This window comes from Carassius gibelio, chromosome B15 (genome assembly GCF_023724105.1).
Source record: "Carassius gibelio isolate Cgi1373 ecotype wild population from Czech Republic chromosome B15, carGib1.2-hapl.c, whole genome shotgun sequence".
NCBI classification, from domain to species: Eukaryota; Metazoa; Chordata; class Actinopteri; order Cypriniformes; family Cyprinidae; genus Carassius; species Carassius gibelio.
Window position 1 is genome coordinate 16,263,645 of NC_068410.1, and position 253,489 is coordinate 16,517,133.

The following is a 253,489-nucleotide window of genomic DNA, read 5'->3' on the forward strand; positions in this document are numbered from 1 at the left end:
ACTAAAGGAAACAAAAGAAGCTCATAAGAAGTGTCTGGAAAAAGCCTTCAAAACTAATAATACTAAAAAGGTTTGGGACATTGTGAAAACTATGTCTGGATTGTCATCTTCAAAAAAATCCATTGTAACTGATGATGAACTTAGTTTTGGGAATGAATTAAACACCTTTTTTACCCGGTTTGAACTAATAGGCAAACAAGACAAATTCATAGAAACAACAGATGTAGTTCTAGCATCATCAGAGAGAATTGTCATTGAGGTTGAAGATGTTAGGAAAATGTTTCAATCTATCAATACAAAAAAGGCTGTGGGTCCTGATGGTTGTAGTGCAGGCCTTTTAAAAAGTTTTGCTCATGAATTAGCACCTATGTGGCAACCAATATTTCAATCTTCAGTCGACACACATGTTGTTCCTGTGATATGGAAGACTGCATAAATAAAACCACTACCAAAAATATCATGTCCCAAAAAATGTAAAGACTACAGACCAATAGCTCTTACCTCTGTAATTGCGAAATGTCTAGAGAGACTGTTACTCCATCATTTGGTTATGGTAGTTAAAGATAAATTAGATCCCTGGCAGTTAGCCTATAAGAAAGGCTGTAGTACTGAAGATGCAGTTGCTTCTTTAGTGCACATTATCTCAAAAAATGTAGACAAACCCAAAACAATTGTAAGAACTTTGTTTTTGGATTTCTCTTCCGCCTTCAACACAATATAGATTGACAGACTGGTGTTAAAACTTGCACAGCTGGGGGTAAATCCTTATCTGATTTGGTGGTATAGATCATTTCTCACTGATAGAGTTCAGAGAGTCATGGTGAATAAAACCGTGTCGTCTGAAATCATTACAAATGTCGGAGTACCACAAGGTTGCGTTAGCTCTGCTATAATTTTTACCTTATATACTGACGACTGTAGAACAGACATGTTTAATCAGTATATTCTGAAGTACTCTGATGACACTGTCTTAATATCTGTGTTGAATGACTCGGACAGTTCTGAGGTTCATCAACAAGGTGTAACTAAATTGATAGAGTGGTGTGACAATACAGCCGCTTGAGAAGCTTTACAATTCATCCTATCATAAGAAGATGCTTAGGCTTGCTAACAATATAGTCTCTAAATCCTACACATATACTGCATAAAGACTTTGAATTATTACCGTCACAACGGAGGTATAGAGTTCCCAAATTTAAGAAAGTGAAGCTGAAAAATTATTTTGTGCACCAGGCAATCCTTGCACTGAACAAAAACACCTAATCAGAGATCAAGAGTATTGGGACGGTGTTGCAGATGTATAAATGTTGAATGAAATGTATAATTGTACGTGCTAGAGTGAATGTCAATGTAGAATGTATGTTAAATGTTGTAAACATAAATACTGTTATGCAAGAAAAATTTCAGACACAGTCTGACAATAAAGTATAAAGTAAAGTAAAGTCGAGTGTTTAAAATAAATCCTTCTGTGAGATGATATGGCTTCTTAAACAGAATAATTAAGGCACAAAATATTCCATTGTATTCTAAGCAGTGGCTATGCCGATTAGCATTTCACTATAGATATACTTTATTATGATGAAAATTATAAGAAGAACTCAGATAAAGCATATCTTCTGTTTATTCAGCTGCTGAGATTTCCCAGATTTCTTTATATTCTTTAATATTTAGGTACTAATATGTATCTTTAAGGTACTTATGCTTTAGGTAGCCTACTTTGGCTTATAGTCACACTTTAAAAGTAAAAACTACATTTACAAAACCATAACTTTTAAAAAGGAAAAGCCCCAGTTGCAGCTTTTGTACCTTTGTTTCTGAGATACAAATGTTGAAGTGTTAAATAAGAGTGTAATCTCGTACCTTTGTAGAGCAGCCATCAAAGAGGACTTGGTATCCCACCTCCTCACCGAGCCTGACCCCCATCTCATGGGACACCCTCTGGCTGCAACCCTCCTTGGCTGAGTCAAACCTGCCTGTCAACTCTAGTTCAATGGTCATGTACTTACATAACAATACCTGCTTTACACAAGCACTGAGGCCATTGAGTGGTCTTTTCGATGCCAGCTTCACCTGTTACAATCAGGAAGGTGTTTTCCTTCACAAAACTTTTCCTTCCTTTCTCTGCTCTACTCCAATTTTGACATGTCTTTGACCATTCATACGCCGTTTATCCACTTCCTAAACATTGCTTAGCTTTATAGTTCACCTCATGTGTTTACTAAAAGCTCAGTAGAATATTAAATCATAATCACACGTTATTTTGGCACAGAGGACCTTGTATGGAGGTAATTTAATGTCAAGAAGACTTGCATATATGCTGGCTATTGGTTGTGGAAGTGTACATTAAACTGTTAGCATAACTTAAATTTGCATGCACAAGAGAAGCTTTGTAAAGGTGTAAATCTTACGTAAATCTTAAGAAAAAAATATTTGCAGCATTTTACTGTTACTCATAAGTGAAATTTAAGTTTTGTGAAACTGTAGCTTCATGCTAAAGCAAAATAAATATGATCTGCATTCTTTTGACTTCCATTTTTCTGTGCTTACACTTTTGGCATATTGTTTTTGCTAAAATACAAAAGTACTGCAAGCCTTTTAACTGTGATTTGCAAGCGAAACATCAGTTTAAAGAACTGCAAAATGTATCGACTGCATAGAACCATGTATAAAAAATGTATAAAAAAACAAAATGTTTAAATGACTTGTGCATGTGGGGCAAAAAGTTCCCCAAAATAAACCGATAAGTACATCTTCGTCTTTCTTTTCTCTTTGCTTACAATTTTTTCAATTCTCTCATTAACTGAGTTTTGCGAGCTTGACGGGGCATTCACACCAGATGCGACTTGCACGGATAAATCATGCTATTGGCGCGTAGTTGGATGCTTGAACATTTTGAGTTTACGCGCTTAATTTGCTTGTGAAATTTGCTTAATTCGCGCGTCAAACTCACTTCACAACAGACGCGAATTTGGGAGGGGCATCTGCCAGTTGAGTTCACGCAGCATTGTGATTTCAACCCCCATTTATTCGGAAATTTTTCAAAATGTTACTGTTATTGTGTCATGAAATGTAGCTTTAAAAGTATTTCAGGCGAGAATGTAGTTGTTTTAAACTCAAATCTGCGGTTTATTTATAAAGACAGTTTAAAAGTGTGTTTCACAGATTTCGGAGGCGGTCAGCTCCACACGATCAGAGGAAGCTCACTGCTCATGTTACCGATGAGAGCACTCAACTCGGCTAGTCCTTATGACATCTCTGATGTCTCTTTAGTGTTTGGACACACCTTCTTATTCAAAGAGTTTTCTTTATTTTCATGACTATGAAAATTGTAGAGTCTTGATGTATCTGAAAAAAATCTAAATATGCACCCCATGCTCTCAGAACTACATATTATTATTATTATATTTTTTTGGGTTTTACTTTAACATGTTGTAATTTAAGGGGATTTGACTAAATATTACTAAAATATTTATTATCTCTTACTTATTGGGAACTTATTCACCTTCATCTGTAACACCATTTTGTAACCACTAGATGGCTGTTTAGCTCTATAAATAAACATATAAACATGGCTGTGTGCGTTCCCTAGTGTCTGGGAACGTTGGATTCCCAAATAATTGGTTACTTTAATTTGGATATATATATTTATATATATATTTATACATCATTAAATACATTTTTACCAAAATTACAATTTTTGATTTGAAGTGTTAGTTTTTGCACTAGTCAAATCTGGACACAAATAAACCATTTTGTTGATCATACTTGCTTCCTATAATAGCTTGATCAGTCATATGAAAGTAATTAGAATTATCAAAATGTAAAAATTATACAATTGAGTGTTAAATACCGTAAACATAGACAAGTTTTGAAAAGCTGACTAATTCAGATTTATGTAGCTTTATTGGTTTAGTAAAAAGGTTTTACACAGTATAGCACTCTGATACTTTAGTGCTGAGCATTCTCACATTAACATCATTTTGATTGTAAGTTTAACAGCTCAATGGTGTATGAAGATTATATGAAAATTCAATGTAAAGCCAAACCAATTCAATAATGTTTACACTAACCCACTTCAGTATGAACATGCGAGTAGCCTAATGGTACATTACATTAGGTGGGGCAGCTGTGGCCTAATGGTAAAAGACTTGGACTAGTTATCTGAAGGTCAAAGGTTCGAGTCTTGGTGCTGGCAGGAGTTGTAGATGGGAGGGAGTGAATGAACAGTACTCTCTCAATACCCCTGACTGAAGTGCCCTTGAGTAAAGCACTGAATCCCCGGGTGCTGGATATATAGCTGCCCACTGCTCCGGGTGTGTGTTCATGGTGTGTTCACTTCTCGCTGCTGTGTGTGTGCACTTGGATGGGTTAAATGCAGAGCACCAATTCAGAGTATGGATTACCATACTTGGCAAATGTCACGACTTTCACAAATAAAGTCATGTTTTAATCAAGCTGTTATTTATTTTTTACTAAATGAATTGAATGAACTAAATGAAGATTAATGTTTTGGCATATGATGTGTTTATTGAACCAAATAAGAGTAAATGAAGCGTCAAAAAGAGTCTCATGTGATTGGCTACAAGAAGGTGGACCCGCCCTCCCCCAAAATTGCAAGCGCAAAGAAAAGAAAGACGGAGCTGGACATAACGGTTTATTTCGGGATTTCTTTGCCCCACATGCACAACAAGTCATTTAGACATTTGCAACAGTTTTTTTTTTCACACATACAGGCTGGTTCTATGCAGTAGATCCGTTTTGCAGTTCTTTAAGCTGTTGTTTTCACTTGCAAATCACAGTTCACAGGCTTGCAGTGCTTTTAGAGAAAACAACATGGAAGTGTAAGCGTGGAAAAATGGAAGTCAGAAGAATGCAGATCATATTTATTTTGCTTTACATAGCACTGCTGCGTTCACTGCAGGTTTTCAATGCTGTTCACTAGCAGCTGTTAGTTAAAAATGTGTGTGCATCATATTTTGTATGTTCAAAATAAATACATTAAAGTAGATTTGTGGGGGATTTGTGTATTTCACTTAACAGATTTTATTTTAATGAAATGAATGTGATTTCCATGAGCTATGTTAAACATCAGCATTTATTGAGATATTGAACCGTCTGAAATTCTGGATTCTGTGGAGCTGGATTCTGTCGTTGACTTCTGATCACTTCAGTCACTGTATATTGGATTTTTAAACTGATAATTTTCTGGAGAAATGAAGGAAAACATCACAATGAAGTTTTTTTTTCTTGGCTGTCATAGTAAAACGTCATTAAGGAGGGGGGGGGGGGTGAAATGCTATTTCATGCATACTGAGTTTTTTACACTGTTAAAGAGTTGGATTCCCATGATAAACATGGACAAAGTTTCAAAAATTAAGTTGTACGTTTGAAGGAGTATTTTTGTTCCAAAAATACTCCTTCCGGTTTGTCACAAGTTTCGGGAAGTTTTTTTCGAGTATGGCTCTGTGTGACGTTAGATGGAGCGGAATTTCCTTATATGGGTCCTAAGGGCACTTCTGCCGGAAGAGCGCGTGCTCCCGTATAGCGAGGCTGAGAGAAGAGACATTCACTGATCACAGCGAGAGCATCGCGAAATGTGGCAAAAGAAGTGTGTTTTTGGTTGCCAGGGCAAGACAACCCTGCACAGATTACCAAAAAAAAAAAAAAAACAGCATTAAGGGACCATTGGATGGAGTTTATTTTTACAGAGCATCAACGGAGTTGTGCAAGTGTTTGTGTTTGTTCCCTGCATTTCGATTTTTTTACAAACAAGGCCCAGTTTGACGCCGGATTTGCACATCGTTTATTTCTTAAGGATGATGCAATCCCAACGGAAAAAAGGTCACGATTGTGTGTTGGAACCGCAGGCGATGAGTAAAACTGCTTCAAATATCTCTGTGTTGTTAACTTAGCTATCGGCGCGTAAGCACATCAAGTAAACAACATGCGATGTTGTCAACAAACTGCACTTTCCACATGTACAGCTTACAAACACCGCGCGCAAGCGCAGGAGGATTAGAGCCTGTAGTTGTTGAAGTGGTCCGCTTTGACTTGGATAACTCATTAAATCCATGAAATGAAAGAGAAATGTAGTTGGTGTCCAACACATTTAATGGCTGCTACACGGCATCGCGCTCTTCTCAAACGTGAGAGATTAACTCTTTCTTGGCATTACAAATTAATTAAAGACAAAATAATAACAAGGCAGCAGAGCGAACTTATCATCCATAGTGGTTCTCACGTAGTCCTTCTCTTAAAGACTGATCACTTATAACTGACTGATCACTTACATTTCAGCGTCGGGATCTGATTCTGGATCATAAATAAACGGCTGAATCTGACTGTAAGCCATGGTTTGTTTTGGATGATGTATTTTTCCTCACGATAATGTCACAGCTTCCAAACGCTCTCAACGCAAAAGCACTCGTGATTCTTTAGCTCCGCCCACACGTCACGCCTCCAGCCGGTTGTGTTTTTCCGGGAAGAAACGGTACAGACTATCTTTCTCTTATAAATATAATAAAACTAAATACTTTTTGGAGTTATGAAGGATGCAGTACTATTCTATAGGTACTCAAGATTAACAGGATATTGAGTGAAAACGAGCATTTCACCCCCCTTTAATATAAAAATAAATGACATTTAAGAACAATGAAAAGTAATTACGTTTTTTTCTTCTTCGTTTTTTGCCAGCATTCGTTGGAATGGAGAGCTCCGCCTGGTTGACTGAAATGTTTCAAACAAATTTTTGGTTTACTTCAGTTATAGCACATACAGTGAATCTCTTTTCTGAGCACAAATATTGCCTTACCATAATATGGTAATATCTCAATTGAAGGATGACTTGTAGTTGGCTCAGGAGCAGGTCGGAATGCTGTTTTATTATTATTATTATTAAAAAAAATAATTCAAAATTAGATTTGCATCATTTATCTTGTAAAGTAAAACAATAAATCAAGAACCAAAAATTATGATTTACGTCTCTGAGGATGTTGCCCCTGCCGTGCAGCAGAACTTGGATGTGGAGCATGTATGTCATTTTCTGGACAAAACAAAACAAAAAATATATATACATATATATATTTTACCCCAAATAATGCAAAAAAAAAAAATGCGAACTCCAATGTTCACACAGTGAAAACAGTACATATATGATACATAATTCATACCATAAACAGTTGTGGGGTTCCTCCTCACACCTTCAGGAATAAGATCAACAGACAAATTTTTATTTAGTGGTAATCTTATCAATAATACCATATTGTAACATAATATTCTTTGACCAGAAACATTTTGGTCTGCTGAAATCGCAAAATACATCCCATAGTGCAGGAATAATGATTTATGTGATTCACCTGTCCTCAGTCCCTCCCTGGGGCCTGTACCATGAAGCTGGATTAGGTGGCTAGCCAGCTATGTTTCAGCTTAGTTTCCGCCAAGCCTGGGTTATAGGTACTATGAAAGTAGCTTGGCTTTAATCGGTGTTCGTTGCCATGGTATCTTACGCTGCACGGTTAACCTGCTCGGGGGCAGGTTATGTTCTGGGTTAGAGATCTCAAACTGAAGGTGAACCAATCAGATGTGAGAGAAGTGACACATATCGACACAAAGTCACTCCAGTTTATCTTGCTCCAAATTAAAGGTCACTTATGCTTATAAAAAAAATATATATATATATAAGTCTGGCTTTAATGATAATAACTGAGTCATTTTATGATTTATATAATTATTGTGATTCATATTATTATTTATCTCTTACACACTAGCAATTTTAGTTTAACAGTTATATATTATTATATAAATTATTTTAAATAAATATTAATGTATACAGATCATGTAATATAAATAAGCTGTAGTATCAAAAGATTTAACTATTTTAAAAATTACAAATCTGAACTTACATGTTCAAGTCTCTATCACTATATATTTTCAAATGTCTAAACTAAGTTAACAAGTTCCACTTGTGACTACACTGAGGAAGCAAGATAATTTATTTTATTAGTCCTCCTTCATTTTTCATATGACATTTAAATTTGTCATGTTCTTCAATCTCTTAACCTTTAGCAAAACCTTTAACCTTCAGTTTTGAAACTCGCTGGGTCTCTTGCGAGAAGTAAATCAAACATGCTTTGTGTTGCAAGGCTTGTGATTGGCTGTTCACCAGTGATGTCACACCTCCTTTTGCACGCGCTCCACAAACTCAGAATCAAAGCCTGAATTGACAAAGAAAGTTGATGAACAGCATCATGGTACCAACAAAGCTGGATTGGAGAGGTTTGGTTTTGTCAACTCAAAACTAATCCTGTAACTCTAAATTTGTTCAGCTACCATCATGGTACAGGCCCCTGGTCTAGCTTGTACTATTCTAAACCATGTCTGAAACTGTGTTTTACAAACACTTCTTGTGTTCATTTTGCTTCTTTATGATGAATTTCTAGTTGTATTCTTCATTTGTAAGTCACTTTGGATAAAAGCATCTGCTAAATGAATAAATGTAACTGAAAAAAAGCAATTTAGCATTTATTTGAAACACAAAATAATCATAAACAAAACTTGTGTAGTGTTATGTATTTATTGCTTTTGATACATTATATGCAACAAAAAAAATAATTTCATTTCTTTCTTTTTGTTATTTTTCAGTCTTACTCTGACACTGAATACTTGAATAATGGCTAATGAAAACTTTGCTATCATAGTAATAAATGACATTTTAAAACAGAAAACACTTATAATATAAGCAATAATATTTATAATTATTAATATTTCACAATATTACTGTTTTACCATATTTTTGATCAAATCAATGCAATTTGTCCAAGAAAACAAAATGCACATCTAGATTTTTCTCTCTCAAATGCTCCAAGCAAACATGGTTTAATATTTTGTATAGTTCAATGACATGCATTGATTTGTAAGTGCAATAGTGTGCTTTTTAAAACCACATCCTGATAAGTAAAGCATGTTTCTTACCCCTCATGTCTCCATGTCCACTGTTTCCTGTATTCTGTGTTTCTTGGGGGGAAATACCTAAAAGTCATGTGATTTACACAGAGGTCAGGAAACTCCAGAGAATGTCACTGAACGTCAAACACTGGTCAGGTGTGTTATACCGCTCACCTTCACTCTGTACGCCATTAATGAGATCAGATTTGGATGATGTATTCACACACTTTCCTGTCCAAGGGAAGATTTATTTAAGTAAGATCTAAGATCTATTTGAGTAAATTCATACATTATTACTTTTTATTTATTTTACATAATAAATATACAGATAATAGCCTATTTAAATTATACTATCTAAATAATGTAAAGAAACAATGCTCACCATAGAATATTGATAACAGGCCAAATGCAATAAAAAGGAGAGTAAACAATCCAGCTCCAGCTGCAAAGTAGATCCAGGGGTTTGTCTCATTGATTTCTACAAAGAAAAGAAAAACATTACAGTTATAATGTAACAGTGTAACAAAATCACACCGTTTTGACCATTAACCATATATGTGTCTATACACAAATGTTAATGAACACTATTTCTGCAAATGAGCTAAAACGCTTTTGACCGCAAGAATGTAAAATGTGACAAAATATTTAAACCACTGATTTTTTTAAATAAATTGTATTAACATTTGTCTGAATGTATGCTAGTGTAGTTATATATAGCACCTCTGATCTCACTGTGCGGACGTTCAGTGATCTTCACCATCCAGCATTCACTTTTAAGCTTACAATCGTATGTGCCGAGGTCTGAAAGCTGCAGATCATGGATGAGGATGGAGAAGTTTCCATGTTTAGTCAGAAGCGGATAAACATTCACTCGTCCTTCAGTAGGATTGTCAAAGAAGATTCTCCCATTAATCATGATCCTTACAAAACTGTAATAGTGGCTCCACATCACTTCCTCGGTTTCATTGAGATGGCTTATATTAAAATGACATGGGAGAAAGACTTCAGAATTGAGAGAAGCGTTTACGGTGACCTCTGTGCATCTTGTTTTCCTGTGGTACTGAGCTAAAATGAAGAACAGCATCAAAATGAAAATGATTCAGTACGATGTCACACATGCACACATTTGTATCTTTTAAGATTAATTTGCTACCAAACATAACATACATGATATTGAAGACATGTCTCGTTTAAACACAACAATGGGAATAAATAAATGTATGGAAAACATTTTTTTTTTTATTAAGCATTCTTTTATTAATACTATTGTAAATCAAAATGAGTGCTGTCAAATGATGAATCGCATCCAAAATAAATGTTTTTGTTTACATAAACTATGTGTGTGTACTGTGTACATTTACTATGTATATATTAATAAACACACACACATACAGTATATATTTAGAAAATTTTCACATGTATATATTTATATTCAAATAAATATATTTAAAATATAAACATAACATTTTTTCTTAAATATACAGTCATGGCCCAAAACATCGGCACCCTTGGTAAATATTATTAAAAAAGATTGTGAAAATTAATCTGCATTGTTAATCCTTTTGATCTTTTATTTAAAAACTTCACAACAATGTATCCTTTCATTGGATAATAAGAAATATCATTATTAAATAAAGGTTTTTCTCAAAGACTCGTGGGACACATTTGTTGGCACCCCTAGAAATTCTTAAGAGTAAAATATCACTGAAGTATATTCCCATTCATATTCACAATTTTGAGCACTCCAGCGTGATTATAAAAATGAAATTATCCGGCCATAGCTACCTGAAAACAAAGCCCAAATTCCCTTATTCATCCATCATAATGAGAAAAAAATAAGAATATATTTCTGATGTGCAGCAAAAGACAATTGAGCTTCACAAATTAGTGAAGTGTCTTAAGAAAAAAACTAGAGCAGTGAAAATTCCTATTTCCACCATCAGGGCAATAATTAAGAATTCCCCATCAACAGAAAAAGTTATAAAACTGCCTGAAGGGTCACAGCTGGAGAATTGCAGGGAATAGTTGAGTCTCAGTATCAGAAAACCTTAAAATAATTGTCAAACAGAACCTAAATCACCACATGTTGTTTGGGAGGGTTTGAAGAAAAATTCTCCTACCTCATCCAAAAACAAACTAATGCATATTCAGTTATGAGCTACGATAGGAACTTCAAATGGGACTGGCTTCTATGGTCAGATGAAACTAAAAAATGAGCAGCAATCACTCAAGATGGGTTTGGTAACACAGAGATTTAAAAGTACCCCATGTGTACGATGAAATATACAGCTGTATTTTTGATGTCATGGGCCTATATTTCTGCTGGAGGTCCTGGACATATTGTTTAGACACATGGTATCATGGATTCTATTAAATACCAACAGATAAAGATCAGTAAGTGACTGATTCTGTTAGAAATCTTATAATGGGGCATGTTTGGATCACTCAGCCGTACAATAATCCAAACACAAACCACAAAAACAACACCGAAATGGGTCACTGAGCACAAAGCCAAGCTTCTGCTATAGCCATTCCAGTCCTCTGACCTGAAGCATATGGAAAGTGAGAGAAGTGAACGTGAAGAGAAGAATGCTAACATGGAGCTGGGAATCTAAAGGATCTGAAGTGATTCTGGATGAAGGAATGGTCTCTGATCTCTTGTCAGGTGTTCTCTAACCTCATTAGGCATTACAGGAGAAAATATGTTAAACTGTTAGCTGGTAAATGGCAAATGAATGTTTTGAAAAGTATTGAATAAAAGGGTGCCGTTAATTGTGGCCAATGTGTATTAGAGAAAAACCTTTATTTCATAATGATACCCACCCCCCCCTTTAAATTCTTATTATCCCATGAAAGTATACATTTTTGTGATTTTTTAAAATAAAAGATCAAAAGGATCAACATTGCAGATTAATTTTCACAGCCTTCTTTAATCATATTTACCAAGGGTGCCGATATTTTTGGCCATGACTGTATATATACATGTGTGTGTATTTATACATAATCAATATACACAGTACACACACATATATTATGTAATCAAAACACTTCTTTTGGAAGCAAAAAATAGTTTGACAGCACTTTTTAAAATATAGTCAAAATGATAAACATTTTATACCATATAAACCACATTATAACTGACAATAACTAGTAAATACTGCTATTTTGAACCTACCATTTGAAGACACCAAAGCACCAAAAAATATCCAAAGACGTGAAATGTGCATGATGCATGACATCCAAGGTGTCAAAGCTGCAAGACCAAGACAGAGAATGTGTAGGCTGATGTCCTTCACGTGAAATTTCCTGTAAACACACACGCACAGACTCTTACATGTGGTGGTCTGGGGCTGCGATCTCACAGCATCAGTACCTCGTCACTTATAACTGACATATGATTTTCTACTGGCAGATTAGTGATCAAACAGTTGTGACCAAACTGTGAAAAAAGTGATTTGTGATGCTTTTGATAACATTTAAAGCTCTTTTGCATGGGAGTGTTATGTGGTTTTTGAGTCAAATGATGGACTACTTTCTTACTTCAGTTCAAGCAACAGGTTTCCATTTTTACCACATCCTGTAGCAAAGCGAGAGCACCTCAGATTATTATGCATGTGACTGTTAGAAAATAACTGACATAAATGACTCTTGTCCAACTTACTTATTAAGTATTTAATGAGGCTACTGATGTCATGCAGTTTCTTCTTATGACAGCACTGATATATTGTTGGAAAACTGCTAACCAATCTCTGCCTTAATTAGCATATTTTGCAAAGTTGTTGCAAAAATACACTGAAAATCAAGTTCTTGATTATAAACAATTTTGGGTCCACTATTTCATCAAACCTGCACATTGACTGAAATCAAGATTATGTTCAGGCCAAAGCAGCAGGTTTTCCCCAGTTCTGAGGCTGCAGGTATAGCCTATATATTTGCTCACTGCATCGTTTATTTTAAGATCCGCTTGCGACAACCACAACACAAGCATCTGTAAATGTTGAGAATAGCAAACCACATTGTTTCCCCTAAATGGCCTTAAAGTAAAACTACAGGTTCACTTTCAGAAAAAAAGGTCCAAAAGCTGATACTGGGGTGGTACCTTTAAAAAAATGTACACACACACACACAAAGTTTGATCACACGTTTGTCTTTAAGCAGATTTAAAAAAAATAAAAAAATAAATAAGGTTACATTTGTTTTTAAAGGTTTAGCAACATATGTGTGTAAACTAACAATATTTTAAATACATAAATTAATATAAAAAATTATTAAACTGTTTCATAATAATATATTATAAAATCTTACATGTACACTTTATAAATATTTATTAACATTTACTGGTTACAGTTACTGCTTACACAAACTGCTTGAACAAAAAAAAAACTTTACTTGCCACACAGTTTCTGAAAGCTGGCACCCAAACACCAGAAACAAACGCCAAATTTCCAAAACCATACACTAATCTTTTGCCTTTGACTCAAGTTTTCAATTTCATAAAACTGTTTGTGTGCAAAATACAACACACAGTTCTCTATGTAACACACACACACACACAAATCTTTTGGGAAGTATCTTGATTTGCTTTTTCAAACACAACCAATCAAAGTGGCAGAATAATTTGTCAGTGCCTCACACTAAGTCACATGTGGAACACTCTGGTGGCTTTACTTAACACCAAGCAATTGTGGCTTAGAATAGGCCTATAAATTCACATCTACACTACATATGGTTTATATATTTAGTTTCCTTCGTACTATGTAGTACTGTATTCACAATCACAAATTCTTACAGTAAAAAAAAAAAAAACAGATAACCATACTTATTCAGGGTTGCCAACTCTGCTTCTTTTAAAGGTTAAAGAGTTGGGTGTGAACTCACACCTAGATTGCCATATAAAGAGCAGTGTCTGTGTGTGTGTGTGTGTGGGTGTGCATGCCCACTACAAGAAATAGCAAGTGACTATTTGACTTTAAAGGGTCCTTTGAATTTGTCTTCCATTAGTCCTTGATTAGTTCCGATCTTGCTTTAAAGTTTACCATTAATTTTTCAACATCTCTCTGCCGATTACTTTCTATCTTGTTCAGCTCATGAAAGAAGAGCTTCTTGTTTTTAATAACTGTGCGTATGATATATCCAAAAATATTATGGCAAAAGTGTTTGCAACATAAGACAAATGTTTGCTTTTGTGATATTTTGAATGAAGTGCATCATTTTTCAAGAGATGTGAGGCATTTTGCAGTTTGCGCGTGGAATATTTGGAATTATGTGTAAAGTTTTGGAAAAAGAGACAACGTTTTGAAATGTGTGTAAACAGTTGAAAAAAAAAAGGATTTCTTTTCAAAGCTAACTAAATTTCATTAGCGCCATCTATTGGACAGTCTAGCAAGATTCTTCTGACGCTAACCGGTTTGAACAAGTTTACTCTCGTTTTCCAAGCTTGTTGTAGGCGATGACATGCCATCATTATTAAAAAATATATATCATTTCACAGCTTTCATCAACTGTCAAATAAAAAATGGAATTAAAATATAATCTTTTTCAGAAATGGTACGATAAAGACTAAGATATAGATACAGTAAATATTGTTCATCATTTGAGTTTTTTTATTTATTTATACTCACAAATACACAAATAATAACAAATAATTTCAAAGGAAAGGTTAATGACAATCCACAATGACAATTTGCACTTACATTTCCATAGGCTATGTGGTTTACAAAAGTATTCAGTTATCTGAAAATAAACTTATTTTAAAAACAAAAAATAATTATACAATAAATGATCAAAAAAAAAAAATAAACAGATGACATACGATTGAGTATGTAAAAAAGTATGAGACAAGCCTTTACTGAAATAACAGAATTATTATCTAAAATAGGAAATCGTGATTTCATTTCCCCCTCCTGCCAGCACCTTCTCAACTGAACTATTGCCTGAAAAAGACTGAAACATCAAGCAGATATTTTGTTATTCTTTTGTTACTATTTTGTTATTGTTATAATATTCTAAACCTTATAATTTAATACAAATACTGTGCCTTACCACACTGAGAATTTTTTTTACTATGAATATATATAATATATTTTGATATCACATAATATAAATAAACTATTAGAATCAGAATCATAATCAGATTGATCTTTATTGCCAGGTATGTTTACACATATGATATGAGGAATATGTTTTCTTGACAGAAGCTCCGCAGTGCAACAGAATGACGGCAACAGAACAAAAAACACATAATAAAAGAATAAAAAATACAAATAATATGAGCAGGAATTAATTGCTTTCAAGCAGCAATCTAATTTAATTAAATATTCATTTACTTACAAAAATATATCAACTGCCATTCAATGCCAATAATAAACCTGTTTATTCTTTTATTATTTTAGTGAACTTACCTTCATGGTGTTCTTCATTAGTAGAGGTGCATTTGGATGATCTCATGCATTTTGCTGTCAAAGATATCAAACGGTTTTGTAAGCCTGAATATTGTTTAAATAAATAAACAGGAGTATTTATTATTTGGCTAATAGTGGGTCATGGAATTTACTGTGGATAATTAATGAAAAGTAATACTTACCAGTGCGACTGAATATAATAAAAAGAAGAAGAAATACTCCAACTCCAGAAAAAAAGAATAACCAGGAGTTGTGATTAGGGTTTTCTTCCGTTTCTGAAAAAGAACTGATCTTATTATCTGGCAGTTCAGTGATCTTCACCCTCCAGCATTCACTGTTGAGCTTACATTCGTATGTGCCGAGGTCTGAAAGCTGCAGATCATGGATGAGGATGGAGAAGTTTCCATGTTTAGACAGAAGCGGATAAACATTCACTCGTCCTTCAGTAGGATTGTCAAAGAAGATTCTCCCATTAATCATGATCCTTACAAAACTGTAATAGTGTCTCCACATCACTTCCTGGGTTTCATTGAGATGGCTTATATTAAAATGACATGGGAGAAAGACTTCAGAATTCAGAGAAGCGTTTACGGTGACCTCTGTGCATCTTGTTTTCCTGTGGTACTGAGCTAAAATGAAGAACAGCATCAAAATCTTACTTATCCAGCACTTCGTCTCTCACATTGAAACAAAATAGACGCTTCTATCTTACCATTTGAAGACAACAGTGCACCCAAAAATATCCCAAACTGTGAAACGTACACCATATTGGTCAAGCAAGACTGTCAGTGCCAATCATCAAGGACTTATGGGCGACTAATTCAAAGGATCCTTTTAAGTCAAATAATCACTTGCTATTTCCTGTACAAGTGCCCCCCCACCCCCCACACACACACATACACACACACACACACACACACACACACACACTGCTCTTCATATGGCCATCTAGTTTTGATTTCACACACAACTCCTTAAGCCTTTAAAAGAAGTATGGTTATCTGTTAACATTGTATTCTCCCTCATATTTTTCCAAACCTGTGCCGAGCGCAAAATATGTTCCACTGAAGAAATAAAGTCATACAGGTTTGGAACAACATGAGAGTAAGGAAATGATGACAATTTCATTTTGGGGGAAATTTTCCCATTAGTTTCCCATAAGTGGAAAAATAAAATAAGCAACATAAGACATGCAAATTTATTTGATCCAATAGTGCTCGGAATAGTCACAATAGTCCTTCTCAAGTGCTTTTTTCATTAATTATTTTATTTATTTGCTGGACTACACAAAGCATGTGACAGCTCTGAAACTAGGCTGACAGCAGAATTTCCTCTAACCGATGTTGAGATGAACTTCCTCGTTTGGGGTATCAAAACCACCAAAACTATGCATGTACAAAAGTAGTAACCAAAATGACCTTTTTAAAAGTTTATTAATATTTTCCTCCTCCCCTTCCTCTAATAAAATTACTATTTTAATTGCTGGGGAGCTAAATATCTATGAATAAAAACTGTTTGCAATGGACTCTTCAAGCCAACTGCCAACTTTTTCTGTTAAAGGGGTCATATGATGCAATTAAATTTTTTCCTTGCTCTTTGGAGTGTTACAAGCTCTTGGTGCATAAAGAAGATCTGTAAAGTTGCAAAGATTAAAGTCTCAAGCCCAAAGAGATATTCTTTATAAAATTAAAAGCCAACCATGCTTCCCTAAAATGGCTCGTTCTAACACACTCCCATGTCTACGTCACAATGTGGGAAGATTTGCATGATGCCGTCCAAATGTTCACACAAAGAAAGAAGGCGTAACTTTTCTTCTGACTGTTGCCACCAGCGCCTGATCGGCTTCCACCATGAATGAAGCCCGGGGTCAAACACTGTTTCGTTGTGAAAATAAATCTACTTTGTTTGGACTTCCAAAAGAGGACACGACTGGAAACAAGTGGTTAAGTTGTATTTATAACACTGTTGAAGAACAGTTCAACCCAAATATTCAGATCTGTGCAGCCCATTTTATGGAGGACTGTTTCCTGATCCTGGGACAGTAGACTACAATGTCGGCTGTTTTGACTCCCAGTCTATTAGTATGTTTACGTGATTCAATTGTACATCATTGCACTGATGATTCAAACGCAAGTTTTGAGCAGTGTAGAGTAGCTCTTGTTGTTTGTTTTTTTCTCAGATAACAAATGCAGACATAGTTTTAAGTTTAAGCAGCGCAATACGCAACGCAATGCGTAAAAACACAGTCTAAGTCATTCTAATTCTTAATTATGTCCCCACTGGATGCATTGAACACTTCGTTTGTAATGGGTTTTATTGTTTTTGTTTGGTCATACCGGGACATGCATCACAGTATGTTAAGGGGCGTAACATTTCTGTCACACGCTTGAGGTATTCGGCCAATCACAACGCACTGGAACGCTGGACAATCAGAGCACACCTAACTTTTCAGCCGGATGAGCTTTGTAGAAATCGATGCATTTCAGAAGGTGGGGCATAGTTGAGAAACAATGATGTACATTATGTGGAAAATAATGTGTTTTTTGAACTTTAACAATTCTGAAAATGCAATAACCTAACATAACATAACATAACACAACATCACATCACATCACATCACATCACATAATTGATAAGTACTAACATAAATTTAAAATTAACAAAAAGTTCATAAATTGTGATAATAAATACAGTTGTGGCCAAAAGTATTGCTAGTGACAAAAATTTTGCTTATGTGGTGGTGTTCATTTCATGTTGCCCACCCAGTGCCATACTAGACTTCTGAGGGCCCTATGCAAAACTGTGTCAGCAAAGGTTGGACAGTGAAATAGGGTATGAGTGGTTATGAATGAATGAATGAAATGCATTTGTCTGTGCTTCACTCTGTCTTGAATTGCGCTCGTGGAAAGCACTATAGAAACAGTGTCCCTTCTACAGCTCGGTATGCTTTCAACTCTTTTTTTTTAGTCTGGTGTAAGACTGTACTACATTTACTCTACATGATTCGACTGATTTTTACATTGAAATGAAACAGCACACTGAATAAAAAGAAATGATCATTCATGTTTTCATAACAGCTGGTCAAAAAAATAAAAAAAATTAATTAAATCGTCTTTGAGAGCAAAGGGAGCCCCCTAGTGTTTCAGGGGCCCTACGGCTCTGTGCCCACCCAATTAATTATGTAAGATTCATGTTGAAATGTAAGTAATAACTAAATTACAATAAAATAATATTGTTGTTGTTAGACTGTTGTGTTCCATTGTGTTTTCATATGCTTTAAGTGCATGTGTGCCATTGTGCAAATGTTTGTACTTGAAAAACATTAGAGGAAAGTAGGGGCCCTAGGGTACTACCACTTTTATTTTGGGGGACATGGACTGAAAATTTTGGGAACCCCTGGTCTAGCACACAACAAAGACAACAAAATAAAGGCAACATTTTGTAATATATATATATATATATATATATATATATATATATATATATATATATATATATATATATATATATATATATGTGTGTTTCGTTCTTTTTTATAGAAGAAAAAAGAAAAGAAAATATCTCAATTCACAAAAACAAGTTATCCCTTTTCCTCTTTCCCCCCTTCTTTCTTTTTCTTTTAAACATATATGCATATGTACAGGGACACATATAGCCTACACATAAAAAAATAAATAAAATTAAAACACTGATAAGAAAGTAGGCGAAAATAATTAAATTAGATTACAGAGTACGGTGTATTAAACAATGAACAACCCCCATCCACTCCCTGACTCAGCTAACCACGACCAACACACATATTACTGGTTATTTATGCAACACAAAATGTATAACATTTTACATCACTATATTAGTGAAATAGAAAATAAAGGGCTGCCATTTATGGAGAAATTTGGCTGAACATCATCTCACCATGTATTTAATTTTCTCAAGTTTTAAAAAATACATGACGTCTCTGAGCCAATGGGAGATAGAAGGATATTTAACAGATTTCCAATGTAACAATAATAAGCGTCTTGCTAGCAAGGATGTGAAAGCTATGATGTCCTTTTGTGTAGGGTTAAGTGCAAGTGAGGGGTCAGGAATCCCAAATATAGCAATCAGAGGGCAAGGCTGAAGATTAAAAAAAAAAACTAAGTGAATGAGTCAGTGTTTCGTTCATTATCTGGCTCGGCTCGGTGTTCATCTTCAGTTCTCTCTTCACAGCAGTTCAGTCAGTGTACTGTTTGAGTAAATGAATTACTCCGGGATATTGGTTTGTTTGAACTCAGAGGGAGTGTCAGCCACATTAAATAAGTTCTGGTTCAAGAAGATCCGGTTACATCGAGTGATTCGATCGCGATCCGGACATCAAACTGCTTTGTTTTGAACTCTCACAACAGACACGGAAGAGAAGACAATGCTGAATAAAGTCGTAGTTTTTGCTATTTTTGGACCAAAATGTATTTATTTGCATATAACTGGCTGTTACATGAAGCTAATGTTTAATGATAAAAACAAAATGACATTAATAATAGAGTGCAAAGAAAACTGCATGTTACCTAATATATTCACATGCCTACGTACTTTAATTACTGGTGTAAACTTACTTACCAATTTGAAGAAAGTGGAGATGAAAAAAAATGTTTCACAAGTTCCCTACATTAGTCTGGTTCTAAATACCACACCAATTGGCATGCATGTATTAGAGAACAACTCCGGAAATACTATACACAAAAAACTAACCTCTCTAGTCTTCAAAGGGTTACCAAGCTCGGGGCCACTTTAAACACTCAACTTCATTTCACCTGGTAAAAACCAGCCCTGAATAGCATACCCCCAACAGAGATTAAATCTCCACCCGGGATACCTTCAAAAATAACATACTAACAAAACAAACAGTGCTCCGTTGGAAGGATTGATTAGCAACCCAGCTGGACCACTCTACCTAAACAGAGTCCTCCAATAATCCAATCACTATGAACCTTTTCCAAACTCCACTCTCAAAAAACCTTGAACAACAAGTAACAACCCTTATGAAACAAAAATATATTGCAGTATATTGGAAAATATCATGTAATATATTAGGCATATATTCTTATATATATTTATTTTTTCCAGTATATTGCAATATATTGAAAGCGGCAATCATTTGTATATTTTGCAATATATTATATAATATATGTAATATCAATATATTATTAAATGTATTCAAATATATAATATATAAGAAAATAAAAAGGGAAAATAATATATTACAATATATCACAATATATTTTAAGAAATATATTGGTAAATATATTTTCCTTTCGTAAGGGAAAACACCAACACCAAACCAGAATTTGTTTATAACCTCCAGTTTATATTACGACCCGGCTCAAATTCACAACATAAAGGGGACACTTGACAATAAGTTTCAATAAAGAAAATATACATTTATTTCAGGTTAATCAAATAATGTCTAGGGTCAAAATGTTAAAGAATAATAAAAGAAACAACAAACCAAATAACTGTAGGAAATAGGTTGTGTGGAAACAAATGGGAACACCAAAACATCAACCCACTCTTCGAACAAAGAGTAAGAGAACTCAATTCCTTGAGCCTCTTAAATAGGAGTACCACGGGTGCAGCCCATGATCAGCACTGAAGCACCCTCCCCTGTTGCAAATCGTGTGTTTTTTGTAAAGTGTACTGATTCTGAGCTTATGTCGCTGAGGTGTTTTTCCTATTCTCACACTGTACTCCCAAAGGAGCATAGTCTGGGTGTTGTCTTCCTCAATCCCGTCTTCCTGTCCTGTCTACCCCCTTGTCATATTGTATGTATGTATGTATATGTATGGACAGGTTGATGGCTTTGCTGGTACTTGTGACTAGTGACAATAAAGGGCTACTACTACTACTACTGCTACTACAAATAAACTTTTATTAAAGCTAAAATAGTTTACCAATGATACATTTAAAACCAAAAAATGGACACCCACTTACGAAACAAAAATATATTGCAATATACTAGAATTTATATTGCAATACATTAGAAAATATATTTCAGTGTATCAGAAACTTCCTCATATATTTGAAAATATATAGCAGTATATGGATGGACAACCTTTTGCTCTATATTGATTCATATATTAAAATACATTGATATACAAACAAAACTGTATTACATTATTGCATGTATGTTTATTGAAACAAAGTATTTTTATGAGTTAAGCAAGCTCATGCATAGGCGAGAGGTTGATTACCAATAGTCCAAATCAAAATTTTGCATTACATTCATTATATTTTATATTATATAGCCATATGGATGGACCACATATGGCTGTGTACTAATTCATGTATTGTAAGAGGTAAATGAGAGTATTATAAATTAAATTATCATTAACAGCAATGATTACAACATTTTTATTTTTATTTTTTATTTTTTTGGAGTCCACTTTTTATTCCCCCACATGACATTTCATCATCAACATTACATTTCAGTCCATGCCTATCCTCTTCTGGAACGGAACCCTCGATCAATATCGGTAGTCGGTAGTCGGTACCACTTTGCTGCTTGCACGATCCGTTATGCGCATGCGCAGATTATCCTGTTTACGACTGCACGATCCCACGCTTGCGCAACTTTGCACCGCGTGCGAACATCGTGCCGGCAGCACGGGACACAAGCCACCGCTACTCTGAGCAGTTGTTCAGCAACACCCGGGGGCGAAGGTTCCAGACATACGAACGGCTCTGTGAGTTAAGACACCAGGAGAAGAAAAAGTCCATGGACAACTGAAGGACTGGCCAAAGCTGGCCAATCAGAGTGGGTCTTCTTAGCATGCTGAATCCATAACACTGCACTGAAGGATTGTTGTCCTGTTTTTTTTTTTTTTTTGTTGCACTGAAGACTGTTTTATTTTATTACAATGAAGAACAGTTGTCCTTTAGGAAATGCTTTCATTCTGTTTGTTCTCAGGTCACTGTCCCTTCAACTGCTGCTTTTGAAATAAACCCCATTCAGTTACTGTGAACTATATTTATGTCTTATTCAGTCTATTATATTTGAAAATATGACAGACATTGTACATTAGATTATTTCATATTTACCATGTATACAATATACAATATGATAAGTATATATAATATATTATGTAATATAAATCAATATATTTAAGACATATGTTCCCATATAAATCTGATTATATTATCTTGTACATTGAGGTATATTATCTCATATAATTTTACATATATTTTTACATATATATACAATGCCTCTTCCAATATATATTTTCATATAATGTGGGACATATTTCAATATACATAACAATATATTAAATGGTATAATAATATGTATTTATTCAATATATGAAAACGGCAATAATTGCAGTATTGTCCCATATATTGCAATATATAACTTACATATATAATATATTATTATATAATATATCATAAGATATATTACTATGTACATTTCAGAATATATGGAGACACATGAAATATACTGTCACGTAATATATTGAAAAATATATTTTTGTTGCGTAAGGGCCATAAAATTGTCTTGGTCGGAAAAAAAACACCAACAACTATAACATTCTGTGTAACAAGCTAGTAATTTTAAATTCAGCTTCATTTAGGAGAAAAAATGCTGTTTAAATTGTGTGTGGTGGGGGCGGGTTTAACAGTCAGCACAGCAGCGACTGTGTGCTGTTATACATTTATTTGAAGACCACAAAGGAGCTGCTTTCTTCCTCACTGTGCTGATATGTTTTTTTAAGTGTGGAGTTGATCAGATTCACAAAATGTACAGAGGACTGCTATTTATGATTGGTATGTAATGATTTATAATGTTGATGTAAATGTTTGCTGATAACATTTATTTGAGATGTCATGTTTTAAACTTTTCTTTATTTGAATCTGAAAATATCTGGGCAAAAGCAGAAATAATATTATTTAAAAAAAATAATGAATCTTATTACATTGTCCCCATGAAATAAAAGTATGTGGTCTGAATTATTTTTGTATGTTACAGTCATATGGAGTGTGAGCGGGTTCAGCATTCAAATAACTGATGATCTATTCTTTGGTCAAACCATTATTCAATTGACAGATGGGTAATTTATTAGAGCTGTATATAATTTTAACTGTGCGTGTGTGTGTGTGTGTGTGTATATATATATATATATATATATGTGTGTGTGTGTGTGTGTGTGAGTGTGTTTAAGTAAATGAAATTAGATTATTTTTAAGAGCATCACAATTTTGTAAAAAAAATGTAATGTGTGTATTCTAGAGTTTTTGTTCCTTCCCCCAAAAATGGAGCACTTTTCAGATGCATCTTAAAGGATGAATGCGTTGAAGTGAATTCTGATGGTACATTTGTCTATGTATTTTCATAACATTGATTCCTCTTAAAACTTTACTTTGTTATTTTCACAATGTCCTCATTGATTTACACAATTACCTTTTCACTGTAAAACTCTTATTACGTCAATATCTCTTTTAAAGGTGAAAAACCTAAAGGCCTGAGACCGGTAGCATCAGTATCTAGCCTGACATCAGAAGAGGAACAACATGTTATGGTATTTATAAAGATCCTTATAAGGATGTCACATATGGCTGGCAACTGTTTTATTCTCAACCTTACTTGCAAAAGTTTGACCACAAAGCTATACCAAACCAGAAGTAAACTGTTTATCAGATATAGTTTGCACAAACCTTTGAGCCTGTCACACTGTTGAAACCACAGATTGTGTCTTCACCAGTACATATGCAGACAGAAATGTATCTGTTCTTCTTCAGAAAAACAGGACATAGTCTTTAAGAGAGCTGGAAAATAGTGGGAAAATGTAAAATAGGACTAGAAATGTCAGGATACCACAGTTATTCCTGGGGAGTTGTATTTGTTTTATTTATTGGGACATTTGGCAATTGTCCAGAATGATGTGACTATCAGGAGGAAGCCATCAGCGTTGTGAGTCATAACTGTGAAGTCCCTCAAAAACATATCAGCACTTTCCCACTGAAAACTTTAATCTTCTGAGTTATTGTGTATCTATAAGTTAACATCTGCCTCAAATTCTCATTAAAATAAGATATTAACATTTGTTTGTTTTGTTGTAATGAAAATGATAATTGAATATGAAAGGGAATTACTTTTTGTGAAAGATAAAAAATTAAATATTTCGATTCGTTTATTTTTTTTCTCGTAAGATGTGTAATCAAGTTCGCATAAAGAAGTCAGCAACTGAGGATTTGAACGGAGATTGTAAACCGATGAATCCCTCCGGAAGAGTTGGTAGAAAACTGAATCCTTTGGCATTAGGTAAGATCGGGTGATTTCATTATAGTATTTCAGATTCAAACAGATTAAAAACCCTTACCTTTCAAAATCTCGTTCTTCTCAGTCAACAGCAACAACAACAACAATCATAATCAATGCAGAAGGATTGATGAAGGTTAGTTTGTTTATAAATATCATGCCATCTACCAAGACTATATTCACAGTGAGAGACAAAAGAAAATAGAGGAAGTTAAATAAATAAACCATTCTTATAATAATGAATAAAATGTAAGATATAAGCTTTGATCAAATAAATGGCTTCACTTCGTTAAAAGCCTTTTCATAAGAATTTATCTGAAACGAGAGGAGTTAAAACCACATTAAATGCTTCAGAAATATTGGAAAGCACATCTGAAATTTTAATAAACTGTTGCCTTAGTGTTACTCATTTAAGGAATCTGATTTATTTTACATCTCTGTCAATATGTGCAAGTTAAACGGAGGATGAGAAGAGATGCCCAGCTGGATGACACAGAGGAAGATGAGGATGAGGATGGTACTAATCTTTGTTCAGCTTTTGAAATATATCAGCATTTAGGCTATTATTTCAAACTGATGTTGTTGTACTACAGATGCATAGATCAATGAAGCCATTACTTCTGTACTGATGTTTTAGATCATCTTTTGTAGATGCTGGGACAGAGATTGCTTTTGTGCTGGATGGCTCTGGTAGTATTGAACCTGATGACTTTAAGAGAGCCAAAGAATTCATCTACAATGTCATGAATAATGTTTGGAAAACATGTTTTGATGCAAGTATAAACTAAAACATTTTATGACACATTTTAAGCACAATTTAAAATGTGTTTTCTCTAAAGAAATAAAATAAAATAAAAACCTCTCTCTTCAGTGTAACTTTGCAATAGTGCAATATGGTACTAAGATCAGGACAGAGATCTCACTACTAGACAATGAAAATGAGGCCAAAACCTTGCAAAAGGTAAAAGAAATACAGCAAATTTACAATACCACGAAGACCGCCTCAGCCATCCATCATGTCCTGTGAGTTTACAGATTATGATAGGAAATATGACATGATTGACCTGGAGCACTTTTGTTGGTGATACGTTAATGTCATGATCTCACTGGTTTAACTGGTTATTTACAGCACAGATATTTTCATCCCTGAGAATGGATCAAATATAAACTCCAAAAAATTTATCATTGTATTGTCTGACGGAGACATTTTGGGAGACGAGATGAGTCTTACTGATGTTTTGAACATGCCACAAATGAAAGGCATCACTCGCTATTCCATAGGAGTAAGTGTCATGTTTACTGCTTTCCACAGCATTATAGATAATAAATAACATTTTAAAGTTTTTAAATGTGCATCATCTTTTGAGTTACAAATTACAGTCATTTATTTTAATTTGTCTTGCAGATAAATCTAGAGTCCTACTAAAACACTCATATCATCTTTTTACTCATAGCTTGCTAATGTATAGTCAAGGATCTTATGATGGTTTACCAAATAAATCATAAAACCCATACACTTGCAATAACCACTGTTACCTTTAGGTTGGTGATGGCATTCTGGAAAAAGATAAAGCAATACGAGAGATGATGGAGATAGCAGACCGTGGCAAATTTTTCAATGTTTCCAATTATGCTGCATTAAATGATATTCTGTCATTACTGCAACAAAGTTTAATTGGAATTGAAGGTAAGAAAGTTTCAGTAAACATTACACTGTAATAGAGAAAGGCAGTTCTGTGGATAGTTTGCATAGCTACTACAATCTGATTGAATGAGCTGCAGGAGTCTACATAAACAGCCTTTGTAAAATTAAGCCTTTCTGATAATCAGAGTGACACTGTTTTTATACAACATTTCAGTGAACAAGAATTTAATTAATTGAGTATGGCCACGTTCACACAGCAGCAACCGTTATGTTCACAGTTTGGTTATTCACGGGCGTGACATCCGAAATCTGTAACCGAACTCACACCTGTCAAATTTTAAGGACAAGTTCAGAATTACACTATAGATTAATTGTGCTTACAGCCAAACGCTGTCAAATATGGCGTTTTTTAAACAAACAGTATTTGCACCATAATATAGGCTACGTTGTTGTGACTACAAGATCAGTGCTACAAACGGCGTAAAAAACGTGCGAAAATATGTCGACGCGATATCTGGCAGCGTTTTAGTGTGCATGAAAATTCCTGCTTTTTACGCTGTTCATATTGCCATATGACTTTGGTTGCACAGAGCGCATGCCATTTACAGTGTTCTGCTCACAGTATAATGACCTAATGACCCACTGTCTAGCTAGGTGGGTGTGGCTTCAGCAACCAGCTCCCGCCTTTTCCCTATTTTCAATTATCTGGGAGTGACGCGTGGTGACGCGCTGCCAAGTTTGTGACTGCCACCTACGCCCACTTTTGGCTTCAAAAACGGTCTACAGAAACCAGTGGGTGACCAATCACAGACACTACATCCATGTTTTTATACAGTCTCTGGTAGTGACGGAGAAATTAACTTTGTGTCTGTCATCTGAAAGTTTTAAATCCCGTCAGTTTTCCACCGGAGCTGCTTCTGTCAGTTTTGTGTTCTGCGTGCATTTCAAATGCTTCTCTCCCCACCCAAATTTAAAAGCTGCTGTCGGTTTGCTGAAGATTTGAAGTACTCGCGGCTCGATTTGAATCTTGTTGTGTCAGTAAGTGATAAGGCTTTCAGTTTTATGGACGTCGCCATCTTTGATTTTACTTCGGTCACTGTCGCTATGGTTACTGGTAAAGAATACGGGCTTGACTCCCATTTCACGTTCATTGCAAACGAACGTTGTTCTGAACAAAGCCATTGTAGAATCATTTTATCATTTTATATAAGCATTTTATCTCCAATCAACACATGTAGATGTTTTTTGTGTGTGCATGACTCAGAGTACTTTAAGGAAATGGTTTCAGTGACTCCTCCATAAAGAGCATTTAGTCCCTAAAAAAGTTAGCATGTTTTAATGAATTGTTAAGTGAATGATCAATGACTTACTCGTGAAAACCAACAATTGTTGCCATCTACTGGTTTTCATGCAATTATCTGAACACTTTGTGTCTTAGGCACTCAGCAAGGTGCAGGATTTCGGTTCCAGCTGGCTGAAACTGGATTCAGCTCCCATATCACGCAGGACGTAAGAAGGATTTCTAGTTTCTTATAGCTTTAATTTGAGAAACTGATCTTTGTATCACTATTAACAATGCGTGGATGTTTGCAACAACATTTCCCAAGATTATTAATCGTTCTACTAATATCATTCATTTGTTTTTTGTCTTCTGTGTAGAATTCTTATCTTTTTGGAGCCGTTGGAGCCTATGACTGGAGTGGTGGAGTCTTTTTGCAATCTGGTGACACGGTGCAATTCTTGAATGACTCTAATAATGGACCCAAATTTTCCTATTTAGGTGAGTGAAGGTTGGATTTTTGAAGGGGTTTTTGAGGAGGTGTCATTTATTTGTGTGAGAATTTAAACATCTTTAAAATAAATGTTGTGAAATCAATTGATTTTTTTATGTATATATCTGAATAATTGAAAGTCATCTCAGGTTCATGTTTGTTGAATCTCCTTCCCGAATCACAGGTTACAGTGTCACTTCTGCTAAAGTAAAACCCAGTAAAACACTCTACATATCTGGTGCACCACGGTATAACTTGACTGGTGGGGTTTTTATTTTTAATGGCTCTACAAAGTATGTGCTCCAAGGAGATCAGGTATTTAAAGTTAAAACTGTTGATATTATCACGCCAAACTGTTTGTTTGTTTTAAGTTTTTGGCACTCAATCAAAGAAAGTAATTTTTTAAGAGCAGACCATTTTTGATGACCAGTTTCCACTAAAATGAATAGAGTAATCTTGAAATGGTATATATCATGAATTCATAGAAAAAGTGAAATATTTGATAAAAATGTCAGTATGAGCTTTTAAAACCTCTGAAAAGTTTTTAAACAATACAATACATTTAAATAAATATTTTTTTTTACTTTAAGAAAGTTTTTTTTTTCTTCTGATTGATTATTTGCCGGTCAGTCAGTTACAAGCTCTAGTTTATGCATTTGTTAATTAATTATATATGATATATGATAGTAATAAATTATGTATAATTATCATAGGTTGGATCTTACTTTGGATCGGTTCTTTGTGCCTTGGACATTGATAGAGATAAATACACAGATTATCTTTTAGTTGGAGCACCACATTTTCATCGAAATGGAGAAGAAGGCAAAGTGCTAGTGTACAAACTGAATCAGGTAAGATCATACTCTCCTTTCAGCTCTTGAATAAATGTGGACTGGTTAAATTTACATCTCACGGGGGTGTTTTTAATCATCCCAAAGCAGGACAGGTTTGAGAGTGTGTCCAGTGAGCTGAAGGGTGATGAAGGTCAGACCTTCGCCAGGTTTGGTGCAGCCATTGCCTCTATAGGAGACATTGATGGGAACAAGTTCAATGATGTAGCAGTTGGCGCTCCTCTAGAAACAGATTCCTCTGGAAGCATTTACATTTACAATGGATTCAAACATGGACTTATTTTTTCACAAGTGCGTTTCAGCATATATTATTGTTATATTATGTTATGTTTTATTATTTGAAATTAATTGTTGTAAAATTACGAATTACGAATATATATATATAATTTAAATTATTTATTTTTTGATGTATATATTTATTTTATACTAATTATTTTAATCAAATTAATAAAATAAAATTATAAAAACTTGATTAAAACAAAAATCCCACTATAGCAGAAATTATAAAAATTAAAAAAATAAGACTGATTCAGTTTGAGTCTCTTTGTAATTTGCTGTTTCCTCCCTAGAAAATTTCACCCTCAGATTTTGGAATGAAACTTGTGCACTTTGGTCTGTCAGTAAGTGGTGCACCTGATAAAGCATCAAATAAGGCCTTCATCGCTGTTGGAAGTCAAGGGGGAGTGCTTATTTTTGAGTGAGTAAAAAATATCTAGTTATGTTGTTCAAAGTGACAAACAATTATTTATTTTTATATTATACTTTAGTGTACTTTCTGTTTCATTTATAGATGGTGGGACCTTCTCTGTAGATGTTGTTTCATTATTTTTATTTTTTTTACAGGACTATCCCTGTTATTGTTATCAAACCAGAAATAACAATCATTCCAGATGAAATTCCTCTCAATCAACAGAAGACTGAAATATCCAGCAAGTTTGACATAAAGTACCAAATATGCTTTAAAGTGGTTAATGAAAATCTTAAAAGTAAGTATTCTCTTTCAGTTCAGTGATTATTTTTGATCCAGAACTATCTTCATGATTATTTTAACCATATTCACTTTCTATCATTTTAAGTTGATCTTCCTATTAAGTACCAAATTGCCTTGGATTCTGGAGTAAACAAAAAGCGTCTCACTGTTGACAGCAGAGATCTCTTAGAAAAATCCTTAACCTTGAAACCAGATGAAGAGTGTACAACTTTTATCAACCTCAAATATTTGGTATGTTGGCTCTTTTTACCTACCCCACTTGTCCAGTTTTTAACAAAATAAAACTTGAAACAGGGACAGCTTTTCAACCTAATCCTATTGGTACTACAAATTGTGAGAAAAATTGACAGCATTCTGTAAAAGGCAAATTAGTTATCATAAAAATCAATGGAGAGCGATGACTCTTTCTTTATGATGCTGACTGAGAACAACTGTGTTTTCCTTTCAGGGCTGTTTTGATTGTTTTTTACCTATTGAATTTAAGATGAATTTTTCATTGGATCTACATCAAAATGAAACCCCTCCACGAATTCTTGATGCATTTACTACAACAGAGGTTGTAAAGGAGGTAAAATATTTTTGAACAAATTAATAACATTTGTCTTTTACTATTTGTTCACTTCATTTGGAGTCAGAAAGATTCTTCAAATGTGTCTTAAGCCCATCAAGGCTGCATTTATTTGATCAGAAATCAGCTGAAAATACTAATATTTAATATAAAAATGTTGAAATAACTGTTTTCTGTTTGACTATATTTCAAAATCCACTCCAGTCTTCATTGTCGCATGATCCTTCAGAAATCATTCTAATTTTCTGATTGGTAGTAACCATAATGCTTTTTCGAGAATTCTTTAATTACAAAAGAACATCATTTATTTGAAATACAATAAGTTATGTAGTATGTGTCTTTTGAATAATTAAATGCACCCTTGCTGAATAAATAAAAAATAAAATCTAATCCAATTGTGAAGTGGTTCATTAAATGACTTTAAATATCTGTAATAACATTTAAAATGATAATATCATATAATTATCTTTATTGGTATTTTTTTTGTGCCTTTTATAGATTTCCTTTACAAAGGATTGCAATTCTTGTAAACCAAACATTACATTATCTCATTCAAAAATTAGGTATGTACTGATTAAATGAACTCTTATTTTAATTTTGTTTTGAGTTTTTGTAACTAAAATCATTTCTATTTCAGTGAAACTTTGATCATAATCGGAGAAACTCAAAGCTTGAGTATCAATTTCAGTCTTATAAACACTGGAGACCCTTCCTATAAGACCACCCTGACTTTGACCTTCCCCAGCATACTGAGACAAAAGGTTAAAACATGAGCTTATCTTTAAAAGACAATTAAATCTGCTGTTGACACATTTAATAGATATGCGACACACTGGTTTGGTGTCTCACTTACAGAAAATAGAAGGTGCCACCTGTCCTGTGAAGAATGACAATCAGATACAGTGTAATCTTCAACACCCTGTTTTCAAAAGAGAAGCACAGGTACGAATCAGTCACACATCTTTGAAACATTCGGAAATCTGATCTTTTTTTCCTGCTTATTTTCAGTAATTAAAAATTTTGTTTTTTTTAGACCAACCTTTTCATCTCATGGCAGCTCAGTTACATCAAATCAGATTTGAAGAATGCTGAGATTATTGCTAATCTAACCAGGTTTGAGAACTGCATTTCCAAAAAAGAATTTAGTTTAGAAACTATTTTTTAGAACGTCTTGCAAAATGTGCTCCAATAATCTTTTAATTAAATAAGTTTACATTTTTACAATGTAAAAAAATCTGCTTTTTTATTTTAAAATATTTATTTTGAAAATCTTTTCTCTGGTTTTAGTCAGAATAATGGCTTGGAAATTCTGGACTTTAAAATATATTCATTTGCTGTGAAGTATTCCCTACCACTCCAGCTAACTGGGTAAGTGAACATACAACCAGTATCTTAAACCCACTTGATTTTGTAATTTTATGTATATTTATGATTATTATTATCATTATTTGTTTCTCAACAACAGCTCCGCCAATCCAAGCAGACTTAGTATTGAAGAAGGAGAAGAAGGAAAGACTCAGAATATGCAGTTTGTATATCAGGTACAGTATATAAAAATTCAATCTCAAAACAGAATGAGCTAAATATGATTTTTTACATTTATGTTACACATTAAATGTTGTATTCCGTTTTAGTTTGCAGGTGGAAATAAGTATGGCGCTACAATCAGTGTAGTTGTAACTATAACAAAGGACACATTCAAAACTGATTTGGACATCATTAGTGTCACACCACGTGAGGTATCACATGCAAAGCAATATTTAGTTCATAGACTATATTGTATTGTATAGAAAAACAATATACAACATAAAAATTTTCAAACTAATCTATTGCTCCTTTCAAATTAGGAGTGTGTTTTTCCAGAAAATACTAAAGTGGAGGTATGATATTACCCTAAAAAAATGCCCCTGATTTCAAAAAATGTTAAATAAAAGTAGAATAAATATAAAATATATTTTATATTTTTGTGCGTCTAGGGATCCTATGTCATCAGCTGTAACATGACTGCAGAAAAGCTGCAGAAAATCATTATTAATGCCACTGTTTTGATACATGATGTTCAGGTATGGTTATATAGTTCGGGTATTCTGACAATCATTTGCAGCAGCGGGCTGTTTATACAATAAATCTTTTCTAACTGATAGGAGAAATCAAACAAGATCACTGCCGTAGGAACATACAGCTTTGATGATACTGTCTGTGCTGCGAAGGATGCTTCGAGGACCATTCCGGTGAGCTGCAGTCCTTTTTTCCAAACATGTTATCACGTATTTAGATAGTTACTGATAGATTTAATCATGCCATGCAGGTGGAGGTGATAATTACGAAGCTGCGTGTGATGACATCTATAGGTCCCATCATTGGAGGATCCATAGGGGGGTTTCTGCTCCTTTTCATCATCATTGCCATTCTCATTAAGGTAAAGCAAACACTTCCTCTCTGTCTACACAATTACACTGATGTTGTTTACAAGGAAGATCAAGTCAAGCACATTGCATTGGATATTGTATTCCTTGCAGGAAACTGTAGTTGTGTACTGCACATTTTGGTGGATATAGTTGGTTATTTTAGTGTTTTATGCTTAATCCTGTGCATAATGAGGAAACTGTGAGAGTTGTAAGGATCTATACTGACTCTTGTGATCTCATTTTTAGTGTGGCTTTTTCCGTCGCCGCCGTAAATTGGACCAAGCACAGAGTCCAAACTGAAGAATGGGGCACAGCCCAGGAAGGACCATATATTACCATATATTTTGCTTAAGTTTGTGTCAAAAATATATTGTTTGTAAGATGAAATTTATAGTCTTTGTTTTAATTGTGACCCTGTCCCTTATGTAGCCCTGCCACATTTCAGGCACCTCAAACGGACCCTCAAACATTTGAGAAATGCCTCCTTTTTGGTCCGCAGAGACCTAGGCTACTTGGATTTATCATTGTTTTCTGACTTGGTATTTTATTTTCAGATTTGTCTATGTGTTGTCTGACTTGTTATATACAGTTTTCAGAATTGTTGTTGCATTTTCTGAATTGTTATTTAGTTTTTAAGATTTGTATTTGCGTTTGTAATTTGTAAATTGTGGTCTGTTTTACACTTCTCGGCTACCGTATGATTCTGCTATATAAATGTACATATATATAGTCTAAACATTATTATCCCTTATGAAAATTAAAAAAGGCTACTGTCAGAAATTATATGAATGACTCTTCAAAATACAAACTTTTGTCAAAGTTGAAGAAAGTTTCCAGAGACTGAGACAGAAGAAAGCGCACCCTGTTTGTTTTCTTTATTTTACAAAAGCACATTTTTTTGTTGTTATTGTGACTATATACAAATAAAAGTTGATCCTTTGCCGTTTCAAACAATTCCATACGTGTATCTGTATATTTAGCTCTTTTCGACCCAAAGATTATTTTCTAATCATGACATTGTTAAAATCATTCTGAAATACATTTCAATACAATACAATACAAGTCTCTACATTTCTCACACACAACAATCTCCTTGACAGCAACCAATCTGGCTTCAGAAGTGGACATTCAACTGAGACGGCCTTGCTCTCAGTTGTTGAAGCTCTAAGACTGGCAAGAGCAGAATTCAAATCTTCAGTACTTATCCTGCTTGATCTGTCCGCTGCTTTTGACACGGTTAACCACCAGATCCTCCTATCAACGCTACTGGCGAAAGGCATCTCAGGAACAACACTTCAATGGTTTGAGTCTTACCTATCAGATAGGTCCTTCAAATTATCTTGGAGAGATGAGGTGTCCAAGTCTCAACATCTAACTACTGGGGTGCCTCAGGGCTCAGTTCTTGGACCACTTCTCTTCTCTGTCTACATGGCATCATCAGGTTCTGTCATTCAAAAACATGGCTTTTCATACCACTGCTATGCTGATGACACTCAACTCTACCTCTCATTCCATCCTGATGATCCGACGGTAGCTATTCGCATCTCAGCTTGTCTAACTGACATTTCTTCCTGGATGATGGACCATCACCTTCAACTCAACCTTGCCAAGACAGAACTGCTTGTGATTCCAGCAAACCCATCGTTCCATCACAATTTCACCATCAAGTTAGCCACATCAACCATAACTCCTTCAAAAACAGCTAGAAGCCTTGGAGTTATGATTGATGATCAGCTGACTTTCCCAGACCACATTGATAAAACTGTCCGATCCTGCAGATTTGTTTAATTCAACATCAAGAAGATCAAACCCTTTCTTTTGGAACATGCTGCACAACTCCTTGTTCAAGCTCTTGTTCTGTCCAGGCTGGACTATTGCAATGCCCTCTTGGCAGGTCTTCCAGCCAATTCTATCAAACATTTACAATTAATTCAGAACGCAGCAGCAAGATTAATTTTTAATGAGCCAAAAAGAATACACGTCACACCTCTGTTTATCCATTTGCACTGGCTTCCAATAGCTGCTCGTATAAAATTCAAGGCATTGATGTTTGCCTACAAAACTACCACTGGCTCTGCACCCATTTGCCTAAATTCGTTACTTCAGACTTATGTGCCCCCTAGAAGCTTGCGTTCTGCAAGTGAACGTCGCTTGATTGTGCCATCCCAAAGAAGCACAAAGTCACTTTTGCAGACTTTTAAATTAAATGTTCCCTTCTGGTGGAATGAACTCCCCAACTCAATCCTTAGCCACCTTCAAGAATCGGCTTAAAACACATCTCTTCCATCTTTATTTGACCCTCTAACTTTAAAATTCACTATTCTAATTCTATTCTTTAAAAAATCTAACTACCTTTTTAATCTTTTTGTATTCTATTTTCTTTTCATTTATTATGCAATTGTATATGTATGTGTGTGTGTGTATGTGTAAAGACCTCTAACTAGCTTGCTCTATTCTTTTATCTGTTTTCTTTTTATTATATTCGTTAAAATCCCATGCTACGTGTACTGTGTTAACCTAACTGAGACTTGTTATAGTACTTATATATCATTGCTCTTTTTGTTGTTTTTGATTGCTTCCACTGTCTTCATCTGTAAGTCGCTTTGGATAAAAGCGTCTGTTAAATGAATAAATGTAAATGTAAATACTGGTAAACCACTGTTTATTAAAATGCTGAATTTAGTAATATATCATCATGAACTTGATCCTTCAATTCACAGGACAAGAGTGACACCAGAACATTTAAAAAGTTTAAGATATTGTACTAAATAATGTGATTTGTTTTGGGTGATTTTACTATATCTGATACCAAAGTAAATTGTCTAAGGTTTCATTTTTGGTGCAAAATATTGGTGCTAGTTAAATGTATAGCCATGTCACTATTGATTTTTGGACCAATCAATCACGTTAGCAGCTTTACAGCACTTTCTGTGAATTTCACTTACATTGTAGTAGGGTTGCTTTGGGTATACATGTAGTAAAACTCCTCTCCTGTTCAACACTCATGTTGATCTGCTGTATTCCCTGAAAAGGTAAACAGGTGTTTCCGGTCTCAGGAGACTAGCGTGAATTGACCGACAGCGCTATATCTGCTGTTTTTGGAAAAGGAAGTTGCTAAATTGCATTTGTGAGAAAATCTGCCAGAACGCCTTTGTTAGAAAATCAAGCCAAGTTTCTTCATGAAAAGGAAAATGAGTCTCACAGTTGCAACACAATATATATATTTATAGTAATTTTTATGTAGCCTAATGATATTTGGTTTTATGTATGTTTGGTTTTTTATGTCTACATTTTGCAAACAAATTTCCTGATTATTTAACAATGGACATGAGTTCAATAATTTAAAATTGAATGCTACAAATAAAATATAAAATGAAACAGAAATATTTTAAGTTCAATGACTCCTTTATTAACATACACTACAGACCAAAAGTTAGGACACACCTTCTCATTCAAAGAGTTATCTTTATTTTCATGACTATGAAAATTGTAGATTCAAACTGAAGGCATCAAAACTATAAATTAACACATGTGGAATTATATATGGAATTATATACAAAACAAAAAAGTGTGAAACAACTGAAAATACGTCATATTCTAGGTTCTTCAAAGTAGCCACCGTTTGCTTTGATTACTGCTTTGCACACTCTTGGCATTCTCTTGATGAGCTTCAAGAGGTAGTCACCTGAAATGATCTTCCAACAGTCTTGAAGGAGTTCCCCGACAGATGCTTAGCACTTGTTGGCCCTTTTGCCTTCTGTCTGCGATCCAGCTCACCCCAAACCATCTCGATTGGGTTCAGGTCTGGTGACTGTGGAGGCCAGGTCATCTGGCGCAGCACCCCATCACTCTCCTTCTTGGTCAAATAGCCCTTGATGCCTTCAGTGTGACTCTACAATTTAATAAAATAAAGAAAATAAACGGGGGGGGGGGGGGGGGGGGTCAAAAAAATCTATGCAAAAATCGGCCATGTTATAAATTATACTTTAGGCCTAAAGGTTCTAATTAAAGGGATACTCCACCCCAAACTGAAAATTTTGTCATTAATCACTTACCCCCAATGCTGTTCCAAACCGGTAAAGGCTTTTTTCATGTACAGACCACAATTTAAGATATTTTGGAGGAAAATGGGAGGCTTGAGATTGTCCCATAGACTGCCAAGTAAATAACAGTGTCAATGTCCAGAAAAGTATGAAAGACATCGTCAGAATAGTCGATCTGCCATCAGTGGTTCAACCGTAATTTTATGCAGCGACGAAAATACATTTGTATGCAAATAAAACAAAAATAATGACTTTATTCATCAATTCCTTTGTGAACAGTCTCCTCTGTGTCTCTCCAAAACACCCTTATGCCGCATATGCTCTTCTGTGTCAGCTGTGCCACAAGGATACACTGTTTCTACCATAGACTGTATAAAAACATGGACATAGTCATTGGTCACCAAACACTCACTGGTTTCCCGAAAAGTGTTTTTGAAGCCAAAAGTGGGTGGAGCTGACCGTCACCATCTTGGCAACGCGTCACCGCATGTTACTCCCGAATAATCAAAAATGGGGAAAAGGCGGGAGCTGGTTGCTGAAGCCACACCCACCTAGCTCGATGTCGGTGACAGCAGCCTAATTATGCTGAATTTTAAGGCTTAATATAACTTAAAAGGATGATTTATAAAAAAAAAAAAATCTCCCCCCTCACAGTTGTCACAAAGGGCAAAATTAGCTATATGGACCAAAATACTTTTTTGTACCAGGTATGGCTGGGTGATATATCTAAAGATATGATCATGCACATCTAGTCAGTAAATCTGGTTCCGTGATTACCACTAAATCACCATTACCTGTTTTCAAATGGAGCAGCACTTAATAGACAGAGCCATAGATCACTGACAAGCTACGCAATATCACGTTTATTATAGGAGGCGATTCATCTTCGCAGCTGACACAGAAAATTTTTCATTTTCATTTTGGGGTGGAGTATCCCTTTAAATATGTTTTTATGTGATGGATTGTATTTACATGATGTAAAAGAAGAACTGAATCGATTGTTAAGTTATTTGAAATAGACAAAATGTTGAAGTCTACTTGAAACCTTTTATTCATTTATTTTAAGTTATTCCCTGTTTTTCTTTTCTTTTTATGCTATTTTTGATGCTATAAAGTGACTAAATTGTATAAATCCTCTTTATGTATGTTTCTATGTAAATATTTTTTTCTAGATTAAATAAAAAGTACATATATATAAATTTTAAATTAAATAAATTAAAATTAAGATTTATATATATATATATATATATATATATATATATATATATATATATATATATATATATATATATATATACATATATATATATATATATATATATATATATATATATATATATATATATATATATAAAAGGGATATATATATATATATATATATATATATATATATATATATATATATATATATATATATATATATATATATATATAGCCTATAAATTACATATATCAAGTTTCAGTGAGTCCACTTGCAGATCCATTTTTTATTATTATAACACGTGGATCAAACAATGAAGACGATATAATTATAAACAAATACAAAAAAAAAAAAAAAAATACATAATGCTATACATCGTAAGAAGACAAAAATAACGAATATAAACATACAGTCTTCAATGTTTTCAAATTAACTGAACTTTGGATATTTTCCATACTGTAGGCCTACACTTGTCTAAGTCCACTTTGAATAAAGAAAAGAGAGGTTTAAATTAAGAAAAGAGAGGAAATTAATAATGTTATATTTTCCTATATTCTCTTTTAAATATTCCAATAATCCAAGAGAAAGCATCTTCAAATCAAAAAGAAAACTCGCTTACAAAATAAGATTGAATATGTATCGTAGTTCCCATCGCCAGTTCTAATACCGAACCAAATCTCGCGAGATCGGACGAGGGGATAAGTTCAGGAAACATGGCGATGTCTAATTTGTTAAAGGTAAGAGACACTTAAGCTCTTTGCCTCCAAATTCTCCATAAACAGTCCAAAAAACATTTTAGATGCCTATAGCCTTCAACTGGCTGTGTTGTGCCATCGTGATTTAGCGGCTTGCTCGGAGTCTCACGTCCATGTCCAGTGAGTTTAGAAGATAGTCTTGCAGCCTGTGTTTAGCTAGCAGGCTGTGAGCTAGCTGAGATTAATAAAGCCAATAATCACAAAAATACTGCACTGTACGCAGACGAGTTGAAGTCACGATTCACTCCAACAGGTGTACCTTCTGTATTATGTTGTTTATAAATATATATCATAAAGGTACGTGCTCCTGGTGACAGTTAGCACGCATGTTGCTAGCTTGGTCAGTGTTTTAATGACACTGAGTTGAATGACTCAGTTAATGATATAAAATGTGAATGTGTGCCATCAAGTTCAACTTGAACTTATTGCTAAGAGTTTGGTATTGTAGTAAACCAAGAAAAGATTCCATGTCATGTCACAATGTCATTATAAGCACTTGAAATATGTGAAGAAATCATCCAGGGAGTAAGAATTAAAGACACGTCCCATTTCTATAATGATGTTTAATTTCATACAGTTCAATATAGTGGCTTTGTCTTGAAATCTAGTAAGCTGCCTACCTAGACTACATTTTGGGCATCATAGATATGTTAAAAATCGTCAGTGATGTACAAAATTGTAAATATTAGAGTCATAAAGTTTTAGTTTGATTAAAACCTTTCTATCTTTGGTGAATTTGCTGTTACATGCTATCTGTGTGGTGGACATGACATTTTAAACATTTATGAAATTGAAAGACTTAGTTTTCTTGTTGAAATTAATTATCTAGCATATACTTGAATAAATACCACTAAATAGTAGTTTGAAACTTTTTGAGTTATTTCTGTTCACAAGAGACGTTGATGACCTTGCGTTTTCCTTTTTTTCTTCACGTCTCATATTTCATTTCAGGCTCTTCACTGTTTCCTTGGAAAACAAATACATCATTTGAAAAAAAAAAAAAAAACATAATTTAAAGACCTTGACATTTTATTAGCAGCAGTGTTTGGGGGGAAAAAAACAGGTATAGCTGAAATTTGTGATTTATATAATTTCAAATGTAGAATTTTTGCACAATAACCAAATTGGTCCATTTATTTCAAACAGTTTAAAAATGTATTTTTAAGAGGTATTTTCATATTTTATGGTCGAAAGTCTGGGTCTAGTTCACGAATAAAACAAGGAAATATATACATGATAAAAGGCTTTAGAAAAGGAAAGAAAAAAAGTTATACAAATCTAAGAAATACGTTATTAAAAGTAATATAAAAAGTACAGGTAATAATAAAAACATGAATTATATATTTAATAATAATAATAATTAAAACTCAACCCCCAGGGCATAAAAGTTTCTTAAAGACATTAGACAACTGCTTGCCTTATTGTAAGTGCTTTGTGAGTCATATTCAGTAAGGTTTCTGATTTTCTGGACATGTTTAGACCGAGAGGTCTTCTATAATGTCTGGTTCATTGTTTTATGTGAATGCATTCTCTAACTGTCCTTTTGCGTAGAACAAGGGTTCCCTCCAGTTTGAGGACAAGTGGGATCTTATGCGCCCCATCGTCCTGAAGTTGCTTCGCCAAGAGTCTGTAACTAAGCAGCAGTGGTTTGATCTCTTCTCGTAAGGAACCAATAAATTCAGATCTTTTATGTCCTACACATTAACTTCAGTTTGAATGTTCAATCTGTTCAATATCTCTTCCGTTCTCACAGAGATGTTCATGCGGTTTGTCTATGGGATGACAAAGGACCTGCAAAGATCCACCAGGCCCTCAAAGAGGACATCTTAGACTTTATTAAACAAGCTCAAGCGGTAAGAGAGGTTCAGGGTTCAGCCACCTGCTGATGTTCTCTTTAGCAGGATCATGTCTCATTCTCGATTGTTGGTGTTTAGCGAGTGCTCAGTCACCAAGATGACACGGCACTTCTCAAGGCTTACATCGTGGAGTGGAGGAAGTTCTTCACGCAGTGTGACATTCTGCCCAAGCCGTTCTGCCAGCTGGAGATCACCCTGATGGGCAAACAGGGCAGCAACAAGAAGTCCAATGTGGAGGACAGCATTGTTAGGAAGGTGAGAAAAGAGAGATTTTTAGTTTGATTTCCTAGAACGGGATTCATAGGTTTGTTCTGCTTTTTATGTTCACACAGCTCATGCTGGACACCTGGAATGAATCCATATTCTCCAACATCAAGAACAGATTGCAGGATAGTGCCATGAAGTTAGTCCATGCTGAACGGCTGGGAGAAGCGTTCGACTCGCAGCTGGTCATCGGGGTCAGAGAGTCCTATGGTGAGCTTCACTCCAGGTTTTTCATTGAATTGATCTTTTTAATCATGAAAACTGAAACGTCTCTTACAATGTCTTTCTCAGTGAACCTGTGCTCCAATCCTGATGATAAACTGCAGATCTACAGGGATAACTTTGAGAAAGCCTACCTAGACTCCACTGAGAGGTTCTACAGGACCCAGGCGCCGTCCTACCTGCAGCAGAACGGAGTTCAAAACTACATGAAATATGTACGACCTGCCAGACATCAGATTTTAAACTACACGCTCTTCAGCCAATCAGATTGCATAGCCGACAGGAGCGTTTGACGACTCCTGAAACTCTGCGTTTGTGTTTACAGTCATATATTCTCATGTCCCTGTTTACAGGCAGACTCTAAATTAAGAGAAGAGGAAAAACGCGCACTACGATATTTAGAGACAAGACGTGAATGTAACTCTGTACAAGCAGTGAGTATATGATTGGCTTTTAAATAATAATAATATATCATTTGTAGAAATGAGGCAGATGCAAAGATCGAATTGAACAATATAATACTATAGTATTATTATTTTTAACTTGTTCAATAGTTAATTTAAATAATATAACCAGGTATGTGATGTGAGATTGAAATTGTGGATTATTTTTTTCTCCCTCAGCTTATGGAATGTTGTGTGAATGCACTGGTAACGTCATTTAAAGAAACTATCTTGGCTGAATGTCCTGGCATGATCAAACGCAATGAGACTGACAGTGAGTATGAGCCTACTTAGAAATGTTTTATTAGATATATTTAAAATGACCATTTTAGGTTTTATATACACTGTTGTACCAAATTGGGGGTTCTTTAGGATTTTCTTTTAATTATCTAATACTTAACAAGGCTGCATTTTTTTAATTAAAAAAGTAAAAGTAAAAAAAGTATTGTGTTATTATTACAGAATAAAGTAGCTGTTTTGTATTGGAATATAGTTTTGTTTTTTTTTTAAGTAATTTATTCCTGTGATGGCAGGCTAATTTTTCAGCATCCACTACCACAGTCTTCAATGTCACATGATCCTTCAGAAATCATTATAATGCTGATTTGCATCATTTGAAAATCTATGCTGTTTAATATTTTTTGTGGAAACTATGATACCTTTTTCCAGATTTTTTGATAAATAGAAAGTTCACTTATTTCAAATAGATATCTTGTGTAACATTATAAATGTCTCTGTCATTTTGATCAAATTCATATACCGTTGCTGAATAAATGCATGAATTTCTTTTATCACATAAACTTAATGACCTCAAGCTTTTGAACAGTTCTCTGTTGAAGTCGGACTTAGCAACAAAAGCTTTCAGTTTTAAACCTCTGAGCTCTTCTCCCACAGAGCTGCACCTCATGTTCTCTCTCATGGACAAAGTGCCCAATGGGATTGAACCCATGCTGAAAGACCTGGAGGAGCACATCATCAGCGCTGGACTGGCAGACATGGTGGCCACTGCCGAGACCATCACAACTGTGAGCAAAACACTGGCAGAACTATTATATTCTTTGTGAGCTTTATGAATTTTAGAGCATTAGCTGGCTTTTGTTTTTCCACAGTATAAATAAAGGATAATTGGTTAATGTTGATAAGATGTTTGTCACAGTTTTGAACCTTGACCTTAGTAGATCCTCAAATATTAAGCGACCACAGTGTAGAACAGGTGTTGACGTTTGTGTTTGTTTCGATTCAGGACTCTGAGAAGTACGTGGAGCAGCTCCTGACTCTCTTCAATCGATTTAGTAAATTAGTGAAAGAAGCGTTCCACGATGATCCTCGGTTCCTTACAGCCAGAGACAAAGTGAGCTTGCCGCCCTATCCATATTCATTCTGGTGTCAGTAAGTAGCCTGCACGACTAGATCACACCACAGATGGTTACAAGATATCTGTGATGACACAGGAATACAATGGAAGGTTATATAACAAAAACTCCCTTTGAAATGCTGTTGACTTGACTGAAAAAGGAAGTTTTTATATCTCACATACCTTTTTAATGATGTTTAACATTTCCCCACAGGCGTACAAAGCAGTTGTGAATGATGCCACAATATTTAAGTTGGAGCTGCCAATGAAACAGAAGGGGTGAGTAACGCTGCCTTCTGGGTTTCTGTTGACTGTCTGAGATACTGATGGACACTGAAAGACACATTTACATGCAAATTAGAAACTGAAGTCATAGTCTATAGTGGAGAGCTTTACAAAAATCTGGCATTACAAAACAGGTTAGAAAATATTTCTGTTTTAAAAATATGGAATTTTTTGTTATTTAAAAGGGTCCATATGTAAGTGAGCCATGTTATTTTAGCATCATTTAGATACTATTATAGTTTTTATTAGTATTTATAATTTGTTTTTATTTTTATATTTTGTGTTTTCATTCATTTTATATGTTTTTCATTATTCGTTTCAGTTCTTTTTATTTTTTAATTCAGTCTTAATTATTTTAATACATCACAATACACTAAATTAAAATGAGTAAAGTTGCTGAAATAAGTTTTTGTTTTCATATTTTATTCCAGTTAAAGTTTATTTTAAGTCACAAAAATAATTTTTCATGATTTTAGTATAAAATATAATAAACCTGCTGGTGAGCTTTAGCGATCCATGTTTCAGTTGTATCCGCTTGTATCAGTCAGGTTTGATGTTTCTAAATGCAGAGTGGGCCTAAAAACACAACCAGAGTCAAAGTGTCCGGAGCTGCTCGCAAACTATTGTGACATGCTGCTAAGGAAAACACCACTCAGTAAAAAGCTGACCTCAGAAGAGATCGAGCTCAAACTGAAGGAAGTGGTGAGGGGCTGTTGTAAAAGTCACATGTTGTTTACTCCATGGTTTTGTTGTTGTGCTTAAAAGGGTTTTGAAATGTAAAAACCATTGTTTCCTGTAGCTACTTGTGCTAAAATACGTCCAGAATAAGGATGTGTTCATGAGGTACCACAAAGCCCATTTGACCAGACGTCTGATCCTGGACATCTCAGCAGACAGTGAGATCGAGGAGAACATGGTTGAGTGGCTCAGGGTAAGAATACGGACTAATAAGAGTGTATGAATTAGCATTTGAGTGTTTTATACTCTAATGGCTCATTGTTTGGCATGTTTCAGGAAGTTGGGATGCCTGCTGACTATGTGAACAAGCTAGCTAGGATGTTCCAGGACATCAAAGTGTCTGAAGATCTTAACCAGGTTTTCAAGGAAATGCACAAACACAACAAGCTCGCTTTACCAGGTGCTCGCTTTATCTCTCCATATATGCATTACACTCCTTTTTAACTGAGTTTGCATATTATTAGATAGCAAGGATGCATTAAATATATCAAAAGCGGTCTCCCCATTCTGTTACCCAGCGGACTCTGTGAACATAAAGATCTTGAATGCTGGAGCTTGGTCACGCAGCTCAGAGAAAGTCTTTGTGTCTCTGCCCACCGAGCTGGAAGACCTCATTCCTGAGGTGGAAGACTTCTACAAGAAGAACCACAGCGGCCGCAAACTCCACTGGCACCACCTCATGTCCAATGGCATTGTGGGTGTATTTATGCACTAAGTTTAGTGCTTCGTAGTGATTTGTTGTAACTGTAAATTGCTACTTGTAGCTAATCAGTCTGTTTGCTCTCTGATAGATCACGTTTAAGAATGAAGTAGGGCAGTACGACCTGGAGGTCACGACCTTTCAGCTTGCTGTACTTTTTGCCTGGAACCAAAGACCACGAGAGAAGATCAGCTTTGAGAATCTGAAACTTGCCACTGAGCTGCCTGATGCTGAACTGAGACGAACTCTCTGGGTAAGAACATGACCACAGTTCATTTTGTGATTCTAGAAGTTCAAAGAGCTGTGTGTGCTTATTAAAAACAATAGTTATCTTGATTTCTTGCATTTTATATATATTTTTAATATTAATAGCACTTAAAATAATTTATTAATTGAATCTATTTATTAATTTTACAGTGTTATTAAATTATTAGTGTTTTCAAAGATCAATTACAAATACCTAAAATAGACTGATTATTATCAATTATAATATCTTTGTTTATAGCTTTTGCTCCATCATCTACTTAACCTTTCCTTTCTCTCTCTTTTTTTTTTTTACAGTCTCTCGTTGCCTTCCCGAAGCTCAAACGCCAAGTGCTGTCATATGACCCTCAAGTGAGCTCTCCCAAAGACTTCACAGACAGTACATTGTTTTTCGTTAACCAGGAATTCTCCTTGATGTAAGAACATGTCCTGTCCTGCTGGCTCTTTAGAAATGGTCTCTTCTAAAGATAAAGGTCTCCTAAAATATATTTTTGTTTCTCCTCAGAAAAAACGCCAAGGTTCAAAAGAGGGGGAAAATAAACCTAATTGGCCGATTGCAGCTGACGACAGAGCGAATGAGAGAAGAGGAGAATGAAGGGATCGTCCAGCTAAGAATATTAAGAACACAGGTACAAAACATCAAAAAGTAGGGATGTAACGATTCACTCAACTCATGATTCGATTGAATTCACAACTTGTTTTTTTTACTAAATGAGATTTAAGACTAATTCTAAATTAAATGTGTCCTTTTATTATTGCTTGGACGAAATGCTGCATGTTTCTTTGTGAAATTGAAATATAACAATGTAATAATATAGTACCTGCATATTATTGCTCTTTAGTTGGTTTTGATTGCTTCCATTGTCCTCATTTGTACGTCGCTTAGGATAAAAGAATCTGCTAAATAACAAAATTTCAATGTACCGTAAATGTAAATAACAAAATTAAATAGAAATTTTAAAATAAGCAACAAATAACATAACACAAATAAAATAAATATCTTCAAATAAACAAAATAAGGCTTTGTCTGTGCTCTTTCCATTAAAAATGAAAGGCAACCACTGCAATTAATTATGATCCAAACAAAGATGCTCTATATATGCAACATGAGCAGTTTTTAATCTAAATTAGATTATAATTTCGAAATTTGAAGCAGAAACAGCATGATTTGACTTCAGTTTTGTGAAACTATTCATAAAAAATATCTACATGAAACCGAAACATCAGACAAGCTCAATGAGCATGCTTTATACAGAGGCAAGATTAAAAAAAAATCTATTCTAAACTTTTCTAAAGACAGTAAGTCTCCTTAGACATACATTCTTATAAACTTCTACCCCTAATTGTATCGCGATTTGTTTAGTATCTCAACAGATTTGAATCCTCACATATTTTAATCGTTTTTTAACTGGCTTGCAGTTAATCGTTACATCCCTATCATAAAGCATTACTAGTCTTCTTTATTAATGAACACTAGTTTCTAAAGCCCAAAGTATACTTCAGTTTAATGTGAAGCCTTTGAAAGTTTACTCCATTTGATAGTATGTGTGCAAACAGAGTTACTCGAAATGTTAGAAAGTTTCCTTGTCCATAGCCTGCATTAATTCACTACAGAAGTAATGTCTTATACTTGTTTAAACTAGAGTTGCATGTAACTCCATCACACAACATAGATCTGTTCCAGTTGTTGGTTGTTATTGTTCCATCTTCTTAATTTTTTTTCAACAATAAAACAACGGTCCAGGCCAGTCTTGCCACCTTGTGGATAAACTAATTATTGCAAAAAAGCATTTTGGTACTCTCGGTGCAGCAAAAACTGACACAGAAGAGTTGTTAAATAAGGTCCTTTGTTTGTTTGTTTTGTGCACAAGAAGTATTCTTGTAGCTTCATAAAATTACGGTTTAACCACTGATGACTATGTCCTTATTACCTTTCTAGGTGTAAAAAGAACTGTAATAAGTAATTTTATAGTAAAATAGTTTTGTTTTTTTACAGTGGACTTAATGTGTTTGTTTCTTTGACTGCAACATTTCAGGAGGCCATCATTCAGATAATGAAGATGCGTAAGAAGATCACAAATGCTCAGCTCCAGACCGAGCTGGTGGAGATCCTGAAGAACATGTTCCTCCCTCAGAAGAAAATGATCAAGGAACAGATCGAGTGGCTCATTGAGCACAAGTACATCAAGAGAGACGAGACGGACCTTAACACCTTCATCTACATGGCGTAATGATGAAACGACTCCGGAGATGATCCGTGACCGTTCTGGAGGACGGCGTACCTGTTGAAGATCAGCAGCGGGGGAGGGGTGGTGATGTCTCGAATATACTGCTTAAGACTGCTGGTCTCTCGGGGCGTAGTCAATGAGCTTGTCTTAACAACAGACAGTCACATCAGATAAAAATATGTATTTAAAAAAATAAATCCCTGCCTTACCTTACAGTGAAGACACATGGGATGAGGATAGGAGATAAAAAAATAGGAAAAAAGACAAAAAGGATTCTATTTTTGCCATTGGTAGTCAGTATGCATGATGGGCGGTTTACCTTTTGTATGTGTACATCTCCAGCAGCATGCAGCAGTGGGAATGTCACATTCATCCCAGGACTTGTTTGTGTGTGCCGTGTTATGAGTGTTTTTTTTTTTTCTTCCTCCCACATCCTCTGTCTGGACCTCACCGCATCCCATCCTCAGCGTGCAACCGAGCGAGAGCCGTCCCACCGTCACCTGGCCTTGCATGATGACACCGGAGTCACTGAGGAGCGCGGGCCAGGATGGAGGGCTAGCATTAGCACTTTTCACACTCTCCACCACCACATGTCAGCATGGCTTTATTTGGGTTGTTTTTCACAACTTTTTTTCTTCGTCAAAATATCGCAAATGAAAGATTTGATCGGCTGATAGCAGTTTAGGCAAAACGTTACTCTTTAAAATGCTAGGAAAAGAGTCCCTGGCATTCAGTTGTCACAAAGGGGTCAAGGTCTGTGGAGAAAATCTGTCAATTTGCGATGTCTGTTTGTTTTTTCGGAGTACTTGCATTATCGTTACACACCAAGTCAAAAGGTCAGTGTAACGTAGTCGCAGTTTCATTTTTGTGTTTGCTAAACTTTTCCGTTATATTTCTCAAATAGCGACAGGTGATGACTGATTGTGATGAGGTGGCCCCACTAAGGTCCTGTAACATGTAACCTACTCATCGAACCGATTAATTGTCAAGGCTGAGCGTAAACAAGCAGTAAAGTACAGTTACAGGAGTCCGAGTAAAACAAGCCCTGCTCCAACCTCAGTTTAAGTAGGGCAGAGTTATTTTAAAAGTAGGTTGTTCTAACTTTAATTAGCGCCTTGCGGTTCTTGTTAATCACACATTGCCAAAGCGTAGCACAAGAGTGCTGATCTCAAAATCAACTAATGTACGATCTATTACTATTATTGTTATCCCTCTATTTCCGAGGACACCCTCATAGCCACATTTAGTAGAAAACAAGAAACTGTTGTTGTTTTTTTCTGGACTCATCATTACCCTATTATGACCGAGTATCTATGAACAAAAGCTTGTGCAATTACTGATTAGCTGTTTGTTATAATCAAATGAACTGTTAGCATTTAAATACGTGCAACAAAAAAGTATTAACTCTTATTTTTCAAGCAGGTTTCCTATAGTGATAGTGTCTAATCAGTCTAAGATGTAGATGTTTCAGTGGTTTTGGAGTGATGGTTGAATCAAAGACTGATGTGTTTGCCATTTTTTAGCCTGTAAGTGTGTCCTCAATAAATGAGAACAACAACAATATCATATTTACTGGCTGATGATGTCTAGATTTGATTGTACGTTCATAACCAAACCCAAAACACTCAATCTAATGAGGGGAACATGATGCCATCCCAATGAAATCCTCATTAATATTTCTGTAACATTGCGGCGGTTCAGCTGTCCATCTACACTGTGGCATTTTCTGTCAATTCTGTTTGTTTTTGTCTGTTTTTACTGAAAAGGTTCCCTTCAGTTGTACTGAAAAGCCATTCTTTATGAGATCCAGATGTACAGTGTTTAAGAACATTGTGTTATTTGACTGTCCACTTTATTTATTGATAACTTAAGCCTGTTTGAGAGGTTGAGTGTGTGTGCGTGTTTACGCTTAGGAGCCTTTTACAGCAGGGTGCTGTCATATCCTGTTATGTTTATGCATTTTCATTTTTGGAATTTAAAATTGATGTTTCTGCTGACTGTAGGTTTTCCTCTATCAATTTCTCTAGGTAAATACATATAATTTTAATAGGACAAGCTCTATGGTTTTCATATTTATCAATCACTGTTGGAGTTTGTTGTGTGCTTGTGTTCTTCTAAAGCCATTTGAATGACATCAAATGAAATGCAGTCCCAAAAACGTCACAATGTTCAGTTCATTGTAGTGGAAGATGATGACACTGAATAAAGATGGTGTGAATGACCTTATGAGGGATTGCTACATGAAATTATGAATTATACTTTATTGTTTGCAAATTGAATCCATTTTCTCTGATGCACATGGTATGTTCCAGTAATAAAGTCTGTGTGCACATTATTCAGTGGTATAATGCAATAAGTGAGCGTGAAACAAGACATTTTGAAGTCTGTTGATGGAATTTTCTCTAATAAAGTTGCATACACATATAAACACTCTTTATTAAGTTGATTATATTGCACTGAAATAGTCCCATGTGTGAGAGGGGGTGATCGTTTGATTTCTTGAGAGGCACAACAGTATTTTCATCATTTTAATGCTGTACTAATAATGTGCACTTACTATACTTTTATTAGAGTTGTTCCGATTCCGATACTAGTATCGGAAATATCTCCGATACCACAACAAATTCTGGCATCGGCATCGGCGAGTACATGAACCCATATACCGATCCGATACCATTTTCTTAAAAAATACCTAGTTATGACCGCAAGCTTTGCCTAACCGCTGCACGGTTCTTCTTCGCTGCTCAAAATGCATTGAAAACACAGGAAGTTGTGCTGTGTTGCCACAAGCAACCCCTGTTTAGAGCAGCGAAGAAGAAATGAAAACGCGTTAGCAGCCCTTATCTATATATGACTGGATCACTCATCACATTCTAAACTGCCAAAAGACAGTGAAGCCGCTTCTATATTATAGATCAGTGGTTAGCAGTATGTCTCTGTAGTACCGGTAGTTACAGACTCTCAAGTATATTCAGTACCGGCAGCTGCGTTCAGTCGCTTCAGTCAAAGCGCAGGGCTCCAGACAGTAGCCGAATATATACTAGTGTCTGTGAATATTAAACTGCAAAATACTATTTAAATATTACTCCCGCAAAATCTACATCTCTGTGGGTGACTGGCACAGATGCGCGAGAGCTCGCTGTTTTGTAGTCTCTGCTGTGTGTCATGAGGACACGAACGCATAAACCGTCACTTCATGAGAATTTACCGTTTCATTTGAGAATACTGTCATATCATAAACACAGACACTCAAAGATCTTCATGGCAGCCCATTAAAATAAATGTTTGGTTTACATGAGTAAATTGACAATATATAAAGCTACTGTTGTAGCCTACAGTAATAATAATACGTCTCTATAATAATAATAATTATGCCTAGATGGTTGCTTGTTTTTTACTTGTTTTGTTGTAAAGAGATTATCTGATTAATAGATCTTTTTTTATATTCCTAGACTTATTTGTTGCAGTTTTTTTATACAGTTATATTGTAAAACTTAAATACCTTTTTTAGTTTGCGGTGTTAGATTTTTGGCTGCATTTGAAGTTCTTTTTTGCATATGAAAATAAATAATACTGTCAAATTCATGTTAGATAATAAAAATACTGTAATAAATACAGTAGTTCACCATGTATTTGTTCATGTTTTATTGAGGGATCTGTCTGAAGCACACCATAAAAAGAATTCTAGCAATTTACACAGGGCTAGTAGTATATACAGCTGTATATACAGATACACACCCAGGTATCGGATCAGTACTCGGTATCGGCCGATACCCTGAGCCCAGGTATCGGAATCGGTATCGGGAAGAGAAAAAGGGTATCGGAACATCTCTAACTTTTATTGTCACTCCACTATGTCAAATACAAGGAGGAGTGGTGTTTTTGTCTTTTTTATCACTCTTGTCTTGTAGAGTGTCTTCGGTCAGTGTCAGTTCACTAAAAATGATCTTACTATTTACATAGACACATGTTCTGGTGAAGGTTTCATAGTGAACTGGACAGTTATCAGTATTAATTTGAATGACACATGAGAACAGTTCTCCAATTATTCCCCACATACACTTTCTGGTAAATGATTCAGTAGAAAACTGAACACACAAGTTCCCTGTAGTGTGACACACTGCTGTTACAACAAGTCAAATAAAAGTCAAATGTAAGTTTCCGAGAAGGTGCATATGCTCTGACTATGACTGTCTGTTTTCAGGATTACTTGCCTGGAGCTTTAAAAGCATCAAGAATATTTGAGAATTAATAAGTATGAGGTGAATATCTGATATAAACGAATGCTGTTCTTGCAGTGTGAGTCTAAACCACTTTTTCCCCCCTTTTTTTTTTTAAATTTTGCATAATTTCTTTCCTGTCGAAATAAAATCTATTTGAATGAAGTTGATATGCGGTTTTAATGATCTCGTGTTTGCACAACAAACACACCGAACAAATAAGATGGGCAATAAAATTAAGGGTTTATTTACTAAACTGAATAAGTAGTGCTGTCAAACTATTAATCGAATCCAAAAATGAAAGTTTTTGTTTGCATAATATATGTGTGGGTACATGTATTATGTTTATATAAAGACACATAGGCCTACAGCATATATTTTGAAAACATTTACATGTATTTACATGTATATTTATTTATATAAAATGTATATATAAATATATTTAATATAAACATAACATATTTTTCTTAAATATATACATGCATGTGTGTATATTTATACACATAATAAATATCCACAGTACATATATATATATATATATATATATATATATATATATATATATATATATATATATATATAAATAATATATATATATATATATATATATATATATATATATATATATATATATATATTATGTAAACAAAACTTTAATTTTGGATGCAATTAATCGTTTGACAGTACTCAAGTTTTAGTCGATTAGTGAATCTGATTTAAGTCATAAACAAATAAAGAAATATTTTATGTATGTTATATGTACTAAAAACATAAAATAAGAAGAAATAGTATGTTTAAACAACAAAACAGAAATTAGTTTATTGTTTTTAACTGAAGTAAATGAATGATCTTTGAATCTTCTTAACCCTACATATTGTGTAAAACATCTGTTAATGCCAAAATGCTATAATTTTATCCCTTCTTACATTAGAAAATAGCAATATACAATGAAAAAAGCAAGCATGCCTGATTTTGATACGAGTCACAGAAAAAGAATGATAACAAAGCAAGGGAAGTATGAAAATCTCCGCCCTACGTTTGGACCAATAGCAAATCAGTAATTTGCATGTGGTGCAGCGCTGGCTTTGATGTAGAATTTCTGCAAAGTTATTATTTCCTTCAACTTCATATTATGGGAGCCAACAATATATCATTAATTAATCATGAAATGCTATGAATAAAAAAGAAAAAGAAAAACTGGTTCATAAATCACTCACCATAGATGTAACACATAGCGCAAGGAAGACCTATATATTAAGCCAGTCTCACCACGCTCAAATGCCCGGATGAACCTCGGTGGTCCGGGGTGCAGGCTTCAAACCTGTAGCTGCTTAGCGGCAGAGTGGTTCAATTCCACCTTTCGGGCGCTTATAAACAATGTAAAGTTTTTTATAAATTTGTGTATAAATCTGAAGACCCACAAAGGAAAATCATTACTGTTAAACCCCCTGGAAGTGAACACTGGTGTCTGTCCCAGGAAATGACGTTGTGAGGTGTCCTTGATTAGCATTAGACATCCAGCGTGTGCTGCCTTTACTGTCTATGGTGCTGCATAGACATATGTCTATGGCGTGTTGGACCAAGAAGTTAGCAGGCTAACACTAATAATGTAAAATTAAATGAATCGTCCTCTGTTCGTGTCATTCCCCGGTAAGAAGCCTTTCTCTTGTCCTTATTAGCTTTTCTTTTTTTAGATTATAATGCGTGTATTTAGGATTTTTGGCTGAAGCTTATCATCTACTTTAACGTTTTACTCTACTATGTGTGTATATAGTGTAAGTATGTTATATGTGTACATTACTTGTATATATTACTATTCTATATTACTATTTTAACCTGCACCTTACTCTATATTACTATCTATATTATTAGTATTATTATGATTATTATTATGTTTGCATACTCTTTCTTAGGTTTTGTCCAATAAAATGCCTCTACACAAGTATTCACCAAAACTGTGGGAAGCCCTGAAGCTGCAGAAGGGCATCTACGGCCGTTTACCCCAGCACTACCTGTGCTCCCTGTCACAGTGTCAAATACAGACTCAGTCCCACATCTGGACACAGAGAGCGGATGTAGGTCGTGCCTGTCCCCGTCCATCAGCCGCCAGGGTCACACCGCGGACTCTGGGGGGTGAAGGTTGGGTGTCTTTGCTTTAGATACGCTAAAGATGACAAGGTAAGACCGAATGGAGAACTACAGTAATACTGAATATTAATTTGGGATCTTTTATGTGAATAGTGGATAAATGAAGACAACTTATTCTATAGTATTTATTTGTCACACCAGCTTTCTACAAGACTGCTCTAAACCTGGAAGACACAGCTGTTTCACAGAGAGCTGTACAGAGAGATCCTCGACCAAATGCTGCTTTTGGCTTCGACTTTTACATTCTTAATAGGTGAGGAGTCCTCAAAAGTCTGTAGATTTTTATAATTTTACAAAATTACTGAGTAAAATATGTATTTTTCTAAATGAAGAATATATGTCAATTGATTATGAAACCATTCTTGTGTAAAGGGTCATTTGGTTCGGTGTACTGTAACATTTTACATAAGTATTTCTTTTAGATCAGACACCGAAGCAAGATTTGAACTCCAAGTTTGGAATGGATCTGAAATGTGCTATGATTTTACGTCTGGCGCAGAAAGACACAGATCTGTACCCTCATGATCCTTCTAGCTGGGAGACGATCTACAACCGCTTCAAGGTGAGATGAGTTGATTATCTTGATGTATATTTTCAGCCATATGGTATTATTGATAATTATCCTGTGTGTTTTCTTCACTAGCCTTCTTCTGATTTCTTACAAGCAGCAGTTTGAGATCCCAGAGGCTTGAGTCTAGATGAAGCTTTAGAGAAACGGAGGCTACTGGAAAAGAAGGTAATGAAATAAACAGGAGTATAAATGACCATCACTGCATGTTACGTTGCTATCATATAAGATAAATCAGATATCAGATAAATGCTACTCTCTTTTTTTCTCAGGACCCAGAGCCTCTTCACAAGAGTTTGGCGAAGAAGCTTGTGGAGGAGCTTGCCTTTAAGAAGCCCTCAGATGTGCAGATTGTGGAGAAGAAATAATGAGGACTGTTCTCTTCTTTGCCATCCTCCATGTCTGTCATACAGTCTGAAGAATAAACAGTATTGCATTTATTTTGTATTGACATCAACAACAGCTTGCTGATATTCTGTAAATATATAATATTTACTTAATAATAAATTGATTCAGAGATGTATTTGCAGATCTGACTGGAATACCTTATTTCCTTTGGAAACTAATAATGTTTTTCATTGCTTATCTTTTTGCAAACCAAATCCTAAAATGTTAGTAATGTTCTTGTGAGGTCCTTTTTTATTCTTTAGGTATGCATAATTTGTCTAATGTTTATTTATAGGTTTGTTTATTTATAAACATCAGAACTTTCCCAGAAGGTTCTGGGAACAAAAAATTGTTTGCTGGATGTAGCAAAGAATAAAGTGGCAATACTGGCTCTAAAATATGGAAGCGCTTTTCGACCACTGAAAAAAAAAAAGGTTATTGCGACTTTTTATCTCATAATTCTGACTTTATAATTCGCATTTGCGTGTCAGAATTGTGCAAAATAAAGTCATAAAGTCAGAATTGTGTTTATTCGCATTTCTGGCTTTATTTCTCGCAATTGCGAGTTTATATCATGCAATTCAGACTTCATTTCTCAGAACTGTGAGTTTATATCTCACAATTATGACTTTTTAACTGACAATTGTCAGTTTATATAACATAATTCTGAGATAAAGTCATAGTTACCTTTTTAATTTTTTATTCAGTGGCAGAAACAGGTTTCCATACTAAAATGCAAGTTACTCATTAACTTAAAGTTTTTTTAAACTGTTGTATAATATCACATTTTCATCAGAAAAAAAAACACTCCTATTGCTTGTTTGGTAAGCAATACTGTAGCTACGATAGTGTTACACTCTGAAAACAGCACTTAATATTTCTGTCAAAATGTATTTAAATCATAAATTACATTACAAAATATTTATAGCAATTATTTATTTTGGGAGTATAAATGTATGTTGTCTTAAAAACTTCCTTTTGGTGCCATGTGTTTTATACACTCCTATTGCCCAATACTGGACTTTATAGGTTTTACGAAATAGTCTCCGTAAAGCTCGTCAATGTTAAACCTGGTTAGTCAGAAGTTGCAACAGAGAGAGAGAGAGAGAGAGAGAGAGCAGGCGAGCAAAAATGTTGATGGTTGTTAAAGGTCATCTCGAGTCATGTGGCCAAGGTGTGAAATCACTTCTCACGAGAGTCATAACACACAAAATCATCTTTTGTTATAAAGTCACTGTTAGGTCATTATGAAATCATGAATAAAACTCAAAGCATTAATTTATGCATCATCTCTTAAAGTTTGATGAATAACTGTGGGAATCGATTTTGTCAGAGATTACGACATGTTGAATATATGTTTCTATTGCTCTGAACTCTATATATAGCATCAGAGAAGTGAAACGAAGCACAACAATAGCTGTAGTGAATGAGGAAGTGACTATAGACTTCTTTTTTTCCTTATTTCCTTGTAGCTTTTAAATATAAAAACCTTAGTGGCATGAAATCAAGGGTTTGGAAGGTTTACATTTCTTTCAGACTGATGGAAATGTATTTCTGGCTTAAACTCATGTCGATTGAGGCATTTACATGAAGGCTTTTTCAGAGAATTCAGAGTGCTTTACATAAAAAATAAGTAAAATAATATTTTTTTTAAAATCACAACAATAAAATAAGGAATTTAAAACTTTTAAAATGATAAAAAATGTATTTAAAACAAGTTAAAAATAGAAAATTATTATATATAAAATACAGTGCAATCAGTTCGGACATTGCACAGTGCTCTTTCAATAATTGCACAGCTAAACAGATGAGTTTTAAGTCTGGATTTAAATGTGGCTAATGTTTTAGCACATCAGATCTCTTCTGTAAGCTGGATCCAGCTGTGGGCGGCATAATAGCTGAAAGTGGACTCCCCTTGTTTTGTGTGAACTCACTCAATCCTAATGATCTGAGTGGTCTGTTAGGTTTATATTTAGTGAGCTTATCTGCAATGTATTTAGGCCCCATTACAATAGTCTACCCTGCCAGTGATAGAGGCAAGAACAAGTTTCTCCATGTCTTGACTGGAAACAAAACATCTAATTCTTGCAATGTTTTTGAGTTGATAGTATGCTGATTAAGTTACTGCTTTGACATGACTACTCAATCTAGGGTCTGTCTCCAGAATCACATAAAAAAAATACTTGACTTGGCTTGTCAAGGTATGCATTCAACTGGAGAACTTTATCTTTGTTTCCAAATGCAATGACTGCAGTTTTCTCCTTATTTAACTGAAGAAAGTTCTGGCACATCCAAGTATTAATTTCATCAGTGCATTGACAGAGGGAGTCAATGGAGCTGTAGACCTTTGGAGATACTGTAAGGCTAGGTAAATCTGGGTATCATCTACATAGCTATGATAGGCAATTTGGTTCTTTCTCATTATTTGACTAAGTGGGAGCATATAAAGGCAAAAGAAGAGCGGTGCAAGAATCAAGCCTTGTGGTACTCCACATGTCATGGACGTCCATTTAGACTTATGCTCTCCTAGACTCACATAATAGCCTCTCCCTTCTAAGAATGTATGACCTGAACAATTTGAGTACTATCCCAGAAAGCCTGACCCAGTTTTCAAGTCTCTCTAGAAGTGTTAGGGTCAACAGAGCCAATCGCAGCTCTAAGATCCCATAGTATACGCACTAATATTTTGACAGAATCAGAATTAAAGCAAATATCATTTATTATCTTAATGAGCACTGTCTCTGTACTGTGATGCAGTCAGAAACCATATTGAAAATTGTCCAGGTATCCATTTGATTTTAAATAGTTGTTCAGCTGATTAAAAACTATATTTTCAATAATCTTGCCTATAAAAGGAAGATATAATATTGCTCTATAGTTGCTCAATATAGTGTGAGCAAGATTGCTCTTTTTCAGAAGGGGCTTAACAACCGCAGTTTTCAGGGAGTTTGAGAAAGTCCCAGAAAGAATTGAGGTGTTCACCACTTCTAAGAGATCTGCTTCTAAACAGCTAATGTTAATGCGATGAGATGCATTTCGTTGGACTTTGGCCTTAATGCCGCCTACTCTCTAGACAGGAAGAAATTATGATTTAGCCAGTGACTAATAAAGCAAGTACACTAAGGGACAGCAAAACTGAGTCATTTGCCAGAAAACATGTTTTTAATATTGACAGCAACAACACACTATAAGAAGCAGAATGTGACATTATTTGAGAGCATAAAGGATTTTTACACAGGACAATATAAATCACAGCAGTATTACAGACATTAAATGTGTATAAATGAACAAAATGCTTTCCAATGGTTATGCTTGTGAATCCAGCTTCCTTCAACATTGAGGTGATAAAGACAAAATCACTCAAATATTGTTGCCACTGACTCATTGACTACATTTATTTCAGTTTCCTATGCAAACTCACATCATGTCATAACCAGGCAAAAAAGGTCAAGTTTCCAGTGAAAAGTAATCTGACTATTCTCATTGAAAAATTAAATCCTGTGCAATGCAGCCAATCAGAACATATTTGATGTATAATACACAACTTAAGATCAATTTAAAAATCTTAGACCAATTACATTTCTTTGTGGACTGGGCTTCAATTCCAAATCCCCTCTGACACATTAAAATGTGGTAATTTATGTATAAAAATTACATAAAGCATTTAACAAAAGCCAAAAAAGGTAAATTGAAACATTTCCCTTTCTTTGTGCTTTTATTTAGAGTTTGGTTAGCGAGCTAAGAAGCCATTCACACTGAAGATTTCTTTGTGTTTAAAAACATTAGACACAGGCAAGAACGCAAGGTCTAGAGAAGTTCAGAAGCTGATCTTTTCTTGACATGCACAATATTCATAAGTGCAACGGTCCAACATCGATGGAAAAGTGGCGCACTGAAATGGAAGAACATGTTTTGTGTGAACAGCCCCTAATAGCATAGCATAGTGCTAACTAGTTAACTGAATATCACAATTTTGGAGCACTATTTTTGATCAGAAGAAACAATCGGCCACTAATGGGCAGAGAACTCAATGCAAGATTTTATTGTTTCCAATTAGATGACAGAAATGACTTATGTTTTATGTTGTCGTGTCACACCTGGCTTGATCATGGTGTCAGATTGGCATGAATTACATGAATTAATCCAGCTGCTACTTCAGAATTATGTTTAAAATTTGTAATTTTGTCCCCTTAATGCTGTTAACTGAAATTCCTCTGTGGATGGACTGTTCTGAAATGTTCAAAACAAATATCACGTTACATGTTACACTTAAATACAAAGTGAATTTGGGTCTGGGACAATCTACAGGATACTAACAGGTTCTGCTCAGAAATCCACACAATAAATTAGCAAATGACAGTCATAACTGGCACATCCCAAGCAGCATCTGTTTCTCCCTTTTTACCAGAAAACATAATGGTTACATGCTTCTCCCACCTTTCGTTGGCTACGAGGTGTCTAGTCCATTTTCAAGACGAGTGGTCGAGCAGATGATTTACTTCATTGGTATGTTCATACTACCAAACGGGAAGTCAGATCGTGCCAGCAGACCAGGTTTAGCAGTCAATAACTGGGTCTTTTCCTAGTCCAAAAATGATTTTATAGTCAACAGTGACTGTATGTCCAAAGTCCCAACAGTCAAGACATAAGAGTCCACAGTGGCATTCAGTGGTCCAGGTCGTTCTCGCTCTTCACGGGGGAAAACATGAGCCCTTCGATGTTCTCCAGATCTGCTGGATAGGCCTGATTCTCATTCACCATCTGACTGAAGTGTGCGTCGTTTATAGAAGACATGTTCATCACAGGTTGACCGGCGTTCAATTTCATATCGGTGCCATCTAAACCAAAGTTGAGATCGCCAGGGAAAAACAACTGATTAAGAAACTGGTCTGAACCTTGCTGGGATTGGTCTGGTCTGAAGCTGGCAAGGCATTGGGAAATGCCTTGGAGGACGGTGTCCAAAGTTTCTGGGTCCAGGCTAACACAACCGTCCAATTGTTCAAAGTCTTCATAGCGAATTTCCTCCATGACCTGGGATGGCATGGTGATGCCTCCGTCCATAACGGGGACTGCCATGGAAGCACTGGGAAGGCTGCAGTCGACGGTGGCGTAGAATTCCCTGTCAAAATGCTGTGGCATGCTGGGTTCATTTGCAATGTCTTGATCTGCGAGAGGAGAGAAATAAAACGCTGATATAGTCAACAAAGTTTGAGAGAGTGATATTAAGGTTTCGGTTTATTTCAGAAACATGCTTACTTTGGGGAACGCTGCATGGCTCGCTGAACTTCACATCAGACTTTATTTTCCTCTTGCGGTTGACTCCGTAAGGATCTGCAGATCAAAAGAGAAAATCAGATTAACCTTCCTTCTGTGTCACAATGTGACAGGAGCATGTGAAGGCACTGACTATAACACAATCATTTGTGTTCTGACAACAGAAGACCTCTTATGAAGTATTGCAGTCTCCTCATGCAACCTTTCAGTTTAAACTACTAATGCTGCTATTTATAATGAAATGGTGACAAACCCTCTTTTTGTTTTATTTTAGAAACTAGCAATCGAAGAGCGGATTTATTTCTGGGATATTTAGGTCTCTCTGCTTCAGCTAACCATTCTATAGGGGAAGTCGTGGCTTAATGGTTAGAAAGTTTGACTCCTAACCCTAAGGTTGTGTGAGTCTCGGGCCGGCAATACCACGACTGAGGTGGGTCACCATTCTTGGCTGTTTGTTACGTCACTTCCACTTTCTATTGGTCTACTTTTAATGCGTTTTGTTTAAACACAAGAAACCTGAAAAGCCATAACTAACATTTTTAGGACCATTACACCTTTAACACAAGAAAAAAATTACACAATACCATTCTAAACCTGTTTATTTACAAAGAAATGCAAACTGTTATTCATGAAGATTAAAAAAAATATGATAGAGAGTCAAACTTTCATTTCAATTTCAAATAAATTCAATTCTTTTCAATGTTGTTTCTTGAAAAAATCCTGGAATTAATTATCAAGGTTTCCACACTAATATTAAGCATCACAACTGGTTTCAAGATTTTAAAAAATATGTATATGATGTTTTGTGAATCGCAAATAAGCATATTTTATGTAATATGATTTCTAAAGGATCATGTGACACTGGCGTAATGATCCTGAAAATTCTACTTTTCCATCACAGGATTAAATTACGTTTAGTTATTTTTAAGTTATATTTTATGAGTTATATTTTATTATATATATATTATATATTATATTACTGTTTTACTATATATTTTTTTTTATCAAATAAATGCAGCCTTGGTGGGTATAAACCATGAAACTATTTTTTTAATGAAAGGATACTTATTTATTCTAAAGTATTTATTACATATTTATAATGTGTTATACTTCTTTGTTTATTTTAATTATTTAATATATACATTAAACACTATAATCCTTTCATCTATCCATTTTCCAAACTGCTTATCCTCAGTAGGATTTTGGGGTGAAATATACCCCAGATATTCCCTCACAACTGTCACCCTATGTTATCTATTCATCGTGTCTTTATGGCGTCTATAACTCACCTGCATTGTCTGGGACGTAGGTGAACTTGACTGGCTCGCTGTCCATCCGGTCAGACATGCGTCGAAGACACACACTGACCTCCTCCTCCTCGGATATATTCTGCTCCCTGAAGGGTGGGGACTTGAAGACGATGGCGATCTGCCGGTGGACATCAGTCTGGGCAAACTCCGCCTTGGCCTCCCAGTCGTCCTTGCTGAAGATGATCTCAATGTCATCTATGGAGGTTTCCAGATATACAAATGACTCCTTTTAGAACAACTGCATCGAAGAATATAACATGACATATCTAATGTCCACTTACCTTTCTGTACTTTGTCACAGAGCATGTAAATTTCAGTCTTTCCTGTGCAGGGGCCTCGGACAATATTAAGGCGATTGATTTTCAGCTCGGCCGTTGTGGTCGCCTCTAATCAGAAAAACAGAAACAGTCCAAACATCAGCTACCAGGAAACTACAGAGAGTTTGCAAGCTTGAGTAGAGTATGTTTCTTACTCTTGTCATAGACGGGGTTGGAAACCACAGGGGCGAGGGGGATTCGGTCTCCATCCTTTCGTTCCAGCTCACACTGGAAACACAGTCTCACCACGTTCATGTCCATGTCCTCAATGCTCTTAGAGTGGCCCGCTGGTGGAGAACAAGACAAAAACATTCAACGGATGCACATGCTCCACTACAGCGGGATCGTATTATTAGGATATTATGGAGGTAGCTCCTTAAGTTTCTGAACAGAGCCATTCAGTCTGTAATATTCAACAACTCACTGTTAAACGGATCAATATTCTTATTCCTCCTCTTCTGCAGTGAGGCATCAAGCTCTTTCCTCCGCACACACTGGATGCCAAGATTTGCAAAGCTGGAAAACACCAACATACTTTAGGCAGGAAAGAACATTTTTACTCTCAGATCATGTTCGGCTGACCATGCTGTCGCTCCAAACATTAGAAAGCCGTTAATAGAAAGATACCTGTGTCGACGAGCGCTGTGGGGATTGATGTGGATGACGCAGATGCCATCTGCACAGTCTTTCCCGACCAAGCAGTGTGGGTGTGGGCGGTACGGGATGTCCTTCGTCACAAGAGACACGGTGACCATCACTTTCTTGATGTTTTCAATGGGGCCTTGGATCTTAAATAGGTAAAAAGATAACACACTGTTTTACTTTCGCTTTCATGCCAGTTGGGTCTTTGTGGTTGCGTTATGGGCACAGGCTCTTACTAATACCCATTTATGGATATTTTACAATGGCAAAACTGACTAGTGAATATGTTTGTGTGGTTTAAAGGTAATTCCCTCCGTCAGAGCCCACGCGGGAACTTTCATTTTTAACTGCAATTACAAGTTTACCCTGATTTCATATACAATAAACCACAAACTATTATGGGGGAAGCCCCAATGTTATGGGATAGTCGGTGCATTCCAGACACACCCACTGAATCAAATAAGGAGTGCAAATCAATTTCGAATTCATGTTAATGGAAAATGAACAACGAAAATGAAATCAAGTTTTACAAGGTGTAACGGGATGATATCATTTTTAACCCTATATAGCCAACTGTTTTAAATGCTAATTTCTATGGTCCCTCAATCAACTACATGATCAAAACTTTAAGGAAGAACAAACTGATTTCAATCAAAATGCATATTTTTGCTAAAAGTACGTTCCTTGAGTATGAGCTCCATATTCTCCTATAGAACAGTATATAAACCATAGTATCCTGATGTATCAAGTTCACTACTCATTAAGAAAAAAAATGATTTTTTTGTTTTTTTCAACAGCTGTTCCACTGTTTACAGGGTTAAGTCATTTAAATAGAGTTGTCGACTTGTTCATTAGCATCCACCTCAAACCCTCTTCCTCTGACTCACTTCAATGGCAGGCAGGGTCTTGCTGGAGTCAGTGCTGGAGGCTCCGAGGATGCTGCCCGCGGATCGTCCCTCGCACTCATAGCGAAATCTCATGCCGCGCTCCTTCGGTTGCTCCACCACCACCAGCTCTGGCTTTTCCAGAAAGCGCTCCAGATGTTCTGTTCCAGTCTGCTGAGGATGAAGACTCTGGGGTGCCAGAGATGACTCTCCACGTCGCTGAGATGCCACTTTGTGGCTTCGCATGGAATGCATCGGTGCCATACCATCAGTGTGCGCCGTTGGGGTCTGGTCAAAGCTGTATGGATTCTGAGAAAATAGTGTCTGCTTTAATAAACAGTTTTTACTGATTGTTCACACCAAGAAAAGTAGCTTTGAGGATGGTTAGAAAAATAAACTTTATTAGTGTCCAAATCAATGCACAATTTTATTATTCATTCTGTTGACTGCCACGTTAAATAATGTAGTCAGGTGAATTCTGATTGGCTTCAAAAATCTTATTGTTTATCAGCTGAAAAAAAATAGTTTTGAAAGTGATTCCACATAACATCATTTCTCTTGTTCGTTATTGTTGTAGTGTGAATTTCCCTGTTCTTATTGAATAAGAATGAATCTTAAAAATGTATCGTTGCAATTCTGGTGTGGCTTCAACAGCTGGCTTCCAGAAAAAAAATAAATGAAGAAACTGAACAGAGGAAGAGACAACAGATGAACAGACAAAGCTTAGCCAAAAGTGTTTACATGTTTAAGTTAAAAAAAACTATTAATGGCTTGCCAATCACTGAATAATTTATTTTCAAACCCCCACACAATGAATCAGCAACACAAAGCATTGAGAAAACCACATTAGCTTGTTTTGTTACTACATTGAATACATTGTTCCTTCCCTGATTTTTTAAAATCATTAATAGAAAGACAAACAATTCACCTTTAACTCACTCGAAGCAACCACCAAAAAAAAAAAGAAAAGCAAGAGAGAAAGAGAAAGTGTGTGTGTGAAGAACAATGTGAGAAGAGAGAGAGAAAATAACAGTTTGTTTTACATGTGCAGATATTGAACATAAAAAGCACAATTACAATAAAAAAGCAATAAAAGCATTTTTGAGAAGACAGAAAACAGACCAAATCTGGACATGCCAGAGAACGGACTCAGATCGCTTACACAAAGAGCTGCTGAGAAGAACCAGAAGCATGGTGAAGAAACAGGAAGCTCACATAGCTAGACCAAAGCCAGCCAATGAGAAAGTGAGAAGCAGAGAGGAGGGGATGAGACTGAGTCTTTTGTATGGGGGGAGAGAAGCAAGAGTGGAGAGAACGCTAACTGAAAGTAGGCATCGAATTACAATCACCCGTTGCAAAGTAAAAAAGCCTGGTGTCATGAATAACAAGTTTCGATATCTACTAAAAAAAAAAAAAAAAGATATTTTGTACAGAGAGTGAATACACTCAATATGCTACAAAGTTTGACGCATCATTCATGGCCAGAGCACAAACAAAACAGGATGAAGTTATGAACCAAATTCAGTGGTTAGTGTTAAAGGGACAGTTCACCCAAAAATGCATGTCATTCTAAACCAGTATGACTTCCAGATGTTTCTGCGTCTGGAAGTCAATGGTCTTCAGGTTACCAGCATTCTTCAAAATACACTCTTTTTATGTTCCACAGACGAAAGTAAGTCATACAGGTTCGTAACAACATGGCGGTGAGTAAATGATGACAGAATCTTCATCTTGGGGTGAACCATCCTTATAAGGGTTTCAGAAAACTATTATCTCTAGCAAGTGATACAATGACAGCTCTACTTTGGTTCAATTTAGTGTAACAGCAGAAAGACTCACAAGTGGAGCTGCTCCTCTGGAGACCAGCACTGGTGCGCTTGGCCTGCTTCTAGACGGCGGGTCAGCTGACTGGACGTCCCGGTCCAGAGGTGGAGGAGGAGGTCCAGGGAGCTTTACCTTGATTGTTTTCTCTGTTAGGTACTCTTCTATAATATCTGAGGCACAGTTTTGATGATTATAAACATGAGCTTTAATTAAAGAGATCACTTAAAAATTGTTTTACCCCTCCATGTGACACAAAAGCAGATGTTAGGCAGAATGATACTCTTATGTACTTTCAACTGCATGGAAAACATATGACTGGGGCTGCATAACAGATCCTTTTGTGTTTCATGGAAAGTCATTGAGTTGGAACGACACAAAGGTTAGTAAATATTGACTGAGTTTTTGTTGAACGGTTTCTTTAACGCCACAAAACAATTATATCAAAGAACAAACAAAGAGGACAAACAAGGTCACCTCACAATGACGTCACATCTTGCACTCACCTAGATCTAGGTCTGCACAGGGAGGCATGATGGGAAAAAAAGACAAGAAAAACAGTTAAACATGCGCATTTCCGGAAAACGAAACTGAAAGCTACTTTTTATTTATTCATATAACTTAAAATTAGCTGTCGTCGCTTGATAAACGTGTCTGTAATCGATTGATTTTATAATCAGCTAATAAACAGCACATGGCCAAAAATGAGTCCTAAAACATCTCAGATGATAAACATACTTCTCGACAAATTATAAACATTATTTTGCGACTGTAAAACAGGAAAGACATTCGCGGACCTGTGTTGTTGTTTCAGTACAGGCCTGTAACTTTGGAAACACCCACTTCTCTTAAAAAAACAACTTAGTTTCGATGATACCGTGAACTTACTTGTCATAACACATAATAAAACCTGAAATGGCGATAGCTGCCGTTCAAGTTGAGTGCATAACGCGCACATAATGCATAGCTTAGGCGTAAAGTAGAGCACATGAATACTCCTAAAACACGCTGAATCAGAGACACAACAGGGCCGAAGTGAAGATGTGAGAAACTGAACTGACCTCCCGCTGCGCCGCTCCCAGCGCTCATATTTCTCATTGCAGGCCCGAAATAGAAGAAAAATGAGTCTGGTTGGTTTCTTCAGTCTTGTGAGTCGTTATTGTGTTGAATCGTAATCCTCCGACACCGCGATCTGATCATCAGTCCCGCGTTATGGAGTCATTTCCGGGTGCTTCGTCTGTTTTTTCTTTCTTTTTTTGTTAGCCTGAAGTTAACAGAAGGTTTTTTGGTGAAAAAAATCTCGAGAGCAAACGAGAGCCCGCTGTATCTATGGCTCCTCCACTAACGACTGTAAAATGACAAACAGCTTCGCCCCGTAGTTTCTTTCACTTTTTCTCTTGGTAAGCTACAAGAGCTCAGATCTGGTGGGTGGAAATTCCCCTACGTCACAACGGTGGGGAAACCCCAAGAGTCGTCACCATGACAACGACTAACAACAGGTGTGTTTCAAGAACGCGCACCAATAACAGGTGAAGAGAGCACCGTCCTCATAACCGATACATCAAGTACAAATAAACAATACATTTATTAATGTACATTTACAATTAAAGTGTAAGACAGGAGGAATTAAATTGCTAATATTTGAAAACATCACAAACATACACACACACACACACACATATATATATATATATATCACACACACACACATATACATATATATATATATATATATATATATATATATATATATATATGTGTGTGTGTGTGTGTGTGTGTGTGTGTGTGTGTGTGTGAGAGAGAGAGAGAGAACAATGTAATGTAAATTGCTTAGAACAAAATATTATTGCTATCGTATATATATATATATATTTTTTTTTAATTTTTATTTAATTTATAAAATACACAAACAAACACACACACACACACACACATATACATTATATATATATATATTTATTTATTTATATATATTCACACACATTAAGTGGTAGCTCTGACAGTGAAAGGGTTGGTAGTCACGTGACATCTAGTGTAAATATTGCAAACTGATGTAATGAGGACACATTGATCGAGCCTGTTGTTTTCATCATTGTGTCAGCATCAGTTAAAACACTGTAATTAAAGCAGAAATTCTGAGCCGCAAATAACCCAGGTGATTTATATAACTTAATAAATCTGGTTAAACTGCCAGTTCAATTATATTTCATTTAAAAGGTAGCCCTATGCAAATAACGCCTACACATCAAGTTCCCACATAGTTTCATGGAATAAACAAATTAAATCACTTGACATTTTCTCTCGGCTCGTGAAGGTCATATGACAGACGTGCATAAAACGATCACGTGAATTCTACCACGCGAAGCAGAGCCCCAAATTTGGAGATCAGCACTTGGGTCCACGGTTACCATGCACTATGCCGTCACCAATCCCCATCACCCGACTGTTGCCGAAGAATTTTGGGCTGGAGTTTGGCGCGTGCAGCAGCCCAATATCCAAAACTGCGAGTGGATCTACGCTGCGCGTGCCCACAAACGCGTTTCACGGTAAAATCGCGCACAGGCTTTGGTCCTCCGTGATCCACTGGCGAGAGCTGAAGGCTGTGGAGCCCATCGGCAGCGGTGGATTCGGTACGGTGTTCAAAGGCACATACTTTGACGAGACTGTTGCTGTGAAGAAAGTGAAATGTGTGAAAAACAAACTGGCCTCGAGGCAAAGTTTCTGGGCGGAACTCAATGCGGCGCACCTGCACCATCAAAGCATCGTGCGCGTGATCGCAGCCACCACGTGCACTCCTGCGCACCTCAGCAACAAAGACAACATCGGAACGATTGTTATGGAGTTCGCGGGCGCCCTAAACCTACAGCAGCTCATTTACGGGCTCGCGGACCCGTTGCCTATGGACAAATGCGTGAAATATTCAATGGACATCGCGCGTGCGCTCCAGCATTTGCACGCGCACGGCATAGTCCACTTGGATGTAAAACCTGCCAATGTTTTGGTATCAGAACAGGGTGTTTGTAAACTGGCAGATTTTGGGTGCTCTTTCAAACTATCCAGTAAAGGCGACACCGTGACGCACCTGAGTGAAATCGGTGGCACGTTCACGCACCGCGCGCCCGAGCTACTGAAGGGAGAGGAGGTTTCTCCGCGCGCAGACGTTTACTCGTTCGGCATCACGATGTGGCAGCTCCTCACCCGAGAACCGCCGTATGAGGGCGACAGACAGTGTATCCTGTACGCCGTCGTGGCTTATAATCTGCGCCCTTGCATCACTAGGGATGTTTTTATCCAGTCTTCTCTTGGACAGAAGTGTCAAACACTGATCAGTCTGTGTTGGGACGGCGACCCCAGCATCCGACCCACCGCGGATCAGCTCCTTCATGAACTCTCCGTTCTGTTGTGAATTTGGAACACATGGACCTCCGAGACTGACAAAAGACCTTCATTTTGAAATGTTTTTCTTATTTTTATTGTAATGTTTTGTAAGTTTAATTTCGTAACCTTTTTATTGTTAAGCAAAAATATTTTAAATATCAAAAGATCTTTAATTAAATGTTTCCTTCTGTTTAAAGCCGGCCTTTTGTGTGATTTGTAATGTTTTTGAATACATGTATGTTTACTTCATATTTACTAATAAATATGATTTAGCTTGCATATGAGAGTTTAGAAGTTCGACAAAATTCGTAAATTCGTTTTACTTTTACATTTAATTAGTAAGTAAACGCTGTTGAAATCACTTTGTTCGTAATAAAGCACGTTTTTACATACATAAAACAAGCAAAGCGTTTTACAACTATCAGATTCATGGTATGACTAACTTTACATGGAGTAAGTCGCCATGTTGAACAGCTGAATTTCACGCACTTTATTGCAGAAACTGCTTTGTTATAGGACAGTGATCCTCAAATCTGGCTCGCGAGATCCACTTTCCTGCGAAGTTTAGCTCTAACCCTAATCAAACACGGATGAGTTTGCTAATCAGTGTCTTCAGGATCATTAGAAAATCACAGGCAGGTTGGTTTAATTGGAGTCGGAGCTAAACTCTGCAGGAAACTGGATCTCGCGAGCCAGATTTGAGTATCACTGTTATAGGACAACATCAATGGCAGAATAAATTAATTCTGACAGAGTGTGAACAGAGCATTTCCCAGCATGAAGTCGGTGACTGAAAACCATTGCGTAATGCTGCATGTACGCCGCTAGGTGACAGGACAACATAAAAATATCTGGATGTATATTGAGCCGAATTACATTTGTGGATATGTATAAAAGTTATTTTTTATACATTATAGACCCCCAAAAGTCTAAACGTTACCTATAAATAAATATCTTTTAATTTTCATGGCTCACGTTTTTATTTCTCAATTATAAAAACTAGAGATGTTCCGATACCCTTTTTCTCTTCCCGATACCGATTCCGATACCTGGGCTCAGGGTATCGGCCGATACCGAGTACTGATCCGATACCTGGGTGTGTATCTGTATATACAGCTGTATATACTACTAGCCCTGTGTAAATTGCTAGAATTCTTTTTATGGTGTGCTTCAGACAGATCCCTCAATAAAACATGAACAAATACATGGTGAACTACTGTATTTATTACAGTATTTTTATTATCTAACATGAATTTGACAGTATTATTTATTTTCATATGCAAAAAAGAACTTCAAATGCAGCCAAAAATCTAACACCGCAAACTAAAAAAGGTATTTAAGTTTTACAATATAACTGTATAAAAAAACTGCAACAAATAAGTCTAGGAATATAAAAAAAGATCTATTAATCAGATAATCTCTTTACAACAAAACAAGTAAAAAACAAGCAACCATCTAGGCATAATTATTATTATTATAGAGACGTATTATTATTACTGTAGGCTACAACAGTAGCTTTATATATTGTCAATTTACTCATGTAAACCAAACATTTATTTTAATGGGCTGCCATGAAGATCTTTGAGTGTCTGTGTTTATGATATGACAGTATTCTCAAATGAAACGGTAAATTCTCATGAAGTGACGGTTTATGCGTTCGTGTCCTCATGACACACAGCAGAGACTACAAAACAGCGAGCTCTCGCGCATCTGTGCCAGTCACCCACAGAGATGTAGATTTTGCGGGAGTAATATTTAAATAGTATTTTGCAGTTTAATATTCACAGACACTAGTATATATTCGGCTACTGTCTGGAGCCCTGCGCTTTGACTGAAGCGACTGAACGCAGCTGCCGGTACTGAATATACTTGAGAGTCTGTAACTACCGGTACTACAGAGACATACTGCTAACCACTGATCTATAATATAGAAGCGGCTTCACTGTCTTTTGGCAGTTTAGAATGTGATGAGTGATCCAGTCATATATAGATAAGGGCTGCTAACGCGTTTTCATTTCTTCTTCGCTGCTCTAAACAGGGGTTGCTTGTGGCAACACAGCACAACTTCCTGTGTTTTCAATGCATTTTGAGCAGCGAAGAAGAACCGTGCAGCGGTTAGGCAAAGCTTGCGGTCATAACTAGGTATTTTTTAAGAAAATGGTATCGGATCGGTATATGGGTTCATGTACTCGCCGATGCCGATGCCAGAATTTGTTGTGGTATCGGAGATATTTCCGATACTAGTATCGGAATCGGAACAACTCTAATAAAAACATCAAACACAATGGCCAAAAAGTAAGCTTAGTTTATGCCCCAGATGTTGCTCAAATGTAGATCTTATACTTTATATTAGTCTCTATACCAAAACCAACCGGTTCAAGCAATTCTCCAAATACTATTTTATTATTATTTCATATTCATTACTATTTAAATATAAAAAAGTAGTTAAGGTCATAAAAGTGTTTTCATGGGAAACCTCTAAAGAGTTTTAAGGCAGAGAGATTTGTGCTAAACCAGAGCAAGTATGAACTTCATAAGGTGTAATCAAATGTTTAACGAATCCCCCAATTAATTAAGTGGTCTCGGTTTAAAAAACGTACAAAATTTACAATTTTCCTTTGATACATATTTTTTATGAGCCCAATGTCACAAACCTTTAAAAAGCCAAATATGCAAAAGCAAAACTCTTGAGACATGAACACAACGTCCAATTTAAACTGCACTTATGCTTTACTATAAACATTAGTGATCAAATTTTGGAACATACCAAAAAAACAAAAAAAAGCCCAATCAATTCATAAGTACGGCACCAAAAAAAAAAAGGACAAACCAGGCATTTCATCTCACGCATTCTTGGACTGTGGACGTGTCGAGCCGAACCGAACCAGACGTGACACATGGTGGTCCAGCCGTGGAGTGTGAATGTAATAAAACTAGTTCTCAGTGAGAGGACTGGCACTTCAGCCATTGCTAGACAAGCTGACGTCAGCATGATTCAATCTTACAAGCTGAGACACAGAACAGTTTAGAACATACAAAAGAAAAATCAGAGGCTTAAAAAAGAAGAATCATGATCATAATTATTAATATTATTAATAGAATTATATATTAATACCTACAAGGCTGTTATTTCTTTATTTTTTGTTCAAGTCAGCAACATCAATTCTTGTTTTAAAAATGTGAAAAGTCTGTCTCGCACACAGGTAGTGTTTGAACAGAACTGGCTGTCCTACACTACACAACTTCTTCCTGGAAATCCTTCACACATGGAATGAACAGAAAAGAAGTACACAGAATCAGGAGACCGGCGAGGCTGCGTTAAGCCTCTTTTCCTCGCTCTTGTACTCCAAAAAACAAAAAAGATATGTACTGCACTCGCCCTATTCACTCCAGCAAACGGGATTTAATCACAGACCTCCTAACCCTTCAAATTATTAGTGTTACCAACCCAAAAATATACAATACAGTACATCACGTTTTACTTCACTTTGACTGCAAAAATATGGGAGATTGAAAAAGAATGATTTTAGGAAGTCTACATTAAATATATAGATATATTTTTCCCCCTGTGGATCCCACACAAAGGAGGAACGCTGAACTTCATTTTTTTTTCCTGCAGTCTTTTACGTAATACCGTTAATCCAGTTCCCTTCCCTGACAATAAAACATAAACTCAGTCTTGAAGATGCCTTATCGCACCTTCACAAGACCAGAGGGCAAGGGAGGGGGTTAAAAGAGGTTAATCATTCTTCTTCTCCCCGTCTGGTTTATCTGTGATGGCAGCGGTTGGCTGGGCTGGGCTGTCCTTGCTCTGCTGCACTCCGCTGGTCCCAAACTCATTCACACGGTTGGGATCCACTCTGTAAATCCAGCGCTGGTACAGATAGACGAAGAAGACTACATCTGTGGAGAAACGGTGGTACGTTCAGTTAAAACTAGATATTAATAACATGACACTACGGTGATGCAATCGTACTAAGAGATTCAAAGTTGAAACACGTACCATCTCGGAGACAACCTATTCTGTACATCATTGGCATCTTGATGACGAAGGCAAACAAGTCATCAATAAAGGTATTCAGGGCCTTGTATGTGAGCATCCTCCAGGGAAGATGGGCCACTGACTTCATCTTGTAGTTGATGAAGAGCTGCGGTGTCATGGTGATGAACCCTTTAGGAAAAACAAAGCATTTATAATCTAATTCAAAACATGGCAAATGGATGGAACTTGTTTTATATATATATATATATATATATATATATATATATATATATACACACACACACACACACACACACACACACACACACACACAGTTGGACATGTCATAAGAACTAATAAAAAGTACTAAGGATGTGTGACAATTTAAAATCAGTGGGATCTCTGAACAACTAGTCTGTCTTGAGGATTCACTCAGGGGTCTTAAGAATCTTTTATTTATAATTTTTTTTATAACTAGACCACTTTTAATGTCACATGCCAACGGAAACCTGCAACGCTCCTGATGGGAAGATAAAATGTGACCCTGGACCACCAAAATCATCACGAAATAATCATATAAATAAAGGTATACATATAAATAAGCTTTCCATAGATGTATGGTCTGTTAGGATCAGATAATATTTGTCTGAGATACATCTATTTGAATATCTGGAATCTGAGGGTGCAAAAAAATATCTAAATACTGAAAATTAAAGTTGTCCAAATGAATTCTTAGCTATGCATATTACTTATCAAAAATTATGTTTTGATTATTTATGGTAGGAAATTTACTAAATATATTCATGGAACATGATCTTTACTTAATATCCTATTGATGGATAAAAAATGTTTTTTTTTTTTTGTCTATTGCTTAAAATATACCCCAGCGACTTCAAACTGGTTTTGTGGTCCAGGGTCACGAATGTTTGTTGCTTTAACGGCTGTGTTCAAATATTTTTTTTTTTTTTTACCAGTCTACATGGTCTAAAAGTATGCTAATTATAGCATTAGTTAACCACTGCGAAGGAACTATGAATCATTTGAATGAGTGGCAGACAGTGATTTGACAAAATATTTTTGAATGAGAGACCTTTTGTAATTTTTTTTTAAAGCTGAAATATCTGATTTCAACACCAATAGCATCACCAAACAGAATTTTGCACTAAAGTTCCTATAGCTCCTATAACAGTCAAGCATGGCATTAGTGACGCCAAAGTCATGGGGTTGATTCCCAGGAAGAAGCTGTGGGTTCTATGAAGATAAATGTTATACTCAATAAGTAAAGAAACCTTAGGGGGAAAAAAGTTGTTTTTCCTGCAGCATTTTTGTCTTGTTTTTTACCTTTTTGATCAGTAAAATAATCAGGGGTTCAACCGTAAGTTTACAAAGATACAAGATTGTTGTAGTTTTTATTTTCACACAAAAAGGAATCTAGTAGCTTCGTAAACTTACTTATGTTTCTTGTGTGACACATTGGTAATAAGACACCTTTAATATGCCATCAGTTGTTAACAACATCTGGTGAAAATTTCATGTCAACAGCAACTTTAGAAATTTATCTACTAAGAAAAATGGTAACGTGTTCAAAACTCATTTTACCCGCTGTAAACAAAAACAAAAAGTTTTCTTGTTACTTTAACTTTAAAATCCATTAATTATGAAGGTGTGTCAACACGCATTCACAGCCCTCATTGGCTGGATTTCACACATGAGCGTATCCTTGTGGACAGCGCTCTCTCTTTATTTGGTTTACAGAACTGTAGAGAATCCTTTCGGCCTCGAAGGTGAAAAAGTGAAATTCCACTTTGTGATTCTTTCCTTAATCATCTAGTCACTGATTTTAATTTGTCACAGACTCCAAGCATTATTATGCTTATCACAATGAAGCCACTGCAAACATGAAGTGAGGTTACACTTACCGAAGGTTAACAAGAACCCATAAAGCATACTGAGCACCCAAGAGTACCAGCCTTTGTGTTCCACATATAATAAGCTATAAACTGCGTAGCACCCAAAGAGAGGGTACAACAGCCAGGATAGATACTTAAAAGCCATCTAGAGAAAAAACAAAACAGGCATTTCTCATAAAGTTTGAATAAATTTGATCAATCAGCTTTAAACTGCAGCTAAAAAGTTTCTTACGTCATCATAGATTTTTGTTGAAGAGTCCACATATGTGGACTTGTCTTTGAATATCAATCGTGGGAAAATTCCAGCAATCCTGTTTTCTCTGTCCAGCTAGAAAACGAAAAACAAGAATCAACATCGAGATCCAAGAACTCAAACCTAGCCATAAAACTAAAGTCATCCAAAGCCTGGCGGTGGCATCATCTCACCCTGACATCCATGACTTTGGTAATCTTCCAGAAGTCGATGAGCAGGCCGATGAATACGCTGACCTGGACGACAAAATTGGTCTCATTGTCCAGGATATAGAGCAGCACTACCAGAGACTGGAACACCCCGAATATGATGGAGCGCACAGACAGCCCCTCCAGAGACTGACGGCTGTTCCAGAACTGGATATCTGCAGAGAAAGTGAAATAAGAGACGCCACGCAGCTCAGACAGCAGAACCCACAAGTCTCGATCAATTACCACACATATACTTCAGTATTTATTAAGGGTGCTCCGATACCACTTTCACCAAAACTCGGCCGATACGATACTTTTATTTTTAGTACTTGCCGATAGAGAATCGACACTATTATTTTCTTTGCATTTGTAATTTTTTTTTAAAATATATGGTACAAAACTAAAAGAATATGTTAGTTGGTTAACTGCATTTATCAAAGAGATCTATCCTTTTTCTAACCTTCAGTTATTTTTTTGTTACTTAATTATGCCAATTAAAATGTATTTTACAAGTTTTAGTTACAGTCACTTAATTTTTTTTATCTATGGTACATGTTCTTTAATTTAAAAGCATTAGAGCTGCTCAACTGCAGTAGCTTAGTACTGTAAACACTTATAGTAAATACCCAAATAAATGTTGTTTTATATTTACAATTTAGTTTTAATCCAAATGATGCATGTGCCAAGTAAGCAAACATCAAAGATCACACAACAAACGTTGCTAATCAGCTCGAGCACAAGAGCTAAACAGGCGTTAATACCGAATGTTCAACATTATATTAATTGCATACATTTCGTAGACATCCTCAATCTCTAATAATAATTCCATTTTGCGGTCTGTTGTTGGTGTTTCTTTGTCTGAATATGGCACTTATCACATGCTGTGTGGTGTTGGCGTTTGGTATCATTTTAACGAGTACAGGAGCATCTGTAGTATTTATTTACCATTCTTGAAGGCCAAGAACTCAAAAATGCTGTGGACGATGGAAACAACGATGGTCAGTCCCAGGAGGTAGGGGTTGGTCTCAAGTAGAGCCACCTGTTGAGATAAAAAGCTAGTTTTTTGTTTTGTTTTGACACAAGACAAGACATTTTAATGGTGTCTCTCAAAGCAGTTACATTGCTTGTAATCGTAAACATTACATAACTAATTACGGCAATCGATCATGATTTATCTGCTCGCTAAGTTGTGACCGGTTCGTGTCTAAGCATCTGCTCATTTCAAATGAAAATACTACTCGAGCATGTGATTGAGGACTACTAAACACTTTTTTTTTTCTTTTTACAACCAATACAGATTTTTCTACTAATATTTTAAGGGTTCCAATAACCAAAACAAATGTTATTTCTGATTATACCACAACAGCTAAATCTATTTGACAATGAAAAGACAATATGAACGGTTTTATTAATCTGCAAAATATTTGAACAATAATTTTATAGTTACCATTTTAATTTTTTTCCTAAATGTTCTAAATTACATAAAATACATTTTTTTTTGACTATTTAAAATATTGCTTTGATAACTTGAGAATGAATGGCTATTAAAAAAAAAAGTTATTATGCAAACAATACTTAACAAATAAGCTACAGTATAATCATGATGTAATGGCATTGTGTGGTACTAGTTTTTGATACCCAATAAATTAGTCACTTATCTTACCAAATTAAAATCCAGAATATTAATTAAAACCAATTATCTATATAGTGATATTTAACGTCTATATTTTACATTTAAAAGTACGAAAAACAAATATTAAAACCATATTCACGTTTTCCACACTGCAATTTCTATATACATACATCTATAAACATTTCTGACCCTCATTTGCTCTCAAACATTTTCATCTCTCACTTAGATCTCTAAACCAATAAAATGATTTTCTTGAGTGCAGTACAAACCTTGACAGAGTCCTGGTCCTCATCTGACTGCTCGTAAGTGTCCTCTGCCAGGAAGTTCCAGGGGGAGCGGGCGTTCTGGGCGGCATATAACTGCCAGCGCCACAAGGAGAGGGGGCAGTAGGTGAGTCGGAGGGGCAGATTCTCCAGGGTATCGTTTATAGGGTAATAGTCCTTCTGCAGGTTCCAGTAGTCATTGAAATAAACAATGGGATAGTAGTCTCCACTCACTGCATCAAACTTCACATCTGAGAGAAACAGAAGTGCTCAGGTTAATCAGGGGTGATTCTAGATTCATCGAAGGCTTAATAAGTAGTTTCAAAAATATGAGAAGTTTAGCACCAAAACAAAAAAAAAACCTACGCTGGTCAAGAGGTGGGGGGACAGAGCCTTTCACCCAAGCTGTGTGATCGTCTACCATGTTGATAGTGAGGTTGGGATGCCAATGTGATATGATCTCCACAGGCCCATGACTCTCAGCCCTCTGGGAATGTACAGAGATAACAAAACTTTAGAAACTCCAAAACACACATGTCCTTGAGTAAAAAGTAGATCCCAGAATGCACAGGAATGAATGCCATGGGGAAGATGACGGCCAATCTTTTCTACCACTTACCTTGATCATTTCTGGATCCGCTTCGGTTTCTCCCGTCAACAAGTTCTTGGTCTTGAGGAACTTCCTCCTCTTGTACTTGTTGAGCACTGTTGAAGAGGAAGCGTGTGAAAACGGGCTCTAGGTTTTAAAGAGGGTTCACCCATGCACTGGTAATGTGTTATTTTAGGCCTGCTGACACAGTCAAACGTCTATGCAGCAAAAACACGAGTGTGACCGAGGTGAATGAGAGAACAAGTAATGCAACCAAAAACTGGACACACTCACTTCGAGTGGCATGGACCGTGGACAGCCTGCGGTACTGGCCCTTGCGTTTGGGGTCTGGGTGGAAGCCACTCTTGGTGAAGTAAACGTGGATGTATATTGAGCCGTTCTGCTTCAAACCCTGTATGAACAAACAGAGGCGGACTTAACAGCAAATCATGCCAAAAAAAAAGGAGTACATATTCTTGGATTTTGACAGTGCTGCTAAACAATTACTGTGGCGAGTGGGGCGGGGCCGAGAGGCGTGGGAACGAGGAGTGAGGCCAGGTGTAGTGATTGGAGATGAGCTACACCTGAGCCCCACCGCTAGTATCGAGTCCCACGTAGGAGATGGAAGGATATAAAACTGGAGTGACGACCGTGAAGGACGAGAGAGGACCAGGCCTGGGATATTATTTTATGTTTTGGTTTTTATTTGCGCGCACCAGTCGTCCGCGAGGGGCTGGTGCGCCGTTGTGTATTTACTTTTGAGTATTAAAATGATTTTTGATTGTGCACCGGTTCCCGCCTCCTTCTTCCCGATGAATATGGAGATTTGTTTATTACAATTACACTACAAAATCAATGTTACTTCTTACAAAACAATGCATGTCTCATATCTATCCAATTCACATTTATACAAACCTCAGAGAGATCCAGTTCTTTGTAATGCTCATAGCAGCCATCTCCCGACTCCCCTGTGGTCCAATCTCCATAAACCAGATCTTGCTGGTACATGAACAGTGCTTCTGTATTGTTAAAATCTGTAAATATCTCATTCTCAGAGATATATACATATAAATCCTGTGAAGAGACAGGTAGCAGAATTATCAAGCAGCTACAAACCAGATCTTACAGAGAACTTGGTTATGTATGTGCATGTAGTTATACATGTTAAAGGATTATACTTTTGATTATGAATACCATAAGGGTGTCCTTGGGGAAGAGGTTTCGGCTGGGCAGTCGTGGAGCTCCAGCGGGAGTGCTGGGATCTGGAGTTGAAGGACCTCTGCGGAACCAGCTACTTATAGCCCAGATGATAAAAATCCTGCGTGATACACAAACACAAGAGCAGAATCATGTTAGACTTCCTATGATATTCAGAAAACCCAAAACTCATGATGCAAAACTGTAGCCTTACACTATCACCTATGGTACAAGACCGATTCAAAAAAGTTTGTTTCTTTAAATATAAGTAAAGTGAATTCATAGAAATATTACTGGAGAAGGCAATTCCTGTAATTGTGACAATAAGCTCTATATATTGCATAAGTATGAAATGTTAAAGTAACATTAAACCCCCACACATCGATTAGAGCACCAGGAAAAGCTCAGGAGAGGAGTTGCTTTCCTTTCACGGGATGACTGTTGAGCAATACAGATCCTTAGGGCTCAAACTGGGATTGTTACAATATCAAAACTTAAGTGGGCAATTCCAGTCAAAGTTGACAATTCTCAAACCTATTTTGATACTACAGAAATCCTGGAGATGTCATTAATAAGTATGACCAAATCAGCTATTCAAATGCACTGAAAAACAGCAAAACTAGCTCAAACTAGACCAAATGATCTATAATAAGTTACCAATCACATCACTGCGTTTTACAATGGTCAAAAACAAACCATATCTGTCAAATAAAGACCATGCAGGAGGTTCTTAAAGTACATATGGAGACTAGGAAAACTGTTATAGAGTTAAACAATCATTTAGGTGCACAACATTAAAGACTCACCTAAAGAGGACACCTTTAATCACCTGCCAGGCATTGGGCTGCTGTTGCTGTTGTTGTGGGTCCTGTGCAGTCGCATCTGTCTGAGCTACCTGACCTGAGGCAGCTGCCCCATTACTGCTCACCTGCACAGAACATTAGTGACAAATTAAATTACTATATAGTATTCACAGTGATCTAAAGATGGGACAGATCAGTTTCAGAGCTCTGGTGCTTTTTTTAACCCACAGGTTGATTTCTTTTTGCTTTGGATTTAGATTTTCAATTATAATTAACTAAGCAGAAAACAGAAAGCCAAGTATTACAGCTATAACTTTAGATGACTGCATTTATTTTTGAAAGCCAGTCTGACAGGTCTTGGAAGGATGCCAACTAAAAACCTGCACCTACCAAATAGGAAATGAAGTGATCACAAAAACACCGAAATTTCATTGCTAATCGTCATATTTGCGAAAACAGATCTCAAAACCCCCCAACTGCACTATACATTCAAATGGGTGATTTCTACCAAAAAAAAAAAAACAACCTAATAATTTTCTCAGACAGACAGACAGACATCAGTTCAGGTCTGAGAAGAGAGGCAGATGATAGAAGCCAGTCATTGTCTCAGTCTAACAAAAACCAAAACATGACCAGTTTTAACTATGATCTTGAAACAAAGATAATATGATTTACAAATGTGTTTTCACAAGCTCATAAAGCGACTACTGGAGCTTTCATCTAGCTTTGCAACTGTTCTAGCTCGTTCCGGTACTTTTATTTGGTGATCAGCTAAAACCAATTTGCCTGAGAAAATGATTTGGATTTGACACACTACTGAGCAGGGTAAATATTAAACAAATCTTTTTGAGCAAGGAATTACTTCTGACTGGATTTAGGTCAACTAAATGGAAACAGAAGACGGAGATCTAATTTACAATGATTCTGGTTACACTCCAGATGTCTCAAGATTAGAGATAACCACTCTGAGATAACAATAAGTCCAAAAAGGCCAATCACCAAGATCAGGGATTGGATCAAAACAAAGCCAAAAAAAATAATAGAATACAGTAACATATCAACAAACTAATAAATTGTGGCATGTATACAACATTTGAAATCGACCTTTGGATGCTATCAATGTCTATGTTTACACGTTTGCGTAGAGTACTATATTTCTAGAGTACATTCACTGTTTAAACCTCAAACAGTGAATGTGGCCAGCCAGTCATTGCCAATCTTCATTCTGAATACGAGGTACCCCAGGGCTCTGTCCTGAGACGTCTATTGTATCGCACCCAAATAAAAGTCCATTGTAGCTTTCTAAAGACATGGTTGAAGTCACCCCAATCACAGATGATGGAAAGGCCTATCAGAAAATGTGGAGATTCTGAAGTGGTGTTGTCATGGTCATTTTTGTCAACAGAAGTCATTACAACACCTCACTATTAACAGAGACCCCACCTAGAGATTGATTACGATCAGTGAACCACACATTGGTGCAAAAACACATTTTAAATGTGGGGGCGGGGCTCACAAAATAATATACAAAAGGACATCAGACCAGTTTTCTGTGTTTTCTATAAAGCTAACAATCTTGAGATTTCTAAAGAAATGCTGGGAAACCATTATCCGCTTGTTTACATTTGGCAGCCCACACTGTTTTGGAAAAAGGTTGGCAAACCTGAGTAATGTTTATGATTGATACCACCTATATGACCTTTATAACCTGTGTAATCAGTAACCACAGGGTTATTCATCCAAATAAGTGCAGTTTACCTTGCTATCGAAGTTACTTAATCCAATAGCAAGTTCTCACTCTTCATCTGCTATCCTGAGGGTTTAGGTCTAACACCAGCAAAAAAAATAATTAACCAAAGTCTTCATGTTCACTAGAAAATAACTGCAGGAGTATGACTGCAATAAATCTCTGAATGAAAGCAGATCTCTAATGGCAGGACTGATCACCCCTGACTTAAACCAATTACCAAATTAGCTGACTGCACACAACATGCTATAGCCTAATCATTACAAAACTTCTCACCACCACTACAGTTCTTCTGTCTACAACGCTTTTTCGTCACTATAAGGTCTAACTGGCGGATTAATAGGATTGCACAATACTGCCATCTCTAAACTCCTCTGACATGTGAAGCTAACAGAAGAGCTAGGCAGCTACTGTAGTTAGCTAGCATGCTAACACTGATCAACTCAACACTACGTAGACCAACATCTGAACAGCAGTCTGTAATATAGTGTGTTTCTGTCTCTGTCTACATAGACAGCGTTTAAGGGCATCAAAGACGGGTTCAAACGTTTTAATGCCCAAACATGCGGTCAATGATATCAGCAGAATGCTAGGGTTTGAAATACAGTCTGTGTGATAGATAGATTGGATAAGTTAAGCTTTGTGTCTTCTGTAAAAATGATATGTGCCGGTATAAATAAGCCACACAATCGGATAGAGCCTCCGTGACTCAGGCAGCATTTCTGACCCGATGCTGAATTAAAGGGGTCGTCGATTCAGACCGGCAGTCTGGCGTTCTTCTTTAAAACTGACACGAAACAAGAATTTAGTTTCCTGGACGTGTGGACTATATTAAAGCTGTTCGTTGACACGTTAATTTGACGGCTACACTTTATCATTTCGGCTGTTCTTACCTCTCCGTTGCTTACGGACGACTGCTGCGCTGCTTGAGTCTCCTGCGCCGCCATCTTGCCTGTCTCTTTCGCACACTGTAATGCGCTGGTACTTGATCTGATAGATATCGCGAGATGTTCTGTATGAGAACTACTACATTTCGGCAAGTCGGTTATTTCAATGAAGTCGCTCCAAAGGACCGGTTCAAAAAAGTAATGAATTTTGTACTAATTATGTTTTTTTTTAATAGCTGCACTGAATTTTCATATGTCTCGGTTCATTTCGTTGATTCCATGATTAAGCTTTTATACATACAAATACACAAAGCAACGGCTATTTGGGGACTTGACTTTAGTATTGATTTTTTATTTTATTTTAAATCATTATTTAGTTTAGACTTGTTAAAATTATATATATATATATATTTTTGATAGCTGCACTGAATTTTCATATGTCTCGGTTCATTTCGTTGATTCCATGATTAAGCTTTTATACACACAAATGCACAAAGCAACGTGAAGGCTATTTGTGGACTTGACTTTAGTATTTATTTTTATTTTTATTTTAAATCATTATTTAGTTTAGACTTGTTAAAATTTTTTTTATTTTTATTTATTTTTTAACAGCGAAGTGATTAAACTAAATCTTTGAAACATGAGCACATGGACACGCATGCATGCAATATGGCTTTCTCCAATGTAATAATAATAGTATTATTCTTAAATAGTAGATTTGTAATACTTGATAAAGTCATACAATTAAGTAAATAACACTATTTAAAAATAGGTATTCTGTACCAATCCTTACTCCAAGGTTCTTTATCTTTTCTTTTGTTTTTTTATCATTTAATTTTTCATCAAAATTGTTCTTTAACTTACACAAAAAAGTTTTATACAATGTCAAAACACTATTTCCAGAGACACGAAATTAGATATAATCTTAGATATAATCTAGATATAATCTAGATATAATCTCAAAATTGTTATTTTGACTGACTAAATCTCATTAATATTCCGATGAAATTCTACCCTACCTTATTTGGGCTAACCTAACGGTTTCGACTGATGGTTTCGTTTTCGGGAAATGGAGAGAGATGTAGGCTATATATTCGCTGCGGAGGTTGATCTGTTTACACTCGTTCAACATCTCGTGCAGGAACAGGAGACAACTCAAATGTAAGATGGACAGAAATAACTGGTAAGAAACGTCCTTAATAGCAACACAGTAATGTAAAATTATGTTGCATTCTTTTAGGAATCAAAGAGGTTTATCAGTAAACGGTGAGAATAATAAATATAGGCTTTAGCTAATCATGAAAACAACAGTTAATTTGCTTCTTTGTCCTCCAAATATCCATGCTGACGGACTGTTATCAAATATATTCAGGTCTTGTTGGTTTAGGTCTCTAGACCAGGGGATAGGCAACGTCTGTCCCCCCGGAGTGCCGCTGTCCTCCAGAGTTTAGCTGTAACCACGAACAAGCTAATCAAAGTCTTCAGGATTACTAAGGCTACAAACAGGTGAGTTTTTTTTTCAGGGTCGGAGCTAAAGTCTGTAGGACATCAGCACTTCAGGACCGATGTTGCCTACCCCTGGTCTAAAACTTGAGTTCTGTTGAGTTTAAGTTTCGTTTCGTCTCATCATCGCAGCTCCAGGAATCTGAAACTGAAGCGCGTTCAAACACAGACGGACTTTATGGCAAGCCGTATTAGCATTAAATACACCGAGCATAAGACAGTGACCAGGAGGGGACGTCTTCGGTTAATTAGTTGAGATCATTTTGTCGAGGTAATGACATCCTTCTGGCCTCCAGATGCTATGTTGAGGGAACAACATCCATTTCTCATGGCCATGACTTCTTATGTTCAGGGAACCACGATTTTTCTTGTGGCCACCAGTTTAATGGGTAAACAAACCTGCGTGACCAAAGTAACCGGGGACTATATGGATAAAACATTTTTACTATTTTAACATTTCATTTATTATTATTATTATTATTATATTAACATTTTTGTATTTAGGTTCAATTGGTAAATGGACTTGTTGAATGGATAAAAATGTTTTCTTTTAGGCCTATTTTATTTTATGTGCATTATGTATTTATACTAATTTTTACTATTATGAACAGTACAGACAAACAATTTATAGATATGTTTATTGGCAAAGTTCTGTAATTACAATTTAATTTAATTAATTGAAATTCTTACAAGTTACAATTAAATTAGAAAGCTCTCTAACTGCAATTAAAACTATTAATATCAATTTGAAGTCAAATGTTAGGCTGATGATACATGGGGAAACCTGTTTTGAGCAAAGTTGCCCAGCAATATTGCCTAAAAAGTTTCCCCGTGTCATCAGCCTTAGTCAAGACTTGATTAAGATGCTGTATGACATCATTTTAATGTCAGTTTGTTGTTGATAGCAGTTTCTGTCAAGTTTCTTAAGTTAATAATAAAAGTGAGAAAATAATTTTTATGAAAGGCTTAATTTGACGTGTTAAAAATCAGCATATGGTCACTGTCTAGTGGGCTTTGTTTTCAAGTGTGCAACTCATGGTATTTGCTGCTCTTTTGCTGGCAGCCGTTTATCAAACAACGTTGCATTGTTGCAGGCGCCCCCTTCTGAATTGGGGGTGAATTGCCTGTATTCGTTGTAAGGCCTCATGCACCGAACCGAGATGCCCATACCATGATGGTTCGATACAAATACATTTATCATTCCACCCCTACTATTACCTGATTTAGAGAACATTACAATTGCATTTAGTAACAACTAATTTGGAGAGCACTCTTATATAAATTGTTTGTAGGAACTGCATTTTGGAGGTCCACAATTCAATTGTTACTAAAAATGACAAAAGCAGAGCTCTCTAAAGCAATTGTTACTGGTAGGAATTGAAGTATAGAGCTCTCTAATCGTAATTGTTACTATTAACAATTATATCGAAGCGTTCCCAAATTTAATTGTTACTAGTAAAAATGCAGTTGGCCTATATTAAAAGCTAATATGGCTTGCCATATGGAGCACTACTTAATAGAACACAATGCTGTTGTCTGGAGACTTTAGATCATCTGGACTGAAAGTAGTAAATATACTCAATTAGCCTCAGTAGTCCTAACTACAATTTATTTCTTCTCAGGATTTCAGCCTTTCTGATGCTGTGGCTTCTTATTTGTGTTGGTAAGTAAAATGACAATAATAAAAATATGACTACTTTATCATTTATTAGCATTTTGCTTTAATTTTAATGTCAAGTAATGTGTATTTTATCAAACTTGCCTCTATAGGCTCCTCTCCCCTCTCAGTGGTTGTCCATACGTCATCAAGGGTCGGTCTGCCAGCTGTCCTGCCATGTTCTGTGGCATCACACCTGGAGTCTGATCACAAGCCTCACATTCAGTGGCAGACCATAAGGGATTCGGTGTTTGAGCGAATGGGACAGGAGCAGTTTCAGGGGGAGGCTTATAGAGACCGGGCAGATGTCCCACAGGAACTGCTTGTGAAGGGAAACTGCTCTCTGTTCTTGCAGGATGTCAGATTCAGCGATGCAGGCATTTATGAGAGTTACTTGGTGGTTGGTGGATCGAGTATCAAGAAACGAATTTTCATTCAGAGCGTCCACCTTGCAGTAATCGGTAAGGGCACTTTAACACTAGAACACATCTCACTCATAGTAGTTTTAAATAAATAATCTGTGTTTGGTACAAATTAAGCTCAATCGAGATCTCTTTTCAATACAATGAAAAGATGGCGTAAAAACTGAAAATTTCAGAAATTGACCTGACGCCAAAACATTTAGTAAAATCTTTACAGCTCAAACAACACACAATGCTTTAGCTTAAGAATTAATTTAAGTTCTTTTATAAAATTATAATCTTCACATTTGGTCCAGGAACCCATGTATAGCTTTTTTCAAAGAAAACAAAGAAGTTGTAATTATTATTATTATTATTATTATTTGTTGTAATCAACATTATTTCACAAATGCTGTTGATTTAGTTTCATTTATATTGCTTTAACCTGCAGTATAAATCAGTGATTTCATTTTTTTTTAAGTTTTGTTTTAATTTTATTTTTAGTCAAAGTTAATTTGAGTTATAATAATGTTTTTTTATGTTTATATTATTTTTCTTTCAGTTTATTCATTTTTAGCTATTTTATTACAATATGTTTAACTAAATGAGAATGAGAAATGTTGCCTTTTCAACTTGCTTATATAAAAAAAAAAAAAGTAAAATATTTTATTTCATGTTAAGAAAATGCTTTTTTACTATTTTAGTTTTAGTTTACTAATAACTCTCTTTCAGTTAATGACTAACTATAATACATTCAACTATAATGAATCTAAATTGATGCTTTGTTTCTCATCCCATGGTAGATCACAAGGACATCAAATCTGTGCAGACTGGGGCAGAACTGATCCTGGATCTGCACACGCCACAAGCTGAACAAGTGATTTTTCAAAACAGTAATGAAACTGACTGGACAGTCCTGTGGGAAAAAGATGCAGTCATAAACAAGAGAGGTTATCTGAAAAAGAGAGACAAGATTTTAATTCTCAGTAATGTTGCGGCCCGCAGCGCCGGAACATACAAAGTTCTTGACTCAGAGGGTTTGGCTCTCAGCACAGTGAAGGTCACTGTTACAGGTAGGTCACTTTTGTTGAGTATAGTATTCTGTATTGTTGTGTACTGTCAAAAATCCAGCTTTTGTTTTGTTATAAGAACTCTTATTCAAAAATGTTGACATTACATAAAATATTCATTTTCTCTATGTAGTGCTTTTGAGTCTGTTTTGTTGTAAAAGTTTGTCATGTCACCTTTAACATGATTAATGTTTTTCTTCTGTGAGGTTTCTTCCATTTCAGTACATAAATGAAAGTTCTTTATATATATATTATATTATATACATTAATTTTGAGTTTATTTTCAAGTTAAACATCTTACTTTGTGTTTGATGAAAGCAAATTTCATCACTTATTTTTTAAGTTGATGCAAAGATTTTTTTTGAGTAAACCCAAAAAAGATAGTTTTAAGCCTTAAAGCTTTAAACCTCTAGCGCTTTTCATTAAGGGGTTGAAAAATACCTTTTTTTCCAGTAAAATCAGTGTAATGTGTTTTTGTTCAATAGATTTTTTCTTTTGAAATCTAAAAGAGAAGTTTATGGTACTAATTAATATTTATACAATAGGCCTAATTATTTTATTATTTTCTCAATCAATGTTTCATGTTCAACTATTTAAAATGGAATTTTTGAAGGCATATTAGTGACATCTGGTGGGAGTAAAAAAGAGAAACAAATGAAATACCATGGTGTGAGCGCTAGATTCCTATAGATCTACAGTATATAAAGAATCATTGATTTTATACATTTCCAAACACTTGCTTTGTGTTGCAGTCCCTGTTTTGCGTCATGGCATATTTCCTATATTGGTTATTTTTGACCACAAAGGAGCCAAATGTGTCTTTTTTGTTGTTGTATCTGAAACATGTCCATGATTTTTGTGTTCACATAGCTAATGCGACAAAATTCACCCCATTCTGATGAAGCAAAAAAAAAATTTACATTTAAAAAAGCTAATCTTTTCGGTCATTTCTGATCAAAACGTCCCAGAGGTGTAGGTTTTTCCAGATTTTTTTTCCCAGAGTGGCCAGTTGTAAGACTTTGTTAATCTCAGTCTTTTTCTCAATTGTAGAACCTGTGCTACCAAAAGAAACAGAAACTCTGCAATTAAAGTCTGCACTGGGTAAGCTGAAGACAAATTATGTAATCGTTACTTGACAAGCTAATGAAAACCTATAAAAAAAACTTATCTTGATTGTGGAGGGAGAAATGAATTGCATACAGTCTTACAGTTTTGATATTTATTGTTATTTCTTCCCACTTTTTTTATTTCAGGTGAAGCTTCAATGAATATGCCAGCTTTAAGCCTCATTACTCTTTTCCTCACGTTTCATCTAATGCTTCAAACGAATTGAGATTGTTCTGGTTTTAACTGTATTTTTCATGTAACTTTTGACTGAGCAATATAAGGCTACACTGTGGGAAAACAGTTGTGAAAAGAGTGTTGTTTTAGATACTGTATTTTATAAGTCTCTTCTCTTGGCATCTATGAAGGCTCACTAATGTGTGAATACCTGAAACCTGTGTGTGTGACTTTTGTAGGGGTTGCTTTATGTACAGTGACTTATTAAAATAATGTAAAATTGTAGAGTTAATATATAATAAACAAATAGCAGAAGATGAAGGTTTTTTGAACTGTTTGATGTTTTTGTTATTTGAACATTTCAGCGATCCTGATATAGATTTATATAAAAAAATGCATTTAGATTAGTAGAAATTTGATGCAAAAAAAGTATTATCAGCATTTACCTGTACTTTTGCTATCGCATTAAATGCGTAGCATGAGATTAGAGTAGATTCATTAAAATATTAAAATTCAGATGTTTATCATATCTTTGTACACAATGGATGACTTCACCATTGTTATATTTAAGATGCTTGGTGCATGGACCTATTAATGATGTTTTAATCCCTTTTATCTAAAATATTGTAATTATCAGAAAAAAAAGACACTGCGTTGTCTAAGTGAAAAGTTTAATGAAGTCATCGGATGCCACATCCACTTTTACCAGCTGTTTGAAATGTGTGCTGGCAGTGTGTGTACACAAACACCCTATAATTATAAAAATCCACCCAGTGTTTTTTTTTTATCTCGTTAAATCATTTCTTAAATTGAGCTAATCTCCGATGCTAAGATCCTAAGCGATTGAGGTGTTCTGTTGTTGGATGTAATAATGAACACGCAGAGGACTGCTTTTTTTTTTAAGGGAATGCACCTTGATCTACTAAATGTGTCTATCTTCGTGCAAATCATTTGTGATCCAGCTTCACCAACAGAAGATAGTATAAGGTTTTTCTTTTATGAATCTATACAAATTGCCTTTCCTAATAACATGCTACTTAGCAAGTTTCACAATGAATGTGGCTAAAGTTTACAGTCTCTCAGAGAGCGGCTTGGAAGAGGGGGCGGAGTCAGCAGAGCTCATTAACATTTAAAGGAACAGGCAACAAACCAGCTTGCTGTAAACAAAGCTGTTTTTGACAGGGTAAAAGGGTGTTGTTTAACCTCCCGTGCTCTCATGAAGCCCATATGGAAGCTCCTATACGTGACTTAAACTGTAACCTCGAATGACCACTAGAGGTTGGCGGCAAAAGGGAGTAAATCCCATAGATAATCGATGTTAAAATAACCAACTTTACAGTAGAGAGAAAAAAAAAAAAATTACAGCCTGGATTAAAAAATGATTTTGGTCTATATAACTAATTTTGCCCTTCATGACAACTGTGAGGAGGGTGAAATTTTTTTTTATAACTCATCCATTTAAATTATATTAAGCCTTAAGGTTCTGCATAATTAAGGGCGCGGCCACTTGATTGACAGGTGGGCACCGCCGTCGAGCTAGGTGGGTGTGGTTTCGGCAACCAGCTCCCACCTTTTGCCCATTTTCAATTATATCCAGGAGTCAGGCAGGGTGACACACTGCCAAGATGGCTCTTTAGAAATCTATGGATGACGTCACAGACACTACGTCTATGTGACCCTTAGAATCATATCAACTTGTGCATTCGATGGGAATCCGATGACCCCTTTAAATAAAAATATCATCAAGGTGAAATTTTCATCCTCAAAACACACAAAACAAGAATACAATTTCAAATGTATTATTTTATTAGAAATGTACAAAAACAATAAAAGACAGCAAATTAAACTGTGTAAAAAGCACTATTTGTATCTTAAAGATTAGGCATATGCAGGTTTACAAGAGTAAAGTTTGTAAAACTGTATATTATTAGTAATAATTGTTATCAGAGAAAGTATCACTGCTTTCAAAGTAGAGAAGGATTTTACTGGCAGGAATGTGTTACTTTACGTGTATTTGTGAGATAGAAACAAATGGTTAACAAATTGTTAATAATGGTCTTCATTCAGTGACTTGAAGGGTCCGTGGTTTGTCACATTCAGTGCTGTCTGCAGCCCCACGTTCCGTGTGTGGGTAAAATGGACCTACCAGCCAATTGAGAGGTGTATTATTAAGCAGGTAGTCCATGACGTTATCCATGGAATCTCTTATTTTGTTCAGCTGGGATCGACTGGTGGTGAGGACGCTGCTGGACAGATCTCCTATAGCGGCTGCCTTACTGAAGCTGCTGTAGATCTCCATGGCGGACTGGCTGACGGAGACGGCCTGGACCTGGATGTGCTGAGGGAGACCTTTGAAGCTGGACACCAAGACCAGACATGTGCTCTGTAGCTGCTGGCTGAGGTTGTGGGCAATCGTCAATGTGCGCGATTCAATTTGCTGATTGAAAAACATTTGCAAAAGAGAGTTTAATAAGTAATTTTCCATCATTTTTGCATTATTATTTTTATTTTACAGCAAAAAAAACTAATAAAATAAAATAAATCTGGTTAAAATTCCTGAATTTGTAATATAATAACATATATTGCAAAAAAGAAAAAAAAAAGGTTGCAGAAATCGTGCACCCCTAATTTCCAGTCACATGATGTCTCAGATACCTCAGCTTCGTTGTCTGTGACCATCTCGTTCTCTTCTTGACTCTTCCAGCCCATCAGTGTACTCAGTTTCTCATGTAGCTTCTTGTTAGACACATCAAAATTATTGCGGGTATATTCAATCTAATAAAAAACAAAACAAATAAGCATGATATTAGAAGACAGTATTTTGACATTTATAGATCGCTGAATGAATCTCAGATCAACATACTAGATCCATGGTGTGGTTTAGCTGAGATATGGATTCTTGGCTGCGTTGTATGGCATTACGAACTTTATCCACGGCCCTCTGGTAAGCCCTGTCCCGGACTTTGCTGGAGAGAGACCCCAGCCGTACGTAGTAACTGAGCAGATCGCTGTTATATTCCAGTCCCCCGGAGTTCTTCACCTCACTTTCTGAGAGAGATTAAGCAGAGAAGCAGAACAAAGAAGCAACTGTTAGATTTGAGAGTTTTATAAATATTATAGTGAGGCTCTTGAGACAAAAATAAATTTTAGATTGCTAGTCAAAGACTTCTTTATCTAATGTTCCACTCATGGATAGAATTAATATTTCTTTTCCAGCAAAATGTAATAATTCCAAGCACTATTTGACGATTTTAACAGAGTATACAGTATGAATATTCTTTCAATGTCATTTAAAAAGCATATCACAAGAATATCACAAGACATGCAGTTCTCACAGTACTTACGTAAGAGTCTCTCTCTCTCTCTCTCTCTCTCTCTCTCTTTTATGTATATATATATATATACATAAATATTAATGTGTTTAATGAACATTTTTTCTCATTTGAGGAGCCATTTCCCTGAGATATATGGCATCATAAGAAAAAAATCTGTCACAACTTTAAGCTGAGCAGCTTTAAGTCACAATCTAAATATCCTGGTGCCAGTAAACCCAGTCCATCATGTATCCTCACCTCTTTCCTCCTCTGTTTCAGGTAAGTACTGCTCCAGGAGCGTCTCAGATGTGCTCAGTGCTGTGTCCACGCTGCTACTCATCAGTTTGACCACACTGCTCTCCATCACTGTTTGGACTCCACCGCTCACCACCGTCTTGGTCTTCTCCATGCCGTCCTGCACTGCTCCACGTGTCCTGTCCTTCACGTCACTGAGGGTGGAGGAGACAGACTCCTTGGCACCGTTCATGGTACAGCTGACGGCTTCCTTGGCTCCTGTCACTGCCTCTTTAGCACTGGCGACAATCTGAGAGAGAAGAACACCATTAGAGCAGTGCTTGGATAGTAGTACTGGCAAACGATTAATCACGATTAATCGCATCCAAAATAATAAAGTTTTTGTCTACATAATATGTGTAGTTGTGTACAGTGTATATTATTATAAATACACACATACAGTATTTTATTTTTACATGTATATACATTTATATATTTATATTTCTTATATATAAATATTTAATATATAAGCATTACATATTTTTCTTAAATATATACATGCACGTGTTTGTATTTTTCTATGCATAATTAATATACACAGTATACATGATGTAAACTAAAAAAAATTCATTTTATTTTGGATTAAATTTTAAACTGGATTAAACGATTAATCGTTTGACAGCACTATTGGAGAGTTGTGACCTTGTCTACCAACTCATGAATTGAAAAACCCTTTTTAATGAGAATCCCATAGGAAAATGTAAAAAACCTGAATGTACTCAAGCTGAATAACAACACTACGGTCTTCTGTTGAGCTGCTAATGGCTGAATTGAACTTGTTTCATGATAAATTAACTTTACACAGTTATTGAACTGAACTGAACTGACTGGAGCTGAATAATGACACTATTGTCTTGCTACAGCTGTTTTATAGCAGTCTTTTCACTCACTTGAGATCTCAGCAAAAGGCAACCAAAATGATCCAATCGTTTCCTGATAAACAAAATCAAGTCCCACTTGGACATACATAACAGTGGGGAAGAAATGATGATTGCAACTCCGTTTCATGCCCACTTTAAGGTCTAGTCAAATATTATGTAATACCTGATCAGATGGCTTGTGTAGGATCGGCAGAGTCTTCTCTATCTGATCCAGTCCTTTGCATGCCAAGTCATTTGCCATAGAGACTACAGAGAGACAGAAACTACATAAATACATATTTACACTAAAATCAGCCCTGATCTTAACCTGCAAACAACATTCAGCTTACTCTGAGGCTCTAGCTTGCCAATGATGGGTAAAGCACTGTGAAAAGCGACCGATGTTATGGATTTTACACCACTCTCAGCCACCTCACACACAGACTTCAAGTACGGATGGTTGTTTTTGGTGTTGCAGTACACATTTGACACCAAGTCATAGGTGGATATAACCAAGGGAAGGTGAACTATGCGTTCAACCACGTTCTAGAAAGGATCAGAAAGGAATGAACAAATGAATTGACATCCAAACCAACAAATACACACACACACACACACACACACACATGTGTTTATAGAATTAATTAGTGTTACAATTCCAATGAGATAAACTGTATAAATGAGGATTAAGATGGCACACCTGGTTATTCACAATGTCCGTTGAAGCCATGTCACTATTATAGTTAGCAGAAACTCTGCAAAAGATCAGTCAAACTGTCATAGAAAATAGAGATTCTTTTCTTTTTTCTACTATAAGCTTTACTAAAGATACACTGAAAAAAAAAGGTTTTCAGTGTAGTAATCTATCTTTAAATATCAGCATAAGAATAAAGAAAAAGATCTGTACCTGTTGTGCTGTCTGAGGAAACCAAACTCCCGACCTGACTCTCAGCTGCTGTATGAGGATTGAGCGACTGTTCCGGCTTTTATAGAAACCATCTCTCGTGATAGACTGGCGGTGACGTCATGACGACTGATGTAGTCCAAAGGTCGGGGACTCACTGTATGACATAAACAGTGTTTACAAAGATCGTTTAGACACAATTTTCTGGTACTTCTGTAAAGTTGAAAACATTCAGTTCCAGTGTAGCGTGTGACTTGTGCAGATGTGGGTTTAGGAAACTAGCATCTGACACATTAATGCAGCGACTTCCCGTTTTACTGACTTAGTAACTGAGTAATGTAGGTGAAAGTTCACACAGAGTCCGAGTCAGTTCAGGTGAAGTAGGGCAAAGGATAGTTTGGCCTCCACTTATCAGGAATTCATCGTCACAAAGGACTTTGTCATTCTGAAAGTGTCATCATCTGTCTGACATCATCATCATCATCATCAGAGCGGACGTGTCTCTTCAACATCTCACTGTCATTAAACACATGATTCATGGGCAAATAAGAACAGGTAAAACAAACCTGAATAATACAAATGACCCATGCAGGAAACTTGAATGTCTTAAATGAGTTATTGGGTCGTTACTTAACTTACAATACATTTTACTTTACATTTATTTATATTAAACAACACAAATAGCCTACAATTCATTTGTTTGCCTATTTATTAAAACCACGTCTGTTCCAGTAATCTGTCAGACAATCAATGTCAAACATGTTACGTAAGTTAATATTTAGCTATATTTAGATAGGCTATGTTTATAATTCAGCTAACTTTTCGTCTTAATTGTCTTAATTTTCAATTCTCTTTCTTACTGGTTGCCAGATCGTTATGAGTATAGGACATCTCCACAAGCATGGCCGCGGGAAGTGGGGGTGCTGGGGGTGCTGCAGCACCCCCTAGTGACGAGAGGGAGATAAAAAAAATGTAGGTCTATTAAAATATTTTGCACAATTTATAAATTCCTTATGAATATTTTAGAAAATGATTTTGACACACGCAGTCTATTACGTATATTTTGGATTTTAATTTCATATTTTGAGGCCTAATCAACACAGGTTCGGAAGATACGTTGTCAACGTCAGGCAGGCAGGTTTGGTCGCCGAGTAACGAGGTTTCCCGCTCGTTTCATGCAGAATACATTCATCTTTATATAATACAGCGCACCTCGACATTTGTACACCTGTAACCAGGGCACCCCGCCTGCATGTAGCTCAGGTACGAGCATTGTGCTGCCGCGCTTGTAACATTTATTTTTTTGGCAACAAGTGTGGGATCAGCTTTGACTAGCCAAGCTATTGTAAGTAGGATACTTTAGTATTTTTGGAAGGTGGTGGGGATGGAGAGTATTATTTCGTTCGTGTGTTCTTTGCGTAATGGTTGTGGAGAACTGTTAAATAACGTTTAAATAGTCGGAGATTATTTCCTTGTGGTTTGTGTAAAAAGGTTGGAGATGGAGACAGAAAGTGTGTTTTTTGCGTAATGGATGTGGAGAACTGTTCAATAAACAAATTGCTTAAATAGTCAGAGATTATTTCCTTGTGGTGTGCGTAAAAAGATTTTGGAGTTAATAGAGTTGCGTGTGACATAAACGTGCAGTGACTCAAGCCAGCTGCCCAAATCGATTGCATTGTTTTAGCGTTATTGTGAAGTTTGATTAATATTATATTTTGTTGTAATATTATTTGTTGTATCTAAATAAGTTGCATGTATGTATAGGCTATCTGAAATTGTAATGAAAGTAATTATTTCGTTTTCTTTCGATTATTAAACAATTATTTCTGATTCTGCTTCTGCTTCAGATTAATAAGGCATTGCGCATATCTGAGAACTGATGTCTGTGTGTTTCAGACCCTGTGCACCGAAGAAGTAAATCTCAATGTATTTATTTTTAAAATGTATTTTAAATAGGCCTATAGGCTCATAGGTTTTTTGTCAAAAAAAAAAAAAAAATCACAGCACCCCCTGTTCAAAATTAGTTCCCGCGGCCCTGTCCACAAGAGACGATTTTCCTTTCAATGTGTAACACTTTTTTAGTTTTTTAGTTGAGACAAAATATGGGTCCGTGTGATTCATGAACGAACCGTTCAGAAAGGTTTTCTGAATCGATTCATTAAAAAGAATCGACTCAAAAGTATGATTCGCACAACGTAACATTGCTGAACTGAACGCGGTGATTTTCGGTTTCTATAACAAACACACTTACATAAAGCTGTGGGATATATCATATTGAAATTTATTTGTACCACGAGTTAACTATTAAAGATTACAACAGGAGTATTGTTAAATAATATACATATATTTATTTAATCCTGAATTATATATATATATATATTTTATAAGATTTATGAGCTGATGTATTGTGATGAAGGAGGATTATATTATTTTGTACACATAAGCGAAAAGTTCGTACCTGGAATTGACTGTTAAATTTTATAAATGCTGTAAATACAAATATCAAGATATTTAAATAGGCTTATCATTCAACTGTTGCAGCGTTGTACAACCACTAGATGTCAGGCTAACTTTAAAGAAATGACAGCTTTTCTTTAGAAGCTTTTCTTTAGGTATGCTTTCAGGTAGACTGCGGTTGGTTGCCATCATTTTTATTCTTTGAAGAATTAACTCTGGTGGAACAAATAAATGCAGATGAAAGCTTAGGTGCTTTAAAAACAGACTACAAAATACTGTCTGCATTTTTTATTAATGGCACAAAGCAATCAGATTTTGTGTGTGTGTGTGTGTGTGTATCTATCTATCTATCTATCTATCTATCTATCTATCTATCTATCTATCTATCTATCTATCTATATATATATATATATATATATATATATATATATATATATATATATATATATATATATATATATATACTTAGGATAAATAGATTTTAAAAAGATCATTTTTTAGATCCTTACAAGAGGGCAAACATTCAGATGTTTTATTTTGGTAACAGCATCCAGTAAACCAGTAATTAACCCTGTGCCAACCAACCCCATATCTCAAAATCATAGTGATTTGTTAGAGTAAAAAATAACAAGAAATACTGAAACGTATGGAATAAGACCTCATTCATCCAAATCATGCCACCAAATTATATTATTTATACTGGATGGCAAATTTAGGGGGGGGGGGTGTATATTTACAACAGAGTAAACATGATATGTTGTTATAGTTGTTAGAAAAATGGCACTGACTGACTGAAAGAATGGAAGGTTGTTTTAGGGATGTTTATTGTGATGTTTTTATCGTCTGTTTGGACTCTCATTCTGAGGGCACCCATTTACTGCAGATGGTCCATTGGTGAGCAAGTGACTTAATTCTAAATTTCTCCAAATCTGTTCTGATGAAGAAAAAAACTCATACATCTTGGATAGCCTGAGGGTGAGTACAGCAATTCTTAAGCATTTTAAGACAGCAGCACTATTTAGGACTGTGTACATATATAGTAAAGCAATCACATTTAGATTTGTTGGTGTCTTGAAATTCAAGGTTCCTCTGCTGGCATTATAGTGGTGTTGACTGCAATTGGCATCTTGTGCCGACAAGCAGCAAAAATAATGATCACTCAGGACAAAGACCAAAATGACTTCACACGGTCATTCTACTGAATCACTGAAACAGGTTACAGGTTCCCATGCTATCTGATATAGTTATGCAAGTGGAATCAGCAGACAATAAACTGACAGTGATTTTTGCTGATAAAGGAATAATGTGATTAATTGATGCAGCAAAGAAAAGTGAGATCATGTAAGTCAAACAGTCAAGAGAGAAATAATGTACAAAGTTTAGCATCTGTCTATAGTTATATGTCACAAACAATGACTTAAATCCATCTGCAAGGTCATAGAATCCTCTTAAAGGGATATTTCACCCCAAAATATACATTTTGTCACCATTTAATCATCATTAAGTTGAATTATGAATTAAAAGTATATGTACTACTTTATTCTTTATGTTGAACATGTTTCTTTTTTTCTGTTGAACACAAAAGAAGATATTTTGAAGAATGTTGGTAAGTTGTCGTTAGATATTGACTTCCATAATATGTGTGGAAAATACTATGAAAGTCCATAGCTACTGTTCGGTTACCAACATCTTTTGTGTTCAAAAGGTTTGGAGAGTCATACAGGTTTGAAAAAAAATTGAGGAAAAGTAAAGTATGGTAACATTTTCATTTTTGGGGTGAACTATCCCTTTAACTTCAAACGGAACCAAGCAAGTTAAAGATAGACATGGACCTCACTTGAGAGAAGGTCAAATGTGAAGGGTTTTTATTATTATTATTATTGAGGTTAACACAAGGCGACTTGCTCGGTGTCAGTTCTCTAAAAATTTACATGTACGTAAATAACTAAAAAGTGTTAAAGTGAAACAGACTTTTACATCTGCACAAAAAGAAGAACACAATAAAAAAAGAACAAAATTCAACAAATAGTGATACATACACAGGCTACTTCTTTTTTTTTATGTGTAACTTTTTGTCCCTAAATTTAGTTTGTTCTCAATTTTTAATTTCTTTATAATTTTTTTTTAATAATTTTTTTGTTTCATTACATTATGTATTGCAAAAAATGAGAGATCCATGAGAGACATTCACTAACGCTACCTTGAGAAATGTTCATTGTAGTATTGCGTGTGAATCACAAGTGTTTTGAAGGGCTGATGATCCTCCAGCAGTGTGTGTAAGCTCTGGGAGGAGCCTGGGACAGTCGCTGCTCTGGGGTTGAGTTGATTTCTATAGTATATCGCGTGAAGTGACGCTGCTGTGTTTCGCTTACAGATCTGAGCAGACACGCATGTTTTGCACGCTCGTGCGCAGACAGCGGAGCGCGCTCGAATGATATTCATGGGCGGTGGACGTAGAAAATGACCTTTTGTGATAACGGCGAGGGCTGGGATTTGTCGTGCTCACCGCTAGTGTCAATCTCTTTTAACTACACTTTATTTATGTTGATTTAATAGGTCTCCGTCGCTCTCGCAGTTTGGACTTTATTTCCAGAATGGACCGCGTCAAGAGTTCCATGCAGCAAGTCCCCAACCCGATTCCCAAAGTGCTCAGTCGTCGCGCTGGCGGGGCCAACAGTTTGGAAGTTGAAAAGGAAAACTTCGAGCGTAGTCAGGTAAGGAACTGTAAACACCACAGGGCAAGTTTTTTTTCACGTAGCCAGTGTATCGCCAACGAGCTCATTGTATGGCAAGCCCGTGTATACATTAATTGCTTAAAATTAGCTAGTATTTATTTTTATGTTAGCCTATTAAAATAATTATAAGATAATACTACACATTCCTTTGCTGCTAGTGGGGTAACGTTAGTTAACATACATTACATTAGTTAACTAACATTTCTGATCTCTGTTGCATTTTATGTTCTATTTGACTATAAACTGATTAATGCCTATAACTGAAGGAATATGTACCAGTGATGAGTACTAATATTTGACCACTTGTCAATTTTGGAATAAGTATGCTAAAAAAAAAAACATTTTATCTTTAATACGATGCATTACTTGCTGTTTCTTTTTAATTAATTGTGAAATTTACTATTAGTTTCTGATTAAAATTTGTTTTATAGTTTTAATATATAGTTTAAAAGTATATATAATTATATAGTTTTAAAGTAAATCCTACCTGTCGCCATTTTTTTTGTGTAATATCTAAGAAATACTAGGAAAACTGAAAAAGTTAATTGTCACTAAACATTTTTAATACAAATATTAGCAACAGAAAATAAACTATATAAAAAAAAATACATGTTAAACAACTTGCCATATCTGTAAAAAACCTCTTGCACTTAAACTATGGAAGGAAGTAGGCAGTCAAAGAGCATTATTTGTTTTTAATTTAATGTATTAGTAAATCTAGATAACACACACTTTATAAAAAATGTTGTCTGATATGATATGATAAGTTGTGAACCTATTGGAAGTTACAAAATCAGAGCTGACCCTATAGTGCTTACTTGTTAAGGCCTTTCCACAATGAGCACGAAAAAACAAAACGAATATCGGACGCGATGGAATAAAACATATTCCTATGGATGCTTCAATATAGAAGACTGTATTGAGCACGAGCGTAAAAACAATAGATTGTATTTGTCATCTTTTATTCATTTTATTTTATTGAGAATAGAACATAACAACCAGCATAGCATAAGACAGTCAGTGCAATACAAAGTGTGACATTAATTAGCAACAGATCTGGAAATACTGTCATAATATTTAAACTTTTTGTTTTTTAACAATTTCAAAGAAGATATAACACAATCAAATTCCACAAAAAAAAATCCTTATATATTGGGAAACCAGGGAAAAATACATTGTTGGTCGGCGCCACCTAGTGTGCAGGCGTGAATTAAAAGAAGGCGAACAATCATTTCGTGGTTGGTGTGAAAGCACTGTTCGTATGCGATTCGCATCCCGCTCCTTGTTGGGAAGGACTTTAGGGTGCAGAATGTTTGCCATCAGATTCTCTCAAGATCTGCATTTCATTTGATTCCTGAAGCAGCCTACTAATGAGTGCTTTTCAAAACCATAAAATGAATTTTTATTTGCGCCGTAAAAAAGCTGTCATGTTTACAAAACTATAATTGATGGCCTGTTAAATTCAACTTCAAGTTCAACAAACCTTTGACCGTATCACACCTTCATTTTATCAGTCAACATTCTAGTGTCATCCAATCGGGACGGGACCAAAGTTCTACCTGGTACTCTCTCGGCACAGGTTAATATAGATAATGGTGTCCAAAATGCCATTAAAATTTAATTAGATGCACACATTTGCCATAATATTATATTAATATGCATTATAAAAAGATATACCAAAATGTATAGACCTTTATGACTTTTTGTCTTTCCAAACTGATGGCCATGTATCGAGCAGATGTAAAAGATTTTAGTGGTTTAGAGATGTAGTACAAAAACCATTGCATTTGATGGCCATTCATTCTGGTTCTTGCCATAAGCCTATAGTGGATTTCCACGTGTCTTCAATATCTTGTTTATCATGACCTTTTTAAAGTGCACATGCATTGAATTATGCAGTCAGTATCTGGGTGCTTGGGCCTGAAAGTGTGATGTGAAGTATAGAGAAATGCTTTCTCATTGTTCATGCACTCTACTATTTCTCTGGGGGTCTTTCCCCTCCCCATCCAGACCCAGCCATCAGAAAAAGTAGGTCACACGAATGAAGCTGCAGCCGACTGCCCTACTGGTGGGTTTCAGAGTGTTTGAAAACAGCATGACCTCGTTCTTGCCCAGATTTCTCAAGGTAGACATAGTGGCGGCAACTAACATTCGCTTCATTTCTGGTTTGATATCAATAGTCCGCAATCTGCAGCATCATGTCTGACTTAAGCGTGCAATATTCAGTCCTGTTTACAACTAGGACAGTGACATGGATTAGTGAGACTCATGTGACACATGCGCTCTTGAACTGCTTTAGGACCAATCACTGAGTCAGACTCAAACGTGAGTTTTCCTGTTTTTAGAATAGATTTCATCAGTTTGATTTTTAATTTAACTAACAACACTGAGAGCTAAAGTTCAACTGTAAAGCCTGAACTGAACATTCACATCTAAAAATAACACTTCAAGCAGCACAAACTGATCAGGTCTCAGTAGGAAATGCTATTGTGAGCGGTCCTTATCAGCTAGTTTGCCTGAAGGAAGTCTGATCCCATAATATCCCGTCTCTTTTCTGCCCTTGGAACGCTATGTTTAGATTAATAGGCCTTCTGTGGTGTGAGTTCAGCCTGTTTTAAATGAGAGGATGTTCGTGTGGTGCTCTGTAATGACATGAGCATGGTTTGCCTTGTGGCTGGGTGTTAGAAGACTAGCGTCTACTTAACTTGAGTTTTATATGGAGGAAATCTAAGCGGGGAACCTTTGTTGTGGTCATAGTTTAGCAGAGGGACATCCGGCCAGCCTCGGAATCCACACGGATGAAATAACATGTTAAAAGAGTACTGCCAAAATAAGTCATCTGCAAATCAGTCTGAAGCATCGTAAACATCCTGCAGAACATTTTGTATCAGGCGAAGTCATAAAGTGCGATGATATACTATATATATAGCTATATAGCTAATTAATGCAGCCCTAATCCAAACAATTCACAAATCTTGTTTTACATTTTTAAAAGACTTGTGTTTAAAATGACGTCACTAAAACAGTTTTTTGACTGACCTCCGCCCACATAAACACACAACAAAGGGGGCGTGGTCTTGTTGCGCTCCAACGGAGAAGGAGGAAGAGCTGCGTTTGTGTTCGACATGCCGTTGAAACGCTGTTATTTTCATCTCGGATACCAATCACCTTTGTTTGGGCTTCCCAGGGACACTGTACTTGTAGATTAATGGTTACAATTTATGTTTAACTCAGTTCCCAAAAATTATAATCCACATGTTAAACTATGTGCAGCACATTTTTCTGAGGACAGCTTCCTCAATCTCAATCAGTTTAATGCCGGATTCGCACAAAGATTAATCTTGAAAGATGGAGCAGTTCCCTCTTTGTCTTGAGAAGGCGTTGTTTATGGACAACAACAGGTAAGTGTATTTTATTATTTAAGTTGGTGCGTTTAATAGTTTCTGTAACTTATTACACAAAGGGCAACGCTGTTTATCTTTGTTAACTAGATGTTAGGGCTGTGCAAAAAAATCGAATGCGATTTTCATGCGCATTTCGTCTGTAAAAACGCTCCTGTGATTAGAAGTACATCTCCAGCACATGCGTTCAGATCAGGATTGCCAGGTTTTAAAAACAAATTCTGCCCACTTGCTTCTCAAAACATTTCCAGGAGGGCAGCGTGCGCTCAGCTGCTGTCGAATCACAACACAGGAACCGCTGGCAAAATCAGAACTCATCACGTATTTCTGAAGGAGGGACTTTATATAACAAGGAAGTCATCAGCTCGTTTTTATGACCGTAAGAAAAGCGGTATACAGATAGGTGAATTGTGTGTTTTTGTTTTTGTTTTTTTACATGCGAAACTTGAACACATGTTATATTGCACACTGTAAACACAATCAAAGCTTCAAAAAATCAACCTGAACAGATTTGGAGAAATGTAGCATTACATCACTTGCTCACCAGTGGATCCTATTCAGAACAAATTGCCATCAGAATGAGAGTCCAAACAGCTATAATAACATCACAATAATACACACAACTCCAGTCCATCAAATAACATCTTGTAAAGCAAAAAAAAAAACCTTTGTAATAAACAAATTTATTGGCGCTTTTGGACAAAACTTGAACTGATGGTTTTGTAGATTATTTTGATGTTTTTTATCAGCTGTTTGGACTCTCATTCTGATGGCACCCATTCACTGCAGAGGATCAAATGCTGAGCAAGTGATGTAATGCTAAATTGCTCAAATCTGTTTTGATGCAGCAACTTGAAGGTTTTAATTTTTTTGAGTTAACTATTCCTTTAATGCTAATTTAGGTCATTATGTCTCTGTTCATCCCATGTCTGCTCTTCCTCCTCTTGATATATCAAACGATCCTACTTGAAAGCAGTTAAGTTTATGACCCTGCATCTCTTGTGCTTTTCTTCCTGTGCTGGTACCGTGCCCATGGAGGAATTCTCGGGAGGAGCCTAATCTTGCCCCCTGTGTTTTTCCAGGACTCGCCCTCACAGAGCCAGACAGTCGTAATTTCACCTCCCTTTTAGCAGCCAATCTCTACTTTCAGTATTTCACTTTCTCTATCTATCAATATCCTACCATCTTTTAGTATTTTTATTTTTTCAGAATTAAGTATTTTACTGTTTTTCTGCTTGTTAAAAGTAAGTTTTAGACTCTTTCCATCTGACATGCACATTTACTGTAGCTCCTGCGGTTCAGAGTTTGAGTAGTGTTTGTTAGGGTCATTGACTGCAGGAGGGCATGTATGAAAAGCCCTGAGACAGCAGAACACGTGGGCCCTGGCCTGTGGCCTCCGTTCGCTCGCTGTGGATTAAAAATCCTATGAAGTTTGGCGGGCCGCCAGATGCCTGTGCCAGAAACCGTGTTCAGGGCATACTGCTATCAAACAGACCATTAATGCATTACAGAATGGGGTCATATTAGATGTTGTTATTGTATGTTTGTGACATTGTACTTTGTTTTTATTTTTATTTTATTTTATTTTTTGCCTTCTTTAAATGTATTACTGTGATGAACAAATATGACTCCTTTATGGTGAACTCCCTTAGTGTAAAGTAAAATATATATTTTACTGTATTCAGGCCCATTTTTACTGTATAATGAGAAAAATATTAATATTGCTAATTATTCAAACTAAATTGATGAAATATATGGAAAGGTAAATAATAAAAGACAATAAATATTGTTCTAAAAAAGTAGTGCCATATTTGTGTCAACTAGTGAACCAGCAAAACGGTAAGAAATACCCCCACCCCCCATTGTTTGTATATAACATGAGTTGTCCCATTTTGATGACTGCACTAAAAATGACATTTACAAAAGTGAATTTATATACATATAAAGCATATTAAATTATGGATTTTTGAAACATTACCATTCATGAAGTGTGTAACATAGCTGTGAGTGAATAAAACATCCTGCAAAGTTTCAAATTTGAAAGTGCACCGTGTATAAAGTTAAAGAAAGAGTCGACTGAATCATTGAAACAAGTTTTTTTTTTTTACGAATACGAAATAGTTTCATGTTGATGTCAACATGAAACATTAGCATATTGCCCACCCACTTGTTGGTCTTTTCAAGTTGGTTTGAATGAAAATGCAAATTAATTCTTTGGCACTACATGTGTCTTTTGGAGCTGTAAAAATAGCGGTTTCCACAGTAACATTTTATCAGGCATTACTGGCATGATGCAATAAAAATGAGACCAATCACTGCAGATTTGCATCATGCAAAGGAGGGGTTTGGAAAAATTAATCATTGAGCGAATCATTTGGGAGTCAATGAGCAAGTAAGATAAAAATAGATGCATATTATAAGACAAAGAAAGAGGTTTTTTTTGACTGCATGCATAAATAGTCTTTTAATGTCCTATAATGATTTTTGTTCTGAATATACTCTGCGAGATTTATTTTGGTTTACAAATTATTGATACACTGAATAGATTTATTTTTATTTATTTTTTTAAACACTCTTTTTTTTTTGCTCAGGAAAAAAAAAAACATTCTAGTTATGAAAAAAAATTAAAGCTGTATTAAACTTTTCTTGTTTTGATGCTCTCCTGACATGCATATATATGTATGCATGTGTGCGTTTGTGTTCTTATGGGCCGTTCACACTGCTATTACATTTTTCCATTGTGGTTGTTTTTCTGTGTAAACTCACTAGATGTATGTGTATGACCATTGCGCTCATGTCCTTCATCTTTTGTAGTGTTTTGCACATGAGTGCCGCATTTTTAAGATGCCGTGTGGCGTTGAAAGTATTTCAACTTGTACATGCAGTGACCAGTCTGAAGACATCGGAGGTGGGGCAAGCATTGCAAGGTTTTGTTTACAGTAGAAGTTGACATGGCAGCTTTTATATAGGGGTCATTTTGTGCTGCGCTTTTTAAAAACCCTTCTTGAGTGCTGCGTCTTGCATTTTAGACACATTATGTGAACAGACCCCTATTGTGTTTTTTTTTTTCCTGCAAAACCTGTATTTTTGTTTAGTCAAACTATTAAGATCTTAAAAAGTTACTGAAATTTCTATAATGCAATTAAATAACCACTTTTAGCTCTAAAATAATTGCTTTTTTGTAAAGTCTTTGAGAAATCATGAAAATTCCTCGGTCAAAAGATGTGGGAATCCTGTGGGTTGTAGCAAAGGTCACAGTTATACAGTGATGGTTGATAGATCGTGCTCGGATCGCTTTGACGTTACATTTTTGTTCATTATCTAAATGGGCAGTAAACTTGCTGAGAAGTGTAAGCCTGCAGTTTTTCCGGCCTGTGGTCAGTGTGAGCTGGACAGACACAGACAGTGTGTGGGCAGTGACTCATTGGCAGTCACTCTACACTGCGTAGCGTCTCTCTGGGTGGACTATGCTTGACCAATGAAGCACTGCAGTGTAAACTGTCCCGATGCGCCTACCACACGGTACCAGGAAGTGATTGCCCTTTAAAGAGCACGCTTTGTTTGGAGAACACCCCTCCCGTTCCCGCTGCCACATTTTTCCTCTATGAGTGATTTGAGTGGCACAGTTTATGTAAACTTTGACTGATATCATGTCCAGATCATCTGATCTTGTGCCCTTTTTTGGACGTCTGTCTAAACAGTTGACATTTTATGTAAAAGAACTGTACATCTGAGAATATAATTGACATATATTAGCAAAATAATACAGATATACACTACAGTTCAAACATTTAGGGTTGGTAAGATTTTTTTTTTTTTCACTTTTTTGAAAGAAGTCTCTTTTGCTAACTAAGGCTGCAGTTATTGCATTGAAATTGCAGTAAAAACTAATATTGTGATTTGTGAAATATTATTACTATTTCAAATAACTTTGTAACAAATATTTTAAAAACAAATTTATTATAAGCTGAATTTTTAGCATCATTACTCCAGTCTTCTGTCACATTATCCTTCAAAAATCGAGCATACATGCTGATTTAATGCTCAAGAAAAAAATCATATTATTACCAAAGTTGAAAACAGTTGCTCTGCTTAATATGGTGCAAAGATTTTGTGAGATTTATTTCAGGATTCTTTGAGGAAAATAATTTATTTAATGTCTATACTTTGGATCAATTTAATACATCCTTGAATATGAAAGCATTAATTGCTTTAAAAAAAATCTTACTGACCTCAAACTTTTTAACAGTAGTGTGTTATAGTGAATACATCTTGTTTGTATTCTGATGGGGTTTTTTTTTTTTGTATTACATGTACATTTGTAAACGCATGAAATTATATTTTAATTCAATTTAAATTCAGTTTAATATAAAAGAGCCATGTGAGGATTAGATCTTGTGATATGCTCTTAAAAAAGGAACAAAACCTGCATTGCATTTAATTCAAACAGAATCTACATTTGTAGTTCCTGTCATTCATATAATATTAATAATATAGGGGACGTTTTATGTAGTGACTAATTACCTAATGATTTATTATTTATATGGTCTAACTTTTTAATTAAAAGCCTGTCTTTGGATCTCCTGTTACACATGAGCACCTGTTGGATTAAACATATATGGAGGTGCTCATTCTCATACCGCTTTACCCCAACATCAAAAACCACCAGACGAGGGCGTCATTCACCAACATTACACACGTGATCATGTGAAAGCACGACTATTTAACTGGAATGTCATCAATCACGTCTTATATTCTGCAAATTGATGTTTAACCTACATGTATATAGCGATTCATATAGTGGGCTAACAATTCTAGACAATGCATCTGTAAATCTGTACGTGCCATAATAACGCATTTTGCTCTGCAGTGGGTCTTGTGCCATTGCAGTTGAGTTTTAGTGCAGTTTGATTTCCTTTAGAAGGTATTTTTGTCTCGCTATGTGTAATACGTTGCATCAACTTTGCAACACAAACATATTTCCCCTCATAGTGACGTAACATTTGACAGAATTTTGACTCTCGTTCTCTTTTTGTCCTTTTAAGTCAAAAGCTGTGGCAAATGACATCAGTGCATGAAGAACTCCTCCTCTATTCTGTGTTTTGTGCTCCGTCCGTACTTGTCACATAATATTAAGTCCAGCGTCTTAAGCGCTTCTAGTAAACGTTTATGACTCGCGCTCTTTGGGCAGTGGCTTTTCCAGAGCCTTCTTGAGAGAGAGTCGAGCCATCTGCCAATCTGCTGTTCGGCGCGCGAGAAGGACGCGGGGGAAACAAGAGAACGGAACGGGAAAGAGGAGGAGAGAGGGACTATTCGACAGTGAACCGGACACATGTTGAGTTAACGGACCGTGCCTGCTCCCTCAGCGGATCCGCAGTCTGCTTTTGATTCCCGAGCAGGGAACCGGTTCGGCTTCGCTTCCATAGTCCCGTTTGAACCATGGACTCGAATAAAATGGTATGTAATCGACGAAATGCTGTTGTTTAGCGGGTTCATATGCACGTTTTTGGGGGCGGGGAGGGATTGGCGCTGGCTTGTTCGTTCGCGGGGTTGTTTTGTATGGAGGATTTGGTGATATTAAGTCTTGTGTGTTTATTTACATCAGATTCAGACCGTCGCGAGCGTTTACTCCGCGGTCCGTCACTTGCAGCGCTCGCGCTAAATATTTCAAAACACATTTCAGCCATTGTTTGGGCTCACCAAGTAACGTTAGGCTTTTCCCACAACACTCCCGGATTTTAGCAAGTCACAGCCAGTGTGCTAATATAAGCCTTGTTGTTGGGAAATTGCGTTTAAATGGACCTCTAATGTATTAATGTTTAAAGAACAGTAACCCACGAACGGTTTTTATCAACTTAAATTGATAGTTTATTGTTTATTTACCTTCATAAGCATGTATGACTATTTCGCAGTTGCTGTTCAAAACAGTCACCGTTTACTTTCATTGTATGAAAAATACTAAATGAACGTGAATGGTGACTGAGACTCTGAGATTGTAAAATCATTCCTAACATTTATTATTTATTTTTTTTCAGAAGAAAGTAAGTCATACAGGATTTGAATAGCATTACAGGATAACATTTTACTTTTTTATGATTTTTATTTATTTATAGGAGTTAATAACTGTAGCTTTAAGTGTGCAGCTAATACAAACTGAGGTTTGAGGGTCACAGAGCTTATAGTGTGGATTTTGACTCGAGTGGCTCCTTAGGGTCTTGTTGGATCTGAGACGGTGTCTGTACCATTTTTGGACACGATTCACTGTTTTGACTTAAGTCACTGCGTCCTTCTCTCTGCTTTGACTCCCGGCCCGCTATCAACATTGTATGGTATCTGCTTGTTCTTAAATCCCTCATGTCATGCTCTGCTTTACAATGGTATGAAACATCTCACTGGAGATTTTGTTTGTGTGGACCATGAGGCTGAATCAAGCTTTATGGAAAGTCAGTGATTGATGTAATTTGCACTGAAGCAAGAGCAGTGCTTTGTTATTATTTTGATCTGTGTCTTCTGTGTTTATTTGAGTGGTTTTGATCTGGCCTCAGAAACCACTTGTAAGATGGTAAAACTGAAGGTTTTTTTTAATTGTTCTGTTGATCTTCACTTCCTTTTCTTTAACCGAAAGGCCTGTGGGGCCTTTTCATAAACCTGCTCCCCTTCCTCATCTCAGATTGTTTTGTCTGGGACAAATAAGAACACAAGAAAAAGATTTAACTGGATTTTAGGTTAACAATTTAATTGAATAATTATATTTTTGCTGCTGTGATGTGTTACTATGTATTTGAGTTTAATAATTTTTATTCACCATCTATTTATTTTGTTTTATTTCCTTTTAATTTTATATGCATTTGGCAGATAGTTTTATCCAAAGCTACTTTGTATTGCATTACTGGTATACATCTTACCATTTCATGCATTCCCTATTGAATTGAACCTATGACCACACCACAGCATTGCTATCATCATTCTCTATTGTTCGACAGATGAATTAGAAGTAAACATTTTATTATTACAACAAGAACGTGCATAGAAACAAAACATACTACTTATAAAATTATTTTAAAGCAAAAGATCTACCACAAATGAAAATGTATACTCACCATCAGGTCATCCAAGATGTCTGTTTTTCCATCAGAACAGATTTGGAGAAATTTACATAACTTGCTCCCCAATGAATCCTCTGCAGTGAATGGGTGCCATCAGAATGAGTCTAAACAGCTGATAAAAACATCACAATAATCCACAGGACCCCAGTCCGTTGGCTAACATCTTGTGAATAGCTGCACGTTTGTAACAAACAAACATATCCAACTTCAAACTATTGCTTCCAGCTCAAATATGACTCCTCTGTCCATAATATTGTCTGGAAACAAACTTATGAATTGCCTGAGGGTGAGAAAATTTTCAGCAAATGTACATTTTTGCATGAACTCTGCCTTTAAAACCACTTTAAAACCACACCGTTGAAATGTAATTTTGTGGGGAAAACCAGACAAATAATTAGTCTTTTTAATCATATTGTTTATTATATTTATTTGTTTGGTCAGCGTCGCTGTGGGTTTTGATTCTTTTGTTGTTGTAAGCTGTAAGGACCTTTTTGAAATAACTAAAATCATTTAGCAAAGTTATATGGGCATGTAATGTGGTCAAGACCTGCATGTGAATTGAATGTGGTGTTTTCCTGAAAATAATTGCAGACCTTAGAAAGTTCGTCAGCCAGTCAGATTCGAGCATTCAGCAGCCCTGTAAGTATAAAGTGCAATAATGAATGATGCGCTTGCATTTGTTGTTGTTTAGCTTTTATAATTAACAGCTGTGTTTGGTTTGGTTTGGAGTGAAAATTAGGAAAATAATATATATATATATATATATATAAACCCTCATAAATATAAGAAAATAGACCCGTAAATCAATTCTGCTGGCCATGTATTGGTTTTTAATGACATCACTCCCTTAGTGATGTCATGGCATGGTTGTTTAGTGTGAATTTAGAAAAAAATCCACTCCAGAGCCCTATGTAGGTGTTGACAATGTTCCCTGAAAGAGGGAGTTTGAGTCATATATGGGTAAAAATTGTCTTTAAAACGGAAGAAAAAGTAATTTGGTAACCCAGTACACTGGGGCCTTTCACTGCTGTGACCTTTAAGATAAGTGGAGCGGTTTGCCGAAGACTGTGTTAGCTGAAAAAACACAAGTGTCTAAGTGTGAGTGTCAGTCTCCCACTCATCAACACGGCAAAAAAGGAGAAGTCTTTCTAAGTTCTCGTAGGGTGTGAGAAGATCTTGGTGCTTTCAGGTTGTTCAGTCTTGTGAACTGAGTTCCACCTCAGGAAGTCGAGAGGTATTTTTAGTTGTTTCAACTTTAGTTTTACACCCACACCTCAGAAAATGCTGAAGAGAAGCCACAGACCAATACCTCATTCAGTGCTCTGTTTGGCAGCCTGTTCTCTGAACCACCTCAAAGTAGTGCGATTACCCAAAATGGGAAGCTGGGAAGTTGTTTGGGTTGGCCACAGTGCCCCGTGGAGGACCTGCATTCTTCAGTCAGCCAGATTTGGGTAGGACAGGGTGATCCAAGATAGGAAGATCTAAGAGAGACATCAGAAGATCTCTGTGAAACTAACTCTGAGACAAGATGCCTCTTATGGATGTGACCACAGTTTTATGATCAACCCACCCCAGAATGCTTTATTTATTGTTCAGTTTTATTCCATATCTAATGGAAATTTCTGAATTGAAAATTATTTTAACTATTTCTTGTGGTATAAAGACACAAATGTCAGGGTGATAAATAAGCCTCATTAAAAAAATAAAATAATAAATACTAATAAGATGCTAATGTTGTGAATCTGTATTAATAATGAAAAGTTGGAATACTTTTTTTTTTCTTTCTTAAGCAGTTAAGCAGATTCCTTAAAACACTGTAATACATTAAATGATTGTTTGCCTAATTAAAACAAAACAGGAAATGACTTTTAATCGAGATCCCTGTTGACCAAATTAATAGGTTTTCTTTAAATAACAACAACAACAACAAAAAAAAAAAACCATAATTTGACTTTTATGATAAGGCGAGCTTTGTTTGGTTTGTAAAATGTCCTGTGGTGGTAAGACTCCCCAAAAACGTAAAATTTATGATTTGATATTTCATTATACTCAAAAAAAAATACTTTTTACCTTGACAAAATACAATATCATTTAAAAGTTTGAGGTCAATAAGAACTCTTAAAGAAGGTTTAATAAAAAATAAAAAAAATCAGTTAAAACGTAACTATTATTATTATTAATATTAGTACTATTCCAATTCAAAATATTTTTTATTTCTATTTTAATATATATTGATATTCCTGTAAAGCAAAGCTGTATTTTCAGCATCATTACTCCAGCAGAAATCATAATAATATGCAGATTTGCTTCTCTGTGTTGAAATCGGTTGTGCTACTTAGTATTTTTGTGGAAATCATAATACATTTCAGATAGATTTTTTTGATGAATTTACATTTATTTGAAATGCATAGCTTTTATTATAATGCATCGTTGCATCCCAAAATTTTTAAATGTAGTGTATATTTAAAAACGTTTTTTTTTTATATTTATATAGAATTAAAATATATACTCAAGAAGGAATTTATCAAGGAATTTTTTTTTTTTTCTAAAAATAGATTTTAAAAACTTTTTTCTTTGTTTTGGACACTACTACTTTCTGTTCTTCCATATGCAAGCATAAAATCACCCACCCCCAAATAATAGTGTTCAGTTGCGTTGTCCACTTATTATTTCTAATGGCATCCCTGCCTGTGTAATTGTGGAGCATCATGGGTTAAAGCATAAACCTCAATATGAGGAGAGCTATTTCCTTACAGTCTCCTCTCCCAGCAGATGGGTCACATGAGGACAGCTGGCCATAATATCCCTGTAGTGCATTACTCCTGTCTAAGATCCCATTGATTTGATTGATATTGTGCATTTGGCAGTTCTATACAACATGACTGTCAGAACAGTTTGCAACGCAGATGTTTGCAGATCATCACTCAGTCACATATACTTTGCTTAACAAGTTTGCATCAGCTCCATATAGAGAAAGTGCCACAGTAATTAAGTGTCTAATGGGTTGATATTGCTGTAGGCGAGGAATTGAATAAACTAATTGTGGCATAACAGGCTGTTTGAAGAGGTTCTTTGAAATGCAAAAGCAGGAAATTTAGTTACTCACTCTGGTGACAAGGGAAGAAACAATAATGCAGTTGCATCGTTTTTTTGTGCAGCATGACACTGCATTTCTGCATGCAAAAATATAAAGATGACTCCAGGCCCATATAGGTCCACAAGTTCTTCCTTTCCACTTATAATAAGTAAAGTCACACAGAACGACAAGAGGGTCAGTAACTTATGACATATTACATTTTTTTTGGGTGACCTATCCCTTTAACTTTATGAAGCCTACTGTAAAATATTTGATATGCAAATTTCTAAAGTCACCATATTATCACCATGATCAAAACTTATCCAACTTGAACATCTGCAGCCACAGGACATCACTAGTCCCTCACACTGCTCTGGTGTGATCATCTCTACTCTTTTCCACAGTTCGGTTAACTGTAGAGGGTTTCTTAGCCATAACTTTGTCACTAAAGGTTTTCCAGAGATATTCAGTTGGGTTTAGATCAGGGCTGCCAATGTTAACAACTGCTTTACCTGTTTTGTAGTGTAATGGGGGCACACACACAAGCTCTTAAAGGAAATTAATTCTTAATCGCCCCAAGGCAATAAGTCAAGTACTTTTGCATTCTCTTGTTTTTAAAATAACTATAAATAATCAAAGATTTTTATTAGCTGCTATGTATATGAAAAATGTTAGGAAGACATAGGTGTATATATATACTTTTTATACTATTTTGCACATATTTATTACTGTTTATATTAAATTATTACATTTATGAGTGAATATTGTTTGTTTGTCTGCCATTGTTTTATGTATGTTGTTTTTATGTATCTTGATGGGTGAGGGAGCACCCCTAGTTTCGTTGTACCTTCACAGTGCAATGACAATAAAAGGCTATTCTATTCTATTCTTGTTCAGCATAACAATTGCAGGCTATTTGAGAGATGCTTGCAGGGAAGAAACTGCATGTTGCAGAGGTTTGGTCTTAAACATCTGGACGTTGTATGCCTAGACCGATCCTTACCCTGTTCTGTGATGAACTGTAAAGCAATTCTAGCGGCAGTGTTGAACCGATTCTCTGCATTATCCTGTCCTCTCATGCGTTTGTCTTTCGTGGGTGACCAATATTTTTGGGGGACTTGTTAAAAGTTATTGACTTTGTAAAAATGCAGTATTCTAGAAAGCATAGTTTGGAACGACCAGCTAGTCTTGCTATGGTTGCTAGGGATGCATAAAAGTTTTGGCTGCCAAAAATGGCATTTTCGGTTTTTGGCTGAAAATAAAATGGCTCGCCGCTCCACCCGGCAGTGTTCAGCGTGCAGGTTTCACTCTTCTCTAGCCATTGTCACTGCACGGTGTGACACGCCACTCAATATTCTGCGCTATGAATGTGTGTTCCGCTCGTGTACCGCTCATGATCATTTTAGTGCAAAGCATCATTTCGATTTTTGGTCAAATGCATCCGGAAGTTTGGGTTTTGGCCCAGAATTTTCATTTTCAATTTCCAACGATGGCCATGTTATAGTACAAAGAATGATCATGTGACTTTTACGTATGCCTGATAACTTATAATGGGGGGGGGGGGGGGTTCCATTGCAGTTTTGCAAATAGTCTTAGCCGCTATGTTTATCTACTCTTATTTTTAAAGGTCTTAATTTCCTTAGGATGGAAATTTATCGACGACATTTCTACTGATTAACTTTTTTATAGACTTTATAGCTCATGGACGGTTCTAGTCATATGCTTATCAGCTCTAACAGGATCATTGGTTGTTGGAGAGGAATGGAAGAAACCCATTTCTCAAGTCAGTGTTTTGTTTTTAGCATTAGAGCATCGCCTGAAAACATTCTGTTGGGTTGGTCTAGAAGAAACCTGGATGATTTTTCCAAGCAGCTGTCCTTTCTTCATTCTTGTTGTGTTTGAGATCACAGCTGGGACTTAATGAGATGCTCACCCAACAGATCCATCTTGTCTACACAAAGCCATGCCTTGTCACCTTTAACAGTGTTTCTGGCTGCAGAAGCCAGCGCAGGGATGAAGACTGAACCACAAACAACAACAGCATTCTAGCCTCTTCAACAAACATTTTTCAGATGTATTTTTGGTGTAGCGCAAAGTATTATCAAAGTTTACTCTACCATTCCAAATTCATTTTTAAATATAACTGTTGTTTTAGAGCTATAGTGTTTGATTCTCTAAATAAAAGGAGTTTGAGCCATTTTAGAGGAAGCACGCCACACCTGCCACGCTCATGCAACCATGTGCATTATCTGATGGGCCGTTAAGGGTTCATTACGTTCAGCTGACCATGCCGAAAATATGATGCTTGTTTAAACCGAAACGCTGTTTACATTTTGAAGGTACCTAGAACTGATGGCAATTTGGCGTCTGTGAAAGGAACAGTTGAGAAAACATATGGCTAATGGTTTTTCAATATCTTTCACAAGTTTGTTCTGCATCAGAGCTCTCGACGTTGTCAGTATGTATATAGTTGAGAGATGAATCATAAACCATTAGGAGGATGTAGCCCAAGCGGTAATAGTGTTTTAGGTCATGTCAAACACTCTTTGAGCTCAATTTCATTAGTATTCAGTGGTGGTTGCGCAGCGGTGGTTAAAGTTGCTCAGTAAGGCTCTAGTGAAACACTAAAACTCACTGTTTGCCTCAGCACACAAGGAAGACTCTTCTGCCATGAGCTGGTTTTTAATCTTTAACCTTGCTGAAGGAAAGGCCCCAAAAATTAATTAGAACTTTCTCTCTTTCTCTTCTACAGGCAGTGAGCATCAACAAAGCCATCAACACACAGGAGATTGCTGTCAAGGAGAAGCATGCCAGGAATATCCTTTTGTTTGTGTTGCCCTGAAAGATAACTATGAAGGAATGTGAGGGTTAATTAGAATAAAAAAAAAAGTTCTTCCACACTGACTGAATAGAAAAGGGTCCTATCCAAACTGTTGCTATAAAATTAGAAGCACACAATTCCCTAGAATATCTGTATAATACAGATTATATGCTACACATAAGTTTTTCTTTGCTCCTGTACTTATGTTTCATTTATATGATGCAGTTTGGTTAGTTCTTCTTCCAGAAGGCTGGATCAGGTATCTAGAGTGTCTGGATAAAGCTGCGCACACCTCAGATAATCAGAATTTATGACACCCCTCAGTTTTGTCCTTGACTGGCATCTTCACCGTGCATATTGGGCACGCATCATGAGAAGGGGGCTCACACATTCTGGCTAGCTGTCAACCGCCTGCCCCTTTCCAGCAATGCAGTGCTCTGCTGGAAATTTTGCCACGTCTTCCACAAGCTGCTGAGGGACGGCCATCCAAACGTGAGTACATACAGCCGTTGGACGTCTAATTCCACCTGAATCTCACTTTCTCTCAATCTCTTGGTTGGTTGATATCTAGCTCTCCATTTAGTTCATTTATTTTTCTCACACACTCAGCACATAGTAAATGCTGCATGCATCCGTGACACTTGGTGTGTGTGTGTGATCCATATTGAGTAAACTCTCACAAGCCCTGTTCCAAAAACCTAATCAGCTGTCTGCTTAGACAGGATTTTAAGGCATCCTAGGCACACTCATGACACACAAGCTGTTGAAAAAGGTAGGCAGCGGCATTGTGCAGCCGTCTATGATACCTTTTGGCAAAATTCAATGCAGTGCTGCATATGCAGTGTTCAGTCCAAAATAAATTTTCATGTTTCATTCCAAACTGAAAATTATATATAGAAATGATTCAGTCTGTGTGTGCTATGCTTGTATCACATATTGGCCACAAATGTTTAATTTAATTTAATTTCGAGGTACATTACTGGAAGATTAAGTTTCTTTTTGAAACTTTTACTCTTTTATTTTGAATGTTTTTAGAATGCTGTCTCAACTCTTCCTCCTCTTTTCTGTCGACTCAGGTGATTAAGGACTCCATGCGGCACAAGGCTGACCTGAACGACATGAGCAGGATGTGGGTAAGTGTGTGAATACAAGTTGTGACTGCAGGGTTTAATGATTTCCAACCAAATCAAGAGGCTTGCTCAATATAACTCTGTCGCACTGAATGAGGCCCTGTCGAGTTCCCTTGAGTTTTCCTCTCATTGTGGAAACTGTCAGTGTGTCAGTGAGCAAGTCATTTCGTTCCTGCTGATTGACAGCTGAATAGCTTGGCATTCTGTGTATGAGTCACACACACACACAAACCTTGGCGCAGAGATGATCTGTATTTAGCAAACGATGACGTGAGCGTGTGTTTGTCACTCTGGAGGAACGCTTACAGAGCTTTGCTTGGTATGAGTTGACCAGTCAAACATCCTTTATCTTATGAAGCTCTCTTATGAAGTGTGATGTTGATGAATATTTATTTTATGTTGTTTATCACAGTGGTCAACTATGGTTATATTTATTTTGCTTTATAAATAAATTATTAATTGTTTGATTAATATATCTAACAGTAGACAACATATTCCAGATAAAATTTTTGATCTCCATTTAAATATAATATAAAATGTAGAAATGCAAATAGGTTATTTATTTAATTTTTTACATTGCATAAATGGGTGTTTGTGTACAAAATCTGCAGCTTTTACATTACAGATATATTGATAAAATGTTAATGTTTTTTTTTTGCTAAATTTAGCTGAATATTTTGTGATTATGTATCAGTATGATGATAGTAATTATTGTTGTTACTAAATAAAATGGGAAACAAAATAATTAATATTGTTATTGTAAAATATCTAGTACCCTATGAAATCCACCCCCCCTCCCCATTTATTTTTTCATTACGTTTTCTAGACTCAATTTTAATGGTTAAAATATTAATCAAAAAGCATGTCTTATTAATTGAAATAGTGAAACTTACACAATTTAACACCAATTTATTACGTTTAGCAAAAATATATATTTTTAAGGCCCTATTAAATGTTTTATTTTTTTCTCAAATGCAATTTTATCTTTACCAGTTTGTTTGGGATTGTATTTTAATGGTTTTTATTTACATTTTAACAATCAAAATGAGATCAAATAAACTTTTATAAAATAATTGCTTATTATTTTCTTTTTTAGAAATAGTTTTATTTACACTTTTCAGTCACAGTTTCTTCAAGTTAAACCAAACTTTTATTTTGATGGGTTGCTGTGAAGACCTTAACGTTTCCGTTTGTGTAGGATATGACGATAAACGGTTCTCAGAGCAGTTCTAGAGATGTGTTTTTGTCCTCATATATGGAGGCAGAAGAGGCTGGAAAATTTCCAAAAGTTATACCTTCAAACTTTTATTTTGGTGGAGAATCACAGGAAGTCCTGAAAGCTGGTCTTTGTTTGACAATAGTTGGTTTATTATTAGTATTATTACATTACTTGCTTCACTTTTTTCAAGTTTAGGGAAATGGTTGGCACATTTTAAGTTTCCCAATGCACGTTATAAGCATTCCAAACTCAGAGGAAATACACAAATGAGATTATATGGTGCAGTATTTACTGTAAAGTGAGCTGATACTAAAAACACTGGATCATGAGCTGCTCACGTGTGAAAACAGTGCTGCACTTCACTCTAAAACATGGCCTTATATATATATATCACTAAACCATATTGCAATTTTGGATTTCTTTGCATTAACTGAGCAGCCGTGATGCAGTGACTTGTAAATGCCGTTTAGCATCACTGTCAGCAATGCAAGTGTTTCTAATGCAGTTTACGATCAGCTGTCTGTCATTAGCCAAAAGAAAGGGTCAGATGGAACATGCTGAATTGCAACTTTTGTCTGCTGGAAAGACCTTTAGTTGCCTCCCTCTGAGTATTTGCAGATAACATGCTGCAGGGAATCAGACTCCGGAGAAACATTTCCTGCGAGCAACTCTGTCCCCTTCCTGTTATGATATCACAGTAAGTGGTGAAGGGAACAGGAAGTGAAAGAATGAGATCATTAACTTGACTCGCAGCTGGTCCTATTATGTGTGTACACCAAACATGTTAACAAACACCAAACATGACCTTAATCTGCCCACGGTGACTCATACTTCTGACTGTGAAGTGAGCTGATGAGCTGAGAATGAGAAGAGGACTCATTAGCTGCTACGGAAGGGCAACGACATCATTTCCTTTTGAAGTGTTCAGTGCTTTTCTTGCCCTCACACCGCTCTCTTTCTCTTCTCAGGGTCATCTGAGTGAAGGCTACGGCAAGTTGTGCAGCATCTACCTCAAACTGCTCATCACCAAAATGGAGTTTCACATCAAAGTGAGTGACTGAGGCCTTGATGGAGATTTCAGCAGAACATCCGTCTTCCAACTCTCAGATCTTTATTTCCAGTCTTCATTTAGTTATCTTGTGCCCTCATGACAACTAAATGTTAGTCATAAAAATAAAAAAAATTACCCCAAAAACAACACAAAACAAATGTACATATAATAACAGATATATACCATAAAAATGTAAATGCAAATATATTAAAATAATATATACATACACACACACACACTCATAAAAAAGTATTTTTTATTTAATAATGATGACTTTTTTTTTACATATTTTTCATCTATGATATATATATATATACAGTGTTGTGGGTAACGCGTTACAAAGTAACGCGTTAGAGTACTCTAATTACTTTTTTCCTGAAATTTGTAACTTAACGCGTTAGTTTCGTGCGTAAGTAATCAGTAACTTCGTTATTTTTAAAAAAAAAGTAATCCGTTATTTTAAGGAAAGGAAAATCCCGACTGCAGCCTGCTTTTTGTCAGACAGTAGTCCTAGGTCTACTGTGCCACCTGCGGATGTATCAGCGGAGCCGAAGCTCTGTGATCGTAAAGTCAATGGCTGTGATGCGTCTGTGCCCTGCGCCTGACCCTGTGTGTGTGTGTGTGGGTTTTTTTTTTTTCGAACTCCCGGCAAGATGGCAGAGAGGACAGCGTTTGGTTTATGGAAGTACGCACATTATTTTCAATTTGTCAACGAAAAAGAAAAGCACATAACGGTAAAATGCACACTCTGCTTTGGTGAAAAGCTTCTGTCGACCGCCAAAAATTCTACCTCAAATTTAACGCTACGTTTTAATCACTACTTTGAAGAGTAAATGTAAGAGGACTGTGTTAAAGCGAATTTAGGCTTGTGACTGTGAGTGACACTTTAATAATAATTAGTTCGGCTATTAAGCGATTTGTCATTTGCCTGTGTGGCAGTGAAGGATTTAATTCGGTTTGTAATCATTTTTGTTTGACAGGCAGCTGTTAATTTCTGTTAGATCATTGGCTGGCTGGTTGTTCATCATTTTTAAATGGATTTAAATCTGCAAGCCTGTTTAAGGTTGATAACTGCATTATTTAAAGTTAAAGAAAAATCAGGAGTTATCTTGTGGAGCTCATAATATACAGTAGCTACCCAGGCTGGGTAGGTGCGAATTTTGATTAATAATATGTTCTGTGATAATAAATAAATAAAACGCCATGTGGAATAGCCGATTGCTGACTGTCTTTCCTGTTATTGTTATCCTGCAGTGTTAATTTAGTCGGATGACTGACGTTATTCATTGTCGGGAGTCACGACTTCTAGGTGCATTTAAAGGGGCCGGGGGCTGTGTCTGTCGTGTGTCGTGTGTGAGCCGCTGCGAACTGCTTTTAATTTTTGGTAACGCATGAGTACTCTAACGCGTTACTTTTATGAATAGGTAACGCTGTATCATAACTGATTACTTTTAATTGATGGTAACGTTGTAACCTAACTAACTACTTTCCAAAGTAACTATACCCAACACTGTATATATATATATATATATTAGGGATGCTCATATTGACCGTTTAACCGTTAACCGAAAGTAAAAATTTTGACCGATTAATACTATCAGTTAAACGGTTTAAACGTTTTTTTTTTTTTAGGTTATTTTTGTTTAGTTTGCTGCATGGTTTAGAAAATAAAATAGCCTAGGCTACTATATAGCTTATTTATTAACTCACGGAGCGCGTCGGCACGCTCAACCACACCCGTGACACATGGCTGCAGATTTTTTTTTTCTGAGCAAGGGAAGCAAAATGAAGCGAGCGAAAAGAAGCACTGTGTGGGATTATTTTAACAGAAAGGGCGACGAAGTTACCTGTAAATTATGCGGCGCCGTATTAAAATACAGCAGTAGCACAAGTACGATGCAGTACCATTTACGAAGCAAACACCCACAAGCTTCGAGTGATGAAGGGCAACAAACTCTGCCCTCCATGTTATCAGGGAGAAGATGCGATGCACGGCGATCTGAGGAGATAACGCACTGATTATCCAGAAGCAGAGGTTGACATCTACATGAGAGACGATCCTCCTTCTCTGGATATTAATCCTCTTGTCTGGTGGAAAGCAAATAAAAGGCGCTTCCCGAAACTGGCCACTCTAGCGAGACGTTACCTGTGTATTCCCGAAACATCTGTCCCATTGGAGAGGGTGTTTTCTGCCGCGGGTCTAACTGTCAACAGGTTGCGCTCCAGATTGACCCCACATCACGTTGATTTGTTGCTTTTTTACATAAAAATTAGACAAGGTTTTGAGGTAGGGCTGCTATTTTTATTTAACGAAAAATCTTAATCTAACGGGAAAAAATCCGGGTTGAAAGCTTCGTTCAAAAGGATTCAGTGTTTTCTTTTTGTCATCTTAATTTGTTAATTAAGTTAAAAATATATATATATAGTGTAGGCCTATTTTGTATTTAATTTGTATTATTTTATTCTATTTTTCTCTCACTGTCAGAAATGCTGCAGGTGCGTGGAAATTTAAACGGAATCCAGGTTCTGTTGTTGATCTGTTCTGTATGCTGCTGTTTGCACTTTGCACGTTAAAATAAACCCTTTGATGAAAAAAAAAATTGTTTGTATTTTTTTAAAGGGTCACAGATACGCGTTAATTTTATTTGTATTTAATGCCAATTCTATATTATAATCTTATCAGTTAACGGTTAATAATCGATTAACGAGCGGCGGTTGTCGGTTGGGAAAATTAATCGAAATGAGCATCCCTAATATATATATATATTAGTATTATTAAATGTATATAAAAATATTTATAATAATTCTAATAATAATTATATGAAAGTAATTATGATAGTATTTATGATATGATAGTAATTATACATATGTATGTAAATTTAGAAATACATTTAATTTATTTTCATAGTGTAATATATACAATATTAATATATAAGTATAAATATGCACACACACATGTACATAAATATATATATATATATATATATTTAAAAAAATATATTTTATTATTTATATTGATCTATTTTGTAGATAATCATGGTTTGGCAGAATGTCTTGCAATATTGCCTGTTGCCTAAATTTTTATTTTATGTTTTAACCCAGACAAGCTTTTTGATCTGTTTTGGCCCTGCTTCCTGTGTCAATATGAAATGCATCAATACAGGAAAGAAATGTGCGTTTGTCGAGCCATTTCATGGGCATTTTAAAAGGCTGCTGTCAGACTGTCACTAATATAACATTTACCCCACTTGCTTTCCCAGAATCCCCGTTTCCCAGGCAACCTTCAGATGTCAAACAGACAGCTCGATGAGGCGGGTGAGAACGACGTCAATAATTTGTGAGTATTGCTTTGTTTCTCCCAAGCTTTGCGTTTCTTTTCAGGCTGTTTTATTAAATCAAGTTCTATAATTGCTCTGTGTGTTCGTGGGATGGGACTTAATCATGTTTCCTCTCCTCTCGAAACATGCAGCTTCCAGTTGACGGTGGAGATGTTTGATTACTTGGAGTGTGAGCTGAACCTGTTCTTAGGCGGTAAGTTTAAAGTGAAGTGCAGCTGTTTGAGCACCAGAAGAGTCCTCGGAGGTCATTTTGGTTATGCTGTTTTCTAAGTAGATTGTAGGCAAATACAGCTTTAATCTACTTGAATAGAGAGAGACTGGAATCTCCGAAAAAAAATCTCACAGTAAAGAATAGCTAATGTGCATTCTAGAGTAAAAAAAAAAACAAAACAAGTTACATCTCTATCAGAATAGATGTTTCTGCTGAAACGGCAGTAAAATCTAGCTGGAACACTGATTGAGCTCAGTGTGCCTGTGTTGGAAGCATTAGGGAGAAGTAAATGTGAGTGTTGTTGGCTGAAACGCAGCTCCCTGGCACAGGAAACCACACCTCTCTGTGTGCCGAGAAGACAGGGTCTCACAGGAGCCTGCATCACTGATCACCAGAGAGACGGACGGACGGAGGGAGGGAGGGAGTGTGGGGAGGAATGTGAATAAGGAAGTGGGCAATGAGAGCGATAGATTGAGAAAAACAGCATGTTGAAGGGAATGGCATGAAAGAGGGATTCATACAATAAAGGAATACAACTTGCCAATTGTGAATTGAGGCTTTCGAAAAAAAAAATAATAATTATGAATAATATATATATATATAAAATTTTTATTACAAATAGTTAATGTTATTATCAATTATTTATAGCACAATTTATATTAAGAATTAATAGTAAGAATTTATAAATCTGCATTAGAGCATGAAAGAAAGATACTTATCCTCTAAGGGGTTTTGTTATCTGTGGAATGATGGGAGTGTGTTGATGTTTTTTTATTCTTCACAGTGTTCAGCTCGTTGGATATGTCTCGCTCTGTGTCGGTGACAGCAGCCGGTCAGTGTCGTCTGGCTCCTCTTATCCAGGTCATTCTGGACTCCAGTCATTTGTACGACTACACCGTCAAACTGCTCTTTAAACTCCACTCCTGTGAGTCCATAAATCACATCTCTCTCTTCACACACACAAAGGCTATGTTCAGACTGCAGACAGAAGTGGACCAAATCTGCTTTTTGCTTATATGTGACTCAGATCTTCACAGTGTGAACAGCACAAATTATTCTGATTTGGGCCACTAAGGCTGCGTTCTATGATCATTAGTGCTCAAATCCGATTTAATATTCAGATCCGTTTTTTGTTCACATTGTCCATTTTAAATGTGACAATCAGATTTCAGTGTGAACGAATGACTGTGCTGAACTGACCGGCATACTCCAAAGAACGATAACAAGATGGCAAGAAATGCGTTGTTATAGGGAAGTAAACAGAGGTCACTGAAGTGTTTACACATTTATTTATAAACCTATGTGCCGCGAAAGGCTGCAAATTTATGAGCAGGCAATAAGAAGGATGAAGATGAGAAAGTTAAGTTTTTAAGAAGTAACTGTTAAAATCCAGATAAGTTTAGCCTGTGTATCACGGTCTCTGTAAAACACCGTAAAATGATTCACTGAGTGATCAAAGAAATACAAAAAAATCTGACCTGAATCTGATTTAGTGTCACAGATGGAAGTGGCCCATATTGGAATTGAAAAGATCGGGTTCAGTGTGGATTGTGCTGTTCACACTGTTGTATTTGTTCTGTATTTGGTGTTGTTTCTTTGGCTGTTATAACAGAATGTAATCAAAATAGAAAGTGAAATGGGGCGCTCTTGTCTTCCAGGTCTGCCAGCAGATACTCTCCAGGGCCACAGGGATCGCTTCCAGGAGCAGTTTAAGAAGTGAGTCTGTCAGTCACTATCCAGCTGCCTTGAGTCTCACAGACGGCCACTGTTTTATTCTTTTGTCATTTCTCACACTCTCAATCTTTTCCTTTCACTCCGTTTCTCTCTCTCCAGGCTGAAGAGTCTGTTCTATCGCTCCAGTAACCTGCAGTATTTCAAGAGACTGATTCAGATCCCACAACTTCCTGAGGTGAGACTCCTGCATACCAAACAGATTCCTGCCTGACCGGAGTCCAAAAATACAGCTAGTGGAAAGAAATCACGTAACTCATTTACATATCCGCCTGCTTAGTTTTCTAGCATCGGGATTTTCAGATGGACTCCATGAAGATACTAAAGGCCGCCCTGTAAAACAACATATATTCCTTCAATCTGCATGATATGTGAAATTTTAATTTAAAGGCAAAGTGAGCTATTTTTTTTTTCATTAGTTTGAGCTTCAGGATCACAACATAGTGACTTCAGCTCAACCAATGGCATGAGACTAGGGTGGAGTTGTCTGTTTTCTCGACTAGTAGGGAAGTGTTTTGGGAAAAGCGGTTTGAAAACACTTTCCAGTAGATTCCTTTCTTCACATCTCTCTCGATCTCTCTTCAGAATCCGCCAAACTTCCTGCGGGCGTCAGCCCTCTCCGAACACATCAGTCCAGTGGTGGTGATTCCGGCGGAGTCTTCGTCCCCTGAGAGCGAACATGTAGTAGAGACAGAAGACCTGGTGGACACAGACATCCCAGCTTTAGCGGTACCACACACACTCTCACTATCCAAAACTCTCTGTATACTTTCCTTTTAACTTGAGTTTCTAAAAATAGATTTTTTTTCTCCATTAGAGCGCTGTGGACAGCAAATTCGACGACCTCTTTGGCACCTCAGCTGCTACAGACCCGTTCAACTTCAACAGTCAGAACGGCATGCGCAAAGATGAGAAGTAAGACTTGGAAATACTGTTATATTTATATAAGTTATAGGAAACTTTTTGAGTTTATTAGAACAAATGCTAAGATAGGAGTCATGAACATGTATCTCTCATCTCAGAGACCGTTTGATTGAGCGGCTCAATGCGGAGCTACAGGCCCTGAAGGAGGAGCTGGAGTCCTTCAGATTGGAGGTAAAGAGTGGGAGATCATAAGCTACCAGTTGAAGTTAGAAGTCAGTATTGTGTGTTTTTTTATTTTTATTTTTTTTAAGTGTAAATACATCTGTAATGTTGTAAAAAAAAAAAAAAAAAAAATGTTGTTCTTTAAAAAAAGTGTCATGGTTTCCACAAAAATATTAAGCAGAATAACTGTTTTAAACATTGATAATCAGAAATCTATTCAGCATATTAGAATGATTTCTGAAAGAATATTTTAAATTGGAAACCTATTTCACTATATTATGGTGATTACTATATTTCTGATCAAATAGATGCAGGATTGATGAGCAGAAGACATTTTACTTTCGAAGGGTTGTGTGCAGCGGAAGAGAAGTGAAAATAAAAGTGACACTAATCATTCTTTTGGTCTTTCTCAGAGTGGTCGTCTTTGTCAAGCCCTGCGGGGGCGTGTGAACGAGCTGGAGGCGGAGCTTGCGGAGCAGACACACCTGAAGCAGCAGGCGTTGGGTGAGAGCGAGTTCCTGAGGGTGGAGCTCGACGACCTGCGCAGGGTCAAAGAGGACACCGAGAAAGAGCAGCGCAGCCTAAGCGAAATCGAGAGTAAGTGTGTGTTGTTGGAACCATTTGCAATATAGTAAACTCAATTTCTTTTTTTATTTTGAATATTACATACAATTTTCTTGACCCTGTTATGGTTCTCTGTTTGGTTCTCTGAGGTCTACTGCTATTATTGGCTAACAGTTGTGTATGTTTAGTGGCCTAAATCATTCATAGATGGGTGGTGCTGTGATTTAGGTTTAAAACGCATAAATGCTTAGTACAAATCAACTATGTTACTCACACTTGTGTGTTGCAACATTACTGTTGGATTCAATAGAGTTTACACAGCATCGTCTTTGTTTCAGTGTCTCTGAAAATCCTGTGGAGAATTGTATCTTGTTTGTAAACTAATCCGTGGGAAAACGAAGTGAACAAAGGACCAAGTTTTTACTGACACTGTCTGGATGTTCTTTGGAAATAAAGTTTAGGTTAGAGAGTTAGGATCAGAAGGAAGGTCCTACAAAAATTGTTTTTCCAAACTGAACAGCATCTTTTTGTCTTCGGAGCCATCTTTATTGGTTGATTTCTGCTTAGAATGCGTAGAATACTCTTTCGAATCCTCTTTCAAATCCTCTTTCGTCTTTTACCCACTATGCGCATGAATCGGTGGGCAGAGCTAAATAGGCAGTGATGTAGAAGTAGATGTTGGTCATCTTGTGCGGAGTTGGTGTTTAGCTAAATTACTACATCATAGAGCAACGTTCCACTACATGTCATTTTGGCAGATTGGCTTCAATAGAAGTTGTTTTTAGACTAAAGAGAGAGTTTTGAGTTCTCAAACTTAAAGGAAATTTTTATGGTACAATGACCTCTTATATGTTAAGAGATCAAGGGAATTGATCCCTTTTGATATTTAGAGAGCTGTAAATTAGGCCTTCAAGACCAACAATTGCTCTGTTCCTCTTTCGTAAATAAAAAAAAACAGGCCTTCCTTCCTTTTTGGTTTATTTACACCCAGTGGTTCACCTCAAACGGTTGCTTTTTCGGGAACATCAGCAATCATTGTATTCTAAATAAATTGTTAGAGGATATTAAAGGGATAGTTCACCCAAAAAAATTTATTCTGTCATGATTTAAATTCCCTCAAGTTTTCCCAAACCTCTTTAAGTTTCTTTTATCTGCTGAACACAAAATGTTGCTAATCAAATAGTTAGTTGTGGAATTGAATTTCATAGTATTTTCTATACTGTATAAGTCAGTGGCTACCTTCAAGATATTTGGTTTCCAACATAGGACTAGGATGAGTAAAATAGGACTAGGATGAGTAAATGATGACAGAATTATATTTTAGGGTGAACCATCTTTTTAAAGGGCTGTGAATCAGTAGAGATGCAGGCCAGCAGTGCATATCCACTAGACAGTCTGTTTAACCTCTGGAGCTGAGAAACACAGCCAGATGGGACTCTAGTTGACTTAAGTCTCCAGTCAAACCCTAATAAACCATGTAGTCCACAGTCCAATTCACCAGCTTGCAGGCCTGTGTTGAGGCTCTCAGCGGTGCTAACTGTTCTGTGATGCAGAGAGGAAGGTCTGAGGCATGTCAAAGTTTGTGTTTTTGATACTCAACATTGATGTTTTGGCTGTGTATTTGTGTTTTTTTATTTTTGTAGGAAAAGCACAAGCTAATGAGCAACGCTACACCAAGTTAAAGGAGAAATACACCGAGCTGGTCCAGAGCCACGCGGACCTGCTGAGGAAGGTGAATTGATGTTTAGTTCACACACTGCCTGTTTGTGAAAATATGCATATTTTTATTGGGCAAATGATGACAACCAAAGATCGCATGCCTATAACTCAAGAAGCATTGAAGATATCTTAATGTCCTTTTAGATATTATCCTTTTGGCATCTTCATTTTTTTTAGGCCCTATGGTTTGGTTCCATAAAAATTGGAATTTAGAGTTAACAATTAATCCTGGTCATTCATTATTTGCATATATGACTGTTTTAACAGTGATGACTAGATAAACACAAAACCATATTTGAAAATGGGTAGGATACAACAATTGTTATCTTTAATACTTCTTGAATTATAGGCATAAAAAATGTGCCACATTTCCACATTTTTTTATGGTTACCATTGGCACGTAATGCAATAAATATTGCTAAAGTCAACAGGTTTAACTAATAGACCTACAGATCTCTGAGTCAAAGTAACATTATGATGCTGCCATCTTTCTTTACTTATGTGTGCCCCTCTGTGATTTGGCTCTGAATCTCAGGTGAAAATTTACATTTTGACCCCTCTCTACAAAATAGTGCAGTACTCCATAAATATACATCAATTACAGTTTATATTTTTCCTTTCATCACTATACATGTTTATCTTTCTTTATATATGAAATAGTATTTTTGTAACATTGTATAAATGTATTTACTGTCACCTTTCATCAATTAAATGCATCATTGCCAAGTAAAAATATAAATTAAAAAAAATAAAAAATTATATCATTTAACTTATTTCACTTTTCTTTCACAATGGAAATGAAAGGTCAAGCACATTGGGATGTGGGATACAATATCTCACTCAGCATGCTTGTTTTGGCAAATGCAGTCGGTTTTCTGTGTAGATAGTAGATTGTGAATTTGCATACTGCACAGACACAGTGTGCACACTACATACTGCTGACTCGAGCTCCAGCGTCAGGCCTGTCAGTAAACCTGCAGGTGCTTTAGCCCCAGTTCCCTGCAGACTCTACTCCATTTCTTGCACAGATGAAACTTGGCACGGTGTTCCTCTGCGACGCTTAGAGGCTGTCATCACACTCGCTCCCATTCAGCAGCACGCTCTGATCCCACCACTGAGACACTTGACAGTGGGTGCAATGTCCAGAACTGGGTCAGCCAAGAGTCTGGGCTCTGCGCTAAACTGTACATGTCTATGTGTTTCACAGAATGCTGAGGTGACGCGTCAGATGACGGTGGCCCGTGCCGCCCAGGATGAGGTGGAAAATGTGAAAAAAGAGATGCAGGACAGATTGAAAGCTGCTCAGGATACTTCCAGTCAGCAGGTTGGCCCCACACACACACACACACACTCCCTCTGCCTGATGTATCCATAGTTTGCTTGTCTTATACGTCCCTTTGTATGTGCACGAATAGGAGAAGGTTCAGTTAGAGCAGCTTCAAGCTCTTCAAGCCGAGCTCATGTCCAGCAGATCTGAGCTAGAGACCCTGAAGAGTACCGTCTCCTCCTCCCAACAGGTTCTACCCATCATTCTCTTCTTCTTCACCCCTGTCACGAAACCATCTCCATTCCTTGTCTTAATACTTTATAAAGGGTCATGAACTGCATTATTTTTTAAATTATAATGTTGTCTTATAAAGTTCCACTTAAAACTTTAGCAAGAATTGTACATAAAAAAAATAATATCCACCTTTTTTTTCAATGTGGAAATATGTCTGTGGGCGAGACTTCTGGTTCATTAGTAACCGTAGGGAAAAAACGAGAAGAATAACAATGTGCAGTAAACTATAAAACTTTGCACTACAAACCAGTTTGTTCATAATTACGATAATACATTAAAATAATATTAATATAAGACACCAGTTTGCGGTTTTGTTCAGCTAAAATAGCTGGAAGTGAATGAGACCGGAAGTGAGACTCATACAATTTACAAATGGCTGCGCCCATTTTTACAGGAAGAGTAAGGTGGATCATTTTAAATTAATAAGCTATTTTCTTTTAGATACGCATAATTTTGATAGGCAAGCCACATTTAAGACTTGGACGTAAACGGCCACAACTATGATTGGCTAACAATTTTTCTTATTAAAATAATAGATGGAGACCGCTGTGATGTTCTCTGAAAACAATATATGATTGTGGTTACAAATGTATAAATACTCTCTACAAATCAAGCAATCTGTAACAGACAAAGCAATCGTGATTGACACATGGCAAAAGCATTGTTACTCACACTTGTTGGTTAGGACATAACCAGATTCTTTGAGCAATGCCAAGTGCGAAACTATTTCAAACACAATAAACATCTTTCATACAGACCGCTTATTAGCGATTATTAGTACATAATCCTTGGATTAATATCTATAATATAATTGCTTGAGTAATCCTGTGTTTGTTAGTCTTTCATATTTACTCGCCTACTCCTATGGGCATGAATTGGTGGGCGGGGCTAAAGAGACTGATGTAGAAGTAGGCGTTGATCATTTGTCACATTTATGACATCATATAGAGATGAAATGAGAAACAAACCGCCGTTTTAGCAGTCTGGTTTCAACAAAGGCTGTTTTTGGACTAACATGGGTTTTGAATTCTGAAACTTACTATGTTTTTGTAGTACAATTAACTGTGAAGTTCAAAAGAAGGAAAATTTGACTTCTCAGTTCATCAGCCTGTTGTAGATGAATCTTCACGCTCTTCCATAAATCCCTCTACAGTCTAGTCATTTTAGTACTTGCAGTTCTGTCGTCCAGAAGTCAATGGGTTTTTGGTTAAATGCTTGAAATGAGGTCTGTGGTTTACATAAGCTCGAGATATTTACAATGCACCAGTACATGCTCTTGTGTTTTTTCACAGCTTTTACTAGTCTTGAAAAAAACTTACTATAAAGTGGCTAAGTGGGACTGCAAAGATTGTCAAAGACATTAAATATAATCGTTCCCAACAAAATTAACAGTTAATGGAGGGCTACGGTGAAGTCTTGCAGATGTGGTTTAGTTTGTTTATATCCTGCATTTAACTTTTTTTTTTTTTTCTGGAGATTGCATCTAGGCTTCAAAAATGGGGTTTTGTTGAGGAAACCAGATTGAGATGCTAATTCTGTGTTGGCCTACAAAATTGTCAACATTGCAATTAGTTGGTATTGGTATAAATGTTACAATTTGGCACATAACTTTCAAAGTTGGATCGTGTTTGTCAGACATGACAAATATTCCTGTTTATCCCAAATTTCCCATTTAAAGGGATAGTTTACACAAAGATAAAAAATGTTTCTTTCTCTCATGCCGTTCCAAACCACGTATACGCATTATTTTTTCAAGTGTTTTAAATTATTTCTGTGAATAATAACCAAATGTATATAATAATAAATAAACAGTTGAAACCAAATTCTTAATTCCATTTAACCATGCTTTTAAAAATACAAAAAGAAAAGTTTAAATTATGGAAATAAGAAAAGACAATATATACAGTTATTGAAGAGAGATTAAATGAATAGCACTGAACTAAAGATAGGAATGAAAGTAAAAAATGAACACTATATCTTTAAAATTTTCAGTATCTCTTGTTTTTAACCCTAATTTTCTCTATTTTGGTATTATTTAGTTACTATTAGTATTTATTTGTATAGATTTTATTGGTACATTTTCAGTTGTCATTTTAATTTTTTAAAGCTTTTTCAATTTATGAAAAGATTGATTTTTAGTAGTTTTAGTAAACAAACAATAACATCACTGTTTCTCATGATGTCACATTAAATCTTGTAATTAACGTAACTATTCACTCTCTTCGTACAGTCAAACGAGCAGCTCAGTACTCAGCTGTCTGCTCTAGAGGCTGAGAAGGCGGAGCTTTTAGAGACTGTATCTCAGAAGGAGGCGGGGCTAGCCAGTTTGGGGGCGGAGTTAGAGCGTGTGCAAAGCTCTCTGACCAATGAGAGGGAGAGCGGTGTGAAAGCTGCTGAGACCCTGCAAAACCAACTCAATGAGAAGGTGAAATATTCAGTTCACTATTGATTGACAAATGCTTTAAATATCTTAAACATGAAGTCTATAATACCTGTTTTCATTGTCTTTCTATCTGTAGGAGAGTCGTGAGCAGGCTCTGGAGAGCGAGCTGGTCTCTCTGCGCTGGGCGGCTTTGCGTGCAGCACTAGAGGAGGCGGGGAGGATTGTACAGGACAGCTTGAATCAGCTAGACGACCCTGCACACATCAGCTGCACCAGTTCAGCCGGTCAGTGACAAGCTCAAATTACCTTAAACCTTCCCACTGAATATACCACACAGCAGGAATTGCCCTACGGGAGCTTAATGAATATTAAAAGATCTTCCTGTGTGTGTAGATTACCTGGTGTCCAGGTGCCAGGTGGCTCTGGACTGTGTGGAGAGACTACAGTCAGCCAGAGACGCCTTTGTATCAGATAACACAGGTGAATTATATGCATACACACACACGCACACTCATTTCCCTACTTAACCAGCATTCATCAATGTACCATTCACTCCAGTGTTGTGAGAGTTACAAGATAGCTTTACAAGTTACACATAATTTAAAGTAGTTCAAGAACAGTAACGTTACTCGCTCTTTTAGTTAGCTTAATTGAAGACAACTATATATTTTAGATAATTCTCATTGTAGGATTTAAGTTATGTTTTTTTAAAGCTTAAAATAAGTCATTTTCAACAAATGATGCATTTATTTGATAAACTATATTACAATAGTATTAGTGTTATTATGATATTTATTAATATTTTTGAAGTGTTGTTTGTTCTTTTAATGGCAAAGCTGAATTTTCAGCATCATTACTACAGCATTTATTCTTGTTATCAATATTGAAAACTGTTGTGCTGTTTAATATTTTAGTGGAATTCATTAATTGACATTAAGTGGATGCATGACTTTGTTGAATAGAAATTTTAGAAATTTTAAAATGACAGCATTGTTTGTAACAACATTATTTGTTACATTATAAATGTTTTTACTGCCTCTTTTGATTTAATTTAATGCATCCTTACTCAATATAAGCTTTAGTTTGAACTCCAAATAATATATATATATATATATATATATATATATATATATATATATATATATATATATATATATATATATATATATATATCTCAAAAAAAAAATTCAACTAATAATACACCTTGTAAAAAATGATTCACATTGAATGCATTCAGACTTCTGTTGAGATGAGTGGCGCTCATATGATCATGTTGAAAGAGTTGCTCACTGATTTTCCTGTGTGTGTGTGATAGATGTGTCCGGACTGGTGCGGGCAGTGACTCAGTTCGCTCACCTGGTGGGCGATGTCATCATGCAGGGCAGTGCCACCTCACACATGGTGCCAGTGGAGCAAGCTGATGGTGAGCACGAGACCACAATCTCCTGAAACATATTCAAAAGAGCCGATCATATCAGCACAGCTGGTGCACCTCTATGTAAATACTTCCTTAAAGACACATTACGACCAATCAGCATCCAGAGCCAGAACTATCCGTTTAATATAGGCAGTGTAAATGTAATTTCTATTATTAAACTGTTTTGTTCATTATTCTGTCACCAGAGGTCTGGTGGTTTCGGTAGAGCTGCTTTAAAGGAGCATAATTTAAAACGGCTAATGTGCGGTTCCCACGCGCACAACCGATCACGTCACAGGAAATGTGCGTCTGCCCGAGCGTATGTGGAGTGTCTGCAGGCGACAGATGGCTCGTCTGACTGCTTTCTTACTTCTGTCCTTGCCTTTGTCTGTCTGTGGGCAGCATTGGCAGACAACGTGAAGGCGTGTGGCGCGGAGGCCCTGGCGTTACTCTGCCAGCTCAAGGAGCAGAAGTCTATGGGGACGGCAGACTGCAGCCGGCTGAGGGCGGCACTGGATACCGTGATGGCCTTGGGCGAGGTGAGCGAGCCACTGAGAGACAGTCCACGTGTTGATATAGTAACAGTGGATTAAATAAATGTGATGTACTGTGTACAGTGTTTAGTATTTTAGCATTATTATAGTATTTGTTCATATTTAGAATTGGTTTTAGTATACTTTCATTTTAATGTGTCCTTGTTACAGTGTAATTATACATTTAAGTAGTTGTAATTAACGACATGTTTTTACTATATGGTTAGAATGAGGGTTTGCATTATGGTTAATTGCATGTAATTACACATAATTTGTTATTACTATAGTAAGTACATTAGGGGTGCACCGATATATATCGGCCAATGATTAATGCGCATCTAGTCAGTACCTGATGGTATTTACTGCTGATTAGATAATCGGCTTTACTGATGAGATGCGCATTAATCATCGGCCGATATATATCGTGCACCCCTAAAGTACATGCAACAAGGTCGCAGTCAAAGTGTTACCAGCTTTGGGGCCAGATTTACTCGCAAACCCTCTTTTGGCGTTAAAAAAAAACTACTGTCAGGATTTATTGTAGATATGCAGTGGGAAACTAGCGCTTTTGTGACTCACCTTATTGAATATTCATTTAGGGGAATTTCCCTTCGCATCTGTTAATTTATGGGAGAAGAGTATTTAATGAATCACTCAACGTGATTTATTACTAAGATTTGCGCTAGTAAAATTCACTCGTATTTGAGGCACTACCACAAAAAGCATGTCTTAAAAGTAGGCGGTAATTTGCGCTGCTTTTTGTGGATTGCACTGGTCATTATGAAAATAAGATGTTGCATCTGTTTTCTTTTAATATGCACCTTGTCAGTAAATCACTCGTAAAATTCGCTTTTATGGAATTGCACTCTAACGCTAATTCGCCCCATTTAGTAATCAGGCCCTTTTTTATATTTTCAGTTTTCTTTTAATTTTAGTTTTAGTAGTTGTATGTGCTTTTGTCATTCTCTATTGTTTTTTTTTTATATTTACATTTATTTTTTCTATTTAGATTTATTAACAATTGTATTACTTTAACTTATTGTGATTATTCGCCAGTATAACTTTTCTCCTTTTCATTCTGTTTTTTTTCAACTAATATTACATATTTATTTTATTTTAATTAAATTATTTCCGTTAACTAAAAAAATTACGTTTTAGTCAACAATCCATTCAAGAAGGAGGGTTTTAAAAATTTCCAATTTATATTCAGATTAATTTTTCAAATTGGAATAGAAGGTTAAGGCTAATATGTCGTAATTATTTTTGGCACTCCAATCAATCAAGAGTCAAGAAAGAGATTTTAATATCAGATAATCATTGGCCATGCTGCAGATGAAAGATCAAGTACATTGCATTGTGGGATACTGTAGTCCACAGCGTGTGCTTTGGTTATATACCTAAAATTTTAGGTGTTCGGTGAGTATACATAATATATAAATATGAAAAAGAAATAGATGTAGTTTACTATTTTGATTCCTCTGCGCAGAAGTTGCGTCCTCGGGGTCTAGAACTGCAGCAAGGGGAGCTGGGAGATCTGGTGGAGCAGGAGATGGCAGCCACATCGGCAGCTGTGGAGTCAGCCGCGGCCAGGATTGAGGTTATCAGACGACTAATCAGACCCTGCTCTTCCTTTCCTGCAGACAGATGCTTAATAAAATATGAAGTGCTCCAAAAACTACTCCTCAAATGTTTTCCCCTTTGCTCTCAAACAGGAAATGCTCAATAAGTCCAGGGCGGTTGACACTGGAATCAAAATGGAAGTCAATGAAAGGTCAGGCTGACCAAGTCATGTGTTACTCATAAAAATGTTTTTACGATTACTGTTACAGTTTCAAAAGCAGTTTTACAGATTTGATTCGGTTGATGTTCCTCAGTGGATTTGGGTATTCAGTGATCAGAATGTCTCCATGCTGAGCTTATTTCACTTGGACAGAGCTGCACATTTACATTTACCCAGACGCATTAGCAGACCCACCCTGGTGCATTGGAAACAGACCTGTGAGTGTGTGAATGTTGCTCTCTGTCGCCCCCTGCAGGATCTTGGCCTCCTGCACCGATCTCATGCAGGCCATCAAAGTGCTGGTGCTGTCCTCCAAAGATCTGCAGAGGGACATCGTGGAGAGCGGCAGGGTGAGTCAACCAATCTAACACTTTTTATTTAAACTCGGGCTTAAAAGGACAGAAACGGGTGTTAATGAATGCTGCTGTGATCACAGGGGGCCGCATCTATGAAGGAGTTCTACGCCAAGAATTCCCGATGGACGGAGGGTCTCATTTCCGCCTCTAAGGCTGTGGGCTGGGGTGCCACCATGTTGGTGTGAGTATGTTAGACAGTGAGAAAATAAAAATCTTATCATTTTTGGAGGAAGCTGTGACATGGTGATTAAAAATCTCAGTAGGTAACAGAAAGCTTGTAGGTTTTTAGGACCCTATAAAATTATTTTCCCATTGTATTTATTTTTGTTTATTTTTTTATTATTTAATTATTTATTAATTTAATACAATTTTTATTCTGTTAAAAAAAAACTCATTCTGTGTTGTTCATTTTAATAGTTTAATTACATTTAGTTTAATTCATAAAACAACAATTTATCACATTTATTAAAATGTTAATGATAATAATAATATGTAATATCTAATAATGCTAATAAATCAGTCTTAAGCAAATTTATCATCAAAAACTGTATCAGATTAATCCATAAAACTTGTAATCAATAAACAATAAAACATTGACTTCTTATTTTTTGCTATATGAAGTGCTGCACAAAAAAATGTTTACTGTATAAATGTAAAAAAAAAAAGTGTGATTTTATTAAAATCTTAATAAAATTGTATTATTACTTAGTACATTTTACATTAGAAATAAAAACAGAGCCACTTGTTCACTCTTAGGCCCAATCCCAATTCTACCCCTTAGCCCTTCCCCTTTCCCTTTCCCCTACCCCTCTGTTTGACGCATTCACGTGAAGGGGTAGTGGTGTCTCGATTCTCTTTTGGTTGGAGGGGAATAGCCAGATAGACCTTCAAACAAAGATTTTTCAGGACCACACTTCAAACTAAGGGGTATGAATTATTTCGGCAACATGGCTGCTACAGCGAACAAAAAGACACATAAATGTAAGCTTTTTTTGGCATAAATAAAGATTTAACGAAAAGTAATCATTTGTTTTATGTTACATTCAATTGTGTGTTCATATTGATGGTCATGTTACTCAAAGAAATGTTAGCAAAAAATTGCTAATATTTGATAACGTCATTACAGACTGCATGATTGTGCCACAGCATATGTCTGATCAGGGCAATACTGCTGTAGACTAATCCCCCCCAATAATTAGAAATCACTAAACCATTTTCTCAAATATTGCCTATTCAAGAGCGAGAGAAAGAGAAATGAAAATTGCATGTATGTGTTTATCTTTTTAGAGTGAGTTTACTTAAAAACAGCGATTTTATCCTCTTGCTGCTGGATGTGTGAGCTGCACGATTTCCGATATGTGTGTGTGTGTGTGTGTGTGTGTCAGTAAGCAGTGCATTAATACAGAACGATAATTAAAGGCTCTAATGCACACTAGTATATGTGTGTATTGTAAGAGCTAGATGACGAATGATGACGTGTGACGGCATAGTAGTGGTGTCCCAATCCTTAGGGGAATATTTTCTCCCCTACCCCTTGACACTCTGTTTAAAGGGACAAGGGGAAGGGGTATAAAATAGAATTGGGATTGGGCCTTAGACACACAGAACATGTAGACTTTATATTCTTTTTGCGATTGAATAACCAAAAGACATTAGTCCATTTCGCAATTTGAAATTGATTGTGTAAAGCTCTACTTTTGATTTATTAATGCAAACGTTGTCCAATTATGTGCCATTTCACATTATACTGTAAATTCCATTTTAATGACTGGACTTTGCGATTCTGTAGTCTGTGTTTTCCACATTTCATAAATCATGGGCCTGCTATGGTTTCAATCCCACACTAATTGATCTCTCAACTATCACCATTGTACTAGTAAAGCTGTTTTTTTGTTTTGTTTTTGTTTTTCCTCTTCCTGTAGTGATGCAGCTGATCAGGTGGTGCAAGGGAAGGGCAAGTTTGAGGAGCTGATGGTGTGTTCACATGAGATCGCCGCCAGCACGGCTCAACTGGTCGCAGCATCTAAGGTACAACAACCAATTGCCAGCAACATTTGCCCCTGAATGAACTTTAAAGCAGTGTAATGAATGACAGTAATCGATTTGATCTCTTTAGGTCAAAGCAGACAAGGACAGTCCAAACCTTTCCCGTCTCCGGCAGGCCTCCAAAGGGGTCACCCAGGCCACGGCGGGGGTCGTGGCATCAACCAAGTCCGGCAAGTCTCAGATCGAGGACACAGGTGAGGTTTTGTTAGACATGTGCAGCACACCCTCCTGACTCAACAATTTGTGCTGCTTATTTGGGAAAGTCAGGTTAGAATCAGGCTTGCAACATTTCTCCCATAATTTCATTCCCCCATTATTCATTAAATCCAGAGATCCAGAAGAAAGTAGTGACAGTTGCAGCAGCAGCCTCATTTTATTTCTCATTGACCTCCTCAGTCTCATTGCCCCATTTCACATTTAACTATAGCTATGAAAACTGGTTTATGGAGCCCTCCAGAGATGAATGACAGGAATGAGCCAGTCTACACAGTCAGGCTGTCCTCCACACAAGCTCTTGTGCTGACGCTCTTCTCTGGAGGCAAAGACATTTAAACAACACTGACCAGTCACATGAGTCAAGTGACCGCAGCAGATATTGTGGATGCTTTAGAGCAGCTTTTAAAAACCAACATATATATGTCTTAGGGGTGTAACGGTACGCAAAAATCACAGTTCGGTACGTACCTCGGTTTTAAAGTCACGGTTTGGTTCATTTTCGCTACAGTAAGGGAAAGAAATGCAAACATTAAACTGCAGGTTGTTTATTACTATACACTTTTTTTTTTATACTTTTTAATAAAATATATATAAAATAAAAAAAGAATAAGAAATAAAATACTTCTGCAAAGTTCTCCACTAAATAAAATACTCTGTCTCAAACCAATATCATATAATAAAATATAATGAAAAATAAAAATAAATAACTATGATTACAGTGCAGCATTACCAATCTTAGCTTGTAGGCCTGCTTCACCAGAACCAAGCCGTGCCTGCTGCTGTAGGTGACGAGGGAGACCGCCGACAGACCAGGCTCTTGTCTTCATGACAACAATATCTATACTTCATGTTGAAAATAGACTATGTTTGACAGGTGCAATATTTGAAAATCGATAATTATTACTTTCTTTATTTAAATTACATTTATATCTGAATTTGTCAACCTATAGACTTTCAAACATCAAAGTGTCATGAATTAATATGTATTTGTGTACAAAATGACATATAAACATATTTTTCTGTTTTATTTTGCCTGGAAACGCTTCCAACACGCTTGTATGTCGCGTGAAAAATAGGCATCGGTTCTATTTCTAGCATGCATGTGTTTTCCGAGCAGCTCGAGCCGCGCCTGAGATGCGCGTCTCATGCAGGTAGTCTGCAAGCTCTAACCTGTTAACATGGGAGCCGAATTAAAAATGGACACGCCATGCAGCTGAGATGCTTGCGCCACACATCCAGTGTGTCGCTGGCCTTAGCTGCAGGGCGGGATTTGTGCTGAACGCGGAGACTTCCACCACTTAATATGTTCCGCGCACAAAATATTGCATTCCGTCATTCAGTACACGCACCGTACCGAAAGCCCTGTACCGAAACGGTCCGGTACGAATACATGTACCGTTACACCCCTAATATATATATAAAATAAGAAAGTTTGCTGATTTTCTTTAAAAATGCTGAAAAGTCATATGAAAAGTAAAAAAATAAACCATGAAAACGTAAATGTTTGCATATTATATTTGTAACATATACTATACATTATTTTTATTGAATACTGCTTTTTATTTTAAAATATAGTAGTATTATCACACTTTATTATTTTGTTTATTTTTTTTCCAATTAACATACTAAATAAAGTGCAATAAAACAAATATTTAAAATAAGTTTGTCATACCCTGGTGAAATCTTGATTTGTTCTCCAAAATTGAAAGATATTTTCATTTTAAAAATAATTTTATTGGAGAAACACCTTCAAACTCATCTCTATAGTCTGAAAGCTGTGACATGAACTAAAAGCCATGCTATTTCAGTTTTGACAAGAAATGCTGAATTCTCTCTTTATTTCAGAAACAATGGACTTTTCCGCAATGACACTCACTCAGATCAAGAGGCAAGAGATGGACGCACAGGTGAGAGTGTGTTAAACTGCTTCTCGTGTATTTCTGCAAGTATGTGAACAAATCTGACCGTTGACCACACGTCTCAGGTGCTGGTGCTGGAGCTGGAGACGCGGCTGCAGAAAGAGCGGGAGCGACTGGGTGAACTGAGGAAGAAGCATTACAAGCTCGCTGGCGTCGCAGAGGGCTGGGGAGGAGAGGAAGAGGGTAAGACCCCTAGTAAAACCACAAACATCCGTCTGTCAACAACACAATACAGTCTGACCATCAGCCAAAACGGCTTCCTCATCCTCAAATAAGTCATCCCAGAGTGGATTGCGATTTCTCAAGCTAATAAGTGGTGTGTTCCCGAGTTTGCTCATACGTAATTCGTTCTCTTTCTTTTTGTGTTGTCTGCAGGAACGGGTTGAGACTCGTCGGGCTCTGTGCAGCAGCCCTACAGACGGGGAGCTTGACGTCTTTATATACACACAATCTTTCCCTTCTCCCTTTTTATTGTATTTTTTAACTCTTTGATTTCTTTCTTGTACATTAAAGCCAAATAAAAGGTGCTTTTTTTCTACCCTGCTCCCTCCCCTGCCCGTGGAGTCTGGAGACGGGAGGATATTGACGAAAAGGGGAGGGAGAGGAAGGAAGGAAGTGGATGGCACACCACCTAGTGGACTGAGAGAAAAGTGCAGACTCGCTGAACTGTCTGAGTATTTCATGTCCTCTTCTTCCTTATACGGAACAGAGAATTTTCCCCCATGTAGAACAATCCCGTCTCCCCGTGAAACATCCCATGATGCATTGCACAAGGGTGAGTCACCCCATTTTGCAGGAGTTGACACTGTGCTGTGATTCTTCCGGACTCGACTTTCACAAACAGCAGCAGTGTGCGACATCCACCTCTCAAACGCATTCCTTAACGTCGCGTAGGATCGCCCTCGTCTGGGTCCGTCCTTCCCTGGTCCCCTAGCAGTGGTCACTGGACTAAAAAGAGGAATAGATGATGACCTACTGCGGACTAACTCCTGAAAACACTAGAAAACTCAACCTAGACTCACTTTATCTGTATTTAGTATTTTTTATGAGTTGATAATGTTCCCAAGGCATTAATTTTATAGGAAAACCCTTAATAGATTTAATCCGCTGGCTTTTTACTGTTCCACCATGTTGACTTAAATAGGGACAGACTGAGAAATAGCTCATCTACCGTATGATATTGTCCTGATGCGTTTCACCAGTTTCAAGTCCATGACTGAAAATGAAGTGACTGTTTTTGTGAGACCTCACGTCAGGCTAGGGCTCATCGTTTTTGTTTTATAGCTCATAGTTTCTTCAGCACAGATAGATATGGCACCATATTGTATCAGTAGCGGTCCCTCAAACGGTCCCGTACGGTTTACACACTGTTAATACGACAGTATCTGTTCATTCCTGTTGTCTTCTTCCAGCTCCACAAACACGCACCCCTTCAAACTGAGGCAAGGAGAGACGTCCGTGCCTTCCAAAAGGGAAAAAGGGTCCCATTCCTTTACACAGACCTTTAAAATCTTGATCTGAGTAGCATTAGGACAGTGTTTTGAATTTGTAGTTTGGTGTCGAGAACTGAGATCATGAAATCAGTAGAGCGTGGTGTGAGAACAGACGTAGCCATCGCTGTGTTCAACTCTGGTGTGTTTCCTTTGGATCTTTGAGCTTCCCTTTTTGAACTGGATATATAAAAGGAAAAAATGGTACGGAGCCCCTAAGGGGACACGGTGATGGAAAAAAAATGAGATTGGATGTAAAAGGGTTGAATTCTCCTGGGAAACTGCCTTCGCTCGCTAATCTTTTGTTTGCACTAAGAAAAGCACAGAAATGTAGTTTCTCCTTCTACCTTATATTATTTCCATCACAACACAAACAAAGTGTTTCTTTAGGAAATGCAAAGGTTTTGCGAGAGAATGCAAAGCTTCTCAAAAGAATCTACAAAGTTTCTCTAGGAAATGCAAAAATTTTGCAAGTGAACGCAAAGTTTTTGAGGAATGCAGGATTTCCAATTGATAGCTAATATTTTGAAAGAACACAAAAGTTTTGTGAGAAAACGCAAAGTTTCTTACGAAAAACATAAACGTTTTGCCAGAAAACGTTTCTCAAAAAAAAAAAAATTATTTAGCAAGACAAGTTTTGCAAGCGAACACAGTTTCTTGGGAACACAGGTTTTTCTATTAAATTCAAAGAGTTTCTTGAGAAAAATGCAAATATTTGGCGAGCAAATACTGTATTAGGGAATTCAGATGTTTTGAAAGCAAATATATTGTAAAAACAAACAAAAAATATCCTCCCATCTTTTTTCCATCACTCTCTTTTTTGGAGCTCCGTAAAATGGGTCAGAAATTCATTTAAAAAATATTTTGCTTTAAAAAAAATTAAGTCTTTCTTTTAGAATTGTATATATTTCTCATAATATGCAGTACAAATATTACTATGATGTATAGCTACTTACAGGTGTTCTTTACAATTTGAATTCTATTGGTTTATTTATAGTAATTCACATGAATTTAAGGGATATATATATATATATATATATATATATATATATATATATATATATATATAAAATATAAAATGGGCTTAATTTTCTTTATGCAAAATAGAATTCATTTGTAGGGATCTTGGACATTTCCTGACTGTCTTCGTGAAATTCACACAAAATGGAGATCCATGAAGAATGTTACGTTAAATGCATTTGGTTCAAGAGGTCTGTCCACTTCCGTCAAAGCAATGTAGACCACATAGCCTTGTAGACCACCACTGTCTGCCACAGCACAGCTCTCCCCAGGGCTCACAGGGACTTGCAGTCTTGTAGTCATCTACAAACCAGGGTTACCTCAACGTCTCCACAAACTAGCAGTCAGTAACTACAAAAGAGAAAGTGATTGAGTTCAAGGGTCCTGTAGACTCCATATGAACATGCGTTGGCTAAACCATGAGTGCGTACGTGTGTGTTCTTTAATACTAATATAACGTGTGTGTGTTTGGGTGGATGCTGTTTGACTGAGATATGATATATATATATACTGTATATCACTTATGTTGTTATGTCTTAATACCCTCATATTGTTTCACTCATTGCACTGCTTTGGCCGTTATGTTAAGTTGCAACACTGGGTATTTAATTTCCGTTTTTTTGGAGTGTCATCATCACCTCCGGTAATAATGGTTTATTTCACCGTTTAGATTCGGTTGTCTAGTCTTACCAGCTCAGCCAGCCTCTAAACTGCCTCTCACTTTTGTTAACTGAGAAATAAACCAGACCGCTCAGTAACATTTTGAAGAATATCTTTGTATTATATATACTAAAACTATGTGTGTGAGTTTGTTTTATTTTTCAGTTTTTAAATAAATATTTCACTCATTGATATAATCACTGTTTTGTCTTGATTCCACTTGTGTAGACTTTTGTGTTACATTATGATAACTGATATTACAGTCTGCGTTGTTGAGGTTTTTGGAGGCCAGAGGGAAACATCTCAACACAAGCTTGTGTAATTATTCAGACGAAGCAAACAGAGTTATTCAGTTATGTAAAATGATTTGTTCGGCCATAAAAACAATGACTGAATCTGATGACATGCTGGAGATTATCCCACCAGGTGTCACTAAATATTACAGCATGAGTTCATGCAGGTCAGAGGAGCTCATCTTGTGTTTTAGTCTGAAGCTACATTAGATTACTCTCTTTGACACCAGATTTACAGTTTCCTCTCTCATATGGGAATAAACAGAGAAGCAGCTTAAAACACAGCAGGTTATGGAAAAAATTAAATAAAATAGATTCAAATGTAGTTTGTTTCTAGCTACATAAAAGCACAAGTACATTTGGTTATATGTAGGAATTTTTTTTAAAGTACATCTTTGTTCCTTAACCCTAAATGGAACCGAGGAAGAAAGTCTTTGCAGTTACCAAAGACACACCAGATCAAGTCGAAGGGAGTTGTTTGACCTCTGAGGAGGTACATTACATGAACTTCAGACTTGTTTCACTTTGAGTTTGAGAGAACTAGATAGAGTACAAACATATTTTTAGTTGTACATAGTATATTGTGTAGTTTAAAACCTAAAATGTCCCTAAATTCTATAAAATATTTAGATTTCCAACCATTGACTGAAAGCCTAAACCTTGACTTCATGACCTGGTTCGTAGCATTTGTTAAGGACTCGTTTGGTCTTTTTGCCCAGGATAAGCGATATTTAGAAATTGTGGATGTGATGTCTACTGCGTACCCTAACCAATTTTACATAAACCTATATGTAGGATAATTTGCTGAAATTGATTTCAATACATTGAATATTACAATACAAGTCTCTATATTGCATTATAATTAATTTTCAAGATGTAAAAAGCTATCTTGCCCGGAATGACATGCTTGGAAATTAAATTCAGTCAGTTATTTTTAAGTTGTAAAGCTCATAAAATGAATTTGCTGATGTTTTAATTGACCAAGGAAGGCCCATATGGCTTTTTACTAGCGTGAAAGTTAGCATAGGAATTAGATCTTCTTTGAAGAAACTTTGACATTGAAGTGTTCATTTGCTTATGTCCGCTACTGTAAGAAAAAATAATTTTACTCGCTCTCACTTTTAAGGTGAGACACTGCAGGCAAAAACACTGTTTTTTCAAGCACCTGTCAATTTTGAGATTTTGGACTTTTTGGTTTTTCATAAAGTGCTTTTTCAAACTAGTGGAAGGAAAACCTCCAAAAGACACTGTTAAGTGTTTCTTTTATAGCACTTTATCTGTTTGTGTCAATAGATTTCAATTACAATACATATTTTTAAAGGCCGTTTTCTCAAAATGAGTTTTTTCTTCAACACTGAGCCATAAATCTTGTCATCGTGTCATCATCACTTTTTGGGAAGACCCATGGGCACGGTCGGACCCCAGTGGGTACTTCTGTCACGAACTGCTCCCGCAAGCGCCCTGCTACTGCCTTACACAGTCCTGATCATAACTAGCGTTAAAGTATACGTTTTAGATATAGTGTTCTATCTAATCATGGTTCTATCTAATTATCTGTTAGGTAAAAAATATTAGCCTGAATGCACTGTAAGTCGCTTTGAATAAAAGCATCTGCTAAATGCATACATTTATTTATTTATTTATTTATTTATCTAATCCATTGAATCCCTGTTTTTGTTCTTTAAAAGGGAATGGATACATATGATACTCTGAAGATGTCAAGACAATGCAAAAGACCCAGATGCTTCTAGTTCATGTCCATGGTTTGTTAATGTCTAATAAAAGAATATATATGATATTCATTTGTGACATCCATTTCATGGATTCATGTTCATTTAACTATATGCCAGTCTCGAAGGGGATGTATTTCTGTGATATATATATATATATATATATATATATATATATATATATATATATATATATACATACATTTACACACACACACACACACATTAGGTGTTAAATTGCCAATTTATGCACAGGATTTTGATTATTAATTAATTTGAATATGATAGGTCAAACAAGCATAGTGACGGAGGTGGGATGACAGATCAACATAAATTGAATGAAAAGAGTCATCAGTGATAGACTGCATCTCTCCTGATGATTCTGCTTATTCCTTATTGGCTGTGTGCTCAAATAAATAAATATGATTAAAAATAATTAAGAATAATAATGTATTAACACACTGAAAAAAATATGATTATATGATTGATAGCTCAAACAATCTGAAACAATTCCTATTATCTTAACTAGCAAAGATTACAAACATGTCATTCAAATCCCAAAATTTGATCATGAGGCATCTTAGAACACTGTTTCAAAATGTAACCAGTTAATCTTTATTTAACAGTTGTATTTGCATGCAAGATTATTTACTGAAAAGTTGAATACAGATTTTATGTCATAATATGGGGCATGGTGTGACACTAAATAACCATTGGAGGAAAAATTGTCTCTCCTGGTCTCTCCTATAATAATGTCAGTGCTGTAGACACTTGTTTTCTTTATTTGTGATAAATTATTTCCTGTTCATGTTTACAGTAGGCTATATAGCATGCAAACATAATGGTCTTTGCATTCAAGACATTTGGCAGATAGATGCTCTTAAAAGTAAAATGAATTTTATGCTGCTGCATCCCAACAAAGTAGCCTATAATGACTGCAGTAATTTGCTGTCCTAATGGTCTACAGCTACAGACTTTAGATTTTTGTCTTGCATGGTTTATTCAAGTTGCTGTCTACAAAATATCTAACATATGCAGTCTCTCCTAAATAACCACTGCTTTTGGATAAGCTTTTTAAATAAATGTTTATTTAATGAAAATGTTGAAAAAAAATCATTTGATCTCTTTCAAAACAAAAAATTTTCTCTCAGGTACAATATATACATTTATTGTGCATATACTGATGAACCAACATGTTTCTGGGTCAACATTACAAGCAACCAATCAGAATTGAGGGATAACTTTTCAGGAAATTTCAGTTTTATGCTTAATATCGGGATTAAGTGCTTCTACAGCCTTGTTAGTTTGCTATCCTTTCCCAGGGATTTTAGGAATAAATTATGAATAGGGTTAGGTTTAGGGGTAGGGATTGGGTTAAGTCTGTATTTTTGGACAGTAATGTTGATTCAGGAACATGTCTTGCTTGGAAAAATCATAGACATAATGGAGACACTGTAAGGAATTGTTTTTATAAATTGTATTAAGTATTGTAATTAATCCTTAACAGTAATACTCTTAAAGGGTTAGTTCACCGAAAAATGAAAATTACGTCATTAATAACTCACCCTCATGTCGTTCCAAACAAGTGAGACGTCAGTTTATCTTCGGAACACAGTTTAAGATATTTTAGATTAAGTCCGAGAGCTTTCTGTCCCTCCATTGAAGCTGTGTGTACGGTATACTGTCCATGTCCAGAAAGGTAAGAAAAACATCATCAAAGTAGTCCATGTGACATCAGAGGGTCAGTTAGAATTTTTTGAAGCATCGAAAATACATTCTGGTCCAAAAATAGCAAAAACTACGACTTTATTCAGCATTTGTCTTCTCTTCCGTGTCTGTTGTGAGCGAGTTCAAAACAAAGCAGTTTAGTGATATTTGGTTCACGAACGAATCATTCGATGTAACCAGATCTTCTTGAACCAGTTCACCAAATCGAACTGAATCGTTTGAAATGGTTCGCGTCTCCAATAAGCAGTAATCCACAAATTACTTAAGCTGTAAATTTTTTTTTAATGTGGCTGACACTCCTTCTGAGTTAAAACAAATCAATATCCCGGAGTAATGCATTTACTCAAACAGTACGCTGACTGAACTGATGTGAAGAGAGAACTGAAGATGAACACCGAGCCGAGCCAGATAACGAACAACAGACTGACTCGTTCTCGAATCAAGAACCGTTTCTGTCAGATGCATCTGATTCGAGAACTGAGGAGCTGATAATACTGCACATGCGTGATTCAGCGTGAAACAGACCGACAGACAGAGCGTCTGAACCGAACTGATTCTTTTGGTGATTGATTCTGAACTGATTCTGTGCTAGTGTAATGAGCCCAGGTAAACCGAGGGCTTGAACCAAGGGCAATCATTCATCGCCAATGATGTCATTATGTTGAGCGCAAAAGAACCGGTGAACGGTTTTCTTCAACAGGTTTATTGAATCGAACTGTCCGAGAGAACCGGTTCACGGAAAATAACTGAACTTCCCATCTCTTCTGGTGATCCGAAAACCGATGGAACCGTTTCTTGACCCCAAAAACGAGTCAATCGTTCGTTCGTTATCCGGCTCAGCTCGGTGTTCATCTTCTGACTTTTCTTACCTTTCTGGACATGGACAGTAGACCGTACACACATTTTCAGTGGAGGGACAGAAACTCTCGGACTAAATCTAAAATTTCTTAAACTGTGTTCCAAAGATGATCGGAGGTCTTACGGGTTTGGAACGACATGAGGCTGAGTCATTAATGACATAATTTTCATTTTTGGGTGAACTATCCCTTTAAAGGGGTCATAGGATTTGCACAAGTTAATATTATTCATTAGTAGAAAGTCTGTAACATAGTTTTGTTAAAATTTCTCAATGTTAGTGAAAAAAATTATTTTACTCTGTCAAAAACAGCTCTTTACAGATCAAGCCGTTTTTGTAGCATTTTTCTTTAAATGTTAATGAGCTCTGCTGACCCCGCCCCTCTCTGAAAGACTGTTCCCTTAAGCTGCATTCATGGTGAAACTTGCTAATTAGCACATTCCCTTCAGAAACAAACATAATCCACTGCGAGTTCAGTGGCTCGGTGTCAGGAGTAAATGACCACTGCTATGTTCATTAAAGGTGCTGTATGTTAGTTTTTGACTCTACTAAAGCATAAAAATACCATAATATGTTTGCAGATATTTAAAAAACATGCTAAGTTAACATACTTGTTTATCTGAAAAACAATGCTACAGTCAGTTATTCACCTTTAAAAATATGAGTTCAGGGCCGGTATGTCTGCCTCTGTTTTGGTTTGAGAAACCCGCCTGCTGCCAGTTTACCCAATTGTATATAAGCACCCCGGGTTGCCAGTTAACGGAAAACATCCATATTTAATTACATTCATCAACAAGTGCACCCGTTCTTGTTGTTGTCGTCAATCTGGCAACCTGCGTGTGCATCAAGTCTCTGAGGAGGAGGGGCCAGGTAAAAAAAAACCCTCTTCAATATTTAGAATCTGGACTGCAATTCCTAGTTCAATCACTCGGTGTCAATACTTACAGCACCTTTAAAAGGGGTCATATGATGTTGCTAAAAAGAACATTATTTTATGTATTTGGTGTAATGCAATATGTTTATGTGGTTTAAGGTAAAAAAAACCCCATTATTTTCCACATATTGTACATTATTGTTTCTCCTCTATGCCCCATCTTTCTGAAACGTGTTGATTTTTTACAAAGCTCATCGCTCTGAAAAGCGAGGTGTGCTCTGAATGGCCAGCTATCCAGTGAGTTGTGATTGGCCGAATGCCTCAAGCGTGTGACGGACATGTTACGTCCCTTAACATACTGTGATACCGTGTGTGCCCGATGGGTAGGATAAAATGTCAGGACACTGACACGATGAGACAAAACCAATAAAACTGATAAAAAAATTGTTGCCTCCAGTGGGAACATTATTACTGATTATAATGACTTATACTGTCTTTTTACGCGTTGCGTTGCATATCGTGTTGCATTAACAAACCATGTCTGCATTTGTTATTGGAAAAAAAAGTACAAACTACTAGGTTCTACAGATTATCTTATCAGATTTTCCCTTGGTGTGAGATTTGTTAAGAGTGTCCGAACCTGATCGGAAGAACATCGGAGCCGCCCACGATCGCGAATCGTAAATATTCAACATATTTAATATTTAGGATCAGAAATCCTGATGTGTGGGGAGAACCCCAAGGACAAATGCGAGCACGCTCTGGAGATTATCACGTGAAATGAAACAATATCTGATCAGAAAGCGAAATGATGGAAGACTTAAACAGTCATGGTGCAGCACAAAGTGAAATTTCCATCTGAAATTATGTCTCCACGACTTCACCCAAACCCTTTTCTTTTTATTCCTGTGAATTTTCTGTGAAAATCATTCCAAACACTATCATTGCAATTTCTTCCTGAATATCGTCCGCCATGCTTATTCTGAAGTCTCACGATATTTTGCGCAATTTCCTGTGTTCACAGTCGAGAATCTGGTTGAAAATCTGTTCATGTTAGGTGTGCCAAAAAATCTTACAGGTTTTGAAAATCTTATAAGATGTAAAAAATCTTTTTGTGTTGTAAGCAGCATTAGAACTAGACATTTTAAGAGGGCGTGGTTGACTCTTAACTTTGATTAAAAGAATATCTCTTTGGGTTTGAGACTTTAGTCTTTGCATCTTTACAGATCTTCTTTATGCGCCAAGAGTTTGTAACACTCCAAAGAGAAATCACATCATATGACCCCTTTAAAACATCCAACAACAGAACACCTCAACCTGCTCCGGTGGTGAAACAATGGCGGATTGATGAAAGCTCACTCAGGGCAGGTCTAAGGTAAGACACCTGAGATCGGCTTGATTTGAGAAAGTGAAAACATTTAACGAGTAAAAAAAAAAAACACTGGGTGGATTTTTATCATTATAGGGTGGTTGTGTACACATACTGTCAACACACATTCAGTCTATGACGCCTTTAAACGAAAAGTGATTAAAATCTTTCATCTATCTATCTATATGACCGACATATAATATATAATGATTACATCTATAGTGTAACAAACAGAATTTTTGGTAAATACTTGAATAGTGTTTAATAATATTATTTATAAATGATTAAATGTCAGATATAAAGGGTTCTGACTCTATAATATCACAGTGCACTATACATACTCTCTCAACGGCCCTCAATCTAGACCACAGGAATAAATCGATCTGTATAATCTTAAACAAATGCAGAGATTACCACAATCTCTAATCCACAGGGAAAATATAGTTTGGCCTGGTTTAATTCTGTGCCTCCAAGTGAGCTTGTTTACAACAGGCTTCACTGAAGTAGCCTAAATGGTGTAGTGGACACTAGTTTTGCTCCAGGACCCAGATTTTGCATTAAGTGTAATTTGAGATTCACTATCTATGTTATTGAAATGAAACATAAGACTATCGTATCTCTTAAATTCAAGATAAAATCCTTTTGAATGGCCACAATCAGATCACAGTGCATTAGTATATCTCCAGTATGCCACATGCTTGTCTGATGTCACTCTTGAGCTTTCTCTGTTCACTGTGTCAATGCACCAGTCTGTCTGAGTCAGTCTGCTGCAGAGTTTTGACTCACTGAACGGCTCTGCTATTTTTAGCCTCTGCAGCTCACACTCCATCAGGTTACAGCGAGCCTTGCCTTAACCATGAAGACTGAACGCTGCACCGAGGAGAAAGGATTGCTTATGGAAAGATGTTTGTGAATGTCGTCTCTGTTAAATAGGAAGGGTGGGGACGGGTGGACACTGAAAACAATCAGCCTACCGTAAAAATATCAGACTACGACAAGCTTTGGCATTTTAAAGGGATAGTTCACCCCAAAAGCCAATTTTGTAATTATTTATGCGCCATTATACTGATCAACATAAAAAAGGTAAAATGATACATTTTGAAGAATGTTTATGCTGCTCAGTTCCATATAATAAACGTGGATGGGGATTGGGGCTGACAAACTAAAAACAACACCATAAGGGATAATAATAACAACTGTGATCCATATGACTCATATGTCTTACTAATATAATAGCTTTTCAGAAAAACACGCTGAAATTTAAGTTTGGATTCACTGGAAATATTTGTTTGACAGGCACTGGTCACTATTCACTTTCATTGTTTGGAAAAGTGTGAACTCCTCCTTTTGTGTTCCACTGAAGAAAGGTATTCATATTTTTGGGTGAACTATCTCTTTAAGGGTTTGCTTTGCTTTTGCCCACAGTCTTATGTTCAGAGTAAACGTTACATAAAAGCTCTGCTGCTGGACAAAGAGGCAGATGTGAGGTCACTGGCCAAAAAAAGACGGTTCTCCCTGAGGACTACACTTTCACCAGCCAATAAACAGAACCCGATCTGCTCGGAGCGCCATCATTCCTTACTGCAGTCTGCTGTTTCAGGAACATGAGCTCTTGATGTTCTTTGTTTGATTTTCTGCTGAGTCATTACTTCCCGAGATACTTAATCCTAGGTTTGGAGACAACACATCTGCTTCTGTGTGCTGCTCATATTCCTGCATTTATTCACATCATTTATTCATCTAATGTTGTTTCATACCTGTGACTCCTTTTGTGTTCTTCTGTGGAACACCAAAGGAGATATTTAACAGTATGTCCGAATTGCTCTTTTCCATGCAATGAACATCAGTAAAAACAAACAAAACATTCAGCATTGAAATTACATGAGTAGGTTGTTCAGGTCCTCTGTTGTACAGTATCTTGGTGTGTAAAATTGAACCTGACCTTTGGGATTTTTCCACTTACAACACATTTGCATACGATTCTCGCATTCTGCAGCTTTACAGAACTTTAAAATGAAACAGCCATATTCACTATGTCATCTGCTCATTCACTATGTTAAAAACATTGATAGTGAATGTATGAATATCGCCATGAAAACAAATGAACATCATTATCTCTTTGGGTCAAATATGGACTAACCCAGCTGTTGGGTTAAATTTTGTAACTACATTTTTAACCCAAAAGTTGGGTAAGTCCATATTTGACCTAAAGTTGGGTTGAAGCAACCCAGCATTTTTTAGAGTGTATATATATTCAAGATATATATCAGTACTGTGGAAAAGTCTTATGTCACTAGTATTTTCACCAACAAGAAATGGTTTTAGGTCAGTTATTTCTATGTTTTGCTGTAGTGTGTCAGTAGTAAATATCAGTTTACATATCCAAACATTATTTTTGAGATTTTTGTTTGCACAACAGTGCTCCACAAAGAGGTCTGATCTCATCATCAAACAAAAATCTCACTGGATTATTATAATTAATGGCACAAATAATGTTTGGAAATTTAAACTGATATTTCCTATGCTGACATACTACTATATATGTGTGTGTGTGTGTGTATTTATATTTCTAAAGTTGCTGTTGACATGAAATGTTCACTAGACGTTGGTAACAACCCAAGTAATCCATACAGTACATACAAAGAAAAGAAAACAAAACAAATAAGTTCAATAATTAGGTTCTGTGTAATAAAGTGGAATGACCCAGGGAAAAAGTATTGAACTTTGAACACATGAAGAAAAGGAGGTGCAAAAACACATGATGGAAAGCCAAGACACCAGCAGAAATCTAATTACAAAGCAATCCTGCCACTTAGTTAAAGGGGTAATATGGTTGAAGTTTTCCTTTCTCTTTGGAGTGTTACAAGCTGTTTGTGAATAAGATCCCTAAACTTGCAAAGACTAAGGTCTCAAATCCAAAGTGATATTCTTTATAAAAGTTAAGTCTAGTCAACGCCCTCCTAAAACACCTCGTTTAAACACGCCCACACGTCTACGTCGCTATGTGGAAAGATTTGCACAACACCGCCCAAATGTTCACGCAAAGAAAGAAGGCGTAACTTTTATCTCGCTGTTGTATTGTTGCTGCTGCCATGTTGTTGAATCCAAGTGTTTCGTTGTAAAAGCGGAACTACTTTATTTGGCTTTCCAAAAGAGGACACAACTAGAAATCAGTGGTTAAGTTGTATCTACAACACTGTTCCAGAACAATTCAACCCAAGTATTCAGATGTGTGCAGGTCATTTTACAGATGATGGTTTCCTGATCCTGGGAGAGTAGACTACAATGCCGGCTGTTTTGACTCACAGTCCGTTTTCATAATTAAAGGATTTGCAGCTGATGACTGAAAAGCTAATTCTGAGCAGTGTAGAGTAGCACTTGTTGTTTGTCATTTCACAGATCACAAATGCATATATTGTTTTATAACGCAACGCATAAAAAGACAGTATAACCCATTATAATCAGTAATTATGTCACCAGCTGGTTGCAACAAATGCCTTGTTTGTAATGGGTTTTATTGGTTTTGTCTCAGCGCACCGGGACACACTTGAGGTATTCGGCCAATCACAGTGCACAGGATAGCTGGCCAATCAGAGCACACCTTGCTTTTCAGAACGATGAGCTTTGTGAAAAACGATGCATTTCAGAAAGATGGCGCATAGAGGAGAAACAATAATGTACAGTACGTGGAAAATAATGTTTTTTTTAAACTTAAACCACATAAACACATTTCATTACACCAAATACGCAAAATAATGTTGATCGGCAACATCATATGACCCCTTTAAGTTAGGTTTATAGTTTAGAAAAACCTGTAATGTTGTTAATAAATATAAAAACACCAACCAACATATTCTGACCTGTGAAAAGCGATCTTGTTTCTATTGGAATCTGCCGTTTTTAAAATCACGGGTTGTGCAATGTTGCGGCATCTTAAAAAAGTTTTACTGTGAACGCTGACCGCTCCAAAATGGTGAAATGGGTTGACATGTCTGGAGCAGTTGAATGTAGCTTCTGTGCATTCCTATAGGTTTTGCTTTGAAATAGGCCACAAATACCATAGACATGGGGCATATACAGTCTATCCACAAAAATTCTAATATTTCAATGCATCCCAAAGTCATCGTATCAAAAAAATCAGTAGAAATACAGTGCTCAAAAGAAATGCATCTAGACCTCATGTTCTGTGTAACGACCCCTCAATTTGATCATCTGCCAAAAAAATATTTCTCATCCAAACCATGTTTTATGTCTGAGAGACAATTACCACTCAAATAGTGCAACAGAATGACATGATGATGATAAAACTGGCTGAACTGTTTCTTTTAGTGTTTCACAATTACCTAGAAATGTTGTGGCTTGCTTGCAGCTCTCTGACTAACTCTTGACATTATTTGCGACGGTATAACTTCCCTGTTCTGTTTAATCACCATGCTAGACGAGACGTTAGGCATGAATGCTACTCCTTGAACAAGTGAAAGGTCATCGGAGGACTCAGAACAGAGGGTACAGTCATAAACCAGAGTATATACACACTCTATGTGCTCTTCTTTGTATTTCCTGTCTACATGTTCATCCATCGACCACCACCGGAGAGCTGAGTAATTAACACTAGGTGATATCATTCGCCCACACAGTCAGTAGAGCACTACCCAACCCCTGACAGACCTTAAACAACCTCAGGCAGCCAGCTGTGTGAGATAAACGCGGGCCCAGACACTGAATGACACCAGCCCTTCACAGACATAGATTTGCACTGCCTCCTCCACAACTTGAGGAGCGAGAGAGAGCCAGTTGCTAGGAGACACGGCCCCCAGTGCAAACACAGAGCCATCTGTTTGTGTAAAGAGGAGATGCAGGGCAAATGGAAAGACTGGCACACTCCCTGGAACAACAGAGGAGTGAGAGCAGCAACCATCTTGTATTTTAAGCTTGTCCATATTGAAATAATAGTCTGTTTGTTAGGGTGAGACCCCATCTGGATTTTTAACTCACTTGCAGCGTTGAAGGTGGGACCGAAGTGTATCTGCAAATCAAGCTGAGTCTGATTTTAAAGTGTTATATTTTAGTTTAAAGACAAAACAGAGAAGTCCTTCAAGCTATATTTCAGACAAAATGTATAATCTCATTCCAAAAAGTCATTTTTTCTGTGGAACATAAAATGAGATGTTTAGCAGAATGTCCAAGCTGCTCTTTTCCATAAAAGAATAATGAATGAAACCTGGGACGTAAAGCTCCATAAATGAATAAATTAAATTAAATAAATACATAAATAAAACATTTAAGTGGACTTAAATGTAAACATATACCATTTATAAACTTCTTCATTCCAAAAAGGAAATTTTGCCATCATTTACTCACCCTCATGTTGTTCCAAACCTGTACGACTTTCTTCTGTGGAACATAAAAGAAAGTATTTTGAGAAATGTCAGTGTTTTTTGATTATTCGAAATCTACTGTGAATAGAAAAAAAAACAAACAAAATGGTGGTGTACTGTATATTTTGGCCCTGCTCCTCTTTCATTGTATGGAAAAGAGCAACTCTGGTATCTCCTTACTCCTCAAAAGAAAAGGATCACATTTTAAGTAAGTAAAACAAGTTTTATTGTTTTATTGACATTTTATATCAATGTTGATGGGAGTTCCAATAACATTATCCTCTCCTCATCCACTTATAAAACACACTACAGTTGAAACTTACTGGAATACAAAAGTATTAAAGTTTGGAGTCCAGACATAAAGCGTGATAATGCTCAGATAACAAATGCAACAACTTAATCCCTGACACATGGAAATCAGTTATCAATATGTGAATCAATATGTTTATGCTCATGTATATTACCACGTCATTTAATTATGTGTCAGTAAAACATGTAGCTTGTTTTTCCATTATACACAAACCCACATGCCAACATTCCCTGCACCCCCCAAAAAAAAAGAAAAAAAAAGAAAGAAACAAGAGAAATATATATATTTTTTTGTTAAGTCAACTAATTTGCAGTTGGGTCTTTGGTGATTTTGGGAGACACTGAAGTGTCTTCTAGTTGTCTTGGGTACAGAGGAACTATGATGAATTCTGTTTTTCATGTAAAGAACCGAACAGATAGGCGGTGTACAGTCTCATCTTATGTCCTTATTCCCCAAAGGTCCACTAACAAGCAAGAGCAGTCAGTACAAATGAACACCGTGAGACTGGGAACAACACAAACTGTTGGAACATGGAATACCGACACAAAGATATCCAGATACAACACCTGTAAACTGCTATACACAGAGGTTTACATTCACTTAATTATGCCCATGTTTCATCCAGAATCGTAAGATGGTAATTTTATGCTGAAGGCATGACAGTAAACTTCACTTTACATTTTTAAGATGGTTTAAAGAAATAGTTCTCATTGTGAATTCTCATTCCTTTACATTTAGTCATTTTGCAGATGCTTTTATCCAAAGCTACTAACTTTTTGAGAATACAAAGTGATTCTTCTTAAAGAGGCAAACTTTAATTGTGTTCCTTTAATGGAATTCTCCGCTCCAAAATGAAAGTTTGCTGAATTTACTCAAACTCAGACCACCCAAGATGTTTTCTAATTTGTTTCTTCATCTAAACAGATTTTGGAGAAATTTAACATTACATCACTTGCTTACCAATGGATCCTCTGCAGTGAATGGGTGCCGTCAGAATGAGAGTCCAAACAGCTGATAAAAACATCAAAATAATCCACAAGTAATCCACACGGCTCCAGAACATCAGTTAATGACTTGGGAAAAGCTGTGCGTTTGTAAGAAATCCATCAAGGCATTTTAACCTTAAACCATGGCTTTATTCCAAACTTTAGTCCATAATGCGAAATAACACATCTTCCAGTTAAAAAAAATGCAACCCCAGCTGTCCTCTCGCATCAAAATCTAAATTTGTCAAGAAACATTTTGGACTGCTTTCAATCGTAAACAGTGCTTGATCTGTGCATATATCTCTCCTGATTCAGACGAGACAACTTTTTCACTATAGAGAAAGCATTTTTATGGATAGACGACTCATATTTTAGCTAGAAGCAATATTTTAAAGTTAAAATGTGTTCATAATTAATTTGTTTCTCAAAACACACAGCTTTTCACTTCACAAAACAGTAATTCATGCCCTGGAGTTACTTGTGAGTCATTGTGCCGTTTTTATCAGCTGTTTGGACTCTCATGCTGACGGCACCCATTCAGTGCAGAGGATCCGTTGGTGAGCACAAGATTTATCCAAAACTGTTCTGATAAAAAAAAATTCTTGAAAAGAACTGAATCTTAATTTCTGTGTGAACTATTCCTTTAAGACTTGTTTGTTGCTCTGTCGGAGCTCCATTCAGAGATTTCTTCATGCCAGTCCTCACTGGCGCAGACGGTGCAGACCTCAGCTGAATTCAGAAAGGTCAGCCTGGTAGTTTCTCACTGACTCGAAGTGGAGAAAGCCCCATCAGCTCGGCGACCTCGTGACCCTGATCCTGCCAAGCACAACGCGCCTCCTGAGCCCTGCCTTATGTCATATGCGCGTATGAATAGAGCCACTTGTAGTGTAAACCATCAGGCTGAGATGAGTGTGACATGCGGACTGCTGTTGTTTTTACACACGTTTGTCTGTACACCTTGTGTATGCATTCATGTATCTCAGTGTGCTTCCACGTGCCGGGCCCAACACACACACACACACACACACACACACACATGCGCGCTCTCCTCAAGACACACAAAGCCCCCTGGGGTGGCCTGCTCTCCAGATTCTGGTCCGGTGAGGGGCGTCTGTGTGTCAGCAGGAGATGGAGGGTAGAAGAGGGTTTAAGAGGGTAATGGCAAACCAAAGTCAGTCATTCACCCACACATTCACCATCCACCCGGTGCTCTCTCCAGGACGCTCGCTCAGTCCCAGCCGTTGTCCTTGATCATGTGGGCGAGCTCGATAATGAACTTGCCTTCCTTGTACTTCTGACTGCTCTCAAAGGCATGTTCCTGGGGGCAGGAGGAAAGCGAGAAACGATATTGACCGCAGGACTAACTTGGAAATGAAACTTCTCATCATTTATAGGTCAGCAATAGACTGTCCATGATAAGAAAACTCTTTAACAAAGCATTAATATAGTTTGGTCTTTTTTCAATGCCATTTTCAAGGAAAGTTACAATTCAAAGGTATCATGTCGTTCCAAAACTGTAAGACCTTCATTCATCTTCAGAACACAAACCACGATATTTTTGATGAAATCCAAGAGCTTTCTGACCCAGACAGCAACACAACTACCATATTCCAGGTCCAGAAAGGTAATAAGGACATTGTTAAATCAATCCATGTGACATCAGGGGTTCAGCCATAATTTTATGAAGCTACGAGAATACTTATGTGCAAAAAAAAATAAAAAAATAATAATAATTACGTTATTTAACAATGTCTTCTCTTCTGTGACAGTCTCCGACACGCACTCACGATAGCAACATGACGCATGACGTAGAACCTGGATGTGCTGCGATTTGTTTTGAGAAGAGGAATGCACCCATGCATCATACTTTCATGAAGAAGTGGCGGAGGCTGACATGGAAAAGAAGAAATTGGTGAATACATTTGTTACTTTTGTTTTCTTGTACACAAAAGGTAAGGTAAAGGTTGAACCACTGATGTCACATGGACTATTTTAATGATGTCCTTACTACCTCTCTGGGCCTTGAACGTTTTAGTTACACTTGCTGTCTATGCAGGGTCAGAAAGCTCTCGGATTTCATTAAAAATATCTTTGTGTTCTGAAGATGAGTGAAGGTCTTACGGGTTTGGAACGACATGAGGGTGAGTAATTGATGACAGAATTTTAACTATTTCTATAATGACACTAAAAAGGACATGTGGTGTAACCATCAAATAAAAGTAATAAAATATATTTTATTCATTCATACATTTGAAATTATACATGTTAATAATTTCAAGGCTTTTTAAAAAAAAAAAATTATGAATTATTAAATAAAAATATTATGTTTTATTGAGAGTTGCACGAAATGACATTTTTACAACCTGAACTTGCCTTGCCCTATTATAAAAAGGTCAAACTTTGTCAGTTATGTCTGCAGGTGTCCTATGATATTATTTCCATTTATTTTATTTGATAATACTTTACAATAAGGTTCCATTTTTAACTTTATTTAATGCATAACTAAAATTAACAGTGGGAAATACATTTATTATGATATCTTATGATAATCTTTTTTAACATTAGTTATGAAAAATTCAGCTGTTCATTGTTAGTCCATGTTAGCTCAGGTCCATTAAATAACATTAATAGATATGATTTTTTATTTTAATAATGTATGATTATAAATGCTTCAGGAGTATTTTTCATTGTAAGTTTATGTTAACTAATGTCGTTAAGCGGTGTTAACAAATGCAACCTTATTTCAAAGCATTTTTTCCCCCTGCATTTTGGAAATAATAATAAAAGATTATGTCATAAACAACTTAAGGTTTTCTTGTCAAGAATTTAATTCCTATAATGAAGATCTGTTATTTCTTTATTATTGTATTGTGGCAGTTTTATCTCTGACATGAAATGTCTTCTTTAATAAATAGGTAGAACAAAAAAGTTTCACTAATTTCATTTAATATCCTGTTTGTCTTTTCTTTTTATAGCGGATGGATGCAGGCAGCAGGGAGCACTCATCAGATTTCTGGAGAAGGGCACTGGGTCAAACCTCCCTGCTACTCTCAAAAGTCTGCATTCACATTGCCATAAATATCTGACGTGCTTATAAATAACCAGGCCACTATGGGAAGGTATACTTGTTTATGTGCTTACTGGTGTTTGCATTGGTCAAGACTCCATGTCAAGGGCGACCGGAAATCCACCAGTGCTGGGAAAAAACAATCGGCATGTGGCACAGCTGCTGATTAAAAATGGACACCATGCAAGGAATCTGTCCTGCTTTGACCTGTGTTATGATGTGATGTCAGTTTTATGTAAATGTCCTTGAACTTTTGATGTGTTGTGAGTGTTTTCTTACATATTTCCACCCCAGTGTGGTTTTGCAGTTTTCACAGTAGATGTCTGCCACAGCGTGAAGGCCCGTGAGCAGAACCCTCTCCTCTGCAGGACCACATCCCACGTTCACCCTGACGAGGCAAGGGAGACACAGTCATGCACAGGAAGCTATTATGGAAACATTGTAGACGAGATTTTCTTTTATTTTCTGTAAAGAAAATAATACTTTTATTTACCAAGAGTGTATTCAATTGATCAAGACTTCAGCATTAGCTGTTTCCACCCAAAAATTCAAGTTGCTGCAATCCTGGGGCTTTTGCCTACATATTAAATTACTTGCATGCAGTCAGCATGCAGTAACAAACATTGTCATCTTGTGTTTGGATGCCTGATGTTTATGAACGTAATCGTGTGACACAGTTTTGATTAAACCAAATCATTTTGATGACAGACTTTGACTCAGGCATTTAAAGATTATTAAAACAATATTTGAGACGAGGTGCGAAGAGATCGGTGCACTGGTTTGTTATCCAATCACATCACAGGTTTCAAGGAATTAATTTGGTAAATGTGTTTCCATTGTAGGTTATTTGCTATTTTCTCTTAAATAAAAAACATTTAATTTATGAACATTTTGGCATTTCCATTCAGTGTTTTTTTTTAATGCTGTGTCCTAAAATGTGAATAAAAATAGGCGGATGGAAACATAGCTATTTTCACAAAAGATTAGTATTTTAAATAAATAAAATTAATAAAATAATCACAAAAACAATTATGTGTATCAAGGTTTCCAAAAACATTTAAGCAGCATGTCTGTTTTCAGCATTGATAATAATAATAAATGTCACTTGAGCAGCAAATCAGCATATCAGAATAGTTTCTGAAGGATCATGTGACTCTTAAGACTGGTGTAATGATGCTGAATGCAGCTTTGCCAATTTTTTTAAAAAAAATATATTATTACGGTTTTCTCTGTATTTTTAACCAAAAAAAAAAACCTTGACATTTCTTTGATTACCATAACTGTACACTCAAATACCCAGGTAAAAACACAGAAACAACTTACACAGAGTTGAACAGATATGCTCTGCCCTGACTTCCTTGAAATGACTAAAAGAAAAAGAAAAAGAGACACATGCTTTAAAAGGCTGCATATAATATCATAACCAGAGTGAATCTGAAACTACAGTATCTGCTTTGTTATTTGATGTGATATTAAACAGCATGTGTTGATCTTCTAATCTGTGAGCTTCATGTGCTTAACAAACATGTTTGTTCACATCCGGTTCCTGCAGCTGTTGTCAGGTCGTTAATTCTGGTCTCGTTGATCACCTTGGAGATGAGCTCGTCGTGGTTGGCGAGGTGTGCTCTGCAGTGGATGCAGCTGTAGGTGCGGTGGCAGGTCGGCAGGTACGCCTGGAAAGTTTTGGAGCGTGTCATGGTGACCATGGGCCGGGTCGGCGGGCGGTGCAAGAAGGGGCTGCCGGCCCAGGACGGCTCACAAGGGAAGCACCGCAACACACAGGTGAGGGCCGTGGTGGGGCGGGGTGGGAGGTATACACCTGCACACACACAGGGATGTCCCGGGGTGAGTGACCTCTGAGTCAACTGGTGCCGTGAGTTTGGGACAGGACTATTTACAAGGTTACATTATTATTGCTCAGATGTAGTATTTTAGGAAGATTAGGAATCAAGAACCAGTTCTTATTCAGAATCGAACACGTTACTGAATCTTCAGTGTGAAACTAACAATTCCTGAAAGAATTGATCTTATAAGAAGTAGGGCTGCAAAATGATTAATCGCGATTAATCGATTCAAAATAAATGTTTATTTTTACATAATACAGTATGTGTGTGTACTGTGTATAATTATTATTTATACAAACATATACACACACACATATATGTGTATATATATTAAGAATTTTTTTATGCTTACTTATAAATAATATAAATTATATACATACAAATACATACAATACAAATACATACATACATATATGTGTGTGTGTGTGTGTGTGTGTGTGTGTGTATTTATATATACATAAGTATACATAGTACACACAGATATATTATGTAAACATAAACTTTTATTTTGAATCATTACTATTGATTAATCAATTTGCAGCCCTAAAAGAAGAAGCTTTATAGTTCAAATATAATCATAAACAGTGCAACCATTGTAGCCAAAATTATTGCTTACAAATGAGTGATTCTTTTAAATAAATATGCTCATGATTGCTCATATGACCATATGACAACATGTATTTAAAGATACATATCAAGAGTTTTGTTAGTAGTATTTTATACAAATAAATGAATGAATGAAATATATATATATATAAAGTTTTGGTTTAAAATATAGTTAATTATTTGTTTATTTGGATCCCCATTGGCCACTATTATTCCTAGGGTCCAACAAGCAAAAAAAAAAAAAACAACAAACAAAATTACATTAATCCATAACAATAAAAACGAATACATTAAAACATACAAACCCAAAATTCATTCAAAACATCAAAATCAACAATTTACTGTATAAACTGTGCCATTAAATATTTATTTAATGATTTGTTATTTGTCATTTTACTTATTAAAAACCATGTAATGTCCAATAGCAAATCATTCCATGTTTTTATTCCTCTCTATAATATTATTTTGATGCATGCCTGGTGTTAAAATTATGAGTAGCACTACTAAACAAAAGTTGACAGTGCACTTGGAACTCTAGACACTGAAATATTTCTTAAAAAAAAAAAAGAAACAAAGAAACAATTGTCCTATCTTTATCGAGTAGCCAACTTAGATTTTTGTGCATTCTCACATGCAATACTGTGGTAAAAAATGTGCACATCTCTTAATAACTGATAGACCTCTTCCCATAACTGTTATTCCCATTTTCTATCTCTTTTAACCACTTCAGCCTACTGTCTAGCATAAATCCAAGAAGTCTGATTTCCTCTACCTGTTCAATAGGCACACTCTTTACAAACTAATTTAATTGTGGTTTGAGAGTTTAAGTTTTGAATTTGATCCAAACACAATACTTCTGGTTTTTGTCAAATTCTGAACCATCTTATTATTCCATACCCACTTTCCACTAATTGTAACTTCTCATTTAAATCCAAAAATAATTTTCAATTGAAGTTGCGGGCTGATATAATGTTGTATCATCTGGGTACATAACTGTCCTTGCACACTTTAAAACCAAAGGAAGATCATTGGTAAAAATAGAAAATAACAATGGTCCTAAACAACTTCCTTGAGGCACACCAAATTGGTTTCATTTCTAAATAACATCTATTATAAAATACACATTGACTCCTATTAGTTAGACAACTTTTAAACCAATGTGCATTCTGATATATGTAAAGAGTGATGGACCAACAACTGCCAGTGGCAACGGTGTTGATATATATAACATTTATGTATAAATATATTAGTGGTGTCAAAATTATCGCGTTAACGCAGGCGATTAATTTTTCTCAGTTTAACGGGTAAAAAAATTTCATGCAATTAATGAAAGGGCGGGGCTAGGGTTGGCCACCTGTAACTTTTTCTCTTGACTAGAACTGAATTTATTCAGTCGCAGCACGGGAGACATTTCAGATGCAGTGCCTCCTCTGCACACATCAGAATATTTGGGTTGAACGGTTCTAGAACAGTGTTGTAAATACAACTTAACAACTGATTTCTAGTTGTGTCCTCTATGGGAAGACCAAAGTAGCTTCACTTTCACAATGAAACACACAGCGTCTCCACAACATGATGCCTGCAACAACAGTGAGAATAAAAGTTACGCCTTCTTTCTTCGCAGAACATTTGGGCAGTGTTATGCACATATTCCCACATCATTACGTAGATATGTGGGGGTGTGTGACAATGAGCCATTTTAGGTAGGCATGGTTGGCTCTTAACTTTTATAAAGAATATCTCTTTGGATTTGAGACTTTAGTCTTTGCAACTTTACAGATCTTCTTCATGCACCAATAAATACTATAGTAGTAAAGAAATAATACTGCTTAATCATGTGACTTGCTGAAAGGTGTGCTATAGATATAGAATAATATTTAATATAGATATCTACTAGATACTTTGGTGTCTTTAAGCTTGGGCCAGAAATGGCCAATGCCTTGGCAACCAACCACAACACCCCAACATCATGGTGGCCATTTCCACACAATCAAACCCTCTTTCTATTTTGTTCAGTACTGGTGCAGATACTGCACACTTCACCTTTAAGAATGTCTATCGGTTGCAAGTGTGTTTGCATGCACCATTTTTTTTTTTACATGACTCCTTCAGTCAGAAGTCTTTGTTGAGGCCGGGTGAGCCCGTCTTAAGAGTCTGGAACAAAAAAAAGCGGCTCTTATGTTCTGTCCATTGTTTCCCCTCCAAAGCGTGGGGTTGGAGAATAAAGAGTCTACTGATAGATCGAAGCGCTTTCCCACACAAACACACAACCTTCGGCTGGGGCATACTCATACTGCAACACATCCACAAATAAACCTTCTAGTATTCTGGTGACCTGCTCTCGCCCCGGTTCCACACTCTGACCCGTGCTGGTATTTAAGGACTCTGCAAGTTTGCTCAGGACACAATGCTGAAAGACCTTGTGGTGTTTTCTTACAGTTTACTGTCAACCAAAAGATGCATTTTGTGACCCTGCTGATAAATGCATAATAGATGAGATAATGGATCTCTTTCTCTCACGGAAGCTTTGGGAGAGACTAAGTGGCTTTTATTTGTTCAAAGTTAATACTGTTCCATCTCAATATTATTTAAACTGAAATGTAAGCTGTTTTGTATGAAACCATCAATAAATTATAGTAAAAGTTGAATCAGGTTATCAGTATTTCAGGAAGATGTAAACTATCCTCTGAGACTCCACGCTGAAGGAAACGATGAACAAATCCACCTTTTAGTGCCCTCCAATGATTTTTCCAACCTATTAATGTCTTTGCTTGGGATTTTGTGTTTGTGTTCCTCCTTATTCTGCATCTGCAAATTGAATCCAGGTTTTGTATTGCCATAACAGGCAGATCGATAAAAGTGAAGCGAGAGAGTCTTAGTATGGATTTATCATGCAAACAAAAACACATCAGATGAGCTCTGATCCAATCCATGAATGCTGATGATCCTTCAGGCACAACCAGTTCAAATACTGATCACTGAATCTATACATAAACTGTGACACAGATCACAAACCTGGACACCTGGATGGAAAGCAATATAGCTTATATGATGCTTTAAGGCACATTCACACTGAGAACGATAACTATAATTTAACTATAAAGATAACGTTATTAGCGTCCACACCAGTTAACGATATTGTCCGTTTATTCTAAGCGCACGTGCGTCTGCCGCTTTAAATTCTCAAGTGCATTACAGCAGGATTGGTTCTCATTGGCTGTCAATGTTTTTATCGTTCATCAGAAAAAAATTGTTCCGAAACTGATTGCAACTGTGTCATTTCTCTATGCCTTTATCGTTATAGTTGAAGTGTCGACTCTGCTTTACTTTAATATTGAGAATGATTTTTAGAACTATATGTTTATCATTATCTTTATAGTTATCGTGCTTGGTGTGAACGGGCCTTTATAGTCATTTTATCAAGTGTTTTTAGGGATCGTTCACACCAAAATGGAAATGCTGTAATCATGACTTTCCAACTTGTACTTTATTTCTTCTATGGAACATAAATTAAGAAATTTTGAAGTTAAATCACTTCCACTAAATAAAGAAAGTCATACAAGTTTAGAATGAACAACATAAGGGCAAGCAAATTATGACATAACTCATTTAAACAAAAGATTCAGTCAGATTTTCTGAGCCTTTAGGTTTTCATATTTAAAGAATTTGCCACTGATGATTTAAACGTGAGTTTCGAGCAGTGTAGAGTAACTGTTAGAGCTTGTTGTTTGTCATTTCTCTGATCACAGACATGCAGACATGATTTTATGTTTATGCTGCGCGATTCGCAATGCAACATGTAAAAAGACAGAATAAGTCTAAGTCATTATAATCAGTAATTATGTACCCACTGGATGCTACAAATGCCTAGTTTGTAATGGGTTTTATTGGGTTTGTCTCATCGTGCTGGGACACACAGCAACCTGAAAGCTATTTCGAATGAGGATACCTCTCAGAATGTGATTTTCGATGGAGAAGACCACTGACAGAGGGGAAAACCAGAGAAAAAAACGCGATTGGGCTAGTTTTGGATAGCAATTATGCTGATTTTGTTTCACAGACCTAGCAACCCTGGGTCAAACTATCTCTTAAGACACAAGTTGTGTCCAAAGTCGCAAACTCCAGAATCTCGACAGAAGTAGTAAGTCATCCAGGTACTTTTTAAATTGGACATACTTATTTCACTCTTTTTGCATAGTATATAGTTGGTATATTTAGATGCAGCAACAGTCCTAACATAATGGCTATGTTTATGCATCTGGATAAAGGTTTGTAATAAGGAATGGGCGATATACCTGTAGACAGGATTAACCGGTAGTCTGCAATGCTTCAAAAATGACAAAAAGCTCTATAAAAGTAGTCTCAATGACGTGTGCTATATTCCATTTTTTTTGTGAGCAGTACCTTTAATTTTGTTAATTTGCCCCTTAATATCTGTTGCTCAGCGCTCTGATGCATTTATTGTAACAGAGGGGCTGTGACACTCATCACTTCAAGGCCTGTGCAACACAAGGACCTTCCTTATGTAACCGAAGCAGCTCTGATGGACATAACAGCAGAAACAGAAAAGAGGGGGAAATGTGCTGTCCCCTTGTGCTGGATCCCATCTTTCCCTGGCTGTCCAGACCCTAGCATCTTGTTTAACTGTTTTTTTGGCGATGCATTAACTGTAATTACTTTGACACAGGATTTCTAATCTGCATTTCGGACATGGTTTTTGCAACCCCCGCCCCCCTGTAGGAAATACTACTGAAAAACGTAATCTCTGCAGACCGGATTGAATTTGACAGTATTTCCGAAATTACTTGTCAGCATTTAAGCTCTCCGAACTGGATCGTGTAAGAACGAGAGAGCTTGTTGAATATAAAACAGTAATCAATTCTTATTATTGTTTATGTAATAACTCTCTGTTTGAGTGCTGCGCTGTACTAAACATCATGTACTGACACCAGACAGTATGTGGGGCTGGATTTCAGCCACGCTGCACTCCTGGCACTGTGTCCTCATGGCAGCCCAACCATGCTTTCAAATTGGACCCCTGACAACAGAGCCATAAACCACATTTAATATGAATTCTTGAACCTGATACAACATACCTGAGCGAGTTCACACTAAAAAAGGCAGTAAAGTATGAGACTTGTTGAAATGTGATCATCACATCACAATATCACTTCACAGGTTGATTACTCAACCTACTGCTCAATGCTGCAGTATAGCGGTCTTTAAAGTAATATGAATTCAAACCCATCAATGTTGTCTAGTTAGAGAGCTTTCAAGGTTTTGAATCACAGCCAATATAATTCAAGTCAAAAAGTCCATGAAATGTGCAAAATCTGTGTTATGTGTGGTCATGAATTGCAGTGTTATAGTGATGTGAGTCGGTTGTAATAAATATTCTACTGAATTTTGTTTTCTGAGTATTAAATATTAGTTAACATTCAATAAAAAAAAATTAAATACCAGATAATTTGGTTGTTCTACTCCATTAAATAATCAATTCTGTGCATGCTGAATATTATATTGCAATTTTATTTAAAAATGTTCTAAACATATTAAATTGTATTGAGTTCATTTAAATTATCCATTTTATTCATGCAATATATTATTACATATTCTAATATTCCAAGTATTGAATGTTACTGAATGTTAAATGTGTGTTAAACAGTCTATTAAATATTATGCTTTTTATGCTGAATATAGTTTTTTTTATAAAAATTTCACACACACACACATAGAAATTAGTTTTAGTTCTTAATATATATATAAAGTTGAAAGTAGGTCTGCAATGTTTATCTCCAGGAGAACTCGGACATGACGCAGATTGGATAAAAAGTGCAGACTAATGCAGCCTTAAATTGAGAAAAGTCTTCATTTATGTCTGATAGCACTTACATGTCATGCACATGACACAACGATTAAGGAGATCAGTGTCAGAGATGACAGTGTTGCTGCAGTGATGCTGATGCTGCTGCTGGATGTGATGGTGGAGGTGTTAGATAAACAAGCATCAGCAGTACCACTGCGGACCTGCAGCACATCACACCATCCAGCATCTTCCAGAACTACTTTAATGCAAAACTGTCATCATAACCTGATGCTCTTACACAGCTCACTGTCAATATCAGTTGACATGACTTACATAAAGTAGATGACTATACCAAACTTTCATATTTAACAACGCGTTAAAATGTCAAGCATTTACCTTTGAAAAGAAGAAATTGAAGTGGTGAGACAGTGGCACGTGCTCCTCTTCCGTGAAAGTAAATCAGGATTCAGAGTAAACTTTGACTGTGGATTCCTATCACAACAGACGCCCTCGTCTCCCGCTTCTCTCGCGGTCAGCGTGGAGTGTGGACGTGGTGCATGTAAATCAAGTTGAGTCGGGGCTCAATCCCACTGTACATCACCTACAACGCGAATGACAACTGCTTCCACCAATCACTGAGGCGCAGAGGCATAGCAACACTACGCTGATTGGACAGAACGTGAAAAAAATCAACCAATCATTATTAAGGCTGGTATCTACCTGCAGCGCGAACTGAGTTTAGGCAGAACTTGTCGTCAAAATCTAATTTGTTCCTTTAGTATATATTTCACTTGAAGGGTACAACCTGCTTAATCGTGTTCATTCTATGAAGAAATCGTTTTAAGGTCCTACCAAATACAACTATGTCAGTATATTCTTAATATTAAACTTTTTAAACAGCATCTTAAAATACTACATCAGCACTAAACTCATTAGTAAATAGCAGGGAGGCATACCGTATACTGTAATCTATGACAAGTAGTTAAATGTACGGTTGAAGACTATTTCATGTTGCATTCATTATTTATATTACGGTTTGTCGTAGTGTATGTTTAAATTGATATACTTTCACAAAGTGCTTATATTTCATAAGTGTTTGGTTTAATACTTAAAGCAAGTTTTAATTATTATCACAGAGCGCCGCCTTCTGGTCACAATTGTTTTTTTTTTCTCTCAAGTTGTGGTCTGTTTTTAAAATAACACTTTGGTAGCCAGTGTTGAACTTCGAATGACAATTTGGAAAGTGTGCTTTAAGAGATACTCTATAAGTACAAAAGAGTTTTATGGGAGTATGTCAATTGAGAGGCAAGACATAGTCTGTCTAAATTAATTTATAAAATATATTTAATGGCAGTGTATTCACAAATCCTAACAGAACTGTGCTTTTGATACCAAAAATTCTCTATAATAACCAATCTTTGAATTACAGTACTATAATTTACATATTAATTTATACACCACCAATAAAAGTGGCCTGGAGAAAATATGAACCAGAAACTTAAACACAACACGAAGCTAAGAGTTACTGTATCTGTATACACTTCACAAAAGAGGGAAACATTTGAACTCCACAAAGGCTTAATTATCTAAAAGACTTCAGATTCATTTCTGTTTAGAAGTCAGTTACTGTCATGTCAGTTTTGAATGCATCCTGTGTTTCCTTAAAAGAGTGTGGAAGATATTAGTTTACCCTTTCCCTTTCAATACAGCAAAACCACCAGCATTTTTAAAGGTAAAAGCTTTTCCTGTCCTAGCAAAAGTACATTCAAATGTCACATGAACACTATAAAATACCCTGTATTGTGACCCTTGTTATACTCCAACACAACTTATTTCATCAGTGTATAATATACATAACCATTCAAAAGCTCGGACACACTTAACATTGTTACTCAATGATAACAAAAGCAGCTCAAATGTAAGCTTTCTCTTAAATGTTTTTAATGGTACATAATTACCATCCTATACATAGTAATGCTGACCTAGTAACACTGAAGATTAAGTTGGTGTGTCTAAACTTCTGACTGGTCATATATTAAACTACACTTAACACTTCAAGCAATAGTGGGGCGTCTTTTCAGCCACAACTTATCTCAAAATTGACAAAATCTCTTATTGTCAACAGAAACAAATTCACAAAAACAAAATATACACATCAAATCAAACCACAGAGCGAACATGAAAATATCTAATGCCCTCTGATCAGCAATCCCATAGTACACCCCTGAAACTAGAATTTATTTTTAGTGGTCTGGAAAACTTCAGTAGCTTCGGTCTCAAAATGTAGACAGACAAAACTCTTTAGTGAGTTCATTGTTATTGCAGAAACTGAAGCACAGCAAGTAACGGTGCAATTTACATCCTCAAATTGTACTAACAATACATTGAAAGTGCCTGTAGAGAAACTTAAAAGAAATGTCATGATGATCATGACACCATCCCAATATGATTGATAACTCATCATAACCTCAACCTCTTATGAACACTTTTTTTTTATGGATAACATCTATTGCTATGAACTTAAAGCATCAGAAGTATTTCATGTCAACCTGTTTGGTTTAAAATGGCTCTGACGCTGATTTCAGATGAATGCAGAACTGATAGCTGCCTCTCTACACTTAAAGACATAAACAGCAAAGGATGTTGGGTAATTAAAAGACAGATTTAGAAGCCAAAGGTCAGTGGAAAAGCATATTGATTGGTTACTTTGGCCGACAAGTCTTATTTAAAAGTGTAGTTGTTTTTCTCTATAAACTCCTTTAGTTTGGTGGGGTAGTCTGTCATAATCCCTGTAGCCCCAAGGTCAAAGGCACGTTTAAAGTCCTCCTCGTCGTTCAACACCCAGACGTACACCTGCGGTTGAAAAAAGTAAAAAACAAAGACCAATTTAAAAAAGTCTCATGATGCTCATGCACATCACAGCACTCAAAGCAATGCTTAAAGGGGGGATGAAATGCTATTTCATGCATACTGAGTTTTTTACACTGTTAAAGAGTTGGATTCCCATGATAAACATGGACAAAGTTTCAAAAATTAAGTTGTACGTTTGAAGGAGTATTTCTGTTCCAAAAATACTCCTTCCGGTTTGTCACAAGTTTCGGAAAGTTTTTTTCGAGTATGGCTCTGTGTGACGTTAGATGGAGCGGAATTTCCTTATATGGGTCCTGAGGGCACTTCTGCCGGAAGAGCGCGCGCTCCCGTATAGCAGAGCACTGAGAGCACAACAGATGTTCACTGATCAGAGCGAGAGCGTTGCCAAATGTCACAAAAGAAGTGTGTTTTTGGTTGCCAGGGCAAGACAACCTTGCAAAGATTACCAAAGAAAAAACAGCATTAAGGGACCAGTGGATGGAGTTTATTTTTACAGAGCATCAAGAGTTGTGCAAGTGTTTTTGTTTGTTCCCTACATTTCGAAGATGCTTGTTTTACAAACAAGGCCCAGTTTGACGACGGATTTGCGTATCGTTAATTTCTTAAGGATGATGCAATCCCAATGAAAAAGGGTCACGATTGTGTGTTGGAACCACAGGCGGTGAGTAAAACTGCTTAAAATATCTCTGCATCCTTGTTAGTGCGTCCGCCTCCCATGCCGGAGACCCGGGTTCGAGCCCCGCTCGGAGCGAGTCGTTGCTGCTGCTGCTCTCGTTCAGTTTCAGCCTCGGGATCTGATTCTGGATCATAAATAAACGGCTGAATCTGACTGTTAGCCATGGTTTGTTTTGGATGATGGTTTTTTCTTCAAGGTAATGTCACAGCTTCCAAACGCTCTCAAAGCAAAAGCCTACTGGCGCTCGTGATTCTTTAGCTCCGCCCACACACCACGCCTCCAGCCTGTCGTGTTTTTCCGGGAAAAATCGGTACAGACTATCTTTCTCTTATGAATATAATAAAACTAAAGACTTTTTGGAGTTATGAAGGATGCAGTACTACTCTATAGGTACTCAAGATTAACAGGATATTGAGTGAAAACGAGCATTTCACCCCCCCCTTTAAGCATAAAGAACAAGTGGTGTATGACCTAAATCTCATTTGGAGATCAGCACTCACCTGTATTCCTCTGCTCGTCAGATGATCGAATAATGCTTTTCTCATGAGGAGTCTGAAAATACATTCATATAAGTGTAATTCTAGCATGTTTACGACTCTAGCAAGTATTAGATTAACATGAATAACAAAAGCTTAAGCTTTTCTTCATGCTTGTAATTACTTTCATCACCAAGGGCAGAATGGGCAAAAACTTTAAAGGCGGTAGTAAACTACTTTCCCAAAAGAAACACATAAAGCGTGTTAAGTAAATATTTAGGTAAAAGGTTTATTGAGGCCAGAGTGCACATGAACTTACGTGTCTGCCAGCCATGTTATAAAACGCTGACTCTGTGTCTGACGCTCAGGGTCTTTGAGTCTGCAAGAAACCAAATCTTTAGCACTTCTCAGATTTCCAACAAAAATGTCTAGCATAGCACTAGTTTTGTGAGCATACAAAGTTCATCTGCTGAGCCTGAATGTACACAGGACCAAATATAAAGATTTATTTTTAAATACTAGAAGAACTATTAGAGCATGCACATTATATTGCCAAAAATATTGGGACACCCCCTTCTAATGAACAGGTTTACTACTTAAATAATATCCATGAGTACAAATCTTAATGTTAAAGCATATAATGATATTCTTGGTCAGTGTGGAAGAACTTGACTGGTCTGCAGAAACCCTGCTGGTCTGGCTTTAAATGCAGACCTTGAGCCCGAAAACTCATCACCTAACACCAATGACTTGTATCTATGGGTACAGTCATTTAGACACTCCCAAAACTGTTGAAATGGAAAATAGATGGAAATACAATTTTTATATAGATTAATTATATTTCCATCTCTGTTGCCACAGTTTTGTAAGTGCCTATTTCTGTTCTAAAGAAGGGGGTGTCCCAGTACTTTTGTCCATATAGTGTATGGACAAGTCATCTGTGTTTGGTAGGGATGTAACGATTAACCACCAGCCAGTTGAAAATCGATTCAAATATGTGACGATTCAAATTGGTTGAGATGCTAAACAAATCATGATTCAAATAGGGGTAGAATACAATATTAATTTATGTCTGAGGGGACTTACAGTCTTTAGGAAAGTTTAGATCGTATTTTTTAGAGCGGAAACCAAGGAAACGCTTTATACGCCACCTGCTGGCAGAGAGTGAATCTGCGTCTCGTTCAGCTCGTCTGCTGCGTCAGTTTCATGGAGATACATAGTTTCACAAAACTGAAGTCAAACCGTTCTGTTTTTGCCTCAAGTTTAAAAATCATTCAATCTAATTTAGCTTAAAAACTGCTCGTGTTGCATGTATGCAGCATCTTTGTTTGGATCATGATTAAAATGCAGTGATTACCTTTCATTTTAAATGGAAAGAGCCCCGACAAAGCCTTATTTTGTTTATATGAAGAGATTTATTTTATTTGTGTTACTTATTCATTTGATTTGGGGCTTGTTTTAAAAATTCAATTTAGTTTTGTTATTTACATTTACATTATATTTAAATTTGATCATCACGTTCACAAAGAAACGTGTAGCATTTTGTCCAATCAATAATAAAAGGACACATTTAATTTATAATTTGTTTGTGAAAAAAAACAATCGTTAAGCAAATCGAATAGTGAAATCAAAATCAAAATCGTGAATCGAATCGAATCGTGAGTTGAGTGAATCGTTAAGTGTTTGATGAGTTTTTAGCTCTGCATTTAAAGTCACACCAGAGGTGTTCAGCAGGGTTTCTGCTGACCACTCAAGTTCTTCCACACTGACTCAATCAATCATTTCTTTTTTAACATTGCCTTATCCACAGAGGCATTGTCATCTTAGAATAGAAAAGGGTCCTGTCCAAACTGTTGCTATAAATTAGAAGCACACAATTCCCAAGAATATCATTATATGCTTTACATTAAGATTTGTACACATGGATATTAGTAAAGAAGTTAATCCTGTTCATTAGAAGTGGTGTGCCAAAACTTTTGGCAATATAGTGTATGCATGACAAAAATGCATATGTTGCTCACTTGGAAATGATTGAAGGCATGGGAATCTCCAGGAATTGTTCCTTAAGCGGGACGAAGGGCAGGAGGCCTGTGTAGAAAAGACCGAGTAACAGCAGCACTCTGGGCAAACTGAAAAAGACTGGGATTTGTGGGTTCTACAAAACAAATAGAAAAACGTCAGATATTGACATTTTGCATACTTTATTGTTCAGTTATGTTGTTTACTGATAACCAGTGTATTACCTCTGTGTAACATTTCTTTACGATTTCGTTTCTGGAGTTTCCCCAGACGGTCAGATGCTCCCTGTTGTATCGGACAACCAGCTCGGACACCTGACAGAAAAAAAGTTTAACTTTTATTTTTCTTTCTGGTGAACTCATCCAGGATTCGAGGAAATTAAATATGAGTGGGACAGAGGGCCCATTCTCATGAAAATGTGAATAAATAGTACACCAAATAAAAATGAAAACTCGTGGTATTGATACGCAAAAATGGACTTTGGCGTGCATATGATACGCAGGTTTCACGTACATATGATATGCATTTACCCCACAACCCTAAACCTACCCATCGCGTAGCATATGCACACCAAAGTCCAAAGGGCCCACAAACCTTCTTGATGAGCGTGTCATTGTTGACCTTGATGTCGATGTTTACAGGGGTGTTTGGGAAAGCTTCAAACACGTCTCTTAGCAGAGGGATGCGTTTGTCATCTCCTCCTTCACAGTAGCACTCTGAAACACATCAGGAATAATGGAATAGTTGGACATACATGTCTTAGTTACCATTAAATGCATACAAAACATATCTGAAGAGTTTATAAAGTGTTTGAAAAAACCGACACCACAAGTGCGTCTGTTTTGAATTTCAATTGAGTAAAAATATGAACTGAAATTTGAGTGAGAATAATAACCAAAAATTTGAAATAAATGAAAGTGGACATGATAAACATTACAAATTTACTTTCATTTGATTTGTGACAAAGAAATTTCACAAAAGAACTTTTTTTTCGTATTGATTTTGCATTATGACATTTTCATGTAACTTATTTACGGTATTTATTTAATACTACAACTTTATTTCCAGAATTCAAAAATTATTATTATTTTTTTATTTAAAAAAATTTTAAGTAAAAATTATTGGAGTACATTTTACAAGAAAATACTATTTCAGTCTTTTCCCTTCACATTTAATGATTAATTAAATTTGTTATTTCTTTGTAATTATCCATCAAATTTACTAGCTAGCCATTTTTTTCCAGTTTAGATTTTCAATCCTAGATTTTTAAGGTGGTTTTAGTTTTGTACTTCACTGTAGCATATTAGTAACACTACAGACACATCTGGAATCTGCTTAATTGTACCTTCAGATTTGTTGAACATTACCTGGACTGAACACTCACCTCGTTTGAAAGACACCCTAAGCTTACAAAGGTAAGGTGGAAGATCCTAAGAAGACAAACACACACACTTTCAGAATACAGCATATATTTACATGCTGATGTTAGAGTTTAAGGCCTACTACAAATTAGTCAAGCAGTCATTTGGACTGTGACTGTGAATACAGGATGTTTGGAGTTGCTCTACTCACAGCATAAGCCACATCTGAAATGCATGCATTAATTCCAGTCGACCGCTTCAGGTTGGAATCGTGCAACACCACGACCTGCTCATCCTTGGTTAAATGACAGTCCAGCTCCAACATGTCAGTGCCCAGTTGAACAGCACTGAGGAAGAAGAAAATGTACAACAGATGGGTTAAGAACCACGAACATGAAGATTTTCATCCAGGGTAGTGTTTCACAAAAGCATCTTAAGCTTAAGTACATTGTAGACCATTTGAAACCAATGGGTCTACGATCAACTTAGGCTTTTGATGCTTTTTGGACACACAGCCCTGATCCTTGTAAAAAAACACAATTTTGTCATCAACTCATGCCACTAGGATGAATAATGAAGAAACACTTCATATGCTTCTGAATTCTTCAAGATCAAGTATACAGAGTTAACTAAGCATGTTAGGTTTTAGTACAGTCATACTCATCATTGCAAATCCAAGCAAACTGAGAAACTCACTGCCTGAAGGCTGCCATCGTGTTCTCCAAGTTCTCACCAGCTCCTGGAGATAAAGAAAAACAATAATAGCAGTGCTTGGTATTTGCTTTTGTTATTCAACTTAATAATAATAATCACAAGTGGTGTTTATGTTCAGACTGCATGTAGTTTCTGCAGTATTCCAAGGTTCAGTCCACACTCCAGTGTGTAGTCAATAAAGTCAATGATGAACCTCTGAACCAACATCGGCCCAACATGAAGGTATTATGAAATATGACTTAAAGATAAAAAACAGGCTTTACACTACATAGCAGACAAAAATGTTTTAAGTGCATGACTATAAGGCTAAAGTTAGCAATGTTATGACTTTCTACCTAGTCAGTATTTTGTACATCACAGCTCACTAGGTCTTATTGAAAGTGAAAGAGAATTTATATGTGGCATGTACTGTATGTTGTCCCATACTCGGAATTTGTGCTCTGTATTCAACCCATCCAAGTGCACCCAGAGCAGTGGCAGAAGTGGGCTTCGACCCTCTATGCATTGGGCCACGACTGCCCCCAGTGTACAAGGACTGGATTGAATAAACGATGAAAACGACTGTCAGTCACTCACCGCCGCGGTGTGAGATGTGTCTGCTCCGGAAGGCTTCTTTCTTTCGCCGATGCAGCAGAGACGGACACTTGAGCAGTAACGCCGAGGTGAGCACGTATCCGCTAACCGTGGATATAACATAAACCGCGGCGCTCATATTTACTTTCATCAGTCGGACAATTAAGGCAGACTTCTAAAGCCACGTGCATAAGTACAATTCGATGAAAAGTGACGTGAAACGCGACAGTCTGTGCAGAAGACAACGCACAGGCCGGTATTATCCAACACTGCTGGCCAGCTGCACTGGAATAGTAATCAGAAGAAAGCCGAGTGAAGCTTTAGGGCAGAGCATTTGGTGTCAGTCAGATTTGATCCTTGTTTATTTGCACCGCTATGCATTTCTCTGTTAACCCACCTATGGGCTTGCAGTCCAATGTTTCTTGACAGGCCACCCCCTATGCGCAGTTTACATATTGCTCGGGTCAGTAATAATAATAATACTACAGTCGCTGTAACGCGCATGCGCACCACAATCATCTGATGACGCCAGTGAACGCAAGAGGATGCTCATGGACAAATAAAAAAAGTCCTTCGTGTCAGCTTCAGTCCGCTTTAAACTATAAATGTTTTCCTTTACAAAAAAGCGTCAGTGAAAGAAAATTAAAGGGATAGTTCACCAAAAATGAAAATTCTGGCATTATTTAGGCCTAATGACACTCGAGATGTTCAGTTGAACTCAAAAGAAGATATTTTGAAGATTGTTTGTAAGCAAACAAACAGTTGATGGTAGCCATTGACTTATGAATGGCATAAAAGTATTATAGATGTATGAAAAAAGTACTATGAAAGTCGATGGCTACTGTAAATCTTCAAAAAATATGTATTTTGTGTTCAACAGGAAACTCATTCATAACATCTTTGAGGGAGAGTAAATGATGACAATTTATATTACTGGGTGAATTAAAAAAAAATGTTGTTTAATCTTTTCATGTCTAAATAAAATACCCCAATTTGTGTGATTTGGTCATTTTCTAGCATTAAATACAAAACTTTGTCAGTAAATGTAATAAGAAATGTTTAAAACTATTGTTAGTTTTTCTGATATAATTTAACATTTTATGCGACATATCTAATAGGTATCTCATAAGTCTCTAATGTTTTAAAAACGAAATGAATGGGACACCAAATTAATGGAAATGACAGTGAAATGGAAATGATACTCAGTTAAAGATGTTAAAACAAAATTGTCTATATTTCATTTGAATGCTAGCATGATGTAAGGTGACAGGTGTTATCTCTCGACTAAAGTTCAAGATCTCACTGTTTCAGCCGTTCAAGTGCTCTTTAACATCAATGGAATGCATGGAGGATTACTGGATTACGCAAACAAGACATGAGACTTCAGTATGAATGACTTGACTCTGTTCTCTAAAGTAATAACCTATGTAGATACACAACATAATGTCTGTAACCAACACAATACAACTTTTTCCTTCCATAGATCAGAATTCTCTATGTGGCTCTAAATACGTAGCCCTTCCTATATATTACAAGCAACTGAACCAAGTATGTCAAAGGTCAGTTAGTTTGGTCTGTCAAAGTTCACTACAAAGTTCAAGCCTATATTGCAATAGCTACGAAATCAGATATACGACAAAGATTGTCAATAGAAATGCTTCTAAACTGAAGCTCTCTTTAAATACAGCACACAAATCAGCATTTCAGACATCGCTGTGTTTCCATCAAATTTTTTATTTTTCCTGCATTTGCCTTGTAATCTAAGAAAGAGGAACCTTGTTAGAATAGGTGTAACTGATAAAGTTCTACATGTCGACAGCACTTGCAAAAGCCCTTCAAGAATGCAAGTTTCAGGAGAAAGAACTGCAGCAGCTTCAGGTAAATGGTTTTCTGAATTTGTTCTGAATGTCCATATAACAGTAGACCTCCACTAAATAATGCATTTCTGTGTCCAGGAGACCCATCGGCTGTACCTGCAGAAGTTAGAGGAAGTCTCCAAACTTCAGAAGAGCTTTGCTGCCTCCATTGCTCGACAGAAGAAGAATTTAAAGGAGAATCAAAAGGCTCTGATTAAGTAAACAAAAAGTGTTTTTTTTTTGTCTTTTTTGTCAACTTAAGTAAACAAAAAGTGTTTTTTTTGTCTTTTTTGTCAACTTTTGTTGAATATGATTGTTGCCTGTCACTGTGCAATTTTCTGTTTAGGTTTAATAAAGGACTGACAGAAGAGGAGAAGAATGAGGTTGAGGAAGCCAAAGATCACATCCAAAATATGCCGAGCCTAATCTTTCAAATGGAAGCATTTCTTCCTAAGAAAAATGGGTACTGAAAGATTGTTCAAATGAAAGGTTGTTTCGTCTAAGCTTTTTATCAGAAGCTGCATATTATTTGTTATTTTTGCTTATCTTTTCAAGGATTTATCTCAGTCTTGTTCTCGGGAGTATAAATGTCAACCTTCCAAGCAAAGAAGCCAAGTAAGCACCAAAAAAAAAAAAAAAAGAGGGAGAGATATTTAAAATATACTTAAATACTGAATATCAATAGATTTGTAACTTTTTTTTATTTTTTTTTAGACGAAATTAAGGCTTAATTCTTAATTCATTTTCTTGCACCATTTGCATTTGGCAAATAGGTTTTGTGTTTACAATTTAATACATGTATAATTCAAAAATTATATTTATTTAAACAAAGAATTACAACAAAATAGAATAAAAACTCATTCAGATTTAAACTTTAAATAAATACAAGCATTCATTTCTTTCAGCTTTTGTAGAATACAATCTTGAATGTGTCATCTTATACCTGTAAACTTTTCATTGTAGAGCTGAATACAAGGATGAGTATGAAAGGTTCAAGCTGTATGTGACCGTGACTTTCTTCCTGCTGACCTTCGCTTGTCGCTTCTTCATCAGCTACAGGTAAGACTGAGATCACGGGTCTGACTGACACACTTTCCCTCGCATCACATTTCATCCTGTCTTTGTTGTGTGTCTGTAGAGTTGTGGATGCCCTTCTTAACTTCCTGTTGGTTTGGTACTATTGCACACTGACGATTCGTGAAAGCATCCTCATCAGCAATGGATCCAGGTCAGAAACTGTCAGATGAAACTATCTAAGTGACTTTCAGGTTTGAAGATGTGACGTTGCTGCTGTCACACAAGAAATGTTTGATCAGTAATGGGTTTAATAAGCTGTCGCAAGGCCCTTCTCTTTTTGGCTTGTACCTTTGAATTAGATTTTTTTTTTTTTTTTAGGATTAAAGGCTGGTGGGTTTTCCACCACTACATTTCCACCTTTCTGTCTGGAGTCATGCTAACCTGGTGAGTCATTTCAAACTATTTACTTAAATTGTCATTAACTGTCATTCACATGCTGTTTTTTTTAATGTGGTGTACCTTTGAATGAAACTGAATTGTAAATTGTAAAGTGTGTATCAATTGAATCATGTAAAGTGGCTTTCCCATAGCTTCCAGTAGCCCATACAACCAAAGTGATATCAGTGGAAAAAGACAGATATTGCAAGTTATTACATCTTTATTAAATATTAGAAAGACAAATATAGTTCTTAACTGAACTATAACCAAACCTAAAACTATTTAAAATAATGAATATAATAAAAAAATCATTTAAAAATAATAAAAAACAATAGTAAAGTTGGAATACAATACAATGTCAATATTAGATAAAATAGCGACAAACTAAAATAAATAATTATAAAATAAAATAATATGTTATATAAATTATATGTTTTTAAGTTGAAATACTGAATAATAAAATGAAAATCAAAGCTATATATTAAAATATATTAAAAATATATTTATAAAAAATATATCAAAATATATTAAAAAACAAAAACTTCTAAAATTGACAAAAGCGCATAATGAACTTAAATTAAAATTACCCAATTCAGTAAAATAATAGTATAAAAATAATACTAAAATAACTTTAATCTTGGAATATTGTTAACATGTAAATTATTTAGGAGTGCAGGAATGTGCATTTTAAATTTTAAACAGGCACATGTTTATGGTGATTTTAAATGTATCAGCACAAGTTATTAAAACATTGCTCCTCGAAATTAAATAAACATTTACATTTAGTTAACAGTAAATACGTTTAATTTAGTTAAAATTATCTTGACGCACTAAACAACTAAACCTAATACTGAAATAAAAATAAAAACACAAAATAAAATAATAAAACACAATGCTAAAATAACTCTGATCAGCATTAAAACAATACATCTGTTTTGTATCAGTGAATCACGGCTATTATTGGTTTTCCCTCAAACAACAATTCTGTTGTATATGTAGGCCAGATGGTGAAACATACCAGTCTTTCAGGAACCAATTTCTGGCCTATTGTTTGTATCAAAGTAAGTTACAAACTCTTCATGGAGACACCACTTTGTAAAACATCTCTGGGATAAATACCAACACTGCAGTACTGAGTGAGTCTGAAGGCAAACGTGTCACCTTCTCTCGCAGGCTTTGTGCAGTATCTTCAGTACTACTATCAAAGTGGGTGTCTCTACAGGCTAAAAGCACTGGGTGAAAGACATAACTTGGATTTGACTGTTGGTAAGGATTTCTGGGTTACAGTAGCCTATAAAGAAAACCTGACGGTGGAAAGCTTTTTATCAAATAGCTTTTTGTTTACACAGAGGGCTTTCAGTCGTGGATGTGGCGGGGACTGACATTTCTTCTTCCCTTTCTCTTCCTGGGCCATGTAAGCGTCTGTCTATCCTATAGAATATAGATATTCAAAGCCTAATTTGTCATATATAAAGAATAAAGGTTTGAAAATGGAACAGCATATGAATTGTCTGATATAAAGTTATCATTTACTGTATATCTTGGTCAATGGTCCACAGTTCTGGCAGCTATGGAACAGTATTTCTCTCTTCAGAATGGCACAGATGCCTGAAAGTAAAGAATGGCAGGTCAGTGTTGTTCTGTTGAATTTTCCACAACATCAGAATGAAAAATAAAGCAGCACTTTGTAACTTGAGTGCCAAAAGTTACATAGTGCTAGCTAAAGATGATGAATAAATCAAGACCGTGATCTTGAAGTTGCAATAACCTTCTGACCTCTTTTTTATTTTTTATTTTAAATTTTAAATAATTATTAATCTTTTTTTTTTTTTTTTTTGCAGGTGTCCATGTGTGGCTTCTGCTTTCTGGTTCTGTTTGCGGGAAACTTTTTCACTACACTTGCAGTCGTCCGTCACAAGCGTAACCAGCAAAAGACCAAGAGTCTGTGATTTTTAAGAGCTTTCATGAAGAAATGTCAAAGCAATCAAAAGACATATTTGTACAAAACATGCAGATTTATGTTAATAGAGTCTTGCACAATAATCCATCTTTAATTGTGTTATTATCTGTCAAATAAACATGCAGAATGCATTTTGTTATTATAAAGTGGGATGTTGAACAATCTGTAATACTTTTTTTGTAGAAGTGGATTTTTTATTTTTTAAACCTGAATAAACTATAAAAATGAAAAGTGTTATTTGTTTTGTGAAATAAATTTAGTAATATTTTTATATATTAAAATATTAGCCAAACACTATTTCATAATAATAATGTTACTTATGTAGTTTTCCTTCATATTGTTTATGAGATGATTTCAATAAATTATACACGTATTAGTTATTCGAGCAGTGAAGGCTCACGTGAGATGACCTCATTTTCCCAGCATTCCTGTCATAACAATATGGCGGCGTCCTTCGACATGGAGCTGTAAAGTTAGCCAGTTATTTATATCCGACGTTTGAAGTTAGATGTTTGTCTGGCTATTGCTATAGATTTATAAAAGTGCCGTCTTGTCTGATAGACCACAGAAGATGTTATTTTTAGCGCTGGTATCGTGTTTGCTGTATTGTACAGTCGGCGCTGAGAAGTCAGGTTGGTTTATATTGCAATGCATGGCTGACAAGCAGCATGAAAACGAGTTAAAATAAACTGCTAATCAGATTATAAATCAACATTACGGCGGTGCTTTAAATGCACAGGCACTCATTTTTGCACGGCACTCTTCAATATTCTGGATCGTATGAGTTTTGCGGATAGGTCGTGTTTCAAAATCTAGTGAGCTTCCTACTTAGACAACATTGTTAGACATCGCAGGCGCCTTGCCAGTTTCATTGTTTTTAAACGCTGCTAAAATAGTAAACATGACTAGAAAGGCAGTTCACTAAGTTTTGAAACATTGTCTCATCATAAACCTTGTCGCTTATTTGTTTACATATTTCCCGACAAATCAGTGTGCAAAAATATACATTCCCGTGCGTTCACAGATGCTTTGCACGATGTTTGGGACTTCACTGAGAGCTGCCTGCTGACTGTGTGGCAAAACAGGTTATATGTGTACACTACTGCTGCTGTTCTCATAGGAGTCTGGTTTACTGTGAACATGCTTCTCAAAAAGGTAATAAAGTGTGTTTACTCTTAAAGCCTCTCTGCTACTTAGTTGTTTTTTCCCTCTTGGTTGCTAATAAATACGGATTAATAGATTGTATTTTTCCTTTATAGAAAAAAATGGTCGACCCTATAAGTCCCCGGCTTGATAAAGCTATGAAAAATCAGAAACTTTCACCTGAAACAGAAAAAGTAATTCATGTTTCTGGGGTTAAAGTGTTCTATGGATCACAGACAGGAACTGCGAAGGTCTGTATACACTAGTGGTCAAAAGTTTAGAATAATAAGGGATTTTTAGAAATGCATTTCTTGTGCCCACCAATTCTGCCTTTACTTGATTAAAAATACAGTAAAAATTGTTGTAGTGTGAAATATTTTTACAATTTAAAATAACAGGTATTATCTAGTTCAGTATACTTTTAGAAGTAATTTTTCCTGTGATATAAAATGCTGAATTTTCAGCATCATTACGCCGATATCATTAAAAATTGATGGTTTGATGCTCAAGCAATATTTATTATCATCAATGTTGAAAGCAGCCATGCAGCTTAATATCTTTTTGTGAAAAACCATAATATGCTGCCATTCACAAGATTTTTATTTATTCATTTATTTAGTAAGGATGCATTAAATTAATAATGTTATAATGTTAAGAGATTTATATTTCAAATAAATGCTTTTCTTTGAAACCTTTTATGCATTTTATAATCCTGATTTTTTTTTTTTTACATTTAAAAATGTTAAACCAAATGTTACTCATAAAAATTTTAGCTCTAAGTATTGACTGCCTGTGTAATTGTTCTAATTGTTTATTTATCTAATGTAAAGAATTATATGCAACTGATTTGTGAAGTGTTTGTAAACTACTATTTTAACTCTGCCTAGGGTTTTGCAGAAGAGCTCGCTGGAGAAGTCAATGCTCAGGGGATCCAGTGTGAGGTTATAGATATGAAAGACTACGACCCGGAGGATAGACTGGCTGAGGAGGTGAGCGTGGCATGTGCTTCTCTGGCCCCATACAGGCCGATCGATTTCATTTTTTTTGTTGCAGTAGCCTGTATTCGAGGAATTCGAAATAGATTGTTTAAACTTCAGGGTATGCATAAGTATTTCACTTTCAGCTTTTAAAGGTACCATATTGTCTAAACTGAAATTTCATGGCTTTTTTCCCGATAACTGAGGTCTAGGGGGCTATTTAACTAAGTTTCAAAAGAGTCAGTGCACAGTGGAATGCTCAAAGCCTGCATAAAGTAGCTGTGATTTTTCACAAACCATTGTGATTTCCATAAAAAGTTGATCTCAGAACCACACAGTCTCTTCCTTCAGTCCCCACCCGAGCACCGTCCCACTCCCTTCTGTCAAACCCCCAGACAACATCACGTCCGTGCCATTACTGAGCATTGAGCAACAACAGCACTGAAACATGTCCAAAAGGTTAACTTTATCTACGAAACCAGATCGGCCGACCTGTAACTTTATACCCTCACTTAAAGGATGGACGATCTGACAGGATTGTTTCTATGAGGTGGATCACATTGTCTTTGCAAAGGAAAGACAAACTCATTGTGCCTGTCTAGTCAAGATAATATGTATATACATTTCAATTTCAGCAGGTAACTATTTTTACAACTACATTATTGTTCCAGCCACAATAAATCACAGTATATACAATTGCAAATGATTATATATAAATCGTCAGTTTGTTGTTTTACACACATGCACACTGACATTATTTCATGCTTGACATAGTCATGGGATGCAAGAAATCTGTAGACTCGTCCATAACAACAAAAGACAGTACTTTATTGAACCTTTTCTAATTAGTGTGCGCTGCAAACACTAACATTTTTGGCTAATGTTTCTGTCAATGTTTTTTTTGTCTGGCAGTGGCAGCAGATATGCAGTCAAATTTCTAATTTGAGGCTGTATTACGCTGCTTCTGAGACAAGATGATATTTTAAGCAATAGCCGAATTCCCTTTTGTTTGCTGCTTCCAGCTAGTGCTGAGACGTCGGCTGACCCTAGTTGCCTGTGGTTGGCCTGGCCATGCGTCACTCAGAAAACAACAGGCCAATCAGAATAGAGGCTCATGAATATTAATTTGACGGGCTAAAATCGACCTGTTCGTAGCAGACCTCCTGTGAAAGGAGCTGTAAAAATATATTGGTAATTATACTGCAAATATATATTCTTAAGAACATCAAAACCTAAAATAAAACTCCAGAAAGGTGTACAATATATGACCTTTAAGAATATCACAGGAATTACTATGAGCTTCATATCATTCAGTGATCACTTACCACAGTAATATTTACAGCGGCTATAGATCCTGTGGTTGGCAGTTGAGCACAATACGTCTTCCTGAGCAGGATGTAAAATTATTTATCAGCCTTTTATTTTACCAGAGCTTAAATATTAAAACTCCAATTAAAACTTTGATGTACACCTGTAATGTTTTCTTACATTTTTATAAAAGCTGCTTAAATATCTTAATTTAACTAAGGCCTAGACCTGGCTTAAGATAAGCCCTAGTCCTGGTTTAAGATAAACCCTGTCTGTGAAACCGGGTCCAAGAGTATTAAGAGCAAATTAACATTATAATGAAAATAAAAAAAATCTTAAATGACTTCTATAGTCCTATTAAAGGCAGAATGCAAAACTACATAAACACCAAAAGTGGAAAAAATGCTTTGAATGAATATTGTTTTGATAGAATTTTAATTTGTCTGTTCTAACAATTCTCAATCAGAGCAAAGCTGAGACAAATCTATCTGTCACAGCACAGTCTAAAAGACTAGTTGTGTTCCTCTTAGTGCTTATACAGTGTTGTAAGCAGCACTATTATTCAGTATCATTAATATACAATTGTAGTTTTTTTTTTTATAATGTTTGAATTAGGTTGTCTCCCTTTAACCCTCTGGAGTCTAAGGGTATTTTTGGGGCCTGGAGAAGTTTTGTCATGCCCTGATATTTGTGCTTTTTTCAGTTTCTTATAAATATCTAAATGGGTAAAGTCTAATATCACTGTAATCAGCACAAACTGGGCTATAATAATATGTGAAATGCATGCATGTACATGATTGTATTTTTGAGAATTTTTTTTTTATACATGGTTAGTGAAAAACTAAAAATGTTAAATCACTTGAATAAGGCCATAAAACACATACAGAACATTGGTGTTATGTATGTGTTAACATTAACAGTGTTGTAAGCAGCACTATTATTCAGTATCATAAATATACAATTGTAGTTTTTTTTAATAATGTTGGAATTAGGTTGTCTCCCTTTAATGTATAAATGTTTAGTATTTCTCTATAGTTTTTAATTTGTATATACTAGGTTTATTAATTTTTTTGCAAAAAAAGTTTACTTTTTAAGAATTTATTTTATGTATTTCTTTCATCTTAAGTTTTTTTTGTTTTGTTTATAGTTAAAAATAACAATCCTTTTTTACAAATTCTATAGCATGGTTTATTCATGATGTTTGCTCTTTTGTAAATATTAATAACAGTTTGGTTTTTAGGTTTTTACCCAAAAATCTTTTTTCTTTTTTTAATGACAAAAATCCAGACATTTGACACATTTAGTGCTCTTATTAAAGAGCTGCTTCCATGAGTACCATGTTAAATATTTCTTAATGCTCACATATAATTTGTTCTCTAGTGCACAAGCAAGATGCTCTGTGTGTTCCTGGTGGCCACATACACAGACGGGCAGCCAACTGAGAGCGCCGAATGGTTCTGTAAATGGCTTGAGGAGGCCTCCACGGACTTCCGGTATGGGAAAACCTTCCTGAAGGGAATGAGATATGCCGTCTTTGGGCTGGGGAACTCCGTTTATGTCGGCCATTACAACACTGTGAGACACGCCTTCATTTTTCCCTCCATTTTTGATGGGACTGTGTTAAATCTTACACTAAATATATTCTCTGTATCCAGGTCAGTAAGAACATTGATAAGTGGCTGTGGATGCTGAGCGCTGCCCGGATCATGACCAGAGGAGAAGGCGATTGTAATGTTGTGAAGAGCCGGCACGGCAGCGTGCAGGCCGACTTCCAGGCCTGGAAAACGAAGTTCTTGAACCGGCTGCAGGCCCTGGCCAAGGGTGAGAAGAAAGCCTGCTCTGGCAAGTGCAAGAGCAGCAGCTGCAAGAATAAGAAGAAACATAAGGAGGAGGCAGAGGACGGCCAGTCGCACGCTGAGAAGAACAGCTCTGAGGCAAGCCGGCCCTCCTCTGTGATGTCATGAACACATGTAGTCATGGTAACAGCTCTCGCTCTGCACCCCCCGAGAGCAGATTGTTCCTCTGCAGTCTGTGCTGCACTCGTGGAAATGGGATCTGAACAGCGGGGGGTGACATTACTGACTTCGGAGGAAATGTTCTTCTCTTAGATGTCCCTCTCATATCCTTTACTCAAACACGTATAGGGAACATCGTTCCAATGAAGTTAAGCTCCTTTGAGTGGTTTAGATAATAACGTTTAATAATTTATTATACACGGATGTAGTCACAAAAGATTTGAACAATATACTGTGCAGTAGTCAACATATGAAGTGGATCAAAAATATCGTTCTAAGACAAGAACGCATTTTGGTTAACTTTGATTAAATGTTTTGATCAACTTCAAATGTCGATTAGTATATTTTTACATCCTGGATAATTTAATTTAGCATCTATATACAGTAAGCCATCATAAGCTTCATTTATCTGTGCCAGAACCATATTTTCGACAGTTAAAGTGCTCTGTTTCTCTTGGGGTCTGACTTTGCAACCAGCACCTGTTTTGTGGAAAAGGGAGACTAGTCGACAAGGATAAATTATATGCTGCTAGTAGACACTTGGAAAAACTAGCTGTTTACATTATTATTATTTACATGTTGCATATTTATTTTACGCTTTATATTTTTATTTGAGGAGAATTTGGAGAATCTTTATTTAAGGGTTTAAGACTTTAAATAACTGTCATGTTAATGTTAGATTTTAAAAATAATAGATCATTTCAATATCTGCAGTGAAAAAACGAAATCATTTAGTTTTCAGTTAGTCAGTTCAATAGAGAGAAAGAACTGACTCAAAAGAATCATTAAATCACAAATTATCGCCATCTCTGGTTCAGTTGGAAAAAATATGGGACATGCATAATTTCCATCTGAATGGAAAACATTCCTCTGGATATTTCTCCACATAGAGGTTTTCATGGGTTGGGGTATAATGTAGATGTGCCCCTCAAAGCTTACAGCTGTGTCTGGATTTCAGGAGGAGCTGATGGAGTCCAGCAGTGATGCAGAGTCCTCCGCTGAGGAAGAGAAGGCTCACGGCTCCGTCATCGACATGGAGGACCTCGGGAATGTGATGAATCGTATGAAGAAAGCCAAGGTGAAAGCAAAAGCATGCAGCTCCACTGTGTTAACTTACAGTTTGTGCTCTTTCGGAACCAATTTAGTGGATCGGTATTTACCTCACACTCTAAACCTGTATACTGTTTTTTTTTTCTTCTTCTGTGGAACACAAAGTAGGAACTTTGAAGAATATTTTGGCATCTCTTTTCCATAAAATAACAATTAAAGCGATAGTTCAGCCAAAAATGTAAATTCTGGCATTGTTTACTTACCTTCATGCTATTCCAATCCAAACCCATATGAGTTTCCTTCTGCTGAATACAAAAGAAGAACCATTGCCTCCCATAGTACGGAAGAAGTAATATGGAAGTCAGTGGGTACCGCCAACTGCTGTTATCTACTTTCTTCATATCATCATCGTCTGTGCTTAGCAGAAGAAAGAAACTTGTGTCGCTAAATGATGACAGAATAAAAATTTACTAAAATCCCTTTAGTGTCAACACAGTATTTTTGAATCTAGACATAAGCTTTGGCAAAGGTAAAGATCATAAGGGAAAACATTTTAAAACGACAGAGCACTCAAAAAGCCAAGTTGTCATCATTTATTCCCCCAGTATAGTTCCAAACCCATAAGTCTTAAAGTCTTATAGGTTTGAAATAACATGTGTGAGTAAATAATGACATATTTTTTTATTTATGGTTAAACTGTCCCTTTAAATCTGATCTTTTCCTTGCACAAAGCTATCGTTTGACTTCAGAGGACTGTAGCATATGCACGGTATGGGTCATTTTGCTATTTTAGAGCATGGTGTGATCTCTGAGCTGTCGTTGTGTGGCATGAAAACAGCAGAAATGGTTTAGTACTGACACGAGGGTGAGTAAATAATGACAGAGTTGGGCGAACTATTCCTTTAGAGGGACAGAGTGCTGGAGAGACACCGGCAATGGCTCCATTGAAGGAGACTGAGTGGCAGATGGTTTGCTACAGCAGACAGCATCTCCAGCAGGCGCTGGGAGGACTTACGTAACCGTGAACTGTGATCACTGACGCCCACTCTACAGGCCTGTGCGCAGGAGTGATTCATGAGACAGAAGCACAGACAAATCTCCCCATACATGCGCACACGCACTCTCTCACATCCTATTTGCATCAGAGAGAATACCAGCCCCCTTTAATCCAGTAAGGGCCCTTTATGGATGTCTTCAAGATTTGATGCATGTTTAAACCGCTTCAGAAGATGTCTTTAGAAATGTGGACTGCAGCTCAAGCAATCGGTTGATTGTGTTGTTCCCGCTACGCAGATCAAATGATATCCTATAAGCTTTGAATGTCTGTCAGCTGGCAGATAATAACAGGAGATTTGGGGGTTTTGAAAAAACGTTATGGATTTAATAGCATTATTGATTTATTTACAAGGGCTGGCAGTTTGATGCATTAAAGGTGCAGTAAGAGATCTTGGAAACTTTAGACTGATAGCACTGAAAGCAAACGTCCCTCCCTCCCTAACAATCACAGTCCAGTATTTTGATTGGACGAACATTTCTTGGTCCTGCATCTTCCACAGAATAGATCAGAAGCAGTGAGGTTACAGATGATTGCAGGGATCTTGAGATCCCTTTTAGAAAGATGTTACTTTGAACTTTTGATGCATTAGTTCATCTGAGCACTCAAAGCGGTCTCGGGCCAAAATAACATGCATATGTGAACATACCCCAAATGATCAAACGAACTGTAGCTTTCATCATACAATATATGGTTCATTTGTCCCCTTTTAAGTCCACTTATGGCATTGTGAATGCCATTAATGGTGCCTTCACATCTCTAGTTTGATTCCTTTGGTCCGAACCAAGGGCAAACAATTATACATTGTAGCATTTTTCAGCTTTTTTGGTTCCTTTTCACACCACACTGATTTCTTTGGTCCGTACCAGTTGAAACGAACCAAAATGCAGTCAGATGACAACATCTACATCACTCATTGGCCATGACGTATTTCCTAAATTGCTTTTCGATTGGTCAGAATGTACTTGCGGGAAAATTCCAACATAAGATGAAAAGCCAGCAAACAACACAGAGACAACACAACTATGGAGAGACGACTGTGCGGGCTGGTTTTGTCCCTGGCCATAATTTATTACATTGCTTGTATACACCACAATATGCAAAAAATAGATTTCTATAGTGAAGCGTGGATGCGGCTTGAAAACAACTTAATGCATTGCAAACGGCAAGCGGGAATTCGCTCGTAACTTCAAGCAGAGGCGTGCATTAATTCTTAACTCTGACATGGTCATCTGACCAAATTTCTATGAGGCTCAGCACCTCCTCACTACTCCAAGTTTGTCCACGAGCTGCCATGCTAAAGTGCAAACTGTCAACAAACACTTTCTCATCCCATAATGCACAGAGCAGCTGACTACGGCAGCTGGTTTAGTCCAAAAATTATCAGTACTTTTTGCATTTGGGTCTGTTCGAGGTCGGTTCACATTCTCACCACAAACGAAGAGCTCCAGAGTTCGTTTGAAAGCGTATCGAGACCACCTTTCCAAGCAGGTCTCGGTACGCTTGTCTAAAAGTCACTTGTAGCTGGTTCCCTTTCTAGTTCCCTTTCTAGTTCACTCTAACTGAACTGGGTTTGGTTAATAAAGTGTGTTATGTGAAAACTCATTTAAAAACACTAAGCATGAATCAACAAGATGGGATAAAGTGGTCAAACATCAGCTCCATCTTGATGAATTTAGATGTAGGAAAGTGGCTAATCTAAATATTTTTATTTAAACATTTAATCGCTTTTCTCAGCAAATATTGAGTTAAATTATTAAGGGTAGTGTAATTGATTTGATGAAACTCTTTACTTTTAATTGATTGGCAAAATATTTACCCTAATATTTACATTTAAAGACAACATTTAATCAAAATCGTACAAATTCATTGTTGTTTCAAAAAAAATATTTCTTAAAAAACCAAGAACTGTATTAATTGTAATATTTATTTTCTCCCCTATTGACATAACCATGTCTGAGTGGCCAGGCTAAAATTATAACTAGAAATATTATAGTTAAACATCTCAGATCCAGTAAAATAAGGATGGATAAATTGTCCATCCTCCATACATTTACTCAAACCATCATGTTTCAGAAATTTAGATGTGTTATGAATTTCATGCCTTTTATGAATGTGCAGCCATTAACGTCATCAAACAGATTAAAAGAATATCCAGACAGGTTGTTTGAACACTTACCCCATCTGCCATTGGTCAGCCGATAGTCCCGCCCCAAACTCACACCATTGGTTGAGCCAGTGTTGTGGTTTCAGCTGGTTGTGATTTCTAAACAAACAAAATTTTTTAAATGCCAGTGTGCCACTTATATTTGTTTCAGCACAATTAGCTGTAGACTTGTAATGTATGCTCAAGTCGCTTCTCAACACCCAACGAAATGACAAACATGTAAGAAACATTTATGTTGATTTAGCTAAACTTGTTCGTCTGGCTCTGAATTTGTTTCATTGATGTCACGAGCAAGGAGGAGATCTCACCTTTAACACAGAGGAGAAAAACACCATCACTATATTCTATATTGACATGTTACGTCTCTGTCACTCACATCTTCAGTTGCTCTTCTCTGTTCGATTTTGCTGAGTGAATACATTTTTAAAGAGTTTATTTAGAATTTCTCAGCATGTTATTTATTTACATGTATTATTTAGACATTATTAAATGCATGCATAATTAATATTCTTAGTGGAGTATAATAATTGATTAATCACACTGGGATAATGACAACTGTTGTAAAATGCAGAATGTCAAGTTTGTGTAGATCTGGGTCTTGGGTATGTAGAATTACTCCGCTTTGGCTCCAGATGGCATCAGAGACATATTGTATCTTGGCTTTACTGATGCAGACCTGGCCTTGTATTACTGTATTATCTGCACTGCTTTAGTTGTGATTTATAAATGGATGTGGATTTCTTATTTTTGAACTCAATAATGATTCATACCCCTATGTGTTTCTGACGTTAAAGATAATGAGTGTAATTTAAAATAATTGGTCCTATCTCAGCTTGATGTGCAGATACAATGCATCATATGTTCTTTTGATACATGTGTGGCTCTGTGGCAGTTTCTGCATTGTTGGAGTGTCCCTACGTTTTTTTACATTGTCTTGACCGTTGGTGTGAGTTTGGAGAAGGTTTGTTCTACTAATGGCGAAAACATTTTTGAAAGGATCCTTTTTCTGCAGTTTCATATGGTGCCACTGGTGGTGTAAAATGTGCACACTGCCCCATTAAAGGAAAATGACACCATCTTTCCATATTTCACTATGTTCTTTCCTCAACTTAGATGAGTTGATACGTACAGGAGTGATGATATTGCTGCGCCTAAGGAATGATTGGTGTTAAGCTAAACGCTAGCATAGTGGCACCACGCATTACAGCGATTGAGTGCATGCACTGAGATGGGAGAGGTACGCATCAACTCATCTAAGTTTAGGGAAGAACATGGTGGAATATGGAAAAACGGTGGTGTTTTCCATTTAAACCCCCGCTGAAAGACTATCTAATTATGTTAGTGTACTCATAAGTATTGGCACAAAGAAATTTTTTAGTAATATTCACAACTATTCAAAATTATGGGGTTGGATTTTTTTATTTTGTTGAAATAATTTTTCTAACTGAGGCTGCATTTATTGAATCAAAAATAAAGTAAAAACACTAATATTATGAATATTATTCTTGTAGGTTCGCAAAATTGAAGTTGAGCCACTGATGTCACATGAACTGTTTTACAGATGTCCTTACTACGTTTCTGGACCTGGGAACATGACAGTTGCTTTGCTGTCTATGCAGGGTCAGAAAGCTCTTACATTCCATCAAAAATATCTTAATTTATGTCGACGTAAGGGTAATTAATGACAGAATTAACATTTGAACTAACCCTTTAAAATAGTCCATGTGACATCAGTGGTTCAACCATCGTTTTATGAAGTCACGAGAATACTTTTTGTGTGCAAAGAAAACAAAAATATGCATTTAATTTATTTTAAATTAAATTTATTTATTGAACAATTCTTCTCTTCCGTGTCACCGTCTGCCACCATTCTCGAGATTACCACAAAAAATGTAAATTCATCTTTCATGTCATGTCATGTTGTTTTAAACCTGTATGACTTTCTTTGTTCTGTAAAACAAAACAATTGTATTTATTTATTTAACTAATGAAGAGTCTTCACACAAATGTCATGCTGCGGTTAAAGATATGTAGATTCCCCCAGAAGTTTTCCTTTTTGTGTTCCAGAGCATAGCTGCATTCGGTTTTGGAACAGAGTGAGCAGATAATGATAGTTTGTGAATTTTTTGGTTTCTTTTAAGCTCCTATGTGAGACATTATCCTGATAGTCTGCTAAGTCTGTGCAAATTAAACTAAAAATTATAATATGCAAACCCATACCACCTTAGAGCACCCGCTTTAATGTCATGCATAGATTTAGTGCAGGTGTGGATCGAGGCTATGTTTTCACTGCTTAGTATTAGCAAGGTGGAAATTGAGATAACAGGCATTGTCCCGTGGCCACATCGGCCCGTGTGGGACGGGTGGCAGCCGGAGAGCCTTGTCGTCATTGTGGCTGGCTGTCAGTCTCAATGTGTCATCTGCTCAGCCTGAACTCTGCAGGGCCACTGCCTGCATCACCGCTGTCACTTGCATGGGTGGTTTGTGGGAAATGGAGCGTTTCCAGCTGAAGAGAGCTGCTCCGGTTCTGTCAGTCTGAAGGAGGAGGGGTGCGGAGAGCCGCCGCGCTGCAGTAGAGATGAAAGCACAGAAACAGAGAGATGTATCTTGGGTGACAGATTGCAGCCTAGTCAACTCTACGTTGTGCGTGGCGGTTGCACGACAGATCTCGCTGTGAAAGGGCATAATGTCCGCTTGCCAGTCCAACCCCACTTGGTGCCTTCCACCCGCTCTTGTTGCTGGATTTTGGTCAAGGGACATTGTGTACTCTGGAACAAATGAACAGAGTCACAGAAACACAAACACTGAAACAGCGACTGCTTCAGCACCTTTTTCTCAGCCCAGATGTTGAGGGACCTCAAAGTTTTGTCCTGGAATGCAAAACAAAGCAGAGACAGTATGATGGGGCAGAGATGTGCCACTCGTAGGAAAATAAATATAAGTAAATGTAGAAAATTGCTGTAGTAATAGAAGCCCTACAGAGACTTTTTTTTTGATAGATTGATAGGAAGACTGAATAAACTCCAGCAGTTTGCATGCATGCAGATTAGCTAGATCGGCCTTAAAAGTGTGTTTTATTTGCTTGTTTTGCTTATTTGTTTTATTTTTTTGTGTTAATGGGGGGTTGTTATGTTTGGGTTTTTCTTGATTTTGTTGTTTGGATTTTTTTGTTTTTCTGTTATATGTTTTTGTTATGTATGGGGGTTTTGTGTTTTTATAGAGTTTGTTGGAATTGTATTTTTCTGTTTTTTTATTGTTTTTTTTGTTGGGGGTGGGGGGGGGGTTGTTTGAGGTTTTGTTTTCTTAATTTAATTTTGTTGTTAGAATATTTTGGATGGCAGGGGGGCGTTTTAATCTTTTTTTTTATTTTTATATATATATATATTTTTTTATGTCTATCATTTATTTTAGGGTATAGTAAGAACATAACCTTTGAATATCCTTCGATGAGCATCTAATGTGAATTATGGCATGCAGTTCATCTGCTGAATACAGCGCTGTATTGGAATCAAAAATGTCTCTGACCTTTTAGTGTGGAAAAAATTGCTAATGCTGCCGTATGTACTGTACTTGGGAAGAAATATGGAAAAAAACATTTAAGGAAAACGAGCAGGAACTATAAGTCAGACTTGATTTCCAGCAGCTTGTATATTCTGGAACCGGTGCAGTCTGGAATCGCAATAAAGTTTAATGCAGTCTGTTCGCATGAGAGCAGTTGAGTGCTGAAGGTCAGTGATGGTTGTCCAAGACCTTCATCAGTGTGTTTCCTCAGAACCATATGTATTGCTGAAAGTGTCCTTTCTGTTTAAACCATCCCATTAGTGCCATCATTTTCAAAGCAGCATCTGTTTCCAAGTCTTTGATTTATGAAATCAATTACATAATTACAGTTCAGTATGAAATTAAGCTCTGTGTAGTTTTTAAATATGTGATGCGATAACTGGTAAATAGTAAACCTCTTTAATTTCCTAAAAAATGGCATCTTTAATAAAGGAAAGATGTGTGGTGCTATGTCTAGACTTTAGTCAAGTTAGGCGTAATATTTACTTTGATTCTTATGAGAAAGTAGTTGTGAGGGATATAAGGAGAGTCTGTTCATTAGGCTTCACATGTGTAAGATTTTCCCAACTGGAAATGTTTTAGACGTATTTTCAATGTTTTCAGCTGAACAATCGACTCCAAGGTTTTGTACAATAATTAAAACTCACCTGTGCTACTTCGAATGACAATAAAATCATTATATGCTTCTGAGTTATTCACATTAGTAAGTCAATTGATTCACTTTAGTAATGTACTTTTTGAATAATATGTTAAAGGGTTCAGCCTCTGTTGGTTCCTCTGACACACAATGGCTGGTTGTGTAACTGTGACTAGGGTGTATGAATGAATGAGTTTTCTTTTTTTTTATGTGACTGGTTTTGTGTCTTTTTTCTTTGTGGTTGTATGTGCTGCAGAGGATGGAGGGAGATGAAGAGGACTCCCAAAGGGTGAAGCTGTCAAAGCAGAATGGAGTGAGGAAGAGCGAGTCAGAGGAGGAGCGGAGAGAGATGATCACTCCAGCCTTGAGAGATGCTCTGACTAAACAAGGTACAGCACAGCCTTCACCCACCTGTGTTTTTCACTCACGCAAAGAAAGATGTCTGTGACAGAAATGAAAGATGCTGTACAACGGGTATCTGCATAAATGCATACACACAGTTTTTCTTTTTTAATCAGTCTGCTTCACAAATTTTTCTATAGGAAATATGAGTGGTTTTCATGCAATACTCACCTCTATGATGTTAGGCTGTTGTGGGGAGTTGCTTTACCATCATTTCCTGTTCCTGTTTGTTTTTGTTTGTAGCTTTTAGCTTGCAAAACTTTTTTTCTCGATGTGAGCCTCAACACAATTTAAAATAATTTAAACCACATATTTTAAATATAAGCATTCCTGATGTTTTACTTTTGTTTTTAGTCATTTTAATCATCAAAAAAATCATTACATTTATCAAAAGAGAAGTCATTTCTAATGATACAAAAGCTGTCTATTTCAGATAAAGCGTCATTCTATTCATAAAATCCTGAAAAAATGTATTGTGAAATATAAAGCAGCACAACTGTTTTCAGCATTGATAATAATAAACAAAATAACAAGAATTGTTTCTTGTGCACCAAATCAGCATATCAGAATGATTTCTGAAGGATCATTCGACACTGAAGACTGCAAAATGATGCAGAAAATTCAGCTTTGTTTACAGGAATCAATGACATTTTGAAATATATTGAGAAAAAAAAACAGTAATTTTAAATGGTTATAATATTCCTCAATATTTATGCATTTTTGTTCTTACCAACCTCAAACTTTTCATCCTTAATCTTAAGCGTGACCTCATGAAGCCCCATCTCTTTGTATTTAAAGTCAAAATAGCTTTGCAAAGTTCGACAGCTAGCTTTAAATAAGCGCACTAGCTACAAGCCTTTCACTGATTACTGTTATGTTCCATTTCCCTGATGATGGACCGTTGTTTCCTGCTTTCCTGGCTGCTTTAATTGAATACGTCTCAGTGTTTTTCATCTCTCAAAAAATGGATACCAAGCCCCTCATGGTAATTAGGTCCCCAGTGCTGGCAGAGTGTCACTTCCGTTATAGTAAACCTATTTTTCCACACTTTTGACAGTTTTTCCTTTCCGTAAGCGGTTTTTCACGTTTATTATTAATAAACCGGCTGCAGAGCTGCAACTCTTCTCCTATTGTATGCTACAAATTTCACCCTCGTCGTCTGGTTTCTGATGGAGCCTCTGATGGTGTGACTGTGCCTAACAGAGCTTAATGATGCAGCAAAGCCCAATTACTCCTCTCCTGCTGCTGGAGTCTCACTCCACACCTTTTATTAGCACAGCCTGCCTCCAGCCGCATACACACCCTGCACAACATTTACACCGAGGTTATGTGTACTACCAGTCGGTGTCCACTGTGCTTGTGGCAATGGGGCAGCACCTTAGAGGATGTTGTTAGTTTAACATGCTTGATCAAGCAAACTCACAGTCAGTAGAGACCAAGAGATCTCGGCAGTATTAGGTGTGTGTTGAGCAAATATTATCCTGTTTGTCCTGGGATCAGGATCTAGAATGTGTCCAAGTTATATTTTACCCAAATCTCATATGAAACAAATACGAAATTTCATTATAGCTCCTATTAAATTCTAATTGGTCAGTCTCAGCATTCTGTGGTCAAACTTTTGCTAGATTAATTTCTCTCTCATCACATGTTTTCAATTTGGGATGGTTTTATATCAGTACATTTATTTTTAATGATTGGTATCAGACAATATAAGATTCTCATTTCTTGTATTTTTACATTTATATTGTGGCAAATGTAATGCTCAATTAGTTTAAAAACGCCAATAACATAATAAATCTAACATTTTAAAATCACGAAATGAATGTCTTATTTTCATATTGTGTTGTGGTGTATAAATTCACTAGCAGTTTTAAAATGTATTGTAGTTATCATTATATTTTAGATATAGATACATTTGATATAGGCTATTTATCAGTTATCTGCTAGAGCATAAAAATAATTATTGAATTATGGTTTCTTTACCAGAAGAAAATAAATAATGAATAATTTGGTTGTAAAATAAACCCTGTCAGGACTCAGGATGCTTAAAATACTGATGTGAAGAGGGATGGGCCTTGAATCATATTATATTATTATATTTACATATTACATTAAAATATATTTTCCACAGTTGTAAAGAAAACACGGGTAATTGGAGTATTTTTTTTTTGTTGTTGCTAATTTCACATTTAATTCAGCATGTCTTTGTAGTTATTTTTTCCTAAAGTAATTATTTTTTAGTTTTTGCCTAATGTTTATTGAACTTTTATAAGTCCGGTGGTTTGTTTGCAGGTTACATATGTGTGTAATTAAGTTGATCTCGCCTGAAGTCTAGAGAAAATTCTGATGTGAAATTATATAACACTCATTTCCTGAGGGGCCTTTTATTTTTGCTCTTTTAATGGTAAACTGAAATGATTCCCTCTGGCATTATTAGCAATGATTTAAAGATGAATGAAGGAAAGAGCTGAAGACCGCTAAAATAAGTAATTTCCTTTAAATAACAGCAGAGGAAATACCGCAGGCAGAGCAGAAAAAGAGGGCAAACGTGTTTGGTCAGAGTAGATTGAGTCTGAAGAAAGGTTTTTTCTTTTCTTTTCTTTTTTTTAAGGCTTCAAATTCCTCTTCAGTCACCTACCTCATACCAGAAATAACAGCTTGAAATGAAAACTGAAGTAACGAAACTAAAGTCATCCCATAGCAGTGCGTCATTGATCTTGTGAAGGTCTGTTTTGGTGCTGTTCATCATCAGCGTGATGGCAATTTTGTTCCCGTCAGCTTCCTACGGTCCTGACTCCTGAGAGAACTAAACTGAGAGGAAAAGCTGCATATCCAGTCACTGGCAGACTCTCTGTGCACTGTGCCCTTGTTTATGTCTGGTTAACCTCGGTAGATGAACCTTAGACTGAACCCATCTTGCATCAAAAAACCTCATAATTTAGAAGTAACAGGCTATTTTCTGTCCTGTTTTGACCCCTCTCATCAGAATGCTCTGTTTGAATAGACGTGGCACACACTGATATCATTGGCTAACACTTGTGTATGTTTAACAGCATACATTCATTTCTCATAGATGGATGCTGCTGCGATTCATGTCAAAAACGCATAAATAACTCTATACATATCAAACAATCTGTAATTAGCAACAAAGCAAAAACCGACCACGTAATGAAGACAGTTATTCACTTTTGTGTGGTGGAGAAAGTCTTGAGTTCTGAGATCTTACAGGATGTTTTTATAATACCATGTTGACCTATAATTCTTCCTTAGCAGGGAAAAACTGACAAATATGCCTTGATTATTTTTAACTATTTTATTCAGCATTTTACTTTATTTTGTAATTAATCACTTTGTCTAATCTAAATGAATTATTTACAAATGTAAAAAAATGCATGTTTTAAACCAGTTTAAAATTCATATATAAAGCGTGTGATTGGTTGTTATAAGTCCTGCCTCATGCGTTCATGAATCAGTTTGAATGAATATTATAATGCCATTAATGGGAAGACGATTAAAAAAGTGCCTTGCATTATTATTTTGGAATAAATGTTAAATGCTTAAAACACCAACTTGATGAGATTCATGCTTGGCTTTGATAAATGGATTAGTGGTCGACCGATATTGCTTGTTTTGACAGCCGATGCCGATTTCTTGGAAAGCAGGGGGGCGATAGCTGATATAAAGCTGATGTGATTTTTTTTTAATAATTTGAAATCACAGGTTTAAACTTTAAAGCATTAAATTCACATGGACCAACCGTCACACAGAGAACACATGATCATGCTGGATAAAAATGCACATTTCACAAGATCTCACAGATGTATTTAAACAAGTTTGCAAGGTTTGTGAAATTCAATGTTTAATTTAAAGGTTTGTTTAATTGATATAAATGCGTATTTGAGCAATCATTAAAATACTTTTTGCATACATTAATTGTTTTGTTTAACCATTTTATCTGATTATTAAACAGACTTCTGTTCGTATTAGACAGAACTGTTAACAACGACGGTAAACAAGAGGGAGAGTGTGAGCACTGTGTGCCTCGAACACATCGGACAAATAGGAAAACTTATCTGCCGATATTTGCCAAAAATGACAAATATCGGCCGATATATCGGTTGACCACTAAAGTAGATAATTGATTACATTGTTAATATAAAAATATAAAATATCTAAAATATAAAAAAATATTTTTCTAATAGTGTGAGTAATCTTTATTTAACCAAGAAAGAGATAAAAATATGATCAAAAGGGTGAAAATCTCAAAGTATAATGATTTTAGCTATATAACCTGGCCGTATCAATTTTTAAAGCACACTGACATGTTGAGTTCTTCTTTCATGCACATGAATCCCCATGATGTGAACATTCAATATGAATCACTGCAGGGAATCCTCTGTCTCAGCTTTCAACTGCCCAAATATTGAGCCTTCACAAACCAGACCTGCGATCTGAACCCGGCTCTGTCCAAACAGATGTTGTCCTTCAGACAGAGGCGAGAACACCTCCCCTACCTCCTCAGCCCCAGCAAGCTATTTGCAGACGTAAAAGACAAGAACATGTTTTTGATGTGGAGTTTAGCTAATGAACATGGGACAGAGACTCTAATTTGGGATCATTAGTATGGAGCTTCACTCCTACTGGTTTTCTTATCGCTTACACTCCTTCATGCATGAGGAGAGAAACTGTGTAAAAAGGAAAAACAGTATATCAAATAATTCACCAAAAATGAAAGTTTACCTAACCCCCCATGGCCCATTGTTTTCTTTCTTTCATTTAAACACAAACTACTTATTATTTTTGAGGTTTTATTAAGAGTACTATAGGAGTGATGGTTGCCTCAGTGATTGCCATAACATGTGGATTAAAGTCTAAATTGAGTCGGAGTCCCCAAGGGGACGCAGCACAGTCATGGGAGAACCAGGCTGTGGACCTTAGAAATGGGCAGACTTTAAGTGCTTAACAGGAAATGCTCAGACTTGGGCACATTTGGCCTTCCAGTCTACATAGATGTATTGAGGAGCTTTGTAGGAAAATTTCCTTCATTTCTCCTGCTAGATCCGGAGCAGACTGTAAAATGGATTAATAGAGGTCTGTTTTTGCTAGTACAATGGTGTACATTATAGCACCGCTTTTAGGCAGTTTATTTCATTGGAGTACAGTAAATGACTTCTGTTATGATAATTGGTTATTTATTAATGTGCTTGTGGTTGTGACTTCACTAACATTATCATTTAACTGTTTAGGTTGAAGCGGTGGACTGGCATTGCAATAATGCTGTAATGTTCACAAAATACAAATTATGCAACAAAATTTTTTTATTTGTTTTTTGCTTTTGAGAGAAGTCGTCTTTTCTGGTCACCAAGGCTGCATTTGTTTAAGAATACAGTAAAAAAAAAAAAAGGAACTTTTAAATTTTAAATTTAAAAGTTATATTTTGAGAATACCTGGTTTCTATTTAATATATTAAAAATTATATCTGTGATGCAAAGCTGGATTTTTAGCACATCAGTCTTCAGTGTCACATGATCCATCAGAAATCATTGTAAAATGCTGATTTGGTTGCTTAAACATTTATTATTATAATTTGTGACTGATATTATAACTTTTGTAACATTTATAAATGTATTATAATAATTATTACTGTTATTATATATATATATATATATATATATATATATATATATATATATATATATATATATATATATATAAAATTTAAACAGTGATTTTTTTTAATTTTCTTACCATTTATGATTACATTGTGATGCCTAAATATAATTATTATTTTTCCTGACAATAGGTCAACCATATTAGTGGAATTTTTCTCTTGCAAACTCAAACATGTTTGACTAATCCATTAATAATAATTTGTTACATTTAAATAGCGCTTTTCTGGGTACTCAAAGCACTTTACATGAAAGTGGGGAGGGAATCGACGGCAGCCATAGTGCGCCAGAACACCTTCCACACACCAGCTTACTGCTGGAGAGGAGACAGAGTGGTGAAGCCAGTCAGTGTAAGGGGCTGATTAGAAGGCCATGATGATAAGAGGCCAATGGGCAAATTTGGCCAGGATGCCAAGGTCACACCTCTTCTATTTTATTAAAGGACATCCTTTAGCAGACATCACACTCCCGAGTCGAATGCTCATTGCGCAAAGTCTAAACTACTAAGGAAGCATGTCCGAAATTTGCGTACTTTGTATTGAGAAATGCGCGCAGACATCACCAGTCTATTTGCCTAATCTTCACTGTACTTTAGATCGAGGTGGAAACGCAGAAAGCAGCAGGTCTGGGTGGAAAATAGTTCCTGGTACAATTGTTCTGGGTAATTTTGGTGGAAACGCGGCAACACCTCTTCCAGCAGCAACCTAGTTTTCTCAGGAGGTCTCCCATCCAGGTCCTGACCAGAGGATCAACCCTGCTTAGCTTCAGTGGGCAAACAGTCTTGGGTTACAGGGTGATATGGCTGCTGGCTAAAATTTTAACCAGGATTTTAGCATTCAGCAAGCATGTTTTAAAAATGTATTTCTATACCTACAGGCAGGGTATGATTCTGTTTGTCTTTTGAGGTTATGTTGCTCGATCAGTATAATGAGAACTTTCTAATCTCTATATAAATGCCTTGTTTCCATCTTAATTGCTTTTTTCTTTGTGGTCTGTAGGGTACAAACTAATAGGAAGTCACTCTGGGGTAAAACTGTGTCGTTGGACCAAGGTAAGTTCCAATTGATCTTGTTGTCAAGGCTCTTGTTTCTTTTTTTCATAGCAGCTCATTGTTTCCAGACAGGAACAGTTTGTCTTTGTATAAATGAAACAAATGTTGCATTTCTTTTGTTAGTCAATGCTGAGAGGAAGAGGAGGCTGCTATAAACACACCTTCTATGGGATTGAATCACACCGCTGTATGGAGACCACGCCGAGCCTGGCCTGTGCCAACAAATGTGTTTTCTGCTGGAGGTAGAGAAAGGCCTTTTTATTCATTATTTTATTCTGATATTCTCCTAATAAATAATAACTTGCAAACCTAATTTTGACCTAATGATACCTAATTTGATGATGCTGAGTTAAAAAAACAACAACTCCATCATGTAAATATTTTTTCAGAGAATAATAATGATGACTTTTCAATGTATATACAGTACATCAGCTTCATCGCAATTATTAAAATAAAAGCAGTCAAATGACAAGTTTTGACAATTTTTAATGACAGTATTCAAAATAATTTAATAGTCTGCAAAGGGGTGAAAAAAAATATAAAAATGCTGGATTTAATACCATAGAACTTTACATAAACACAAGTTCTGTCTCAAATGTAGTTTTTAGTTATCATATTTAGTCAACCTTGTCCTGTTTTATTATATATTTGCTCAAAATTATAGTCATAATGATTATTGTTTTTTTTGGGAAATTTACACTTCAGGTATTGCACTTTCACAATAAGCACAAATCAATAGAATGTGGACTCATGGTTTTTTTAATCTCATCTATTTTACTGATTTATTATAGTCTATTTATTATTTCAATTAATAACTAACACTTAGATATGAACTCATTATGAAAACTTGTAAAAACTAAAACGCATTAAGTTCTCCGCCAACGATTTTTGGTGTGCAGCATTTGGCTGCAAAAAAACAAAAACACTTGCTGATTGATATCACTTTCGAGTCCATGAGTTCAGCTACTAATGGTATGAGAGGAGCAGCTTTCACTCCAACCAAACTAACGTTACTAGCCAATCAGAATGTTCAGCCCTTATAAACACGAGACGTGCATAATAGTATCCAATTGCGGAGTCGCAGGCCTGATGAATGGAGCAGCAAAAAAGCCTCATCCATAATAATAAAAATGTTTCAGTACTGTACTTCAAAGTATCAGCCTATATGCTTTGAGCACGCAGCTGTGATGTCCTTCTGAATGAACTGGAAGTGCAAAGGTAGATGCAGCAGTGATGATTCACAGTGACACTTGTGGAAAGAAGGTAGCGTTCAATATTTCTGTCATTGACGGTGAGGTTTTATGTGGAGGGGAAAAAAAAGCTGTCAAAGAGCATCAGTGCACTTCCTCTGAAGAGTGGATCTGGGATGATTTCCACCACGAGTGACCCTTACACTGCAGCACAGCTGAAAGCTGCTCGCTGACTGAGATGGACTTGATTTAACTGTGAGCGTGACACATGCATCCACCCATAAACTAACAGGACACAGTCTCCTGCCCTCCAGCTCTGGGAAAGGACATGCTGGGACAGCCTCCAGTGCACAAAATCCAACTTCTGTGTTTGTAGTTTGAGCTTCGCTGTCAGATTAACACAGCAGATTGAAGGAGTCTCAGAAAGGGCTTTGATCCTGCTGTTGACTAAATCTGTCATTTCAGATCCAATTTTCTCATTGAATCAGCTGATTTTGTGGCATTATGGGGCTTAATGAAGAAAAATCATCGTCTTGAGACTGTCAGTGAACTCTATATTTATGCCCTTGTGTATAAGCGGTGTATCGGATCGCGTCGTGGGTTGTGTTTTGTGTCTTGCCGCTGTGACTCCAATTTTTCATCCGTTTCATTGCCACATGCTGCGCATATCCTCAAATGCCACACAGTTAATGACATAATGCAAATAAATGTGCTGAAGAAGTTTCGAAATGCGAAAGTCGTTTAATCCTCCGCTTTCAGGGAATGTGATGGAAATATTGAACTCTGTGTAAGGGGAGTAATTTGGTTAAAAGTGGCACTCGAAATTATGAGTCTGAAGAGGCCTCTTCATGTGGATGGGCTGGATATTTTAGGTGGTATCTCATGAAACTGAGCAAAGGCGTTAGAGGAAAAGCTCTTAAACCCATCTCATACATGGGCTTTTCAGCCCAGAAGCCCGTCTTGACAGGCAGGAGGACAAAAAGATCAAGCCTTTTTATTGTTAGTGACGTCATCAGAGTTGATGTTTTTACGGTGTTTTGTTTGTTTTGATTCCCCAAAAATACCCACGTAGTTTTATCATTTTTAATATTTGATAAAAAAAAAATTATATATATACAGTATTGTTCAAAATAATAGCAGTACAATGTGACTAACCAGAATAATCAAGGTTTTTCGTATATTTTTTTATTGCTACGTGGCAAACAAGTTACCAGTAGGTTCAGTAGATTCTCAGAAAACAAATGAGACCCAGCATTCATGATATGCACGCTCTTAAGGCTGGGCAATTGGGCAATTAGTTGAATTAGTTGAAAGGGGTGTGTTCAAAAAAATAGCAGTGTGGCATTCAATCACTGAGGTCATCAATTTTGTGAAGAAACAGGTGTGAATCAGGTGGCCCCTATTTAAGGATGAAGCCAACACTTGTTGAACATGCATTTGAAAGCTGAGGAAAATGGGTCGTTCAAGACATTGTTCAGAAGAACAGCGTACTTTGATTAAAAAGTTGATTAGAGAGGGGAAAACCTATAAAGATGTGCAAAAAATGATAGGCTGTTCAGCTAAAATGATCTCCAATGCCTTAAAATGGAGAGCAAAACCAGAGAGACGTGGAAGAAAACGGAAGACAACCATCAAAATGGATAGAAGAATAACCAGAATGGCAAAGGCTCAGCCAATGATCACCTCCAGGATGATCAAAGACAGTCTGGAGTTACCTGTAAGTACTGTGACAGTTAGAAGACGTCTGTGTGAAGCTAATCTATTTTCAAGAATCCCCCGCAAAGTCCCTCTGTTAAAAAAAAGGCATGTGCAGAAGAGGTTACAATTTGCCAAAGAACAGATCAACTGGCCTAAAGAGAAATGGAGGAACATTTTGTGGACTGATGAGAGTAAAATTGTTCTTTTTGGGTCCAAGGGCCACAGGCAGTTTGTGAGACGACCCCCAAACTCTGAATTCAAGCCACAGTACACAGTGAAGACAGTGAAGCATGGAGGTGCAAGCATCATGATATGGGCATGTTTCTCCTACTATGGTGTTGGGCCTATTTATCGCATACCAGGGATCATGGATCAGTTTGTATATGTTAAAATACTTGAAGAGGTCATGTTGCCCTATGCTGAAGAGGACATGCCCTTGAAATGGTTGTTTCAACAAGACAAGGACCCAAAACACACTAGTAAACGGGCAAAGTCTTGGTTCCAAACCAACAAAATTAATGTTATTGAGTGGCCAGCCCAATCTCCAGACCTTAATCCAATTGAGAACTTGTGGGGTGATATCAAAAATGCTGTTTCTGAAGCAAAACCAAGAAATGTGAATGAATTGTGGAATGTTGTTAAAGAATCATGGAGTGGAATAACAGCTGAGAGGTGCCACAAGTTGGTTGACTCCATGCCACACAGATGTCAAGCAGTTTTAAAAAACTGTGGTCATACAACTAAATATTAGTTTAGTGATTCACAGGATTGCTAAATCCCAGAAAAAAAAATGTTTGTACAAAATAGTTTTGAGTTTGTACAGTCAAAGGTAGACACTGCTATTTTTTTGAACACACCCCTTTCAACTAATTGCCCAATTGCACAGCCTTAAGAGCGTGCATATCATGAATGCTGGGTCTTGTTTGTTTTCTGACAATCTACTGAACCTACTGGTAACTTGTTTGCCACGTAGCAATAAAAAATATACTAAAAACCTTGATTATTCTGGTTAGTCACATTGTACTGCTATTATTTTGAACAAGACTGTATATATATATATATATATATATATATATATATATATATATATATATTATAATTTTTTTTTTTTACTTGTACTTGCTTCCTCAAGCGTACTCTCATTTATTCTACTTTTTAAAAATAGTTTGTATTATTTGTTTGTTTCTTTAATTACTTTTTTCCCCTTCATTTATTTATTATTATCTTATTTATTTATTATTACCTTATTTATTATTATTTTATTTATTTATTTTTATCTTATTTATTTAGTTACTAAAGTTTATTTATAAATGTTTGGTTATTTTTTTTATCTTTTTTTTTTTTTTAATGGGTCACAATAGCCAGAATATTATAATTTTCGTTCATTCATTCCTTCTTTTGTAAATAATAATGTTTCGGTTACCAAGCATACACACAGGATAGGATTGGATCACAATGGCCTGATTTGTAAAAGTTAATTTTCAATATTTTCTAAACTTTTAAAAACTAATTTCTAAATCTTAACCTAATAAATTATAGGGATAGTAAAAATTCTGTTATCATTTACTGTCCCTCAAGTTGTTCCAATCCTGTATGAGTTTCTTTCTTCTGATGAACACAAAAAAATATGTATTTTAAAAAATAATAGGAAATAAACATTTGCCGGATGTCAAAAACTACTATGGACTGTTGGCATGCACACATTATTCAAAATATCTTCTTTTTTCTGACAGAAGAAACGTATAAAGGTTTGCAACAATAGAGTGAGTAAATGATGAGAGAATTTTCCTTTTTGGTTGTACTATCCCTTTAAACTTCAAACTAAAAGCTGACTGGAAAAAAAATCATTCAACGTCGTCTCCGCTCCTGTTGCTATTTGTGGCAGGGGACGGAAGTAAGGCCACATTGCTTGGCATTTATTGGCCTTTCATGTGAAGGAAGAGCTGTTGAAAGGGTCACAGGGTGCAAATTTGCAGGCAGTGGGGGAGCAGGTGTTGTTCTCAGGGGAATGTGTGTAATGCTGTGAAGGTGACATGCTGACAGGACCTGTCCTCTCTCATCCTCTCTGTGCAGACACCACACCAACCCGGTGGGCACCGAGTGGCGCTGGAAAATGGACCCGGCTGAGAAGATCATTCAAGAGGCTGTGGAGAACCACAAGAACATGATTCGCCAGTTCAGAGGTAAAGACTCCCGGTACCTTCATCTGACCTCTTCTACTGTCAATTTTAGGGTGCTTCTGTTTTTATTTTGATGTTTAAGTTAAATTAAAGTATGCTTAGGAAATCTTGTTTTGCCACAAACTTCACTTTACAGCAGAATATTCACAGCTACTGTTAATAGGCCTTTTCACTGTAATTGTACAGAAATAACTTGTTTTGTTTGTCTGGTGGGATGTAAATATAGCCAAATATATTTAAATCATTTTCCTCGGAGGCACAAATCCAGTTGGAAGCTGTTCAGACATTGTGTGACATAACACTACGTTGACGTCTCTACACTCTGAACACCCTCCCGCTTTCAGAGATTGTCCAACAGACACTGGGGTATATTTAGCTGTCACTACAGTTTGCAGGAGGTAGTAACAGGACAGACTAAGTGCAGTTCGACTGGGTTTAATTTATTCATTTGCACCCTGTCACTTTCTTCTGCTGCATCAGATCAGTAGTGGATCCAACAGCTTTCAGCAGCATTAAGGGGATGATGGATCAGTTTGACAGGCCGAGATCAGATGGAAAGGGCATCTCGCTGTGACTTCATTTGTAAAGAATCATTTGAGAGTGTTATTCGGTTATATTGCCTCAAAGGTGCTTCAGAGTTCTACTGATTGTTCTCATAACACCATACAGATGTATTGAGGGGACAGCCTTTTATTTTTGGTTTTGTTTTTAACTTTTTTTAAAAGTGTTTTATACCTTTTCTTCTGGTCGGTGAAGAGAGTACGGTTGGTAAAGAAAATGTTTCTTTAGCCCTATCTGAATGAAATAATATAACAGATCACATAATATACTGTTTTTCTTACAACTCTGGCATCCTCTGAAAGATCTAATTCCAAATGAAAAGGAATATTTGTGATTGCAGCATTTATTTATTTTTTTCCCCACAACTCATTTATGTCAGCTACCGAAGTGAAATTTCTCATTGCATTGCCTTGTGCATCTTCATCATTAATTTAAAACATTTTGCTAACTTTCTGGGTGATAGAACAGTTGATGGTTAATGCTGTAATCTTATGTAAAAAAAAAAAAAGACTGCTCAAAAGTTTACTTGTTCTTTCATGAAGTTTGAGTTTTGTGGTTGTGTGGTGGGTTATGGGCTGTTAAATGGAAGCTTTTAGGTTCAGTCCCATGATGTTATATAAGAAATAGGTAGCAATGCAACTGACACATTCAAGGCCCAGAAAGGTAGTAAAGCTACTAGAATACTTTTTTTGCGCATAGTTTGAACATAGTAGTTGCATTGCTGGCTTTTGAGGGTCAGATAGCTCTTGTAATTCAGCAAAAAAAAAAAATGTTTTCTGAAGATGAACGAAGTTCTTATGGGTTTAGAACCACATGAAGTTGCGTAATTAATGACAAAATGTACATTTTTGGGTGAACTATGTCTTTAATTTAATTGTCAACTTATCTTGGACAGTAGGCATGATTGTATGCCATGCAGAATTGCAAATGCTTTTAAAATCTTTTAATTCAGTTCCTGAACTGCTAACAAAATTCTGAATTGTTCAGGTAGGTAGAATAAAAAAATTTGTAAAAATCATATGATGTAAGTGTAGTTTTAATTGCAGTAAAGCAAAACATCCTGTGACCAATCATGCATTGATAGTGAGCCAATTCCCAAACCCCGACTGACTGTAAGTTTCTTTCGATAAAATCATCAGTGCAATGACAAATGAGTAAATTAAATAGTGAAATGAATCATGCTAATTTTATCAAGTAAAATGTTACTGCCACGTGTAAACCTCTCTGTTTTGATGGCAAATTCTTTGATTAAGTTCAATCATTGCAGAAAATGATGTCCTGCACTCTTAGGACTAATTTTGCAATGGCATACCAATATTGTGTCATAAAACAAAATAAAATGCCAGCAAATGTCCTTTTCCCTCCAAAATGTGCCCGTTGGGACGTAACACATTCCTGTCTCTCATTCCTCATCTCAACAATCAGGTGACGTCAACTCCTAATGGGTTGTGATTTCACTGCCAGATCCAAAGTTCACGTCCTTTGGTGGACATCTGGATCAGACTTTCTTGGGGTTGAGGGGGCACACCAGATGGGTTTTCAAGGACCTTTAGCGTTTGAAGCGTCTCCCTTAACATCACTGGTTTCATACTTCAGAATATGTGGTGATTTGGAGACTTTTGATGTTTTTTTTTTTTTTCTTTTCTTCATCTGCAGAAGTCTGAAAAAATCATCAGAGATGTCTAGCGTAGATGGCTACAAAACAGATCTGCAGCTAAGAAAGGGAGTTTTCTGATGATATCTGCTGGGAATGTTATTAAATGGAGTGGCATAGTCCCAAAGTCAATTTGATTTGATTTTATCATTCACAAACGAAGGTTTCTGCTGTTCGAAACTCAAGACAGCTGTCTTTGATCATCTGTTTTCAGTACAGATGTCAAAAATTAGTATTTTCTAAAATGAACATTACTCAAGTTCTGGTTGAATTATTTTTCTGAAATCTTTCGAGAAATGGACGGGGAATGTTTTTCTAAAGCCGTACATATCTTTTGGTCCAAAGATTAGCACTTTTGGTGCATCTGAGCCAGAGAAATTGAGGCTACTGCTACTTAGTGCCAGATGTGTGTGTGTGTGTGCACAAGTTTGTGTGCATTGCACCACCTCCGCAATCCTCGTCTTGGTCTCACCATCCTCTCTGGCTTGGTGGCGCAGTTGACATTTAGCAGTGACATCACTGCTCCATGTAGCAGAAGTAAGGCATGATGACCCAGGGCTGAGTAAACAAACGCACTAACAAGTGAACGCAGAGCAGATGAAAGGCCAGGAAGCATGCTGGGCAGAGGGTACAGAGCACAAAAATGGAGCCAGACTCCAGAGGGAGCAAAATGTGTGGCTACTAGTAATTGCACTAGTGTTAGTTCTTTGACAGATTAAATACATTTCTTTTTTTATTATTGTCAGTCTAATTAAAATACAGTTTGTTAATCATCTTTTTCTTTTTTGTCAAGATTGCTAACCAATTTCGGGTCTGCCTGCAGTGCCCTATTTTTCCAAAGTCGTCTCTTTGCTCTTAGACTTTAAATGGGCTGTTTAAAACAAGTTAAAACGATTTTCTGAGTGTAATTAGTTGCGACAGCTTTAAGATATTTGTGGATTGGTTGATTTCATTCAGAGTAAACCGTGTGTCTCTTGTGCTTTAAGAACATTGGCGTTTCCCAAAATAATTCTTAAGTCCCTTTGTTACCAATATAATTAGACGTTTTGGTGTTTCCTGAACAAATAGTCCCAAAAAACATTTGCAGACAGAATCAGTATCTGTTATTTCATGTGTGTACAAATTTCATTCGTCTTTTCATTTGTCAAGAAAAAAAGCACTTTTTTTTCACAGCACACATGTGTGAATAAGCTTTATACTACTGATAAAGAGAAAATGAAGAGAGAATGGAAAACAAAATGGCAAAATAGTCCTCGCATGCCATGTTTATAATTGACATAATCTGACATTATGTGGTTCTTCATTATTCCACCACCTTCATGATGTCATTAAAATAATTCTATATTGTTGAACCGATGTGGTTTGAACAAATGATGTTACTACAGTTTTTCTGGGGATAGTTGTGACTAGCTAGGTCATTTTGTAGTTTGGTAGTAAAGCGGTAAGATAAGTAGTGCCCTATGATTTCCGCAATGTGGAAAGTGTGGATGGAATGGGAGAATCAGGTCATAAAACTGGGAATTAATGTATAACCAGAAATATCACGCAATTTTGGATAAATCTAAGTCAGTACACTTAAATCAAAACACGATATGGACCAATGTCTGTGAATATTAAGCTGGAAAAAAATAAAATGTATATGAATCGTGCATGTTCTGTGTGTCTCTATGTAAATGAAATATTAAAAATAAAAAATGAAAACAGTAAGTTTTAACCCTAAAGAAACTGAAAGAAATATATTACTCAATGTAAGGGTACTACTGCAACTACTAAAATTATTAAAACATTTAATTTTTAAATTTATTAAGGAATATTTACCAGAAAAAATTATTTACCAAAATGTATTTACTAGACAAGTGTAAACGCACAAGCAAACGCACATAGTACGTCTGGAAAAACAAAAATGAAATGATAATAAATTAGTTTTTGTTAAACTTTTAAAACATTGATGGTAAATTATGTAAGTTTCTTGATTTAAATTAATTAGACATGCTGTTTGATACATTTATCCATTAAAACAGAGTTTAGAAGAAAAATGTAAATGAAAAAACGGAATTTGGAAAAAAACTAAACGGAATTTAGGAAAAAATGTAACTGATTTCAAAGGACCCTAGTTATGTTGTTATTTGGGAATCACACTTCATTATCTGATCGTATGGTCAATGACAGATTTGAAAAATGTATCTTTGCAGTTCTGCTTGTGGTCCTAGTTGTGAAGAAACTACACTCTTTAGCTTTAACAAATGACTAAATGACAACTGACCACTTTTTATCCATTTGGTGTATGTTATAACATGACAGGTGTTCCAGGAGTGCGTCCCGAGCGCTTTGAGGAGGGCCTCACTGTGAAGCACTGTGCTCTGTCTCTGGTGGGTGAACCTATCATGTATCCTGAGATCAACTCATTCCTTCGACTCCTTCACCAGCAGAACATATCCAGCTTCCTCGTCACTAACGCCCAGTTCCCTGAGGAGATCAGGTGGGATTTAAATCCTTTCAGCTTGGGGACTAAATGCTGAGTCGGCTACTGAAAAACACTTGCGGGTCATCCACTAATGCTAATAATATGGGCACACATTCCCATCAATGTCTATGATGATTTAACTTTTGTTATGTTTCTTGTCATGTATCATTCAGTGATTCTGATCTGGTGCTTACAGACAAAACCGTTTTTTGCATGCATTTGTTCTCTGTATATCTGCAGTAGTTCTAACAGCTGAACATCCTCCAGTTTGAAGTTTTCACTCCGTCTTTGAAGTCCCACTCCGGCTGTAACTGGACTGATAAGCCATAATCAGGGTCTGAATTGCAAATAACAGCTTCTTCGACTCCCAGCTCCTTCAATTCCACCAGATTGTGCTAAATTCATGAGTTTTCAGGAGCAGCCAAAAAGCTTTTAGCTATCTCTCTTTCTGTTCCCCAGCTTAATGCAAAATGCATCCTCACCTCATTCTCCAGACTGCTGCACAACGAATCCTCTCACAGATCAGGCAGGTTATCTGAGGTTGAGGGGACGTCACCTCAACTGCTCGGATATCATGTTGGCAGTGTGCTGAGGAAGTGAGAAACACTTGCCAATCGTTGTTGTTTATCTCGTAGCTGCAAGCTTCGTCACGCTTCTCTGCTAAAGCAGGCCTTTCCTGCGTGATAAGCAAACCAACAGAGGCAAAAAATAATATTCACTGAGGGTCCCGGCAATGAGCCTCCCCTGCTTTCTTATATGCTGTTATAATGAGATCCTGGACCTGCTGCTTTACTCATATCAGTATGCTGATGTTTTATTGCGTTCTTATCAGAAGGAAAAGATGAAATGGTACACTGGCACAACCTCACACTAACAACTCAAAATAACCAATGATGCAGAGACTTATTTCATTTTTATTTATTGCCTTATGTAAAGAGCTTGTGTTATGGCATATTATTTAAATAGCATTTTCAGTTTTAGTTATGTGCATTAATATTTAACATAGTGTAGACAGAAATGAATGTGCAGGGCAAGAGAGCACTTCTATTCGTCCATTTTTATCATTTCAGCAAAGTAATAAAAAAAAAAAAACATCTGCAGTTCTTAAAACATTCACTCTTAGATTTTAGAGAATAATTATGCAAAATTATTTACAGTATTTTTGCGTCAGTTTTTTTTTTTTTTTGCCTTAGCACTTTTCTCTAATTTATGGATTCTTCACAGTGCATGATGCTTAACAACTGTGAATCATGTGAAAAGAAGATGATAGGTAAGAATAAAAAAACAATCTGGATACAAGTAAAATAGGACAAACCCCGAGTAAACTTATGAGTTTTAATTAGGTTTTAAGGTTTGAAGGACCCAAGGAGGGCAGTCTAAACCTGGGAACTTTTAATAAATTGGCAGGAGCAGGAAAAAAGTTGAAACGAGTAATGAAAGCATACAATTGCTGAGATATTATGTTTAGTGATTGTGATATTTTAGATTCTGTGGTTGTTTTTAGATTTTGTTATTTTAGCACTTTGAGATTCTATGAATGAAAAGTGTGTTACAAATAAAATCTATTATTATTATAATGAAGATATTGTGATGCAAGGAGGTGGAGAAAAGACATTTGACAAGATTAATGTGTGACTTAAAGCTGAAGATGAAGTCAAAAATCTGTATAATGGATGAGGGCTTTTATAAAACTAAACAGATTTGATAAAACAACTTAGATTTTTCTAGCTTTGGAAAGTTAGCCATTGACACTTTTAACGTCATGGATACAAGTATATTGTAAGAGGAAATCCTGTCCAGACCTTTCAGCAGATACAGATTTGCATTTCATTGGCATAGCAATGGTCTTTGAATGCATGCCATCAAATTATTTATGTAAATTAAAAAGGAAAGTGCCCAGAACTGAGCCCTGGTGGACACCATAAGCAATGGAAGCAGGACTTGATTTGGTTCAGTAGAAATTAATGCCTTTCATTAATGTTGGATATTAACCAGAAGAGAGCAGTATCAGTGATGCTAAATGCTAATATATGGAAAATATCATGGCAGACTGTCAGAAGCCTTGCTGAGATCTAGGAGTACAAAAATAGCTAAGAATCAGAATACATGGATGTTATCACCTGGCTGTTGTGATTTTTGTGAATGACTATAAATCCACTCTTTTTAAGATGTTTTAAAGATGACTCCAATGTTTGAAGGAAACACTTGGTCGCCATGTCAGCTTGTCTGTTTTTAAAAAACAGTGACCGTATCAACTTGTCCAACTTGCCCACAGGGAAACCACAAAGAAGATTCTGCCCATCACTTATCACTCAGATACCTTACTTTACTGCATAGTGGCCAGCACTGACATCCCCTGATTAGAAATACCATGTCTTTACTAAAATTATGATAGGCTGATACAGGTACTGTAGGCAGAGTTCAGTTCCAGAGTTGTACTGAGCAGCTGAGTCTTATTTGGCTAATGTAGCTCTGGCAGTTGTTGGCATTGACTGAAAGTACACATTTCATACTCCTGGCTTAACTCCAGTTTTCATCTCAAAAACTCAGTTGCGTGCTGCTTTGTGTTGTGTTGTGCAACAAAGAATACAATACAATAGAGCCTCTCGCTCTGGCTGACCTAAAAAGGTTTACATCCTGATGCTTAACTGCAAGTTTTGTTAATATGTTAAAAAGCAAGACTTTTCTTATAACACTAATAATTTAATTCTCCCTCCAACTCTTTTTCTCTGTCTAAAGGAGTCTTGTGCCTGTTACACAACTTTATGTCAGCGTTGATGCCAGCACCAAGGACAGTCTGAGGAAAATTGACCGTCCCCTCTTCAAAGACTTCTGGCAGCGCTTTTTGGACAGTCTCAGAGCGCTTGGTGAAAAGGTAGGTCCAATGTGCCTTAATTCAGATGAAACAAGAATTTTGACTCTGGTAGAAGAGCATGTAATACTGCCATATCGCTGACTTCATAGTCACACATTGATACACATGAAAATCACATTTAGATCAGGAAAAATCTAAATTTCTGGTCTTAGTAGTGAGACTGTTGTTCCAGACATAAGACTGCTTTTGCAGTATTACTCTGAAAGATGCTGAGTCCTTTTTAGCACCAACTATTGTCAACAGTTTGCTTAGCAAGAAACACAAACAGAACTGCAATTATCAAGAGTACAAGACCCTGAGTAACCCTGTATGTTGCTTGTGATCTTAAAATAGTGGATCCTAATGAATCAGCTTGAACTTGGACATCAACACCATTGCTCTTAAAGGATTAGTTCCCTTTCAGAATAATAATTTCCTGATAATTTACTTTAATAATAATCATTGTGTCTCTGCACGGGCCATGAAATGAAGACCAAAGAGACCGTGATACACAATCGCTAAAGTCAACATTTATTAAGTGTTTTTCAAGGTTAATAGTTCTGTTGTGCGTTACTGCATGTAAAATTAAATTGTTGCTGGCCCTAAATATGATTACTTAATTGCCGAAAGCAGTTCTTCTTGCTTCTCTTCGTTCATTATTTTGCCTGTAATTCATATCAGGCCTGTACAAAACACTCTGGAAATCCCTGCTATCGATTATGTTCATTCCAAACATCATGACTGCAAAGCTCCAGGATTGATTTCATCTTAACCCAAATCCTTTGATTTTTGGAGTAATAGTGTGTGCGTCGGCCTGTAACAATGTCATTTTTTAACATCAAAAGAAGGTGTTGAATAAACGCCTTCAGTTTTAATGTGTTTTTCAGCTGAAGTTCTGTTAAAAATGCTTGCTTGATGAAGTAGATGCGTAGGTGCTTGTCCATCAACGGCTCTTACTCTGGGTTCAGCATGCTGAGATGACAAAGGCAGTTTGTTACACCGGAGGCCTTGGCATTACTGCTTAATGATTTTAAGTGCTATCATTCAGAGATGATTCACTGCGCCTGTGTGCTAAACTTGTGTAATGACTTCCCTGCATTTGCCATTGAACAGACCGCTCACTCTCTGTGTGTGTGTGTGTGTGTCTGTCTGTACATATGTGCATATATGAGTCATAAAAAGGAAGATACAAGAATAAAAAGTGCTCTTCTGTTTTCTAATGAGTTGAGATCACCTGCAGTGTAGTTTTCTAGCTCAATAGAGCAAGATGGCACTGTAGGCATCAAGATTTTTAGGCATTCAGTATAGTGCTTTTATCCAAAGCGACTTGCAAATGAAAAGTTTTATTTTGAAGATAAAAGTATGTCATTCAAACAGGCCATTCCTGTTTCAGTGGGCGATATGTGACCAGAATAAGCTGCAGTGTTACCAGACATTATACAGATGGTGAAAGTCTGGCTTTGTGAGACAAAAGCGAGAATTTCATGTGGCTGTCACCTGCTGTGCCTCCATCAGTTGAACTTCACCTGTCTAGACTGACACTGATTCCTTGTGCAATTTGTCTACCATTTTCTGGACTGATTGTGCTGTGGCTTATTCATCACTCTCACATTTGAAAGATTAAATTGTGAAGCATTTGTTTCTGACATCTATTTGTCAGAGATAAATAAGAAGCAAGTATAAATACAAAACCATTAATGGATGTTTTATTCTCAACATTCATCACCATAGCAGTTCTATTGCATTTTTTATTTTCCTTTTCCCTTGTAACAACAATCTCAATTTCTCATTAATTTTGCTGTTAGTGCACATTCTACTTAATTGGTTCTCAGATATTGGCCAACAATCTGTATTTATTATACACTGCTTAGTGTTTACATTCATTAAGTTGTTTATTTTTGATGTCATTTCTGTTCACTGTACGAACCTCAAACCTGTTCTTGATAAACTAGCTTTAGGAACTTAATATAGGAGCTTTTAAATATCTCTTACTTTTATTAGCAGTTACCTTAGTGCACTGCCTGAGATATATGTTCTCCTGCGTGACTTCATGACCTTGAAAAGGAGCTTTGCCATAAAACCAGTTGCAGGGAACGTATAACACCCATAACCCGTCTCAGACACTTTCACAAAATGGGCAGGAATCCATTTATACACCATCGGGTGTTGAATTTAAATGAGAGGTTGTTCGGTGCAAGTCTACCAACATAAAAAAAATGTATTTAAAAAAATCTACTGATAATCTTCACCAATTTATCGGTGTTCTAATGTCCTCTTGTGACATATATATAAAATTCCAATGGATTCTTGATGAGGAAGACACAGAATTAAAAAAATAAATAAATAAATTTTTCATAAAAAAGGACCTCATGTTTCTCCAAGTTGGGAGAATAAACCATTGCTTTAGGACAAAAGTGTGTCAAAGTACCTTATTAGTGATTGTGTACCATAAAGTAAAGAGATGAAATTATTGCACGTGGGAATTGTTTCATCTCTCAGAAACACACATACAGAGGTGTAAGGCAGCAGCTTTTACCAAGGATTCGGAGAGAAGCTATTCGATTTGTTATGGTACTGAATGGGACCCCTGAATGGGACCCCTGAATGGGACTCCTGAATGCTGGGAGTCAATAAAACCGGCTTTATGGGCTCATTAGTGTCCAGATATGTTAACACAAAATTGTATTGTGAATATATTGGACTGAAGATTCAACTTTTTTTGTTTGGAATTACATACCCGATGTGCTCTGTAAGACATTATTTATTAAAGGGGTCATAAAGCGGAGTCCAGCCCGGGGTCATCACATGTGGTTGCCGGAAGCCCAACAAACACTCCTTTGTAGAATCTGCCGTCTGTGCCATTCTCTGTTCACTCAAGGCCACGGTGTGTGATGCCGTTTCATTGAGAAAGCAAAACTACTTTGCTTGGCTTTCCAAAAGAGGGCACGGCTAGAAATCATTTTTATATCACATTTATAATGGGTTTTATGTTTATGTCTCGTCGCTCTGGCAGGACAGGGCATCACAATATGTTAGGGGCGTTACATTTCCATCACATGCTTGAAGTATTCGGCGAATCGCAACGTACCTCGCTTTTCAGACCGATGAGCTTGGTAAAAATCGATGTGTTTCACAAGGCAGGGCATAGAGGAGAAACTATAATGTACGGTATGTGGCAAACGATGTGTTTTTTGAACCTTAAACCGCATAAACACATTTCATTACACCAAATGTTCTACCGTGTTTTTCGGACTATAAGTCACACCTGAGTATAAGTCGCATCAGTCCAAAAATACGCCATGATGAGGAAAAAACATATATAAGTCGCACTGGACTATAAGTTGCATTTCTTTAGAGCCAAGAACCAAGAGAAAACATTACCGTCTACAGCCGCAAGAGGGCGCTCTATGTCTTCAGTGTAGACTACAGGAACACTGAGCAGCATAGAGCGCCCTCTCGCGGCTGGAGACGGTAATGTTTTCTCTTGGTTCATTTCTCTTGGTTCATGTCAAATTAATTTTGATAAATAAGTCGCACCTGACTATAAGTCGCAGGACCAGCTAAACTTTGAAAAAAAGTGTGACTTATAGTCCGGAAAATACGATACTTACCAGTATCATATGACTCCTTTAAAATAGTAAACAGAGTCAAATTTGAATTCATGTTGACTTAAAACAAACCTCAAAAACAGTCTTTTTGTTTTAGTCCTGTTCTATATTCAGCAGGAGATGTTTGGGTAGGCCTCGGCTTGATTGGGCTCATAAAAAGTCATACAATATTTTTGATAAAATGAAGTTAGTGTTTCTGGATCAATTTGCTTGAGAATAGTAACTAAAATCTGACTTCAGGTGCTATACTGTGTTTAGGCATGTCAACACTGAAATGCAAACAAGTTGCTGCATTTAAATATTTAAGACTGTTTAAGAATGAAGAAAATCTATTGGAATTCGGCTCAGGTATTCTATGTCTCTACAAATTGGAGACTGAGGTTTCTGTATGGTTGAGTGGTGTAGGGTTTAGTTAAGTGCACACAGACAGACCCCATCACTCCATACTAAGTGTGTCCTTGGGGTCTCTTGCTCCTAAGGCTCGATAAGTGCTGTTTGTGTTGAAATGCATTGCTCAGGACCCTTGTTTTTTAGAAAATTGTACAAATACGGCACATGACAGATGACAAGATATGCTAGAATTATTTGCTACCCTTTTTTTCAGGAGTGAACTGTTTGTGTGCAAACAGTCCTGCTCTTTTAGGACCTTTTACAAAGCTGAAAATACCATGCACAGTGACGAACAGAGATCAGACAGAAAAGTTGAAATGTATTTTATAACTTTGTGCTGCCATTTCTTAGCATTTCCGTCCTGCTTCTGCTGACTTCAGAAGGTTGAAAATAAATTCTCTGCTCTGGCTTCCAAGTCACAGGAACTTTCTTTCGTATAGATCCTAGTTTAATAAAGTGCAGCAATTTCAAATGTGTAACTAGATTACTTTTTTGAAGAAAATACAATGGTGTTTTGGATGGTTGCCACAGCATTTTTGTATAGTTGCTAGGGTATTTTGAGTGGTTTTAGATTTCCATCCAAGTTGCGAATTTAATTTAAGCAGAATATTAAAAAAGTGCGCCACTTTGATTAGTAATCCAAATCTGAGTGAATTATTCAGTCACATCATGACATGTTGAGGGGTGAGTGAGATACTGGAAATATCACTGCTCTTGGCTAAATTAATAAGAAGAAATTTAATTTACACTCTGGAAACTATGCGGAGTTTTTCATTAATTATTTAATAAAAATTTATATATGTAGCGTTTCTTAACCTATTTTTCTTATTTAATGTAGGTTTTTTTTTTCCTTTTTGCTAATTCTTTTTTTTAAAGGCTTATATTAGTTTTTCTGTGACATTAACAGTAGTGACAAGAATGATAAATTATATAGTATCAAAAACTTTGAGGGTTTTAATATCTTAAAAACTTTATTAGAAGCAAAAAATAACTCAATCGTTATATTAGATTTTGGTCATTATGCTTGTCATGACACAGCAGCCATATATAACTATAACTGATATAGGCTTATGTTTTATAATCCCCCCCCCCCTTATTAGAAATATTCCCAAACATGTTAACTGTATCATGTGTGATATAAAACAGACTGCTATAAAAATATTTTGAATATGACTGGCTTTGTATTTAATGTGAATTTAATTTAAAAAAAAAGGTAATTTACTTTTTATAACACTCTCATTGTACAGAGAGAAAGCAAAGAACATTTTAAGCACCCTTAAAAACTCTCACGATCATCACTGAAGCTGTGTGCACTGTGAAGTGAATATCCTAATTACTGCACATTTCACGCACATCTGCAGATTGTTTCTGATGAGAGCATCGTCAGAGAACAGAATTCCTTAAGCGAGCGAGTGAACAGAAAACCAGTGTTTCAACGATGACTCATCTGAATGCCTCTGATTGGTCATTGCATTCAAAGCTCAACAGAAACGTTTGTGATTGGTTATACTGCGCAGCGCTGTAAAAACACGCATCTCTGGCTCCGCACCAACTGCACATTCTAATCATCCCGGTATGATTGTATGAAATATAAATAATATTATTCCGTTATTTTTTATTTATTTTACTTTTGGAAGCTGCATTTAAAATCCACTTGGCTTAAAAAATCTGAGGGAGCACATGGGCATGACGAATCTAGGCTCCTACGGATGAGGCTCAGGGAGCTCTGATGAGAAGTGACAAACGCAGAAGTGCAGATAATAACAGTGAGTTTTGCCTTAATTGTGAAAGTGTAAAGAGAAGAAGTGCTGACACAGAGTTTGCATGTTGGCATGCTACTGTTCTGCTCCGGCATGTGGCCCTGCTGACCTGCTGCCTGACTCTGCATCAGGTGTAGGGCAGATGAAGCTCTCTTGGCAGGTTTAAAACACTGCTGCTCTAAATACCATCACCTGCTGCCACATCACTCCAGTTATCCGTCTCTCTCATCCATCTCCTTCTCTCTGGTTCACGGGCACATACATGAGCGCACTTGTGAAGGCCAGATCCTCTCCAGCTGTTGGATTTTCTCATTGGCCTTGTCCTTCCTTGTCCTGTCTTGCAAATCCCCTAGTTAGCATGGATCAGGAACAGTGCTGACTGTGCTGACATCTGTACTTCCACAGAAACCAACCAGCCGTGCAAAGACATTCGGCCTGTAGAGACAGACATGGTTATTCTGAGCAATGTCAGACTGACACCCGGAGAGTTTGATTGACAGTGTGCAATAACAGGAATGGGAGGCATGAGTGTCCATGATCACTTGCTGTGTTTTGTGAGGGCTTCCTCTCTTCAGGACATTGGCGCATGAGGTAATGATGTGGGACCCCGGGACCCCAGGGCAGACTCCGGGGGCTGAAGTTTGAAGAAGCTCTCTTATTAAAAAGTCTGGCTCCTTTTCTCCATGTTCACCTGACTCTCTTGTCAATGATATAAAGCACCGTCAGCAAGATGTTACATTGATGCAATAGCTGGAAATAGAACATCCCACTCTAGACTCTGAATTATTTGTCAAAGATGTGCTGTTTACTTCATGCCTTCAGTACATTACAGGTTTCGCTAGGCTGTCACCATCATTAAATGTTGGCAGATTTGTGGGATTAATGTTCATATGTTCATGTTCAGTTTTCACTTATTCACTTATACATCTTAAGAGCTTCATTAAACACATCATACTTAGACTTGTATAGAAGCATGGGTAAAATTATTATTATTATTAAAATGTTTAGTATTCTAATATAATTTAAATAATATATTATTATTAATAAATTAAGTATTAAATATTAAAATATATTTTATTATTAACTAATTAGAATTAGGCTTTGTTGTCATTGTTCAAAAAATACAACGTAATAGTAGAAATAATAAAAATAATAATGCTAATAATATAAAAACATTTTATGATTTATTGATAATTATTATAATAATAATAATAATAATAATGTATTATTTCAATATAAATATTCCAGTGATTTTATAATAATAATAATAATAATAATAAATTACATATTTAACTTTATTGTTAACAGAAACAATAGTAGTAGTAGTAATAATAATGCCAATAATATACATACATATTTTAATAATAATAGTAATAAATTAAATATAAAATGTATCTTTGTTAACAGAAACTGTAGTAGTAGTAATAATGCCAAAAGTATGCATTAATAATAATATTTATTATTTACAGATGTCTAAATGGCATTCTTTCGGAGGTTTATTCTGTTTACTTCACATTCACACAATGTTTGTTGGAAACCAGCTGGATATTGTTTTGAATAATGAATACATTTTTGGATATCATACATTTATGGTAATACATTTCTCTCAATAATTCTTCACTTTAATATTTGTTGTTCTTATAAAAATTAAGTGGATGTTTGGGCAAAGATTCATGTATAAAAGGTCCGTTTTTAGTCAGTTATTTTAAGTTTTGTGTAATAATGCGTCAAGAATCGTCTCTTGCTATTATCTAATGATATTTTTATAATGTCCACCCTGTGTTTTTGCAGATAATGCAGCCATGGGGGGAGAAAATGCATATTGCCACCGATTCTCTTTGTATAATTTCACAAGCAAATCCTCATCTCAGTAGTTTAAAATTAGTGAATGCTCTTCCAAAGGGACGAAAATTGCTTTTTGATCTGTTATAGATTTTAAATATTTTTTTTCTCCATTGATCATACAGTTTCACTGAGAAATAAATCAGATTATAGAAGTGGGTTCCAGATATAATTTCATATTCTCAAGCTCGGGTGCGTTGGTTTAATTGAGCAGTAATTTGACAGCCCCTCCTTGTGTTTCCTCCTCCAGCAACAGCGTACGGTGTACAGACTGACCCTGGTGAAGGCCTGGAATGTGGATGAGCTGAAGGCCTACGCAGATCTCATCGCCCTTGGACAGCCAGATTTCATCGAGGTCAAGGTATGCCTCTCACCCGCCTAATTCAGGAATGAGCCTCTAATGAGGGTCTCTGAACCCTTTTGGGTTTAACAGGTGAAGCTTTATTAAGCTATTGCTGGAATCCCAAGAATTTCTACCCAGTCCTTTTCGCAGGAAAACAATAATGACCAGACTCATTAAATTATTTTTCTGTCCTAATGCATTTACTGAGAGCCAGTGAGTCAAGATAGGATTGATTTTGAGCTCAGATAAAATGTGATAACTTGTAGTAGGAGCTATTAATGAAATGCTGTAACTGAGGCCCTGTGCCACAACAATTTTGGTTTGAATGGAAAATGACTAACTGATATTAAACTTTAAAAATATCCCTTTGGAATCGCTGTATCAAGTATCGGTCAAAATTTATTTGCATTCTGTTATGAAATATTGGTTACATAATGTTTATTTTCACTGAATTTAGAAAAAAAAAATTGGACACTTGATAGACTCGTATTAAAACGCAATTTGTATCATTTTATTTTATGCCAGGTAAGTGAATGGTTAGTTTTTAAAATTTCAGTGGTCATTTACTTAATTTTTGTTGTTTCTGAACCTTTGTTTTCTGTAGAAAACAAAAGGAGAATTTTTGAAAAATGTGCTGGTATCGCTTTTCCATACAATTACAAATGCATCAGAAAAGTGATCAATATGACTTGTGCATTAGATCCCAAGTGTTCTCCCATTTGACCGCTTTGTGTAATAAAAATTAGACCCACTGACTCAGAAAAAGGTATTTTTGGATTAAAATCTATTTATTTATTTTTACACTTTGGTTATATTTTCTGTAATTGTCACTTAAATTTCAGTCTACTATTCAGGCAAAAAAGATCCGACTTTGAATATACACAGGAAAAAAAAAGTTTTGTAAAAGGTTTTTGAATAAAACTAAAGTTATTGGAGTATGTAACTGAGATTCTTCAAATTTTAAAATTATTTTTTTGTTTATTTGTGAAATTTACTATAAATTTCTGAGTAAAACATTTCACCAAACTCAATTCTTTTAGTGCACAATTTATGTGGACCACTTAAATAAAAAAAGTTTTTGTGTATTTTCTTTTAAACTTCAGTCTCCATTAATTATTTCAAGATGCGAGTGAGATGAGTGAGTTCAATACAAGATATATGGTCAGGAAGGTTTGCTGCTGAACTTTCTTCTTTAATTTTAATAAATGAAGAGCCATAAGTCATTGCGTTCAGAATGCAGAAGCCAGTCCTCTATGAAATGCCAAGACAGTAGCATTTAAATAGTCAACTTGTGTCTTTAATGGCTTTTTAATGAAATGCTAGTTTTTAATCAGCAAATAAGAGCCTCATTCTACTTAATCAACCTGTCTTCCACATTAATACAATTGACTAAACCGATTAAATCTCTCCTCATCTCAGCCAGCTTTTATTTGCCTTAATGCATCTGGTGTTTGTTGACCTGTGTAATTACACTGTCCTGGTTTAATTGTACTGATCTGAACTGATTCACTCGTGACCTGATGAATCACAGACCACCACGGCATGAAATCCTCTCGGATGAGGGACACATATTGTTTTGTAGAGTCTCTAAGCCATTCTTCCTGTTCCTCCAGGTAGAAAAACTATCTTTCACGTCAAGTATTCATCTTTGTTTCTCCCATTTTCTCCATTCAGCTGCAATTTGCATTAATTCTTTCATGTATTTCTTCCCTCTTGGACTCTTATCTTCACATTAGCAGCTTCTTTTCTAATGGAAGGGGGGGGGGGGGTTCTCTGCTGCATTGAGATTCGCAGAATTGCTCGTAATCTCATTACAAGTCAACAGCCAGTCATGTGACCTGCGCGCACCTGCCCCGTAGGGAACCGCCTCAGCGGATTCACATTCAAAGCAGAGCCACTCCAGAGTAAAGCCAACTTCAACTATGACATGCTGTTACCTAGCAACTAAAATCACCCACTTTGATAGACCGCAGAAGGCAAGGATTTACGCCTTCTTCTGTGGGATAAAATAAAGGCCATGAAATAGCGTGAGGAAAATATTGCTGAGTTTACCCAAACAGAGGCAGGCTGTCTGAATCTCACCTTCTAATGGTTCGTCAGCTCTAGGTTAATGGGGAAGAATGTGTTTTTTGACATTTGAGCTTCATGGCTGTGGTGTGGTTTGATGCAAACCTGAACTGGTTGTTCACATACTAGGTCTGAGAGTATTTGCTTATTGTCGACAGCCCAATTTAAACAACAGTGTTAAAATAAGATCAGTACTGTATATTACATGTACATGTATTTTTATGCTTTGTGAACTTTAACATTTGGCAGCAAAAATGTATTTTTATTATGTAAAATTGTCTGGCTGGCTGACAGCTAGAATCATTAAGAATGGAACAGTAATGGATTCTAAATTACAGGCCAATTTGTGATGTGTGTTGCATGATTTTAAAGCAAAATAGTTTGACATTTAAAGTTACAAAAGTTTTTAACTAGATATTTTAAATAACTTTTTATCCATTACATCAGAATGATCACGTTTCCACAAAAAATATTAATGCACCATTGTTTTTAAGATTGATAACATTAAGAAATAAAACTAAAATGTAAAAATTCTAATAATACTTTAGAATATTATTTTACTGTAAAAAAAAATGTCAACCTATTTTAAGTCTAAAATTAAGTATAATGAACTTGGCATTTCAAGCTAAATTACATTAAACCAACTTTTAAAAAAAGCAAGTTGAATTGCAAAAGAATTATATATATATATATAGATATATATAAATATTAAAAAACTTATTTTGAGTAAAATTAATGTGAAAACAAGTTGCAGTGATTTGATCATATAATTTTTCATATAAATAAATGCAGTCTTGCTGATTATCAGAGACTCATTGTGTGTGCACCAAAAGTGAAGTGAATGTTCGCATTGCGTTATTGCTCTAGATTACTCGCAGGATATTTTTGTCACTCATGCGAATAAAAACATCTCCATTTTCTTATACTCTGAAAATGAAGCTCATCGCTTATTGGGTTGCGTGACAATGCATCATGCAAATTTTCCACTGAAGTAAAAAATGTTTAGCTTGCGCGGAAGACGTGATTTAGGCATATATCGTATTCGCAGCAGTCACGTTGCCCAATTCGCGTTCACCCCGACAAATTGCAAATAGGTGTGTATTTGCATCTTTGCATTGACTTTGTATGTAATCTACCTGATCTGTAATTAAATTAACTTTTGGTGTGTACACTATTAAGAGTATAAAACATAAGAAATTCTTACCGACCACAAACTTTTGAATGGCTGTATGTGTGAAAAACATTTTAATAGTTTAAAAAATATATATTAAATAATGCATGTAAAATTAGAAGATTTTGATGCAAGACCTTTCCGCTTGTCAATCATTTTACTAAATGGGAAGCATGAAGCTGAGATTAGCTGAGATAAATCTGTTAAAATGCTTTCTTTTGAAAAGTGATGATTTTGTTTATAATGTGTCTGGATTGCATTATTAATAGACCTTTTATCAATTCATGTATTTCTTGGGAATTGAACCCATGAGCCCCATGAATTTAACACATTAGCATTCACCCAACCACCATAAAGACAAGATTTTTACTAGCCATGCTTTTAAAAGTCACCCTTTTTATACAATGCACTTTTTATCCCTTTAATTAGACAAAAGATGGTTTATTCATGCCAAGAGGCAGACAAAACGTTTCTCCTAGCAATGAGATATGGTTTATGTGTAGCTAGACATCAAATTTCCTGACATCTCATTTTCTTCTAAAGGACACCAGTGACCCAGTCATCAAATCGCCAGCAGAGGCAACATTTTTTTGTGCGTTTGGCTACTTTTATGGACGTGGAACAGAGTGGTGATATATGCGGAGGATAATTAAGTTTGGTGGTGGCCGAGCAAGTTTGATATGTTTCTGTGAGTTATGAAGGTGTTCAGCCCCCTCCAGCTGTTTGTCCCCGCAGTAATTACATCGTTCAACATCTGCTCTTACCCCTTCACATTTACCAACACCTTTGTGTGTGCGTCTTTATTTTATTCCTGCAGGGTCTGCTAGACCTGCTGCACACTCCATGTGAGAGATTAACTCTATCAGACAAAAGATGTTTTTCATTGTTGTCTGTTTCAATGTGTTTAAAAAAAAAAAAGTTATTCAATTTTATTATTTGCCTATGTGCATTAAACCATGCACAATAAGACCAAAAACACAATGACTTTTTTATAATTCATTAATAAATATTTTGTCTAAATAAATAAATTACAAATAAAATAAAAACTCAAATGAGTCACTGTAAATGCTGAAGTGCTAAATTTATGTATCACAATGTTATAGTATACAGTATAAAAAATATTCATTTAGAAATTTGCTAAAGATTGCATGTAACAGTAATGTATTAAAACAGTAACATATAAATGATTAGTGTTTTTAAAGAGTTCAAAAAGACTTTCTGTTTGTTAGATTACAGCAAAGCTAATCTAAATGTAAACATATATAAATATTAAATACTTACAGGGCCCTGTACATCATGTGGACAAAAATGTATTAAGAATTTGTTCCATTGTTTTATTCATAATTCGCCATGTTTTATTCATTTATTCCCTCATTTTAATAAATTGCTACCTTGTTTTAGTTAGTTAATTTTTGCAAATTAAGAATTTGTTCCCTTGTTTTAGTAAATCGTGGCCACATTGAAGTAATGTTTTTGAATTCTTAACGTGGCGTAATGTTATTAATGTTATTTCATGTCATGCAGGGCTCCATGAATTTCCGATATAAATTAATGTTATAGGAATGAAAAAGTGTAAAGAAGTGAAAAAAATGTACATTTAAATTGCAATAATATATATATATATATATATATATATATATATATATATATATATATATAGTGTGCATGAAATGAATAGTAAAGCTACAAATTGGTTTTTCAGTCTAAGGACACCATGAAAGGTAAGAGACATGGTAGTGTAATGTGAAGTCAGTCTCGTTCCTATCCGGTGCTGAGGAATCGTTCTCTTTGGGGAGTTATCGATCAAATCATTATTCCTGCACAATTAGAGCATTTCAGTGGTGTTAGACCTGACACAAAGATGGACAGCCTGTGCTGGGCTCCCAAATCATCTCCACCTTAGTAACTCAAGATGTTAGACATTTAAGGACACGACGAGATCAAACTGCTTAACTCTTTTTTTTTTTTTAATGACTCTATTAAGGCATCATTTATGTACCACTTCTTTTGCTTTAATCCCATATGCAATTAAATTATTTTTCACAGCACTTTTATCAATTCACCTTTATCTTTGTTCAAACGTTTGGTTGGCTTATTAGAGTCTGATTGTTTGTCTATGACTGGAAATCTATAGCATTGTTAGTTGCCATAGACAGGCCGGAGAAATGTCCTCACTTTCCTCGCCCCATTGATTTATCAGGGCATTTCTGGAGGTAATCATTATTCTCTATGGCTACAGAGCAGCCAGATAAGAGTTGGGCTCATTAATTCTGTGCCAGACTGGGAATATCAGCTTTGGACATCAGCCACGGCCCTCAAGACTGAAATGAGGAAGTCAAGAATCCCGTCCTTTAATTTCCACTGTCCTTTCCTTCATCAGAGAAGAATGTGATGCGTTGGGACGGTAATAGTGCCCTAAGTCCCTTTCACACTGTGATTCCGGAGAAAACACGGGTAATGTGTCCCAGCAATCGTTTCTGGGTCTCTAGAGTTTACACGATGAATACACAATGTTCACACACAATCATTAAAGGTCCCGTTAAGACACTTGACATCAGGAGGTTACGTGTAATGTACGAGTCAAAAATGCTAGGCACGTTTACTTTCACTTAAACTGGCGAACGATCTCAGGATCAGCGCAGATAGAGAGGAGCTAACTAATCTCTGCTTCATTAAAGTTTGCACACATTTTTTTGTCGCGAACACTGATCTGCCTTCAAAACACCCAGTAAAAGATTAGCACGATAACATGCATCATCACTACGTCACCCTTTATGGCATTAGTTCTGGCTTTTGTTCACACAGCGCTCGCTCCGGGACTGAGCAAATGTTACTAGATCCCCATCCCGGGATTGATCCCGGAATCAGTTTGCGTTCACACAGAAGTCGACCCGGCAATGTTCCGGCAATTTTCCAGGTCCAATATGCAGTGTGAAAGAGGCTTTGATGCAATATAATACTTATCTGCTTATCCCTGTATACCTTATACCTGAAAAGACTATAGTGCATTAAAACACAGGAAGAACAACCTATTTAATTTGTTGTAAATTTAATTTAACTAACTTTATTACCAAAGTAATAAAGTAACTTATTTAATTTTTTTTGAAAAATTATAACTTTATAATTTCTATTTAAATATTGAATAACTTTTTATATATTTTTTTAGAAATTGAGAAATGTGTAGCTTAACATTTAGACAAAACATATAAAAACATTTGTGACCATCTTGATTGCAAATAAACTATGTAATACAATACTACAAAATATAATTTAAATAGTAATTATAATATATAACATAATCACTACAAAATAATACTTTAAAAAAATAGTTATGATATTAGTTATCAGACAATTGCACAAATCATCTGTATCAGCAAAGAAACTATTAAACAATTTATAGTTATGCGACTATCTTCAATTTTACTTATTTATTCATAATTGTAAGCCACTGGCTTCAGGTAAAAGAGAGCTGCAGGAAATTCAGTATGAATCATTCCCTTATGATGCCTTGTGTGATTATTTAATGAGTTCTTGCACTCAGTATTCACATTATTTAGAATTCATTTGCTTTTAATCTCCATTAATTTGGCCTCGTCGTGTGTTTGTTTCGGGACCATTTAAACCACTGGTGCACTGTTTACAGTTATGATGTATCTGATATCACTTTCACTTTTTTTTTTATTCTCTCAATGGCATGAAGATGTTCATCTGTCGATTGTCCGGTGTAATAGAGTAATAACAGCTCAGCGTGATGAAGACTGAAATAAGATAAGCCTCACCAAATGGGTTTTCACTCTATCACAGGATGAGTAATGCCTTTTCAGCAGCACAGCTACACCTACACACAAGCAGACCCATGAACTAATGCTGGCCACACCACAAATGAGGCCGGTTTTCATCCAGCGGTGATGTGTCGCTTACTCAGTTGCCAAGGATTATAAATGACTACTTTTCATGATGTGTGTTTCAGATGGATGTAACCTGACTTGACACCAGTTTGTTTCAGTATCCAATCAGACATCAGAGTTCATGATGACAGAAATTGAATTAATGTAAACTGAATTAGAATTTTCCAGCATTCGCATTCGTCCTGATCACAGCAGCATCTGTGAGGTGTGATGTGAACACTGTCCTGTCATGTGCGTGTGTGTAGGAGTTGAATGAGATGATCAGGCCGTCTCAGTCTCCATCATCCATAGAAAAACCAAATCAGCCTCCACGTGCCGGCGTGACTTTGGGCTGTGTTCGCCGATATGATTCAGAGTGTTTTTGTCTCCCTTTTCGTACAGTGAGGCAGAGTTAAATCTAAAAATTTTCAAATAGTCAGGGCAGTATAAGCTTTATATGAAAAGTGATTTTAAATGAAAGCTACTTGAGGGAGTGTTACAAAGATTTCATTGCTTTTATGAAATGTCGTCATCACCAATATGATAAAAAAAAAAATATTGTCCAATATTGCCATGTTATGGCCAATAACCGATAATTGGGTAATGTTAAAATTCTATACTGTTTTGTCTGAACGCATTGTAATCCTTAAAACTACTTGTTACAGAAATTGCAAATTAATCACACATCAATTTGAGCTGAGAAATGACCACCCAAAAGTTCATTTAAAGTCATTATTGTGTTAAATGAGAAAAGTATTGATTTGAAATTACAAGAAAGTAACTTTAGAAATAGGTATTTTGATTCAATATAGAATTTATTACTCTTTTTAGACTACAATGTGGCCATGCATTTTTTAGAAACTAAAGTGGCAATTGGGTGTACACAGACCATTCGTAGGTGACATGAATGCATTTACACTGCAATTAGAATTGTGTATGTTATGAGATTATTAGGTTTTAAATGGACATTAGTACCATCAGAGCCAAAGATGGCTCACTGGATCACTTGCTCACTTGATTATTTTAAAAACATAGATTTATTCAGTAAAGAAACCTCATTGTGACACAAACACATAGATTGGCATCTTTTGCCCTCTAGAATTTTAGAGTCATATAACTGCATTTTAATAAGCTGCATCTCACAGTCAGTCTTCATGCATCAAGCAGCTATGTATATGTGCACAATATTGGTTATTAGCCGATATAAAAATCAAAAATAAAATCATGTATTTCAATAAATATGTTCTTTATGTATATTATTTATTGAAATAAAAATAATATTTAATAAATTAAATACAAAAATAAGTATATTTATTATTCAGAAACCATTATCATACCAATATATTGTGAATCCCTACAATTAAAGATACTAACGGAGTGTGAGGTGTTAGGATGTGTATTCATATTTTACAACAGAAGAAAGTGGCTTATCTATGCAAGCCTGTTTTCACCACTGATAAAAATAAAAAAGGTAATTGTGATTTTATCTCAATTCTGATGTTTTATCGCAATTTCGAGTTCACATCTTGCAATTGTGACTTTTCTCAGAAGCGTGAGATATAAACTTGTAATTTCAAGTTAAACAGTCAGAATTGTGTGATATAAACTCACAATTGAGAGAAAAATTATGGATTTTTTCTTCTCCCAAATGCGAGTTTTGTGAGAATTGTGGGATACAAACTCGTAATTGTGAATTATTAATTCCATTTCTTGAGGGGAAAGAGACTGATGTGTTCTCAGAATTGCAAGTTTATATCTCACAATTACAACTTAACTTTTTTTGCGTGTTATAAAGTCGGATTTGCGAGATATAAACTAGAGTTAAGCAATAAGAGTCAGAATTGCGAATTTTTTTATTGCAAGCTTATATCACACAATGCTAACTTAATTATGCAATTCTGAGAAAAATTTATTGAGAGATGTAAACACGCAATTGCGAGAAGTTAGAATTGTGAGATCGTCGCAATTTTATTTTTATTTTTTTATTCCGAGGCAGAGACGGGCTTGCATACCTATCCAATAAGACAAACCCAATAAAAACGGTGTCTATTTTATGTTGATACTTTTATGATGAGATTTTATCATGCTTTGTTTGTGACTTAGACAATTTAAATGTCCCATTTTACAGTTTTGTCCCTCTTGTCCCTCTTGTCCTCTAGGGAGTGACGTACTGTGGCGAGAGCTCAGCCAGTAGCCTGACAATGGCCAACGTACCCTGGCACGAGGAGGTCATCTACTTCGTGCAGCAGCTTGCCAACCTGCTCCCAGACTATGAAATTGCCTGCGAACACGAGCACTCCAACTGTCTGTTACTTGCGCACCACAAGGTAACCCTGAACAGACATGCTGTTCATAGCTGCAGTTTTACTCCTGCACTGCGTTTCGTAGAAACGGAGCTCATACAGTAATTTCCTTTTTCCGACGTAAACCACTTAAAGCTGTTACAAATAAAGATACTGCTGCCATTTCTGTAAATGTCATTGAAAAAGTGTTGATATGGGCACTTGCATTAAACCGCCATTCAGGTGAAGGGTTAAACCTTCCTTCCTGCATTTTATGTCTCCTGACACAGCGCTAGTCATTCTTACAGCTACTCTTGTTTTACATTAGTTTCTTGTGACAGCTTCTCTAATGGTTTGCGTGGGCAGTGAGCCCTTACCAGCACTCTTCTCTCACAAAAAAAAAAAAACATATTTATGTGTTATGGTGCTTCAATATCCTTTTATAATTTGCTGTTTGTATTCTGAAATCAAGTACCATACATTTCTGCATGTGATTCTATGGTGAATATTTCCATTCTAACACATAATAGGGTATTTCATTTACTAAGAAACATAAAGCCTAGTGTGCTTTCACTGTTTAAAACATCTGAAAGCAGTCTTTGAGGTGTTGTTTGCTGGTTTAAGAGGGGTTCTGGTAAACCAGCTTAAACCTGATCAGACTGGCAGAGCGTCATCATTTACTCTCATGTCATTCCAAACTGTATGATTATCTGAATAATGTTTTAGTTGCTTTTGTCCATATTATGAAAATCAATAGAGTCCTAAATCTTTAAACGATAAAATGGCTAAGATGGTATAGACATTAATCAGTTCAGTTAGACTTTTGAAGCAACACAACCTCTTTGTATGATGGACAGATCGAAATGCACATTCATTTACAGACTTCTTCACATATGGGTACGTTTTCTTTTAGTTATCGTTGCCAATGAGTCATGTAATCATGATGCAGGATGGGACACTCGTTTTTTTTTTTTTTTTTGCTTTGTTGATACCCATGACGATGTTTTAAACCAAGTTGATTCAAATTTAGTTTTAGATTGTATTTATTTATTTTTCTTTTATAGGAAATGGGTATTTTAGTTTAATAGCTTTAAGCCTTGTACACAACGGGATGATTATCGCGCGTGCTTATCGCCTCGTCTTTTGTGTTCATACCCAAGCGATTTTCGCTGCCGATGAGTCGAGTAAACGTGCAAGTTTTGGACCCCATTGATTTTCATAATATAGAATAACAAAAAAATTGATCAAAATATCTTCTTTTATGAGGGTATAAAAAGGTAAAACATCTTCTTTCATTGGTGTTATACGAGGGTAAATAAATTACAGAATTTTTTATTTTCTGGTGATCTATTGCTTTAAGATGTTTTTCATATTTTATCAGCTTTTTTTTTTTGTTTTTTGGACTCTGAAAACATCTTTCACTCCATATTTGAACCAGTTGACTCCATATTGTTCTTTGAAATCCTGTTATGGAACAATTCAAATTGTACATCGTTTTTGACACACCTCCTGAGCTTTATTTTCTTGCAGTAACAAATGTTGCAGATCTCTCTTGTCCTCTCATTTATATATTTATATTTATATATTTAGCAGACACTTTTATCCAAAGTGACTTACAGTGCATTCAGGCTATACATTTTTTTTTTTTTACCAGCATGTGTGTTTCTTGGGAATTAAACCCACAACCTTTTGCGCTGCCTTTTTTTCTACCACTGTGCCACAGGAATACATTTCAATGCTGTTTACTTCCTTTTGCTGAACATGTTCCTCACTTGATTTCCAAATATACCATTAATTCATTCAGCTTCCATTCTCTTCAGGCATGGAGAGCACTCTTACATGCAATAAGGGACTGAAACTGCATGTGCCCACCGGTTTGCATCCTTTAAAACCCCTCCATTCATTTCTTGCCTCATCATGCAGCGCTATAAACAAGACGGCTGTAAATGAGCTGCAGTATTAGAGAGTTGTAGTCATTGTGAGTGCCCAGAGCAACCTCCACTCAAACCCACACAGGCATGAGAATGTGCTCGGTCCTCCACTGCCTTAAGTGTTTGGAAACAAGGCGAAGAGGTTTGTTGGTGGGCAGCTTAGGAGGCTGGATGCGAGACCTCTGAAGATAAGAGTGCCAATACAGTAATAACAGCAACAAAATATTAATAAAGGACTTTTCACAGGGGTGTGGTTTGTTGGACAACGATTATACAGCCCTTCAGCCTACTCACGCTATTATGAACCAATTATATATGGTTAGATGCATGATGTCAATCCTTACGGGCGGAGCTGCATCTCATGATTTACTGAGGAATATGCTTTAGGGTGTAATGTGAAAACTTCAAACGCAAACCCCAATTCTATCCAAATGACCCTGACATCTTTGCAGTCTTCAGCAGTTATAGCGTCTTGCTTCTGAAATTCAAACGACACATGGATGAAGCCAGTCCCCAGTACACAAGCACTGAGCTGCTTCGCCATCCTCTGCAAGGTTTTTGTCCCTGCATGTTAAAGAGCTCTCTTTGCATTGCCTGTGACAGACGTCTAAATGAAAAGGCATTGAATCTGATATGAAAATTCATTCTTCACCACATTGCCGCCAACCGCACAGGGACTCACTCTCAGTTTCTGTTCGGCTCGGCCGTGACTCACGAGGGTGCTAAAAAGGCCCATTGTTCCTGTAATAAGAAGCCATTTTCCACATAGGACCTTGGAAGGCCCACCGACAGTATTTCATAGCATTGACTTGGTTTAGCTGCCGCATTCGTTTTTTTCTTATTTCAGGGTTGCAAACATCCACCCTTTATCCATGGTGTTCTTGACAAGGTAAGACCCTCTGAATGAATTCACAGCTCTTCACTGTGTGGAGCTGACAGCTTATATTCTCATAAAGTTAGAGCACTGCATCCTCATAAAGCCCTCCCTATCTCTCCATGTTCTGAGCTAGAGGAAGGAAGGAAATGAAAGCATGTAAAGCAGGGTTAAACAAGGATTTAAATCCATAAAGAGTTTTATAAGTAGAAGAAGCTTCATTTTCTAAAATGTGCTGTGATATTCTGGTGAGTAGATATGAATCTGGTCCCTCTTTCGATGTAAGTCTTTGGGATATTTTCCCTTCTAACATCCTGTTTATTTAGAAAACTAATAGAGCATTTCTATTCAGCGAACAGAACTGTTTAGTTATTCATGTTCATAACAAACTGTGCAGAGCAAGTTGTGCACCTAAATTTAATACTTCAGGTTTACTTTCAGCCTCAAGTATGAGCAACAGTAATAGAGATGCTTGCGCTAGCCAGCACCACTATTAAGAGATGTAGCCTTGAAGCATATTGCATTTTTTAAAAAGCCTTAGCTGGCCCTATGAACATTCATTAATTCGTAAACAAGATTACCCATTTAAACTTTAAAGTCCCAATAGTCTCTCAGTAAATACACCAGACTGTAGAAGCCCCGCAGCACACCGTACAGACAAGACCATCATTCATTTTGGGTGATGTCTATAGTGTTTAGGGAAGGAAAGAGGGGCTGCAAACTGTATGGGTTGATGTGGCATCCCAAAACCACATTTGCATAGTGGCTTCCCATGTTTAGTGCTCCCAGTTAGCTATGCAGAAGCAATTTTACAAAGGAATGAAGCCTTAAAGTGCATTCTTCTCAAAGGCATGGCCATCTGTTGGCATAGCAGATGTGGATAGTCGTGCACTCCTAAAATAAAAGGGCTGCCAGTTTACCTCTCTCAAATGGCATCTAAAGTTGAGTATTCCTGTCTATTTCCTCCATTTTGGACTCTACTTAAGGAAGTTAGTTTGAAACTAAAGCTCGCCATGTTAGAAGTTTATAATTTATAGTTCAGCTACCCTTTTCATTAAATTGAACAGTACTTTTGAAAATTAACTGGACTTCCCAACACAATTTGGAAGAGAGATGAGCGATTTGGATTATTGCTCAGTCGACTTGCTCAGTTGTTACAGGTGTAAACAATCTAGTAGCAATGCTATTTTTAATTACTTCCAAACACCTTGTTTCCTAATGTGAGTATTATATGAGAACACTTCCAACTGCATGTGTGTAAAAATGAGAAGCAGGGGAAGAGATCTTTAAAGCAGCTGGGGATGTATGCTTGGCCTTCCCTGAGAGATGAGCTGGGACCCATAGGATTCTTCATCTTGTGACTGCTGAGTATCTGTGAGGAGGCTATGGAGTGATTCACCTCAGCAAATTACTCCATAATGAAAACATGCAGCTGAGTAAGAAGGTTCCCCAGAGGGTGCAAACAGCTTAGGGCCTTACAAACTGACTGCAGAGAGAGCTTTTGAGGATGCCTCTGGGAAGCTTCAGGTAAGAAGCTAAACAGAGGTAATATGACACAAGGACAAAGATCACACTCCTGGCACTGCACCAAGAAGAAGTGGTGGTCTTGGCATTTTCAGTAGTGGGAAGGTATGTTTGCTTCTCAACTGTGGTGCGCGTGACCAGATTATCTTTGAAGCAGCGGGCAGCTTTCAGCAAGTTGGACAGTGGTTGTCTTCAAGAGAGCCAGCGGTGGTCAGATCCACTCTTGACAGCTTTGTAAACTTGGACAGAGCTCTTCAGGAACCGTCCAAACAACAACTTTGCAGCAGCTAAGACTTCTTATTCCAAGTCTCGACTTAATAGCATAAGATTTTCTTACTTTCAAGACTTGACTTTCACTTTGCAGTGCTCTTCCCTGGACCCTAGTCTCCAGCAACACAATCAGGCACTTCATCAATGTCTTCAGAGCAAAATATACGATTTTGTGGCAACATGGAAGTCTTGGAAAGAAAGAGCATGTCGAGAGATAGGAGGAAGAGGAGCCTGATTGCATCACCATGCTGCACAAGGATAACAGTACAGCATCTCATCAGTGCAGTGTGAAATGTAATCAGTGCAGCTCCCCACTAGGACTCTTTACGCCTGTGTGTCGGAGAAATGGTTTAAAGGTGCTGATGGAAATTGATTTAATGTATAGGGTGGGAAAACAAGTGGAACTAAGCTGTGCCTTCACCCCGACACAGAACCAAAGCTTTGAGAGTCAAGATTGGGTAAGATTGATTGAAACACAAGGTTTGCTCGAAAGTTCTGGACGGAGAACACAGGTTCTGCATCTCAACTCGATGTGCAACTTTGTGAGTTATACTTTTAGCACATAACTGGCTGCACCAAAAATGACATTCCTAATGTGGATCCTGCCACCTTCTGCTCTTGTTGTGGAGATTGTAGGGTATCCCGTTTGATATCTTTTGATTCGGAAGAGTGCCTAGTTTGCAGCTTCACTCCTGAGGTGCTGGCATTTCAAGTATTAACTTGACAAAGGACTTCAAGGACCGAGGGTGGCATTTGGGACTGTGTTATTAAAGACTACGAACTCTGTTCTCCCAAAGCAATTTCCTTTGGCCTCGTCCTCTGATTTGCACCTGCATTGTTCTTTATTACCAGAGCTTTGCCCAGTTAGCGGTGTCTTTCCAAACACCATCAGACCTCATTAGTCAAAGTGAACACCTGTCAGGCAGGGAGCCTCAGTCCAATCTTCACCTGTGTGTATGTTTTTTGTGTTATTTAACACAGTGCTCTATCACCTGCTATCTTTCTTAACTCTTTTCTTTCTTGTGTCTGCAGTTTAAAGTCGACGGGGAGTGGTGGACATGGATTGACTACGAACGCTTCCAGGAGCTCGTTCAAGAATACGAGGAGAGTGGGGGCACCAAGAGCTTCTCAGCGATGGACTATATGGCCAAGACCCCCAGCTGGGCCATTTTTGGGGCCCGGGAGAGGGGATTTGACCCCTCGGACACACGCTTCCAGAGAAAGAATAAAACTAAAGATATCTCAGGGTGCTGATGTTACTTTTGCCTTCCTACTTTAAGTCTGTAGGGGAATTTGTATTTTTAATGACTGGAATAGATGACCTGATTGACTGCAGCCATAGATTAAGACTTTTCTTTTTATTATTTTAGCCAAGGCTCAGTTTGCTATCCAAGACTTACCTTGGAGATGAAATTCTGGTCAGCATATACTTCATAACTCTTTTTCTTATGTTGTTCTAATAAATGTTAGCTGCTGTTTTTAGCCACGATCACAGTAATAAATGATTTTATTCTCCTGTCCTGTTCACTCTGAGCTCTGTATATAATAGCTATGGTAAGAAAACCATCATGTGGACAGACCGGAAGAACAAGTGACTTGAATTTAAGGCTTCATTTCCTCATACCACCTTAGGGCCTAAATTTAGAGCACACAAGAGGAAAGAACTGCAAAAGAAAAATATCACTATAGTTAGCCAAGTTAATAACATGCCACCTCAAACTGTGATTTGTGCCTTCTTTTAGATGTTTAGAGGGCAGTTGAGTCAGATGGGACATTGAACGGAGCAGTTCTTATGGATTGGCCCGTGATACAGCTGAAAGCTATTTGGAATCAGAACTGCACCGTAAATATCTCTGTAACGACCACTCAAGACATTGAAATGTGAAGTTGCAGTTCTTACCTTTTGCATTGTCTTTTTGTTTTTTTTGTCTTGGGTATTTCTCCACAATGTTGACAGATTACATCAAGTCAAATGTCACTTCAGGTTTTTGGTTTTGTTTGTATTATTTTATCATTCATTCTTTTGCAAAATGTTGTAATGCAGTTATGAACCTGATGTTTGTCCTTGAAAACCCCCAAAAGGTATCTTCCAACTGCATTTGTTATTCGTTGTAAATGAAATTGTATTTTGTTGTAGCTGCTTTCTTGGCGTCGTCTTATTAAAGCTGTCTTTATGGTGTTCTACAGAAGTCTGAATGTCATTGTATGAGATGGGAATGTGCTTGATGCTGAGTGAACTAGGTCACAGCCGTTTCCCAGCTCTGTGACAGAATGAAGCCGTCTTGAGTGACGGATGAGAGGCGTAATATTAAGACCAGACAGAGTTTCCCGCTTTTTGTCCCTCTGTTAAGAGTCAACTGTTAATGCTACATTCATCTGAAGTCAAATTGGGATATTCTTACTTAATTTGCACTTTTTTTCAGCTCCACACTTTTGACACTTTGATGTAATGCATGGGTAACAATAGCTGCAATCCTATTCTTTAAGTTCACGATGACTTCTCCATGTTTAAATTTGTTTTATATTGTCCTATGTTGGAAGTGCTTTTTAGGTTTAGTTTGAAGAAGACCGTGTTCTTTTCAGTATACATGTACCGTATACTAGAGTATGGAAGCATATGGGTAGCATTATTCAATTTGGGATGTAATATGCAAAATGACAATGCAATATGTAAAATGGCAATGCATTTCTGTATTTACATTTACATTTTCCAATACATTTGTGCAACGTTTGGTGCAAAATGAAAATGAAAATTAAATTACATAATTTTCATTTGCCATTTACTACACCAGTTTTAAAATGTAAAATGAATATTAATTTTAACGCTTTATAAGTTGCAAAATTAAAATGAAAATGTATTACAGAAATGATTAGATATGTCTAACATGTTAAAGCAAAAACTGTGGCAAAATGATCATTTAAATGCTATTTTTCTTAATTGCATTAACACTCACAGTGTCAGATGAAAACCGATCCGATTCGACCAATCAGATGAAAGCAGCGTTTCAGCTCCGCCCACAAGTCCGAATGAAATATTGAAGCCATAAACCGAAATGATCAAAACATACACGGACCAACTGTCTTGTCCATGTTGTCTCACTTGATTGAATCCTCTTCTTGAGATTTGAGTCTCTGACCTTCTGTAAGCCCCGCCTTGTTCACACAATGATTGACGTGGCGCGAGGGCGGGGACATGTGATCGGCTCGGAATGCATTTTCAATGTGCACATTGAATTTTGCTACATTCATTGTGGGACAACGAATGAAAATGCAATCGTAAGTGTCTTGACTGTGAGACGTGTGAGTGTTAATGCAATTAAGAAAAATAGCATTTAAATGATCATTTTGCCACAGTTTTTGCTTTAACATGGTAGACATATTTAATCATTTCTGTAATACATTTTCATTTTAATTTTGCAACTTATAAAGCGTTAAAATTAATATTAATTTTACATTTTAAAACTGGTGTAGTAAATGGCAAATGAAAATTATGTAATTTAATTTTCATTTTCATTTTGCACCAAACGTTGCACAGATGTATTGGAAAATGTAAATGTAAATACAGAAATGCATTGCCATTTTACATATTGCATTGTCATTTTGCATATTACATCCCAAATTGAATAATGCTACCCATATGCTTCCATACTAGAGCTCTGCATGGGACTGTTTTCTTAAACCCGCAACCTGTGTGTTCCACTCCCGCTCGCACCCGCAATTTTTGTGTCCATTCCCGCAGACTTTATCTCAGAGCTCATGAAAAATTTACACAAATAGGTACTCGGAGTAAATATTCCTTCAAGTTAACATGCAGAATAACAGATTTTAAACATGATTGCATTTAAATAATATGAAGTAACTGATACTAAACCAACGCACCACACACAACAAAAACACTGGGTTTTTTTTTAATTAGCGTTATAAAACAGTACAGTACAGACCAAAAGTTTGAACGCACCTTCTCATTCAAAGAGTTGTCTTTATTTTCATGACTATGAAAATTGTAGAGTCACACTGAAGGCATCAAGGGCTATTTGAGCAAGAAGGAGAGTGATGGGGTGCTGCTCCAGATGACCTGGCCTCCACAGTCACCGGACCTGAACCCAATCGAGATGGTTTAGGGGTGAGCTGGACCACAGACAGAAGGCAAAAGGGCCAACAAGTGCTAAGCATCTCTCGGGGAACTCCTTCAAGACTGTTGGAAGACCATTTCAGGTGACTACCTCTTGAAGCTCATCAAGAGAATGCCAAGAGTGTGCAAAGCAGTAATCAAAGCAAAAGGTGGCTACTTTGAAGAACCTAGAATATGACATATTTTCAGTTGTTTCACACCTTTTTTGTTATGTATATAATTCCATATATAATACCACATGTGTTAATTCATAGTTTTGATGCCTTCAGTGTGAATCTACAATTTTCATAGTCATGAAAATAAAGAAAACTCTTTGAATGAGAAGGTGTGTCCAAACTTTTGGTCTGTACTGTGTGTGTGTGTATGTGTGTGTGTATATATATATCAAATGTAGAGTCTAGGTTCTCACAGTGTCTATCTCAGCCTCAGTTACTAATGGATTTCCCCGTCATGAGTTCTCTCGGATATGCCACCCTAAACCTCAGTCCCTCGAATGGGTTTCACAGAGCGAAGGAAAAGAGACAAGCTGTACTGAAACAGCATGAGCCTCCAGTCTCTTTACCTCTGTCTCCGCTTCTGTTTTAAGCCTCCAGTCCTGCTGTCCACTGAACGTTTGTAAGAATCTCTTTGCATAAGGGGAGAAAAAAATACAGTATATATATAAATATATAGGCTTATTTTTACTATCAAGAGCAGTGACAATGGCCTTAAGCTGACATTGTGTTTTGATGTGTTGTCATAAGTGGATTGACTGACTGCTCAACTGACAGCTCATGAATGATCTGAGACACAAATTCAAGGGCTTTGTGGTACTTTCATCAGATTTCAACATTTTGCATTAGCATTGGAGCACTGTTTCATAGGATGTGCCAGAGCTTTGATTGTCTCACGGACGTGCACACTGAATGTCTTGCACTTCAACAATCTGGACCTTTTTGGTCCCAGAATAGTCAAACATTTAAAAGATAAAAGAATACAAAGTAGTGCCTTTTTCCATGAATATGGGAATTAAATGTTGTCTAATTGGCTCATCATATAACTATATAATATCACAACTATGATGTTGTGAAGTCCTTTAGTCTATGCTTTAATTTTTCTGTCCTGACTATTTTAAATACTTAGCACATTCCTGAATTTTTTTAATAGTCATCATATTTTCTCCAACAGCATGTTAAATTATCTTCTAAAAAAAAAAAAAAAAAAACCATTTTTAACATGGTTACACACCATTGCCATCATTAATTTCGTTGACTAAACAAGCTTGTCCTGTAGTGTGCAGTAGTGATAGTTAATGGTTGGGTCTAGGGATTGGACTGTTTGACAGGTATGTTGTTCCAGGACCAACAAAAGATGCTGATCCAGGAACACGTCCTACCTGGCAGAATCATGGCCATCACTGCTTCTTCTCTACCTTTCACTGAATCCAACACTAACCCACTGCCTTAACAACAGAGGTGGTCAGGAGCCAATGTCAGCTCTGTTTTGTGGCTGAGAGGCACAAAGCTCTCTGGGCTTCTTGTCAAACAGACAGATTTTGCTGGAGCTGGAGCCAAACTGAGCTGTCCTCTGCCAAAAAGGAAGTTGCTTAAAATGACAAGCAACAGTTCTCACCTACTACAGATTTGCTCTGAAATGCAAAGTGGAGACCCTAACAGAATATGTTTCTGTTCGCTTTCTTACAGAATATTAAAGTCATCTTCATAACTGCTGCTTTTAAAGGGACAGCTTGCCCAAAGATATAAATTATGATTTACTCACCTTTAAACCATCCTAGGTGCATATGGCTTTCTTCTTTCAGATGAATACAACCTTAGTTATATAAGAAAAATGTCCTGGGTCTGCCAAGCTTTATAATGGGGCAGTCAAAGGGGGTTGAGATGTTGAAGCCCAAAAAACTACATCCAAAGGAGGCCTTTAGTAACCTCCTGGAGCTGTATGGAATATTCTTCATGATGGATGGATGAACATTTTTGGTCTTCAAAATTTTGCTTTAAGCTTGGAAAGAACCAGGACCGATTGTATTCATCTGAAAGAAGAAAGTCATGTTACCCCTAGTATGGGTTGGGGGGGGGGGGTGTAAATCATGGAGTACTTTTCATATGTGAGTGAACTGTCCCTTTAATTCTCACGGTTTGCTTTATGTAAGAGCAACATCAATAATGATAGGAGGATCATCTCTTCTAATTCCCTTATAAACTGATGTGAGTTAATTAACTTCACGGCTGCAAGAAACGCAGTTTTGTCTGGCAGATGATTGTTTCTTTGCTGAAAGATTGGCATTTTAATTAAAAATCAACTTAATATATTTATCACACAAAGTCACCATGTATTCCACATATTGCACATAATCCACCTTAATGCCCATAAACTAAATGCCTAGTGAATACGTGAATGGGTGTCTGGGATCCATTACTGGCTCATACAGTAAGTTAATTACATGGCAACCTCTGGTCTTCTTGCCATCACAGGGGTCCTGACTGGTGAAAGTGGGCTAATAATATATGTGAATGACTAAGGATTTATACAACACTGCATGTGCACACTGTAAAAAATGGCCTGCAGGCACAAGGCCAGCTCACAGCGCTTAGTCATGAAACAGCATAAACAGGAGCAGTCTTATAACTAAATCTAAACTATTTTGGTACTACAGTTTATTGTTTTGTTCGGTAGTATTCTTTTCTGTTTTTTTTTGTTTTGTTCTGTTCTGTTCTGTTTTGTTTGTTTTTTGTTTTGTTCTATTTTTTTTTTTTTGTTTAGTTTTTTTCTATTTTGTTTTGTTTTGTTCCGTTTACTTACCTTTTTTGTTTGTTTTGACTTGACATGGATATTTACACATGGTTCTTTAGCAATGCAGGTTTTTTTTTTTTAAACAAAAAAAAACAAAAAAGTACATTCTTTGAAGTACTTCAGCTTAAATACATGAATATAATAAATCATCCAGAATGAACCTGCTAACCTCTGGTTAACTGAAGCAGTGCTTAATGTTTTAAGTTGCTTATGGTTTTATTCCTTTTTTCAAGATATTGCCGAGACAGAGATTGTGAAGTTTGATGTTGATTACAGACCTTGTGTGAAGATTGGTGTCTTTTCACAGGCCCTTGGAATCCTTAAAAGGAACCGTTCACCTTACTACGGTCACAGGGATTCTCGAGTTAACTGCTCACTTGAGGCGGGGATTATCAGTAAGAAACTTGTGTCTGTTATTCACACAGATCTATTGTATGATTTGAGAGCGCTTGGAATATAGATTCATAGGGTCATGTGGAGTATATTTCTCTTTTTATAGTACTTTTGTGGCCCTTAAAAGATTGACCAGACTTCATTGTTTCTCCTTTTGTACTCCACAGAAGAACAAGACAGAACAAGTGAGTAAATAATAACAAAAGCATTTATTAGGAACCTCTGAGTATGCTAGCATTTGGAAATGTAGCTTCTCTTAGGGCAGAGAGGGACAGCTTGATGCCAGCTGACACAGTGTCACACATAAATGTGTCCTCATGCGCCACAGGGTCTCTGTCCGTGTAGCTGACTCACACACAGCCTGTTCTGAATAAAATCATCCAATTCTCGCACCATTATCAGCCTGAATTTTTGTTAATGATCTTGTAGTTGAATTTGTTAAATTCAAATAATAACCAATTTACCTATTTAAGTCAAAACCTTTTTTTTAATGAAAAAGGTATCAATGCTACTGCTATCAATGTCAGTGATTATTGGCCTTGATGCTTCTCCCATCCCTTACTCAGTTTTAGGGGTTATTCTGTTAAGATGGCCTTGTTTTAACAAAGATGCAGTGTGTCTTTAACACGTGTTGACACACACCATGAGAGACCAGTAAAGCCCCAGTGAGCAGAGCGCCAGCTATTAACCAGTGTGTAATGGAGAGCTCAGAGACACACCTGTGTGTCATTTATCTTCTCTTCAGCCCAGCACACGCCGTATTCCATCCGTGCTTCAGACTTCCATCCCTCACAAATATTTTTATCCCTCAAATCCTTCATAATAATGCAATTTCCCTGTGAAAACACCGCATGTTCCACCTGGTTGCCTTTAATTTTGCAAGGTATTAACTTTGCATCGTTTCAAGTGTTGGATTCAGCTGTGCTTTCATGAGTTTGGGTGGCTGTAGATGGACAGTATGAGGAACTGGGTCAGTACTGATACATTTAAAGGGATAGCTCATTAAAAAATGAAAATTATGATTTTTGGTTCCCATTCAGTTTCATTGTATCGAAACAGCAGCATGAACACTCTTCAAAATATCTCCTATTGTGTTCCTTGCTATATTATGGCACAGTTCTATGTAAAAAGTTAAAAAATATAGTATATACAACTTCTTTTGCATACAGTATACTCACGCAAAGCTATATTTATTATTTTGCAAATATCAACTGCTTAATTGACTGCTCTAAAGGATTCATAACTATTTCCAGCTTTATCCACATACATGCAGTATACTCATAAAATGATATGATTATTTTACGCTTAATTTTTTTATTGCTGTCAAATGATTCATTGCTTCCAAAATATAAACTTTTGTTTACATATTTGTAGTGTGTATATTGTATATATTATAAATACACACACAGCATATATTTTGAAAATATTAACATGTATACTATATTTATATTCATATAATTGATATTATATATAAAAATATATGTAATATATAAATGTAACTTTTTTGCTTAAATACATGCATGCATGTGTGTGTATTTATATATACATAGCCTAATTATAGGCTACACAGCACACACATATACTGTATGTAAACTATATGATTTTATTTTGGATACGAGTAATCATTTGGCAGTACTACTTAATTTGTATTATTGCCCCATTCTGCTAAATGCGACTAAGGCATGGAGATTAAGATATTATGAACATTAACGTCATGATTTTTTATAAAGCTGCTCTGAAACAATGAATGTGGTGAAAAGCGCAATACAAATAAATTATTTCATCTTAAAAAAAAAATCTGGTGATTAAATAATGAGAAAATTTCATGTTCCTCTGACATGCACATTTTGGGGGAGAAAAATAATGGTTGGTCACTGCTGTGTAAAACAAGTTATAAGCAAACTACTTTTTGGCTGGGTTTGGGCACTCGCTCGAGCATAGCAGATTGCTCTACTTAGGCTAATGAGAATGAATGACTCGCCTTTTCGTTTCTTTCACAAACTCTGACACAGACTCACTTTGTGAAGCAAAATTGGGAAGAGCGTTAAACCGGATAAAAAGCTTCTCATCACTCTGCAGTTACTACATTTCCAGAGACAGGTAAAAAGCAAGTGTGTCTGGAGCGGCTAATGCTTCAGTAAATCTTCACCGCCGGCCTGACAGGAATAACATTATAATTTCCTTATTTTATAACCGAAGTAATTTTTCAGCACCAATAAACTTCCTTCAGTTGCAGTTTCCCGATTCAGCGGCGTAATATGACAGGTAATCTAGTATTAAAAATGTTCTCTCCGTTTAAGATTATGATATCGCTAAAGTTTAAGCTTCACTTTGGAGAAAGTGCGTTTTTAAAGTGTCATCAATATCAGCCGGTTGTCAGGTTTCTTTTGAGCTTAACTTTGAGGTCAGTTTATCCTGTCCCCCTGTGACTGGTGTCTAGAGAAAAATCCCAGCATGCTCCACAAAGTGTATGTGAGTCTGATTCAGCCCGTGTTTGTGAGTCAGCTGGTGGAAGAATTTAGAGGACACTCAGGCAGAGAAATGAGGGGGATTTTAATTATCACATCATTATATCACCGAGTGTGCCGTGAGCGTGAGATTGAGTTTTGTTAGTTATGTGGTCCGATGTGATGGGTCATAACATGCTCACGATGTTCAATGTGAAGAGGAGCGTGTGAGTTTAGAAATCTTTTGAACAATAAATGGACAGGAAAATTTTTCTGTACTAATTGAATGTTGCATGCCCATTTTTATAAGTTCTCATAGAGGACTGCAGATGAACATATATGGTGTTTCTTGAGCTTCAAAATAAAGGTTCCATCTAAAAAAAAAAGAACAGAAAAAACTAAAAATCTCTGCTTGCTTGTGATGTATTAAAGGGATAGTTTACCCAAAAATCATAATTTACTCGTCACCAAGTTGTTCCAAAACTGAATGAGTTTCTTTCTTCTGAAGAGAACGAAAGAAAACATTTTGAAGAATGTCTGGAAGCAAACAGGCAGAGCTCACAGGTGATCCGAGGTGCGATGGCAGCAGGAGAGTGTGACACAGGAAATGCAGGGGAAGAGCCGGGAAGGTGAGTGATGAGGTCCAGGGATGAGATGGAGTGGACGGGGTTGCAGAGACAGGACAATCCAACGACTAGAATAACAAACACAAAAACGGTAGAACATGAGAAACACTGAGAAAACAAACAAACACAAAAACACCCACATAGTGCAAAACCAGAGATCACGGTTTACCAACCGTGACAGTACCCTCCCCTCTAGGAACGCCTCCTGGAGTTCCCAGATGGGCCTACCTGTTGATTGTATTCATCAATCAGGGAATGTTCCAGTATGTCCCTAGCAGGTACCCAATTCCTCTCCTCCGGACCGTAACCCTCCCAGTCCACCAAATACTGGAATCCTTGTCCCCTCCGTCTCAAGTCCAGAATGCGATTAACCGAATAGGTGGGCTCCCCATCTATGAGTCGAGGCGGTGGGGGAACCGGGGTGGGCGGATTAATGCATGAATAAAACACAGGCTTGATTTTGGTTACATGGAAGACGTGTACGCCGGAGGTAGTTTGAGGCAGACTGTCACCGGACTAATGATATTGGTGACAGGAAACGGGCCAATAAATTTGGGAGCTAACTTATTCGAAATGGAACGGAGCGGAATGTTGTTAGTAGAAAGCCACACTTTTTGACCCACGACATATACTGGAGGCTTCGACCGGTGGTGATAGGCCTTGGTCTTAGTGTGCTCCCTCACCTGGAGCAGAGTCTCGTGGGCTCTGGTCCAGGTGTGGTGGCACTGCTGGACAAACGCGTGAACGGAGGGGCCCGCGACTTCAGATTCCAGACTAGGAAAAACAGGTGGCTACACTGAAATGGAGAGAGGCCCGTGGCTGACACTGGTAACGAGTTATGAGCATACTCAACCATATAGAGTTGTTGGCTCCAGGAAGAAGGATTCTTGGAGACTAAACATTGTAACGTTCTCTCTAAATCCTGGTTGGCTTGTTAAGACTGACCGTTGCTCTGAGGGTGATAACCCAAAGACAGACTAACCATCGTGCCTAACAATTTACAAAACTCTTTCCAAAATTTTCCAAAAACAGAAACCACATCTACCGGGAGGCCATGTAACTGAAAGACGAGATCAATAATAGTGACCGCTGTCTCCTTGGCTGAAGGTAATTTGGGCAAGGGAATGAAATGTGCCACCTTCGAGAATCGGTCCACTACGGTCAAAACGACCGTCATGCCATTAGAGGGCGGGAGGGCGGTAACAAAATCTAGTGCGATGTAGGACCAGGGTCTCAAAGGGACAGACAGCGGTTGAAGAAGCCCATCCAGAGGTCAGTTAGATGACTTGCCACTGGCGCAAACTGAGAAAGGGACAGACAGCGGTTGAAGAAACCCATCCAAAGGTCGGTTCGATGACTTGCCACTGGTGCAAACATGAGAAAACGAAAACAAAATCGTGAACGTCGCGAGCCATAAGTGGCCACCAGAATTGTTGCTTTACTAAGCCCTTTGTGTGATGTATCCATGGATGACAAGCTACATTAGAGCAGTGACCCCACTGAATAACGTCAGACGGTTACTCCTCCGGCACAAACAACCGATTCGGTGGGCACCCAGGCGGAGGCGTTACCCCTTCTAAGGCTGTCTTGACCTACGATTGACCTCCCATATGAGTAATGAGACGACTATACTCTTAGGTAAAATGCACTCGGGAGTCACCGGGCATTCGGAAGGATCAAAACCTCCCACCTATGATGCGTTGACCTCCACTACGAACTGACATGTGGGATCAGGGGCTATTAAGATGGGAGCCAAAACGAAGCGGCTCTTGAGGTTGAAAATACAGTTCGGCTGTATTAGACCACCTGAACGTAGTACTGGGGGAGGTCAAGGCGGTCAGAGGTGAGACTAGTTGGCTGAAATTACGAATGGAACGTCGATAAAATTTGGCGAACCCCAGAAACCACTGTAGGGCCTTACGGGAATCTGGACTTGGCCAATCTATCACACCTTTAACCTTGTCAGGATCCATACGTATTCCCTGAGACGAGACGATGTATCCTAGGAAGGGAACAGACTGTGCATGGAATACGCCTTTCTCTGCCTTGACAAAAAGACCATTATCAAGTAATCTCTGGAGCACTCATCTGACGTGTTGCACATGTTCCTGGAGAGATGAAGAAAAAATCAGTATGTCATCCAGGTAAATATATATAAACTGATCTACCATGTCTCTCAACATGTCATTCTCCAACCCCTGGCGAGTTTGAGAGCCCGAACGGCATAACCAGATATTCAAAGTGCCCTGTAGGGGTGTTAAAGGTGGTTTTCCACTCATCCCCCTTCCTAATGCGGACCAAATGATAAGCGTTATGTAAATCCAATTTTGTGAAGACGGATGCTCCCTGTAACCTCTCGAACACTGAAGACATCTACGGCAAAGGATAGGTATTCTTTACCATGATGTTGTTCTGCTTTCGGTAATCAATACAAGGTTGCAGAGAACCATCCTTCTTACCAACAAAAAAAATCCCGCCCCTGCTGAAGAAGAGGAAGGGCGGATGAACCTCGATGCCAAAGAATCAGAAATATATTTCTCCATGGCCTCCCTCTACAGAATTGAAAGAGAGAAAAGTTTGCCCTTAGGCGGAGACTTACCTGGAACTAAACCTATGGCACAGTCATAGGGATGATGTGGAGGGAGAGAAGCAGCACAGGACTTACTGAACATTTCTTTCGGGTCCAGGGACTCCAAGGGCATGTTTGACAAAACCATGGTCTCCTCCTGAAAGACAGAAACAGACACAGCAGGACAAGCAGAAACCAGACAAGACTCATGACAACTTTCACTCCACAAGGTGACAGTGTTGGAACCCCAATCCACTCGTGGATTGTGATTGACCAGCCAGGGATGACCTAATATGATGGGTGCTAAAGGGGAGTCCATGAGGAGCAGGGATAGGGTTTCGGTGTGGTTGCCAGAGGTGAGAAGAGTTATGGGTTCAGCGGTGTGGTTGACGTGCAGCAGTTCCTGGCCATTGAGTGCGCTGACGTGGATCTGACGGGACAAGGAGTATATGCAATGCAGTATAGACAAAGTCCTCGGGACCTCCGCCTCTCTCTCTCCTCCCGGGACAGTCAAGCTCTACCCACCTGCATGGGTTCGTGATCGATGATGGGACCGACCATGTCCTCTCGACTCGAGTTACCACTCTCCGGAAGGTTGAGAAGGCGTGTGTGACTGGTCTGCGCCCCCTGCGCCCCAAGTCGATTAGCCCGGCTTCCTTGCCAGCTGTGGCCCAGTCGAATACTCTCCTCATCTCCTCAGAGAGGGAGTGGAACAAGGTGCAGCATGGATAGTGGTTCTCCCACACTGCCGTCCCCCATAAGGCGGCCCTACCAGAGAGTAACATGAGGGGAATGCTACCTTGGAATCCTCCGTCATGAAAGTGCGAGGCTGTAGGGAAAAGTGCATGGAACACTTGGTTAGGAAGTTCTGCAGAAATCTGGCTCACCAGAATAACTCTCCGGTGCCGGAAGACGAGGTTCGGGTCGGAAATTGGGCTTCAGGGAGGTCCCGGGGGGAGGGAGCGGGAGAGGTCAGCCGGTGGATCTGCTGGGTAAGCTCAGACACCTGTGTCACCAGCACTTGGACCGCGCTTCCGGTGTTGACAATACTCTCCTGCTGCTGATCCATACGGGTGACGCTGTGATGGATGAAGTCGGTGAGAGAAGTGGTGCTCGCTGCTTCCATGTCTGGTCAGAGCGTTCTGTAACAATTGGGTAAAATGTTGGAGGAAGAAAGTGCAAGTTTTTGAATATTTAATGAAACACACAAACAATAAACACGAAGACAGGTGATACTGGGAATCTTGACGGGAAGTGCGAAGTCCAGGAAGAGGCAGAGCTCACAGGTGATCCGAGGTGCGATGGTGCATTGGCATCAGGAGAGTGTGACACAGGAACTGTGGGGGAAGAGCCGTGAAGGTGAGTGATGAGGTCCGGGGATGAGATGGAGTGGACGGGGAGAATAAAAAACACAAAAATGGTAGAACATGAGAAAAACAGAGATAGACTAACAATGCTCTGACAAACACAAGATGCCAGACAGGGCAATATATAGGGAATGGTAATGAGTGCCAGCTGGTGATAATGAACAATTAGTGGAGACGCCCACATGAAACAATCAGTGCTGACGCAAAACAAACACAACTCCACCCACAAAACCTGAGATCATGGTTTACCAACCGTGACATGACTACCGTCAACTGTTTGAGCTCAGCAGAAGAAAGAAAATCGATATTTTCATTTTCAGACAAACTATCCCTTTAAACCCATTAGCCTAACTAAATTATAATATATGTTGTTGTTTTAAAGTTAAATAATAAATAAGAACATTTTAAAATATTTTTTTTTAACAACAGACAATGGACAAATAACCATGAGAAAATTTATAATATATAATTTAAGAGAACGTGCCTTGTTTTATATATTTATTCTTATCTTTATCTTTTGTTTTCATTTATTTTCTTATTAGTTGTTTTCTTTTATTGTTCCTCTTTGTATTGTATTATTTTAGTTATATTTTTTATTCTTTCATTTTGTTTTTACAATTAAAATTTATATAATCACTTGTGAACAATGTTTTAAAGTTGACATGGAATTTGATTGAAAATGATTTTCTAAATGCATGTTATTGGTCATATTGTGAATGATTCTTTCACGCATGTTATTTTGTTTAGCAAACTTTTTTCTTGATAACCATAATTGTCGAACCAAAATTTTTTATCAAGATGTCAATACATCACAAACTTCTCTCTTTATGCCTGATTTCTTCAATCATTTCATCCTCATGAACCCTGTCCTTTTCTTATAATCAACTACAAGTTGTCATTCAGATGCTTACAATACAGGAAATATCTGTTGCTATTTCCGTTATATCGTAACCCGAAGCAAAATGTGAATTGATCTTTTCTTGTAAACTAGATGTTATTTATTAAATCTAGTCAGATTTAATGGTTTATGAAAAATCTGACTTTGTATTAGAGTGTTTTTCTAGTTTGAACATTATAAAGCATCGCAGGCTGACCATTCATTTGATCATGTCTTTGACTCAGAACCATGATCTGCGCTGCTAAACATGATCCCTGTGTGCCTTGATGGGGGGGTTCATATTGTGCTGATTGCTTTACTTCTTACTGAAATTACACACACACACACACACACTCCTTTACAGTTCTGTCCAGACACAGCTAACTACTCCTTGAAAAAGAAAGATTGCTTTAGCCACAATAATTTCAATAATTTCAATTTAAATTAGAAAAAAAATAAAAATAATACACTTTATTCATATAGCACTCATATAGAAACCTGAAGCCTCTGTACTGAACTGAAGTCTTTGATTACTCTTTGATTGCTGTAAAATGAGGGACGAGGCTGGTACGCATTTCATATTTGTTTGATCATCATTCAATTCATATAAATATGATTAGTTGATAGCTTATAACATTTTAAGATATAGACAGGACTGTAACCACCATAAATGTTCAAATATATTTAGTGGCCCTGCTTTTAGATGTATTTACTATATACTCTCCGTTCTAAAAAATATCTTTCCTCATTAATTCCTCATTAAATATCAGCACACTTCATATTGTGCTGATTGCTTTACTTCTTACTGAAATTACACACACACACACTCCTTTACAGTTCTGTCCAGACACAGCTAACTACTCCTTGAAAAAGAAAGATTGCTTTAGCCACAATAATTTCAATAATATCAATTTAAATTAGAAAAAAAATAAAAATAATACACTTTATTCATATAGCACTCATATAGAAACCTGAAGCCTCTGTACTGAACTGAAGTCTTTGATTACTCTTTGATTGCTGTAAAATGAGGGACGAGGCTGGTACGCATTTCATATTTGTTTGATCATCATTCAATTCATATAAATATGATTAGTTGATAGCTTATAACATTTTAAGATATAGACAGGACTGTAACCACCATAAATGTTCAAATATATTTAGTGGCCCTGCTTTTAGATGTATTTACTATATACTCTCCGTTCTAAAAAATATCTTTCCTCATTAATTTGCAATTCCAAATGAACCCTTGTTATAAACTATAGCCTAGTTTATTTTTTTTAACCAGTGAAATATTTTTGTACGATGCTTAAAAGCATGAACTGGTCTTATATTTCTCCTGCTCTCTTTGACGTCACAGCTCAGAATGTCACCAGTGAAGGGCTTGAGACTGTGTGTGTTCTTGTGTTGTCATTCACCAATCAGCATTGTCATCACAGTTTTCATGTGTTAGCAGAATAAGTAGACGCATAATGTCTGCAGGATTAGTACAGGTTACTGCTTATGTGCATGTATATCATTTATGCCAAACAATGCCTTATTTCTTTTAAATTTCAAACAATTAAAGTGTCTTGCCCTTGTCACTGTCTATTAATCAAATATTATTACTTGCATAGATATTCAGGTGGATGGATGAATGGGCTGATTGATGGATGATTGGGTGGATAGATGGATGGTGATGGGTGATGGATGGATGTATTTAATTGGCTGATTGATGGATGATTGGATGGAAGGATGGATGGGTGAATGAATGGGCTGATGATAAATAGATGGATAGATGGATGTGGAGGCACGTGGGTGGATGGATGGACTGATGTATAGATAGGTTGGCTGTTGGTCAGATGGAAAGATGGATGGATGAATGAATGGGGTGATGATGAATGGATTTAATGGGCTGATTGATGGATGAATGGGTGGATGTAAGGATGGGTGAATGAATGAATGGGGTGGATGAAAGGATGAATGGGTAATGA

The 253,489-nt window shown here is 36.5% G+C and overlaps 13 protein-coding genes, 1 non-coding gene and 1 pseudogene across 22 annotated transcripts; 9 read left to right on the forward strand and 6 right to left on the reverse strand.

Annotated features, from left to right (window-relative positions):
- Positions 1–4,641: 4,641 nt before the first annotated feature.
- Positions 4,642–16,200, reverse strand: LOC127972113 (uncharacterized). Of its 2 annotated transcripts, none has more exons than XM_052575419.1 (10): positions 16,057–16,200; positions 9,664–10,008; positions 9,326–9,421; positions 9,118–9,174; positions 8,971–9,027; positions 7,170–7,199; positions 6,980–7,042; positions 6,812–6,874; positions 6,667–6,726; positions 4,642–5,205 (listed from the first exon to the last, which is right to left on the reverse strand). In XM_052575419.1, exons 1-10 carry the CDS (start codon positions 16,109–16,111, stop codon positions 5,168–5,170), a joined length of 864 nt encoding a protein of 287 aa, XP_052431379.1. In that variant the 5' UTR covers positions 16,112–16,200; the 3' UTR covers positions 4,642–5,167. The 2 variants fall into 2 exon arrangements, with proteins under 2 accessions (XP_052431379.1, XP_052431378.1); XM_052575418.1 differs by lacking the exon at positions 16,057–16,200 and adding an exon at positions 12,119–12,394.
- A 6,528-nt stretch (positions 16,201–22,728) lies between these two features.
- Positions 22,729–33,816, forward strand: LOC127972248 (integrin alpha-E). Its single transcript, XM_052575615.1, has 32 exons — positions 22,729–23,135; positions 23,338–23,419; positions 23,599–23,678; positions 23,814–23,887; positions 24,519–24,630; positions 24,713–24,763; positions 25,082–25,144; positions 25,279–25,400; positions 25,499–25,650; positions 25,757–25,910; positions 26,170–26,314; positions 27,711–27,781; positions 27,932–28,052; positions 28,229–28,359; positions 28,758–28,895; positions 28,983–29,186; positions 29,465–29,592; positions 29,739–29,881; positions 29,972–30,117; positions 30,335–30,454; positions 30,953–31,017; positions 31,092–31,215; positions 31,310–31,396; positions 31,488–31,567; positions 31,742–31,822; positions 31,920–31,995; positions 32,089–32,193; positions 32,302–32,334; positions 32,431–32,517; positions 32,599–32,685; positions 32,763–32,873; positions 33,109–33,816. Exons 1-32 carry the CDS (start codon positions 23,108–23,110, stop codon positions 33,160–33,162), a joined length of 3,255 nt encoding a protein of 1,084 aa, XP_052431575.1. The 5' UTR covers positions 22,729–23,107; the 3' UTR covers positions 33,163–33,816.
- A 4,956-nt stretch (positions 33,817–38,772) lies between these two features.
- On the forward strand, positions 38,773–49,643 carry LOC127972679 (cullin-5-like). Of its 2 annotated transcripts, none has more exons than XM_052576364.1 (19): positions 38,773–38,843; positions 40,413–40,522; positions 40,615–40,714; positions 40,796–40,972; positions 41,050–41,191; positions 41,273–41,418; positions 41,557–41,637; positions 41,827–41,920; positions 42,541–42,671; positions 42,890–42,997; positions 43,215–43,279; positions 43,834–43,987; positions 44,085–44,216; positions 44,300–44,423; positions 44,542–44,717; positions 44,815–44,976; positions 45,285–45,403; positions 45,493–45,616; positions 47,024–49,643. In XM_052576364.1, exons 1-19 carry the CDS (start codon positions 38,820–38,822, stop codon positions 47,216–47,218), a joined length of 2,364 nt encoding a protein of 787 aa, XP_052432324.1. In that variant the 5' UTR covers positions 38,773–38,819; the 3' UTR covers positions 47,219–49,643. The 2 variants fall into 2 exon arrangements, with proteins under 2 accessions (XP_052432324.1, XP_052432326.1); XM_052576366.1 differs by having other exon boundaries at positions 43,855–43,987.
- Positions 49,644–52,715: 3,072 nt separating this feature from the next.
- On the forward strand, positions 52,716–52,802 carry trnastop-uca (transfer RNA opal suppressor (anticodon UCA)). The gene has a single exon. It is a non-coding gene; the product is annotated as a tRNA-Sec (tRNA).
- LOC127972767 (39S ribosomal protein L28, mitochondrial-like) lies at positions 52,751–54,680 on the forward strand (annotated as a pseudogene).
- Positions 54,681–57,678: 2,998 nt separating this feature from the next.
- On the reverse strand, positions 57,679–66,215 carry LOC127972659 (transcription factor RelB-like). 2 transcript variants are annotated; one of them, XM_052576338.1, is made up of 11 exons: positions 65,848–66,215; positions 65,293–65,304; positions 64,805–64,959; positions 62,969–63,274; positions 62,067–62,227; positions 61,864–61,955; positions 61,595–61,726; positions 61,404–61,508; positions 61,102–61,317; positions 59,795–59,869; positions 57,679–59,703 (listed from the first exon to the last, which is right to left on the reverse strand). In XM_052576338.1, exons 1-11 carry the CDS (start codon positions 65,882–65,884, stop codon positions 59,204–59,206), a joined length of 1,791 nt encoding a protein of 596 aa, XP_052432298.1. In that variant the 5' UTR covers positions 65,885–66,215; the 3' UTR covers positions 57,679–59,203. The 2 variants fall into 2 exon arrangements, with proteins under 2 accessions (XP_052432298.1, XP_052432299.1); XM_052576339.1 differs by having other exon boundaries at positions 65,264–65,304; positions 65,848–66,213.
- A 749-nt stretch (positions 66,216–66,964) lies between these two features.
- Positions 66,965–68,360, forward strand: mos (v-mos Moloney murine sarcoma viral oncogene homolog). The gene has a single exon (XM_052575794.1). The coding sequence runs from the start codon at positions 67,203–67,205 to the stop codon at positions 68,190–68,192; it is 990 nt and encodes a 329-aa protein (XP_052431754.1). The 5' UTR covers positions 66,965–67,202; the 3' UTR covers positions 68,193–68,360.
- Positions 68,361–71,265: 2,905 nt separating this feature from the next.
- clptm1 (CLPTM1 regulator of GABA type A receptor forward trafficking) lies at positions 71,266–82,417 on the reverse strand. The gene is made up of 14 exons (XM_052575791.1): positions 81,626–82,417; positions 78,989–79,110; positions 78,180–78,303; positions 77,901–78,059; positions 77,280–77,397; positions 77,016–77,101; positions 76,763–76,883; positions 76,403–76,647; positions 75,446–75,539; positions 74,483–74,673; positions 74,289–74,384; positions 74,066–74,201; positions 72,168–72,335; positions 71,266–72,067 (listed from the first exon to the last, which is right to left on the reverse strand). Exons 1-14 carry the CDS (start codon positions 81,677–81,679, stop codon positions 71,904–71,906), a joined length of 1,878 nt encoding a protein of 625 aa, XP_052431751.1. The 5' UTR covers positions 81,680–82,417; the 3' UTR covers positions 71,266–71,903.
- A 233-nt stretch (positions 82,418–82,650) lies between these two features.
- On the forward strand, positions 82,651–87,852 carry LOC127972353 (uncharacterized). Of its 3 annotated transcripts, none has more exons than XM_052575796.1 (7): positions 82,651–82,802; positions 82,992–83,125; positions 84,745–84,785; positions 84,893–85,240; positions 85,984–86,253; positions 87,301–87,351; positions 87,504–87,852. In XM_052575796.1, exons 3-7 carry the CDS (start codon positions 84,761–84,763, stop codon positions 87,581–87,583), a joined length of 774 nt encoding a protein of 257 aa, XP_052431756.1. In that variant the 5' UTR covers positions 82,651–82,802; positions 82,992–83,125; positions 84,745–84,760; the 3' UTR covers positions 87,584–87,852. The 3 variants fall into 3 exon arrangements, with proteins under 3 accessions (XP_052431756.1, XP_052431755.1, XP_052431757.1); XM_052575797.1 differs by having other exon boundaries at positions 82,785–82,802; positions 83,007–83,125; XM_052575795.1 differs by lacking the exon at positions 82,992–83,125 and having other exon boundaries at positions 82,675–82,802.
- A 1,464-nt stretch (positions 87,853–89,316) lies between these two features.
- On the reverse strand, positions 89,317–93,005 carry LOC127972351 (perilipin-2). Of its 2 annotated transcripts, XM_052575792.1 has the most exons (8): positions 92,907–93,005; positions 92,700–92,754; positions 92,350–92,545; positions 92,184–92,266; positions 91,104–91,389; positions 90,395–90,579; positions 90,187–90,306; positions 89,317–89,968 (listed from the first exon to the last, which is right to left on the reverse strand). In XM_052575792.1, the coding sequence occupies exons 2-8, from the start codon at positions 92,727–92,729 to the stop codon at positions 89,591–89,593; spliced, it is 1,278 nt and encodes a 425-aa protein (XP_052431752.1). In that variant the 5' UTR covers positions 92,730–92,754; positions 92,907–93,005; the 3' UTR covers positions 89,317–89,590. The 2 variants fall into 2 exon arrangements, with proteins under 2 accessions (XP_052431752.1, XP_052431753.1); XM_052575793.1 differs by lacking the exons at positions 92,350–92,545; positions 92,907–93,005 and having other exon boundaries at positions 92,700–92,813.
- Positions 93,006–97,652: 4,647 nt separating this feature from the next.
- hip1 (huntingtin interacting protein 1) lies at positions 97,653–142,126 on the forward strand. Of its 2 annotated transcripts, none has more exons than XM_052575876.1 (31): positions 97,653–98,074; positions 114,431–114,494; positions 114,849–114,991; positions 115,576–115,632; positions 117,817–117,897; positions 121,160–121,236; positions 121,369–121,430; positions 122,233–122,373; positions 123,107–123,164; positions 123,282–123,357; positions 123,765–123,908; positions 123,997–124,094; positions 124,202–124,274; positions 124,679–124,862; positions 126,473–126,561; positions 127,756–127,872; positions 127,964–128,065; positions 130,340–130,534; positions 130,629–130,776; positions 130,886–130,972; positions 131,808–131,915; positions 132,312–132,448; positions 133,929–134,039; positions 134,155–134,213; positions 134,479–134,572; positions 134,659–134,759; positions 136,501–136,606; positions 136,695–136,818; positions 138,686–138,747; positions 138,825–138,942; positions 139,135–142,126. In XM_052575876.1, the coding sequence occupies exons 1-31, from the start codon at positions 97,955–97,957 to the stop codon at positions 139,143–139,145; spliced, it is 3,147 nt and encodes a 1,048-aa protein (XP_052431836.1). In that variant the 5' UTR covers positions 97,653–97,954; the 3' UTR covers positions 139,146–142,126. The 2 variants fall into 2 exon arrangements, with proteins under 2 accessions (XP_052431836.1, XP_052431837.1); XM_052575877.1 differs by lacking the exon at positions 97,653–98,074 and adding an exon at positions 106,594–106,953.
- Positions 142,127–154,375: 12,249 nt separating this feature from the next.
- ypel2b (yippee-like 2b) lies at positions 154,376–167,395 on the reverse strand. The gene is made up of 5 exons (XM_052575537.1): positions 167,173–167,395; positions 160,110–160,339; positions 159,844–159,887; positions 158,800–158,908; positions 154,376–156,771 (listed from the first exon to the last, which is right to left on the reverse strand). The coding sequence occupies exons 2-5, from the start codon at positions 160,224–160,226 to the stop codon at positions 156,682–156,684; spliced, it is 360 nt and encodes a 119-aa protein (XP_052431497.1). The 5' UTR covers positions 160,227–160,339; positions 167,173–167,395; the 3' UTR covers positions 154,376–156,681.
- A 707-nt stretch (positions 167,396–168,102) lies between these two features.
- LOC127972097 (lysophospholipase D GDPD1) lies at positions 168,103–175,973 on the reverse strand. The gene is made up of 10 exons (XM_052575384.1): positions 175,470–175,973; positions 174,876–174,918; positions 174,391–174,526; positions 174,203–174,248; positions 173,413–173,534; positions 173,043–173,132; positions 172,821–172,954; positions 171,119–171,178; positions 170,824–170,875; positions 168,103–169,629 (listed from the first exon to the last, which is right to left on the reverse strand). Exons 1-10 carry the CDS (start codon positions 175,615–175,617, stop codon positions 169,498–169,500), a joined length of 963 nt encoding a protein of 320 aa, XP_052431344.1. The 5' UTR covers positions 175,618–175,973; the 3' UTR covers positions 168,103–169,497.
- Positions 175,974–177,073: 1,100 nt separating this feature from the next.
- tmem120ab (transmembrane protein 120Ab) lies at positions 177,074–180,968 on the forward strand. The gene is made up of 12 exons (XM_052575383.1): positions 177,074–177,344; positions 177,422–177,540; positions 177,669–177,785; positions 177,878–177,937; positions 178,286–178,381; positions 178,461–178,550; positions 178,718–178,783; positions 179,777–179,838; positions 179,951–180,043; positions 180,127–180,191; positions 180,337–180,405; positions 180,619–180,968. Exons 1-12 carry the CDS (start codon positions 177,276–177,278, stop codon positions 180,724–180,726), a joined length of 1,014 nt encoding a protein of 337 aa, XP_052431343.1. The 5' UTR covers positions 177,074–177,275; the 3' UTR covers positions 180,727–180,968.
- Positions 180,969–181,135: 167 nt separating this feature from the next.
- tyw1 (tRNA-yW synthesizing protein 1 homolog (S. cerevisiae)) lies at positions 181,136–238,510 on the forward strand. Of its 2 annotated transcripts, XM_052576269.1 has the most exons (17): positions 181,136–181,369; positions 181,762–181,892; positions 181,997–182,131; positions 182,768–182,869; positions 185,546–185,740; positions 185,821–186,099; positions 187,139–187,258; positions 194,906–195,038; positions 201,719–201,771; positions 201,895–202,013; positions 206,733–206,842; positions 211,356–211,533; positions 214,258–214,393; positions 222,223–222,333; positions 231,600–231,767; positions 237,354–237,568; positions 238,064–238,510. In XM_052576269.1, exons 1-17 carry the CDS (start codon positions 181,309–181,311, stop codon positions 238,080–238,082), a joined length of 2,265 nt encoding a protein of 754 aa, XP_052432229.1. In that variant the 5' UTR covers positions 181,136–181,308; the 3' UTR covers positions 238,083–238,510. The 2 variants fall into 2 exon arrangements, with proteins under 2 accessions (XP_052432229.1, XP_052432230.1); XM_052576270.1 differs by having other exon boundaries at positions 237,354–238,510.
- The last annotated feature ends 14,979 nt before the right edge of the window (positions 238,511–253,489 follow it).

Coding starts and splice junctions, on each gene's coding strand:
- LOC127972113 (XM_052575418.1), bottom strand. CDS start 12,182: ATGTCATGCATCATGCACATTTCACGTCTTTGGATATTTTTTGGTGCT. Junction 10,009..12,118: donor TGCTTTGGTGTCTTCAAATG/GTAGGTTCAAAA, acceptor TCTTCATTTTAG/CTCAGTACCACAGGAAAACA. Junction 7,200..8,970: donor TGGACATGGAGACATGAGGG/GTAAGAAACATG, acceptor TTATTCCTGAAG/GTGTGAGGAGGAACCCCACA.
- LOC127972248 (XM_052575615.1), top strand. CDS start 23,108: ATGTACAGAGGACTGCTATTTATGATTG. Junction 25,145..25,278: donor GGAAGATGAGGATGAGGATG/GTACTAATCTTT, acceptor CATCTTTTGTAG/ATGCTGGGACAGAGATTGCT. Junction 31,996..32,088: donor ATATGCAGTTTGTATATCAG/GTACAGTATATA, acceptor ATTCCGTTTTAG/TTTGCAGGTGGAAATAAGTA.
- LOC127972679 (XM_052576364.1), top strand. CDS start 38,820: ATGGCGATGTCTAATTTGTTAAAG. Junction 43,988..44,084: donor AGCTCAAACTGAAGGAAGTG/GTGAGGGGCTGT, acceptor TGTTTCCTGTAG/CTACTTGTGCTAAAATACGT. Junction 44,217..44,299: donor ACATGGTTGAGTGGCTCAGG/GTAAGAATACGG, acceptor GGCATGTTTCAG/GAAGTTGGGATGCCTGCTGA.
- LOC127972659 (XM_052576338.1), bottom strand. CDS start 65,884: ATGAGAAATATGAGCGCTGGGAGCGGCGCAGCGGGAG. Junction 62,228..62,968: donor AGACCCTGCCTGCCATTGAA/GTGAGTCAGAGG, acceptor TACCTATTTAAG/ATCCAAGGCCCCATTGAAAA. Junction 59,704..59,794: donor GCCATGCAGCGTTCCCCAAA/GTAAGCATGTTT, acceptor CTCCTCTCGCAG/ATCAAGACATTGCAAATGAA.
- mos (XM_052575794.1), top strand. CDS start 67,203: ATGCCGTCACCAATCCCCATCACCCGACTGTTGCCGAAGAATTTTGGG.
- clptm1 (XM_052575791.1), bottom strand. CDS start 81,679: ATGGCGGCGCAGGAGACTCAAGCAGCGCAGCAGTCGTCCGTAAGCAAC. Junction 79,111..81,625: donor CGTCCGTAAGCAACGGAGAG/GTAAGAACAGCC, acceptor TGTTCTGTGCAG/GTGAGCAGTAATGGGGCAGC. Junction 76,648..76,762: donor CCCCCCACCTCTTGACCAGC/GTAGGTTTTTTT, acceptor TGTTTCTCTCAG/ATGTGAAGTTTGATGCAGTG.
- LOC127972353 (XM_052575795.1), top strand. Junction 85,241..85,983: donor CGTCCACCTTGCAGTAATCG/GTAAGGGCACTT, acceptor ATCCCATGGTAG/ATCACAAGGACATCAAATCT. Junction 87,352..87,503: donor GCAATTAAAGTCTGCACTGG/GTAAGCTGAAGA, acceptor TTTTTATTTCAG/GTGAAGCTTCAATGAATATG.
- LOC127972351 (XM_052575792.1), bottom strand. CDS start 92,729: ATGGCTTCAACGGACATTGTGAATAACCAG. Junction 92,267..92,349: donor TGGCAAGCTAGAGCCTCAGA/GTAAGCTGAATG, acceptor GTCTCTCTGTAG/TCTCTATGGCAAATGACTTG. Junction 90,580..91,103: donor TGAAACAGAGGAGGAAAGAG/GTGAGGATACAT, acceptor AATCTCTCTCAG/AAAGTGAGGTGAAGAACTCC.
- hip1 (XM_052575876.1), top strand. CDS start 97,955: ATGGACCGCGTCAAGAGTTCCATGCAGCAAGTCCCCAACCCGATTCCC. Junction 124,863..126,472: donor CAGCCTAAGCGAAATCGAGA/GTAAGTGTGTGT, acceptor TTATTTTTGTAG/GAAAAGCACAAGCTAATGAG. Junction 130,973..131,807: donor CTTTGTATCAGATAACACAG/GTGAATTATATG, acceptor TGTGTGTGATAG/ATGTGTCCGGACTGGTGCGG.
- ypel2b (XM_052575537.1), bottom strand. CDS start 160,226: ATGGTCACCATGACACGCTCCAAAACTTTCCAGGCGTACCTGCCGACC. Junction 158,909..159,843: donor GCATATCTGTTCAACTCTGT/GTAAGTTGTTTC, acceptor TTGCCTCGTCAG/GGTGAACGTGGGATGTGGTC. Junction 156,772..158,799: donor CCACACTGGGGTGGAAATAT/GTAAGAAAACAC, acceptor TCCTGCCCCCAG/GAACATGCCTTTGAGAGCAG.
- LOC127972097 (XM_052575384.1), bottom strand. CDS start 175,617: ATGAAAGTAAATATGAGCGCCGCGGTTTATGTTATATCCACGGTTAGC. Junction 174,919..175,469: donor ACACATCTCACACCGCGGCG/GTGAGTGACTGA, acceptor CTTTATCTCCAG/GAGCTGGTGAGAACTTGGAG. Junction 170,876..171,118: donor ATAACATGGCTGGCAGACAC/GTAAGTTCATGT, acceptor ATGTATTTTCAG/ACTCCTCATGAGAAAAGCAT.
- tmem120ab (XM_052575383.1), top strand. CDS start 177,276: ATGTCGACAGCACTTGCAAAAGCCCTTCAAGAATGCAAGTTTCAGGAG. Junction 177,938..178,285: donor CTTCCAAGCAAAGAAGCCAA/GTAAGCACCAAA, acceptor TTTTCATTGTAG/AGCTGAATACAAGGATGAGT. Junction 180,044..180,126: donor TAACTTGGATTTGACTGTTG/GTAAGGATTTCT, acceptor TTGTTTACACAG/AGGGCTTTCAGTCGTGGATG.
- tyw1 (XM_052576269.1), top strand. CDS start 181,309: ATGTTATTTTTAGCGCTGGTATCGTGTTTGCTGTATTGTACAGTCGGC. Junction 182,132..182,767: donor CACAGACAGGAACTGCGAAG/GTCTGTATACAC, acceptor AACTCTGCCTAG/GGTTTTGCAGAAGAGCTCGC. Junction 201,772..201,894: donor AACTGTGTCGTTGGACCAAG/GTAAGTTCCAAT, acceptor TTCTTTTGTTAG/TCAATGCTGAGAGGAAGAGG.